Below are 288,358 nucleotides of genomic sequence, written 5' to 3'. Positions count from 1 at the left end.
AGCTAGAAGATATATATTTTCTGATTTCAAACCATATAAAGCTACAATAATTGAAACAGTGTAGTACTGTTCTAAAGGCAGATATATAAACCATTGGAGTTAAATACAAGCCTAGAGCTAAATTCTTCCCTATATTGTCAAGTTATTTCTGACAAGGTTTCCATGAACATTTGGTGGTGGAAATAATAATCTTTTAACTAAATATTGTTGAAAAATAATAATTACATGGAAAAGAATAAAATTGGACCCTTACCTAATCCCATATACAAATATTAACTCAAAATAGATAAAAGACCTAAATATAAATCTTAAGACTATAAACTTTTAGGAGAAAATCTGGGTCATAAAACCTCACAACATTGAAATTGGCAGTGATTTCTTGGATATGATTTCAATGGCACAGGCAACAGAAGAGTATACAAACTCCCTAAAAAATAGAAAAAAATATTGTATATCCAAAGACAATGTAAACAGAGTTAAAAGTTACTAATAGAATGGGATAAAATATTTCCAAATGCTTTATCTGAAGGTATATTAATATTCCAACTAGAAATCCTAAAAATTAACAATAAAGGCAAACAATACAATTTAGAGATAGGTAAAAGACTAACATAAGTAATGAATCTCCACAGATAACCAATCTTAGTTGTCTGTTGGATGGAAAATCTTATTTCTCTGGTTCTGGTGTGTGTTACCTATTTCTTCTTTGTAGTTAATCTCTTTGAGTATTTTCTCTAGTGCTGGTTTTGAACACATAAATTCCTTCAGTTTCTGTTTGTCATGGAAGTTTCTTATTTCTCCATCTAATTTGATAGAAAGTTTTGCTGGGTAGGAAATTTTTGGCTGGAAGTTGTTTTCTTTCAGAGTTTGGAATATGTTACTTCAAGCCCTTCTGGCTCTCATGACTTGGTTTGGGAAGTCTGGAGTGATTCTAATTGGTTTGCCTCTGAATGTCACTTGGCCCTTTGTTTTTGTTGCCTTTAAGATTCTCTGCTTGGCTTCCACAGTGGTCATTTTGACAATTATGTGGCGTGGGGATCATCTTCTCCGATCCTGTCTAAAGGGAGTTCTATAAGTTTCCTGGACCTGTGTATCAACCTCTTGCTCTATGTTTGGAAAATTTTCTGCTATTACTTCCTTGAAGAGATTGTTGATCCCTTTGGTTTCACTTTCTTTTCCCTCCTCTATTCCAATTATTCTTAGGTTAGCTCTCTTAAAATGGGCCCATATTTCTTCAATATCAGATTCCTGCTGTAGGATATTTTTTCCTAGATTAGAAACTATGCGTTCATTTTTGGAATTATCATCTTCTAAGAGCGAGATTCTGTTCTCCATGTGGTCTAATCAGTTGTTTGTGCTTTGAATTGAGGCCTTTACTTCATTAATTGCATCCTTTATCTCTTTTTGACTCTCTCTGAGTTCTTTTCGAAGCACCTCTATTATTTCTACAGTTATTTTCCTGATTTGATCTTCTAGAAATCTCTGATTTTCTGTTTTATCGGGTTCTGATGTTGTGGGGTTGTGGGCATTCATTGCTCCAGTATTATTCCTCTTTCCCATGATTTCGGAATTTTGTACCTTCTCTGGGTTCTTCCCTTGGGTCACTATGACTTCACTTAAGGTGTTCTGGATCTCGAGTCAGTAGTATCTCAGACCCCACTACTCCTTTACTTGGTTGTATCACAGAGTCTCCGACCCAGAGAGTCGATAGAGACTGCTTTAGACTGTGGGGGGTGCCAGGTTGCACGTTCTCCTATGGTGTGATATCTCTGCCACCACCCCTCCCCGACTGGGTCAAATCCCTGGGAGTACAGTACTGGGATTTCTCCTCTGTGGCCTGCAATTTGACTCACTGTTCTTGAGTACGCAGATGTAGCTGTACTGAACTTGGTGAATTTGCTGCTGCTGCCACCGGTGGCAATATGGCGACTCTGCCACGCCCTCGGCCGTGAGGCTGGCGTATTTCTTCTTGGTTTTGAGTTCCACTCTGAATCACTGCAGCGTGTGCTGAGCTCAGCCACTGGGAGCTTTAGATGTTCCTTCGCCGAGAAATCCCGCCTGGCTGTTCCGCAGCGGCTCACCTTGGCTTGCTGTAGCCGTCCAGTGAAATTGCCGCTGCTGCCGGCAGTATGGCGCTGCTGCTGCATCCTCGGGGGTGAGGCCGGTGTATCTCCTCTGTGGCTCTGAGCTCTGTTCTCAGTCCGCTTTCTCTCTGGAGCCTGGTGATTTTTTTGTTTCTCTGGTGATGGTGTTTTCTGGCTATGAAAGGCGGTGATTTTGTGGTAATGGAGATTGGTTGTTAGCGGGGCTCTTAAGCCCCGCTTTTCTCGGTTGCCATCTTCCTGGAAGTCTCTTAGTTATACTTTAAATGATGTTTCTTTTTTAAAATATAATTTTTTATTGGTGCATTGTAGTCATACATCTATCTCAATGGTATAAAAAATCTTGTGGAGATTTATATGCACACATCACCCAATCTGCTCCTACCCAATCTCTAACCCCTTCCCTCTCCCTCCGTCCTACCCAGGCTTGGCTTCCTAATTGATTTTGATATGTTTAAGTACATCATGTTCTTTAAAGAGTTTCCCTTATACTCCCTTTTTTCCACTCAGATATGTCACCTTCATTGCTTCTCTACAGGGTGCCTTCTTCATCTAGAGTTCCTCCTGTTACCCATTTCTCCCTAATATTTTGCACATTAAGAAAAGCATCTGATTTCTTATTTTTGTGACATTTCTCTGTAAATTCCATAATTTTGATTCCCCTTATGACTGAGTAAAATTCCATTTTGTACATATCCTATAGTTTTGAAATCCACTCATTTTATTGAATTTTTCATGACATTTTTCATTGCTCTTAAGATGAATACATGACATCTGTATCGCCTTTTATTTTTATGGTACTGGGCATGGAACTCAGGGGCATTATAATCCTAAACTATATCTCCAACCCAATGTTTTATTCTTTACTTTGAAACAGGGTCTTCTTGAGTTGCAAAGGGCCTCAGTAGCTGAGGCTGGCCGCAAACCCAGATCCTCCTGTCTTAGCCTCCCAATGCTGACATTACAAGCATGTACCACCATGCCCAGCTTCTGTATTGCCATTTTGATGAAATGAATTTACCAGATATTTTACAAATCTTCTATATTTCAAGTATTCTATACTTTCCATTTATACAAGCATGTATGTGTATTCTCCAGAAGCTATTGTGGCCCTTCAATGTGATAAGCACTTTTAAAAGTGTTGAGTTAGAACCTGATTGATTCACTCCTCTATTCTTACTGCTCTATTCCAAGAGCTGAATTCTTTCATTAATTACTTTAACAAAAATCTATAGAGTGCTTGTGTTAGCACCATTTTTAGGCTCTAAAGATGAAAAAATAAAAAAAATTGATCCTCTTATTCAATGGCAAATTAATATGTGGATCAATAAGTAGGGGCAAAGGTGCAAGTATGTATAATGTGATGTAAGAATACAGGGGGAAAAGTCCTCAACTGCAAGTGCACAGTAGGAAACCATCCCACAGAGATGTCTTGGCTGAGCAAGTTGTATGGCACCCAGAGGCATTGTAGCAGTGGAGAAGAATGTCCTAGAGGAAAGATGCTGGGTAGGTTTGAAATCTTAAAGAGGTTGCATACTATACAGGTTCGAAACAATAAACTTTCCCATTTAGAAAACTAAGAGATCATCTGGATTCAAGAAGGAAAGTATATAACAGGATTTGCATTTTCAAAAGTCATGTAAAATATAAGTTGAAACATGATGAGACTGATGTCTGATAGAAATTATAGCATGCTCTTAAACTTAAATTAACGCTTGAAATTCTCAAAATTTGGAAACATTTGTTTTGTGAAATATAATCAAATTTTAGCACGGTATTTACTCCATGGAAAGAGGCTTTGTATTCTTCAGAAAATATTATTTCAATGCTAAATGGATAAATTTCCTATAAGTGTATCTAAATCATGAGTGTTTTAATAACTTTCTCTGTTTGATATCCTATCATGAGTCTTCAAATAATATTATGTTTATTGAGTAAAGATATTGATAGCTAAGTGTGGTGGTATAGACCTGGAATCCCAGTATTTTATGAGGCTAAGATAAGAGGATTAAAGTTTTGAGGCCAGCCTTAGCAACTTGACCTTGTTTCAACATTAAAAAAAAATAAAATAGGGCTGGGGTTTATATTTCAGAGGCAGAATGCCCCTGGCTTCATATAATGTATGTGTATACATGTACATACATATACATAATATATGCATTTATGTATGCATATATAAGTACTTATTTACATCTAAAATTTTAGATGCAAATATATATTTTAGTTGTAAATATGTATTTATATCTAAAAATTTCAACATTGCATTTAAAATTTTTAAACTTATTTACTTTATAAATCCCAAAAGTCAGAAATTTATCATGGATATGAGAATAAGAAAAGGTCTGCTATAAGGACTATCATTAGAAAGTAGAGCTTTAGATGATATTATAGTTAGATATAGAATGGCCCTTTGAAGAGCTCATAAATTGATATTTGGCATTGATTTGAGTTATGAGGTTGTAATCCCAGTAATGGATAAATCCAATGTATTTATCTAGGCTAATAGGCCTAGGTGGCCTAGGCTAATAGGGTATGCTGGAGAAGGTGGGTTCATAGCACTGCAGCCTTGGGGATTGTTAATATATGGTTCCTCCTTCCCCTCACTTTCTTGCGTTAGGCCTCCACGATGTGAGGAGCACAGTCCATGTGCTCTCCCTCTCCCTGCTTCTCACTGCTGTGCCCCTGAGGTCCAGGGTCTAGGTTTCACATGGAAATTTTCACACCCTTGGAACTGTGAGCTAATATATCTTTTTCTTTCTAAGTGAAATGATCAAGTCTTGAGATTATAGCTGGGAAAATTCAGATGAATATAGACAGAATGTTAATATGGTAGGGATGAGACCAATAAAGTCACTGGTTGCATAAATGTTGAGTAGAAGAAGAAAGTGGAAGTGTGCTAAGGTATCATTTTTATACCTACAAGAGAAAGTCTTCTGTCCTGGCTATACGTAAAAGAGCCATGATATGTTCCTACTCAAGCTCTTTTGTTACTTGTGTCAAAATATCCACAAAACCAAGAAAGTATTTTTATTCAGCATCCATGCATCAAGACCTCTGAACAGATGCCTTTTGCCACCAAGATTGCTCTCTATGCGTTCAGTTTTCTTCTTTACATCTTTCTTCCTATGCAGTGTCCCCCAGGCCTACCATAAGTGGAAAGAATTCTCTGAAATGTATGAGTGGATCCTAGGAGTGTGTCCAGGACATGCATACACACATGTCTGCAAGAACCCTAATGGAAGGAAGAAATCTGGGGTGGGGAGAGAATCTGAAGCTGTGCCTAGACCACTGGGCATAGAGTCTCATACTTGGAGCTCATTTTAAAGTTATTTTAACAAAGTAGAGTTAGAGAATATATTTGGTTTAATATATTGATAACTTTAATATTAAAATACATAACACATGAGCTTCTTTTTCCCTCTTACCATGTATCCAAAAATGTAAGAGGTAGATTTATGAAATAAAGAACAAGACATATTTTCCACAGTTTTTTCTTATATATTTTAATTGTAGTCACTTCTGAGCCCAAGAAAGCAATTAAACTAGCAAAATCAGAAAAAGGAAATTCAGAAAACCAAATATGGAGAAAATGTTGACCCTAATCTTGAAGATAAGGTAACCAAGATAGAGTCTGGTCTCAAATTAGCCTGAAAGGCAGTGTCAGAGCCAAGATAAGAACCTAATATATATTGTCACTTTTATAATTCTCTTTGCCTTTCTACAGTCACTAATGTATTTTATGTTTTTAACAGGAAACTTTTTTTTGAAAACTTGTTTATCTTATCAAAAATTCAATGTATCAAAATCATGTCACTACATGCTATTAAAACTTGATGACTTTTTTTCAGTTACATTTTTCAGTTTGTAACTAACCACCATTATTTCTACTGAATCAATTTCTGGCTTTTTAAAAAGACTGTTAGATGGTATTAATTAGATATTCCATCAATGTTTATTTTAAAAAGTTCTAGAAAATGAAATTATAATTTTCTGATTAGGATATTTACATACATTTGAAAATTTTAAGATAACATGAAAATGTGAACAACTAAAGCCTTGAGCCTGCTTAGCAAATAATACACATATTTTAAGCATGGTAGAAACTAATATAGATCAATTAAGAAAATACAGCAAATGAATTAGATCTGTGCTTATGTGTTATACTGGTTTAAAAATGATTTAATAATGGTATTGCTCCAAAATGCAAAACTATTTTTAGGAAGTATAAAAAGATATTGCAGTTCTAATATCTAGATGAAGTTATTACTGTGGCTGCTTTTAGATTTTAAAACTCTGTTTTGGATATTATATTATATATATTCAAAATTAAGAACTAAAAATGACTCACTATAAACTTATTGCTTATTTTCTGTGCAAGTATCACCCAGCTATTTAGCCATATCCAATTACCCCATTAGGTTAATTAAAACTTAATGTCCACTCACATTCATCATTTATCAGACACTCATTTAAATTGCAATGAATAGGCATTGCAATTGGCATTCATTCTGGAGAACACACCTGCTCAATGACAGGCAAGAGGTCAGAGCTATAGAAAAGGTGCTTAAAAATGCATCAGAGTAAAATGAAGTATTTTTCAGAAATGACTACTCATATAAAGTTATTAGAGGGTAAATAGCAAATGTTAATATATGCATGACTCTATCTATTTGCCTGAAGCATACATTATCCAAGTTTTACAAAGGTGATCATCCTTTGAAACAATATATTTTCATATGTGATCTCTTTCAGTTATTTGAAGAAGGCAAACAGTCAAGAAAGAAAAAGAGGAAGGTAAACTAAGTGTCTCCAGATTCAAAAGAGTTAAATATTCTACTTACAGAATGAGAATCTACTTTCATATATTCACTGTTCTGTTGAGTTCATTTATACCTTATTAGTTTCTACAGATAATCAGTATAATTGTTAACTAAATTTAATCATTTGTTTTTAATCAATAGATGCTGAGATTTTCCCCTCTATATTGGCTTGCTGTTTGATTAGTTGTACCACATTTATTTTCACTGGAGATAGGGAGCAGTTGGACAAAATCTTTGAAAATGTGTTTCTTGTCTTGCCATAAACAAATGGCCCATCATAATATAAATATATATTTAAAAAGTAAATCAACTATCACTTCTAATTCTAATTGGTGATAGCAATCTTGGCTTGATAAAGCCTCTATTTTTCTTTAAAATATAGAATAAATTAATTAAAGTATCTATTTTATCTTTTTAGCTCTATTTTATCTTCAAGTGAGTATTACTAAATTGATAGGTTCCAGTAACAGGCATGGCAGTATGCTGTGACCTAGGTGGATCTAACCATACCAGAATGATGGACAGATTACATTGGCCTGGCAGTAGAGAGAGTAACTATTTAAAAGGCCACCAGCCAACATGCCATTACATCAGCATTGACTCTCAACAATCATGGAGCCGATATAGTTTATTGTAATTTTTTTTCTGCAGTACTGGGGATGGAACCCAGGGGCTTTCTATATCAAGCCCTATTTTTTAGTCTTTATTTTGAAACAGGGTCTCACTGAGTTGCTAAGGGCCTCACTAAGTAGCTGAGGCTGTCTGTGAACCACAATCCTTACGTCTCAGCCTTCCAAATGCTGGGATTACAAGCATGTGCCACCACACATGGCTTTATTGTATTGTTTTTAGGTAAATATTTTCTATAGATTAAGATAAAAGTTGAGAATACTATATGCCCTCCTGAAAAAATGACTTTACTTCATGGAATGAATCTATCAGAAGATAGAAAGATGCATATCTTCTCCAAGTATGTTTAGAATCACAGCACAAAAAGTTAATAAAAAATGAAAGAGAAGTCACCCTATAATGCAAAATATTCAGATGTCATCAGAATATAGAAGTGCTGGGTTAGATGAAATATAGTCACAAACTCCTTGGCATTTCTGTTATCAAAAGATGGGCCCTATTTCTTTTCCATTTGAATATGGTTATCCTATAACTATTTTAATCAATAGAGTATGGGGAAGTGTCTCTATGTCAGGTCCCTACCTAGCCCTTAAGTAGATGCAAAGGTTCCCTGTTCTTTCAGGGACCTTGGGTATGGTGCAAGGAGTGAAACCTTCCTTATGGAGAAATTAAATGGAGATGCTCTGAGATTTAATGAAGAGGAAGAGGACTTTGACCAAACCCAGGCCTTTAATCATTCCTGCCAAGGAACAAAGATCTGAATTAGGTCATTTCAAACACTCACAGCAAGTGGAGCTTCCAGCTGAATATGATTGAGTGACCATGGTCAATACCACACATAGCAGAAGAAATCATCTGTATGAAATCTGCCCAAATTTCTGATTCTTCAAATTGTGAGGTATTAAAATTGTATTTTACTTTTTTTTTGTCTTTGAGTAGTTTCTTTTTTTTCTTTTAACAATTTTTTTTATTGAACATAAATAGTATACATCTAAACTATATTTGGTGCCCTCTTCCCCCTGCCCCCGTTTTTCCTTCCCCCTCCCACCAATGGTTGTCCAGGTTAACCATGTATTATTTTAAAGCCGAGTGTGGTGGCATGCTTGTAATCCCAGCATTCGGGAGTCTGAGACCGGATGATTGAGGTTTGCCACCAGCCTCAGCTACCTAGTGAGGCCCTCTGCAATTTAGTGAGACCCTGTTTCAAAATAAAGAATAAAAGGCTGGACATGGTGGCGCAAGCTTGTAATCCCCATTCTTGGGAGGCGAAAACAGAAGGATCCCACGGGTTCGAAGAAACCCTGTTTCCAAATAAAATTATAAAAAATAGGTGTTGGGGGTGTAGCCCAGAGGTAGAAGGGTTTCCAGGAATCCCAGTACCAAAAAAAGAAAGAAAGAAAGAATAAAAAAAATAGAGCGGGGGTGTAACTCAGAGGTCCAATGCACCTGGGTTCCATCCCTAGGCCCGGAAAAAAAAAGCTTTTTACATAGTAATAGAAACCAGAATAAATGCTTATCTTGAGTTTGCTTTTATTCTTTTAATGTGATGAATTGACTTTATTGAAAATAATGTAAGGGTAAATCCTAAAACTAAACACTAAGGAAAAAAATCTTTGAAACAGATATGAATGATCAGGCAGGATTGATATTAATACCAAAGCATTTTATTTTTTTAATTTATTTTATTTTTTAATGTTTTATTGTTATCTAATATATATTGTTATATATTGTTATATACTATATATATTGTTATATATACTATACATATGCATGTGTAATTGTTGCAATGGTGTTGGTATACATACACACATAAACAAATATCCCACTGCTGTTACAGTATAATTATAATTTCTTTTTCTTTCTTTTTTTTTTTTTTAAGCCTACAGCACCCAGTATTCCTAGGCGGTCTCCCATCCAAGTACTAACCAGGCCCGACCCTGATTAGCTTCCGAGATCAGACGAGATCAGGCGCATTCAGGGTGGTATGGCTGTAGACAGGATAATTATAATTTTAATGGATTTTTTTGCTATTGTTTAATTTCCTTTTGGTATAGGCCACATAAGGCTTTTTAAAAGCCTATCTCAGTTTGAATACTTTAAAGAATAAAATATCAAAGTACTCCTGCTAAATTTTTCTCCATCTAGTTGCTAATTAATGAAATTAATGATTCATCATTAGATATCTATAGCAGGAAGATGATGAAATTTCCTTAGGGAGAGAAAATTATCAAAATAATCTTCAGTGTTCCTCAAAGGTACCATTGCACAGTCAATAAAATTCTTACAGATAATTGTTACATATAATTTTTAAAATTTTTTGAAAATTTTAAAGTCCAGAAAAATGTGAACATATTAAAAATCCTTTGAGAAACTAATAAAGACCAGAATATTGAATGGGCAGTACAAAACAATTTAATAAATTTAAGAGAAAATATAGGCATAAATTTTACTATCAGAATTCGAAGGTAAATTTATTTAGAATGATCACTCATCAAAACCCAATGTTGGTAGCCATTTCAGTTTAATGGCAGGAAAAGGAAACCTATTTTAGCAAGAACAAGGAGATCTGCTGAGCTTACCAAGGAGAATGGTCAGTCAGGGCAGCCACACACCATTACACAAACTGTGTTCTGTGTACAGTTGCAAGAGTTGAAAGTGGGGTTTAAAATCTGTTAGTGCTGTGCTTGTTAATCTTCACATAAAGACACAGATCTCATCAGCACTTACAAAGAGATGCCTTTTCTGCATAGATATACACAAAAGATGTATATATATATAGTCTCACAAAGGTACTCTTTTTAATTGCAATGGTGCTGTATTCAGCATTCAATTACTATATCCAAGAGACATCATAAAATGCATTTGTATTTTTAATCTGACATAAATTGGAATGGAGATGGGGGAGCTTATAAGGCAGGCAGGACACTTAAAACAAAGTGGTTTTAGAATTAGTTCCTTGGTGCTTAATGTAAGTCAAAGAAAAGTTACTTTATTCAGCATATTCCTGCATAGAGATAAGATTAAGCTCTTAGTGGGAAGTGATCAGCAGGAGCTAATTTGAGGCTCCCTAATCAAAATTGCTACGAGGTTTAGAGCAGGATAGCACACCAGAGCCAGCAGGAAAGATGGCATAATCTCATTCCTAGGTTAATTAATAATGCTTGTTTCCTAGTTACTAAGAAAATAGGTGGCTGCGTTGAGGCTGTAGGTTGTGTATCTTAAATGAGACATTAGAAAATGGATGCACATAAAGCTAAGCAAGATTTTTTGCATTGTTTTTTTAAATCTGTGTGTCCACATTCCTTTACCAAATATTAGTCACAAGGATAATTTACTAAAATACGAAAATATTAGCCACAATAGTGGCTATGTCCTAGGTACTATGCTATGTACTGTATATTTTTTGTTACTTAATCCATACAATATATGACTTGCTGTAGTGTGGATCTTAAGTGTCCCCCCAAATTTTATGGGTTAGAGACTTGGCCTTAGCTGGGTGCTACTGAGAGGTAGTGGTCTTAGGACACTGGGGCTATCTACACTTTCCGAGGAGATTGTGGGACCTCAGTTTCTTTTTCTTTGTTTCCTTAGCTTCTCAGTCACGAGGTAAATGGTTTTGCACTGCCATGGCCCTCATCCATGGTGGCTGCCTTGCCCCAGTCCTTAAGGACCAAGGCCGTTGGTCATGGACTTAAACCTTCAGAACTGTGAGACAAGCAGGCATTTTCTCTTCATAGGTTGATTTATCTCAAGTACTTGTTATATTAATAGAAAGCTTTTAACACATCTAAATATTAATATTTTCCTACTTTCTAGTTTAGGAAACCAATTAAAGCTTGGAGGCAGATACATAGAAGAAGCAGAGCTGAGATGAATCCAAAGTCAATGTTTTTTAAAATGTTAATAGTACTTAAAGCTACTGCCTTTCCATATTTAGAAGTAATTCAACGAAAAACTTAAAATAAGCACTGGGAATATTTTTCAATGATTCTATATTGTTTACAGTATAAAGATTGGACAAATGAATTGATTTTGTGTTGTTTTAGAAAAAGACTGGGATTCAGGTTTACATGGTTTATCTTTGCGGATATTTCCAGAAGCAACATAGAACCTACCTATTACCAAGGTATTCTTTCCTGTCTTTATTTTGGCTTACTTTACCAAACTATACTGTATAATATTTTAAACATTAGCTGCATTATCTTATTACTCTATTACCTTGTAATACTTGTTAATAAAATATATTCTGTTCTGTGCTTATAAATCTTACTTTTGAATATTTTCAGTAAATTATATTTCTAAATAATAAAATGTATTATATTATTATCTGTGAAAAATCATTTTACTGATTTTTCTATTATAAAAATACTTTCTAAGCCAAAATATTTTTCTCATACAAAAATATTTTCTCTACTACTCAGCATTCTTATGCAAAATTCATTCAGTGTAGAAAACAATATATTGAAGCCAAAACTACCCTAGTGTGTGTGTGTGTGTGTGTGTGTGTGTGTGTGTGTGTGTGCGCGCGCGCGCGCATGCCCGCTGCTGGGATTCAACCCAAGGGCATTCTCCCTCTGAACTACATCCCCAGCCCAATTTTTTATTATTTATTTTGAAACAGGGTCTTATTAAGTGGTGAAGTGCCGTACTAAGTAGCTGAGGCTGGCCACAAACCCGAATCCTCCTCTCAGTCTCCCAAGTAGTGGGTATTACAAGCCTGTGCCACCAAGCCTGGCTTTTTCTGATTTTATGTTCTTAATTATCACAAGCCTTCCTTTTTTTTTTATTTTTGGTGGTACTGGGATTCCTAGAAACCCTTCTACCTCAGGGCTACAGTCCCAGACCTATTTTTTATAGTTTTCTTAATTTGGAAACAGGGTCTCCTAAGCCAGCGAGGCTGGCTTTGAATCTGCTACTCCTCCTGTCTCTGCCTCCCAAGCACGGGGATTACAAGCCTGTGCCACCACTCCCGGCTCCTTTTATCTTTTAAGTACTATGAATGGACTATTTTTCTTTTAGTACTTTGAAGATAAGCGAAATCTTATGAAAAGTTTCACCTGCCAAAGAAGTTTAGTATAGTTGTTTTTTTTTTTTTTTTACTTATTTAAATCTTTAAAATTTTTCCTTATTTAGTCAGTGCCCGAGGGAAGTAGTTATTACTTTTGAATATACATTGAATCAACTGAAGAAATTTTTTTTTACTTGCAGTTGTTTGTTTCTCTTTTAACTCCTTTTTCTTTAATTTTCATGTAATTAGTGAGAAAAAAGATAATATTAAAATGAGAGGGGTTAGGCTGGCGTGGTGGTTGCAGGCTTGTAATCCCCGCACTTGGGAGGCAGAGACAGGAGGATCGCGCAGGTTCGAAGCCAGCCGCGCTGGTTTAAGAGACCCTGTTTCCAAATAAAAATATAAAAATAGGTCTGGGAGTGTAGGCCGGAGGTAGAAGGGCTTCCAGGTACCCCAGAACCACAAGAGAGAGAGAGAGAGAGAGAGAGAGAGAGAGAGAGAGAGAGAGAGAGAGAGAGAGAGAGAGAGAAGAGAAATGATCTACCAAGAATGCATAACAATATATTTACCTATATGCATATAACAATGTAGAGGTTTATAATATATAAAGAGCATATAGAGTTATAGAGAGAAAAAACAAAAATTGACAATTATATATAAACAAAATGTAAAGAATTACAAGTAAAAATTTTATATGTATCTGTGTAAAATGAATGGATAAAGCTATATGTACTTGTATTTAATTTTGATTCCACATTTCTATTGTTGGAGATAAGAAAGCAAAAGATCTAAAATGGGATCTAATACATTTAGTTTCCAAAAAATCTTGTATTTGAAAAAATACATTCCACAGCCTTGTTTGAGGATAACGTCTTTGTCCTTAAAAGTCAATATGTTATATTACAAAGGAGTGATTATAGTGAGAATTAATTGTTCCTAATTTTTAAATAAAATTTTTGCAGTTTTTTCCCTATTTAATATAATGTTGTCTTTGAAATTATCATACATTGCCTTTATGATTTTGAGATAAATTTCTTCTATTCTGATTTTCTTCAGTGTTTTTAACATAAATAGGTGTTGGTCTTTCGTCAAGTGTTTTTTCAGCATCTGTTGAAATGATCATATGATTTTTATTCTTAGTTCTTTTTATTTGGTGAATGGCATGTACTGATTTGCATATATTGAGCCAACCTTGCATCCCTAGAATAAAAAATTCCTCATGGTATATAATTTTCTTGATTAGGTTTTGAATTTGTATTTCTAGTATTTTGTTAAAAATTTTTTTGGATATATTGCGAGTATTTTATTGTTTTTGAGTTATTGTGAATGGAATTATTTTATGGGTTTATTTCTCAGTGCCTTCATGGTTAACATATAGAAAAACTACTGATTTTTTTTTAGATTTAGTTTGTATTCTGCTACTTTGCTGAATTTGTTAGTAAGCTCTAGATGTCTTTTTGGTTGACAATTTTGGGGTCTTCTTAGATTCATTCTAAATATTGAATGATGCCATTTGTAAATAGAGGTAATTTTGATTTTTCTTTTCCTATTTAAATTACTTTGGTAGTCTTTTTCTGGTTTATCACTTTGGCAAGAGTCTTTAGTATTAAAATGAAAAGGAGTGGTAATAGTAGACATTTCTATCTTATTATTGATTTTTAAAGAGAATGCCTACAGTTTGTCCCCATTCAATTTGGTGTTGACCTTGAGTTTATTGTATGTACCTTAATGATGTTGAGATAATTTCCTTCTAATTTTCTGCAATTTTTTTTTAACATGAATGAGTGTTTAATTTTGTCAAGTGCTTTTTCAGCATTTATGGATATTATTATGTGATTTTGGTTTTAGTTCTATTTATGTGTTGAATGACATGTATTGGTTTATATATGTTGAACCAGCCTTGCATCAATGGACTAAAACTAACTTTGTCATGATGTATGGTTTTCTTAATATAGTTTATAATATTTATTGCTAATATTTTGTTTAGAGGTTTTATATCTGTGTTCATCAAGGATATTGGCCTGTAATTTTTTTGAGATATTTTATTAGGTTTTGGTGTTAAAGTAATTCTGGCCTCATATAAGGAGTTTGAAAGTATTCTAGCACTTTTAATTTCATGGAATAGTTTGTGAAGTAGTGGGTTAAGTTCTTCTATAAAAAATTTGTAGAATTCATCTGGAAATCCATCTGGGCCTAAGATTTTCTTTTATGGAAGGCTTTTTATTGCTGTTTCCGTCTTTTTCCTTGCTACTGGTTGGTTTTGATTTTCTATACACTTGGTTCAATTAGGGTAGGTAGGATGTATCTAGAAATCCATCAATTTCTTTTATACTTTTTGGTTTACTAGAGTAAAAATTTTAATAAAGTGTTCTGATAATCCCCTGGATTTATCACATCTCTGTAGTGATGTTCTTTTAAAATTTCTGATTTTAAAAATTTATGTTAATTATCTTTCTTTTGGATAGGTTGGCTAAGGGTTTTATTAATCTTCTCAATCTTTTCAAAACACTAGCTTTTTGTTTTGCTGATCTTTTGTATTTTTTGTTACTGTTATTCATTGGTTTCTGATCTGGTTTTCATTATTTTTTGCCTTCTATTGCTTTTAGATTAGATTTTTTCCCCCTGTTTTCCCAGGTTCTTGAGGTATGTCATTGGTGAGTCTATTTGGTGAATTTTTATTTTATTTTTATTTTGGTGACACTCAGGTTATAAATTTTCCTCTTAAAACTTCCTTCAGCTGGGCGTGGTGGCGCACGCTTGTAATCCTTGCTCTTGGGAGGCGGAGGAAGGAGGATCTCACAGGTTCGAAGCCAGCCACACTGGCTTAAGAGACTTTGTTTCCAAATTAAAAGTATAAAATAGGTCTGGGAGTGTAGTCTGGAGGTAGAAGGGTTTCCAGGAACCCCAGTACCACCAAAACCAAAAAAAAAAACCACACACAAAAAACCACCAAAAACACTTCCTGCAAAGTGTCCCATAGATTTTGTTATATTTGTCTCTATTTTCATTTAGTTATAGAAAATTTTTATTTCTTCCCTTATTTATTTTCTGGTTCATTCTCATTCAAAAATATATCATTCAGTATCCATCTTTATGTAAATTCTTTTGGTTTTCCTCTTGTTGATTCTAAAAAGATTCAAGGAATTATAATTTTTGAATTTGATACTTGCTTTGTGGCACAGAATGTGGTCTGTTTTGGAGAATTTTCTCTGAGCAGTTGAGAAGAATGTGTATTTATCACTTGTTGGTTGGAATATTCTGTACATGTCTATTAAATCCATTTGATTTATAGTGTTCTTTGGCTCCAAAGAGTCCTTACTCATCTTTAGCCTGGAAGATCAAAATAGTGGTACAAGCTGTGTGCTGAAGTTTCCCAATATTTTGAAGTTTTTCAATATTATTATATTTGGGTCTATCTGCGACCTAATGTCTGAAAGGTTTGTTTTATGAAAGAGGATATGCCCACATTTGGAGTGTAAATGTTTGGACTCATTATATCATCTTGTTGGGTTATTTCTCTTATTAGTAAGAAATAATCCGCTTTGTCTCTTGTCATAATTTTTTTTGTTTGTTTGTTTTTTTGTGGTGTTGTGCGTGGAACCAGGTGCTTTTCTACCTCTGGGCTATACTCCCAGACCTATTTTATACTTTATTTGAAAACAGGGTCTTACTAAGTTTCTGAGAGCCTCATTAAGTAGTTGAGGCTGGCTTCAAACCTGTACAATCCTGACTCTTGTAGTAAGTTTTAGCTTAATGTCTGCTTTACCAGATAAGCATGCTGCTACCCCTGCTTGCTTTTGGAGTGCATTTGTTCATTCTTTCACCATTAACCTATGGATATCTTTGCCTTTAAGGTGATTTTCTTGCAAGCAGCATATAGCATGGATTATGCTCTTAATTCATATTGTCAGTCTATGCCTTTTATTTGGGATGCTTAGATTCTTGACATTCAGTGTTATTATATAGAGATGGTTTCTATTTTCTGACATTTTGAGTAATATTTATTGCTTACTATGGTGTTACTTCTCCTTCACTTAGTTTTCCATCTTGTGAAATTTGTCCCTTCTCTGGTTCTTGTGTATATTTACTTTTCCTCTTTGTGTTTTATGTTTTTAAGTATTTTCTCTACTGTCACCTTTGTAATCATAGATTATTTTAGTTTCTTCTTGTCTTGAATGATTCCTGTATGGAATAGAAGGAAGTGGGGAAGAACCTGGGGGAAATTTCACCATATATACCACAAACAATGTTATATGAAACTATAATGGACCAAAAAATGTGTTAGAAGAATTTTTGTGTATATGTTTATCAACATTATTGGTTTGTAATTTATTTTCTTGTGGTATCTTTATTTGGTTTTGGAATTAAGGTTATATTGGCCTCATAGAAGAAATTCAAAATTGTTCTATTGATTTCTATTTTATGAAATAATTTGTGAAATATTCTGTTTAGTTTTTCTATATGAAGGTTTTATAGAATTCATCTGAGAATCCATCTGGACCTGGACTTTCTTTGATGGAAAGTTTTATATTGTTGTTTTCATCTGTTTATTTGGTATATTAGGTCTAAGTTTTCTATATCATTTTGTTTCAATTCACGTTGGTTGTATATGTCTAAAATATGTTAATTCCCTCTGTTTTTCAGTTTATTGAAGTATAAATTTTTAAAATTATTTCCGATAAAACTGTCTGTATTGATGTCTCTTTTTCTTTTTTTATTTTAGTAATTTGGCCAATTCTCTTTCTTTTGGTTAGGTTGGCTATAAGGCAAAAGAAGAAAATCAGAGAAATAAAAAAAAAGAAAGAAAAGCCAGGCATGGTGGCTCATACTTGTAATCCCATTACTTGGGAGGCTGAGACAGGAGACTCATGAAGGTTCAAAGCCAGCTTAGTGAGATCTTGTTTACAAATAAAATATAAAATAGATATGGGAGTATAGCCCAGAGGTAGAAGGTCCCTAGGTTCCATCCCCAGTACCACAAAGAAAAGAAAGGAAAAGAACTTAAATTATCTAAATTTTCAGATGACATAATCCTATACTTAGGAGATCCAAAACACTTAAGCACAAGACTTCTAGAGCTGATTAACAAATTCATCAGATTTTCAGGATATAAAAAAACCTCACTAAAAAGAATAAATAGTATTTTTTATATCCCAACCATGAATTCACTGAAAAAGAAATACAGAAAATAATTCCATTTATAATAACCTCAAAAAACAACAAAATATCCAATAATAAATCTAACCAAGGAGGTAAAAGACCTCTACAATGAAAGCTATAAAACATGAAAGAAATTGAAGATTTTAGAACATGGAAAGATATTGCTTACTCTTAGATATGAAGAATAGATATTATCAAAGTGGCCATTCTACCAAAAGTGATCTACAGAATCAATGCAATCCCTATCAAAATATCAATGTCATTCTTCACAGACCTAGAAAATTTGGTCCTAAAAGACACAGAATAGCCAAAGCAATTCAGAGAAATTACATCAATGTAGGAGGCATCACGATTCCTGACTTCAAATTATACTACAGAATTATAGTAATAAAAACAGTATGGTATTGGCAAAAAAAAAAAAACAACAAACAGACACACAGACCAATGGAACAGAAGATATAGAAATGAATCCACACACTTATAGCCAATTTATTTTCAACAAAGGTGCCAGACATATATGCTGGGGAAATAAAACCTTTCAACAAATGGTGTTGAAAAAACTGGTTATCCATTTGTAGAAAAACTAAATTAAATCTCTCCCTCTCATTATGCAAAAAGTCAATGGAAGATAGATTAAAGACTTGGAATTATTCCAAAGACATTGAAATTATTGGAGCAGAGCATAAATACACCAGTACAACATATGTGCACAGATAGAAACTTTCTCACTAACACCCCCCATGATCAGGAGATTAAAACAAGAATTAATAAATGGGGTGGACTTAAACTAAATTTTTAATCAAAGGAAAGCATCAAGTGTTTAAATAGCCTAGAGAATGGGAGAAGATCTTTGCCATCTATTCTTCTGATAGAAAATTGTTATCTAGAATATACAAAGAACTTAAAAGATTTAGCACTAAAAATAAATAACCTGATCAAGAAATGGGCAATTAAATTAAATAAACACTTCACAAAAGAAGAAACACAAATGACTAATAAACACATTAAAATAGTTCAACATCATTATCAAACAGGAAGATGCAAATCAAAACTACACTGCGCCTCCATCTAACTCCAAATAGAATTACTATCATTAAGAAATAAAGCGACAATAAATGCTGGCAAGAATGTTGGGAAATAGGAACTCTTCTACATTGTTGGTGGGGTTGCAAATGAGTATAGCCACTATGGAGATCAATGGGGAGACTACTCAGAAAATTGCAAATGGATCCATTATATGATTCAGTTATACTGCTCCTGGGTATCTATCCAAAGAGACTGAGACCAAAATATTATAGTAATACATGCATGCATACCCATATTAATAGCAGCACAATTCATAATGGGAAAAATATAAAACCAACCTCCGATGAATGGATTAAAAAATTTTAAATATAAACACAGTAAAATTCTGCTTGGCAATACATAAAGAACACAGGTCATTTTCAGGGAAATGGATGGGCCTGGAGAATATTATGTTAAATGAGATTAGCCAGTCACAGAAACCGAAAGGTTGTATGTCTTCTCTCATATATGGAAGCTAGAGAGTAATCAGAATGCAAGAGGGAGTTTAGATAAGAGAGAATATATTCTGGGGGAGTGAGGGAGGTATATAGAAAAGACCAAGGGAGAAGAGGAAGAATTGATGAAGAAAACAGTTCCATTGACATTATGTACATATGTGAAAATACCAATGCCAATCTCAATATCAGGTATGGGGAAGAGAGATGAGTGAAGAGATAGTTGTGGGAAAGTTCACCAAGTGCTTTTTGCGTTTATGTCTCTGAACTACATTATTTTTTGAGATTATATTTGCACCAATAAAAGTATTTTGAAAAAGTCTATATGCTTAAACTGGGCACGGTGGCCCACAGCTATAATCCCAGTACCTGGGAGGCTGATACAAGAGGATCAGAGATTAGATACCAAACTCAGAAACCTAGTGAGACTCTGTATCAAAACCAAACCAAACCAAACCAAACCAAACCAAACCAAACCAAACCAAACAAAAAAAATAACGAGTGTGGGGTGTAGCTTGGAGGTATAATGCCCTTGGGTTCAATTCAATCCTCAATAATACACACATACACACACACACACACACACACACACACACACACACACACAAGCACGCACGCACGCACACTTAAAAGCTGCTTAGGATTTGGTCAAGAAATTTCAGGAATCCCTAGGAATCTGTTATGAAACATTGGAAATAAAATAGGGACATAAAAATAGCATCTATAGTCTCTTTCATTTGCTTAGGCTTAACGTATATATATGCAAATACAAAATGAGGCAGCTAAATTGAATTATACCTTCTCAAAAAATGCTTCCAAATTTAACAAACAATCAAGTTTTAATGTTCTGTTGTTCCAGACTCTTGAGTGTCAACGATGTTGGCTAACATGGAGGATGCATACCAAATGTACAAGTCAGCCATAAATTCTTATTAAGTTGCTGGAATCAACAAACCAGGGCCTATTCCCTGGCACAACACTTTCTACCAAGTTTGAAAAACTTCTCTTTTGTTAAAATCGAAATCATGTCACCTATTTTCAGGGCCTGAAAGAAAATGTTTGTAAAACCTTGGCTCAGAGTAAATGATAATAAAAAAGTAATTTCTCCTACAGAGATACATACTCTAGTTAGGAAGAAAAAGAATAGATATGAAATAGCTTCTTGCACTGCATTGTGGTCAGGGGTCAGTGAAGGGCTTCTCAGTGTGGGTTTAGCCATCTTGTCCTTCCCATTCCCAGGCACTCATATCTACCTTGCAGAGATAATCAAAAGAGGTTCACTTCAACAATAGATTTTCCTGCTGTTTCTGTGGCAACCAAATGAAAATAGTCATAACACTTCACTTCAGTCTTTAATGCAATTTAGTCAGCAACACTTTCTGAGCACCCACTGTGTGCAAAGAAATTCACTGGAAAGTTATGGCAACAAGAAATTTTATTGTTGTCCGTGGAAATTGCTAAGAGAAAGTAGCAGCTTTCTCTGTGACTATATCCTCTGAAGCCAAACGAAAGAGAAAACAACAACAAAAACTCTGTCTCATTATTTCCACATTAGGGTTCCTAGGCTTCCTTGAGCTGTAAGTGTTTCCTGGCAAACTCCTACATAAATAAAGTTACAAAGGAAAGTGGAGAATTGGTCCTCTACAAAAGAAATGACATTCTACCAATACAAAAATATTTCCTCCTATAATTTTCTCTTTTTTTATAAATACCTTTTTTTTTTACTATTATAAAAAATGTTTTTCAAAAATATCTTGCCTTTTTTTTTTTGGTGGCACTGGGGTTCCTAGAAACCTTTCTACCTCCAGGCTACACTCCCAGACACCTATTTTTTATATTTTCATTTGGAAACAGGGTCTCTTAAGCCAGCCAGGCTGGCTTCGAACCTGCGGGATTCTCCTGTCTCTGCCTCCCAAGCGCGGGGATTACAAGTGTGTGTCCAGCCTTATCTTGGCTTTTATTGGAGGGTCCTCTAAAGATACAGTTAAGTAGAAAATATATAATTAAATAGAAGCAAGCATTAAAACAGAGAGGACTCCGTCATGAAAGCAAGTTATATATTGAGTAGCCAGAAAATATTTCATAAAGAACCCAAGCCATCTTTCTTCCAACTTCCTACAGCTGTGCATCCTCAGAACATACTAGGAGACAACATATACTAGGTATCACCCACTGATATTCCTAATCTATCCAAAGTTTTTAATAATGTTTCTACATTGACATCAAACTTTTTCAACTCACCCTTTCCACTGAGAGTTATTTTACTCAGTTAATTTCACACATACAATATTATGGTTTCCCCCCAAGTCTTATATTGCTCAAGTAACCTAAACAAGAAGAATTACTGAATACTATAATATGATGTATCAACACATGGTTATTTAATCTACCTGAATGCTTGCATTTACTAAAATTTAAATGCTATTTCCCTGGCTACACAATTAGTAGAAAGTTTCTTATATTGAAAATAGAAAATATGGCAGGCTAAGAAGACTACTAAAAGAACACAGAATATAACCTTCTTGAAATTCAGTTATTAACAACCAGTTAGGTAAGCTCTTTGCTTTTATTTTATGGTTAAATAAATGAGATTACCCTTTTTACATAACATAAAGGCTTCCTTTATATTTATTGGTATGTCATGGTCATCTTTGTATATTGTTACAAACTGAATTTTGTTCTCCCACAATTCATATTTAGTTAAAGCCTTTGCTGACAATGTGCCTATATTTGGAGAAATAACTTAAGTGTGTAATTGAGGTTAAATAGGGTCATGAAACCTTTATACAAAGAGGAAGGGACTCCAGTCATCTTTCTCTTCATTAACTCATTCATGAGAGATATTCATTTATGAGAGACATTCATGAGGGAGTTACAATTATATGAAAAATATGCCTGCACATATCTAGTTATTTTTTGTTTTGCATGCAAAAAGAAAATGCTATGTGAGGAGACAGCAAGAAGATGTCTATAAGTCCAGGAGAGAGGTTCTATAAGATTCCATCTGTGAGAACACCTTGATCTTGAACTTTCAGCCTCTGGCACTGTGAAAAAATAAATTTTTGTTATTTAAGCCACTCAGTCTGTGGCATTTTATTATGGCAGAATTAAGGGATTTATAGACACATTAATAAACATTTTTCTTTAATGATACTTTAATCATCACACTGTATTTTGTATACAATTTAATTTTACTTTCAAGAATTTTTGAGATTTTAATTACTTAAATATATTTAAGTCTTTATATTTACTAATTTACATAAAACACCTATTTTCAGAACTATTACTAAGTGTAAAGTAATTTATATTTATAAATGTATTTGACCAGTACTGCTATCAGTCCAACTTAAACATCTATGAGTTGTATAAGAGTAACACCATTCACAATCTTACTTTGTTCGCAAAAAAATTATCAATTTAAAAAAATCTCCATGAATCTAGCCATCAAAAATTATGTCTAATATATTTTGTACTCATTTTGAATTCTTTGACTTACAGTGAATTTAATTTGTTCATCTTTTTATGTGTCTACTTTGTGAATTGTGTTTGCATGTTCTCACTAGCATTTTTTTAAGTTTTATGAGGCTGGGCGTGGTGGCACACGCTTGTAATCCCAGCACTTCAGAAGCTAAAACAGGAGGATAACGGTTGAGGGACAGCCTCAGCTACTTATTGAGGCCCTTTGCAACTCAGTGAGACCCTGTTTCAGAATAAAGAATAAATGCCCCTGGATTCCACCTCTAGTAACACACAAAAAAGTTATAAGAAAAATATACTTGTAAATATACATTTTTCTACTGCCATGGAAATTCTTGGCAATAGTATTGATTTCAGTAACAGGAGAAATAAAGATATTGTGATGAGTTTGATACTGATGGAGATGGATAAAGAAAGCTGGGTAATTTTTGGTCTGCACCACCATTCCCTTATGTATTTTCCTTCCAGGTGCTGCTTTTCATAAAATATTCACTCCCTCCACTATTCCCTTAAATGGCGTGTTTCCCAGGGTATATTTCTTTTTTTATACGTACTAGGTTTGTCGATATTCTATATTCATGTGCTCACTGATATTCCAAATCTAAAATTTCTTTTCTAGACCCAATTTTTCTATTTTGATTTCTCTCAAAAACCCACCTTACCATTTACTAAGGTTCTTATATCAACAACATGGGTACCATCTTATGCTCCTTTATGACTTTTCAGGTACTAATCCTTTAATTCACCAAACATTTATTGATATACTGCTCTATAGTAGGTATTATTCTAGACTTGTTCAATACAAGAAACAAAATAAAGTCCTTGTTTTCATACAGCATAGATTTAATGGATATGTATCTTATTGCGAATCCAGTCAGAAGACAGAAATTAGCATTGAACATTTAATTTAAAGAATTACTAAATAGTAACTGGTGACCAACTAGTAAGGGATAAAAAGAACCCTAGAAAATGGCAGAATAGGAGGTCTGGGGAGCAGCCTCTACATCTAGGGCTGAGAAAGCAAAACAGAGGAGGAAACAAAGGTGGAAAACATGCCCATGCAAAGGCTGAGATTCAGGAAAGGGCAGGGAGATACTTTATTTTTTAAATATACTTTATTGGTGCTTTATAGTCTCATATCCTAATGTAGTTCAGATTAATAGGGACATCATGTATATCAGAGTTTAGCTGTGGTGCTACTTGCAAGGCCTCCAAGTTGAAACTGCTTGGTAGGAAATGGTGTGTGTAAAAGTCCCCCATTGGGGCACCAGCCAAACTTGCCAGAATGCCTGTGCCTGCTGTTCCACAGTGGCCTGCAGAGACTCATTCCTAGTAGGAGAGGGTAAAAGCGGAATGACTTGTCTCATGGTTATACTTAATATTTACTAATATACCTTTTCAGAGGCATTAATGTACCTATCAAGTTCTCTTATGGGTTGGAGGTCTCACTCCCCAAAAAAGAAGTGCTTCCATTATGTGGCATAGCAGTGTTTCCACAGGACTATAAAGGAATCTGCCACTTCAGCATTTGGGGCTCTTAATGCCACTGAACCAACAGTTAGAAAAAGAGGTTACCCGATAGGCTGGCATGATTGGTCTCAATGAACAAAAAAGGGAAGGTGGTACACAATAGGGAATACAAGAATTATATTTGGAACCCACGGAATAAAGTTTGGGTAACCTAAACAGTCAAAATCTCTAGTCAGCCAAGCGTGGGGGCGCACGCTTGTAATCCCCGCACTTGGGAGGCGGAGACAGGAGGATGGCGCAGGTTCGAAGCCAGCCGCGCTGGTTTAAGCGACACTGTTTCCACATAAAAATAATATAAAATAGGTCTGGGAGTGTAGCCCGGAGGTAGAAGGGCTTCCAGGAACCCCAGTACCACACACACACACACACACACACACACACACACACACACACACACACAGAAATCTCTAGTCAGCCAAGTTTCTTGCTGAGCATGAAACACGGATGGTAGTGGAAGAAGGTCTCATGAACCAGTTACATCCTTGTTGAACAGTTAGCCTTGTTGAACAGTTAAGAGATTGAGGTGGCAACTTTGTCTATTTTTACTTTGTTTATGTATATGTTTATTAATATATAATAGTTATTTTTTCTTTTATTTCCTTATAATTGTTATTATTTATATCACTATCACACATTTAACATTGTCTTTTAGGTAACAAAATATTTCATAGTTCAAAGATAGAATTTTAGGAGTGATTTATTGAGACTCAGTCCTTTCTCATTTTGGAAATCAGTAGCAACTTTACTTGCACTAATTATAGTTTGATATTGTTAGGTAAAATACAGAATGGTTTGTTATTGAAACCAGGGGCTATACCTAAGATGGCATGAACATGGGGCATAACTTTCTTCAGTTTGTGTGGCGTGAGAGATTTAGGCACAAATGTATTCCACATACTTTCTCAGCTATAGTCTTTTATTTCCCTTCTTTTTGATTTCTGAACCATTCAGCCAAACTGATAGCGGTTGCTAAATAATTAGCATATATTATATACTTCTGGCCCTCTTTCTCAAAACAAAATGGACAATAAAATATAATTATGAAAGTCTGTACATTAGGAAGACTGATTTTCACTACTCTAAGGTCACTGCTGAAATGGGTGCTAGGAGTTGAGCTGTGTATTATCAGATGATAACAACATACTGTGCAGACATTTCTACAAACTAGACTCCATTTTTTCTTCTACAGTTCAGCACCCTCTTGGAGACAATAAAAGCAGTTTGTGGTAGAAAATGTGATGTAAAATAAGTTGGTTTCAAATAAGTCTGTCACCATGCAACCTACTCATACCTTTCAAAACTTCCCATAGGCCTCTTAATAACATTGACGGTAGATTGCTTTTGTAAGTGACACATTTTATGTCTACCTAGGTCACATAACATCAAGTGCATTATGCGAAGCTCTGCCTGAATGGTCCACAGATGCCCCATGGTTAAATATTAGCACTATTAAGGTCCAGTAGCAGTAATTCCAAAAATTGATTCTCAAGAGAAATTATCTGCAAAAAAAGTACAGATCTGTTCTAAAAATGTCAATATCTGCACTATGATCTCCTATTGTTGCTTGCCAGAAACTCCATGCTGCATGGAAGTCTGATACAGATGCATCTTGTTTTGTGAATTTGCTGAATTTGATGGATAACCTCCAGTGGTAGAGCACTTTATCTTATAACCTAGATTTACTACTGAGACTTCTCTTGCTCTGGTCCTACTCAAAACTACGAGCTTTATGAATGATTTTATAGTTATGTCTAAGTAGCACACTAAGATATGGCACAAATTTACTCTAAGTTTCAAAAAGGCTGCCTTTGTGACTCTTCATTTTTTTCTCATGGCAAAATAGTGTATCACTGAAGTGGTAGGTGCTAAACTTCTGTAAGGTTTATTTCCCTTTCTAGTAATATTAAGTCATGTAAACTATTATTGGCTCCAGTTTGCATCAGTTATCAAAATAGTGACCTGTTATGACATTTACAACATGTCAAGCGATGATGATATTTGAGCCCCAAAGTAGCAGAAACCAGAAGGGTTTCTGTTGTACCTATCAGAAAAAAATAAAATGGCTCTTGTAGTATTTGTAGATTGTTATAGAGAAACATGTATTATCCAGGTCAGTGAATTCAAGAGTGAGTGCCGATGGTGATGTGTTCCCGTCAAGATGCTGCATTTGGAATAAGAACTTCTGTTGGAGTCCCCATATTATTATGCTTACTGTGTTCCACAGACATTCCCAACACCCATTTTTCTTCTGGAAATGCTAAACACTTTGGTTAAAGAAGAATGTAATTTAGTTCTTGAGCCATTTTTCATACTCCTGTTTTATTTGGATTCATACTGATTTTATCCTGATCAATGGAACATTACTCCTCATCTGAATGAACAAGGTATATATGCTTTGTCTTTGGTGGTCGGGTATAGAACGTCTCCTGAAGAAATCATGTACTAAGCCTATGAGTTGATTTAATTAAATCATGAGGGTTATGATCTCATCAGTGGATAAATTTATTGGAATGGATTTACTGAGTGGTAATCTAGACAAATCTGTTATGGCTGGAGAAGGTGGTTTTGGAGGTGTGGCCTGGGGCATTGTGCTTTTTGTCTTTGAATCCCCTTGCTTGTGTACTCTCTCTATTTTCTGGGCTCCATGATGTGAGAGCAGACGCTTGTTCTCTTCCTCTTTCTGCTTCCTGCCACCATGCCCTGGGCTTCACATACCTTGGCCTCACATGGACTGAATCTTAAAATCCTAAAAAACTATGAACCAACAAATCTTCCTCTGGCCATATGTGGCCTATAAAAGAGAAAAAACACATCAGAATTATAAATACTCGATTCACAATGTATTTCTTTATGCCCTAGTATAGGAATAGCTTCTCTAGTTCCTTGAAGGACAGTTCACATATGATAAGTCTATTGCAAAATTACAATATTATTTTCCTTTCTTTCATTTTTTTATGGCACTAGTGATTGAACCTAGTTAAATTATTCTGAACGAAACTCTAGCCCTTAATATTTATATTTTTATTTTTTCATTTTGAATCAGTGTCTCAAACTAAATTACTTTGTACGGGTCTTGAACCAACCTGTGATCTTCCTGTGTCAGTTTTTCTTTCTTCTTTGTTATTTTTTGGTACTGGGGATGGAACCAAGGGGTATTCTACCTCTCAGCTACATCCTCAGCCCTATTTTTTTTGTCTCACTAAGTTGCAGAAGGCCTCACTAAGAAGCTGAGGCTGTCTATGAACTGTGATCCTCCTGTCTCTGCCTTCCAAGTACTGGGATTACCAGTGTGGGCCACCGTGCTGGGCCCTGTCTCATTCTTTCAAGTACTGAGATTATAGGTATGTACCAAACCACCAAGTTGTACCCGTATGTTTAAGATTTAAATTACTATAAATATTAATTCTTATATTATTTAGTTTCTATGTCCTTAAGACTTTAATTCTCTAACCATATAATCTCTGAGATCTGGGGAATATTAACTTCATTTACTATAGTCCACAATTGAGGCTAAGTTTTAATCAGCCAACCAAATAAATTGGTGGTGCCACTCAAATAAAAAAGTAATACCCTAAATGTGGAATCTCTGAGTTAAATAATATCTTAATAGGATTTCTGAGAAACGAGTGGAGTAACAGTGAGATGCCTGAAAAATTGCTAAGGTATCATTGAAACATCTGAGAATTAGGGAGTAGAAAAAACATCTCTCTGGTTTGTAGATTGTGGTTTTAGCTGAAAAATAAAGAGTATGAGCTTGACATTTTGTTTCTGCAGTTGTTTAAGTGAAGAAACACAGCATCTTTAGTCATTATCACCACTGCAATAATCAAGTACAGCAGAGCAGTTGCCTGGGTCCCAATATCCTGTTTCACTCAGTACGTTATTATAATCAATGTTGAGAATCTTTATCGATTATAAGACCATTGTATGCCTTTAATTATAAGAATTTTATTTTTCATCAGAAAGGATCTAAAGCTTGATATTAAAACTGAAACCATGACCAAATCAGTACTACAGACTTATCTTGGAGAGTCTATTTACTAAAACCACTCCCAGTAAGATTCTATCCAGTCAGGAGACTAAAATAACATTACTAATTTGAATAGAAAAAAAAACTAATATAAAGAATATAAAGAGTTTAACTTAGTATAAAGTTTAGCATAAATATATAACATTAACTCTGAAAAAGAAAATCTACCTTAGCAATAGAGAAAATTGTTTTAGCTTTCTCTTGTTGCTAAAAAAATTACAAAAAATTAATGACTTAACAATAAAAATGTAGCCTGGCGTGGTGGCACCTGCTTGTAATCCCCGTGCTTGGGAGGCGGAGACAGGAGTATCACGCAGGTTCGAAGCCAGCCACACTGGCTTAAGAGACCCTGTTTCCAAAAATATAAAAGTATAAAATAGGTCTGGGAATGTAGCCCAGAGGTAGAAGAGTTTCCAGGAACCCCAGTACCACCAAAAAAAAAAATAAAATAAAAATAAAAATTTACTATATCATAATTTTGTTGATCAGAAATAGGATGTGTTTTATTGAGTTAGAAAAAAAGTTCTGAGACTTTGTTCTTTAGTAGAGAAAATTTTTCTTATGTTTTCTATCTTCTAAAGGCCATCTGTGCTCTTTTGCATCCTGACTCATTCTTCAAAGCCAGCCTTAATTTAATCCTTTTCAAGTTGCACTTTTCTGGCCATTCCCCATTATTATATCTTTCTCACTACAGGTGGAAAAGTTCCAGCTTCAAGCACTCATGTAATTAAATTGGATTTACCCATATAATCTACTATAATCTTCAGCTAAAACTTGATAATCTAAATCACATCTGTAAATTTAAAAAAATAACAAGTTCACAGGGTCTAGAAATTGGATTTTTTTAGGAAATATTTTATTTTATTATGCGAACTCAAAATCATACAAGAGTTGCATATATAGGGTGTGCTCTTTGGTACTAGGTTTGAGGCAGAGTAACCGAGGAAGAAAGTGAAAAACTGTGGCCAACAAGCTGAGATTTAGATCTCATTAGAGGAGGTGAGTCTGAAGATAGAGCTGGACATATATATATATATATAGTCTCCAATTTTGACATTTTCTTTGTCTAGTGAAAAAGACGAAAACCAACAACAAAGAAAAGTGACTATTTAGTTAGCATTATATGCTCTGAATAAAGTACACAATGGCATGGTAAAATGCTATTTGAAGAAATGACTGACTTTTTAGTCAAGAAGAAATCTCTTAGGTTACAAAAGTAGTTATTTAAATTATTTTAAAGAAAACAGAAAAATATGAAATGTGAGAAATGCAAAGTTTCCCTCACCCTAAAGTGAGTACAAATATAGAATCTTTCAAGGACACTAAGAACAATTAGATTGTGGCAAATGAGAAAAGTAGAGGGTATTATGTTGGAGACGTGAACTGGGTCAGGCTTTGTAACCTAAGAAGTAATGATTAAGGTTTTTCATTTTCATCAAAGTCAATTTGCAAGTATTGGTGAGATAGTGACTTGACTTGTTTGTATTTTTAATATCTTTATTGTTCCTATGTAGAATGTAAATGGTAGTTTATTAATTTATTTCAAGACAAGGATTGTGTCTTTTTTCCCCAGTACTGGTGATGGAACCCAGGGGAATTCTATCTCTGAGCTTCACCCCCAGCCTTATTTTGTAGTCTGTTCTTTCTTTCTTTCTTTCTTTCTTTCTTTCTTTCTTTCTTTCTTTCTTTCTTTCTTTCTGTCTAGGGATGAAACCCATGGACATTCAACCTCTGAGCTATACCCCCTGCCCATTTTTTTATTCTCCATTTTGAAATAGGGTCTCACTGAGTTGCAAAGGGCCTCACTAATTAGCTGAAGCTGTTCACGAACCTCAATCCTCCGGTCTCGGCCTCCTAAATGCTGAGATAACAAGTATGCGCCACCATGCCCAGCTAAAATAATTCTCCTATTTTTTATAAAAAATAAGTGGTGGCAGTAGACTGGATTCTCCAATCATTTGTAAAAATCAATAACTTGTAAACTAGACACATTTATTTTATTTTGAAAAGGTTCACCCTGAATAGCTTAAAATGCCTTCATTCCAACACTCAGCAAACCTAATAGTGGTTATTAGTTGTAAGCATCAATTTATTATTTTTAAAGAAATTTAAGTCAACATTTACCATTCACATCTCATTGACAGGAAAATGATATTGTCTTTTTTCTTCAAAATCAGAACCTTTTTACAGTAGCTTCCAGAGTTAGGCATTAGTCTGAAAATCTCAAAGAATACATCAAATTTTTAAATGCCTATTTAAAAATACATTCAATTGTGAAGATTTTGAAAAACAATTTCACGCATGTTTTATTCTTACATAATTTCATGTCAGTAACCAGCACTCGAAATCCAAGCCTAATTAGGAATAATACAATAAATTGTCAAATGTTTGGTAATTTAAAAGCATTACCTATATTGAAAGAAATTTTCTTGGCCTCTAAGAATATAAAAATGAATAAAATTAGAGAATTCTGGAAATATTTTTGTACCTGAAATGTAGTACAGAGTCTCTAATAAAGACTTATAATAGAAATGCTTTAACACCAGCATGACCATGAGCATCGTGCACTTTTATGAAACTCAGTAATCCTCAAGAGTGGTTCAGAAGTGTTGAAAATGACAACTGAAAAGGCAGAAGAAATGAAGGCAATATTAATGAGAAGAGCTTTTGTGTACTCAGAATTTACAACCATCCATCTTCTAACTCTTGGACTCAAATATTTGACATTATATTCACATTACTCAAAAATCATACTGAATAATTTTAATAGATAAGAAGAAAATATAGTTGGAAAAACACATAAACTGAGGAGACATAATGATCCTCTACTTAGTAATTGAGTATAATGTATGTAATAAGATAAATACATAATTAGGTAAAAGTGGTGTGACTGACAAGCATCAATAGAAAAAAGATGTTTAGAGCCACACTGAAGGCCAATATAGTATGTGAGTATTCTATTACTATATTACAATTGATAGCAAGTACACTTGCCCCCTGACACTGTTTTCTTTACAGCTATTAAATATAAACTTGTTTTTTATCAGTTTTTTTATCCACCTAATACTTTGAAGTGTTTAACCATACAATCTGTTCACCAAAGAATCATGTATATCATAGAACCTAAATATGTGCTTCTTAATTTGAATTTAATTGTCTAACAAGTAGATTGGCCAAAATGTGCTTTCCTGTGAGTAGACAATTACAAGTACAGTCCGCACTCTATATCCATGAGTTCTATATCTGTGGATTCAACCAATGGCAAATAAAAATATTTGAAAAATAATCGTGACTGTACTGAACATGTAAAGGCCTATTTTTTGGTCATTCTCTAAAATACAGAAAACATATTTACAAGGTGCTTATATTGCGCTAGACATTTCAATAATCTAGAGATGATTTAAAGTATAAGAGAGGCTATGTTTAGCTTGTAGAAAAATACAATGTTATTTTATATTTTTTATTTTGAAACCAGGTCTCACTGAGTTGCAGAGGGCCTCACTAAGTAGCTGAGGCTGTCTGCAAACCGCGACCCTACAGGTCTCAGCCTCCCGAATGCTAGGATTACAAGCATGCACTATCACACCCGGCTATATTAAGAATTTTAGCATAAATGAATTTTGGTAACTGATTGATTTGGGAAACAAACCCATTCTGATACTGTAAAAGTATCAGAAGTGAAAAAAGAATGGGATAACAGTAAAAGCAAATAAAGGGCACAAAAATCATGCTAAAATAAAATTTTCCTCAAACTCAAATAGCTAGCTATGTATTACTGGAAAATACAGAGAGTCTAAAAGTGTAAAAGTAATCTCAGAAACTACAGTCTACCTACAGTCCAGTCTTTACTATTTTACCAAAACAGATATTAAAAGAATGCAATAGTTGCTAATAGGATATTGAAAATAGGACAGAAAGAACCTAGATTGGAGTGATAGATGCCAATTAGGAAGTACTAAAAGCAACCACAGGGTGAAGCATAGTTATTTCAGGTATCAATCTATGAAGCAGGAAAAAATGCATTCAATACTGAAGTAGGCCGCACCTGAATTTCTGCCCTGATTTTATTTTGCTTGATCATCTTATTAGCATGGCATATGGCAGAAAACTTTTCTATTTAAAAAATATTAAGAGATTCTGAACATAATTATATCCTGAGAATTTGTCCAGAAAATCTAAACATATTTCCCAAGAGAAGAATAAAGCATGACCATTTGGGAGGGTAAAAGGTATTTTAAAATATCTCAAACTTTAAATTGTATGGAGCAATAAAAAATTATCTGAGAAGAGCAAGCCAGCTAACTTTATATTTTCATATGAAGTATGACCAATGATTCATTCTGAAAATAATGTGAAGGTAAATTTACAATTTAGCTAGGGTCTGCATAGCATGGTGTAAATGAGTCAAAGAATATACAATAAATTTCATGCATAGTTAAGTTTTAGTTTCAGTGATGTAAATCACAGGTGGACTCCCAGTGCAAATTGATGTATTGTTAGTATGAGGGAAAAAAACAGTGAGGTAAAAAAGTCTTATCCTACTTTAAGTATCTGAGCTTCAGAAGAAAGAGAAACTCAGTGGGGGAGATAACGAGTGGTGATAGGAACAGAAAAGAACTAATCCCAGTGCCAGAAATAAAAGGAAGAATCAAAGCAAAGCCACCTGTGTGACCTATCTGAACAATCCCAGGGTGAAATGAATCAATTCAACTTCCAATTTGTGGCTGGAGCTGTAGAAATGGATCTAGAAAAATCAAAGAGGATTGGTCAGGGGAGGAGGGAGGGAGAGCCTGCTGGGTAGATGTTTGATCAAACTCAGCTTTGCTCCATCAGATGAAAAAAATCAAACAGTTTTACTGTGCATTGGTGGAACATTTATGGATTTTAATTCTACTGCAATGCACATGTTCATCATGGCTAGGAATCGAGTCAGATGGACTATGTCACCTAATGCATTTAATTCATATTTATCAAACATTCAACCCTATTTCTTTTATTGATCTGAAGAGGTAAAATCAGAATTCATAGATAACATTTAGAAAATAAATAAAAAATTGAAATCACATATACACTAGCTATGTTTGAAGACTGAGATGCATTTTCAAAGTCTAAATAAGCCTTCTGGACGTTATTTAATAGAAAAATAGAATAAAAATAATTTTGATGTTAGGTTTTATTACAATTTACAATTTCTTTTGTTCTATACTCTTCTTAATGAAAACTAATATTTCAGCAGATAATTTTCATGTCTATAAATTTTCCGAGTCTTGTAAAAATTTGGCTTTTAGTAAGACTGTAAAAAACATAATAAAATACAGTTCCAAAGCTGAGAAATAGATAGTGCAGGACAATTCCATGAACCATTAGCTGTGTCACAGGATATTACAGTGATATATTTTTACAACATTTATTTTCATTTTTTAGTAAGATTATATATTCTTAGAAGAGATTTGAAAATACTGGTTTTTTTTTTTTGTAAAGTAACTACTTAGATATATCAGGGATAATCTTCCTAAGCACTTAATATAGAAATAGCTTTAGTATCTTCGCCTAACTTTTCAAATTTACATTTAAGTATTCAAAAATTGATCATGATCAGGAAAAAATATCAAGACAATGAAGATGTACATATGCATATATTAGAGCTTACTTTTTTGTTCAGTTGGTTAAAAGAAAAGCTGTAAGCAAATAAATTCATCAAAGTCTACTTAAGCAAAGAGCAACTCATGAATCAGGCATCACTCAAAAGGGAAATTCCAAGAGCTTCACTTACCAATGTGAGCAATCACAGTGGATAGATAAGATAAGCAATACACAGCCATGGCTTGATGGGTAGAGACTGAGACTTGCCTTGTATGGACCTTTTCTGCTCAGTTGGCAGCTCTTGACTGGTTGAAGCTCAGCTTCTGTGTTTGGCTGAGGTTCAGCTATTTGTTTTAAGAACATATCCTTAAATTTTAGTTTGTTTTCATACTGTTAGGTTGTGGTTTGCTATATGGGAATTCACAGTATGGAAGTAGCTTCAACAAAATGTAATTTAAGTAAGCAAGTTAATTTGTGGTAAAATACCATTATTGGTGGTAGTATTTCCATTGGATAATAGTTATATTTAAATGTATATTATAAAACAAATGGATCTGGGATTATAGTTCAACTCTTTCACTGTCTAGTAGAATAATCTCAGCAAAGTTACACTTAGCAGTTGAGTAAATTCATTCATCTACAAAATGACAGTGAAATCTTCACAAAAGAAGAAATTCAAATGGCCAATAAATGCATGAAAAAATGCTCAACACTGTTAGCAATTAGAGATGCAAATCAAAACTACCCTGAGACTTTACCTAAGTCCAACTGGAATGGAAATCATTCAAAACACAAAAAACAACAAATGCTGGTGCGTATATGGAGAAGTGATAACTCTAATACATTGTTGGCGGGACTGCAAATTAGTGAAACCACTTTGAAAAACAGTATGGAGAATCCTCAGAGGAATGGGAAGGAACCTACCATATGATCCAGCAATACCACTTATGGGTATCCAAAAGAATGGAAACCAAACTACCAAACTAATGCGTGTGTATCTATGTTCACAGCTGCACAATTCACCATTGCCAAACAATGGAACCAGCTAAGATGTCCATCAACAGATGAATACATTACAAAACTATGAGATATGTACAGAATAGAATTTTTTTTGTGGTGCTAGAAGTTGAACCCAGGGGCATTCTACTTTTGAGCTACATCCCCAGCACTATTTTGTACTCTTTTTTTGAAAGACTGTCTCACTAAGTTGCAGATTACCTCAGTAAGTAGTTGAGGCTGGCTGCAAACTCAGTTCCTCCTGTCTCAACCTCTCAAGTACTGGGATTACAAGTGTGCCACCTTGCCCTGCCACAATGGAATTTTACTCAGCCATAAAGAAAAATAAAATTGCATCATTAACAGAGAAATGGATGACACAGGAGAACATTATGTTAAGTGAAATTAGTCAGTCACTTAAAGTAAGAAATTGGATGCTCTCCTTAATATGTGAAAGCTAGGGAGAAAATGGGTCATAGGAGGAACTCTAGAAGAAGAAAAAAAAACTATAGATGAGAAAATAAGGTAACCTAACTGAGAGGGCTGGGAGGAGGGAAGAGAAAAATCCCTAATATATATGATATACATTGGCAAACATACCAAGGTCAATCAATAAGCCAAACATGAGAAGGAGGGAAAAGGAGGTAATAGGGAGGAAACTGGGTAAGGGCTAATTGAGTGATGTGTGCATGTATACCTCTACCATCATGGACTCCATTAAGATGTATGATTAAAATGCACCAATAAAAATTGTTTTAAAAATCTATAATTATAAAACAAAACACAATGCCTTACATGTGCTAAGCACCATTAAGATTTTAATATTTTAAGTGTTTCTTATTCAATTATAGTTGACAAATCTTGCAAACATAATAGAGGCAATTATTCATTATACTCTGTGTATTTAGACAATGATTTCTTCTAATAATAATTGTTTTTCTTTTTTTGTGGAACTGAAAATTGAATCCAGGTGCATTCTACCTCTGAGCTACATCCCTAGACCTATTTTTTATTCTTTATTTTGAAACAGGGTCTCATTGAGTTGCAAAGGGCCTCACTAAGTACCTGAGGGTGTCCACAAACTGAGTTCCTCCTGCCTCAGCCTCCCAAGTGCTGGGATTACAAGCATCTTCCACCACACCCAGAAGAATAATTTTTTTAATTTTATGTTTGCAAGATTTGTCAATGTTCTATATGACAGTCAGTTGTTCATTTCCATTGCTATAATTTTTGTATAAATATATTTTAATATAATACTTAAGCTTCCATTATTATTTGATATTTTATATATCCAGTTCATACTTAAAATGATCTTTGAAATACAAGATTTCCAAAGAACAGAAGTTCTAAAATTTGTATGTATTTATACTTTGCATAAATTTTCTTAAAGGTTTTATAGTATAGGTGATGTCAGATTAAAAATGTCCACTTCTAGTTTTAATATTTAAATGATAAATCATGCTAGATTTATCAAAAAAATCAATTACTAAGAAAATGACATGATTTATGTTGGGATGCTTATCTAATACTGATTTTTTAAATTAACCTTGCCAAGCATGGTGGCGCACGCTTGTAATCCCTGCGCTTGGGAGTCCATGCAGGTTTGAAGCCAGCCACGCTGCCTTAAGAGACCCTGTTTCCAAATAAAAAAGTATAAAAACAGGTCTGGGAGTATAGCCCGGAGGTAGAAGGGTTTCCAGGAACCCCAGTACAACCAATAAATAAATAAATAAATAAATAGCTTTTATTTTAATACATTCTACCTTTATTAGTTTGCTTAATTTGCTATTAAAAGTTAGGACAAGCTGGGCGTGGTGGTGCAAGTTTGTAATCCCAGTATTTGGAAGGTTGAGAAAAGAGGATATCAGGTTCACAGCCAGGCTCATCTACTTAGTAAGACTCTCCTCAATTTAGAGAAGCCCTTTTTCAATAAAAAGAATAAAAAATAGAATTGAAGGTATAGCTCAGAAGTAGAATATCCCTGGGTTCAATCCCCAGCACCACTACTACTACTACTATTACTACTACTGAAACGGGGGTTTCTTGCGAGAAAACCCTGGCGAGTTCTTGTCTGCAGAGAGCGAAGAATGACACCTGCAGACCTCAGGAAGGGGATTAAAAGGTTTATTGGAAGCAGCAGGGAATAGGGCAAGGGTGGCTGAACACCCCCAAAGGGGCTGGAACTCTGGGTCCAGCAGCTGCCTACAGGACAATACTTGAGAGTAGCCCAAGCCGAATTGCCTTCAGGTGCAGGCTGCTTTCTTCCAGCATCCATGCGATCTGCCAGAAGGGAATAGAGAAAAGTGGCCGAACACCCCATAGGGGCGGTCGGAACTCCGGGGTCCAGTAGCTGCCTTCAGGGTCACTACCCGAGTGTCACCCGAGCCAAGTGCCCATCAGTTGCAAACTACTTTCTCCCAGAGTCCACGCGATCTGCCAGAAAAGAGGTACAGGTCACCCCTAGGGGCCTGGCCAGCCATGATGTCCAGCAGAGGCCTTCAGGTCATTACTCGAGAGTCACCCGAGCCACGTGCCCTCAGATGCACTCTGCCTTCTCTCAGGGCCAACACGACCTGCGAGAGAGAGAAAAGCTCCCCAAAAGGGGAGGGGGTCCCAGAGTGGGTAACCAATCTGCTAGGGGGGACTAAGGCTTTGTCAATTCCTGGGAATCCTTTCTTGGTTGTGGTGACTTTGGGATTCCAAGGAGAATTTGCATAAGGCATTTGCAAGTCCTTTGAAGGGTCTCCTTTCAGGAATGCCAGACTTGCTTGGTGGGTTTGTTGATTAGGAAATTCAGGATGGCTTTGTGAAGCTCTGATCCTTCTTATCTCTGAGCCTTTGGAATTTCAGGTACTTGTCGCCCCTCAGGAAACTCAGGAAATTAACTTTTTTCTACCAAGGCCTTTTCCCTATCTGCCTATTTCCTTTCTACCTCCTCACTACTACTACTATTACTAATAAATAGGACCATTTTTGCATCAATAAAATTGAGGAAACTGACTTGTAAATTTTATTTTTAGATATCATTATGATATTTGGGTATCAATTTTATACTAATGTTAAAAAATTAATTGGTCCATACAGGAGGATCACAGGTTTGAGACCAGCCTCAGAAACTTAATGAGACTCTTCAGCAACTTAGTCAAACCATGTTTTAAAATAAAAAATTGTATAGGGTTAGGAGTGTAGGTTGGAGGTGGAATGCCTCTTTGTTCATTCTCCAATACCAAAAACGCAAAACAATTAAGCAAAACAATTAAGATGTTTTTCCTAGTTTTCTTTTTTCAAAAACATTTTATATAGGTTTGTGTTATTTTAAATACTTATAAGAATGAACTTTTGTCATAGTAGCTATTTGTTTTCCTATATGATCAACATTCTTATTTGTTTTTAACTTGTTTTAGGAGATATAAGTCTACTCATTTTCTATTTATTATTGGTTTAGTTTTTCTTACAGTATATTTTTCTAGGAATATATCAATTATTTATGTATTTTATATTTATTGATTAATATGATTATATTTCATTTTTTTACTGAGTGTTAAGCTGCATTTTTAGAAATAAGTTGAAATAAGTTTTAAAATGGACAAGTGGATCTATATTCGTTGCCACAGTATTTTACAGAGTAGTTTAATGGTCTTAAAAATTTCCTGCATTCTACTTGCTCAGGCCTCATACTGCTGGCTACCACCCCTCTTCTTTTTGTCACCATAGTTTTTCCATATATTGTGTCATGTAGTTGCAGTCATGTCATGTACCTTTTCAGAGTGTTTTCTTTCACTTAGTGATGTACATTGAAGGTTAGTCTGTGTATTTCATGACTTAGTATTTCACTCAGTTTTAGTGTTGGAAATATCACATTGTCTGGCTAGAAACCACTGAAGGGTATATTGATTTTTCCAAGTTTTGACAATTGACAATTAAAAATAAAAATGCTATGAAATACTCATGCAGGATTCTCTGGAATTAAAATTGCACCTTTTTCAAGTGCTTATGGAGACTTTTCTTGAATTTGTTACAATTATATCAATATATACAATTGTATATTTTCATAGAAATAGTACATACTTTGCACTTCCAGATGCAATAAAACATTAATAATAATTATATAAAACAAAAATCCTACCAGGAGTGGTGGTGCATGCTTGTCATCCCTGCATTTGGGAGGTGGAGACAGGAGGATCTGCAGGTTTGAAGCCAGCCATGCTGGCTTAAGAGACCCTGTTTCCAAATAAAAAAGTATAAAAAATATGTCTGGGAGTGTATCTCGGAGGTAGAAGGGTTTCCAGGAATCCCAGTACCACAAAGAAGCAAACAAAATCCTGACCATCTGATTCATTTCACAATCTTGGATAAAAAAATAAAAATATATACCTTCAGACTACTTAAGGCATAATAAAAATCCATAAGTAGTCATAATGAAATGCAACTGAAGAAATATTCAGAAAATAGAACAACTTTATATATGAGGATATTTCAAAATCAGAAAAATAGCAGCATCTCAATATATATTAACACACAAATATTAATAACTAAAAACAAAAAGTTTTAGCTCAATAAATATTATATAAATATATAATACATTTTAAAACTTAAATGATTCTTCAGATGTATCCAGGACATATAAATTTATGTGTCTAAAAAAACATACAATGAGCAATTTCTAGTAACATAAGCATAATTTTCTAATGTAAAATATTTTATGACAATGTTAATCACCATTTTGAGATTATCTCTGTGTAGGTGAAAGGGAGATAAACACAAGGCAATGGTACCATTTCAACTCCATTTATAATACTTTTCATCTTAAGTGAGATGATGTCTATACATGTGATTTTTATTACTTTATTTTACCACCTTAAATATTTAATAATCTCTTAAGGGTATTAGAATAAATGTATCATGAGTGCATATAAACTTTTGAAAGAATCCAGCCTAATTTTCTACAATCAAATTTTATATTATGTCTGTGATGCAGAGCACATCTGGTCAATCAATCTTCAGTGGCTAAGCAAATTTTATTACATCTCACAACTGTGTATAAGAGAAGGGCTCTATTCAACCAATTTGGGGCATGTATAGTATATATTTGGCTTAATATATGTGGTACATCATTCGTTACCACATAAATAAGATAACTCCTGACAAATCTGAATACTTCAGGACAGATGGCTTTAGGATCAATAAATTTAACAGGAATAAACTATGTAAACCTTTTGCTCAGCAGTTCTTAGCAGTTTTATCACACACACACACACACACACACACACACACACACACACACTGTGGAACATAATTTTTGTGTCTCTGGATGTTTATATGGAACCAAGACGATACATGCACCAAGATTAGATCACCCTTAGTGAGTCTTTCTAAATAATAATGTCCCCTTGCCTATTAGATTTAAAATATTATATATTTTAATGATAGAAGCTGTTAAGAAAGTAAAATGCCGGGAGTAGTGGTGCACGCTTGTAATCCCAGCATTGGGGAGGCTGAGACCCAGAGGATCGCGATTTGCGCATAGCCTCAGCTACTGAGTGCGGCCCTCTGTAACTCAGTGAGACCCGGTTTCAAAATAAAGAATGAAAAATAGGGCAGGGGGTGTAGCTCAGAGGTCGAATGCCCCTGGGTTCCATCCCCAGTCCTGCAAAAACAACAACAAAAAAAGAAAGTAAAAATATGCCATTTAAGAAATAAAAATGTTTAACACTTTATTCTACTAATACAAGCATCCAAATTTTAGTAGAAATTTAGATAAACATTTTTTGTGGGTTATCATAGGTAATTTTCCAGGAGCCATATGAAAGAGATATATTTTTTAATTTACTCTTTATAGGTGAGGAGACTGATTTTCAAAGACCACTTTAATAAACTGAGTTCACATAGCTGGGAAATGCATGGTTAGTAACAGAGTTTTGTTATCTTCTGAGTTAGCAAGACTAATAGGAATAACAGTGTTGAACTGATGACTGTGGATTCCAATGCATTTTCCAAAATTTAACTGAAACATTACAACTGCCTCCCAAATGAAGAACAGAGACATTGAAGCTCCTTGAAAAGGGTATAGGTCCCACAGTGCAGCACATAGACACACGTAAAAAAAATTCTCAACAAGACCCCAAAAACACAACAAGTAACTAAATGGGATTGCATTAAACTTTGGATCTTCTGTACAGCAAAGAAAACTATTAAGAACCTCAACAGAGAGAAAACAGAATGGAAGAAAATTTTGCCAACTATTCCTCTAATACAGTACTGATATCTAAAATACACAAAGAACTCAAGAAACTCAGCACTAAGAAATAACTAACAAAAAATGGGGAAGTGAACTACATAGACACTTCACAAAAGGAGAAATTCAAATGGCCAATAAATGTATGAAAAAAATGCTCAATATCATTAGCAATCAGAGAGATACAAATCAAAACCACCCTGATACTTCACCTAACTTCAACTAGAGTAGCAATCATTCAAAACACAAACAACATTCAATATAATGTTACTTTGGGTTTATGTATATTGCCTTAATGATGTTGAGATACATTTCTTCTATTCCAATTTTCTGCAGTGTTTTGTTTTAACATAAATGAGTGTTGTATTTTGTCATATCCTTTTTCAGCATCTATCTCTATGATCATTTGGTTTTTTTATTCTTAGTTTTATGTATGTGGTGAATAGCATGTATTGATTTGCGTAGGTTGAACCAGCCTTGCTTTTCAGGGATGAAACCAACTTTTTCTTGGTGTACAATTCTCTGGATATGTTTTTGAGTGTGCATAGCTAATATTTTGTTTAGAATTTTTGGATTTTTGTTCATTAAAGATAATGGTATGTAGTTTTCTTTTTTTGAGGTATCTTTACTTGCTTTTGGTATTAATGTCATACTGGCCTCATAGAAGGAGTTGGGAAGAATTCCATTTCTTTCGATTTCCCTGAACAAGTTGTGAGTATTGGTATTATTTCTGCTCTGAAAGCTTTGTAGAATTCAGATGGAAACCCATCTGGGCCCAGGATTTTCTTTGATGGCATAATTTTTATTGTTTCTATTTATTTACTTGCTATTAGCTGGTTTAGGCTTGCAGTGTCCTCGTGGTTCAATTAAGATAGGATATATGTGCTTAGAAATCTATTGATTTCACAAACCCAAAGCCAACCTCACATTGAATGGAGAAAAACTGAAAGAATTTCCCCTAAAATCAGAAACAAAACAACTATCACCACGTCTTCTCAATATAGTCCTCAAGACTGTTGCCACACCAATAAGACAAGAGAAGGATATCAAGGAATTAAATTAGGAAAAGAATAACTAAAATTATCTTTATTTGCAGATAACATGGTCATCTATCTAGATGACCCCAAAAACTCAACCAAAAGACTACTGGAACTGATTAACCAATTCAGCAAAGTGGCAAAATATAAAATCAACCTAAAGAAATCAGTTGCTTTTCTATATGCCAACAATGAATCTACAAGGAAAGAAATAAAAAAAAACAATTTAATTCACAATAACTTCAAAACCAATAATATATCTAGGAATAAACCTAATCAAAGAAGTAAAAGACTTCTGTAATAAAACCTATAAAACATTAATGAAAAAAACTGAAGAATACCTGGTAAGATGGAAAGATCTCCCTTGCTCATTGATAGGCAGAATAAATATCATCAAAATGCATATTCTGCCAAAAATGACCTACAGATTCTATTATAATTCCTATTAAAAAGTAATTACATTCTTCATAGACCTAGAAAAATCAGTCATAAATTTAATATGGAAAAAGAAAAGACCCAGGATAGCCAAAGCAACTGTCAGAATTGAGAAACATGCAGGAGGCATCATGATCCCTGACTTCAAATTATACTATACAGCAACAGTAGTTAAAATGGCATGGTATTGGCACAATAACAGGCACACAACCAATGGAACAGAATAGAAGATATAGAAACAAACTCACATACTTACAGTCAATTGATCTTTAATAAAGGGGCCAAATACATATGCTAGAGAAAAGACAGCCTTTTCAACAAATGGTGCTGGGAAAATTGGATATCCATTTGTAAAAAGATGGAACTAAATCCTTACTGTGCAGAGAAATCAACTCCAGAGAATTAGCAAGTGAGATGGCATCAAACTAAAAATTTCCGCTCATCAAAGCAAACTATCAAAAATCTAAAAAGTAAGCCTACATAATGGGATAAGATCTTTACCAGCTACTACTCTGATAGAGGGCTAACATCAAAAATATACAAAGAAGCTGGGCATGGTGGTACAGGCTTGTAATCCCAGCATTCAGGAGGCTGAGACCAGAGGATCACGAGGTTTGCAGAAAGCCTCAGCTACTTAGTGAGGCTCTCTGAAGCTCAGTGAGACCCGGCTTCAAAATAAAGAAAAAAAATAATAAGGCAGGGGGTGTAACTCAGAGGTCTAATGCCCCTGGGTTCCATCCCGAGACCCACAAATATATATATATATATATATATATATATATATATATATATATATATATATAATTTTACATATAAAATATATATTTTACATATATATTTTATATATAAAATATACATATCTTATATATAAAATATATATACACACACCTACAAAGACACAAAGAGCTCAAAAGACTACACTTGCAAAACAAATAAACCAATTAAGAAATGGAAACTGAGTTGAACAGATACTTCACAAAAGAAGAGATAAAAATGGCCAATAAATACATAAAAAATGTCCAACTTCATAGGCAGTCAGGGAGATGTAAATCAAAACTACACTGAGATTCCATCTAACCCCAATCAGAGTGACAAGCACAAAGAAGTAAAATAACAACAAATGCTGGGGAGGATGTGGGGAAATAAGAACTCTTTTATACTGTTTGTGTGAGTGTAAAATAATTCAGTCACTATGGAGATAAATGTGGAGATTCCTTAGAAAACTGGGAATGGATACACCAGATGATTTGGATATACCACTCCTGGATATCTTTCCAAAGGGGTTGAAAGCAGAGAACTACAGTAATATATGCATACCCATGTTCATAGCAGCACAATTTGCAATAGGCAAAATTTAAACCAACCTAGGTCTCCATAAACAGATGAATGGATTACAAAATTATGGGAAATACACACAATGGAATTCTACTCAGAAATAGAAATGAACAAAATCATGTCACTCACAAGAAGATGGAAAGACCTGGAGAACATTATGTTAAGCAAGATCAGCTAAGCACAGAAAGAGAAAGAACGTATGTTTTCTCTAATATGCTCAAGCTTGGGAGTATTAGGGATACCAGAGCGACTCCAGATAATGGAGGCGAAACCTCAGAAAAGCTAGAAAGTACAATTAGGGAAGGAAGAATGCTGAGGTTAATCAATAAAAAAGCTACATTTGAATATGTGTATACATGTGAATATAACATTGTTAACCTGGACACTCAGTATCGGGAGGGAGGGAAAAGGAAAAGTGGGGAGGAAATAGAACCAAGTACTGTGTGAACATAAGCCATTGTCAACATGCTTCACATTATGATGTGAGACTATAGTGCACCAATAAAATAAAATTAAAACAAACTTCCCACTTGTAAAAAAAAAACACAAACAACAATAAATAATGGTGAGGATGTGGAGAAGTGAGAATTCTAATACATTGTTAGTGGCATTGCAAATTACTTCAACCACTTTTGAAAACAGTATGGAGGATACTCAGAAGAATGGGAATTAACCTAGCATATGATCACTTCTGGGTATTAACCCAAAAGAATGGAAACCAAACTAACAAACTAATGCATGCCTATCTGTGTTCATAGTTGCATAATTTACAATTGCCAAACTATGGAACCAGCCAAGATGTCAATCAACAGATGAATGGATCATAAAGCTATGGAATATGTATACAATGGAATTTTACTCTGCCACAAAAAATTATGTCATTTACAGGGAAAGGGATGGAACTAGAAAATATTATGGTAAGTAAGATTAGTCAAAAATAAGAAATTGGACGCATTTCCTAATTTGAGAATCTAGGGAGAAAACATGTCATTGGAGAAACTCTAGAAGAAGAAGGGGGATTATAGATGAACAAATAAGATAAACTAATTGAGAGGGATGGGAGTGGGGAAGAAAGAAATTTCCTAATGCACATGCTGTACATTAACAAACACATCAAAATCAATTACTAAGCCAAACTTGATAAAGAGGGAGGTGGAGGGAATTGGGTAAGGACTTATTGAGTGATGTGTGCATGCATGCCTCTACCATCTTGTACTACACTAAGATGTATGACTACAATGCACCAATAAAAAATTAAATTAAATTAAAAAATGTAATTTGCCAAAATTGTTTAAGTTCCTTGTCAAACCCTCAAAATGCCTACCTGCCATAACTATTCAATGTTTACTCTCATTTATTTTATTACTAGGGCTTAAGTTTTTCTATAATTGCTAATTATAGAAAAAGGAAACATGAAATTAACATTATTATGTACCTATTATGTTTTATTCAACACACTATGAGATTAATTTATGGTGTTTTATCTATCATGAGCTCATTAATTGTCATTATTCCACATTATTTTATGGATAGCATTAAATCTGTTTTTGATTTATGAACATATCTGTTGCATAAATTTTGGGCTCTATGAATAATACCACTAAATTTTATTTTACAGAAAGGTTGCTGCAGTTTTTTAAATTTTTGGTTGGTGCATGTATTTTGTCATACATGAGTTTGAGTTTCTTGCAGGTGTGTAACAAGAAAGGGTATTTCTGTGTAGTGAAATTTTGTAACCAGTTATGTAAATAACAAAAATATGATATTTCTAAATAATTCTATTTAGCATCCTTTTAGCTATTTTGAAAGTTACTCTATATCTTTTCAAAACTTAGTATTGGTAATTTTTACTGTTTTAGTCTTTCCAATCTATGGATAGAATTTTTGCAGTTTGAATTATCAATTTATTGACAACTAAAATGATTTAATACCTTTTCTAAAGTTTTATTTAGTATAAATTTGAGTATATATTTTTAAATGCCAGTTCAAATTTTTTTCTTAACCTCTTAATGAGATTTCCAGTCTCTCTATTCAATTTGTGGAAGCTATTTATGTATTTTTTAGTTACATCTTATATATATATATATGATCATATGCATATTTATATGCATATATGAAATAGGAATTTTGTATGTCACATGTTATATAACAAAAATGAATAAATACATGCATAGAAGTATAATGCATGTAGGTCCCACTACCTCCAGGTTTGGAAAATATTTCTGGATTTAAACTCAGATCTACTTTCTAGGAACATTGCCAGTTCATTGCTCTGCATGGTTCTTGGATTAGCCCTCTAAAATTCATGTCTCTTCCATAACATTCTTTACCCATTTTGAGAAAATTTTAAGAAGATTTCATTTTGCTTTTGTCAGGCAGTTTGAGTAAAACACAGATTTCTTTAATCTACTTAAGACTGAGGTAACTTGAAGCTGATTAAATTCTTTATGAGAGCTAGTTTATCTCTGTTCCATCATAGCTGCTTAACTTCATCTCTTCTATGATCTTATTTGGAAATGTGGAATTCTTTTTCAGTCCCTTCAATCATTCTAGCCATAAGCTATAATTTTTAATTCTTTGCTTCAGCAGACTACCAAAACCTTAACTTACCTTTCAGCCTCTTGACCTTTTACCTAAATATCTACAAATGCTTCCAGGGAAAACTGGCAAATGAATCTCTCTCCATCTCTCTCAAATACCATTTCTCTCAAAAATCCATCTCTCTCAAATACCATTTCTCTAGTAAATCATAACTTTCAAAACCTGGCTGCCATGATAGCCCTAACTCGAAACTTATATGTTATTTTTGGCTTTGTGAAACTGCTACACATTTTATTGAGATTTCTAGTGTCCTGGCCACCATGGCTCGCCTTGGAATTTTCTGATAATATCAGTGGGTGTGAAGAGCCCCACCCATTGCCTGCTAGCTCAAAGACCTAAAAATAGCGCCGAGCGGAAGCTCTGTGAGGCCCATTAAGCAGTAAACAACTTTCAGGAAGTCCGGTAACCGGAGCATGGGGCGCACGGGAACACAACATACCACTGTTTGTAACAAATGAGCTAATTTTGCATGGAGCAAGTGATCTGAGTGCTGATTGGCTGCTTGGGATATATAAGCGGGGAGCGGGGAGCGGAGAGAAGAGAGTATGTAAGAGCCTGGGATAATAAAGAGTCCGAAGAAGATCGTCTCCGGTGTCGTGCTTGAAAGCGGCAAGTGGTGGCCCGTACGGGGAATCTCTCTCAACGAGACGGTCAGAACTTTGGACTTTCCAGGGCAGCCGGCTGGTAAGTTCTCCTGTGAAGAGGGAGGCTCTACAAAGTAGAGGATCATAAGATTGTTCTTTCCCAACTCCGTTTGAGGACGAAGGGGAGCTCCTTTGAGGGGAGGATTTATAGGGTAGTATACTCTCAGGCTGGACCTGAGGCTGAATAGGTATGGGAAATAATCCATCTCATCCAATACAAAAGGCTTTAAAAGCCTTATTAAACGGAAAGGGGTTAAAACTTAGGGATAAGACTATTCAGGGTTTTTTGAGCCAAGTGGATGAGGTGGCCCCTTGGTTTGCAGTATCAGGAAACTTGACCCTGGCAAGTTGGGATAAGTTAGGGAAGGATATTAAAAGGGCAGAGAAAAACAATCAAGTCACGGGAGGAACTTATCCTTTGTGGCGCCTCGTCAGGGCATGTTTGGAGCAGAAATACTACAAACCGTTAGTGCGAGAGGGACAAGTGGCACTTGATCTGTTAAAAGAGGAACGGTCCACTTCCTCTCACCCAGCTAGTGAACTAGGCTCTGAAGGGGAGGGGGACTCGGACGAGGAACTTGCGGCAATAGAGGAGGAAGTCAGCAGATTAACCCTAGCTACGGGCCCCTCGCAGGGCTCTGTTCCTCTGCCCTATAATCCCTCAGCTCCAGGACAAAGCGGAGGCCGCTCCTTTAATGAAAAGGTATGGCGTGAGCCGGAAATGTTACTATCCAGACAGGCTTTCCCCGTGTTTCAACCACAAGGAGGAGGACCTCGGTATCATGAGCCTTTAGATTATAAGCTTATAAAACATATTGCTGAGTCCGTGCGGACTTATGGTACCAATGCTGCATACACCGTAGCCACCTTAGAAAGCATTTACAGGTATGCCATGACCCCTGGAGATTGGCAGAACTTGGCCCGAGCGGCTTTGACCCCAGGACAGTATTTAGATTGGAAGGCTTTCCTTATTGAGTTCGCAGCAGAGCAAGCAGCGGTGAATCAGGCCGCAGGACAACCTGCCTGGAATTTGGATATGCTTTTGGGACAGGGACAATTTGCTAACAACCAGACCTGTTACCCTCAACAAGTGTATGATCAGATAAACAATTTGGCCACCAGGGCATGGAAAAGTTTGCCTAATAAAGGGGAGGTGTCAGGCAATCTTACTAAGATAATTCAAGGTCCCACTGAGCCTTTTTCTGATTTTGTGGCTAGGATGGTAGAAGCTGCTGGACGAATATTCGGGGATGTCGATGCAGCCATGCCACTTGTTAAACAGCTTATTTTCGAACAATGTAATACTGAATGCAAACAAGCTATAAATCCATATAAAAGTAAAGGTTTAGAAGTATGGATGAAGTTATGTAGAGAACTCGGCGGACCTTTAACCAACTCGGGGCTCGCTGCGGCTATCATGCAAGCATCTGGCAGGCAAAAGGGCAATAACAACACCCGACTAGGAAATTGCTTTTCATGTGGGGTGGCAGGGCATTTAAAAAGAGACTGCCCAAAACGAGGCTCTCTCTCTCAAAAGAGCCCACCAGACCTATGTAAGAGATGTAGAAAAGGCAGACATCCCGCCTCAGAGTGCCGGTCCGTTAAGGATATTGACGGCAATATCCTACCGTCCCATGATCAGTCGGGACAGGGTCGCCCGCTGTCAAAAAACGGGAAACGGGGCCCCCATCCCCAGGGCCCTTACAAGTATGGGGGCCAACAAATGTACAATGCTATAGAGACACACCAAACACCCCAATGGCCCAATCTCCAACCGCCCAAGGAATCCGGAGAGCCACTCCCGGTTCAGCGGGATTGGACCTCTGTGCCACCACCCGGCTGGTATTAACCCCTCGAATGGGAATTCAAATTATGTCGACTGATATGTCAGGGCCATTACCCCCAGAAACGGTGGGCATAGTTTTGGGGCGATCATCATCCACCATGAAAGGCCTAATAACTCATCCTGGAGTTATTGACCAAGATTATGAGGGCGTTATAAAGGTTATGGTCTCCGCCCCCAGAGGAATTGTTGCCATCTCTCCTGGTGATCGGATAGCGCAGCTGTTATTATTACCTAGTCTACATTCTCTCTTCCCTTCAAAAAAGGAACAGCGAGGAGAAAAAGGGTTTGGGTCCTCTGGTACTAATATAATATCTCTCGCCTTTGATATGGGAAAACGACCTTTAATTACTTTGAAAGTGGAGGGAAAGCCGATTCTAGGATTGCTTGATACAGGGGCAGATACTAGTGTAATTGCTTCTAAGGATTGGCCCCCCTCCTGGCCCATAAAAAAGGCTGACACACAGCTTAGAGGATTAGGATACATTAAAACACCTGATATTAGTGCTAGACCCCTTCATTGGGAGGACCAAGAAAAACATTCTGGGACCTTTACACCCTATATGCTGGAAATTCCGGTCTCCTTGTGGGGTCGAGATCTACTTCTGGACATGGGATTCCGATTACATAATGAATATTCTCCCCAGGCGCTACATATGTTTAACAAGCAAGGTTTTCATCCATCATTTGGATTAGGGCAAAACCTACAGGGACGGAGGAGCCCTGTCCCCACTGAAGGACAAAACACTAAACAGGGATTGGGTTTTGTGGAGTAGCCACTGGGGAGGCAATTCCCATCACTTGGAAGACGGGGGATCCAGTATGGGTTTCCCAGTGGCCTCTCCCCCGTGAAAAATTGGAAGCAGCAAAAGAGTTAGTAAAAGAACAACTAAAATTAGGACATATCCAATCATCCACATCACCCTGGAATACCCCTATATTTGTAATAAAGAAAAAATCAGGAAAATGGAGACTATTACATGATCTCCGAGCCATAAATGAACAAATGCAAGTTATGGGACCAGTCCAACGTGGACTCCCCCTTCTCTCAACTATTCCAAAATTCTGGCCAATTATAGTGATTGATATAAAAGATTGCTTTTTCTCTATACCATTAAATCCTCTAGATACCCCACGTTTTGCTTTTACTGTGCCATCCCTAAACCAAGAGCAAATTGACCAGAGATATGAGTGGAGAGTGCTCCCCCAGGGTATGGCGAATAGCCCCACTCTTTGTCAACTATATGTGGATGCTGCCTTACAACCTGTTAGGGATAAATTCCCTCCATTGCGTTGTCTCCATTATATGGATGATATCCTATTAGCCTGTGAAAATGAAAAGGTACTGGATGAAGCGTATTGTGTGCTTGTTAAAGCCCTTGAGGAAAAGGGTTTAGTTATAGCATCTGAAAAGGTTCAAAAGGGCACTGTCACCCATTTTTTGGGAAATATTCTTTATCCCAATTTTGTCACGCCTCAAAAGGTCACCATTCGTACAGACCAGTTACACACTTTAAATGATTTTCAAAAGTTATTAGGAGATATTAATTGGATACGTCCTGCTTTAGGAATCCCAAATTTTATGCTAAAACCTTTATATGATATCCTCAAAGGAGATTCTTCCTTAACCTCTCCTAGAATGCTGACTGCTGAAGCCCGGGAAGCCTTAAGTTTGGTAGAACAAGCTTTAACTAAGGCTTCCCTTAAGCGCATTTCACCGAGGGATTCTATTTGGGCATGCATACTGGCTACTGAGCTCCAACCCACTGGGGTCTTATGGCAACAAGGACCTCTATTATGGATTCATCCTAAACTATCTCCTCAAAAGGTTATTGAGTATTATCCCTCTATGGTGGCAAAGGTTGCTGTTCTTGCCATACAGCAATGTATTCAACATTTTGGCCAAACCCCTAATAAGCTTATTGTTCCCTATAGTAAACACCAAATATTAATTTTACAAACCTCCCTGGATGATTGGGCTATATTACGATGTGTGTTTAATGGAGAGATAGATAATCACTTACCTAAAGATCCTATATTACATTTTGCAACTCAACATCCTATTATCTTTCCAACCATAACCAGAAGAACACCTATACCCTTCGCTATCAATATTTTTACTGATGGATCAAAATCTGGCCTTGGAGCTTTTATGATAGAAGGACAAAAACCCATAGTTGTTCAATATCAGCATATATCACCTCAGCTAGTTGAACTAAATATTATATTAGAAGTGTTTGAGAGATATGATTCTTCCTTTAATTTGTTATCGGACTCCTCCTATGCTGTAGAGATGATAAAGTCCCTTGAATGTGCGGGGCAAATATCAACACATACGCCCATCCACTACTTGGCATCTAAAATTCAACATTTAATTTTGATGAGGAAAAATCCCTTTTATGTACAACATATTAGGGCACATACAGGCTTACCAGGGCCTGTTGCCCAAGGTAATGATTATGTAGATAAGCTTACGAAGATGCCCATGATTTTCTCTCTCACCCCACTTCAACGGGCACAAGATTTTCATCGCCAGTTTCATGTAAATGCTAAAACTTTACAGATTAAATTTAAAATTCCTCGTTGTCAAGCCCGTGACATCATCAAGGCCTGTGGTACTTGTGCACCCTTTATCCCCTCTTCTAATGTTGGTGTTTGCCCACGTGGGTTGCTCCCCTTACATTTATGGCAAATGGATGTGACCCATATACCTGAATTTGGCTCTGTTAAGTATGTACATGTTTCTGTTGATACTGTTTCTGGAATTATATATGCTTCTACTCACACAGGGGAAAAAGCTCGTGACGTTATCGCTCATTGTCTTGAAGCTTGGGCAGCATGGAATATGCCAAAAGAAATAAAAACTGATAATGGTCCGGCTTATACCTCACAAAAATTTCAGTCTTTCTGTAAACAGATGGGCGTAACATTAAAACATGGCCTTCCATATAATCCTCAAGGACAGGGCATTGTTGAACGCGCCCATCGCACAATAAAAGAATGTCTAATAAAACAAAAAGGGGGAATAGGTGAGAATCTGAAACCAAGGCAGCGATTATCTTTGGCACTTTTTACTTTAAATTTTTTAAATTTAGATATTAATGGCAAATCGGCCGCAGATCGCCATTTTTGTCCTTCTAGTATTCCCCATGATATGGTAAAATGGAAAGATGTCCTCACCGGAAAATGGAAGGGACCTGATCCGGTACTCACATGGGCCAGAGGCTCTGTTTGTGTTTTCCCACAGGAAGGAACCGATCCGATTTGGATCCCAGAGAGACTGACTCGTCAAATAATATCGCAAGATGGCGCCTCAGGGATGGATACACCTGATCACCATGCTGATCTGGACAAAACCAGTATGGAGTGAGCAACAATGGGGTATTTTTACAGCTTTTCCATTTCCATTACCATTGAGTTGCTCCTCCCAGACCTTCCCTAGAAATTTTACTACAAATGCATCTCTAGAACTTCTCGGGAGCTTTCCCAACATCTTACAGGCAACTGGAGCTGGGAGTTTGATAAACTCACCGAACAATTACGTGCTGAAATCATCAAGGTCAACACCACCCGAATCGACCCCAAAGTGGCCCAAACGCTGGCGTCCCGGATCCAGAAGGCAGCATTCCATCTAAAAGAATGGGCCGGGTTGGGAGCATTGGGATTTTGTTTTGTTTTCCTGTGCATTCTATGTCTCTGTTGCCTGAGACGTTTATTTCTGCAGAGGGCCAAGGATCAGATGCTCCTAGCTCAGGCTTTCATGGCGGTTGAAGCAGGACAATCGCCTACTGTTTGGCTAGCCGCAATGGAAAAATCATAAAGCAGAATGTCAGCAAGGACTGCACTTGGGACCCCGGGAGGGTGCATCCCAAGGAGGATATGCTCAGCTGCATACGGGTTACCACTGTATTGCTCGCCCGTCCCTGCAAAAAAGGTGGTGGCAAATAATTGCATAAACTATAGCAGGGGTTGAGTCCTCTATCCTCTTCTGCTTAAAAACAAAAAGGGGGAACTGTGAAGAGCCCCACCCATTGCCTGCTAGCTCGAAGACCTAAAAATAGCGCCGAGCGGAAGCTCTGTGAGGCCCATTAAGCAGTAAACAACTTTCAGGAAGTCCGGTAACCGGAGCATGGGGCGCACGGGAACACAACATACCACTGTTTGTAACAAATGAGCTAATTTTGCATGGAGCAAGTGATCTGAGTGCTGATTGGCTGCTTGGGATATATAAGCGGGGAGCGGGAAGCGGAGAGAAGAGAGTATGTAAGAGCCTGGGATAATAAAGAGTCCGAAGAAGATCGTCTCAGGTGTCGTGCTTGAAAGCGGCAAGTGGGAGGTATTCTGATGCACGATAACCCATTCTAGCTGGAAGTATGAACTCACCATTTTTAGGTGTGATTGGGAATGCTATTCTGCCTATATAAAATATAATCTGAAATTCATAATTTATTAACAGTATACATTTTGTAAATTTACAAATTTGTATGTTTTTTCTTATATATGGAAGAAAATAATAAAGACATTAAATAATATATAGAGAGACCAGTAGGATAGTAGAAGGAGAGCTGGGGAGAGGTTAAAAGAGGAATGAGGAAAACAGTCCAAATGATACTATGGAAAATATATAAAGTATTATTAACAACTTTATTAACATGCATGGGATGAGAGAGATGGGGCATGAGAGCAGAGTGGGATGCACAAAAGAACACACAAAGAACTATGTGCATGTATGTTTGTATTACACTGAACCTCACTGATGTATAACAGCAAACCAGTAATAAAAGTACTTCAAAAAAGATAAAACTTTTCAGCATATGATTACATTTCAGCAACCTTCAATGAATCATGGCAATACATATATACTCTAGAAAAAGTTATGTCAAAAATGTGTTCAGTTATGTCTTTACAAACAAAATTTTCAAATATAAATTTTATAAATGCAAACAGTAAGCATATGTCATGATTTTGATTGTTTGCATGTCATCAAAAAGATGTCTTTAATAACATTGAAAATAATAAGAACTGATCTGTAATAAGCACACATACAGGCTGATCATATTCAACTGGTGCCTGTCAAAGACTCCATTCAGTTTTCTATTCCTACTTTGGGGGTGAAAAAATTTAAGGACAGTGAGAATAATTTATTTTGCATGCTATTATCTGAAGAAAAGCAGCCTACAATTCAACTATATTAATGAATTCCCAGATATGGTCCACTGTCAGACTTTTTAATTGATGTAATTTCAAGCCATTTCAACCATAAGTTTTGGAAAATTTATTTTCTAGGAGATATTTATAAGAATATATCACCAGCAATAGATGAATGGATTACAAAACTGTGGAATATGTACACAATGGAATTTTACTCAGCCATCAAAAAAAAACTTAATTACATCATTTTCAGAGAAATGGATGGAACTGGAGGACATTATGCTAAGTGAGATTAGTCAGTCACAAAAAATAAGAAATTAGATCTTTTCCCTAATGTGTGAGAGTTAGGGAGAATTGGGTCATAGGAGGAACTGTAGATGAAAAAGAAAATCCTATGGAAGAGCAAACAAGGCAACTTAAAGGAGGATAAAGGAGGGGGGAAGAGGAAAATTTCTAAAACACACAATGTACTTAAACATATCAAAGTCAACCACTAAGCTGAGCAAGGGAGGGAGGGAAGGAGAGGGAATGGGGTGGGAATTGGGTAGGGGTTAAATCAGTGATGTGTGCATGTCTCTACACACAAGTTTTTTACCCCAATATGATGTATGAATATAATGCACCAATAAAAAAAGAGAAAAATAAAATAAAATAAAAAAAGAATATATCAGGCAGTATTTGCATGAACTTGCCATATAGTCCTGTTGTATGCTACTCTAAGAGAATTCTTATAGAAATATTTTTGTATTAATCTGCCACTGACCATGAAGACATCATCTCCTTTGCCTGACACAGTACCTGGAATACAAAGCAGTTATTAAATATGAATCTAGTGAATATAATATTTATTATTATTGTTATATTGACTAAATGATCAGTTTTGTCCAAGAAGATATAAGATTAAGAGAAAAAGCGAGATTACTGGATGTTCTTTATTTATAAATTATGATATATGTTACAATACCTTAACATAAATATTAGCAACTATATTATTTTATTTTATTCTTTTTTGCATTGTTGAGAATTAAATTCAGAAACTTTTACATGCTAGATAAATGTTCTACCACTGAGCTATAAGCCAAAGCCTATAATTTTATTTTTACTTAAGCTTTTATATATGATAAAATTAGTATTTACACAGTCCAGTAACTGAATTTGCATAGATAATGGTTTAAACATTTAAAAATTAAATTATTATTCAAATGCATGCTCTATGTGTAAGAAATTATACATTGAGTGTATGTACCATAATTTTATAATTCATTTGTCTGTTAACTGACACTTAGGCTGGTTTCCTAGATTGGCTATCATGAATTGGAAATATATGTTTCCCAATAGTAATCTGAATTTATTCCCTGTGGGAAGACTTCTAAGACTGGTATAGTTGGGTCTGATGGTGACTCCATTCCCAGTTGTTTAAGAGACCTCCATACTGATCTCTATAGTGGCTATACTAATTTGCAATCCCACCAAGAGTGTATAAGAGCTCCTCTTTTTCCACATTCTAGCCAACATTTATTTTTGTGTGTATTCTTGATGATTGCCAGTCTAACTGGAGTTAGGTAGAATCTCAGTGTCATTTTGATTTGCATTTCCCTGGTTGCTAGTGATGTTTACTCAGCCATAAAACAGAACACAATCATGTCATTTGCAGAAAAATGGAGAGAATGCAAAAATATTATGCTAAGAGAGATTATCCAGTCACAGAGAGTGAAGGGTCATGTTTTGATTCATATGTGGAAGCTAGAGAGAAAGTAGGAAAGAGAGATTTCAGATAAATGAGGGGAGATGCTAGTGGAATGAAGGAAGGGGCTTGAAAAGTAAGGTGGGGAGAAGAAAGGGAAAATAATGATGGAAACTATTCAAAAAATCTTTTGTTCATATATAATACAGTTATCTCTATCAATGTATGTATTACCTATGGGAGCAGGAAAGGATCTGGAGGGAAACCCACAACCCATTCTGTTGTGCATGTACGTTTCTATCACTCTGAACCTCAATATGATGTATAATTATAATGCACCAATAAAAAAGAAGCAGATAAATTCACAAGAATAGAATCCATGAATAATAAAGATTGATTGTATTTGGAATAAGAATGTAGCTTAATGCTGATAGTTTGGTAAGATTTGTGATGTGAGAATTAATATTCCCTGATTTGTTTGAGCCAAAAGGTCAGGATTGGCAGCAAAGGAGGCAGCGTATTATACAGCATATCAAACAAAAGTAGATGTAATCCTGGTTCCACCAGTGTTATAAAAACAACTGATTCATTTGCCTATACAAATGGCCAATAAATGTATGAAAAATACTGAATATCATTAGCAATCAGAGAGATGCAAATCAAAACTACCCTGAAGTTTCACCTAACTCCAATTAGAATGGAACCCATTCAAAGCACAAACAGCAACAAATGCTGGATGTGGTAAGTGGGAACTCTAATACCTTGTTGGTGGGACTGCAAATTAGTGTAACCATTTTGGAAAACAGTATGGAGGATCCTCAGGATGGGAACAAACCTACCATATGATCCAGCAATACCACTTCTGAGTATCTAACCAAAAGAATGGAAAGCAAACTACCAAACTAATGCATGCATATCTATGTTCATAGCCTCACAATTCACAATTGCCAAACTGTGGAACCAGCCAAGATGTCCATCAACAGATGAATGGATTACAAAATTATGGGGTATGTACACAATGGAATTTTACTCAGCCCAAAAGTAGAACAAAATTATGTAATTTACAGGGAAATAGATGGAACTGGAAAACATTATGCTAAGTGAGATTAGCCAGTCATAAAAAGCAAAAAAAAAAAAAAAATCAGATGCTTTCCCTAATTTCAGAAAGCTAGGGAGAAAAAGGGTCATAAGAGGAACTCTGGACGAAGAAGGAGAAACTATAGATGACCAAATAAAGTAAACTAACTGAGGGTGATGGGAGTGGGGAAGAGAGAAATTTCCTAATGTACATGGTGTATATTCACAAACATATCAATCACTAAGCCAAACACAAGAAGAAGAAAGAGAAAATGGGGTGGGAATTTGGGAAGTGCTAAATGACTGTTGTGTGTGTATGCCTCTACCATCTTGTACCCATTAAGGTGTATTACTACAGTGCACCAATAAAAATTAAAAAAAAAAAACAACAAAACTACGGGTGTGGTGACACATGCTTGTACTCAGCATTTGCGAGACTGAGATCTGAAGATCGCGGTTTGCAGATAGCCTCAGCTGGATAGTGAGGGTCTCCGCAACTTTGTGAGACCTTGTTTCAAAATAAAGAATAAAAAATAGGGTAGAGGGTGTAGCTTGGAGGTCGAATGCCACTGGTTTCCATTCCCATATCGAAAAAAAAAAAAATTCAACCAACCAACAAACAAAAAATAAAAAACCAAGAAAACAATTTCCCAGAAAGAAAAAAAAAAAACAACTGGTATGCTACATCACTGCTGGACATTAATTAATCTACCTGTAAAATGGGTATAGAAACATTAATCACAACTAAATTGTGATGGGACTAACTGAGATATCATGTGTGTAGGAATTTAATCAAATCAATCAAATGTTTAATAGAGGACAACCATCTTTTTAATTAACTGAATTAATTCTTAAGAATAATTAAACCCTTTGAACCAATCAGAACTCCATCAATCTTATCTTTATTAAGTTATATTTTCTTCTAGAAATTTTAGATGGCAATTTCTCAGTGACCCAGAATCTAATATAGAGAAAGAAATATGGACGTAAAACTACTCCATCTGAGTCAAAACTGAAAAATGCTTTTGTAAGCTAAGTGAATGTTGACCTTTGTTTTAAATTATTGCATGACACCAATCTCATATGTATATATTATAATCTTATTAATAAAACATCATTTTAAAGCAGAAAAATAAATCATACATTAATTAACATATAAAAATATATAAGGCAGTGCAAAATTAAAATATGTAAGTAGCAATTTTTATGAGATTGGATAAAACCTTTCAAAGGAAAACACCAGAGACAGATTTATAGGAAAATATTAATAGAAATTGCTACATAAAATGTCTTAAGCCAAAAAATCATTAGCAATGTTATAAAACAAATGTAAACATAAAAGCTATTTTATTTTATGATATTAAACATTAATATCATTATTTATTTTGAAAATCTATAGAGCAAATTCAACTCCTATAACATATATTTCACAGTATTAAAATTATAAAAACTCCACCACTGTCCTGATACTTCTCTTAAAATGTGGATACTTTGCATCTTCATTTCTGAATTGTCTAAATTTTGAGAGGTTTTTGGTTGTGTGTGTGCACGTGTGTATGTGTGTGCTTGTATGTGTAGTACTGGGTATTGATCCCATGGACAATCTACCTTTGAGCTACACACCAGCCCTATTTTATTCTGTTCTTTATTTTGAAACAGGGTCCCACTAAATTGCAGAGGACCTCACTACTTACTGAAGCTGGCCACAATTGACAATTCTCCTGTCTCAGCCGCCCAAGTACTGGGATTACAAAATGCCAAGGTTAATTAGGTGTTTTTTTCCCCTCAATTTTATTTACTTCCAAATCTAATGTGTTAAATGATGTTTATAATCTAACTATATAATCCACCCATTTTTCTCCTAGTCTTTGTCATCCCAAAATAAAATATTTTCTTGTTAAAAACCATGAAATAATGTTACAGCTGATTTATTTGTACTAGATAAAAACTAGACACAACCCAAATGCTATCAACAAGTGAGAAATTGTAGTATCAAAGTAATAATACTCAGTAACAGAAAAACAATATAATAGATACATCTTAAAGTATTTATGCTGAGTCAAAAAAGGCAGATTAAAAAAAGAGTGCCTATGGATAACTGGCTTATATTGTCTGAAAATTAAAACTAGTTATGTGGGAATGACATGGAACTAGTCACTTTAAAGAGGAACGAGGAAGCTGGGTAGAATGGCACATATTTGTAATCTTGGTACTTTAGAGTCTGAAACAGAAGAATCACAGGTTCGAGGCCAATTTTAGCAATTTAGTGAAAATCTCAGTAAATTAGGGAGAGTTTCATTTTAAAAATAATCAACCCTCAGTATCAAAATAAAAATAACTGGGGGTGTAGCTTTGAGGTAGAATGCTCCTGGGTTCAATCCCAAGTACCAAAAAACAAAGTGACACAAGAAAATTGAGAATGATGTACATGTTCATACTCTTGATTGGGGTCTTTGTTTTGTGTGTGCACACATATATTCATACTTATCAGATAGTATTATCTAAGTGTATGCAATGTATGTACATTAGATAGCAATAAAAATCACAATTGTAAAATATAAATAAACTAATACAGTATTCTATTAACATGTATAAATCATGGAAACATAATAAAGTCCGTAGAAAATGTTCTAAACACATGCATGATTACTGCGAAGCTCAAACACAAGCAAAATGAAGAAGCATATGTTATTGATAGTCTTTTATCATTGATATGTTATTTGTTCATAAGTGTTCATTAATTTTTACTTTAAGCCTAGTATACTGCATATATTTTGCTTATATAAAATAATTTTCTATGAAAAAATATACAAGTAAAATCAGTAATACAGTGCAAGTTGTAATAATTATTATTCATCAATGGGTTGTTCTTAGGTGTTAATGGAGTAAAATGTGCTTCAAGTCATTAATGATGATGGTGATAGTCATGTAAAATATCCATAGAAAAAATTTCTAAGGGAGCCCTTTCATATGGAAGCCATTTCATCATATACTAATAATACATTATTAGTTAGTTCACACACACACAAACACACACACACACCTTTTTAAAATGGGCTTTTATTGGTGTATTGTAATCACACATCATACCGAAGTTCAGAGTGACAGGGACATACATGCACACAGCTACATGGTGAACTTCTCCCTGAATCCCACTGTAATCCCTTCTCTTCTATACACGATAATAAGATTGGTATTGATCATTTCATATATAGACCTTTAATATATGACACTATGGATTCTAAAATTTGTTTTTATTTACAATAATTGAATTTGCTTTCAGACAAATCTATAACATATAATCCATATATTTTTATTCCCCAACTCATCATATTATCTCATTTAAGCATCTCAAATATAAGATGTATCAAAGACATAATATGAATCTATTAGTAACAGTCAACTGTTAATAGCATCTCAAGACTTAATAGTACAAAATAGTGAATAAATATGTTCATATTAATTAAAATGTTATGATTATGACAAGAAAAATTTTAAATTATCCTGGAAAAGAATTATTCTGCCAAGTTTTAAAATTTTAGCTACAATTTTAGGTATTTCAATAAGGAACATTATTTGTATGGTACATAACATGGCAGAAACATCTGGTGTTTATGCATTTTCTACTAAATCACAGATGACTAATTATTTTGCATGTGTCAGAAAAAAAAATTGATTAATCACCCATCCTTGGTAGCCTAATGTTCTACAATTGAGTTATGCTCCTGTAAGTTTTAGCCTTCTCTATGTTGTGACCAGTCTTAACTCCAGATTTATTTATCTCCACATTTTTTTCAAATTTTTATATATTCTTGAACATCTTTGCTTGTACATGAATTTTAACATATTTGATGGATGCATTGAAATTTTTTTTTGGTTTTGATTACTTGAACACAGATACATTTGGCAAGAAATGCTATCTTTACATTGCTAAGACTCCCCATCCTGAAAATATCTGCTGATTTATTTAGGGTGATATATATGTATACAATTTTATAGCTTATTTTATAGATTTTACACATTTTTACTAATTTGTGTAAAATAATTCACATTATAAATAATTTAATAATCTGTATAATTTTTGCTAAGTTATATTTGTAATATATAGGCAGGTGATGATTATTATATATTGATTATTATGTAACCTTTAAGTGGGATTCATAATGCCTAATTTAGGCTAACAAAAAATAAAAGTTCGCACTTTAAATAAAGAAATAAATTTAGACTAACCGCTCTAAAAGAGACTAGCTTTTAAAGCTATTTTACTGTCAGTGTTTTATTGTGCTCTCCAAGGAATTTAAAAGCAGCAGAGTTTCCCTAATGGCTGTCCTTTGTTTGATTTGTTTTGTTTTTCACCTCCTTTATTTACAATAACTCACACTTGTTCTGAATTTAAATAACACTCTTAATATGACACTATTTTAAAATCTGTTTGACTTAAATCAGTTTAAAATTTAAAATTTAAATGTCTGATTTAAATCTGCTCAAAAATTTTAAATTAATTTAAAAATCTGTTTAAAATTAATGTTCAGACGACAATGTTTAGTGGTATTAAAAACAATGGGCAAAGACATTCTTTGCAAGAGAAGAATCAGATTATGACACATGTGTTCACAAAGGAATCTCCTTCACTGCCAGAGCCAGTTTTCATAATCCCTCCTCTCAGAAGGACTTAATCACCTCATGACACCACTGATTTGTGTGTTACACACTGTCTTTTTCAAAATACAAATTATCATTATAGTTATCTTATTTATCTTATTATTTATAAGTAATCAGGCCCCAGAAAGCTTTTCTTAGAGCTGAAAGATAAGACTCACAGGTCCTGAACTCTGTTATGAAAAGGTCATTGGATAGGACTTGGGCTGCTCTTCCTCAGAGAAGGGTCCATAGATGCATAGATGGTTAATTAATGAAGATTATGCCAGAGGTAGTTACTCCTTTAAAATCATCTTTCTTCCATTGTTAAAATAATCTACATGTTTTAAGTGGACCCTTTTTCTCTCAGCTAAATACAATAGTTTTGCATCTTCCTTGCAGAGAGATAAGGAATGGTGACTAAATTCTGGGTGATAGATATGAGAGAAAGAATATGTATATGTCTATATATGTATGTATATATATCATATTTATATCTTTGTCTATATTTATATCATTTTCTTGGCTATAAAACTAATTGCATCTATTTCATTTACTTATTACCTTTTGATTAGCTGAAACACAGAGAGGATGTAAGATATAATGTCATTGTTAGCTATTTTATAAGACAATTAAATCTTGAGGATAATTTGGAGACATGGGTATAAAGGAACTGTTTTCTCAACACCATTTGACCACTATTCTAGGCACTGGCCATTTATATTAGGTATCTGATATGGAAATAATTGTCTATCTTGCCTAAATAATTATTACTCTTAAAGTAGCTAAATCTGTGTACTAACTAGCTTGTTTTATTTAATTTTATTATCCCACATTCAAAACTAAAAGAGCTAAGGCAAGTTTTTTGTTTAATTATAAGATATATTTAATTATATTGCTTTCCTGAATGTATTAAATTGAATACTTTTATCTTCATTTTATTCTTTAGAATTTCAATTTTTATATATTTCAATATTTTATAACTTTATGTTGTTCATACAAAATAGAAAATACTATCTTATTTATATAGGAATTATCAACATATTAAAACTAACTTAATGACTTTTGTATTTGTGAGCCCATTCCAAAATATAAGTTTTAAGAACTTATTAGATAATTTTAGACCAGGGAAACAGGAGCGAAAACAACTGTAGTGTGTGGAAGAAAAGAAAAAGAGCCAATATTGAAGGGAGGGCATTAAGGAATGGAACAAGCTTATCTGCTGCTTGGACTCATAGGAAATTTTCAGAGAGGCAAAGGGAAACTCTGGCAGGGCGTGGTGGTGCGTGCTAATCCCCGCACCTGGGAGGTGGAGACAGGAGGATCACGCAGGTTCAAAGCCAGCTGCGCTGGTTTAAGAGACCCTGTTTTCAAATAAAATTTAAAAAGTATAAAAATAGGATTCTGGGAGTGCAGCCCGGAGGTAGAAGGGTTTCTAGGAACCCCAATACCACCAAAAAATAAAAATAAAAAAAGAAACTCTGGCATCTCCAAAAATTTACACAAGGAGAGTGAAAGTACACATTCCTTTACTAGTTTTCATATTCCTTTAAACAAAATGTTTCAATAGGGCAGCATCTGTGGTCTTCTTTCACATGCTACTCCTTGTTCTTTTCCAGAGAGGCCAGCTCCCCGGAAGACCTGGAGTGCACAGAGGAAGGGAAGGAGCTGGGACTCTCCGTGACGGTGTAACCACTGAGCAGTCCCTACTGGGGCATATGTCACAGCAACACAGATGCTGTTTTGCTTAGGCGAGAAGAGTTGAAATGTACAGCAAGATGTTGCCCTGTGGTTTCTATGAGTGACTAGAGGGACATAGTTAGCACATTAGATAATCAAGATGATTTACTCTTTACCACTAAGTTGTTGGCAACAAAGCTCTTTGGAGCCTTTCCCTAGGGGAAGTCTAACAGCTTGCAAAAAATGTATTTAGTGCCAGGCAATTCTCCTGGAGCATCCACAATAACGTTAAACAGAATGCATCTGAAGAAGCAAAGCATAGGACTGAAAAATGGTCCAGAGACCAGTTTAGTAGATGTGGATATTAAAAAGCCATATGTCTCTCATGAAAAACAAATACTAGAAGCTTTTTATAATGTGCAAGCTTTTAAAAATGTGCTTTAGCATTTTACTTGTAATTATTGTCCAGTGTTAAGGGTAATTTTACGCTTACACATGTGTAAAGGATCTGCAGCCACTAGAGGAGCCTGACTTTTGGAGGAGTCAAATGAGTCAGAAGCAAAGAAGCCCTGAGCATCCAGGGAAGCCTCGCTGTGTGGGGTACACCCAAGTCACTGGTGATGCTCTTCAAGGGGATAAATACTTTCAACCCTCACTACAGTATGTAATAAACCTAGCAAGAGGCCATCTCAATAGACTAGATCTATTCATTTACCTATATTCTGCCTCAACGCAGGTTTATAATTCTCAGGATGCCCTTTATGCCCCAATATAAAAAGTGATCCTATTGTGTGCTAATGCATTTTCTTCTGTAATGCTTTCTTTTCCCTAAGGAATCTGCAAATAATAGATGCTTTTACAGGTTATGTTTGGGGATTAATTATATGGGTGTTTGATCAGTTAAACAAAAGGTACATGTAAGAGAATCATTCATAAAAAAGGGTTAGTTTAATTAACAACCATCACATGTTGAAGAGAATTAAACTGGAAACTATTGGTATTCAAGAGTGATGAAGCCTTTCATAATTATCTGGTTATTTTAAAGCACAATATCTTTTAAAAAATTAAAGATGCTTTTAAAACAACCACTTGAAAATAACCCAGAGGAATTAATGTCAACAATATTTATTAGTGTTGAAAAATCCAGTACACGCTTTATACATTTGTAATTTCTTAGAATACAGAACTGTGATTAAATAACATTTCATACTCGCATAATTTTTCCTATTTATAAGAAAGCATATAGCACCATAAACTATCCATAGTTTTCATTTAGAAATGTGAGAATAAAATATCACCATACTTGGTCTCCTAAGATATTGTTTAATATAGCGATATATTTGTTGAATCATCCTATGAATACAAAATAATGGTCTGTGATGTTTAATACTTATGGTTAAAATCCCATTTTTATGGTTCAAGAAATGTGTGTTGACCCATGCACTCTATATACTGATTTATCTAGTCCACATCTACTGAACCTCAAATGGTTTTCAAAGAGTTCTGAAGATGCCAGTGAACATCTGAAAATATTTTATGATACCTATATTTAAAAAAAGAATTCCCATTACAAAAGAGTTTAAATTGCCCAAACTATAAAAGGATTATTTTTTCTAACAAGTGAACTTGTGTTCTGTTCCTTGTGCCCTTTCTGCATTCTATGGACTCTTTTCAGTAATGCAAGATCAATTCTGCTGGTGCCCAGGCAATTAACTCTTTGGCTGCAGTTCACCTGCTAACTTGAAATTCCATACTCTTGGTCGATGCTGAGACCTGAATCTTACTCACCCTGCACTGGTCTTTGGACTCAGTGTGGAGCTGTTATATGAGCTAAATTTTATCTCCTTTTAGATTTGCTCACTGACACACACAGATGGAGAAAGGCAAGGAGATCTTCAGCAGGGAGTGTGCTCATGGCAAATGACTTTTAAATGCCATTCCTTTTTTTTTTTTTTAAAGAAAAGCAATTTGTATTGCTTAGTCAAAGAAAGTGGTTCCTCTAAAATATGTTATTTGTCTTAATAAAACAGGGCAATTGCATACTTAGAAATTAAAGACTAATCTCTCCTAAGCATGTGGGGGAAGTAATTGTTTTAAGGCGTTTCTCTTTTCCTCAATGTTCTGAGATACCTATTTTTCTTCTATGATGCAAAGAGGAATGCAAAGTGTAAAAAAAAAAGTTTATTATCTGTTTCTTCAAACAGCGAGTACACTTGGTAAATTTCAAATAAAATGTCACTGCTGGTCATCAAGGCCATTCTGCTGCTCTTTTCCTCAGAGATGGCAAGTTTCCTCAGAGAGAAAAACCTACCTTCTGATAGTAGGGATAATGGAGTTCCAGCTATTGTTACTCCATTCTGAGTTATGAAGTACTGCCATTGTTTTCTATCATAGACAGCAAGCACAAAGAGGACTGTGCAATAGCTTAATATAGAAAATAAGTAATACTTGCTTGTCTCTTTTTTCATCATGGGGGGGGTCACTAGAGGCTGAACATAGGGACATTCTACCTCCAAGCCACATTCCTAGTCGTATTTTTTTTTTAAACAGGGTCTTCCGAAGTTACTGAGGGACCTTGCTAAGTTGCTGAGGTTGACCTCAAACCTGCTATTGTCTTGGCTTCCCAAGTACTGGAATTACAGGTGTACACCAACACACTCACTTTCAGCATTGAAAAGAATGTCTGTGTGTGTATTTGCATTTGAAATAGTGGTGAATCAAATGAAAACAAAGGTCAAATATGAAATATTTTACTTGATTTTTTTTCTGTACCGAAGATTTAACCCAGAGAAATTATACTTCTGAGTTTCATCCTACCCTTATTAAAATCTTTTAATTTTAAAACAGGGTCTTGCTAAGTTATCATGGACTGGCCTTAAACCTGCGATCCTCCTATTTCAGCCTCCCAATTACTAGGATTACAGGCATGTACCACAGGATCTGGAAATATTTTAGAGGTTTTTGAAAGTCTTTGTTTTAAATTTATTCTAAAAACACAGCCTTTGGGATGAATATTAAAATTCAGTTTCTCAATGTTCTTAGCAAGCATATGTTCTCTAGTAAATGTATTAACCTTAGTATTATAAATTAGCCTTGAAAGTGTTACCAAATCTATTAAAAGCAGCACATAATTAATTTTTAATTTTGATGTGTATATTGATTTAAATATGCTTTATTGATGTAGCTTAATAACTCACATATTTGCATTTTTTCGACTATCTTCAACAAAATTTCAACAATATTGCTAAGTATATGCTCAATATACAAGTATATTGAACAGAAAATAAGCTAAAGTCTATGAATTATGACTTTAATGTGCACTTATTTGAATAAAATATTAAGGAGTGATTAGCACTTTTTAAAATATATTAATTAATATTATCAACAAACATTTTGTAAATATTTAGTTATATTTTGTGTTTAGATTTCTTTTTTTTAATGGGAAACTTATGTTTAGATTTTTTTTTAAACGGGGAACTCAGTGTGGGTTCTTTCACTGAAGTACATTCCCAGTGATTTGAAATTTTTTTAATTTTGAAACATGTTCTTACTAAGTTACTGTGTGTACTGGCCATGAACCTATGTTCTTCTTGTCTCGGCCTCTCAGGTACTGGGACTACAGGTATGCACCACTATGCCTGACCTAATTTATATTTCTTCTATAGGTAATGAACTCTCATTTCAGAAATACTATGATTTTGCTATGTTTTATAATAATGTGGTAGGTGAATTTGGGATACTATCAGTGTTGTCTTCAATTCCATTATTCTTTCAAAATTACCCATAGCTCAATTATATTTTGGGCAAGTGATAGAGAATATTAATTGAATGTGGAAATATTCCTCCCAAACTAAACTTCATATCCTTATTCTATGGTAAGTTTTGTTCTATCAAAGCATGATAGTTCAACTTGATTGTTTATTGAGTATCTTCTTTGTGCTAAGCATGTTTTCAATACCAGACCAAGCAAGGATAATTGAATTAGGTGTTCCCATAAAGAACTTTCTACATTCGAAGAAAGTTATACATGTTTTTGAATAGTTGTGACTACAGGAATATCATAGATGCCAAAGGAAAAATAGGATACATTATGGAGGATATTAGAGAAAAATCTTTTAAACCAATGCTTATTTTTACCAAGAAAATTTAAGCACTTGTTACTTGGTATAGACATCTACAATTTGTGGTATTAAAATATGTGCATTAACCAGGATTTGGACAACATGACAAAGGAGATGTATTTTCTGAACTCCTCTATACATATATCTTTTTCATTTTTTAATTGGTGCATTGTAGCCATACATATTAATGGAGTACAAGATGGTAGAGGCATACATACCCACATCACTCATTCAGCCCTTATCCAATGCCCACCCCATTCCCTCCTTATGTTTGGCTTAGTGAGTGACTTTGATATGTTTGAACATATAGGCACAGGTAAAAATTTTCTCAACAAGACTCCCAAAGGCACAAGAAACTAAAAGGCAGATCAATACATAGGATTGCATTAAACTGAAAAACTTCTGTAAAGCAAGGAAACTATCAAGAACCTCAAAGGAGAGCTGACACAATGGGAGAAAGTTTTTGCCAAATATTCCTCTAATAGAAGACTAATATCTAGAATATACATAGAAATCAAGAATCTCAGGGCTAAGAAAACAAATAATCAAAAAAATGGGCAAGTGAACTAAATAGACATTTCACAAAAGAAGAAATGCAAATAACCAATAAACATAAGAAAACACGCTCAACATCATTAGCAAATAGAGATGTAAAATAAACCTTCCTTGAGATTTTTCAAGTTTTATTATAAACAATACTTTCATATGATCATAAGAAAGAAAATAATTATGTTGCTGCAATTTATTTTCAGACACTATTTAACCTTGCATTATGCCATTTTTTCTTTCTGAAACTTCTTTAATCTCAGTTAAATTGTCTTAAGTTCTTTCAAAATAAATGAGCATTACTTATGCAATTTTTAAAATTTCATCTTGTATTTGATTTTTGAAAGATTTTAGATGATGTTCTCAAGAGATTTATCAAACACTCATTTTATCTTTCCTTTAAACATCATTTGAAACCTGTCAAGTTTATCCTGAAATCAAAGTCATATTCTAATTAAACTGAGATTAAGTTATGTGACCTTAACAACCCTATTGCTGAAGGAAGACATGTATCTTTTTATTTCAAATTAGAATCAATATTTGACAAGTTTAAATCCATGTTTGTCTACTATTTCATTATTTTTTTCAAGGCATAACACTAAAAGAAAGAATAGGCGTTCTATAAGCAATTCGACTGGAACAACAAAATTATCTTGGCAATTAATATGCTTGAGGGTTGGAGTGGATCTTTAACAGTTGCAGATAGTATAAAGCCATGCCAGCTACAAAAATAAATGGTTGGACACATCTGATTCAAAGGGCTAGAGAATGTATAGTCATGGTGAGGGTTAGAATCCATGTTATCATTTCATGACCATACAATTTTACAGGATTCCTCTAAAAGAATGTTGGGCATTTATCTTTCTGAAGTATGCTAGAGCTATTTTTATGGATAATTAAAGTACAAAGTTTCAAAGGCTTCTATTTAGTATATTTATCAGTCAGTGTCACAGCTGGAAGTAGACAGGAGTTAAAATGAGAATAACTGTTGGAAGGCTTAATAAACAGAGTGAATATAAGGTAAGAAAGAAATAAAAAAACTGCAGGAGACATCCCAGTCTAATAAGTGTGATGTCATTATCAGCCCTAGAGCCTTTGTAAAGAGGCTGGGGAGGGAGCATTCTTGAAGCCTTGAATGCAAATTTCCTGTTGAGAAGCATGTTCATTTGGTTGAGGGAAATAGGCAATCCCAAAATAAAGTTGTAAGGGAATAAAAATCCTAATTTTTTTTCTAATGATCTTTTAAAGGATCGTCTGTTTACTGAAGTTAACCAGAGCCTGAGTTCATGGGTATCCTTTGATGCTTTGTATATACCCCAGTGCAATTTGAATCTTAAAAGGCAAACAATATATTAGACATAGTGGTTGTTAAGAAACACTCAAATTATTAAGTTAAATAAACAAAAAAAAAACCCAGATTGTTTATAGCCCATCAGTACAATCCAGGAAAAGTTTTATCACAAGGATTTACACCAGACTCATTTAGAGTTGCAGACAGTGAGATGGAAGTAACATCGATTATCCTCCTCTGTAACTCATAAGTTAAATACTAAAGTCCAAATATCATTTGTTCATTTTAATTTCTAAGAGTCCAGATGGAATCTAATTTGTTGTTTGTTTCTTTGTAGCAACAGTCGGCTGTAGTCTGGTCAGGCAAGTGTAAAAGTCCAGTTAAGTGTTAAAGACATATGTGACCAAGTTTAGTTGTACTTTATTGTCACAATGCCTTCTAGCTGGGCTTTTCTTCTCATAGTTTTGTCTCTTTTGTATTTTCTTCTTGCTCAGATTCCCATTAACTAAAATCAGAGTGATGTCAACAAAATGCTGTACCAAGCTCTTATTTCCCTTAGAACCAGATAAATAAAAGCTGAGTGTCTTAGCACTGTGTAGCAATCTTTCCCTGCCCACCATTTCACTTTGCATGGTTTCAGTTACTTAGAGTTAACCACAGTCTGAAAACATTTAAAAAATTTGAGAAATAAACAGTTCATAATTTTTCCCCACCATCTGAGATTCTGAACAGCATGATGAAATCTTGTGATACCTCACTCTGTCCTACTCAGGATGTGAATAATGCTTGTGTTCACTGTACCACACTCTAGACTCTAGCTGCACGCTAATCATCTAGTAGCCATTTCAGCTATAGAAGGGATGAGTATATGTCTGAGAAAAGTAAATATATAGGTAAATGCAAATATTAACATTATATATATTTTAACTCTGTATTTTATTATCTACATGATTTAAAGGTAAAAGTATAAAAATAATTATAAATCTGTTTTATCTGCCACAAAATTTATAAATATGTTTGTATCATCAAAAATATAAAAGGAAGAAATGGAACAGTATGAAACATAAATTTTGTATGATACTGAAGTTAAGTTGATTTGGTTTGAACAAGATGCTTTATAAATTTATAAAGTTAAATATCATGGCAACAACACAAAATGAGAAGTAAATCGAATTATTCATTATAAAAAATCAAAATGTAGAAGGAATTAAAAGAAGAAAAGAAGGAATAAGGAGTAAAAATGTCATGATATACAGAAATTAAGTCATAAAATGCTAGAATTAAGGTCTTCCTTATCACTAATTACTTTAAGTGTAAATGAATTAAGCTATTCTAACAAAAGGCAGCAATCTGCAGTACAGAAAATTAAGAGAAAAAGAATAAAAGAGGAAACTACGAGATCTAACACTATGCCATCTTAAAGACCTTTAATTCAGGTGAAAGACACACAAGTAGGTGGCCCTCAGTGTCCACAAGTTCTTCACACACAATTCAAATAACTTCAGGTTGAAAATATTTGGAAAACAATTCCAACTATATTGAACATGTGCAGACATTTTTTTCTTATTATTTCCTAAACACTATAGTATAACAATTGTTTATATAGCATGTGCATTATAGGTCTTATAAGTAATCTAGAGATGATTTAAAGTATATAGGACATGCTGGTGATATGCAACATTTTATATAATATCTTTAAATAATGTAGCATTTTATATAAAAGTCTTGAACATTCACCAACTTTGATATTGATGGAGGAGATCCTGGTGCTAATTCCTTCAGACACCAAGGAGCAACTTTAGATTTGAAGGGAAAGGATAAAGACATTCCATGAAAATATAATCAACAAAGAGGTGTGTGCTCCACTAGTATCAAATAAAATAAACTATATATACAAAGTGCCATAAAACACACAAGAAGTTTTATATTGAAAGTAGCACTAATAAAACAATATAGTAATTATAAATAAAATATATTTTTATATATGCAATATAAATATATGAATAAGAATATGTTATATAGATATGTGTATATATACAACAGAAGTATATATATAACATATATACAGTATAGATATACTTAGTATATATAGTTAGCATATATATGTTAATATATAGCATATATAACAGAAGTATATATATATATATATATTTAAATGCAAATGAATTAAACTGTTACAACAACAAAAGTTCTGTCCAACAAAGAAAACTGTTCCAATAAAAATTAAACTGTTCCAACAAAAGGTCTGTTATATCTTCAAACAGAAGGTCTAAATATATGAAGCAAACTTTCATGGAATTAAAGGCAGATATGGATAGTTCAGCAGTAAGACTTTAAGATTTAACCCTTTTTCACTTAGTAAAAAAAAGTGCAGCTTCAATGCCCCATGCATTTAATTTTACTTAAATGCACTCTTAATTTTACTTAAATGCACTCTTTAAGGCTGAAGTAAACCTAGTTGGTTTTCAGTGTAAAAGTAAAATATGAAAACTGTTATTGGAGTTATTTCAGAGAAAAACTACTCTTTAATCTTAATTAGAAAAGTATGTGTGTTTGTGCGTGTGTTTGTGTGTGGACATGTATGTATGTATGATCAGTTTATAATATATAAGGCTTTTCTTTTTTAAGGGGAACATAAGTTAGAAAATTGGGAAAATATAGCATAGCAAGTTCTTAACAAATTATAAACAGATTAATCTTTAAACGATCACAAATAAAGCTTCTTAATTCATCTACATAGGAGACGTCACCCACCTAATACTAAATTCCAATTGCACAAAAGACTACTGCTTAAATAGTCCATATTGTTGGTAGATCCATTTTGTTAAGTTAATGTGTAAATGTAAAATATCTCGAACTAACAAAATAAAGACTGAGTTTTAAAAAATAGATCACAAATCAGACCCTGGCATTCCTTTCTACAAAAAGCACAGTAGATTGATAGATGAACATGTATTATTCTTGAATATGGATGGACCTGCTAGGACAGAATTCTGTGTTTCATATTGGAACGGAATGTTTACTCTGCATCATTAATTAATTTATTCATTCAATTGTCGAATAACAATGCTAAATTAAAATGAACATAGGTCTGTTTTTTAGCACATAAAGGACTGAAGCTAATTGCAAATTTGAAAACTTGAAGGAGGCTTTCAGAAAACTAAGAACAAATATTATTAAGATGTTAAATATATTTTGCATACATACATGTATGTAGTCCAGTACTGAGCAGATAAGAGAAATGTGTGTTAAAAACATTTTTGATAAATCATTTAATATTCTTCATGAAATATATTTTTATTGATGGACTGTAATTATACATCATAATGAGATTTAGAGTGATAGAAACATACATGCACACAACAATTGATGTTTCTTTATTAAAAATATGTGGTACATACTATCTTTGTGTTTATCAATAAGAAAATATAATATCAGAAACACAGAGTTTTCTAAATTACTCAGACATGGAACTATAACTGGGCCAGAGAACATTCTGACGTAAAAACTTATCCTACAGAGTGCACACTGATTTTTCTCTTAAGATAATAAATTTTAAATTACTTGCAAGATTAGAAACTACAAGTGAGTCACATTTCAAAATTCTCTAATTGAAAACTGAGACATGCACAGGAAGAGAAGGGACATATGTTTTCTCTAATATGCCCAAACTAGGGAGTACTAGGGATCGAGAGGGACTCCAAATAATGGAGGGGAAACCTCAGCAAAGCTAGAAATGGAGGGTTGGAGAGGGAGAAGGCTGAGGTTGATTAATGGAGGAGCTACATTCAAATATATGTAAAAGTATGAATGTAGCATGGTCAACTTGGACACTCATTGTTGGGAGGAGGAACGGGAAGTGGGGGAGAGAGCACCAAGCATTTCTGAGTGTATCCCATGTTCAATATGATCCTCATAAAAATTTTAAAAAAAGTAGGAGGAGAAAAAATATAGAGGGAGAAGTGGTGGAGGGGCCTAATGGTAGAGAGACTCCATGAAGAAAATAGTTCAAATAATGCTATGAATAGATAAAGAATTATCAAAACCAACCTCAGTAACATGGACAGGGAATGAGGTGAAGTGGAGTGGGATCCAGAAGGAAACTCATAGTGTGTTTGCATATATGCCCCTTTGAAAGCTAGAATATAAGCTTGCATATAAACCTGTAAACATTCCTACAGTATAGATTATTATTTAATTTGATTTATTTGAGTTTGTTGAATAAGATTGAATGTCACTTTAAATGTAATATATAATATCTCATTTATTCCATGAAATATTGACCATATACTATACTTCATACCAACAAGAATGATTTAAGTGTGAACAAGACAGACGATGCTCCTGCATTGATGATACTGTTCACTAGAAGAAACGACACTCACTAGGAGATAATTCTATAAATGATTAGACTGAAGTGAGATATAACACCTAAAGAGGCTCTGAATATGTTGCTGAGGTATTTAAGTCTGAGAAGCAAGGAAAGCATTCTTTGAAAAGGTGCTAAGTTGAAAGCTACAAAGGAGCTCAAAGAAGAGAGGACTTGAAGGGAGGAAAACAGGTGGCAGACCAGAGAGTCGGGAAGAATATCTGGAGCATCTGCTCGTGTCAGCCCTTATGAACAACTGTGTGGACATGGGACTTTATCCTAACAACAATGAAAACTGTTAAGAGATTTTTAAGCACGTCATCATGCTCATTAAAATATTGCTTGCATTAAAAATATTGCTGTGTTTTTATCAAGGAAGATATATCATAATAAAAGATAAGTTAGTGTGCTATTTGGAGAACTACTCCCACTCATATCAACAACTTTTTGGGGAAGCTGACTATGACACTGATTCAGAGGAAAGAAACATCTATTTTTTTTTTTAACACTCGGCCTTACAATTACAATGGGTAAATTTTGTGTCTGGCAATATCATGGACACAGGTACATATTAGAGATAGAAGTGGAGACAGCTGTAAGACAGAAGGACTGACTACTGTATAAGAAGCCTTGCAAGAGAAAGAAAACCCATTAAACAAAAAAGGATTATAGGATAAATATACTTTGTCAAATATATATTAAATGGTACTTAAATTTAATAGTAGCCAAGAAAATGCAAATGCTTAAACTCAAGTATGTGATATAGAGTTGTGCTATATATTTTTTAAGATAGCAATGGTAAACTCTCATTACAAAATGAATTTTTTTGTGGTGTTGGGGATGAAATCTAGGGACCTTCTACCTCCAGGCTACATTCCCAGACTATATATATATATATATATATATATATATATATATATATATATATACACACACACTTGGGTTCCTGGAAGCCCTTCTACCTCCGGACTACACTCCCAGACCTATCTTTATATTTTTATTTGGAAACAGGGTCTCTTAAGCCAGCATGGCTGGCTTAGAACCAGCGCGATCCTCCTGTCTTCGCCTCCCAAGCGCGGAAATTACAAGCGTGCGCCACCGCGCCTGGCAGATATATTTTATTTTTTATTTGGAAGCCGGGTCTCACTAAGTTGCTGAGAGCCTCAATAAATAGCTGAGGCTGGCTTTGAACCTGTGTAATTCTCTTGTCAGCCTCACAAGTACTGAGATTACAAGCGTGTGCCACCATGCCCAGCTCAAAATAGAAATTAATTTAGTGAGAATGTAATTGTAATCATGATTGCTAATGCTTTGGAATTCTGTTATAAAAATATTGCAAACTTAAAGTTTAAAGGAAAGTGTCGGAATCTATCAATACTATTCTCTAGTATGAGCTGAAAGAGAAAAAAGTAATGGCAAATTAGAGAATAAAGGTAATTGCTTTCTAAAGTAAATATTCCAGAAAAGTGCTGAATATATCATATTATTGGCTCTTTGTGAGATATACAGTTTTGCCACAAACTATGTTGTTACCTATTAATTTACTTATTAATGTATACATTTGATGACCATATTAATTAACCAGGGTCTAGCTGCCAGCATATAGAGCACCTTACCCTAATGAGGACTCTTATAGTCATCCAGGTTAGTGAAATAACAATGCAGAAAGGAAGAACTGCATAAATAAACCCAATATAATACATTTATGTAGTTTGAGTTCTCATAAAAATCAGTCTTTTATCTAACTACATATACTATACATTACTATAATTATATCTCTCTATCGTTTATCATCATGGTAATCTATCTTGTAATGGAAATTGAACCTTAGGGGCACTCTACCTCTACCCCTGAGCTACACCCAAGCCACTTTCAATTAATTAATTAAGTAATTTGTATGTATTTATTTGGTTATTTGTACTGGGCATTGAACCCAGAAGAATTTTACTTCTGACCTAAGACCCCAGCAGTTTTTACTTTGAAACAGGGTCTCTCCAAGCTGCCGAGGGTCTTGCCACATTTCTGAGGTTGGTCTTAAAACTGTGATCCTACTGCCTCAGCCTCCCAAGTATTAGTATTACAGGCATGTGCCTTCATATCAATACTTTAATGAAATAATATAAAATAAGAGAATAGTTGTTTTCTATTGAATTTTAAAAGTGAGACTGTTTTGTTTTTAATCCTTTTTTTTTAAAGAATCATCAATATAAAGAGTGAATGTTAATCGGGACCTTCAGAAGCCAGATCTATATGTACATCTATCCATCTAAAACCTGATTAATTTTGTTTACCTGTCACATGAATACATATATCTTTACCAGTTTCTCAGTAGTATTACATTTCATGATCTTTATAGTGTTGTGTAGCCATGGAATAACAAATGAGTAAAAAATGTATTTATATTATTTGACATTATTTCAATCTAAAAAAAATTTGCGGGATTGAAGGCTTTGTAAATATACAGTGCCCATAAGTAATAGTACTATTATTTTTACCTTCATTTAAACCGTTTTGTAATGAAATGTGGCATAACTGAATTCCAATAAATTTTGATGTCAAGGCAGGTATTTAAGAGTTCTACATTCTTTTCATGTCACATATAAATTAAAAATCTTTCTTTTTATTCATAGCAATTGCAGTAAACAATAGTTCCCTTGACTGATGCTACTGATTTCAAATATTACTTCATCATACTGTTAGAATGGTGTTAATCATGCTCGCTAAAATAAAACTAAATTTAAACCAACTGTGATCCAAGTTAAGTATAACCCATTACTTAAATTTGTGCACATAAGACTAAAGGGTGTAGCTCAGTGATAAAGTACTTTCCTAGCATACACAAGAACCTGGGTTTAAAACCCCAGAACTGCAAAACAAACAAGTAAACAATGTATTTATTAAGTGTAAAAATTTAATCTATAGTATATTGAGTAATATTATTTTCTTATTTTACCTCATTCTATTTTAATAATAACTTCTGGATATATATAATCATTTCATAATTAGTTAAAAATAGCATAATATTTATGATAAATAATCTATAACATATCCAAAGTAAGTAAAAAAAGCAAGATTGTAGTAACTGTGGATATTGAGTTATTTGTTAATTGAGAATACTTCATGCCATAAATCAGTAACTTTGGTTTAATTTCAGTAAATTCAAAGACGATAAAAATTTCTTCTAGAGTTCAAGAGCCACAGCAAGGTGCTGATTAATGAGTGATTAACTATGAGATTCATCTCAGAACTGAGATAAAAAAAATCTGTACTAAATGTTTCTTCCTCATTCATCTTTCAGATTTTTAACTTGTTTGGTTTGTCTAAAATTTAAAAAAATAGAATTTTTACAATGTGCACTCTATGGATGATGTTGTTGCTGATTGACAATGTATATCTTTCCTTTTACTTAGTACTTGTACAATTAGTACTACACCTATATTTGTTTTAATTTTTTTATTTTACTTTCATTGGTGCCTTATAGTCTCACATCATGTATTTCACAGTGATCATGCACAGAGCACTTAGTGGTCCCTTCCCCCAACTCCTTCTCCACGCCCCCTTTGGTATTCTCATTATATGTGCATAATGTTAATGGAAGTGGTTCTTTCATTGACCCTCTGTCTCCCTCCTTTCTCTAGAGCACCTCCATCACACCACTGAACTTTTTGCTTCATTATCTGAAGTCTCTCTGGTATCTCTAATTACTCCCATGCATCCTCATATGAGAGAAAATATGTAACTTTTCACTTTCTGTGACTGGATAATCTCACATAACATAACGTTCTCCAAGTTCATCCATTTTCCTGAAAATGACACAGTTGTGTTCTTTCTCTATTGCTGAGTAGAATTCCACTCTGTGCATATTTCAAAAAGTTTAATCAAGTCATCTAATTATGGACAACAAGGTTGGCTTCATAGTTTGGCTATTGTGAATTGTACTGCTATAAACTTATATATGCATACATTACTATAATATTCTGACTGGTCATTTTGGAAAGATACCCAGAAGTGGTATAGCTAGATCATATGGTGGGTCATTCCTAATTTTTTCAGGAATCTCCACACTGATTCCATAATGGCTACACTAATTTGCAATCCCACAAAGAGTATAGAAGAGTTTTTATTTCCATATATCCTCACTTTTTATTGTTGTTTGCCATCTTGATGTTTGCCATTCTGATTGGGGTTAGATGGAATCTCAGTGTAGTTTTGATTTATATCTCCCTGATTGCAAATAATGTTGAGCATGTTTTTATTAATCTATTGGCCATTAACAAGTGGAATGGCATCAAACTAAAAGTTTCTGCTTATCAAAGAAAACCATTAAGAATCCGGAGAGAAAGCCTAGAGAATGGGAGAAAATGTTACCAGCTACCTCTCTCTACAAAGAGCTTTTGGAAATTTTTATATTGCCTTAATGATGCTGAAGTATATTTTATTTATTCTGATTTTCTTCTGTGTTTTTTTTAACATAAATGAGTGCTAGGTTTTGTCAAATACTTACTCAACTTTTATTGAAATGATCATGTGCTCTTTGCCCTCAGTTCTAGTTATGTGGCAAATGACATGCACTGGTTGCATATGTTAAATTAAATGTTCATCCCTAGAATGAAGCCAACTTGGTCATGATGTGTGGATTTCTTGGTATGGCTTTGAATGTGTATCATTAGTATTTTATTTATAATTTTTGCATTTATGTTAATCAAGAATATTCATCTGTCATTTTTCTTCATTTGAAGGGCCTTTTTTGGTTTTGACCTAAAGGTAATACTGGCCTCATAGAAGGAATTTGGAAGAATTTCAGCTCCTTTAATTTAGAAATAACTTGTGAAGCATTGGGTTTATTTCTTCTGAAATGTTTTTTAGAATTCATCTGGGAATCTGTTTGGACTTGGTCTTTTCTTTGATAAAAGGCGTTTTATTGCTGTTTTTATCTTATTGCTTGTTGGTTAGTTTAGATTTTTCTGTATCTTCCTGATTCAATTTAGGTAGGCAGCATGTGTCTAGAAGTCTGTCAATTTCTTCTATATTTTTCAGTTAATTGTAATATAGATTTTTTAAATAGCTTCTGATGGTGTTTGGGATTTCCTCTCTGTGGTTATGTATCTTTGTTCAATTTTAATTTTAATCATTTGGATTGATTCTTTCTTTTGGTAAGATTAGTCAGAGGTTTTTCAATATTGTTCATATTTTCAAAAAAACCAATTTTTATCTTTATTTATTTTTTATATTTCATTGTTTTGGATTCTGATTTTAATAACCTCCTACATTTTACTGGCTTTGGATTAGTCTGATTCTGTTTTCTCAGGTCCTTGAAGTATGCCATTAAATGTTTATTTGGTGACTTTCTCTTTTTCTTCTGTGGGAATTCAGTGTTATAAATGTCCTCATAACTGCCTTCAAAGTGTCTTAAAGGTTTTGATATGTTGGATCTTTGCTTTGGTGTAATTATATAATTTTTTAATTTCTCTATTTTTTTTCTATCATCCAGCTCTCATCCAAAAGTATACTATTCAATCTTTATTTATTTAATTTCTTTTGGTCTTTCTCTTTTCAACTTCTACATTCATTGTCTTGTGATCTTAAAAGACACACGTATTATACTTTTTGAATTTTCTGGTACTTGCTTTGCTTCCCCAAAGGTGGTTATTATAAAGAAGAGAATTGAGAAGACTGTATATAATGGTTGTTTTTTGGAATATCTTTTATATGTCGATTAGGTCCATTTGGTTAATAGTGTTTTTTGTTTCTCAAAAATTTTACTCATCTTGGGTATATTCATTTCAAGTCACCCCCTCATGCCATTTTGGCATGGGGCTGTATTTCTATTTTCTGCATTTCTATCTTTCTAATAAACTTCTTTAAATCTTCAAAAAAAGTTTTTACTCATCTTTTGTCTGGAAGATGAATCTAGTGGTGTGCTGAAATCTCCCAATACTAGTGTATTTGGGTCTACTTGAGATCTACTATCCTAAGGAATTTGCTTTATAAAAGTTGGAGTATATTCACATTTGGGGAATAAATTTTGACTGTCATTACATCTTCTTATTGGATTATTTCACTTATTAGTAAGAAGTGATCTGCTTTGTCTCTTCTGATAAATTTTATCTTAAAGTCTGTTTAGTGCATTGCTAGCCCCTTTTATTTTCAGTTACTTTTTGTATAGTATATCTTTTTCTATCCTTTATCCTTTAGCCATGGATATTTTTTTTCTGTAAGCTGAGTTTCATGTAAGCACCATATAGTTAAATTATGTTGCCATTGTATGCTTTTTAATTGAAGAGTTTAGATGTTTAACATTCAATGTTATTATAGAGAGATGACTTTTGTTTTTTGTCTCTTTGAGTTATATTTTGTTTGACATAGAATTATTTTTCCCTCATTTAGGTGTCCATCTGGTGGAATTTGCTCCTTCTGGTTCTGATATTTCTTTCTTTCTTCTTTGTGATTTTTAAGGTATTTTCTCTAGTGCTGGTGTAGTAGTTGTGAATTGTTTTATTTTTAATCATTTTATTTTTTCATATTTTATATTTATATGTGTAACGTATTGAAAATTGTGTACATTTAGGTTATGCTTTATGCCCTCTTCCCTCCTATTTCCCCTTCCCCCCGCCCAATAATGAGTGTCCAGGTTAACCATGCTATATTCATACTTTTACACATATTCGGATGTAGCTCCTCCATTGATCAACCTCAGGTTTCTTCCTCTCCTATCCTTCCATTCTAGCTTTGCTGAGATATCCCCTTCGTTAGCTGGAGTCCTTCTGGTATTACCACCACTCCCTAGCTTGGGCATATTAGAGAAAACATATATATGTCCCTTCTCATTCTGTGCTTGACTAATCTCACGTAATATAATGTTCTCCAGTTTCTTCCATCTTCTTGAGAATGCTATTATTTTATTCTTGTTTATAGCTGAATAGAATTCCATTGTATATATTTTCCATAATTTTGCAATCCATTCATCTGTTGATGGAGACCTAGGTTGGTTCCGTATTTTGGCTATTACAAACTGTGCTGCTATGAACATGGGTATAAATATGTTACTGTAGTTCTCTGATTTCAAGTCCTTTGGAAAGATACCCAGGAATGGTATAGCCAGATCAAATGGTGGATCTATTCCCTGTTTTCTTTCTTTCTTTCTTTCTTTCTTTCTTTCTTTCTTTCTTTCTTTCTTTCTTTCTTTCTTTCTTTTTTGTGGTACTGAGGTTCCTGAAAGCCCTTCTACATCCAGGCTACACTCCCAGACCTATTTTTATATTTTTATTTGAAAACAGGGTCTCTTAAGCCAGCAAGACAATCCTCCTGTCTCCACCTCCCAAGCGTGGGGATTACAAGCGTGCACCACCATGCCCAGCCCTATTCCCTGTTTTCTAAGGAAACTCCACACTGATCTTTATAGCTGCTGAACTAGTTTGCACTCCCACCAACAGTGTAAGAGAGTTCCTATTTCCCCACATCCTCGCCAGAATTTTTTTTTGTTTGATTTCTTTATGCTTTAGTGAATTAATCTTTGGCAAAGAGGCCAAAGTCATATGCTGGAGAAAAGATAGCCTTTTCAACAAATGGTGCTGGGAGAACTGGCTATCCATTTTAGAAAGATGGAACTGAATCCTTCTCATTGTGCACAGGAATCAACTTGAGATGGATCAAAGACTTAGAAATTATACCAGAGAGTGTGGTTATTAGATGAGGGCATAGGCTTAACACTACAACATAAAGGCACAGGCAGGAACTTTTTCACCAAAACCTCCAACGCTCAGGAAATTAAAACAAGAATTAACAAGTGGGATGGCATCAACCTAAAAAGTTTCTTCTCATCAAGAGAAATCATCAAGAATCTAAAAAGAAAGCCTATAGAACAGGCGAAGATCTTTACCAGCCACTACTCTGATAGAGGGCTAATATCCAGAATATACAAAGTGCTCAAAAGACTCCACACTAGCAAAACAAACAACCCAATCAAGAAATGGGCAACTGAACTGAATAGACACTTCACAAAAGAAGAGCTACAAATGGCCAATAGATACGTGAAAAGATGTTCAACATCACTAGCCATCAGGGAGATGCAAATCAAAACTATGCTGAGATTCCATCTAATCAAAATCAGGGTGGCAAGCATAAAGAATATTTTTGTTTCTGCTCATCTTGTAAGGTTTTGTAATTATCAATTTTAAATGCTATGTTTTTCTGGCCAAAAGAGTCTAGCCAGTTTTCTTTTAGGGTTTGCAGTACAACTTCTAGTCCTTCTTGACTTTCATGGCTTGGGCTGAGAAGTCTGGAATGATTCATATTGTTTGGTCACTGAATATTATCCTTTGGTTTTTTTAATTTTAATTTTAATTTTTTAATTTTTATTTTTATTTTTTATGCATTTATTTATTTTTATTGGTGCATTGTAATCATATATCACATTGGAATACAAGACTTGAGAGGATATACAAGCACACATCATCCAATTAGCCCTCATCCAATCCCCATCCCATTCCCTCCCCCTCCCTCGATCCCATGCTTGATTGGTGATTATCTTTGATACAATTGTTTACATACATCATAAGTTTTAAAGAGGTTCCATCCTCCCTCAATCCCATCCCCTCTTATTGGTCACCTTAATTGCTTCGCTATAGAGCCCTTTCTATAACTCGACCTCCTCCTGTTACCACTATCCTCCTAGTTTTTGCTCTTTAGGGGAAGCATCTGGTTTTTATTTTCTGTGATATTTCTCTGTGCATGCCACGTTGCAAGTTCCGATCCCAATCTTTATGGCCCCAGTAGTGGCCTGGCCACCTGGAGGACTCTGATCCCGACCTCGCTGGCTCAGGCACTGGCCTTGCCTTATGGGAGGCCCCGATTTTGGCCTCGCTAGCCCCCGCACCGGCCTAGCCCCTTGGCAGGCTCCGATCCTGGCCTTGGAGGTCCCAGAAAAGGTCTTGCCTCACTGCAGGCTCCGATGCTGGCTGCTGACCCTGGCAAAGGCCTAACCCCTTGGCAGGCTCCAATCCCGCCCTCAGAGGCCCCAGCACTGGCCTTGCCTCATGGCAGGCTCCAATGCCGGCCGCTGGCCCTGGCACCAGCCTAACCCCTTGGCAGGCTCTGATACCAGCCTCAGAGGCCCCAGCACCAGCCTTGCCTCAGGGCAGGCTCCGATCCTGGCCTCGCTGGCTTCGGCACCAGTCTAACCCCTTGGCAGGCTCCAATCCCAGCCTCGGAGGCCTCAGTAGTGGCCTTGTCTCACAGCAGGCCCCAATGCTGGCCGCTGGCTCCTGCACTGACCTAACCTCTCAGTAGGCTCCGATTCCGGCCTCAGAGGCCCTAGCACCAGCCTTGCCTCACAGCAAGCTCCGATCCTGGCCTTGCTGGCCCTGGCACCAGCCTAACCACTTGGCAAGGCTCCGATCCCGGTCTCAGAGGTCTCAGCCTTGGCCTTGCCTCTCGGTAGTCTACTATCCCGGCCTCGCTGGCCCCGGCTCAGGCCTTACCTCTCTCAGTAGGCTCCTATCTTGGACTCGGAGGCCCCAGAACCGGCCCTGTCTCATGGCAGGCTCCAATTCCAGCTTTGCTGTCACTTTCACCAGCCTCACTCCTTGGCAGGCTTCGATCTGAGCACCCTCTTCACCCAGCAGGTTGTTCTATGTTCCCGAGGGTGCATGGTGGTAGCATTCTGCCTCTGGGGTTATTTCTTCAAAAGTTACAGGTGTAATGCATCAAATCTCTGCCTCCCCTGAGTACTGGCCGCTGCCATTGCCACTGCCTCACCATTTCAAGATTTTCCCAAGCTCTTTTTCCACTCTGCATGTTGTCCACTGTTCCTAAGCATGCGCAGTGGTAGCATTAGATGTTTGGGGTAATTTCTACAGAAGATAAGGTTGGTAGGATCAGATTTCTGTCTCCCGAATACAAGTGTCCACTGCCATCACAGCGACTGCTTCCAACACTGCCTTCCTCCTAGGTCTCCGCTAAACTCTCTCCTTGCAGGTGATGTCCAGGATTCTTAAGGATGTCGAGAAGAAGCAGTCCTCCTTTGCAGGGAATTTTTCCTAAAGTTCCAGTTCAGTTGGATAAGTTTTGTCTGCATCTCCAGTATCCTGGCAGCCGCCGTGGCCATTTTGAACCCTCTTTGATATTTTTATTTTCTTTTTTCTTTTTCTTTTTCTTCCTTTCTTTTTTTTTAATAAGAGAAGACAGTATGTGTGGTTTGAGGAGGTTGTGGGATCAGGCACGCCATAGCACTGCGGCCCGGGCCCCGGTTTTTCCGGGGGTCTGGCGTGCCCCACATGGTCCCTGCCCAGGGCCCAGGGCCTTGCGACTCAGGACCCAGTTTTTCTGGAGGTCCAGCATGCCCTGCACAATCCCTGCCCAAGGCTCAGGGCCTAGCCAACAGGGACCCAGTTTTTCCGGGGGTCTGGCATGCCCCGAGGGATCTCCACCCGGGGCCCAGAGTCCTGCAGCCTGGGCCCTGGTTTTTCCAGGGGTCCAGCGGGCCTCATGCCACCCCTGCCCACTGCCCCTCCTTTATTTATTTGTTTGAATGCATCTAATATTCTTTTATTTTACTCTATATTAGTCATTTTGATTATTGTGTGGTGTGCAGAAGGTTTTCATTGATCTTGTCTTGTAAGAGCTCTGAATTCTTTTGTAAAGATATGTCCAACTCCTTTCTGTGCTAGGAAATTTATGCAATATTATTTCTCTGAAGAGCTTCTAATGTTCTGAATTTATGTTTTGATACTTTGATCAATGTCTATTATCTATATGTTAGGTCATTTTATGTTTATCCATATTTATTGGATATTCTAGTCATGTCTTATTTTCTGTATATTGTAGACTGTGTGATAACTTTCTAATGAATTGGCCTCTAAGTAAAAGACTATTTTCTATGCGGTCTTATCTGCCAGAAATGGTTTCTATTGAGGACTCTAATTCACTTTTTGTCTCCTTCATTTGTCTCAGACAATTTTTTCTTTTGGTTCTTACTTAAGGCCTCAATTTTTTTATTTCTATATTATTTTATTTTCTGTATACTTTCTCTGATTTGATCTGATAATTTTTTTGAAAATCAAAATTTTGAAATATCCTGGCATTTTCTGCAGGTCAGTATTGGTGAATTTTCTTGTTGAGTGTTGGGGGTATATTCTTTCCTCATTGATCTTTATTCTCATATTTTCAGATTTTTCTATTTTGTTCTTGTTGTTCTATTGTCTTGGTATTCTCCTTCTGTGATAATACTATGTCTATGTATTATCCCTTTATAATAAGGACTATGTATATTTACATCCATGATTCTGTCTCATTTAATAAGACTTTTGAATTTGTTCCCCAGAAGCTCTTTAACAAAATATAATTCTTAGTCCATGTAAAAACAGTGGTCTCTGATTGGTTGATAAAGAAGCCACTGTGCTTTGGTGATCAAACTCAGCCAGGCCAGATACTATGATGTTCTATTCAAAGCCTACAACTTGCTTATTGAGACTTAATGCTTCACAAGCACCATTGCTACTCTGAAACTATGGTTGAAACCCTCTAAAACTCTGAAAAACACTGACCCATGGTATCTGTGGTCACTGGGAATAAGCTCAGCATGGCCAGAAATTACTATGTTCCAAGCTTGTGGTTTGGCTGGCTGAGCCTTGATGGTCTAGTACACCAGTGCTAATCTGTTGTTGCAATCATGTAAAAACTGCAGCTGCAATAATGTGAGTCCATTCTGGCCTCAGTCCTGCCTACTTTCAAAGATCAAGCTCTAGAAGAGAGAAATTGCATAATTCTTAGCTGGGGGCCTGGGTAGCTATTCCCAAGAACAGTGCTGCTATTCTGGACAGCTGAAATTATGTGAGACCTATTTGGCCCTTGAAGTAGGTGTTTTTGGTACTACCATGTGTGAGTTTATAGATTTCTGAGGCCTCAGCATGTTGTCTGAGTTATCTCACAGACACCACTGCTGGGGATCTTGGTGTGACTGCTAGAGACCCTTTAGGGGTGCAGCTAATTGCCAACCCTAGGTTTCTCCTGCCCTAGTGTCTGTAGAGACGGTCTATTAATTCACATTTCTTCCATGTCTGACTGTAACCCTTGAGTCCAACTCCACAGGGATCATGCTTTAAATCGCAGACACTATGGGTTTGTTCATTGCCATGCAGGTCCCAGTACTTGCACAGACTCCTGATGGGAAGGTTTGTAAACTCATGAGTTTTCTTTTATGTCCCTGTAGGAAGGAATGAGTTTACCTGTAGCCACAAGAATTCACTGGTTATATTGACTGGTTGTTGTATAGATTCAAAGTGATCTTGACAAGGAAGGTTATAGCTATTGAGGGTTTGGTGGTACTGGGGGTGGAACCCAGAGACTTTCTACATCCGGGCTATACTCCAGACCTTTTTTTTTATTTATATTTTATCTGGAAAGAGGTTCTCACTAAGTTGCTGAAAGCCTCACTAAGTAGCTAAGGCTGGTTTCGAACCCGTGTGATACTCCTGTGTCAGCCTCCCAGGCGTGGGGATTACAAGCATGCACCACCACGCCCAGCTTAGCTATTGAGGGTTTGTAAAGGAAGAACTTGTTTCTTGGTCTGAGTTCATTTGCATCCTCAGGAGTTTGCTAGACAATTTTGCAATCTGGGCAGTCACATTTTTGAGGTATTCAAGCATTGAGAAAGAAATGTGGTTGCTTGCAATGATGGTTTTCTGCAACTGCTGGCTGAAAAAGAATTTGCTTCTTGTTTGTTGGAGTTGGTCTCTGGGAGTCACCAGACCTGGAAAACACCAGCTTCAGTGCAGGCTCACCAAGATGGTGCACATCTCTATTCTTCCTCCCTATATGAGACACACGAAGCTCTTTGCAGTCCTCTGCTCTCTGTGCTGTATCCAATTTTACCCTATTGTTATGTCTTTCTCCTATTGAGTTCTGTCTCTTTTTCTTTTCTTGCTAAGCAGTCTTCACTCTGGTTGAGTTCTGAGTCTTGGAGCAACCAAATTGTGCTGTCTTCCTTTTATACACCTTCTTTTTATTTTTTTATTTTGGTGGTGGTACTGGGGTTCCTGGAAGCCCTTCTATGTCCGCGCTACACTCCCAGATCTATTTTTATATTTTTATTTGGAAACAAGGTCTCTTAAGCCAGCACGGCTGGCTTCGAACCTGCGTGATCCTCCTGTCTCTGCCTCCCAAGTGCAGGGATTACAAGCGTGAGCCACCACACCCAGCTATACACCATCTTTAATCTCCTACACTGACATTTGAAGCTATATAAACTCTTCTGAAATTCAGTAGAACAGTTGTCTAAAAATCAGAAATTTCAGCGATTTGACAGTAAAAGCCAAAGCTTTAGATTATTTAAAAATATGTTTACGAACAAAACGGTTGCTACTTCCCTGTCTTGCAGCTTTTATGCAACCATGTTTATATAAAAGGAAAATGATTTGGGGAAGGATAATTCAGCTCAGTGAAATTGAAAAAATACATAAAAAAATCTCTGGTCTTTTAAAAGTTATATGGCCCTAAGCTTAGGAAATTTAACTTAAAATAGATATTAAGACATGGATTTTAATAACTGTAATATAAAATAGACTATCAATATACATGAGGCTTCAGTTTAATCTCAGCAGAATGAATGAATGAATGAATGAATGAATGAATGAATGATGAATGATAGACTGCTATGCCACATGTGACTAGAATCTAACATTTTTAGAATCACATAACCTTAAAGATGATCAACTGTTTTCTGAGCTCTAAAGAATAAAAGGTTTTTTCTATAGATTGATTTTATTGGTATGCCATCTCTTTCAAATGTCATCTTGTAGCCATTTCCTTAGCAATACCATATTTCTATCTTGAATGGTGACCATGAAACTAGAAGGGATAGATTAGAATCTAAAGAATCTGACATGTATTTTTTTTTTATAATTTTCAATGTATATTGATAACACCCTATTGCTGGGAATCACTGCAAGTTCATCACAAAGGACAAAGACCAGAGCATACAACTTCATAGTTAACCATTCACAGCAGAGAAATCCTGCGGATTGAAGTACAAAGCCAGTCAATGCCAATGTGCCTCAGCCTTGAAATCAAGACACATGAATATCAAGTGCCTTAACGACAATATTGTTCTTTTTCTTAAGCAGATTTGGTAACTGATTTGTTGAATACCTTGAACTCAGTAGGACGTAAACATGAAAGTCAATTAGCATATTCTAAGTGACTATTGTGTGCCAAACTCTATAGGCAGCACTGCAAATTACATGAAAATGAATTAAATACAACCTTATCCACAAAAAATTCTTTGTAGAGGAAATAATGTACAAGTGACAAAAATTTGCATAAAATAGATTATAATATGCTACAAAACTATCAAAACTTTGCATTTAGGCTCTCATATAGCTTAAAAATCATCAACTATTTTCTAAATTCTATTAGAAGTTAAATTTGTTTAAATTCAAATTTTAATTAGTGGACATTTTCATCAAATAAAAAGTAGTCTGCTTATGACTGACAACAATAAAATTAGAATCATAAAGACGGTGCTAACATGTGTAAGTAAATATTCACATCTTAACAAAGTAAATTTAGAAATCTACTTACTAATAGTATCTTTGGGTCAAATAATGTAGACAGATCTAATTTTTTAACAAAAAGTCAAGAATATTAAGTTTCATATCAAATAGTGAAGAATAATTATTATCCCTAATATGTTGCTTGCCATTGCTTGCAAATTTTCATTTTATTAAAATACAATATATTTAACACAGTGACAGGAAAATTTATTTCTGTGTGATTTGTGTATATCACATATTACATATCATTAAAATCTTAAATATTTTCCCAAGGTTATATACATATCTAAGATTAAATATTTTAAATTATATATAATTTATATATATATTTACATAATATATAAATAATTTATACATATTATATATACACACATATACACACTTTTAGTGGTGCATTGTAAATATGCCTCATATTGAAGTATAGAATGATAAGATTATTTGTGTGCACACCTCTTAGAGCATTTCCCTCTAGGTTCTACTTTTCATCCTCTCCTTCCTTGTACATGTCTTTGAGATTGGCATTGGTAATTTAATATAAGTCTGTAGAATTATTTAAACTGCTACTATCTTCACATCTCTATCCTTCCTTCCCCCTGGTGTACACACCTCTATCACTCCATTGGAGTCTTTGCTTCTTAATCTGAGGTTACCTTTGTTTCCCAATTTTTATCTAGGTTCCACATATATAAAAATATAGCTATTTAATCTCTCTTAGCATAATTATTTTCATATTCCACACATTTTCTTACAAATGGCGTTTTTTGTTCTTTTTTATGGCCGAGTAAAATTACATTATGTGTGTGTGTGTGTGTGTGTGTGTGTGTGTGTGTGTGTGTGTGTGTGTATGTATATATATGTATATATATGTATATCTAGCTATCTATATATCTATCTATATATCTATCTATATATCTATCTATCTATATATCTATCTATATGTATATAATATCTAGTCATTTGTTATAGACACCTAGACTGGTTCCATAATTTGCCTATTGTGAATTGTGCTGCTATAAACATAACTATGTATGTATTACTATAATATTCTGACTTCAATTTTTTTGTAAAATGCCCAGGAGAGGTATCACTTGGTCATATGCAGTGAGGAAGTTTTATAAAAGTTGCATCTTTTGAAAGTTACATTTTACTTTCAATTACTGATATTATTTTGTGATTACCTATGTGTTTTAAGGGACATGTGCGACTTGAGGGAATAAAACAATTCCTCTTTAGCAATTAAATTATGTAAATATGTGTTCAAACTATGACTTAAGTCATCCTTTTCTTTTTGTACTCTACTTCAATTTATTTGTCAAAAAAGAATTATATATTACTGCTTTGTAAAGATAATTTTGTAAGCTGCTGTGAAGAATGCAGAAGTTTATTTTTGAAGTAGAAGTGCATCTTTGGAAGCTTTAAGGAGTCATACTAAATTGTTAAAAGTAATAAGAATAATACCAATGACAATAATTTGGATCATCTTTTAGAAACCAAGCTTTCCTGTAATTACTTACTGCTTTTGTTTAAGATTTTAGTTATTTTCATCAAATAGCAAATAAGACAAAATATTTAGAAGTAATTTATATGAACCAGAGATAGACTCTGGCACTTCAAAAACTGGTTTAAAAATGTATTAACCAACAAATATTTAAAATAAGTTACTGTAAATTTTGGTAAAAACTAATACCAATTTTGGTGTCCAAAAGCCAAGTAGGAAACTTATAAATGAATGGAGTTAATATGGCACTTCTGATTTCAGGTGAAGTTACTTAGAAGTAGAAAAATAAAAGAGAAACAAAGTGTATTAGGAGACACCAAAGATGCTACCTCAGTCCAGGAAGTTATAATATAGGCCCATCGACTGGGTAGTTTACAAACAACAGAAATGTATTTCTTACAATTTGAGAAAAATTACTAGAGTGCCAGCGTGTCGGGATCTAGTAAGGCTCTGTTTCCTGCCTATAAACTTTTGACTCCTTACTAAATCTTCACATGGTACAAACAGAGCCTTTTCTTTCTTCTTTCTTTCTTTCTTCCTTTCTTCCCCCCCCTCCCTTTCTTTCTTTTTCTGGTGGTACTGGGGTTCCTGGAAGCCCCTCTACCTCCGGGCTACACTCCTAGACCTATTTTCTGTTTTATTTTTGGAAACAGGGTCTCTTAAGCCAGCGCGGCTGGCTTCAAACCTGCGCGATCCTCCTGTCTCCGCCTCCCAAGCGCGGGGATTACAAGCATGCGCCACCACACAGGCCCAGAGCCTTTTCTTGTAAGGACACTAATCCCATTTATGAAGAAACCATCTTTATGACCTACTTACTTCCTAAAACATACATGATAATGTACATCAAGGACTACATTTCTGCATATAAAATTTGGGGAGAAAAGAGAAACAAATACTCATTCCATGGTAGATGTAAAACTATAAATTAGAAAAGTTTGGTGAAAGAAGATTCACCTAGAGATTCTTCTAGGTCACCCAGACCCAAATAAAATTTTTTTCCCCAAGATTTTTATATCAGAAAACATCTAATGATGAACATGTCTCAAAAGTGAGAGACTATGAGAAGCTGGGTAGGGATTGAAAAATAAGGGGTCAGATGATTATGCCCTTTATAGTGAGAAGAAGAGAGAGGGCATTGGGAAATCACAAATGAAATAATACAAGATCAGTGTAATGTTACAAAAAATGGGGAAGGAAATAAAACTTAAATTGATGGTAGTTGATAAATATAAAATAGAAGATAAAAGTATTGTTAATAAGATTAAAAATTGTGTTCAATTATTTTTGGAAAATTTTTAAAATATTTAATGGAGTAATTGAAGTGAGAAAAACTCAGAGGAGAGAATGAAAGGTATAATAAAGAGATGAAAGATAAGCTTAAAAGAATCGAACAATATGAGTACATACATGAGCACTCCATCTCGTATCTGGTCTGAAGACAGGGCATCTAAAAACTTTTGAGTAGTGAGATTTAAACCCCTTTAGTGTCCTCATCTTTACTGTATACATGTTGAGCATAGAATTTTTAATATCTTTAATATATCATCAAAGACAAAGGAATATACACGTATCACTAAAACCTTTACAATTATAAAGACATTAATTATAGAGAGGAACATTTTCAACCTGCTTATAAGATATGTAATTGGAAGGCATAATGATATTTTGGGGACTGGTTATTTACAGAAATTTATATGTATTGTGTTTTTTACTTATCCAAATCTTTGTAGCAAAAACATGCTTAAATGCTTGGAACATAAAAATAACTTCTGTGAGCATTGCAGGCATATGAAGTGAATTCCTGTAAACTCAGTCACTTTCAGAAAATGATCTTCTAACAATAGTGAGTGTAACCAAGAAAAAGCTATCCCTACAGAGGTTAATGCTTCTCTGTCTCAACACATTTTAATATGTATTGAAGAATAAGAAAAAATATCTTTAACACTTATTCTATTAAAGAAAAGAATAAAATAACCCTTATCAAACAGAAATGATTTTGGAGAGACAGAAACTAAGAATATAATGGCATTAATTACCAGATAAAAAGCATCAGAAATATGTTATTGTTCTTCATTATATTAAAAAGTAAAAGAATTAAAGAGTCATGTAAGCTATTAAAGTCTAATCTCTCCTTCTTTCTTCTTCTCACATTTGCTATGGTTTTCCCTGTGGAAAGTCTGAAAAATAATGCAAAAGAGCAATTTGCTAGGTTGAAAGAATTAAATTGATAGGTTCTAAGAACTTAAGAGACAAATCAATGCAGAGCATCATTTCAAATCCTTTGACTAATTTGTTTTGAACTCAACTTTTCTTTGTTCCTTAGAACAATTTCCCCAGTATATCTCACAGGAGAATGCTATTTTATTAATAAAATTAAACTTGCATATAAACATACAGAATGAACATGTTTCCAATAAAAGTCCTCCCCAAAGTAGCAGTTGAAATAATTTGGGGATAGCAGCAGCTTAACTCAAGGGCATAAGAATACTTTTGAGTCCTTGCAGTACCCACTGACTGTCATGAGTTTTCTGCTCTTATCATTATGAATAGGGTTTGTCAAAGTGCTTTCTTTCTTTTGTTATTTTACTTAATAATTAAAGAGAAGAACATATACCAATAAAGAGTAAAATTTCTGCTATTCTGGAGTTTATAGAAGTTGGAGAAAATGGCTCATTAATAAAACAATGAAAAGAGTTGGATTAAAGAGGGCAAGGATCAGTGAACAATTTGACCATAAGCTGTATCCAGTCCACAGATTTATACCTTCCACAGATTTATACACTGACTTTTATACTTTGAAATAGTTGAAAAATAGAATTTTGTAACACATAAAAATATTTAAAAATTAAATTTCACTCAAAACTATATTTTATATATTGAACACAACTATATTTGTTATTGTATTTCCTGTCCTTTTTTAATGCTATCACAGCAAAGTAGAGTTGTTTGTTGTTATATAATTGGGTAATAGCAAATAGAGACTATTGACCAGTATACCTAAAATATTTATTATCTGGAATTTATAGAAAAAATTTGGTGAACATCTGAAATAGAGAAACAAAAGTGCATGAAGTAGATTTACAAAAACTCTGTAGGAATTGTCAAAAGAACTTAATGCAATAGTAATTCCAACAAAATGACAAAAGAACCTTTCTTTTCTCTTTGGAGATGTTGATGTAAAATTACATGAACAATACATGAACCATTTCTTTTTGAGAGAATCTGGAAATTAGTTTAAGAGGTTCCTGCACCCCAGATAAGAATGAACACAGCAATAAGGAAGCTGTGAGAAAACCCACGGAGTTCACTGGCCATTGTCCTTTGTCTTACAGCTGCATAGCAAAATCAGAAGTAAACTCCCAACTCTCAACTGTTATATAGGAACACAAAGAGATTATACCATATTAATATTCTGACTCTTCAAGTTGGGCATCTCCTCAGAGAATGGCTTTTGTTTTGACTGAAACTAAGTGCTTATAAGAAAAGTTACCATATTATAGGCTACCATAAATAAAGTTAATGGCTTGGACTTATATATACTCACTTGTCATAGTCTCTCTCTCTCTCTCTCTCTCTCTCTCTCTCTCTCTCTCGCTCTCTCTCGCTCTCTCTCGCTCTCTCTCGCTCTCTCTTTCTCTCTTCTCTCTCTCTCTCTCTCTCTCTCTCTCTCTCTCTCTCTCTCTTTCTCAATTTTCATCTCTCTGGCTGAGTGTGGCATGATTGGAATAAAGCTCACAGATACTGGATTTCCATTGGGGTGGGGGGAAGAAAACTGAAACATATATCCAATTTTCAGACTTTTTTGGGTGTTGTTTGAGGGACATGTTTATATTTTGCCTGAATCTGAATACTTACAGGAAAGGGGATCAGGTTAGAAATCACTGAGAGTAAGATTACAGTTTAAATTATTATACACTCACTGTAGTTCCTTCTCTTAGCCCAGTGTGGAATGATGAAAATAAAGTTAAAAGTCAAACTATCAGTTTTTCCCTAAAGAGACAAAATATTTAAGATATATGGTAAAAATTTTTGTTTTTTTAATGGGCACCCTCAAGGGATTGTTTTCTACTTCCTGCCCCAGCATGTTGTTGGGATATAGTACACTAGATGTCAGTACACCTCTGAGAACAACAGTAAGCTTGGTGACTTTCTGTACCAGAAGTCCAATTTTAAAATGGACAGCTTGTCAGACTCTCCCTTAGGGTGGGGAAAAGACATACAGGACATGCATCTAAAATTTAAACTTTTCAGGGGCCTTCCTGAGAAGTAGTTTTCTGTTTTACCAACAGAAAACACTGATATAACCTAGTATATTCTATGAAGCAGGGTAGCTGCTAAGAAGAAATGAGAGCTTGGCAGCTTGTAATAACTTCAGAAATCTGCAACACTACATAGAGATGAATGAAGAAGGAAGAAATTAAAATCTCCCCAAAATAAGTAACTGGAAATCTTTTAATTCTAGAATGTATAGAGAAGGCCAGAGAAGATGTATAAAAAATAAAAAAGTTTTGAGAGCTATTAGGAACCTCTCATTGAGAATATTGGTTAAAAAACATCATCTACATAAAATCAGTTTGTAAACACTGGACAGTATGGATATTTTTTCTTAAATGCTTACATTCTGACACAAAATTTCAGGACAATACAGCCCTAAGAAGGGTCAGGATAAATCTCTAAAAATTGGCTCTAAATAAGCACATATATAGCTGGACATTATGGTATATGTTTATAATCACAGTACTTGGCAGGGTGAGTCAGGAGGATTGCAGGTTTAAAATCAAACTCAGTAACTTAGTGATATCTTAAAAAAATAGGGATGGAAGTGTATTGTGGAGGTAGAATGCCTCTGGACCCAATACAAACATACACAATACACACATGCACATAGACACACACAGAGAGAGAAAGAGAGAGAGAGAGAGAGAGAGAGAGAGAGAGAGAGAGAGAGAGAGAGAGAGAGGAGAGAAGTATGTGTGTGTTTATATAAATATTTATATTATTTATTATTTGCCTTTATTGGTGCATTGTAGTCATACATCTTAGTGAGGTACAAGATGGTAGAGGTATATATGCACCTATCACTCATTTAGTCCTTCCCATTTTCCAACTGCATTCCCTCTCCCCTTCCTCTTTCCCATGTTTGGCTTAGTGATTAACTTTACTATGTTGTGAATATATATCATGAACTTTAGAAAATTTCCCTCTTCCCCCTTCCTAGCCCCCTCAGGTCACCTTATTTGCTCAGGTACGGTTTCTCTTTCTTCATCTATATATCTAAAATATTCAAAATAACTGTCATAAAGATACTCAATGATCTCAGGGAGGTAAAGATAGAATATACAATACAAGTAGAGCTAGAATATATAAAAGAAAACTAAACAGAAACTTGGAATCTCAAGAATAAAATAAATTCACTGAAATTTTTTCTAGAGAGTTGGAGAGAAGACTTGAGCAGAACAAAAGATAAGCAAAGTCATTTGAAATCACTTAAATCAGAAGTATACAAAGGGCAATAAGAACAATAGTACTTGTGGAACAGCTAGAGGTTTCCAACTAAAGAGAATAGATGATGACTTAATAAGATTATGACTTAAAATTTATTTTAAACTTTATAAGGATATCTTAGCTAATTAATAATATTTATCAATTGCTTTTCCTCCTACCTTTTTTAATTGCTATGGGATACAAAGAGTAAAAGATCTTGAGAGATGGTACTGAATTCTCAGGGATCCCAAGGAACTCTTAATAAAATCATGTTTGTACTATATGACAATAATTTATCATTAAAGCTGTTAAATTTTTATTATGATATAAATCCCAACTCACAAATGAGATAAATAATAGGCATAATAATGAATGTGCCAGTTAATCCTTCAAATTATTTTAAGCTAATCTTTTAATATATTCAAATCACACATATGCATATTTTTCTTATTTGCAGAACATCATATAGGGTTCATTAATCTTAGCAAAAGAACACTTAAGTCCAAGATATTGGTAGTAGAGGAAGAAGGGGTATATGAGAGCTTTCTGTACTCTCTACTTAATTTCACCATGAATATGAAATGTTCCATTTATACATAGAACAATGAGAGGTCTATGTGCAAGTCTATGTGCACCAGAATAACCTGGACTGATGGTAAATATACCTCTTACATTCAATTTGAATAATGCACAGTAATCTGGATTTCTAGAATGTTCTCAGGTATTGACAATATTTCTGGTCCTTGAACCATGCTCTTACCTCAAGAATAACATTTTTTTCAACATAGCAAATGTGTTCAAAAGGCATTTCTGTGCTCATAACTGGATAGCTAGTCTTGGAAGACTTATTATCAATGCCTGAGGGACTATGGAATATGAATCAGGTATAGGTCTTCCTTGGCTTTCTGAAAAATGATTGGTCTTATTCCTTTAAGTAAAATGGGTGGCAATTTCAAAGTTACATATATGACTACTTGCACAAATGTACTATTATTTTAAGAAAAATGTTAAAGTTGTTTAAAATGAAATATATAGCAAAAAATCAGAAATTGATAATGTAATCAGTATTTTGATAGTTTTTCTAAATAATGATTTACTATCTTGGTTAAATGCCAAAGTAGTTATAATTTTAGTAAAATATCATAAGATATATAGCTTTTATTTGATAAATTATGGTTGAGGATATATATATATATATATATATATATATATATATGTATATTTATGTTCAGAGATGTTTCAAGGCAATGAAATAAGATTAAGTATTCTACCAGCATCACTGAATTAAAAGAAGAACTTTTAACTTATATTGAGAAGGCTCAAAGTGGCCATTACATAAATATATTGTGTTACTACAACCAGGGGATTATTAAGAAATTTTATCATTTAATGCCTTTTATACTTTCCTTCAGAGTCCAAAGGGCATCATGACAAGTTTGCCTGACAGTGTTATTGATTATTGGCATCATTATTATTATTAACATCACTTAGCTGCCAGCATCAGCATTCACCATATTTCAAGATAGTGTGAACCTAGGAAATTCTACAATTTACTAGGAACAACTTTTTGTAACATTTTTGATTTTCTGCCTCACATGCTGATTCAAATTTATGTTATTATTTAATTTCATAGATTGATAAAGATATTAAGAACCTTAAAGTGATTAGGAATCATCTAACTAGGGAAATAAGATCTCCTCAACACTGTTAAGTGGGAGTGCAAACTATGGAGATCAGTGTGGAGATTCCTTGGAAAACTGGTAATAGATATGCCATATGCTCCAGCTATGTCACTACTGGGTATCTTTCAAAAGAGTTTGAAGCCAACGAACTATAGCAATATATGCATACCCATCTACATAGCAGCAGAATTCACAATAGCAAAACTATGGAACCAACCTAGGTGTCCATCAACAGATGAATGGGTTACAAAATTTTGGAAAATAAACACAATGGAATTCTACTCAGCAATAAAGAAAAAATTACACCATTTGCAAAAAGATGGAAGGACCTTGAAAACATTATGTTAACTGAGGTTAGCCAAGCCCAGAAGTTCAAGAAACATGTTTTCTCTAATATGCATGAGCTAGGAATTGTTTGGGATACCAGAGTTACTCCAGATAATGGAGAAGAACCTCAGTGGAGCCAGGGAAGAAGGATAGGGGAGGAGGAAGACAGGTTCATTAATCGACTATGTGTACACATCGACTATGTGTACAACATGTGAATATAACATTGTCAATCTGGAGTATTGGTAGGGGTGGGGATGGGGAGCCAGAGGAAGGGGGACCAAGTACTGTATGAATTTATGACATTATAAAATGATTTACATGATGATGTGATACTAATGCACCAATAAAAGCAAAAAAAAAAATTAACAGCCAAGTCCCTACACACAAAAGAAATTATCTATTTCAGATTATAAATGACCAAAGGTCCAGAGAGGTTCTGTGGCTTTTCCAATGTAGCATAATTGGTGGCAGGACCCAGCGCTAAGACCTGAATATTCTTCTAGAACAATTCTCTTGAGTTAGTATCTCTGCTTGTCTGCTTTGCAACCTGATGAAACAAAAGAATAGAATTGCTGCGTGTATCATAGCACACACTGGAAAGCAAACTAATGAGAAGCAGTTTGTGAACATTGTTCTACCTGAAATTCCCCTTAGGCAGTTGAGGTGAACAAAACAGTTTCTGCTGAGTGTCAGAAGATGGAGAATTACTTTCTAGGCCAAGTGCAAAGTGTTTCAGGAGAAGGCCATAGATCTGGAATTTTCCATTCATTTACGAGCTGATGGAGCATGAATCCATCAGTATTTTGGATGCTGCAAAAGGCACTTAATTGACTTGCGTTAAGTTTAGACTCGCCACCTATTCAGTCTTTCAAAATCACAGTTCACTTTCAAATATTGCTTCCCTGTGTTATTTAATCATGCTTTGGATTTCCAAAGACAAAATTCCAAGTAGTAAAAGGAAATATGAAAAATAGTTGGCAAAGGTTTTAAAGCAGTATGAAAGGTTTAGGAAATTTTAACATGTAACTTTGTGTGTGTGTGTGTGTGTGTGTGTGTGTTACTGGGGATTAAATTCAGAGGCACTCTATCTCTGAGCTATATCCACAGACTTATTTTATTTTTGGAATAGAGTCTGTCTAAATTATTGTGCACCATCCTCTGACCTATGATCTTCCTGTCCCAGCTTCTCAAGTACTGGAATTACAGGCTTGCATCAGTATACTTGTCTCCAAGATGTAAATATTTAATATGTTAGAAGAAGTGGTTTCTGTTATGGTCTTTGTGAAAGTTACCATGTATGAATTAGAAGTTCCATTTTCATGACCAGAAGAATAATCTTCTCAACTCCATAGGTACAGAGAACCTTTACACTAGGAAATAGAGAAAACGGAGCCTGGAGAACAAGAAAGAACATGATTCAAATTCTGACACTCCACTTGATGCAGGGCCCAGATGTGGCAACATATCTCATTTGCGTTCTGAATTCTAATGAGCTAGCCATGCAGTTTTGGTCATCTGCCACCTTTCTGACTTTCCTCTGCTGAGAGTCATGAATAAATATATCTATCTTAAAGAGTCATGAATAAGCCGGGCGTGGTGGCGCACGCCTGTAATCCCCGCGTTTGGGAGGCAAAGACAGGAGGATCGCGCAGGTTCGAAGCCAGCTGTGCGCTCTGGCTTAGGAGACCCTGTTTCCAAATAAAAAAATGTAAAAATAGGTCTGGGAGTGTAGCCCGGAGGTAGAAGGGCTTCCGGGAACCCCAGTACCACCAAAAAAAAAAAAAAAAAAGGCATGAATAGACTATCTAGCTAAGAGAGTAATTGAAAATGCTTAGCAGTAAGAGAATAACTGGCATAGTGATCGAGATATAGGATTTAAATATTTATTTTACAAATATATTTATTATTTATTAAATTATTGGGTTTTACCTTTACATTTTTCTTTATTTTCCTTTTATATTTAAGTGGTTTAAAAGTCAGTGAATTTTTATTACCTAATGGGCTTAAAATATTAATAAGGAAGATGAATGTGCATAAATGTTTTAAAATATAAGAGAACATACAAGATAAGAAAAAGATGTGAATTAGAGAAAGATTTAAGAGAGGGCATGTAAAACTTGATAGAACTTATAGTCTTCTCGTTTTTACTTTAATATAATTAAAATAATCAGCTTTTAAGATGCACATGCTTATTTATGCTTAATATCTGGGAAGTCAGGTTAGTGAAAAGAAATGTTTAATTATGTAACAATATGCCAAGGGCAGCCTAAGGGAAGAGTTGGAAATTTTAGAAGTCATATTCCTTTTAAATAATTGCTTTCCTTTTTATGATTATATATTTTAATCATGAACAGAAGAAACCTTAGGGAACAAATGTATTTGTTAATTTTTAAAGGTTCTGTTTGAGAAAATGTGTCATTTGTGTAGAGGCTTATCTCACATTAAAATGACAGAGCAAGAAACCTAAAGGGAAATGAATGGAATGAGTTAGTGAAAATCCATTGTCAACTTGAGATATGGTTGTGCTGAACATTTTTCAAAATAGAAATTATGAAAGCCTATTCAAAGTACATAAAAGACTAAGTAATGTCGTCATAAAATCTATGTAAATATGAAAATATTAAAATTTTCACAATTAAATTTAAATAACTAGAAGTATGTAAAATATTTCAAGCACCTTAATAATTGTTATTTTTAATGGATCAAGACACAGATAATATTAAATAATTTTTATAAACAAATAATCAAAAAGCAACTTTTTAAACAAAAATAAATAATTTTTCAAATTCATTTTATAAAGTTATTTATAGACTTCTTTTTCTTTGTAGTAATTCAAATATTCATAAAATAGCATGCAAACAGGCAGAATGAAAAGGGTATTTCTATTTTCTAATCTAAATGCAAGGTTGGGGGTAATACTGATTTAGCCCAGAAAACAAAGCTGAACTAAGCTAAACACTCAAAATCAAAGTCTGAATGTCTCAATTTTCATCCTGATTTGCCATTTTCTTATTCTGTGAACCCTGAAAAAGTAATGTAATTTGTCTGGTATCCTGTTTTCCTCATATGTCAAATAAAAAAACTAAATAACATAATGTTTCTAGAAGACTTTACCAGTCGTCTGAAGTCAAAAGTCTATTTGGCTGAGACTTAACAGTCTTTTGCATTCTAATGTTCAAGTAGACCGCTCATCATGTATTACTGCTTCACATATATTCTAGCTCCAAATTTGTGAAAGCATGGGAATAAAATGGAATTATAGAATTATAAGATCACTGATTTGGAGGAGATTTTGTTGAGATAATATGGAATTCAGAGGTAAAATGGAAAACCTATCACATGCTCAATTTCATGCCAGTTCCTTTGAACATAAATATCCCCTATCCTCAGACAATACAAATTACCCCTTCCCCTGGGATTCTTTACCACTTAGTCTTAGCGTATAACACTTTTCTCAGTCACATGCATGAGAGTTCCCTCCATTAGACTACACACTCCTCTAAAGGGGAACCATTAGTCTTCATTTTCTCAGTGTCTAGCAAATTGCCCGGCACACTGCTAGCTAGTAGTAATGTTTATCAACCCCATTGAAAGTTTAAATTTAAATGAAACTAATGTATACCAGAAACATTTTTTAAAGCAAAATCATCCCCTACTTACCTCCAAAACCATAAACAAAGAAAACAAAAGCAGAATAAACTAGTAAAATATAACAATCAAAGAATTGGATAAATGATGAACTACTTTTAAAATTAAGTGAAGCAAATATTTTATACACTTAATGTTACCATGGACATATTAATATATATTGGATTATATAGCTCACTTGGTTATATATATTTAAAATTTTCTAATATTTATGTAAATCAAGAAAAATTGACATTCTTTTAAAAAGATCATTGAAATAAATTAAATTTTATACAATAATTTTTAATTCTTTAGAACTGTAAATTTTATAGTTTTTCTAGTGATCTTCAAATTTCATTTACTTTATTCTTTAGTTTAATTACATATTGTATACCAAAAAACTTACTTTCTAAGAATATAATTTAATTACATTTGTTTCAGTTAAAGTTTGTGCTGACTCAAAGTGAAATAAACAATTAAGGTTCTTTTTAGGAAAACTATAAAACCCTTGCAAAAAATTTTATAAGTTTAAATCTACATGTTAATTATTTTTCTTTTTTTATTCTGGGAAGTTTCATTAGCAAATAAATATTCTTGAGGTATCACACTTCTTGGAATCTTCACATTTTAAATTTTAGACTATACAGCATTAATCATAAATATATAATTCTGTTTATATATAAAATATATGTTGTGAAAATATTTATTATTACTTTCATATATGTTCTCATAATATACAACTTATTTTGTAATACAATGTTTTGTTCTTTGTTAAATGCAAAATAAAAACATTTTTCTAGTGGTACTGTGGTTCCTGGAAACCCTTCTACTTCCAGGCTACACTCCCAGACCTATTTTATATTTTTATTTGGAAACAGGGTCTCTTAAGCCAGCGAGGCTGGCTTCAAACCAGCGCGGCTGGCTTCAAACCAGCGCGGTCCTCCTGTCTCCGCCTCCCAAGCGCGGGGATTACAAGCGTGAGCCACCACGTCCAGCTATGTTAATATTTTTTACTATATAAATATAGGTCAATAATTAGACATTCCTGTACATAAAATGAAAACTTACCCACAATTTTATTGGAATTGAAACAATTCAATTTTCAAAACTATTGTTATTCTTTGGGTAGTATTATGAAAGTCTTGCCAAAAAAAAAAATCACAAAGACAGTAAGGATTTTTGTTGGTTTGTCTTCCTTATTTTATGTATGTATGTATGTATGTATGTATGTATGTATGTATTTTTGTGTGAATCTGGGGATGGAACCCAGGGGCATTCGACCTCTGAGCTACACCCCCTGCCCCATTTTTTATTCTTTATTTTGAAAAAGGTTTTCACTGAGTTGCAGAGGGCCTCACTAAGTATCTGAGGCTGTCCCCGAACCAGGATTCTATGGTCTCAGCCTACCGAATGCTGGGATTACAAGCATGCGCCACCACGCCCGGCTCCTTATTTTTTATTTTAATAGATCAGACTATTTATCACTTTGGTTGTATAAGATATCCCTAATATAAAATTGACTTTAAAAATTGTCTTCTAGCCGGGAGTGGTGGCGCATGCTTGTAATCCCTGAGCTTGGGAGGCGGAGACAGGAGGATCAGGCTGGTTTGGAGCCAGCCTTGCTGGCTTAAGAGACCCTGTTTCCAAATTAAAAATATATAAAATAGGTATGGGAGTGTAGCCCGAGAAGGGTTTCCAGGAACCCCAGTACCACCAAAAAAAAAAAAAAAAAAATTGTCTTCTACATTTTATATTTTGTATTTTTTATCAGGTCATTTTCTTTTTCTTAATTTATAACAGGTATGGGAAAGAACCATAATTATTACATTTTGTAGGCATTTCTTAAGAACCATTTCCTTAATTAAGTTTAGATAAAAAGTTAGACTTTTGAAATCATTTTTGGAAACACTGTATGAAAAATTATCATTAAAATAAAATATCAAAATCTATATGGGTCATTACCTGAGAAACAACAAAGTCTACACTTTTGAAGAATTTTAAAAAGTAATTGCATGGTGGATGTATTATCTCTAATTTTCTGCAGAAGTGAGCTCTGAAGTCTTGATGCAAAACAGGCAAGGCCTTAATACTAAGGCATCTTTCTTTAAAGAGTGTCACCTAAAGCCTAGAGTCAGTGATCTCAGAAGATGAGAGAGAATGGCAAAACTGAGAGGGAAGATAGATAAGTGAGCCAAGTCTAGAAAGTCATTTAAAGGCCAAAAGTACAGATAAATTCAGTTACGTTATTTAAAAAGTAGTTTCTGCTCATGCATAAATGCCAACATTTGAAAGTCATTATCAGGAATATCAAAGGGGAAAAGTTTTCCATTCATCCCTTTCAAGGTACTGAACAAGAAGTTTTATTTGTAGAGAATGAATTAGAATGGTAAAACTAGAGAACCTGCAACCTGGTAATTTTAATGTCCCAATGTTGTTTCTAGGTAATCTTGATGAATTATCATATTTGTGGAAGATAATTTGCTCATTACTAATATTTGCATATATTTTGCTCTGTATTTGAATGAAAACATAATACTATAAATGACTCTTAGCATTTATTTGCCATGTGGCCAGATGTGGCAAGTTTATTATCTATTGGCTGCTAACTCTTACTTTCTCTAGGGCCACTTGGACAAGAGATGGGACTGTGGTTGGAAAAGGGAACTGAAAGTGACCTTTTCATGGGATAAAATAGGAGGCTTAGCTCAAGAGCAGTCAGTGATTATGAATCTAAACTACGTCCAACATAGCTAAGAGTCACCCTTGACTAGAATCAACACCATTCAGGTGCCACAATCTTAAAAATCTGGATAAATGATAGTCGTGAGCATAGGTTGGAGTGGGTAAAATTAGACAGAAGATTGAAGATACAATAAAGAAGAGGAACAGAAACCAACTCCTTTACAGGTCCCTGTTTAGATTTAGAGAAACCAACTTAGATATCACTGCTACCCCTAGTTTTTAAAAGAAAACTAATAAAAATGGATTGGTTTGTGTTAATTTAAATAGGAGTTTGAATTTTGTATATAATTACAAGCTTGCCTGGCTTATTAATTAGTATTTACTGGATGGTCTAATTATTATCAAAGTATTTTTTAGTGTAGTTCAAGTTCAAATTGGTAATGGAATATATTGAATGTATTTCCTCTTTTATTATAGAAATGTTACTTATGAGGGTAAGGGTATAGCTTGATGATAGAGAATTTACCTAGCATTTGCGAGGTCCTAGGTTCAGTCCTCAGTATGTACATACACATATCTGTGTGCATATACACAGTTACCTTGTTCCGATCACTCATTTTTATCCTCATTATTGAGGGGCTTATCACATAACTTTGTTAGCTTTTCTTTTATTCTTTTATTAAAATGTGTGTGTGTGTGTGTGTGTGTGTGTGTGTGTGTGCGCGTGCACGCACATGTGTTTGTAAAGATTATAGGCTCATAAGGCTATTCTGACTGGTTAAGAATATTGAAACAGTATTTCATTGACATTTGATGTTACAGCATTTCAACAGGTAAAAAAAAACCCATTACTACGTTGTTCTAATTGAAAAACTTTTTAATAATGAAGTTTCCCACCTAAGAAATAAACTTAGGAATGATGGTGTTTAAAGAAAGTTTTTTTCCAACTTCCTTTAAATTAGTGAAATTATTACATATGAATATGTATGTATATTTACAGACACAAATATATATGTATATACATGCACACACATATCCATATTCTTCTATTCATCATGCTTTTGTTTTTCTTTATGAAAATTTCAAAATGTTATTTTATGTTTCAAAGAAAATTTTTTATCATTAGTCATAATAGTAGGATTTTACCTTAATCAATTTAAAATTTAAAATTGTTATTGTTAAAGGGGCTTTTTGTGAAAATATGGATTTACTATAATTGCATTCCATATATGCAGGCATGTATAAACATATATACACCTGTATGCATACACACATGTTTATTAAATGTTTTATACACACCACATGTTTAGTACAATTTTATAAACTTACTTTGCATTTATACTCATAACAGCCTCTTATTTTCTTAAGAGTTGAATTTTCTCAGTTTAAAACTATAGAAATGGAAAAATAGGCATCTTTAAAATGATATAAGCTAGCTGGGCGGGGGTCGCGCGCAGGGCACACCAGCTGGGGCCCGGGTCGCAGGACCCTGGGCCCCGGGCAGAACTGCGCATAGCACGCCAGCCCCCTGGAGAAACCGGGCCCAGTAAGACGCTGGGTTCTGGGCGGGGGTCGCGCGCGGGGCACGCCAGATGGGGCCCGGGTCACGGGACTCTGGGCCCCAGGCCGAACTGCGAGTAGCACGCCATACCCCTGGAGAAACTGGGCCCAAAACAGAAAAAGATAAAGAAAAATATCGGAGAGGAGGTAAGAAAGCCGTTATGGATGCCAGGACACTGGAGATGCAGACAAAACTTATCTAAATGCACTGAAACTTATGGAAAAATTCGCCGTGAAAGAGGACTGCTATTTCTCTATATTGTTAAGAATCTCAGACATCACCTGTAAGGAGAGAGTTTAGCGGAGACCAAGGAGAAATGCGGTGTTGAAAGAGTCCTCCGCGATGGTGGTGGAGACTTGTATTCAGGAGAAGCAGAAAACGGATCTTACCAACTTTATTTTTTTGGAGAAATTACACCAAATGTCGAATGCTACCATCACGCATGCTTAGGAACACTGAACAACATTCAGAGTGGAAAAAGAGCCTGGGAAGGATTTGAAACGGTGGAGGCAGTGGCAATGCCAGTGGCCAATACTCAGGGGAGGCAGAGATCTGATACATTGCACCTGGAACCTTTGAAATAATAACCACAGAGACAGTGATCGGAACCTGCTGAGGGGTTAGGCGGGCGCCGGGGCCAGTGGCCAACATCGGAGCTTGCTGTGAGGCAAGGCCACTACTGAGGCCTCCGTGGCCGGGATTGGAACCTGCAGAGGGGTTAGACCGATGCTGGGGCCAGTGAGGCCGGCATTGGAGCCTGCCATGAGGCAAGGCTTGTGCTAGGGCCTCCGAGGCCAGGATAAGAGCCTGCCGAGGGGTTAGGCCGGTGCTGGGGCCTCCGAGGCCAGGATAAGAGCCTGCCCAGGGGTTAGGCTGGTGCTGGGGCCAGCGAGGCCGGCACCAGAGCCTGCCATGAGGCAAGGCCGGTACTGGGGCCTCCGAGCCCGGGATTGGAGCCTGCCGAGGGGTGAGGCCGATGCTGGGGCCAGCAAGGCCGGCATTGGAGCCTGCCGTGAGGCAAGGCCGGTGCTGAGGCCTCTGAGGCCAGGATTGGAGCCTGCCTTGAGGCAAGGCCGGTACTGGGGCCTCCGAGGTCAGGATAAGAGCCTGCCGAGGGTTTAGGCCGGTGCTGGAGCCAGTGAGGCCGGCATTGGAGCCTACCGTGAGGCAAGGCCGGTACTGGGACATCCGAGGCCGGGATAAGAGCCTGTCGAGGGGTTAGGCCGGTGCTGGGGCCAGCGAGGCCGGCATCGGAGCCTGCCGTGAGGCAAGGCCGGTACTGGGGCTTCCGAGGCCAGGATAACAACCTGCCAAAGGGCTAGACCGGTGCTAGGGCCAGCAAGGCCGGCATCGGAGCCTGCCGTGAGGCGAGGCCAGCATCGGAGCCTGCCATGAGACATGGCCAGTGCTGGGGCCTCCTAACCCGGGAACGGAACCTGCCGAGGGGTTAGGCCGGTGCTGGGGCCAATGAGGCTGGCATTGGAGCCTGCCGTGAGGCTAGGCCGGTGCTGGGGCCTCCGAGGCCGGGATTGGAATCCTGCCAAGAGGTTAGACCAGTGCAGGGGCCAATGGCCAGCATCGGAGCCTGGCGTGAGGCAAGTTCACTCCTGCGGCCTCCAAGGCCGGGACCAAAGCCAGCTTAGGGGTTAGACCGGTGCAGGGGCCAGCGAGACCAGAACTGGGGCCTCCCATGAGGCAAGGCCGCTGCTTGAGCCAGCGAGGTCTGGATCAGTCCACTGAGTAGCCAGGCCACTACTGGGACCATCAAGAGTGGGATCGGTACTTGCAACGCAGCATGCACAGAGAAATATTGCAGAAAATATAAATCAGATGCTTCTCTTAATCAGCAATAACTAGGAGGAAAAGGGCAACAGGAAGAGGTTGAGCTATAGAAAGGGCCCTATAGTGAAGCAACTAATGTGACCAATCAGAGGATATGTAATACTGGAGGACGGAGCCTCTTTAAAATGCAGGAGGTACATAAACAAATGTATCAAAGTAAATCACCAAAGAAGTGTGGGATGGAGGGAGGGGGAGGGAATGGGATGGGGGCTGGAGGAGGGCTAATTGGATGATGTGTGCTTGTATATCCTCTCAAGTCTTGTACTCCAATGTGATTGATATATGACTACAATGCACCAATTTAAAAAATAAATTATTAAAAAAAAGAAAAAAAAAGAAAAGGGAAGGTATTGAGTAAAAAAAAAAAAATGATATAAGCTAGAATTAACATTTTTTCAAATCAACCCAATTAAACCAAAATAATTGGTGTCCCAAAGGTAAGAATGAAGCCAGACATGGTAATGACACTACATACTTGTTATTTTAGTAGTTGAAACCGAGGCAGGAGGGTCTCAGATTTGAAGATAGCCTTTTATTGATACTCTTAGCAATCTAATGAGACCCTTTCTCTAAAAACAAAACAAAACAAAAAGTGTAACAAAGGTCTGGGCATGTAGCTCAGAGGTAGGACTCTGTTGAGTTCAATTCCAAATACCATATATGGTATTATAAATATGAATGTTTCTGGGTTCAACCCCTGGTACCATGCGCACACACACACAAATTTAATAAGATAGTAATTTATGAGACTAACTTTATTGAAAATGCATTTTGTTAGTCTTTTCTATTTGGCACTTTGTTATTGTTTCTTTTTTTTTTTTTTTTTAAGTAGGCTGGGGATGGAAATCAGGGGCATTTGACCGCAGAGCTACACCCCCTGCCCTGTTTTTTATTCTTTATTTTGAAACAGGGTCTCACTAAGTAGCTGAAGCTGTCCACAAACTGCATTCCTCAGGTCTCAGCCTCCCAAATGCTGGGATTACAAGCGTGCGCCACCATGCCCAGCTGGCATTTTGTTATTTTAAATTGTGTTAGTATAAGCCAGGCGTGGTGGCACACGCTTGTAATCCCCGAGCTTGGGAGGCAGAGACAGGAGGATCATGCAGGTTCGAAGCCAGCTGCACGCGCTGGCTTAGGAGACCCTGTTTCCAAATTTTAAAAAATGTAAAAATAGGTCTGGGAGTGTAGCCCGGAGGTAGAAGGGCCTCCAGGAACCCTAGTACCACCAAAATAAATAAATAAATAAATAAATAAATAAATAAATAATAAATAAATAATAAATAAATAAATAATAAAAATAAATTGTGTTAGTATTATGATATATATTAATCCAATGTGAAAAAAATATAATGACAAATCTATGTACAAATCCCTGGATTTCTGCTGTAGATCAATATTTTCTAATTTGTGTCTGATCCTCCATTCTACTAAATATTTCTTGAAAATTGAGGTCAATACTCTAATATGCTAAAGAAGTACTAAACAGCAAAATATCCTTTTGGAAAATAATGCAGTATATAGATCAGTTATAAATTCTATAATATTATATACATATTTAATTTTATGATTTGTCACTTATAAAGATAAGTTATAAAGATAAGTTATAAGTTTCAATATACCAAATGTAAGATGCATTTAAGTGAATAAAGTTATTAAAATTATTCTCAATGTATTTAATAAAAATTAATAGGTTTTTAAAAAATTCAAATACTCTTATTATGTATACTTAATGGAAAAGATCCAACTTGCCTTACGGTGAAGAAATTAATTTTTTTCTACTTGATACACATGTAGAATCTTTACATATCTCTGAAGATGAATCTAGTTATGGACGTTCTTAATCCAAAGCAATATCTTGTGAAAAGTAACCACTTTATTAAGAAGAATTTTGGTGAAGATGATCACCTATATATGCCTAATGATGTCAAGTTAGTTTTTAATAACATGTTTTTCTTATGTAAGAAGCACAAACTTAAATCAATACTATTATAAAATTATCAGAACACTAGTTAAATAATATGAAGTTGCAATAACCTTGACATGAGACCAATGGTATGATAGTGGTCCATGCATACTGCTGAACTGATATTACAGATAGTACATGCTTGCTAGGCAGTTTACTTGGAAAATTTTTTATTAACAAGCTAAATGAGATACATCAAGTATATATTTATCAAGTTAAAGAAACATTTCTATAACTCACATAAAGTTTTACATCATAAATGACCCATAAATTTGAGATCAAGAGTGGTAGAGGATGAGACTACAACTAGATGAAGTTGATATAGCTTAACCTGTTAAGTCCCAAGTTTTCAATTCTGTGAATATTTCAAAAAATTGACATAGTTTCATTAAAGTAGGTTACAAATCATAATAAAAAGCTTAAAATTTTATTAATTGCTATTATTATAAGTATAGTTTTATTTTATAATTATATTACATAGTATATAAGCATATTATATATCCTATACTATATTTAAAATATATTATATATATATATATATATATATATATATATATATATATATATCCCACATCTGGGAAAATGGTACAAAATAGGTTAAGAATTTTGAGTCAAGTCTTTAGTGACATTTTCATGAAAAAGTGTCAGTAGGCATTTAGAAGTTTCAAGACTGTTGAATGTGGTAAAAGACCACACAGATTTTGGTGATAAAAGAAAATTTGCAAAAATAAAAATAGTCCAGAGGTAGACTGAGTTGTAAAAGAAAGAAATCAATTAACTATAGAGCCCAAAACAAATTAAAAATGTCAATGAAAACATTGTGGGATTAGAATATAAAACTATAACACATTGTTTTCCAAAACAGATATTCAACAAAATGTCAAATACTTTAAATTTTAAAAACGGATAAAAATTTGAATATACCAAATTAGAATATGCTTAATGAACTAAAATGAAAATAAAGTGGTAAGAAAGCACAGAACTTGTGTGTGTGTGTGTGTGTGTGTGTGTGTGTGTGTGTGTGTGTGTGTGTTTGAGTGTGTATTACTAGGGGTGGAAGACAGGGGCCTTCTACTTCTGAGCTATACCCCTGGCCTGTTTTTTTATTTGACAACAGGATTTAACTAAGTTGCCAAGACCCTCATTTAGTTGCTGAGGCTGACTTTGTGACTTTCAACCTGTGATCCTCTTTCTTTCTTTCTTTTTCTTTCTTTCTTTCTTTCTTTCTTTCTTTCTTTCTTTCTTTCTTTCTTTCTTTCTTTCTCTCTTTCTTTCTTTCTTTTTGCTGGTTTGGGGATGGAATCCAGGAGTATTTGACCTTGGAGCTATAGCCCTTGTCCTATTTTTTATTCTTTATTTTGAAACAGGGTCTCACTAAGTTGCAGAGGGCCTCACTAAAAAGTTGAGGCTGTAAACCTGTGATCTTCTTATCTCAGCCTCCCAAGTACTGGGGTGACAAGCATGTGTCACCACATTCAGCTTGAAAACAGAACTTGAAGCAGCAAGATGTGGGCATATTTAATCCAGAATCAAGTATTTAAAGTTGGAAAAAGTATAAGTTGATTTTAGACCTTCTCTCCTTTTAGAAACTTGAAATCAGAGAGAGAGAGCTAAGGTCTTGAAAGCTGCTGATCACTTGATTTGGGGATAGTTGTTGATTGCTGGCTTTCTTCTTTTGGGGACTTGGAACTGTTTAAGCAAAGGGGAACAAACTGTTGGAAAGAATAATTAGTGCTACTCCCTCCAAAACAAACAAACAAACAAACAAAGAAACAAACAAATATAAAAGAGAAAAGGAATAAGACAAATGAAAAGCACAAGAAATGGCAAATAAGACTATCAAAGTGAGATTCACCCCTAGTAAAACTGAGAAAAAAATAAAAAATGTGTGAATATATTAGGAATTTAAAGAATTCATGAATTGTCTTTAATTTTCTCTATTGAAATAGGAATGTTTCAAATTTAGAATTATACTGAGGGTGTGAGAACAATAATTGATCATAGACATACCTTGGATATTTTATAGGTTTTGTTTAAGACAATCATAGTAAAATATTACAATAAAATGAACCATATGAGTTTTCTGGTTTCCCATTGCATATACAAGCTTTGTTTACATTATGCTATAATCTATAAAGTATGCAATAGCATTTTTTAAAAAGTACATACATTGATTGAAGAATCTGTTATGGCTAAAAATGATAACCATCTGAATCTTCAGTGAGTTTTAAGCTTTTTGCTGGTAGGGGGTTTTGCCTTGATGTGATTGATGAACCTTAAGTGTGGTGGTTGCTGAAAGATGGGGTTCCTGTGGCAATTTCTTAAAATAAGACAATAATAGAGTTTGCAACATGAATTGACTCGTCCTTTTGTGAAAAATTTCTCTGCACCATGTAATGCTATTTTATAAGATTTTACCCACAGTGAAACTTCAAACTTCCAAAATTGTTTCAATCCAATCAAATCTGCTGAAGTTTTGTCAACTAAATGTATGCAATCTTCTAAAGCTTTTGTTGTCATTTCAACTGTGTTCATGACATTTCCACCAGAAATAGGTTCCATCTTACAAAACTGCTTTCTTTGCTCATCCCTAAGAAGCCACTGCTCATTGATTAAAGTTTTATCATGCGATTACAGCAATTCAGTCCCATCTTTAGTCCTAATGCGAATGAGTTCTATTACTAGTTCCCTTGATATTTCTACCACATCTGCACTTACTTCTTCCATTGAATATCTAATTCCTCAATGTCCTTCATGATGTTCGGAATAAAATTCTTCCAAACTCCTACTGACATCGATATTTGTCTCTTGTCATGAGTCATGGATATCTTTAGTTACTTCTAGAAAGGTGAATCATTTCCTGAAGGTCTACAGTTTACATTTACCAGACCCCTCAGAGGAATCACAAGCTGAGACAGCTATGTTTTTATGAACTGTATTTATTAAATTGCAAGAATTGAAAGTGAAAATTACTCTTTTTTATGGGTTGAATTAATGAATGCTGTATTACCTGGCATGAACACAACACTAATCTCATTGTGCATCTCCTCAGTGCTCTTGGGTGACTCAGTGCATCATCAACTAACAGTAAACTAACAGTAATCTTTTGAAAACGATTTTTTTCTGAGTAATATGTATCAAAAACAGACTTCATATATTCATCAAACCATACTATAAGCACATATGCTTTGTTCTTCAGTTTATAGAGAATATACAGGGTATACTTAATATAATTATTGAAGTCCTTAAAAACTTAAATAACAAATGAGCATTGGCTTTGACTTCAGGTTATCAGATATATTGATTTCTCTTGCTAGGAAAGTTTGAATGGGCATCTTCTTCAAATATAAATTTGTTTAATCCACATTGAAAACCTGTTGTTTTTGTATTGTCACTTATCTTAGGTAGTTCTTCTATTAGCTTCCTGCAAATTCTACATCAACGCTTGCTGTTTCACCTTGTACTTTTAAGTTCTGGAGATGCCTTTTTCCCTTAAGCTATGTGAACCAACCTCTGCTACCTTCAAACTTGTCTTCAATAGCTTGCTTATCTCTCTTAGAATTATGAGTTGAAAAAAGGCAGTAGAGTTGTCAAAAAAAACACCACAATTTTTAACCATTGAGTTCTCCACCTTTTATGGCACTGTTACACCTCAAGGCAATTACAATAAGAATAGCACAGGCCACTGATCACAGATTACATAGCAGATATAATGGCAGTGAGAAGTTTGAAATGTGAGAATTTCCAAAATAAAAAAAAACAGATTCATGAAATAAGCACATATTGAAAAATAGTTTCAACAGACTTATTCTTGTCAGTTTTCTATTCTATCCTAAATGCAGGCCTCATTAACTTCTACTGCCTCACCTCATAGTAACTGAATTACAACTTCTTCTACCCTAATTTGTCCAGACACCATCTGAGCTGTACCTAATGGCTCCAACATACTGTGTTAGGTCAGACTCAAGTATTTTCTCACCAATCTTTTACTCCAGTCTGATCTTTTTTTTTTCTAATACTTCAAAATATTACTTTCTTCTTTTAGAATTTGATTGTTTTATTTCCTTCTACATACAAACAATATTAATGCTTATGCATATATTTAAAGATCCTGACTTCCGGAAAGATGGCGACCGAGAAAAGCGGGGCTTAAGAGTCCCACTAACAACCAATCTCCATTACCACAAAAAGAGCACCTTTCATAGCCAGAAAACACCATCACCAGAAAAACAAAAAAACCACCAGGCTCCAGAGAGAAAGCGGACTGAGAACAGAGCTCAGGGCCACAGAGGAGACACACGCGCCCGAGGATGCGGCAGCAGCGCCATACTGCTGGCGGCAGCAGCGAACTCAGCGGACGGCTACAGCAAGCCGAGGTGAGCCAATATGGAACAGCCAGGCGGGATCTTTCAGCACAGACAGCATTTAAAGCTCCCAGTGGCTGAGCTCAGCACACGCTGCAGGGATTCAGAGTGGAAATCAAAACCAGAGAAGAAAAAATACGCCAGCCTCATGGCTGAGGGCGTGGCAGAGGCGCCATATTGCCACCGGCGGCGGCAGCAGCAGTGAATTCACCGAGTCCAGTACAGCTACATCTACGTACTCAAGAACAGTGAGTCAAATTGCGGGCCACAGAGGAGAAATCCCAGTATTGTGCCTCCTGGGACTTGACCCAGTGAGGGAGTGGTGGTGGCAGAGATATCACACGATAGGAGAGCGTGCAACCTGGCACCCCCCATAGTTTAAAGCAGCCTCTATCGACTCCCTGGGTCGGAGACTCTGTGATACAACCCAGTAAAGAAGTAGTAGGGTCTGAGATAATACAGACTCGAGATCCAGAGCACCTTAAGTGAAGCCATAGTGACCCAAGGGAAGAACCCAGAGAAGGCACAAACCTCCGAAATCATGGGAAAGAGGAATAACACTGAAGTAATGAATGTGCACAACCCCACAACATCAGAACCTGATAAAACAGAAAATCAGAGATTTCTAGAAGATCAAATCAGGAAAATAACTGTAGAAATAATAGAGGTGCTTCGAAAAGAACTCAGAGAGAGCCAAAAAGAGATAAAGGATGCAATTAATGAAGTAAAGGCCTCAATTCAAAGCACAAACAAACGATTAGACCACATGGAGAACAGAATCTCGCTCTTAGAAGATGAGCAATCCAAAAACGAATGCATAGTTTCTAATCTAGAAAAAGATATCCAACAGCAGGAATCTGACATTGAAGAAATATGGGCCCATCTTAAGAGAGCTAACCTAAGAATAATTGGAATAGAGGAGGGAAAAGAAAGTATTACTTCAAGGAAGTAATAGCAGAAAATTTTCCAAATATAGAGCAAGAGGTTGATACACAGATCCAGGAAACTTATAGAACTCCCTTTAGACAGGATCTGAGAAGAGGATCCCCACGCCATATAATTGTCAAAATGACCAATGTGGAAGCCAAGCAGAGAATCTTAAAGGCAACAAAAACAAAGGGCCAACTGACATTCAGAGGCAAACCAATTAGAATCACTCCAGACTTCCCAAACCAAGTCATGAGAGCCAGAAGGGCTTGGAGTAACATATTCCAAACTCTGAAAGAAAACAACTTCCAGCCAAAAATTTCCTATCCAGCAAAAATTTCTATCAAATTAGATGGAGAAATAAGAAGCTTCCATGACAAACAGAAACTGAAGGAATTTATGTCTTCAAAACCAGTGCTAGAGAAAATACTCAAAGAGATTAACTACAAAGAAGAAATAGGTAACACTCAACAGAACCAGAGAAACAAGAGTTTCCATCCAACAGACAACTAAGATTGGTTATCTGTGGAGATTCATTATTTATGTTAGTCTTTTACCTATCTTTAAATTGTATTGTTTGCCTTTATTGTTGTTAATTTTTAGGATTTCTAGTTGGAATATTAATATACCTTCAGATATAGCATTTGGAAATATTTTATCCAATTCTATTAGTAACTTTTAACTCTGTTTACATTGTCTTTGGATATACAATATTTTCTTTTATTTTTTTAGGGAGTTTGTATATTCTTCTGTTGCCTGTGCCATTGAAATCATATCCAAGAAATCACTGCCAATTTCAATGTTGTGAGGTTTTATGACCCAGATTTTCTCCTAAAAGTTTATAGTCTTAAGATTTATATTTAGGTCTTTTATCTAGTTTGAGTTAATACTTGTATGTGGGATTAGGTAAGGGTCCAATTTTATTCTTTTCCATGTAATTATTATTTTTCAACAATATTTAGTTAAAAGATTATTATTTCCACCACCAAATCTTCGTGGAAACCTTGTCAAAAATAACTTGACAATATAGGGAAGAAGTTAGCTCTAGGCTTGTATTTAACTCCAATGGTCTATATATCTGCCTTTAGAACAGTACTACACTGTTTCAATTATTGTAGCTTTATATGGTTTGAAATCAGAAAATATACATCTTCTAGCTTTGTTTTTGCTTCGAGATTGTTTTGGGTATCTAGAGTCCATATTCCATATCAGGATAGATTTTTTTCTGAAAAATAAATATATGATAGTTTCACCTAAAAAAAAGAAAAAAATATTCTCTGGTAAGAAAGAAAGCAAAAAGAAATATTGAAATGTTATCTTTAAGTCATCAAAAGCTTGGTATCAGACAAATGAAACTGTTATGTGAGATTATCATTTTTAATTTTGGATAAATTGCTATAATACTAGATGTCAACCACTAAGCCAAGCATGGGAGGGAGGGATGGGGAGAGAATGGGGTGGGGATCGGGTGGGGGCTGACTGGGCGATGTGTGCATGTATGTCTACAAAAGTTTGTGTCCCACTATGATGTATGAATACAGTGCACCAATAAAATAAAATTTAAAAAAATAAAAAATAAAAAAATAAAGATCCTCTTTAAAATTACATAATAGTGGAAGAAGTAGTTGAGTTTCCTTACATACAGGGTCAGAGATATACACTCCATCTTCAAATTGCTTATTGACATAGTTATCAACTGTTTGAGAATTAGAAAAATACTTAAATAGTACCAGAATTAAAGCACAAGACAGTTAATATAAAGAAAAGACAAAGCACAGAGAGAAGAAAGCTGTTTAATTTTCTTAAATAATGTAAAAAACCTTGCTCAATGAAAAAAATACATTTTTTTTTCCCAAGATGACAACTAGGTAGGAACATACTGTTGATTGATTAAGGAAAGCCTTGAGAATGTGTGTAGAGATCAATTTATCCTGGACTTAGTCCAAAGGGAAGATTTTTAACATATGTTGCAGCAGTACTAAGGAAGATATCTGATTTTCCTGATGGGATAAAACAATCAGAAATACAATAACATGGTAAACAATTATGCATTAATAATTTAATGAAACAGCAACAGAATTTGGTCAAACATTTTGCTCTGCTTATCTCTATGGAAAACTATTTTCTAATAGAAGTAAATACCTTGGAATCTAACAACAGGTAATATAATTTAGTATGAAAGGATAATGAATTGAGAATACTTTGCCATATGCTTTCCTGCTTTCTTAAGAAAACATAAAATTTTATTTCTGTACCTAAACAAGGTTTTGCTTTGGAAACCTTTTCAGAATATATTTTATTATTGATCATCATCCCCCTGAAAAGAAAAAAATATGAATTTGTATTAGTCAGTTTTGTTTTCTCCAAAATAGTAGAATACACTTGTACGTATAAGTACATTTAAATCCTATTACATTCTTTTTTGAAATTTTTAGTAACTATATTAAAGAAATAAATCAAAATTGTCTTTCAATTATTATGTAACTACAGAAATAATTATGAAATGTAGTATTTGCTCATTTTGCATGGCAGTCTGCCTTTTATTTTTTTTTTTTTTGTTAAGTAAATTTTTATTGGTGCATTGTAGTCATACATCTTAATGGGATAAAAACTTATGGAGATATACATGCACACATCACCCAATCAGCCCCTACCCAATCCCTAACCCTTCCCTTCCCCCTCCCTCCTTCAAATGCTTGGTTTCCTGATTAACTTTGATATGTTTGTTTTTTTCTCTTCCATATATGGTTATTTTTGACGAGGTTTCGAAGAACATTTGGTCAAGGAAATAATAATCTTTTCACTAAATATTGTTGAAAAATAATAACTACATGAAAAAGAATAAAATTGGGCTCTTACCTAACACCATATAGAAATATTAACTAAAATAGATAAAAGACCTAAATGTAAATCTTAAGACTATAAACTTTTAGAAGAAAACTAGGGTCATAAGCGTCACAATATTGAAATTGGTAGTGATTTCTTGGATAGGATTTCAAAGGCACAGGCAAAAAAAGAATAAATAGACTTCATAAAAATATTGTACATACAAGGACAATGTAAACAGAATTAAAAGTTACTGATAGAATGGGATAAAATATTTCCAAATGCTATATCTGAAGGTATATTAATATTCCAAATAAAAATCCTAAAAATTAGCAACAGTAAAAGCAAACAATACAATTTAGAAATAGGTAAAAGACTAAAATAGATAATAAATCTCCAAAGATTTTTATATGACCAATAAACACATGAATATCACTCATCATTACCATAATATAACTAATCATTAGGGAAATACAAATAGAAACTATAATGAAATACTACTTCATATTTGTTAGGATGGCTATTTAACATGAATTACCTTGCTCCAGCCCTTTACCTTGAGTTTGTTACTATCTTTATTTGTACTATGTTTCTTGTAAGCAGCAGATGGATGGATTCTGGGTTTTAATCCATTTTGCCACTTTATGTCTTTTTATTGGGGGAATTGAGGCCATTTACATTCAGTGTGATTATTGAGAGATAACTTTTAATTCCTAACATGTTAAGATTTTATTTCTGTTTGAAATACTGTTTTTTATTCTTTGCTTAGTTGTCTGCTGGATGGAAAATCTTGTTTCTCTGGTTCTGGTGTGTATTACCTATTTCTTCTTTGTAGTTAATCTCTTTGAGTATTTTCTCTAGTGCTGGTTTTGAAGACATAAATTTCTTCAGTTTCTGTTTGTCATGGAAGCTTCTTATTTCCCCATCTAATTTGATAGATAGTTTTGCTGGGTAGGAAATTTTTGGCTGGAAGTTGTTTTCTTTCAGAATTTGGAATATGTTACTCCAATCCCTTCTGGCTTTCATGACTTGCTTTGGCAAGTCTGGAGTGATTTTAATTGGTTTGCCTCTGAATGTCACTTGGACTTTTGTTTTTGTTACCTTTAAGATTCTCTGCTTGGCTTCCACATTGGTCCTTTTGACAATTATGTGACATGGGGATCCTCTTCTTTGATCCTGTCTAAAGGGAGTTCTATAAGTTTCCTGGACCTGCGTATCGACCTCTTGCTCTATGTTTAGAAAATTTTCTGCAACTATTTCTTTGAAGAGATTATTGATCCCTTTGGTTTCACCTTCTTTTCCCTAATCTATTCTGATTATTCTTAGGTTAACTCTCTTAAAATGGGCTCATATTATTCAATGTCAGATTCCTGCTGTCTGATTTTCTTTGAAATGAAATGAGGTGCCTCCATTATATAGGAAAAAAGTATGTCTTTACATCAAGTAAATGAGAACTCTAATAAATAAGATGAATAACTCTGTAGGTGCCAACAAGTTGTAAAGTAGGTCTCCAAATTCTTAAGATACTTTAGGATATAATTTTGTAAAATGACCAACACAATTTGTGTTATTACAACTACTCAATTAATATTATTTCTCACTGGCAAACATTTGGATGAAAACATGTTTTTGGTTTTTCCCATTTTCCCTCTATATTTACAGGCCAAATGAAAGATTGAAATGTAATTAAAAACCAAATTGTGACATCCAGAACTTAGTTCACCTGTGTCCCCAAGTTAATAACTAGAAATGATAGAAACTTGAACCCCTGAGAGTCTTCTGATACACAAGTTTTCATTCCTTTCAAATTTGAAATAATTTTTATACTAAGAGGTTATTAATATTTTCCATGAAGCTTTTATGTCAAGTGAGTGCTAAGTCCCATAATTTTTATAAAATAAAAATTAAAGAAACTTTATTATTGTAAGACAGAATGCTTCCATGAACTGATGTGAATATTAAAATATCACATCTATCTCCTATTGTGAATATATCTATCTCCTATTGTGGTGCATACAGAGATATACTCTTCATATCTCAACAGAGAAACTTTAAATAACCTTATAGTTATATACATCATACAAGGATGTAACAAAATATATCTTAAATTTTAAGCATCCAGCAGTGTTCTGATAGAAATCCACAGCTGCTGAACCAATAATCTATGACAATTAGCTGATCAACTGATCTTATAATGGTAAACTATCAGAATTCAATTTGTATATTGTAAAGCCTATAATTTAAACAGAATATTGCTGAAATTCTCATAAATTGAAGTTAAAAAGTAAGTAGCATAGGAATTTTACTTTTTATTTATGCATTCAGTTTTGAATTATCCTAATTTCTAAAGTACAGCATTTTTACCAGATTCATTTTTCTGGCACTATAGCCAAAAAGAAATCTCTCCTAAATCTTGGTTATGATATCCCTTTGTTTAATACAAAAAATACATATAATGAAGTTTTTCTAAGATTATAGTTGATTGCTAAGCAAATCTTTACAGTTATTTTGATGGTACTTTATTTCCATTATCTTGATAAACCAACATATCAAATACTTTATAAAATCAGAGTTATACTCTTAGATACAGACTTTTACTTTTACATTTATTCTACCTAAATATAAAGAAAGAAAAACCTAAAAATGTATAGAAAATTAGAAATAAAAATAGAAAATTATTGTGGAAAGAAATAAAAATTTCTAATAAAGCTATGAAAAGTTTATAATGGCATAAAATAAATACATATAATAATGTTGTAGCATTATTTCCTATTCCCTGATCAAACATTTAAAAAGTATGTTTTTAAGTAACTATAATGTTAGTTAAGTATTTTTATTTACATGTCAAAAACAGTCTCATAAAAACCAAGTACTTAAAATTTGTTGTATTTAGATTGGTTTGGTGTTGATGGTGTAGCTCAGTTGAATATGGTTAGCATGTACAAGGCCCTGTATTTAACTCCCAGCATCAAATAAAAATTTAAAATTGCTTAATACATTAACTTCTAGCCCTAGTGAAATAATCAGAAATGTATATAAAATTTTTATTCAAAATTTATAATTATGATAATGATTGTGATGATGTCAAGTTAACTTGCTAGTTGTCACAATAATTCAATAATATATTTACTATTATTATCTCCATTTTATTTATGACAAAATCAAAATCAAGAGAGTTTAATTAATATAAAGTTTCATGATTATTCAGTAGTGCCCCCATGAAAACTTATTAAACTCTTGGGAAGATATTGGATTTTTCCAGTAGATAGCAAAACAATGTTTGAAAAATTCTTTCCTGAGTCTTATGTAGTGAACCCAGCTCACAAGTAAAATGTAGGTAAAAATAGAAGATTTGTAATAGAAAGTTATCAGTCTTTATCTGTTATGGGACTGTAAGTATTTTTATTCTACACTTTCTATAAAGTCACTCGGTCTATAACATATATAGACAGAGATAAAGATACATGTATTCCCTTTTAAAAAACCATATTATTTTTAATTAGGAACACATTGAGAAGAGGGAAATTAACAACCATCTACAAAAATAAAGAATTAAAAAGCCTCTATCATCTTGTTACCTCATTAAGATATATGGCTATAATACACCAATAAAAATAATAAAAATATATACAAATAATTTTTTTTCAGCACTGGGGGTAGAACCCAGGAACATTCTACCTCCGGGCTACAACCTATTTTTATTCTTTATTTTGAATCAGGGCCTCACTGAGTTGCAGAGAGTTTCACTAAGTAGCTGAGGCTGTCTCTGAACCATGATCCTCCTTTCTCAGCCTCCCAAATGCTGGGATTACAAGCGTTGCACCACCACACCGGCTCGTGAATTTTACTTAGAATCTTCGAATATATTCAAATAATAGAACAAGTATACTCAAAATAAAAATAAATAAAACAAAACCTTGGTCTCTACTTTCCCCATTTTTATTAATTTGAAAATGTAATATGTTAAAAGAGACAGAGTATTTTACTTGCAGCTTGGACACATGACTATTGAACACGATACAGATAACTTTGTAGAAGGAAAAGGAAAATATTTTTCTAAAAGCAAGAATTGGCCTGCCATGAAAGAATTTGTGAAAACTGGTGTAACCACCACCAAAAAATAATTTCCATATAAGTAAAGTTTACTCTGACATATTTTTTTCTGGTTAAAATTTATTTCTAGCCTCTTGTTTTTATATCTAATATTTTATAGTCATTATTTTTAAAGATGAAATGCACTCAATTTTTTTTACAAGTGCCTCAGAAATTTTACAAAAACATACAGGCTTGATTTAACTAATTCTGATATATTTTACAGTGTTAATCCATTGATTCTAAATTTCATATAATGAGAAGAGCTTTAAAAGTGTGGCAATTGGGATTTACTTAACTAACAACTGTGAAAATTTGCCTTTTTTATATTTTCTCTCTAGATTATTACTGTGTCCTCACATGGGAGAAGGGGTAAGGGAACTTAGGTCTCCTTAGTAAGGGCACCAATGCTGGTCTACAAATGTAACAAATATAATCCCAGTACTTGGGAGGCTGAAACAGGAGCATGTTTTGAGGATAACCATCAGTAACAGTGATATTTTTAATGAACAAGACCCTATTTCAAAATAAAAAATAAAGAGGGCTGAGCATGTAGCTTGGAGGCAGGCTATCTCTTGGCTCAATGCTCAGCACCAGAAAGTAAGGAGGGAGGGACACTAATCCATCATTTAACGTTCTCCCCTCATGACCTAATTAACTAATTAACTACCTAATGAAGCAGGTCAGAGGACCTGGAAACAGGAAAGGTTAAAAGAGGCCATCTGTTTAAAGAAAAGATGTAGGGAAAATATAAGGATAAAAGTGTGAGTTAATACAAAATGTCAGCCCAAAAATTGATCAAAGGTAAAAGAATACCTGAGTAGATGGGTTGTGCCAGGAGGTTAAAAGGGCCCAATGAGCATTGAAGTAGAGAGTCAATAAAGGATGAAACTTGGCAAAAGACATTGAGTGCCTACGACTCAATTCTGGACACTCATTAAAGAGCAGATTTGGAACCATTGTAATAGATAAACATTCGCTTCTCAAGAAATTAAATGGATGCTTTTTTTCAGGAACACCTCGGCCCCTTGTGTATGAGAGAGCTGTTTTTGTCTTCTATCTTCCCTTAAAATACACTTTCTATATACCCATTTTTTTTATAATCTATTGATTGCTTCTTTAATTTCTAAGACAAGAACTCAATAAGGGGAGAAATGTTGCATCATTTTTGCACCCCCAAATGGTTTGATGAGGAAAAGGACGAGTGAAGAAATAATTTGATTACACTAACACCATTCATGGTCATTAGGGTTCCAAATATATGAATTTTACAAGGCAGAAACATTAAGTCTATTGCATTCTCCATTTTCAGATTATCATTTCTTTAATTTGGGTTGTTGTGATGTTGTTGCTTATTCATTCATTCATTGAGTTAATATTTGTTGAACATTTCTTTCTCACAAAATGAAATATATAGGAATATACATTCAATATGAACTCTCAAATTAGGAGTTAAGTAAGACTAGTAAGTGCTATGTAAGATTTATAAGACCAAGTTTCTGTTCATATTTCACAGAAAACAATTAAATTATTTAAATCAAATTTTGGAGTATTTTAGTAATAGCATATCTTAAAATATTGGCTATGTGTTATAGGGAGAATTCACCTCAGAAAATCTTAGGGGCATTTTACAATAAAAGGTAGTCATACTTCTGATCACCTGAAAATACAGTACACAGAGAAGCTATGTAATTACTGATTTAGACATGTTTTTTCAATCTCCTTGGAGAAAGAAAGCATACAGCTATCTCAAAAATCAGCTAAAAGTAATCCACAAGGGGATTCACCAGGAATGGCAGTAGTAGATTTGCCCCTGAAGAACCTTTTATATAGGCAGCTCTGTGGCAGGTTCTGTGCACTGGAATCAATAGAAGTTTCCCTTCCTTCCTTCCTTCCTTCCTTCCTTCCTTCCTTCCTTCCTTCCTTCCTTCCTTCCTTCCCTCCTTCCTCCCTCCCTTTCTTTCTTTCTTTCTTTCTTTCTTTCTTTCTTTCTTTCTTTCTTTCTTTCTTTCTTTCGGGCACCGGTGCTGAAACTCAGGGGGATTATACCTCTGAGTGACAACCGTAGCCCTATTTTTCATTCTTTTAGAACAGGTTATCACTGAGTTGCAAAGGGCCTCACTAAGCAGTAGCTGGGGCTGTCCACCATCCGTGATCCTCCTGTCTCGGCCTCCTAAGTGCTGGGATTACAAGTGTGTGCCACCATGCCCGGCCTATACAAAGATTTCTTAGATTATGGCTGTGTGATATGTTACCTTAGCAGGCTGGGGCCACCAGACAGCCAGCAACAACCTTCAGACATTCCAGAAAGAACTGGGTTAAAAGAAGTAGGATCTGAATCACTAAAAAGGAATACAAATAAAACACACACACACACACACACACACACACACACACACACACGTACACAGGCTCTAAAATAGGTCAGAGAATTGAACAATAATATGTATTTAGACAAATTATTTGATCCTTTGATCTTTTGGGTTACTATATGATGATAGGAAATATTTCTGAAGTTTCTTGTTTATAAAATGTTTGCCTTCAACATACATTAATAATTCTCTTATCACCTGATTGCATAATAATTTTTAACTGGTTTTCACATATCGATTCCAACAGAAAAATTAGAATTTCTATTATGGAACAATGTAGAAATGACACGGTCTTTTATGGATAAACTGTCCATTCCACTGGCACATTTTTCTAATTTGTTCAGATCATGGTTTGTGCTATGAGACAAGACAGTTGATTTTTATTTATTAAGTTGAAGTTTTCTAACATTTGGATCATATACTTATTTACAGAGAAAGTGATAGTTTATTTGACCTTTCTTTGTTTTTTTTTTCTTTTTATGCTTTTATTAGTCCATTGCAATTATGCATAATAGTTTCACTATGACACAAACACATATGCACACAGTTTTGTATACAGCCCTCTGGATTCCACTGCTCTATTGTTTCCTCCTTTTTATATATTCTAGCAAAACCAGTAGTAATATCATTATATATTGCCAAACCATTGTTTGAACTGTTTTATTCTTCAATCCTTTTTTTTTCCTCCCCATCATCATCCTCAAGTCCTCTTTGACTGTTCTACTGGTCTTTTTCCACCTTTATCCAAAATCTCTTATGTTTCCTGTTTTCTTTCAAGCACATATGAAAGAAAACATACAGCTCTTGTCTTCTGAGACTGGCTGATCTCAGCCAAATATTCTGTAGTTCAATCCAATTTTCTGCAAATGCATACTTTCGTTCTTAATGACTGAGTAGAATTACTATACCACATCTCCTTTATCCATTCATCTGTTGATGAACACCTGGATTTGTTCCACAGTTCACATATTGTGAATTATGCTGCTATAAATATGTATATGCATCACTAGGGTATCCTGATTTATTTACAGGAGATAAAGATGGAGAAAATGGTGAGAACAGAACTACTGATCTAAAACTAGAAAAAATGTTACAATCTATGTTAAAATATATGTCACAGTCAGTATTTCCTCATTGGCATGTTTAGGATCTCTTAGATAGAAATATATATTAAGGCTGAAAAGAAATAATTATTCATCAAGACATTTCTTTTTTTTAAGTAAAGGCAGGTAACTACACAAAGATTATGAAAGTGTCCCAACTTTCCATTTATTAGCTCTTGTAAGACCTGACACATAAGCCCTGAAGTTATTGGCAACAGTAAAGCATGGCAGTGTTTGACTTTGTGGACTTTAAAAAGTGCTTTGGAGGGTCACTATTTATCAGCTTATTTGCTGACTTATCATGGCTTAGCTAGGAGGTATATTTAGCTGCTGAAGCACATAGCTAAGGCAATTGAAATTTATGATATTTTTGTAGGTCACCTTTAACATAATTAAACCAGAGTTAATTATACATATATTTTATTCTACAGGTAATAAAGACAAATAAAGTAGGTAGATCATTCACTGCACTTAAATGGGCTCAAAATAGGTTCTGAATGTTATATGTATAAACATCTTAAAGCTTCTACTGCATTAAGGTTTAGATTAGGCAACTGTCCAAAATCTACAATGAGTATGGAAGAAGCTACTTAATTTGCTTATTATTGGCCTTTTCACTTCTCAAACAAAGCTAATATTTCCAATTCATGTACATATATCTTAACCTCAAGAGAAAATGCATTTCAGAAAGGAAGAAATATTATCATGTCTCTTCAGATAAAATTAAATTACCACAATGACTCTATTCTCCATTGTATCTAGTTTTTCTAAAACGTAGTTAAATACTTAACTGAGTATTATTCTCAAAAACTGACTTGCATTTCTGGTTGCTTCCTGAAAAAAAAATCTAAAGTTTTTGCTTTTAATCTCCACTCATACCTGTCTTTACTTTCTAAAAGCACTTCAAAATTCTTCAAATTGAAACTCCTAGATAAGACCTAAGAGATAACTTAAGAAAAAGTTTTCTTTTTTACTTGATCTTGCACATTATTTTTGTAGTTACTATTTTTATTCAAAAATTCACAACATGATCCATGGTGAATTTGCTATAATTTATATAGAAGATTATCTTTTATTTTGGGGTCATTATATCATCTTTTAGGGTTCAGATAATCTTCCACAGGGTAACATTGGCATTTTGTCAAATTGAAGTAGTAAAAGAAAGGAAAGATTTTATGCAAGGAAAAAATTTTTATAGAAACAACAACCAAAAATAAAAAAATAGAAGTGTTAACATTCTAATGGATTACCAAATTATGAGATATACACAGAGTAGAATTCTCCTCAGCAATAAAAACACAATTGGATTTTTTGCAGAAAAATAGATGGATCTGGAGAATATTAATTTACATGAGTTCCACCAGTCTCAGAAAGTGGAGAGTCATGTCATCGGTTTTCTCTCATATGCAGAAGCTGCAGAGTAATTGGTATATAGAGGAACTTAGGATAATAGAGGAGAAACTCCAGTGGAAAGAGGAAGGTGGTCTTGGGGAGTAGAAGATGGAGAAATAATGAAGGAAACACTTCCACTGATATTATGTACATATGTGAGAAAAACAATGCCAATCCCAATATCTTGTATGGAGAAGTAAGGATGGGGCTGGGGAGGGAGCCAGAGGAAAACTCACCATGTGTTGTGTACATGTATGTCACCATCATTATATTATGGTGTGAGACTATAATGTACCAATGAAAGCATACGCCTTTTATTATTTAAAAATTTTTTTTATTGGTGCATTGTATTTAAACATCATAATGGGGTAAAAAAAAAAAACTTGTGTAGACATAAATGCACACATCACACAGCCAGTCTCCACCCTTATTCTTTATTTTGAAACAGGGTCTCACTGAGTTGAGAAGGGCCTCGCTAAGTAGCTGAGACTGTCCGCGAACCATGATCCTCCGGTCTCAGCCTCCCAAATCCTGGGATTACAAATATGCACCACCATGTCCGGCTGAAAGCATAAAATTTTTAAAAATTTCCAGTTTTACAAATAAAAATCATATATATTTATGGAAAAATAGAATCAGAGGAAAATTATTTAACTAATACATTTCAAAGATCTTTGAAGATAAGGTAAGTATTATGCTTCAGAATGATACTTTGCTTCCATGTCAACATAAGTTGAGGGTCAATGATGACAACATTCTAATAGATTTTTATTAGTATGAAAAAGTAAAAAGTCATTTTTTGTTCCACTTACCTAGAACATACACATCAGGTGATATTGAAAATAATATCAATGGAGTTTTGTATTTAGAAGAGATTTAATAAAATAAAGTATAATAAAATATTAGTATATGATCAAATAATTCCTAAAATAATAAGGTTGTACATTATAATTTGGACCTAATTATGTGATTTTAGTAAGAAAAATGGACCTGATTAGTTATAAAATTTAAATGCTTAATTTAACACCACTGATGAATTCTTGACCTTTAAGTCTATTGTTACTACTTAAATATTTGGTAATCATCAGTAATTCTTTTCACATAATTCAAACATATACTTCAAATTAAATAGATGTTGGGTTATTTTATCTTCAAAATAGACAGTGCTTGTTATGACTAAATGAGATTCTTTTCATGAGTTTGAATGCTGTTATAAAATCATGGCTAAAAAATTTCCAATTTTTAATTCCTAAATAACCTGCTGTCATATATTGACTGGTTTTAATTATTTAAATTCTTTAATTTATTTGTTTCTCATCTGGTATATAATAGAAAAAGTCATAATTTATGAAATAGCTCATAAAGAATAAATACAGAAGGGACTGAAAACTTAAAAAAATATTCTTATAGCAAATTCATTGCTGCCTATTGAGCAGTTTAAGGTTTTCAATGTCATGCTAAAAGACTAGGAAGCCTGTACTGAGCCTAAGAAGCCTGATGTCATTTTTTCCTAACTTTCATGAACCCTTACTATTAGACAAACAAATCATACCAAGAGCTTATATATGTTGCATTAACAAACTATTAAAAAAGAGCTTCCATCAGATTCCCTTTTCACTTGATACATATTTTTGCTCATCATATCTTCATATTTAAACTTTACATTCATACTTTAAATTTTTCTTAAAGTCATTAAGTTTTATTACTCTTAAATGTGCAGTATGTCTTCTTTCATTAAGTAATATGCATTTAAGTTTCTTCCATGGATTTTCATGGCTTTATTTTCCTCTCGAGCTACTGACAATAATCAATCCGTGTTCATGTTGTCTTCCAGGGACTAGAAACTTTAGATCACTTATTTCCTTATTTCCTTACTGTCTTTCATCAGAATATTATTTTGAGATTCTCCTGGCCTCCTGCACTGCTAGACCTGTGATCTCTTTGTCTTCAAAGCTAGTTCCTCATGCTTCAAATCTCTCTGACCTCTGCTTCTTGTCTTTTGCTCTCAACTCTAGAAAGTTAATCTACTCTTAAAGTTTCATGTAATTAGATAAAACTCTAATTTTCTATAACAATACCCTATAACATCTTTCTATCTAACAATCTTTCTATAACATCTTGAAGTGCTTAACTTTGATCATGTGTGGAAAATCCCCTTTCTATGTAACAACACAGTGATGGGCTCCAATTTTTAAGGTATAGATATTTTGCTGGGCCCTTTAGTTTTAGAAAAGAAGCTTTAGGTTCAGTACGAAAAAAAATTTCAATAAAATGATTTTGCCCCAATTTTTTTCCTTTGTGCCTTACCATGTACTCTTCTCATTAAAAGTGTTTACGAGCTGGGTGTGGTGGCACACGCTTGTAACCCCCGCGCTTGGGAGGTGGAGACAGGAGGATAGTCAGCCTCGCTGGCTTAAGAGACCCTTTTTTCCAAATAAATAAAAAATATAAAATTGGTCTGGGAGTATAGCCTGGAGGTAGAAGGGCTTCCAGGAACCCCAGTACCACCAAAAAAAAAAAAGTGTTTATGAATAAGATAAATGTCCATTTATCCGATTTTAAAAGATGAGTATAAGTATATACAAACACATTGAAAAAGTTTTATTCCATTTTGTAATGTATATGGTTGAATATAATAAATACCCTTTTAAATAAACATGATGTTGCAAAAGTATTATAATTTGAAAATATCACATTTAGAAAAGGTCATATTTTCAATAGTTTCCCTTGCATTCATTTTCATACTTTTGTTATTCTTATTTAGGAGATAAGAAAAATATTCTTCTAATCTTGGGCCAGGAATCAAACAGGGGTAGGAATCCAAAGAATTATCCCTACTTTATTTATTTTCACTCTGCATGTGCTCTTAAACTTAAAATAGCCTTCTACTATATTTAAAAAGAAGTGAAGATTTGCCAATTTGCTGTGAATGTAACTTTTTAACTTTGAGAAGTTAAAGCTCTATTTTATCTAAGCCTTATCTTGCAGTGCATGGCTCCAGAACAATAAGCACAGAAAAATAATTACATGTGCAAAAGAAAGATCAGAGTCATCATCATATCACCCCGTTTGTAACATTATGTATGATTTCTTAAAATGACACTGAAATCTATAGCAGATGAGCTCAACTTATTTCTATTGTCAATATGCAGGTTAAAAAAATATGTATTGACAGTGGCAATAATTATGCTCAGTAAGAAAGCGATAACCTTTAAAATGTCAAGCTGTTTAAACTTTTCACTTTCAAAAAACATACTATTTGTGAGGTCCTGTCAAGAATATTTAATAATAAGAGCTCTCCTAGAATGTACTGACAGTAGGCTGACAGGCTAAGCCAGAGCAGGATCAAGGCTGCTTAGAACCTTGTGGCAATTATCCATGTAAGTCACATAATGATCTTCTAAATGTCATGTTTGCAGCAAAAATGGGAGGAGTTGCTTTAATGAGACACAGGATGCCAATGTTAGAAGACTTGAAATTATTACTGCCATTAATAAGTGGTGGCAGATTAGTAGGATGTATCACCAAACCAGAATTAAGGAAATTTTAAGGTGCTTGGCAGTGGACTTTCAAAAAAGGCCTTTAACATCAAATACCAACACTCCTTACCTAACATGTAAATTTCTTTCTGCTGAATCACATCTAGATATCATGCTTTCTCCATTTTGGAAAAGAATTTGATATGTCGCACAAGTCAATGAGCAGCTGAACTGAGATGAACACAGCCTGTCACTTCAAGAATCCATCTCCATGGAAAATAATAAAGCTGGAATAAAAAAGGAAACAAAACATATTTCCTGTCAGTCAACTGTCACGATGTTTATTTGTTTCTTTAAGCAGAGTACTCAGATAATAGCGGGGAAAACAGATTTTCACTAGCAATGTTGTTTAATAAAAGACTTGGGTGAACTGAGGATATTTGTTGCTTACTTGTTAGGTAATTCCAAAATAAAATTGTTTTATGATTCTAAAGAAGACAGTAAACCTTTTATTTAAATTTTCCTATTTTTAGCAAAAGGTAAGTAGGCTAAAGTGTACTTGAAAAAGAAAACTAAATGAATAAAACTAAAAAAAAAAAAAAGAATGTGACTCATGCTTTTTCTACACTTGGAATTTGGGGCTTTTATGTCTTATGTAAATTACAAATGTTGTTTGACCCAAAATATATTTTATCTTTTTAACTAGCTTCAACCTTGCTAATGACATGAATGAGAAAAATGTGATTGAAAAGGCATTTTTGCCAGATGAATAAAAATTCAAGACCACAGTTTACCTAACCTTAGGAATATTTTCATAACAAAGTCACCACAATGAATTCTCAAATCATTCTACTTGTAACCTTCTACCCATTCATAAACTACTTTATAGTCTCAAGGTCTAAAGGTGTAAATTATGAAAAGGAGACAACACATTTAAAGCTGAATGGATGCTTTTCAAAACGAAGTCTTTGTGGTTAGTTTGCACCCTGGTTCTATTGCAGTTCTTCCTTTGTAGACATTTGGCTCTTGAATTGTATATCCAATATTCTACTTTTGATTTTTATTCCCTGTATTTTGATCTCCAAATTTTGCTACTTTTAATTCCATTTTTTTTTTTTTTAATTTTGGTAGTACTGGGGTTCCTGGAAACCCTTCTACCTCTGAGCTACAATCCCAGACACCTATTTTTATATTTTTATTTGGAAACAGAGTGTCTTAAGCCAGCGAGGCTGTCTTTGTTTTTTGTTTTTTGTTTTTAATTATTTTTATTGGTGCATTGTAATCACACATGACATTGGAATACAAGATTTGAGAGGATATACAAGCACGCATCATCCAATTGGCCCTCATCCAATCCCCATCCCATTCCCTCTCCCTTCCTCGATACCATGTTTGATTGATGGTTATCTTTGATATATTTATTTACATACCTCCTGAGTTTTAAAGAGCTTCCATCCTTCCCTATCCCATCCCCTCTGACTGGTCACCTTAATTGTTTCTCTATAGGGCCCTTTCTGCAACTCGACCTCCTCCTGTTACCCCTTTTGTCCTAGATTTTTTAGCTAGGGGAAGCATTTGGTTTTTACTTTCTGTGATATTTCTCTGTGCATGCCGCATTGCAAATTCCAATCCCACTCTTGACATCCCCAGTAGAGACCTGGCCACCCGGAGGACTCTGATCCCGACCTCGCTGGCTCCAGCACCGGCCTTGCCTCATGGGAGGCCCCAATTCTGGTCTCGCTGACCCCCGCACCAGCATAATCCCTCGGCAGGCTCCGATCCCAGCCTGGGAGGCCCCAGCACCGGCCTTGCCTCATGGCAGACTCCAATCTCGGCCCTGCTGATCCTGGCACCGGCCTAACCCCTCTGCAGGCTCCTATCCTGGCCTCGGAGGCCCCAGCACGTGAGGCTGACTTTGAATCTGTGCTATCCTCCTGTCTCTACCTCCCATGCCTGGGGATTACAAGCGTGCATGGCCACGCTCAGCTAATTCAATTTTTTTGTAGTTCTTGAATGCAAGTTTTGTTATTTCAATTGTGAAAAATCTCCTTTTATTTCTGCACAATACACTACCTTTCCTTTTCTCTTCCATTTCTGTGCCATTATTTGTCAACCTCCCTGCTAGTCTTCCAAAATTTTTTCTAATTTTAAATAATGAGGAAAACAAAGTTCAATACTCTATATTATCATGTTATATAACTAAATGAACATCAATACTGATGTCAACTTCTTCACTCCTTGAGACATCTCTTAGCCATGTCTCAGAAGCAGGTTTGTTTATGTCAATGAAACAAGATGTGTAATTTATAGTTTCAGTTTGAGTTAAATTAATATCATGCTCACCGTACATAAACACACAGTTCTCCAAGAATCTTATTGAAATAGTAACATAGGAATACTATCTGTAATATCCCATAAGTAAACCATAAGATCTTGTTACATTTATCATATCTGAATTTTCAAATTGTTCTTTTTAAATAAAAATGTTTATTCAAGAAAAATTCTTACTTTTCATCCAACTAAATAGAAGCAAAATTACTGAAGAAGCACATATCTTTTTTTTTTTTAATCAGAAGGGTGGTACCAAAGTCATCTCTTTAAAATATCACACAATAGCATTGAATACTCTGTCCTCCAAAATGAAAGACCTTTGAAATTAGGAATTATTCTAAAGGTATAAAGAAGATTGACATATATAACCAAAAACTTTACTATGGCTGATATTGAGATTTCTGATGGAAATGCATACATTTTGAAATTGATACAATATGTAATATATTATATACTCACTTATTGAGGGGCAAAATCTGGTCTGATATAAATCTAAAAATTATGGAAAGATATTGTCTAGTAGTACATGAATCACAACTGCTTTTTCAATGTTATCATAAAAGGCTGTATCAGTATCAAGCAAGCTTAATTATTTCAAGATGATTAATGATAAATATAATGAAGGAAGCATTAGAAATCCAAAGAAACTCAAGAAACCAAGACAAATGCAAATAAATTTAAATTGTAAAGCTTACATATTCAATTAATTTAAAAATTTTTTTCTGAATATCTAATTTTTAAGGGATAGCTTAACTACAGTCTGTTTCATAGAGATATTCAAATATAGTTACTATATAATATTATCAAAAATTCATGAAAGGATAATGAGATATACCATTGGGAGTAGCACTCAGAAAAGTACTTTTGCCAGGTTTATTACTAGAACTTTTCTAATTTAAAGAGGTAATTTAAAGCATATTAAAAGGTTCAGAAGTTAGGTGACCAATTTAGTATAAAAAAATTGAAAAAGTAAAACCAAGATTGACTAAACTAGGAAATTCTCACTCATAAAATGTAATTTAAAAGAAATATAACCTTGAATTTGTGAAGTTTAATAATAATTTCAAAGTATGTAGATAAAAATTTTGAATGTTTTTTGGCAAAGTCATTGCTGAGCCTCTTTCGTAAAAGATTTACATTTTCAATAACACAAATTATAGAGTACAGAAAAAGTAGGAAATGTCATTTATCAGAGAGACAGAGTGCAGGCATATGTTGCATAGCCAAAAAATTAGCTCAAGATACATTGAGATGAAATGTCCTAAAATGAAACATAAATGAGAGTCTCAAGATTCAGTGTGTTTATCTTACTAAAGTAATACTTTGTAATTTGCAGCCATTTTATACTTGCATTTCCAAATGCATTGGAGACAAAAATTATCATTATTTTATTCTATGGTTGTGAAATTGAACACAGCTAAAATGGTAAGATCATTTAAAGTTACCCTTACATAAGTACAATTTAGAATAAAACCAGTCTTCAGATTCAGCTCTGTACCTGTAAGATAATATACATTAAATTTAAGTCAGCTCATAACTTTCTTTTATCCTGATGAACAAACACAATAGATTTTTTTCTTTTTAATATTTTTATTGGTGCATTCTAATTATACATCATAGTGACAGTGACGTTCAAAGTGATACTTCACAGGCGCACACAGTACTTTGTGCATTTTCCTCTACATCCACTACACTCCCTCTGCCTCCCTCTCATACATGAGGAGAATAATTTTTCAGAAATTATAAGTAACCGATTCCTTATATATATTGCAATTATATTGATTTGTAAATATAAAGCTTATAAGAAAATGGTTTATGACAATCTGTAAAAGAAATATATTTTATTGTGTTTATCTAACATTATGTATATTATATCACTGAAACTATTTGAATAAAATCAATCTTCAATTGTCCTAAGAGAAAAAAAGTGATATTTTCTCTGTAGTATCCTACTTCACAAATTCCAGCCACCTCATTAGCACCAATCTCTGAATCTTTTGCTGAAGGCCAGCCTTTGTTTCAGAAAATTAAAACAATTATGGATCTATTCTTGCATGTTTTTGTCTTTATAGATCACAATAAATCTTGTACTGCCTATTTTCTAATACCTCAAAACACTTTATATTTTTAATTCTGTAATATATAATGTGTACATTATTTATATATGTGATATAAGTCTCATATATAAATGTTTCATCCTATATACTCTAACATGGTCAGAGGTTTCAGAGTTCTAGGAATTCCTAAAGATGGCACAGGGAAGTATATATGAGCTTTCAGGGAGTTTTCTTCATTTAAGTTGTGATGTTATTGACTCTGCCTAGATATATGTATTGTAGCATCCTTCACAGATGTTGAATTATTGAAGTTTTATGAATGGCAATGGAGAAAATATACTTCATTTTAAAATTGATTCAGTTTGCTGAAAAGAAATGTATTATTAAAAATAAAACGAAGCCTTGCTCTTCATTATGCCCATATTTTGACAATAGTCACTGTAATGCTTGGGAATGAATTTTGATTGATAGAAAAACCTTCAGGTTTGATAATAACATAGAAATCTGAAAGGATAGGCATGTATTCAATATCAAACTGTCCCACTTATAGCAAAAGTAAAATGAATATAAAAATTTCTAAAAAAAAGTTTTTCTTAGAAAACCAATTCATTACATTTTCTTTATCATTCAACATAAAAATTCAAAACTAATGTTTTAAATATTAGTTAAATTCGAATTCTATTTCAGAGACCAAACTAACTGCCTCACTATTTCAATAATTAAATTATAGCTTGATATGTATTTCTTTGATTTTCCAGAATATGCTTGCACTATGAGTGAAGAAAAACATGATATGTGGATGACCCCACTATATCACCAGTGTTTTCTTTCTTTTTAAGTTTAATTAATCCATCATAAATGTTCTTCCATCTTCCAAGCATACTGACAGAAAATCAGGTAGCTGTCAAATAGAGTTCATATTATTACACATGGTGAATTATTATTATTTTTCTATGTGAGAAAAAAGTAACATAAATGAAAAACAGCTGCCAGGCATAATTCAATTCATTATTATTTAATGCAATATACAGAGGTGGAATCTTATGAAATATTAACTCCACTAAAAATAGAAGCACAGTCATGAACATTTCCCTTAGTTCCTGACAGCGCACAGGGAGCCAACATGAAGCCAGGCGATTGCTGGGACTCTGTGTCAGCCAGTCTTCACCTTGTCAAGGGAAGGGGTTAAGAATGGTGTCTTCACTGTGAGCACTGATGTCAGAAGAGGCTTTTTAAATTCTAAATAAATAAATAAATAAATAAATAAATAAATAAATATCCCAGTGCAGCATAGGAAAAATCATATACTTTAAAACTTTAAGATATTATTATAGATCATTTGCAACATGAACTTAATGAATCTTTATGTATATTTACTTTGGGAAGTGGCCTTCATCTGATCTGGAAAAAAAAAAAACTGTTGTTCTTAATTCCATGAGTTATGTGCTTTTCCCAAATGAAAAAAATGGCTCTCCACATGTACTGGGGAAAAGGTGAGCAGTACTAATAAAGCTGTCAGATGAGTACACTCTTCTAGTCTTTTAATTCCTTTTTAATTATGAAGAATAATTACATAAATATTTAAAGCACAATTTTATCTTTTGTTCTCCTATCTAACTTCTTTCAGTTACTTTCCATTTGTTTTAATAATTAAAAGGAATTAGTATGATGGCACAAATTAGGAGTTCATATGATGTGACCCCATATTTATCCAAATTCTTCCATGACATATTCTTATAGGGTCATGAGTTTCTCTCAGTTTTTGTCTCCTCAAAAGAAAGAAATACACACAATAAAATTCTACTCATCAATAAAGAAGAACAAAATTACTTCATTTGCAAGAAGATGGAAGAACCTGGAGAACATTATATTAAGTGAAATTAGCCAAGCACAGAAAGTGAAAGGTAATATGTTTTGTCTAATATGCTCGAACTCAGGAGTATTTGGGATACCAGAGGGACTCCAGATAATGGAGGAGAAACGTAGTCAGTCCAGGGAGAAAAGGTAGGGGAGGAAGAAGGCTGAGGTTCACTAATAAAAATAATACTATCAACTATATGTACACATGTGAATATACCATTGTCAATCTGAGCACTTGGTATTTGGAGGAAGGAATATAGGAAGGTGTGGGGGCACCCAGTACTGCGTGCATGTAAATCATTGTCAACATGATCTACATTATAATGTGAGACTATAATGCACCAATAAAAGAAAAAAATAATTTACAAAACAGAAAGATTTTATCCAGAGAATGCAGATAGAATAGGCATGAAAAGGCCAGTTGTTTTGTTTTACTTTTATTTTTTGTTTGTTTTTGTGGTATTGAAGATGGAACTCAGGGACATTCTGCCTCTAAGCTACACCCCAACCCTTTTTATTTTTTTGTTTTGAAACAGGGTTTTCCTAGGTTGCTAGAAGTCTTGTTATGTTGCTGAGGCTGTCCTCAAACCTGCAGTCCTTCTTCTCTCTGCCTTCCAAATACTGGGATTACAAGCATGTGCCACCAAGCCCAGATGAAACCTTGTTTTAAAATTTTAAAGGGAGGAGGTTCTCAGGATATGGCTCAAAGATAGAATGTCCCTGGGTTCAATCCATGGTACCAAAAAGAAAAAAAAAAAAAAAGCCAGTCAACTAAATATGGGGAAAATTGAGGGTTAAAGTTAATGGATATGAATCAAGCACAGGTTTTTGTTTTTCTCCATCTCAATCATCCATAGCTTTGGAGGCAGCAGAGGCAAGTGGAATGAGCACATTTCTTCAGTCATACAGTCCCAGGCTTCAGTCTCACGCTACCTTCCTTGAAGGTCAGGTTCCAGACTCCCTCTTTTTTTTTTAACTTTTGTGTGTATGTGGGGGTGGGGGTGGGAGGTAGTGGTGATTGAACTGAGTGCCTTCCAACTCCAAGCTATACCCCTAGCCCTATGGGTCTCACTAAGTTGTGGAGGTCCTCACTAAGTAGCCCAGGCTGGCCACAAACCTGCGATCCTCCTGTTTCAGCCTTCCAAGTACTGAGATTACAAGCATGAACCATCACACCAGCCCAAACCTCAACTTTCTTGACTGTCAAATAGGAACAATGTTGCCGGGCGTGGTGACGCACGCTTGTAATCCCCGCGCTTGAGAGGCAGAGACAGGAGGATCCCGCAGGTTCAAAGTCAGCCGTGCTGGCTTAGAAGACCCTGTTTCCAAATAAAAAAAATATATATAAAAGGTAGGAAGGTAGGTCTGTGAGTGTAGCCCGGAGGTAAAAGGGTTTCCAGGAACCCCAGTACTACCAAAAAAAAAAAAACAAAACAAATAGGAACAATGTCACCTTTCCTGGTGGGTAGCTGTGTGGATTTAGACAGGACTGGAGAAGTGCTGGGCATGTGAATGGCATTTAGGAGTAGTTCAGTCATTCCAGTGATGATAGGAATGGTGACACTGAATTGGGCTCTCCATCCATGTCTAAAGAAGGATCTGAAGTGAAAAATCTAACTATCTCCATGTTATGTTTTACATCCATGGAAGTTAAAAGCTGCATAGCCAGGGACAAAGATAACTCAGTGCCCTGGATGTTAAAGCCCGTCCCTACCTCTGCGCTGCCTGCACTGGCCTTCCAGGCCTGGGCCCAGGTTGAGTAGAAGCTCCATGTCCAAAATAGTGTGTATGACTATTTGACACACCCACCAGCCTGAAACAGCACCAGCCTCGGAAACAGAAGGAATGCCTTTTTCCACCACACACATCCTCTGGGAAACGTCGAAGGTTGGTGATCAGCTGGTTGGAAAACAATGTAAGAAGTTGCACAAGTTGCTTGCTGCAGGACCTTCTGTCTCACAGGAAAAATAAGAACAAGGACTGGTTCAGAGAGGGGCACGGAGACTGCTTGGAAGAGACATTTGTCTTTTCATCTGGCAGCAGTCCATCTCTTAAATATTTTGTGCGTTTAGTCCCAAAATAAGATCACATGAGAAGGGAAGAGACAAGTGTGCATACACTTGTCCTTGGGCTTCCTGTGGGCACATTGCAGGGGCCCAAAGGGGCAGCCTCAGGACCATTGACTGCCTCCCTCCCCAGACTCCCAAACCTGAGGCTGACCTGTTACCAGAGAGGGTGGGAGTGTGGTTTCAGCCTCTCTTGGCGCTCCCTGGAGCTCTGTTCACATCAGAAATAAAGTGGGAGAGTAGAGAACAAGTGAACCCCACAGCCTCTGGGGATTAGGCATTATCTTCTCTTCCTGAAAGACACTCCCTTCTGCTGGGGAATGGAAACTCCCTTTGCTCCCAGCAGCAGTCTGGAAATACAGTGTGAAGCTGTGGCTGCTCCCACTGCCCAGGACCAAGGCAAATTGGTATATGCATCTGCTTTATTGGGTAGATTCCACAAGGGTCCCTAGAGCTGGTTAGTCCTGAAATGGAGTAAAGCAGAGGGAGAGTCAAGGAAGAGAAGGGCTTGCCTTGGCTTTTTTTTTTTTTTTTTTTTTTTTTTTTTTTACATCTAGAAATTCCACCCCTTTTATGTATAGTAATTTTGGTTTCAAGCCTTGGATTGGTGGGACTGTGCATGTTTGTGCCATGTGGGAAATCTTAATCTTCATGTAACAGGCTGGAAGTCTCTGACTATACCTGAGTGGAGCAATTTCTATACTTACTCTTGGGAAGGCTTTTTATCTTCTTTTCCTGCCCTGTTTGTTTCCTAACTACCTAACAATATCACTTCTCAACTTTATTCTGTGAATTTATCTACAGTGATCTTCTCATTTTATACTCTTCTGGCCTCAGAATCTTTGCATTAACTTCTCCCCTACACAAATACACACAAACATTTTGATTCTGTAATCATGTAAAAATTCAGAGATTTTGTTTTCAGTTATGAAAGCAGTCAATGGGAATAGAAATAATAAATGCTGGCAAGAATGTTGGGGAAAAGAAACAATTATACAGTGTTAGTGGGATTGTAGATTAGTACAGCCATTATGGAAATAAGTATGGCAGCTCCTCAAAATACTAGGAATGAAGTCATCATATGACTGAACCATACCATTACAAAATAGCATTCTCCAGATACATGCATAGCCATGTTTAGAGTGGCACAATTCATAATAGCCAAATTATTAAACCAGCTTAAATGTTTCTAAACAGATGAATTGATTAAAATGATACAGCTATGTCTATATCACCTATACCTATATCCAAATCTATGTCACCTATTTATGTAATAGAGTTATATTCAGCCATAAAGAAGACAAAAATATTTTATTTGCAGGAAAATGGATGAAATGGAGAGCATTATGCTAGGTGAAATAAGGCAATTTATTAAGTCAAAGGTCAACCAATGTAGGTCTCCATCAACAGATGAATGGATTACAAAATTATGGGAAATATACACAATAGAATTCTACTCAGCTAAAAAGAAGAACAAAATCATGTCATTCGCAAGAAGATAGAAAGACCTGGAGAACATTATGTTAAGTGAGATCAGCCAAGCACAGAAAGAGAAGGGACATATGATTTTTCTAATATGCCCAAATTAGGGAGTATTAGGAATACCAGAGGGACTCCAGATAATGGAGGGAAACCTCAGCAAAGCTAGAATGGAAGGGTAGGAGAGGAATAAGGTTGAGGTTGATTAATCGAGGAGTTACATTCGATATGTGTAAAAGTATCAATGTAGCATGGTCAACCCGGACACATATTTTTGGGAGGGGGGAAGGGAAAGTGTGTGTGTGGGGGGGAGAGGGCACCAAGCACAGTCTGAATGTATGCCATTTTCAATATGATCCACATAAAAATAAAAAAAAATTAAAAATTTTCTAGAAAAAAATAATTTAATAATGACTAAAAAACAAAGAAAGTCAAAGGGCCTATATTTTCTTTCACATGTAGAAGCTAGAGAGAAAAAAGCAATGTAAGGGAGGGAGATCCCATGAAAATTCAAAGAAAACCAATAGGGTAAAAGAAGGAACCAGAGAGAGAGAGAAAGGAGGGGAGATAAATCGGAGGCACTAGAGAGTGAAATTGGCTGAATTATGCTATCTACATACACAGGTTTTTTTTTTTTTTTTTTTTTTGGTGGTACTGGGGTACTGGGGTTCCTGGAAGCCCTTCTACTTCTGGGCTACACTCCCAGACCTATTTTTACATTTTTATTTGGAAACAGGGTCTCCTAAGCCAGCGCGCGTGGCTGGCTTCCAACCTGCGCGATCCTCCTGTCTTGGCCTTCCAAGTGCGGGGATTACAAGCCTGCGCCACCACGCCCGGCTTCCACTATTATTTATAATATGCACAAATTCAAAGTTTTTTTTATTATGAAATAAGCCTATTATTCATTCGCAAAGAGTTTTGTTTTGGTTTCATTCAGCTTGTCTTTCAGTTGCTTTCTTCATGCAAGGCTCTCCACTCAGTAAAAACCTGCTCCCTTATCTATGATGATAGCTGCCCCATCATATTCTTTTTTCTCAACTTTCATAGCTGTTTCTTCTGTGTTGAGCATTTTCTATACATGTGCTCTTCACATTTTAATATAAAAAACCAATGAATAGCTGAAAAAATATAACACACAAAAGAATCACCTATTTTCTCACAAACGAAAAAATAGTATCATGCATGAAAATTGTGGTTACAATGAGTTTTTTTTGGCACTGTGGTGACACAGATATATAAATAGCACATTGAGCCTCACCTTTGCCATAACTCCACTGAAGAAGTGAGGGAAGAGACAAATGGAAAGGGAATATCATTTTTAGGCTGCTGCTTAATAAACTCTGGTTAGATTTCTGGTTATTTGTAGGGGAGAAATAATTTGCGATAATCAGAAAGAGGCTTTGGAGGAATTATGAAGTCTGCTTTGAAAGAGTTTGTGCTGAGAAAATGACAGGTCTATGATGAGGAGGAAAATATTGAGTCTCTTTGACTAAGAAGATAATTTTAATATTGTACTGTACATTTTGTACTAGTATAGATGTATAAAAAGGGCACAGAAAACAAAATAACATTGTATTATGTGAAAAAAATCAGAATAGTTAATTTAAATTAATCCGTTCCTATTTCCTTTATTTTATAATCTATCAAATTAGTTTCCATATGGATTTAGAATTTGTCACAACTATAATTAAATAATCTGCATCTTATATAATAAAATTCTACTTAAAAGTTCATGATATTCAAAGTGGTATCCCTCTCAGAGTAATTTTCTCTCTGAAAGCAGAAAGATTGTTCTCAGAAACATTTTGCTTGGTAGAAAATGAGAAAATTAAAAGTGCAATTATCTTTCCTTACCTCCAAATTAAACCACCATAGGTATAAAACTGTCAGACAAATAACTATACTTCACAAATTACATTTTGGAGTCTATGAAATACCTAGTATCCTTAAATTGGATTCAATTCAAAAGAAAAGTAGACCTTTTTCTCTTGATAAATAAGTTTTTTTTTTTTTTTTTTTTTTTTTTTTTACTAAAGAATACTTAGAAAAATGTATATATTTTCTGAATCCCAAAGTGAAGCAAGACAGAGGACCTGGGAACAGGAAGAATCAAAAAAGACTTTCTGTATAGCCTTGAGATGAGGGGAAGGCAAGCAGGGAGGAGAGAGACAAGTGGAGATTAGAGCCCACCAGCCCACAGAAGAACAGTTGAAATTAAGAATTAAAATTAAGCAAAGACAGCAAGGCGTGGTGGTGCAGTTTGTAATCCCCGCACTTGGGAGGCAGAGACTGGAGGATCACACAGGTTTGAAGCCAGCTGTGCTGGCTTAAGAGACCCTGTTTCCAAATAAAAAAGTATAAAAATAGGTCTGGGAGTGTAGCCCGGAGGCAAAAGGGTTTCCAGGAACCCCAGTACAACCACCACCAACAACAACAAAAACAAAAATTAAGCAAAGACATTGATCCCTCAAGTCCCAATTTTGACCAATTATAGAAGTACAGATAGAGAATCTCAAAAAGGATTAAAAATCTACCTCCCAAGATCTTCAAAGGTTACTCTCTTTGGGGGACCTTTTCCCCCTTTGTGGGAGGAGCTGTTTTGATTTTCCATCCTTCCTTGACTTGAACTCTCATATTTCTATACCCTTCCTTAGTTCTTGGATTTCATTCATGAAAATTCACTAGCCAGACATGGTGGTGCATGCTTGTACTTGGAAGGCTGAGAAAAGAATATCACAGATTTGAAACCAGCCTGTGCAACTTGCCTAGGCCCTCCAAGACTTACTGAGACCCTTTGTTTCCAAATAAGAAATAAAATTGTGCTAGGAGTGTAGTTCACGGTAGAATGACCCTGGATTCTATTCCTAGTCCCCCCCCCCCGACACACACACATGCAGAAAAAGATCCACTAGACAAGGGCCCAATAAAAGTAGATATTCCAGTATCTTTTTGGCACTCATGATGGAACACTGAGGGAAGGAACAGTAAAGAAAGAATTTGGTTACAAAACTCTTACATAAGGTTTTGTGTGTGTGTGTGTGTGTGTGTGTGTGTGTGTGTGTGTGTGTGTGTGTGAATAATATATGGCACTAAAATAATAAACTATATAAAGCAAAAAGTTTATGATAGTATCCTTCCTAGATTACTCTTTTACCTTTAAAAATTTTCTGGGTATCAGGGCTTGAATTTCACTCACTCAGTTTTTTTTTTTTTTTTTTTTTTTGTATTGGTGCATGGCAGTCATACATCTTAATGAAATACAAGATGGTAGAGGCGTAAATGTACACATCCCTCATTTAGCCCTTCTTAAATTCTCACATCAATCTCCATCCTCCCTCCTTCTCATGTTTGGCTTAGTGATTGACTTTGATATGTTTGTGACTGAACATCATGTGTATTAAAGAATTTGTCTCTTTTCCTCTCACATCCCCCATCATTTATGTCACCTATTTTGCTCATCTATGATTTATTCTTCTTCTTCTAGAGTTTCTCCTATGACCTTTTCCGCCCTATCTTCCCTATATTTGGGAAAAAATCTGATTTTTACTTTTTGTGTCTGATTAGTCTCACTTAACACAATGTTCTCCAGTTCCATGTATTTCCCTGCAAATGGCATAATTTTGTTCCTCTTTATGGCTGTGTAAAATTTTATTGTGAATATATTACATAGTGTTGTAATTTATTAATCTGTTGATGGACATCTTGGCTCACCATAGTTTGGCAATCATAAATTGTGCAGCTATGAACATAAATACACATGTATTATTTTGGTAGTTTGGTTTCCATTCTTTTGGGTAGATACTGGATCACATGATATTACTGGATCATATGGTAGATTTGTTTCCATTCTTCTGAGGACCCTCCATACTGTTTTCCAAAATGGTTGCGCTAATTTGTAATCTCACCAACAATGTTTTAGAGTTCCCACTTTTCCACATACTTGCCAGCATTTGTTGTTAGGTTTTTAATGATTGTCCTTATAATTGGAGTTAGGTGAAATCTCAGAGTAGTTTTAATTTGCAGAGTTTCTTCTTTCTTCACATCAATACTACGCAATGAAAAGAATTTTCTTAGTCATTTATCTTCAACTATATTTCCACTTTTTTCTTCCTTTTTTATGCTATAGAAAATTATTTACATGAAGACTGCTAAAATATCTTAACAGACTATGTTGGTTAAATGTAAACTGGTGGGTCAAAAGTTCCCCTATAAAATTAAACTTCTTTATGAATAACTTACTCTTGAAAAAAATTCAAACTTTATTTCAGCATGCTATACCACAAGAGATCTCTGAGTTCATTCAGATGTGAAGGCACACTTTTCAGAGGTCTGAGAGAGAGAGAGAGAGAGAGAGAGAGAGAGAGAGAGAGAGAGAGAGAGAGAGAGAAAGTACAAATCTCTATATACCTTTGTGAATTAGAAATAGTGTATCTTTAATTTCACATTCAGATTGCACCTTTTAGCACATGCTCTCTATTTTTTTTTTTTTTGAGGGTCTGGGGAAGGAACCCAGAGTCATTTGACCTCTGCACTACACCCTCTGCCCTATTTTTTATTCTTTGTTTTGAAACAGGGTCTCACTGAGTTGCGGAGGGCCTAAGTAGCTGAGGCTATCCACGAACTGTGATCCTCCAGTCTCAGCCTCCCGAATGCTGGGATTACAAGCGTGCGCCACCACACCCGGCTACATGCTCTCTATTTCTTTGCAAAATATGTATAATCTTAAATTTTCCTTGCACTATATCTTTTTTTACAATAAGAAGATTACATTTGAGAAAATATACAACAGGCAAATATTATTTGTTTTCAGAAAATAACAAGCCCTTCTTCAGTCTTTAATGGAGGGGAATTCTTTTATTAATTTTTTCTGTTTTTCCCCCTCTAAGCATTAATTAAAGCAAACTTCTTCACAAAAATACATCTATTTGGACAAAAATAAAGTCAAAGTTAATGCTGAGAATAAGATGTCATTTGGCATAAGAATACTTATATAGCATTTATATAGCACACATAAATATGTGGTTGTTATAGGTTGTCAAATTTAGTCTTTGTTCTTTTATTTGATTTTTTTATTGCTTATAGAATGTTTCACACTCTGATTCTAAATATTCAATTAGAGAAAATATTTTTTTAATTAAGACTGGTGTTTTCACTTTCGACCAGATCATGAAAGAAATATATTAACTCACTAAATGTTTCACTAAACTTGATATCTCCTATAGCACAGCACCAGTAAACATTTAAGAATCAAATAATTGAATGACGAAGCTTTCATAAATGTGATACACAACCAGCATCCATCTACTATCAAAAATAAAAAAGTGGCCGGGCTTGGTCGCGCACGCTTGTAATCCCCGCGCTTGGGAGGCGGAGACAGGAGGATCGCGCAGGTTCGAAGTCAGCCGTGCTGGCTTAAGAGACTCTGTTTCAAAATAAAAATATAAAAAAGGTCTGAGAGTGTAGCCCAAAGGTAAAAGGGCTTCCAGGAACCCCAGTACCACCAAAAAATAAAAATAAATAAAAAATTAAAAGTGGTTAAATGATCACAATCTAGAAATTAGTGAGCTTTAAAATGTGTTTACATTAATTCATTAATTCAAAAGCCTTCATCAAATAGTATTCATTGCCTGTTACAGAATTGGTATATGGCAATTAAAAGGGAATAAGGCATGAATTCTGACTTAATGAATTTATAAGCTAATAAGATAAAGAAAATTTCAATAAATTACTATTAAAGTATATGCCACATAGCCAGGTGTTGGTGGCACACGCTTGTAAACCCCATGCTTGGGAGACTGAGACAGGAGGATTGCACAGATTAGAAGCCAGCCACAGCTACTTAGTGAAGCTCTCAGCAATTTAATGAGACCCTGTTTCCAAATAAAATATAAAAAATAGGTCTGGGAGTATAGCCCAGAGGTAGAAAGCCTCTAGGTTCCACCCCTAGTACCACCAATAAAAAATAAAAAATAAAAATAAAACAATAAAATATATGCCATATAAACTCTAAAATAATATAAATGTGAGCAGTTATTTTTCTTTACAGATAAGATTTACGGAATTCTGATACTTCAGAGGTTAGGTGCATTTTCTTTTGATGGTTATATTATTTTATTTTTAATATTTATGTTTTCTTCTAACTTTCAAAAATGAATACTTATTATAGTCAATTTGAGATTAACAAGAAACTGAAGCATTTGGTAAAGCATACTTATTTTTCATCATTCAGAAATATTTGAGCATAAGTCCGAAATGTTATTTCAACATGCCATCAATGTAAATTACGAATAACATCTTGTATTATTTTATTGTGTTACATCTTAGGTATATAAAACTCTATGATTTATAGTTGCAGCATACCTGAATTTGGCCTTGCTTCCTTTTATGGGCTCAATAAGCCTATACAGGTGATGGAAAATATCAATACAACTCTTTAAGTAAATAGGTCAATACAGATGCTCCTTGATTTAACAATAAGATTATGCCCTAATAAACCCATCATAAATTGAAAGCATTTTAAGTTAAAAAAAATTAATGCACCTAATCAACAACAGCAAAAAAAAAAAAAGAAAGAAAGAAATCATAGCTTGGCCACACACTATATTGTATAGTATGGGTTGTAGATTGTTACTCTCCTGATCAGCAGCTTATTGTAGCTGCCCAGTATCTGGAGAGTGTTGCACTACATATGGCAAACTTGGGAAAGACCAACACTTTAAGTGAGCTTTCTACCAAATACATATGGCCTTTGCACCATTAGAGTGGAAATTTCATATGTATCATGTGTTGTAAGTTAGAGATTGTTCTTATACAAATATTCGTTTATTTGTGTTTTCTAGAAGTCCTAAATTATTAGTCTTAAAATATGCTAATGAAAACCAGGTGTGGTGGCACATGACTGGAATCCCAGAAATAGGGAAGCTGTGATCAGAGGATGGTAGGTTTGTGGCCAGGCTCAGCAACATAGCAGGACCCTACTTCAAAATATAAAAATAAAAATAACAACCAACCAACCAAACAAACAAACAAATGTCACTGGATTTAATCCCCAGTACCAAAATATAAAAACTACAAATGCTACCATTATTTTTTTCTGCGAACTTCTTTTATATGACTAATGCTGTCTTGTGCATTTTTTTCTACTGGGCTGTTTAGCTATAAACCTTTATAATAACAGTGAATAGCCTAGATATTCTTTTAACTTTATTATACAAATATCCACCATTTCCCATCATGTGACTTATTATTTAAATTTCACTTCAATCTTTATAATTTTTAGTTTTTTCTCTGGTTTCTTTTTTGACTTATAAAATATTTAAGTGTTTTGTTTTTTTTTTTTTTTTTTGAAACAGGGTCTCTTAAACCAGTGAAGCTGGCTTCGAACCTGCGCGATCCTCCAGTCTCAGCCTCACAAGCGGGCGCCACCACGCCCAGCTTTAAGTGTGTTTTTTAAATTTTCAAACATTTGAGGAGATTTCTGTGATTTTTTGTTGTTGTTGATTTCTAATTTAAGTTTATTGTGGTCTTGAGACATAACTTGTATGATTTTAACCCCTCCAGTTATTGAGACTTATTAGGCTTCATATATATTCTGTCTTGAAAAGTGGCACATCTGCAAATAAGAAGGATGATGGTCTACAGTTTGGAGTGTTCTATAAGTGTTGGTTAAATTAAGATGATTGATATTTCTATTTAAGTTATATATATCTTCTTGAGTTCTCTGAAGTGAAATATCAAAGAATAAGCAGACATGTTGGTGTACACAAGTAATTCCAGTACTTGGGAAGCTGAGACAGGACAACAAGAAGATCACAGGTTTGTGGTGACAGGAAACTGAGATAGGAAGATCACAGGTTTGCGGAGAACCTCGGCAACTTAGTGAGGTCCTCCATTACATAGTGAAAATCCTTTTAAAAATAAAAAAGGGACATGGTACCTGTTTTTATTGAATTTGAGTTCTAATGAATAAGACAAAAGAAGGATGGAGAAAAGAAAATCAGTATAATTTCCCAGGAGAAATCTAGTGTAGTTTGTTGGGGAGGGTGGTGGGACAGGTTTTTTTTTTTTAATTTTTAAGAGTTATATTTTTGAGACTGCTGGGAAGATAGTGACCAAGGGAAGCAACACATACTGGTCCTGCTGACACCAGATCTCCACTGCCTTAAAAACAGCATTCTAAAAAATCATAAATACTATCAGTAGAGGAATAAAGGTATACGGCTGCAGGAAAAAGAAAAGAAAAGTTAGAAGACTTATCAGAGAGCCAAAAAGAAACCCATTTGCCTTATGACCATGGGCGCCATGTCTTCATCATCTTCCCTCACTGCATCCAACTCCAGAGAGAAACAGAAAATCAACCAAGGACCTGAAGTAAGCAGATCACAGAATAGAAGGCCATTAATTCCTCCCAAACTGCTACTACAACTTCCAGAAGAAGCAAATAAGCTCACCATACCCTCCAGAGATACAGAGTAGCATTCAACAAGACCATAGGTGAAGCCACAGTCCCTCAAGGAGAACACCCAGCATGGTGCCTGCAGGGACTTGAGCAGCCAGGAAAAACTCCCTGGTTCTGAGACTTTGCAGTTCAACCCAGCAAAAATGAGGATAGAGTCTACAGTTTGCAGCAGTGGTGGCCAAGCTTTTCATACCCGCCGGAGATTCAGAGTTGCATTCAACAATACCATAAGTGAAGCTGGGATCCCCACAGGAGTATGCTCAGCATGGCATCTTAAGGGACTCATGCAGCCAGAATAAATTTTCTGGTCTAACACTTTGTGGTTCAACTGGAGAAGGTGGGGATAGAGTCTTCTGTTGGACATAGCAGAGGCTTAGATGGACTCAGTCTCTGCATCAGTAAAAAGTGTAGGGGGAAAACTATATTTAACACTATACCATGCTATTAGGATCTATGGAATCACCACAGATAACTCAATCATGGTGAATGGGTAGAGGTGTACTATGGGAAGCTAGTATTGCTTTAGCCATCCCTGTGATAGCAGATGTTTAGGTTGCCTTCATTTTCTTTTATTTATTTTTATTTTATTTTATTTTTTATGGATCCCCCCTTTAGACAAGATCAGAGAAAACACTAGAATCCATCTATCTGCTCCCTGCAAGAAACAAACTTTACAAGTAAAGATAGTAACAAACTTAAGGTAAAGGGCTGGAGCAAAAGGTTATCCATTCCAATGGAAATTGAAGACAAGGAGTAGCAACTATGATATCAGACAAGTTACACTTCAAGTCCAAGATTATTAGAAGAGAAAAAAAGGTCATTTTTTATGGTAAAAGGAACAATCCAGGAAGAGGAAATAACAGTAATTAACATTTATGCTGCAAATATAGGTGCAGGTACTTTTATAAAACATACGCTTTGTGACATTAGGTCACACATAAATCTCAATAAAATAATACCTGGAGATTTCAACATTTTCTAACATCAGTAGATCAATCTTCTAGACAAAATTCAGTAAAGATGCCTCAGATCTAAAGAACACCTTAACCAAATGGACCTATTAGACACATATAGAATATTTCACCCAAGTACAACAGAGTTCACATTTTTCTCAGCTGTTCATGGAACCTTCCCCAAAACAGATCACATGCAGGGCTACAAGGAGAACACTAGCAAATTCAAAAAATGTGACCTACTTCCCTGTGTCTTTTCAGACCTTAATGGAATGAAACTAGAAATCAACTATGAGATGTCTCAAAGAAACCACATAACATGTGGAGACTGAACATCACACAAGAATGGGTCATAGAAGAAGAACAGAAATTGAGAAATTTCTGGAAAGAAACAAAAATAGAGATACAACATATCAAAACCTCTGGGACACTTTGAAGGCAGTATTAAGAAGAAAATTTATAGTACTGAGTGCTCACATAAGAAAAACAGAAAATCACCAGATAAATAACCTATTGATACACCTCAAAGCCCTTGAAAAACAGGAACAATCTAACCCCAAAGCAGTAGAAGACAGGAAATTATTAAAATCAGAGCAGAGCCAGGTGTGATGGCACACTCTTGTAATCCCCGTGCTTGGTAGGCAGAGACAGGATTGTGCAGGCTCGAAGCCAGCTGCGCTGACTTAAGAGACCCTCTTTCCAAATAAAAAAAGTATAAAAATACATCTGGGAGTGTAGCCCCAAGGTAGAAGGGTTTCCAGGAACCCCAGTACCACCAAAATAATAATAATAATAATAATCAGAGCAGAAATCAACAAAGTAGAGAATAAAAAATATAGAAAATGAACAAATCAAAAGTGAGTTTCTCAAAATAAATTAGCAAGATAGATGAACCACTAGCTAACCTAACCAAAAAACAGAATCAACCAAATTATGAATATAAGAGATGAAAAAAGGATATACTACTACTGAGAGTATAGAAATCCTAACAATTATAAAAAATACTTTGAAAAATTATACTTCAACAAAATGGAAAGCCTGGAAGAAATTGACAACTGTCTAGATAAATACAACCTTCCTATACTGAATGAAGAAGAAAATTATATATATATATATATATATAACAACCAATAAAAATCAAACAGATTGAAAGAGCAATAAAGAGCCTACCATCAAAGTCCAGGACCAAATGGTTTTCCAAGTGAACTTTATAAAACCATTATAGAAGAGCTAATCCCCATATTCCTAAATCAATTTTGTGAAATAGTAAAAAACAAAAAACAAAAAAATGGTATTCTCTCAAATATATTCTATGATGCCAACATCACATTAATATCAAAACCAAATAAAGACAGCTCAAGAAAGGAAAACTACAGGTCTATATCTTTGATGAACTTGGATACAGAACTGCTAATCAGAATACTAGCAACACACATTCAAAACCACATAAAATTAATCATACACCATGACTAGAAAGGGTTCATCCCAGGGATGCAAGGCTGGTTTAACATACAAAAAATCAATGCATGTAATTAATCATATAAACAGAACCAAAGACAAAAATCACATGATCATTTTAATAGACTCTGAAAAGGCTGGGATCAGAGCCTGCCATGAGGCAAGGCCAGTGCTGGGGCCTCTAAGGCCGGGATTGGAGCTTGCTGAGGGGTTAGGCCGGTGCCAGGGCCAGTGAGGCCGGGATCAGAGCCTGCCATGAAGCAGGGCCAGTTCTGGGGCCTCCGAGGCTGGGATCAGAGCCAGCTGAGGGGTTAAGCTGGCGTGGGGGCCAGCGAGGCCAGGATCGGGGCCTCCCATGAGGCAAGGCTGGTGCTGGAGCCAGCGAGGTCAGGATCAGAGTCCTCCGGGTGGCTAGGCCTCTACTGGGGATGTCAAGAGTGGGATTGGAACTTGCAATATGGCATGCACAGAGAAATATCACAGAAAGTAAAAACCAGATGCTTCCCCTAACTAGCAAAATATAGGAGGAAAGGAGTAACAGGAGGAGGTCGAGTTGCAGAAAGGGCCCTATAGAGAAACAACTAAGGTGACCAATCAGAGGGGATGGGATGGGGGAGGATGGAACCTCTTTTTTATTTTTTTTATTTTTTTATTTTGTTTGGTGGTACTGGGGGTGGTACCCAGAGGCTTTCTACCTCTGGGATATACTCCCAGACCTAGTTTATATTTTATTTGGAAACAGGGTCTCACTAAGTTGCTGAGAGCCTCACTAAGTAGCTGAGGCTGGCTTCGAACCTGTGTGATCTTCCTGTCTCAGCCTCCTAAGCGCAGGGATTATAAGCATGCGCCACCACACCTGGCAGGATGGAACCTCTTTAAAACTCATGAGGTACATAAACAAATGTATCAAAGAAAATCACCAATCAAGCATGGGATCAAGGGAGGGGGAGGGAATGGGATGGGGATTAGATGAGGGCCAATTGGATGATGTGTGCTTGTATATCCTCTCAAATCTTGTATTCCAATGTCATGTATGATTACAATGCACCAAAAATTAAAACAAACAAATAAATAAATAAATAATAGGCTGAAAAAGCATTGACAAAATTCAAAATCTATTTATGCAAAAAACACTGCAGAGAATTGGAGTAGAAAGAACATCATAAAGGCAATCTAAAATAGGCCAACATCATATTAAATGAGGAAAAACTTTGAGAATTTTCCCTAAAAACAGGAACAAGGATGCCCATTATCACCACTTCTCTTTAATATAGTACTTGAGACTCTAGCCAGAGCAATAAGGCAAGAAAAGGAAATCAGAGGAGTACTAATAGGAAAAGAAGAACTCAAATTTTTACAATTTGCAGATGACATGATACTAAACTTAGAAGACCCAACAAACTCAACAAAAAGGCTTATAGAAATAATCAACAAACTTGGCAAAGTGTCTCATTACAAAATCAAAAAAATCAGAAGCTTTTTTGTATACCAACCATAAATCCACTAAAAAAGAAATCCAGAGTACACTTCCATGCAGGATTTTCCACAAGAAAATAAAAAACTTAGAAATAAACTTAGCCAAGGAGGTAAAAGACCACTTCAAAGAAAATTATAAAACATTGAGAAAAGAAATCAAAGAAGACCTTGGAAGATGAAAGGATCTTCTATGTTCATGGATACGCAGAATAAATATCATCAAAATGGCCATATTTCAAAAATGATCTAAAGTTCAATGCAATATCCATTAAATTGCAAAGATCATTCCTCACAGACATAGAAAAATCAGTCCTTAAGTTTATTTGTAACAACAAAAACCCCCAAATAGCCAAAGTTCTCAGCAACAAGAACCATGCAGGAAGAATCACAACACCTGACTGTAAACTATACTACAAAGCCATAGTAATAAAAACAGCATGGTATTGGCACAAAAACAGATACACAGATCAGTGGAGAAGGATAGAAGACTCAGACAAATCTACACATTTACACCTAATTTTTTAAAAAGGGCCAAAAATATACAATGGAAAAAGATAGCTTGTTCAGCAAATGATGTTGGCAAAACTGGTTAACCATATGCAGAAAAATGAAAATAAATCTCACTTTCTCACCCCATACAAGTGTCAATTCAAGTGTCAATTCAAAAACTTGGAAATTAAACTAGAGACCTTGAGGCTCCTTGAAGAGGGCATTGGTCATACACAGCAACACATAGCCTCAGGTAAAAAAAAAAAAAAAAAAAATCTTTCTCAACAAGACCCCAAAGGCACAAGAAATAAAAGGTGAATCAATATATAGCATTACATGGATCTGAAGAGCTTTTATATGAAAAAAAAAATCAAGAGACTCACCTAATAGCCAACAGAATGGGAGAAAATTTTTGCCAACTACTCTTCCAATTGAGGACTAATATCTAGAATATACAGAGAACTCTAGAAACTCAGCACTAAGAAATCAAATAACCCAATCAAAACATGGGCAAGTGAACTAAATAGACACTTCATGACAGAAGAAATTCAAATGACCAATAAGTGCATGAAAAAATACTCAACATCATTAGCAATATATTGTTGGTGGGACTGCAAATTAGTGCCACCATTTTGGGAAACAGTATGGAGGATCCTCAGAAGAATGGGAATAAACTTACCTTATATTCCAACAATACCACTTCTGGGTATCTACCCAAAACAAAGGAAACCTAACTACCAAACTAATGCATGTGTAACTATGTTCATAGCTGCACAATTCACCATTGCCAAACTATGAAACCACCCAAGATGTCCATCAACGAATAAATGCATTACAAAACTATGGGATATGTACATAATGGAATTTTACTCAGCCATAAAGAATGACACAATTATGTTATTTACAGGGAAATGAATGGAACTAGAGGACATTATGCTAAGTGAGATTGATCAGTCACAAAAATTAAGAAATCAGATGCTCTACCTAATATGCAGAGGCTAGGGAGAAAATGGGTAATAGGAGGAATTCTAGACTAAGAAGGAAATTCTATAGATAATCAAATAAGGTGACCTAACTGAGGGTATGGGTGGGGGTGGGGGGAAGAGGGAAATTCTCTAATGCATATGATGTACTTTAAAAAACATATCAAAGTCAATCACTAAGCCAAACATGAGAAGGAGGGAGGGGGAGAGAATGGGTTTGGAACTGGGTAAGGGCTAATTGAGTGATGAGTATATGTATGTCTCTACCATCTTGCATTCCAATTAGATGTATGAAAATAATGCACCAAAAATTAAAAAGAGTTATATTTTTATGTTATTTTTTAATTGAAACTCTTCTACACTGTTGGTATAAGTACAAACTAGTTCAGCCTCCATGGAGATCAGTGTGGAATTCCTTAGAGAACTGGGTATGGATCCACCATACCATTTGGCTATACCACTACTGGGTATATTTCCACAGAGTTTGAAATCAGAGAACTACAGTAACATATATACCCATGTTCATAGCAACACAGTTTACAATAGTCAAGCTATGGAACCAACCTTGGTCTTCATCAAAAGGTAAATGTATTGTAAAATTATGGACAGTGAAATTCTACTCAGCAATAAAAAACAAAATTATGTCATTTACAAGAAGATGGAAAGGCCCGGAGAACATTATGTTAAGTAAGACTAGCCAAGCATGGAAAAAGAAGCAACATATGTTTTCTCTAATAAATTGAAGCTAAGAGTATTTGGGATACAAGAGGTACTCCAGATAATGGAAGAGATCCTCAATGGAGGCAGGAAGAAAGGATAGGGGAGGAAGAAGTTTGAGATTCATTAATGGAAATGCTACCTGTGACTATGTGCATACATGTGAGTATAACATTGTTAACCTGGAGACTTTAGGAGGGAGTAAAATAAAATGGTGGGAAAGGGAGTGAATATATGTCATTGTGAATATGATTTACATTATGATGTGAGACTATAATGCATCAATAAAATATAAAAATTAAATGAATGTAAAAAAATATTTTTATTTTTTATTGATGCATAATAGTCATACATCTTAATGAGGTAGAGACTTACATGAATACATTGCTCATTTAGCCCTTCCCCATTTTCTAAAATTTCCTCTCCCTCCCTCCTTGTCATATTAGACTTACTGACTGATTTTGATATGTTTTTCAATGTACATCATGTGCATTAGGAAATTTCTCTTTCCCCCCTTCCATTCTTTTTAGTTAGATTGCCTTATTTGCCCATTTATAGTTTCTCATTCTTTGCCTAGAGTTTCCCCTATGACCCATTTTCTCCATAGCTTCCACATATTAGCATGTCAGGGAGAGCTTCCAATTTTTTTACTTTTTGTGACTTACCCAAAAGAATGGAAACAAAACTGCCAAACTAATGATAAATAATGATTTAAGGTTTCCTACTTTTGATGAAAAAGTATCTACACATCCAAGATATATGAATTGACATATAGTAAACTGTTGAACACCAAAAATAAATAGCTGACTTCTCTAAATAAAAGAGTCAAAGGGATTGATAAACTCAAATTGCTGAAAAGTAAAAGGAAAAAAATTATGTTATCTGCAGGGATATGAAAAGAACAGGAGAACATTAGGTTAATTCAGATAGGATTCTGTTGCTCTGTGCTACTTAGTTTGCTTTCTATTTCAGAACTTGCCAAACTAACCTTCTAAAATCAGTCTTTCTTGTTTTACTATAAATATCACTGCTTAGATTTTTAAAATAAATATTATCTATCTTATACTTAAAAGTATCTCCAGAGGCTTCATACTTCTGTGTTTTAAAATTAATGGTCATAAAAATTAAAAAGAGGTTTGTGTTTAATCATCTTGAGGTAGTGAGGCTTCTGTCTAATGTATGGTTGTGGGTGGGACCACATTGAAATATTAGGCCATTTTTTAAATGTTTATTTTCCAATAGGCTATTTAGTTTCTCTCTCTCTCTCTCCCTCTCCCTCTCTCTCTCTCTCTCTCTCTCTCTCTCTCTCTCTCTCTCTCTTTCTCTCTCTCTCTTTTCTTTCTTTCTTTCTTTCTTTCTTTCTTTCTTTCTTTCTTTCTTTCTTTCTTTCTTTTTCTTTCTCTCTTTCTCTCTTTCTCCATTACAATGAGAATGTTAAATGTGTGTGCTTATGTCGCTATTTTGTCTGAAAATCTGCCTTAACTTGGCTTACATTCAAATAATTAATCACCAATAAAAATAGAAAAAAATTTCCTGTACCATTCTCATTATTTTTTAGTAGTCAATGAGACATTTAGTTGTTAATGGGTCATCTTTTTGTCTCTTTAATTAATAAGCATGTACTTAGTTTGAATTGTGACACAAGTTTTACTAAGGCTTTTTTTTTTTGAAGTTAGTCTTGAATAGAATGCAATGGTTTATGCTAGATAAAAATAGAGACTAATATATCCAGTTGTAATTTGAACACAATTTCAGGGAACTTATTAACTGCAGTATTCTCCGTTATTAAAATTAAATTGCAGTGGATTAGAATAGAAGATACAGAAACAAACCCACACATCTTTAGTCAATTAATCTTTGACAAAGGGGCCAAACACATACGCTGGAGAAAAGACAGCCTTTTCAACAAGTGGTGCTGGGAGAACTGGCTAACCATTTGTAAAAAGATGAATCTAAACCCCTATATCTCACCTAACACAGGAATCAACTCAAGATGGATCAAAGACTTAGAAATTAGACCTGAGACGGTGAAGTTAGTAGAGGAGAACATAGGTTCAACACTACAACATATTGGCACAGGCAGTAACTTTCTCAACAAAACCTCCAAAGTTCAGGAAATTAAAGCAAGAATAAACAAGTGGGATAACATTAAACTAAAAAGTTTCTTCTCATCAAAGGAAACTATCAATAACCTAAAGAGGAAGCCTACAGAATGGGAAAGGATCTTTACCAGCCACCATTCTGATAGGGGGCTAATATCCAGAGTATACAAAGAGCTCAAAAGGCTCTACGCTGGCAAAACAAACAACCCAATCAAGAAATGGGCAAATGAACTAAATAGACACTTCACAAAAGAAGAGACACAAAGGGCTAATAGATACATGAAAAGATGTTCTTCATCACTGGCCATCAGGGAGATGCAAATCAAAACTACACTGAGATTCCATCTAACCCCAGTGAGAGTAGCAAGCATAAAGAAATCAAACAACAACAAATGCTGGCGAGGATGTGGGGAAAGAGGAACTCTTTTACACTGTTGGTGGGAGTGCAAACTAGTTCAGCCACTATGGAGATCTGTGTGGAGATTCCTAAGAAAGGTGGGAATAGATCCACCATATGATCCAGCTATACCACTCCTGGGTATCTTTCCAAAAGGGTTGAATTCAGAGAAATACAGCAACATATGCATACCTATGTTCATAGCAGCACAATTTGTAATAGCCAAAATATGGATCCAACCCAGATCACCATCAACAGATGAATGGATAGCAAAACTGTGGGAAATACACACAATGGAATTCTATTCAGCCATAAAGAAGAAAAAAATTATATCATTTGCAAGAAGATGGAAAGCCCTGGAAAGCATCATGTTAAGTGAGATCAGCCAAGCACAGAAGGAGAAGATACACATGTTTCCTCTAATATGCCCAAACTAGAAAACACAAAGGATACCAGTAGGACCCCAGATATTAGAGGGGAAATACTAGCTAAGTTTTAATGGAAAGATAGGAGAGGAGAAAGGCCGATCTTGATTAAGGAGCATCTTCACCTGAACATGTGTAAAATTATGAATAAGACATGGTTAACCTGGCCAACCATTGGTGGGGGGGGGGGAGAAAACGGGGGCGGGGGGGAGAGGGCACCAAATATAGTGTAAATGTATACTATTTATGTTCAATAAAAAAATTGTTAAAAAAATAAAAAAATGATGTTAATAATATATAATGCACATTAATAAAATAAAAATGCATTTTATAAAAAGAAAAATATTAACAGGTAGAAATTTCCCATGGAAGAGTATAATATGATTATCGAGTTTTTACATTTTTCCAGTTATATGATATTATGCTATTTTATTCATTTTCTCTATTAATAATTGTTTATTATTGTTCACCAGGCACCTAGTACATGTGAGACACTTCTCTAATTCCCTAGGATTTGAAGTGAACAAGACAATCCCACTGGGCTCATGAAGTCCGCATTTTAATTGTGGCCTCCTGTCTGAATTGTCCCCAGAAGGCTTTGTTCCTTTCTAATTCATTTTCACATTATAACTCTGACTAAATCTCTGACTCATTCTTTTCTGACCTGATAGTGTTCTTTCCTCTGAGGTAATTCCCCTATGATAAGAAAGGTCACACATTTAGAGTTTATCACTAAACTCAGTAGCCTAAATTATCCATAGTTTCTTTGGAAAGGTTTGCGCCAAAGGATCTGTAAAATTTTTATATGCGATAAAGGATCTGTAAAATTTTTATATGCGATAAAAATTGGCTTCTTGTTGTTCAGTGGTATTGGATAATGTTAATCTGTAAAGTCACAAACTAAACAATTATAATAAATATATTTATAAATCCAAAGTCTGAATTTCTATATTACTAAGTAATGAAAAATATAAAGTTATGTTTGCATATAGATAAATTCAATTTTATAGGACATTTTTATCAGTCAGGATTACAGGAAGGAAAAATATATAAAATCAGGAGTGCTTTTGTAATAGATTATCTGGTAAACATATGTAAAATCTAACATCCAGAGAATTCAAAATTAAAATGAGATGCTAATTTAGGGGTCAGGCTTTAACTGGGGATGTGTTCATAATTTTGAGTATAAAAGAAAACCACAAAGGTTTAACTGTGCTAGATGAATCCTATTTAACATCTGACTCTAAAAGAATTACAAATTTGTATTAATTTTTTCAATGTGCAAGTAAATTTACTCAATATAACTGATCTATCCGAATTCAGATTTGTCAAAATAAGTTTTTTACTGGGGATGGCAGATTATGTATCTTTAGATATAATATATTGCCAGGTGTAGTGATGCATGACTGTAATCCTAGTAACTGGGAAGCTGAGACTGGAGGATCCCAGGTCCAAAGACAGCCTCAGCAATTTAATGAGACTCTGTTATTTTGTTTTGTTTTGTTTTGTTTTTTGTTAAAGGGGGATTTGGGGAGGGTAGCTTAGAGGTAGAATTCTCCTGAATTCAATCGTATTAAAACTAAAATTTTCTAAAAGAAAGAGGAATGGCAGAAGATATGGAATTAAAACAATTATAAGTTGCTCTGAAGCTGAAAGAAAATTAAATAGGAATAAACAATAGGACAGGAAAACCAAAATCTTTTCCTGGGTTTAGCACAACTTGATGTACAATCTCAATAAAGTCATATTTCAAGGATTCCTGGTTTTACCTATTAAATAAGAATTGTATTAGATAACCTGTATGGATTTATCTACCAATAAAAATCTAACTTTAACCTTTTTATAATTTTTCCCAAATTATCTCTCAGCAGATGCAATATATGTATCCTAGACTTAACTTTGAAAATAATTATAATACTAGGTACACAAAATTTAACATATTGTAGAAGATAGTATTTAATAGAGGAAATTTTAAGAGTCATGCATGTCAATTTTAAACTTGAATATTTGAATTTTAAATTCTATATACCTGAACAATTTCCTTAATCAGTGTGGACAGATATTTTGTCAACACAAAACAAACTACATTTATTGAGGTATTTATCAAATGATAATTGTAAGAAATTTATTAACTTCAAATATCAAAAAATATGTTGTGCTGTATTATGACACATACTTATCATTCCAGAATTAACATTTTAATTAATTGGTCAACTGGTTAATTAAATTGGAATTTAGCATCAGTTTTAGGTATTATAAATTTTTTGTGAGCCACATAGCTAGATGTGGTCACAACCTCAGTCTAAGATTATTTCTAATAGTAGTACTTTGGTCATTTATTTTAAACTTGTTAGTGCTAACCTGATAATTTAAATGCTTCCAAAATACACTGCAAAATTGACACTTTTTCCAGTTATTAAATGTCAATTTTGTTCAATAATTGTTCTAAACTAGAAAAAAAAAACACCCGGATTTATAATATACATTTTCTGTATTCATTCACTTAAAATTATTTTAAAGTGACTTCTAAGTAAGCTATTTTGACTGATGCTAATAAAATAGTGCAAACAATAACAAAAATGTTAGTGTTGCAATAGGCCACAGCAAAAGAGAATAAAACTAGAAATATTTCTATTTTTCAGGTCAATTATGATTAATTATAACTTTAGATTTAAGAACCACTTATTTTGTGAGGGCCTTTCTACTAATTGTGATCATTGTGATTTCTTTTAAGATATATTTTCAGTGAACCTAGTCTTCTGACTCCCAGTACATTTATATGCTAAAAGCCAATCAACATCTCCAGTCATCAAGACTACTTTCTCAAAGTTGTTGAGTAACTAATAGCATTTCTCTGAGGTGAAGTTGATTTTGTCAGAATGGAGCAGAGAGAATATTCATGTGAAAATCAGTGGAACAGGATTTTAAGTCTAATTCTGCCATTAATAAACCTATACCTACAGGTATGGTGTTCCACACCTGTAACCCCAGTACTTGGGAGGTGGAGACAGAAGGAGCACAGGTTGAAGGACAGCCTCAGCACTTAGTGAGACTCCCAGCAACCTATGAAACACTGTATCAAAAACAAAAAAAATAAAAAGCTCTATGGGTATAGCTCAAAGGTAGAATGTATTTGGGTTAAATCCTCAGTACAATAAGTTAATAAATAAATAAATCCCTAATCTTGCCTTGGAATCTTACATCCAAGTTTCTTGAGTCTTCTTTCCCTATCCTAGAAAGTAATATATTGGTCTATTTGAATGAAGTCTGGAGTAATATTTATTGTTTTGCCCCTGAATGTCACCCATTATTTCATTTTCCCTGCTTTTCAGATTTTTTCCTTATCCTCTCTGTTGTTCATTTTGATATTACATATAGTGGGGAGGTCTTTTTTTATCTTTTCTCAATCGTGTTCTGTATGTTTCCTGTATGTGGATGTCCAAATTTTTTTATGTTTGAATAATTCTCTGATATTATTTCTTTGAAGACATTACAGATACTCTTGGTCTGTGCCTCTAATCCATCCTTTATTTTTTTTATCCAAAAGTAGGACATTTCATATTATCCCATAGTTGTTGAATGGTTAATTTTTGTTGTTGTAATGTCTTTTGTACATTGTTGACTGTGCTTTCAGTTTCGAATGAACTGTCTCCTAACAGTCATATTGTGTTTTCATTTCATCTAATCTTCCAGAATTTCTTTCTATTGTTGTCTTCATTTATTGACTCCTTCATTTCATTCTAGGCCTCTTTCTGATTCTTTCTGAATATCTCAATTTCCTCTTTCATTTCTTGTACACTTTTTGTAAGGCCTTTTATCATGTTGAACGTCAGGATTCAGAATTATCCTTCTTGCATTTCTTATACGTCAGTATTCATGATTTCCCTTATTTTATCACTGTTCCTCATTCTCATATTTTCAGAATTCTCAGGTTTGTCATTTTGTTGTCTTGGCATCTTTCTTCTCTGTGAGTCATTGTTCATAGGTGCTATTTCAGGTAACTATTGGGAGAGATGGTTTCAGATGCCATACACCCTTTGATATTAACCCTAAAGACTGTGTTTATTATCACCTCACTGTTGTTCTACCTGTAGATCATCAATACGGAGTTGCTCTGGAGTTCCTTCTGCCTCCTGTATGGTGGCATTGATGGATTTCATGTGTTAAGTTTAGGTATTCTTTCTGTCACTATCTTTATAAAGAGTCAGCTCAGGAGTGCATGCAGAATAGTTTGTGACCTATGCAGTTTTTAAACATTGACATGCAGTCTGTTGAGTATTTTTTTCTATAGGCTGTGGTTAGTTTATCTTCATGATAAACTATCAAGAGTGATAGTTACAGAAATAGATTAAAGTAGAGGATATGATCAAGTTGAGTAAGAGTATAATAAGGTAGTATCTGTTTTAGATGAGAGAGAGTGAATATATAGTAGGATTCTTATATGCAGTGTAGAGTATTTAGGTGTAATAATATGAGCTAGCTTGACTTAAAACAAGGAGATACAGAAAGAAAAAAGTTTTGAGAAAAGAGAGTAGATAGGATAGAGGCAGGAAGCATGTAAAAGGACTGGGGGAGCGAGCAAATAAACATGCAGAAAATAACTTAACAACCAACCAACAATAACAACAATAGCAAATTAAAAACAAATTTAAACAAAAAAAACACTAACAAAAATTTTAAAAATAATATTGCAAATATATACATAAAGGACTGACTTGCTTCTTGGGTCTGCATGGATACTATCAGCCATTTAATATCTTCTCACTTTAGTAGGTTCTGGAGCATGTTCCAATATCTCTCATTCACTCAGTAACCTATTGTCATATTTTGGAACCACTTTTTGAGTGCTTGCACCCCTCTCTTACCACTCACCACTTTGTGCTTAGGTCTCAGGTCAGTGCATAGAACTATAAATGGGGTTAGTGTAAACACAGTGTTCTGAACTTTCCAGACCTAGGCTCTGGGCTTTCTGGCCCTGGGTCTGAGCTTTACCACTCACAGTGGCAAAGGGTATCCAGTTTAATTTAGAAGCAACTCCCTGTGACCCTGTGCAGTACTGTGCCCTGGGCACTAAGGGTCTCTTTTGTGCCTCTGTAGGTTATAACCAACCACTTCAGGGGTGGACCACAAAATCTTAGAGCACTGGAGTCCCTGTGAGTGCTTTAGGCAGTTATCTGCTGAGAATCTCAGTTACCTATATTCCTATGGGCCCAAGTCTCTGAAGGGCACACTACACTGCTGTAGGTGCAGAATTCTGGTGAGTGCACAGACTTCTAGATTTTTTTTTTCTCCATCTCTGAAGGGTGATTATTTGGTCACTTAAGGTGTTGGAGTTCTGCTGCTTACTTCACCTCAATTTCTTGGCTTTTTTGCAGAGGATTTCTTGGGGCCACACAGCTGGCAGACACAGCTCAGGAGGTCAGCCCAAGATGGGGTAGGCCTCCACAGAAGTGGCTTCACCAGGTCAGTCATGTGCTTAGCCTCTTTGCTATCTCATGTTCTGACTACTGTGTCTTATTCCACCATGGTTCCCTTTTATGTGTTTTTGTTCACTGCTTTGTTTTTTTTGTCAAGTAGCTGCCTTCCAGATAGTTGATTTTTATTTGGTTACACTACATAAGTGTGCTGAGTGCCACGGTTACTATTTTCTTCCTAATTCACACCAGTGATTTAAAAAGTGTGGTTCTGGCCACGTGTAGTGGTGTCTGCTTGTAATTCCAATACGTGGGAGGCTGACACTGGAGGATCAGGTTTTAAACCATCCTCAGCTACTTAGTGAGACCCTCTACCACTTAGTGAATACCTGTTTCAAAAATAAATAATAAAAAATAGGACTGGGTGTGTAGTTCAGAGGTAGAATGCCCCTAGTTTCAATCCCTAGTACTGGGGGAAAAAAGTGTGATTCTGGAGCTGGGTATAATGACACAGACATGTAATCTCAGTACTTGAGGGGGCTGAGACAAGGGGTTCACAGGTTTGAGACCAGCGTCAGCAATTTAGGGAGGCTCCTCAGCACCTTAGTGAGACCCAGTTTCAAAATAAAACTTAAAAATGGCTGGGGAGGTATCTCAGAAATAGCAGCTTCCAGTATTAATAACAAAACAAAACAAAACCCAGAAAAGTATGGTCCTGGGAAGAGAATATCTGTATTATCTGAGAACTTATTACATTTCTCAGGACTCATCCCAATTCTATTGAACCAAATATTCTAGAAGTGAGGTGGCCCCCCAAATTTTGATTTAATAACCCTCCCAAGTAATATTGATGGATATCAAAATGTGAGAACTGCTGATTAATTTTTAATGAAAATTAAGGTCCTACTGGATTTTTGCTACCATCTGTTAAGAGGAAGGTGTTACTAGTCTAAAGCAGATTATTTCAGGCTTTTTTTTTTTTTGGAGAAAAATATTGGCCTCCAGCAAAGTTCTTTGACAACCATCTACAGCTTAATATTTAAAATAATCAATCAATGCAAAATACTAATGTATTATTATTATTATTATTATTATTTTTTTTTTTTACTTCTTTGTCTTTTTTTTTTTTTGCGGGTCTGGTGATGGAACCCAGGGACATTTAACCTCGGAGCTACATTTCCTGCCCTATTTTTTATTCTTGATTTTGAAACCAGGTCTCACTGAGTTGCAGAGGGCCTCACTAAGTAGCTGAGGCTGTCAGTGAACCGTGATCCTCAGGTTTCAGCCTCCCAAATGCTGGATTACAAGTGTGCACCACCATGCCCGGCTAATAATAAGGTTTTAGATTAGACTTTTGGTCATCTAGCTGTGGTCCAGGATTTGAACCAAACATATCTGAAAATGTCCAAACAAGACAGTGGCGGAACAGGCCTGGAGGACAAGTATCTTTCATCAGATAGGATTATTGTTTATTGACTTGTGCTTCTGCCAGAGAAGCTGCTATTCTCACATTATGAAACTGAAAGGCCCCCAGATTTGAGTATCAGTTCCAGACCCATGTTAGAAGATGAGAAATAAACAAAGAGCCTCAGTAACTGGAAAGTACAGCAAGTAGAAACATGGGCAATCTCATCATACTAAGAAGACAAAAAGGCAGAATTTGAGGCTAAAAGGGCAAGTAGAGCATAAAGGTTTATAAAGGAAGAGAAAATCAGATAGGTGAAGTCAAAACTCTACTTTTCTTCTAAGGGCATCTATGCAAGTTATGGGCTGCTGAAAAGAAAATATAAAAGTTATTAATTTGTTTAAATACTTGTGATTGAATCTAGAAGCATCTTACTTTCGAGTCTTGTCCCTAGCCCTTTTATTTTTATTTTGAAAAAGGGTCTCATTAAGTTACTGAAGGTCTCCCTAAATTTCTGAGGTTGGCCTCAAATATGGAATATTCTATCTCAGCCTCCTAAGTACTTGGGTTACAAGTGAGTACCAAAATACCCAACAAGGAAACTTTTGAAAAAGTACTGAAAGACAGAAGGAAGAGTTTGGCAGACATGCAAAGTAAAAGTGAAAACAAATTGAAATTCACAAAACAACAAGGATGGGTTTCAGTAATTACATCAACTTCTAGTTGAAAAAACAGAAAGCTACTAAAATTTGGGGAAAGAATAAATAGATCAAGACGTAACTCCAATTCAATCATGATTCAACTCATTTTCAGATTAGAGCATGGTCTTCTATGCACGCTGTTCTTCAAGGAGATGTTGAGTCAGGACAGGAAAACTGTACTGCTACTTAGAACCTATATAATTTTTGGATATGTCTTTCAGTGAATTAAAATTACTAAGCAAACCAAAAAAACAAAACTAGAAGACCAAATAAATAATATAAACAGACACACAGATGGTTCAGACAGTTGTCAAAAATACAATCAATAACAAATGTTGATGAGAATGTTGGAGAATAGGAACTCTTTTTGTATTCTTTATTTTGAAATAGGGTCTCACTAAGTTGCAATCGGTCTCACTAAGTAGCTGAGGCTTTCACCAAACCGCGATTCTCTGGTCTCAGCCTCTCGAATGCTGGGATTACAAGCATGCGCCACCACGCCAAGCTAGGAACTCTAATAGACTGATGGTAGAATTGTAAATTAGTACAACCACTAATGAGATCAGTTTGAAGGTTCCTCAAAATAATAAAACTGAAACCACCATATGATCAGCTATTAACACTCTTTGTTATCATTCCAAAATGATTAAAGTTAGAAACTATAATAATATATGTATATCTATGAGTACAACTCGTAATAGCCAAATTATGGAATCAAACCTCATGTTCATCAAAAGATGAATCCTATATCTAAACAATAGAGTTTTAGTCAGCTATAAATAATATAATTATGTCATTTTCAGAGAAATGAATGGAACTAGTAATATTATTTTAATTATTATGCTAATCTGATTAGGCAGTCTTAAAAAGTAAAGGATTGTATTTTTTTTAATATGTGGAAGCTAGACATAAAATAGAAAATATAAAGGACTTTAAAAAATGCAGAAAGAGACCTGGGACATTGTGGAAATGGATTGGGAGAGAGAGTTAAGGAGGGGGAAAGAGAGGATTGAAGAAGGAAATAATTAAATAATACTATGGCAATAAGTGAAGGTATTAGTATCAATTTCATTAACATGTAAGAAGGGAGGAGGGGAAATAGGGTGGAATGTGGGAAGAAACATAACAAGAACAATGTGCTTATATGCTTCTATCACATAGATCCACACTATGATGATAATTATTATGCACTAATAAATAATTAAAACTAAGAGACTAAAAAATGAAACATTTTGCTGGGTGTGGTGGTGCATGCTTGTAATCCCAGCATTTGGGAGGCTGAGACAGGAGGATCTGGGATCACGGCCAGCTTCAGCTACTACTTAGTGAGGTCCTTTATAACTCAGTGAGATCCTGTTTTAAAATAAAGAATAAAAAAATAGGTCTGGGGATGTAGCTCGAAGTTAGAATTCCCCTGGGTTTCATCCCTGTATAAATAAATAAATAAATAAATAAATAAATAAATAAACCATTTAAACAGTAAAACTAAAATGTATAAAAAGTCAAAATTTCAGAACTCAAATAAAATGTAGTCACTAAATAAATGGTTTTAACAGAAGATTGAACAGAGTGAAATAAAGAATTATCTAAATAAAAAATCAAAAGGAGATATCCAATATATAACAAGTAGAGAGAAAAAAATATACAGAAAACAAAGGAGACATATGGTACAATATCAGAAGTTAGTATATGTATTACAGGAGTCCCCAAATAATGGAATGAGAAAACATGGAAAAAATAATATACAATGTGAGAATGGCCATAATTTTCTCAAATGGATGAAATATATCAAGCCACAGTGTCAAGATATTCTATGAAATCCAGTCAGATAAATCAAAAAGAAATTATGATGTAGTAAGACTGCTGAAACCAAAGTTAAAGAATAAATCTTGAAAATAGGAGGAGATATTGAGGTACATTTCCTTCAAAAGAGCAATAAGACTGACAGCTGGAACATTTTCATTAAAGTGATGGAAGTAAAAAAAAACAACTGAAGTAAATCATTAAAGTGTAAAACAAAACACCTTTTACCTCAAACATTTATATCAAGAAAAAAATATATCCTGACATGATGGCATTTTCAGACAAGTAAACCTGAGAATCTTATTGTCAGTCAGCACAATGACATTCTAATAATGTAGTTTGAGTTTTTAATATATTAAAAGAGCAATTCAATAAGGCAACAATGAACTGCAAGGAAGAATGAAGATCAAAAAGAAAGGTAAATGTAGAGTAAATAAAAGTATATATAATATATATATATGTATATGTATATTTATATATTCATATGCATAGTAAAAGTAAAAATATGTAGATAGAAAAAAAATAGATAAACATATATATATATATGTTCTCTCTATTAATCTATCTATATATTAATAATAATGAATATATTAATTATCTATATATTAAATCGAGAGAGAGAGAGAGAGAAAGAGAGAAGTGAGAAGACTTGAGATTGCGAGACTACAGATGTCACGAGAGAATCGGCATGCTATAAAACATCAGTGCCTCTGCTCCACCACATGACTCAGCCAGCTGATCAGGACTATGAACAACTCTTCAGACACATGGCCCTTGGGTACCTTCCCCAAAGGCCAGCTGACTCCCCGAAGGGTGCTGGGTCTGAATAAAGCAGTGGTCTGATAACCCAGTTGGTGTTTTTACCTTCCTCCTAAACTCCCTAACTCTATTTTTATTCTTTCAATATCTTTATAGCAAACATTAACAGACTTATGTGTTAACTGAACTTATGTGTTATCATCTGAACTGGAAAAAAATACAACTTGCCAAAACAGAAAAAAGAAGAAATAGAAAATAAGAATAATCCTATATCAACTAAAAAAAAAAAATAACACTGCAATTAAAAACCTTTGGATAAAGAAAACTCCAGGTCCATTATCCACATGGTTTAAATGACAGAATGACAGATTTGCAGATTTGTTCATATATATATATATATATATTTTTTTTTTTTTTAGGTATTGGGGATGGAACCCAGGGGGCATTCTACCTCTGGGCTACATCTCCAGCCCTAGTTTTTAATCTTTTTATTTGTTATTTTTATTTATTTATCTGTTTATTTATTTTTGTGGGTTTGAGGATGGAACCCAGGGGCAATTGACCTCCCAGCTACACCCCTTGCCCTATGCTATATCCTCTGCCATATTTTTTTTCTTTATTTTGAAACAGGGTCTCACTGAGTTACAAAGGGCCTCTCAGTAGATAAGGCTGTCTGGAACCACAGTCCTCAGGTCTCTGCCTCCCAAATGCTGGGATTAAAAGTGTACGCCACTACATCTGGCCACTGACCACATATTTAAAGAAAATATTCTGTGGAGTTTCATGGAGTTAGAGACTAGATAAGGACAAAGCCCTTCCATAACAATGCTACTCCTCCACTATACCCACAAGCCTTGACTCCTCTCCCTACTTAGGACCCTCGTATTGATTCCCAGCTCTTGAGCATGCTCTCTATCCTTTGCTCACCTAAGTCATCATCAGCAATTTATCTCATGTAAAGAAAATTGCTTTGCTCAAAGTTATACCTTGTTCTTTTTATAACCCAAGCATAATTATTATTTAATGTGAAAGTAAAATGCCCTGTCGCTCTTGCATCAATTCAAAATATATGTAGCCCTCATTTTCTCCACAATGTCCTTAATTGTATCAGAAAAAAAAATGCTTCTTTTAAGAATATAGGAACAAATCCCATAGATTGAGGGAGTATATTGAATGATCTGATGAATACTTTTTTTAACTTCAATTGAATAAGCTAACCACAAATCTCCAATACCTATCTACACACCATTTCCAGACACTTGCACTATATCTGTTCTGAAAATTGGTGTTTACATTATCCCAAACTACTATTTATTCTCTTCTCTTCCCTCAAATCTCTCAAAAGTGCTTCTTCTTCACCTAAAATTGCACCCAATTTTTCCCAGAGAAACACAATGAAATAAAAATAATATTGCTTCTTTAGTCAACACTAATTTCATAACTTCTTGAATCCAAGTAAAATTTCCTTTTTTAAAGAAATGAAATGTATTAAAATCCATCTTAAACCATTCTTTAGTGATTGAAATCTTCTTGGATTCCAAGTTTTTTATGGAACTCATTCTTAAAATAATCTCCATCTTTGTTTTCTTTTTATACAGCATAATAAATCCTCTACTTTTTATTGGGTTGATCCAAATTGATAAGAAGATTTCAACCACTTTAAGAAAAAATGAATGAGAAAACATTTGATGCAATATTTTCCTTAAAGTATTGTCAAAATTCTGTTTCCCCTCATCTCAAAATCCCCCCACAGGTTTTATATATTTAGTCTTCATTTCTTCTCTTTCATCCTTTCTTCATCCTATTCTAGTGAAACTTTTGATCTAGTCATAACCACTGACAACACTCATTTCTTTATTGTTTATACATTAAATATGCTCATATTTAATTTGACTACAGATTAAAAACAATGCCATCTTAATTTTATTTTATTTTATTTTTATTATTTATTTATTTATTTATTTATCTTGGTCTGGGGATGGAACCCAGGGGAATTATACACCCCCAGCACTATTTTATTATTTCTTTTGAAACAGGGCCTCACTATACATTACTGACCATAGATTAAACCCAATGTCATCTTATTTTGTTTTATTTTATTTTAATTTTTATTCTTTGTCGTACTGGGGATGGAAGTCAGGGGCATTTTACACTTCCAGCCTTATTTTATTCTTTATTTTGAAATGGGGTCTCATTAAGTTTCGAAGGGCCTCACAAGTTGCAGAGGCTGGCCATAAACCTAAGATCCTCCTGCCTGCCTCCCAAGTAATGGGATTACAAGGGTGTGCTACCGCACCTGGTTTTATCTTATTTTTCTACAGCATTTACAACAGGACAGATTTCACTCCTGTTTTGCTCTGAGCAGATTTTAATCATGAAAACAATCAAAACACAGTTTTAGTCCTTTCAAAAATGTTCATTACAACCATGACCAAGACAGGCTTTTTAACATAATAGCATAGTATTTTACAGCAACTTGTGATGTTTTAAGGCAGAGAGAGAGATGTATAGGTAGATAATAGATAGATAGATACATGATAAATAGAACGAACAACCTGGAAAGCAGGTTGAGCAGTCCATTTACCACAAAGCTTAGCTGGCTGTGTCAGAATCTCAGAACCAGGTCAGTTTGAGTCTGGCCCATCTCTTCAAGTCTGACCTTAACCAGAGATCAAAGAGAATAGAAGGTGAAGACTAGTCCAACAAGTATCGGGATATTTGGACGGGGTTAGTGTTTGCCATATTGGTGGTCCAATATGGCAAAATGGCAAGATTCCCTGGAGGGAAGAAGCTATTGGTTTTCAGCCTCAAGCATAGTCATTACAATTCTCAAGTTTCTAAGAACTCCAGTTGATTGTCAAGGCATTACAGCTGGATGGCCGGCATTGCACCTGCTCATATTTAGGCTTTGCACCTGGCGCTTGGTGCCTGTATGCAGTTGCCCCTGATATCCTGGATGTATTTTGCCATGCCTATGTGTGTTGCAAGAGTTATGCTTGTGAACTGCAAATCATGTGTGAGCCTCATCCAGGTGTGCTTTGGGAGTTAAGTCCCTCTTCAGCTCTAATGTAGCCCTTTAAAAAAATATATATATAGCTGGGCGTGGTGGCGCACGCTTGTAAGCTTCCCGCTTGGGAGGCAGAGACAGGAGAATCACGCAGGTTTGGAGCCAGCTGCGCTGGCTTAAGAGACCCTGTTTCCAAATTTATAAAAAGTATAAAAATAGGTCTGGGAGTATAACCCAGAGGTAGAAGGGTTTCCAGGAACCCCAGTACCACCAAATATATGTATATTGTATATATGTATATGTGTATATGTGTATGTATACACACACTCTCTCTCTCTCTCTCTTTCTCTCTCTCTCTCCCTCTCTCTCCCTCTCTCTCTCTTTCTCTCTCTCTCTCTCTCTCTCTCTCTCTCTCTCTCTCTCTATATATATATATATATATATATATATATATATATATATAATTATCCTTGGCTGGTTTTCATTCTATCTTTCAGGCCACTGTTTTCAGTCATTCTATAGACTTATCTTTCTCTTTTGAAGGCCTATGTACCCAAGATTATATGCATGTATATTCATATATATGTGAATATGAATATATATATATATATATATCCTCAGAACACTCTCCTCTCTAGCTTCCTTCTCTTGGTTAATGTTAAGTACCATATACCATAGGTGGAATTATTACTTATTCTCTAATAATCTAACCTTTGAATTTCACAAATATCCCAAACTCATATATTCAATTGCAATGTTTAATATGTACAAATCATATTGAAATTTATTATGACAAATATAAGCACTGTTTTTTACCCATAAAGTGCTAAGCCTCAATCCTACTCATCTCAGCAATGAGCACCTGTGACTGATCCAGTCTCTGAATTATACAATTTAGGACTTATCTTCAATATATCTCTTTCTCTGACACTTTATTTTCAGCACATTATTAATTATGATTTGCTCTGCCTCAGTTATGTGCCTGAACTCCAAACCCTTTTTTAAATACCCTCATTGTTAAAAATCTTAGTCCAAAATGTAACACCTCTTTTCTAAGCTGCTGGCTTACCTTTTACTTTATTCTAACTGGACTACCTTTTACTTTATTTTTGATTTGGCCAACATGTCAACATCAATCCCAACTACTCTCACACTTTTCTTTCTATCCTTGAACAATCCAGACCTACTCTTACATCAAGATTTTTAAATATGCTCTTTCTTCTGTTTGAATATTCTTTCCCCAGAAATCATTCTCTGTCACATTATTGTGTTTTACTTCTTATCAGATTTAGAAATTAGCATTAAAATAGTAAAAAGAAAAGCTGTGTTAGCACTCTATCCATTCACATTGAAATGCAAATGCCGCAGGGGCCCAGAAGTTAGGAGTGCATAGCTCATTGATTAAATATGCTCTTCCTTGCTTTCCACTCTATCTTCATTTTCTAGAAAAATTCCAGGCACATGAGTCACCCTTAATAAATGCTTGTTAGTTAGCTGAATAATTAATTTGTATGAGAGATCAAGAAACACTTCTAAGATGTTATATTAAGCTAAGTCTTCAAAAGTTAGTAGGTGTAACCCAAAGACCAGAAGAGACTTGAAACAGAGAAACAGAATTTGCAAGGACATAGAGGAAATTATCATTATCATCAGAATTTAAAAAGTGTATATTATGTAGTTTTTATTTCCAAATTTCTTCATACAAGTTATGAAAAATTAAATTTTGAATTAGAGTAAAGCTACCAGATTGCAAATTATTGTGAAATGCAATTTTAAATGACCAGCTCATTGTACAACAATTTTATAAAATTATTGTGTCTAAGATAAGTTGATATTTGCCGAGCACATTTTCTAAAATATGTACAAATTCTTTGTAGAAATATACTTTTAGTAACACCCTTAAACTGATAGTAGACACCATTCCTGATTATACTATAGATGCTGGACTTATTGGCTTAAATTCAAAGTTGTATATTAAATCAATAATCTATTCATCAACCTAACCTCATTTTGACAACAAAAACATCATCTACTCTGCTGCCAAGAAACTGACTTAATCTCATTTGTATCAGGGTATCCTTTTAATTAGCCTTCTATCTAGATGAATGCTTGTGACCAAGGTAGATAAATACTGCAAGCTTTCTCCTTAAGGCCATAACACTTTGAGAATGCATTTTTAAGTCAATGTGTCCTAGTAAAACAAGGCTGATTGCTTGAGCAGATGGACTCATTTTGGTTTATTCATTTGTCCTTATCCATAGAATCCTATTTCATGTCTTTTTGAATCAAACCTACCAATGACTTCCCAGCATACTTGGAACACCCTCCATATTCTTTCCCTGGCCTTTAATGCCCAATGTCATCTTCCCATTAATTATTGGAAACCTTCACCTGGGTCCTTCTTGCTTTCTTAATGTTCTTAAAGTACCTCATAGCCCAGCGCCTTTTTACTCCCTCTGTATATGCACTTTCCCCATATATTCATAGAGCCTACTTATTTATTTTTATCTTTTATTTTAATTAAATTTTATACTTTTATTGGTGCATTGTAAGTATATATAATAGTGAAGTCCAAAGTGATACAAACATACATGTACACAGACAGCACTTGGTGTGTTTCCTTTATTTTATTCAAACCTCAACCGCAGTATCATCTTTTCAGAGACACCTTTGCCAACCACTCTATTTTAAATGGATTTTTTTTGTTTCTTCCCAGAATTATTTATATTGATTTATTTTTTTCTTAGAGTTTATCATAAGTTGATACTGTATATGTTTGATTTTTATTTTTCATCTATTTTATACTGAAATATAAATTACACGATGAAGACCCTCTACTTTGTAAACACTTCAGACCAGTGTTTGAAATATTGTCTTTGAGCCAGGTATGGTGGCATATATCTGAAATCCCAGTATGTGGGGGCTAAGACAGGAGGATCACAAGGATCACAGGTTTGAGACTAGCCTCAGCAGCTTAGCAAGATTCTGTTTCAAAATAAAAAATTAAAAAGGTTGGGAGATAACTCAGATACAGAAGACTTCTGTATTCAATTCCCAGTAAAACACACACACACACACACACACACACACACACACACACACACTGCTTTGCACATAGTAGGGATTCAGTACGTAAGTGATGAAAGAATGAGTGAAGTCAACAATTGACAGAAAAATACTCTTGAGTGATGTAGCGCATTAATGAAGATGGTTTTACTAAATGAAGCACAGGAACATTAAAAATGGCTGGGAAAGAACAATATGCTGCCGTACATGGAAAGGGTTCTTTGACCTTTCTCAGAACAGAAACTGTCAAAGTTTAGGAGCAACTTCACTCAGTCTGGCTAAAAATGTTTACTTTTTCTATCATTTGAGGAAGGACATCTACAGTGTTCAGTTTATTCCTTTACCGAGTGATATTATATATTTACTTCATTTTTGGTATTTATCCTATTTCTAAATTTTATTTGAATTCTTTATTTGTGGGGGCAGTACTTGTTATTGTACTGAAAGATGCTCTACCGCTGAAATAAATTCCCATATATTTTAATTTTTTAAACCATACTTGGAACGACCATATTCTTTTTCTGGCTTATAATTTTCCAACTTTATTTTTTGATACAGGGTTTTCCTAAATTATCAAGCTGAACTGAAAATCAATCCTCATACCTCAGCCTTCAGAGTAGCTAGGATTACAAGTGTGGACCATTGAGCCTGGCTGGGGGTCTAAATTTGGTTCATAAAACAATATCTGTCTTTATATTTATATTTAATTATATGCCATAATTAATGCTATATTCTTTTATTTTAAAACTCCTAGAAGACAAAATATATCTGAAAAAGATTTTAAGGCAAAAAATATATCTATATACACACATTTTAGATATTTTATTTTTATTTTAATGGCATGGTACAATAATTTTCAAGATATTTATGGTATTTTAAAATAATTTTTAAGACATTTGGTTCATTAATGTCTATACAACTCTTTAAATTTATTAAAGATTAGTAAATTAGACATAAGTCAATTTTATGCTATACGATTCATTGACAAATTTTTATAAATAAATATTCATGCTTTTTATTATGTTAACATGCTGAAAATTTTTTCCTGAATCTTGTGGAAAATTAGATTGCTTATACACATACATAAAAATACACAGATACATGCACACATTCACACACACATATGTATATATATATATATATATATACATATACATACACAGAGAAACATATATATATATACATAAATATATATATATTTATACACACACACACACACACACATATATATATATATATATATATATATATATATATATATATATATTCCCCAAAAGTCTGTCAAAACACGTTTTTTACTACTGTGTGAAGTGTGCTAGAAATTGGAAAGTTGTATTTGTGAAGTTCAAGTTTCATCTATATGGTTTTAACTCTATTCAGTGAGCTGTGTTCTAGCTAAGATAATCTGGATTTCAAAGAAAACTTTTAAACTACCCCAACATAGGTTCTACTTCTTTCTGCTGATATTCTCTTCAGACTACCTTCTTCTCTTTATATACCAGTAAGCTGTGTGCCCTAATCTGGCATTCCTAGCCCTCAACTAATTTGCAGTTGTCACTAATTTAAAATTCTCAGTATAAAGGATTTTACTGATCCCTGACTACAGGAGGAGGAAACAGAGGCACCTTAAGTAACTCCTCCAAACCCAATCAGTTTGTGTCTGTGTCCCGTGGCTTCTGTGTCTGCCTAGGTAACACTTTCAGCAGAGGGAAGTTTGGGGGGTTGACAGATAACTCCAAATGTGTCTAAGAATAAATAAAATATATCAGAGTTTAAAATATCTTTAGGTATAGTATAGAAATTTCCCCTCAATCAACATGGACTAAGTTTACATAAGGAAGAGAGTATTAGTAATGATCTGGTTTATTAAACCAATGGAAAATTCAATGAGAGAAGGAAAAAAAAACTTTCATCACTGTAGCTGAAAAGGATTTTAAAACCCTCAATTTTTTTCTGGCAATTATTTCACATTTTTATAGCCTAATATTAATATTTATATAATCTGAGCCACTTTTGCACATTTGCTTGTTGCAAACTGGCTCATTTAAAAATGATTTCTAGTATATTACCATGATGCAAGTTAATGTCAAAAAAAAACACGAGGAAAGAAATCACTGCCTCAGAAAAAGGAGTGCTTTAGATAATAATCAGTATAACAAAGAAAAAAAAAAAAACCTCAAGAATAAAATATACACTTAGAGCTGAAGACATAAAAAACAGGACAGAAACTGGGCGTGGTGGCTCATGCTTGTAATCCCAGCATTCAGGAGGCTGGGACAGGAAAATCACCGTTTGTGGGCAGCCTCGGCTACTTATTGAGGCCCTTTGCAACTCAGCAAGAACTTGCTTTAAAATAAAGAATAAATAATTGAGCTGGGAGTATAGCTTAAAGGTAGAATGTCCCTGGGTTTCATCCCCAATACCAAAATAAATAAATAAATAAATAAATAAATAAATAAATAAATAAATAAATAATATAGGAAAGAGGAAAGAAAAGTGATGATCTTAGGAAGGAGATAGATTATAGTGAAGGACATTAGAATGAGACCTATGAAAAATGACCTTGAGAATTCTTTACGTCCAATATGAATACTTTAAATGAGAACTCTGAGCTTGTGCATTGTCTAGATATTTTCCAGAAATGTAATAGGTTCCTTCCTTCTTCTTCTTTAGCATCCTAATCTCCTTTTTATATATTTGTGACTGATTTTGTTTTAGTATTGAAAAATTGAAAAATGCATGTTTGAAAAGTTAAATAATCTAAGTAAAATTTAAAATTAATTCTGAAATTGATCTACTAGAAACATTTTGCAATATTCATCTTTCTTTCTGAACAGGTGCTCACAGATTGAAGTGTTAGGGAAGTCATTTTAAAATGCTGTTTTATTTTGGCTTGAGCAAAATGGTAGGTGATAACTGAGCATCATCAGAATTTAGACAGACATATAACCAGAAGTTCTGCTCCCTAAGATTGTGGCTTTGCCCCATTTAGTCTTTCAAGCCCACATTTCCCCAGTTGTAAAAACAGTCAGTAACACAAAACCCAAACATGAATTGAGAATTAAATAGATAATGTATATGTGAAAGAGTTCTTAATTGATATGAAGGGCTAAAGATTAATTATTTATCACATGTAATTGTCAGGTCATTTGTTTTATTATAATCTGAGATGAGAAAATACTAAACTTTTATCAAGGAGAAATAAAGCTATTAATTTATATATGTAAAATAATTTCAATTAAATACATACAGCATTTAAAATTAAAAAAAATAAAAATAAAAGAGACTTTTCAATAATAATGGAGTTTGGGGGGTATAAGCAATTGATTAGCTCACTAACACAATAAATGGCAAAAAGATTTCTAATAAAGTAAAGCTTTAATTTTAAGCAACCTCAATTTTTGAGTCAACGTTTTAGTAAAGATTAAGATCTACTTTTTAATGATTTGAAAAATGACTAAACCACAAATTTTAAATTTTGACAATATCAGATTACAGGCATGTTTACTATGGCTCAGACATTGTTCTGAGTTCTTTGATGTTTAATCAATTAGCTTCTGCTGCATAAAAAATAACTCTCAAGTTTTATGCCTTAAGTAATCAAACAATGTATGTAGTCCATGATTCTGTAAGTTAAAAACTTGAGGTGGGTTCAGCTGGAAGGTTCTTGTTTTAGCTTCCCTGAGAGGTTCACTCCAATGTCTCTCTCTCTCTCTCTCTCTCTCTCTCTCTCTCTCTTTATTAAAAACTATTTCACACTAGTTAGTCTTTAGCTATTTTATAGATAACCAAATATTCCAGGAGGCAAACTATTGTATTAAAAAAAATTCTGAAGTAAAAGCTGACTTTTAAAAAGTTCATCTCAAATAATCATCAAGTAGAAAACGTCAGTTTCAAAGCCTCCTCAGAGATTTGAAAGTAAAATTATTCCTAAAATTTTAAAATCTGGCATTTACTAAAGTAAAAATGAAAAGAAAATCTCAAGTCTCACAGCTTGCCATATGTCATTTAGTTAGGGATTATTGCCATCAGCCATCTTGGATTATTGATTGTAAAATTAAAACACCATTTGACAATCTTCTTAGCAAAGAGTTTTATCTTACTGTCTTGTGTGAGTCATTTTAACATTTACTATTTATTCTAAATTTTTATTGACATATCCTTGAGGATATCTCTCAAAGTGAGAATTTATATATAAAATGAGAGTACATGGAAATATGAATAGGGCTGAGAAAAAATGTCAAAAAATATTAGAACTTATTGTTACAAAAGACCTTTCACTTATTATTTTCTATTCACTGACTTTTCTGTTTATAAAAATAATATAAAAACATAAAGGCATTGTCTTGAATGACTACAAAAGTAGAACGACTTTTACCAATTATAATTTAATTAACACAGATTCATAATTATAGAAAACCAAGATTTATCGAGTGCTTGTTTCTAGCTATGTAGGTAAGCCTTTCTCTACATAATAACAAGAATGAAAATATTTACATGTTTTTATTTATAAATTTAAGTTCATTTACTTTTATGTAATTTGTAATTGATATTGTTTTATGCACTATTTTCTTATAATATGTGGCTGGATGTCTATAATTTATTACTGACCACTTATCTAAGTTACTATTGATAGGGCAGAGTTATCTAAAACATATTTTATCCCATAGAATGGTACATTACTAATAATTTTTAAACATGATCACCTTCAAAATTAATTATGAAGCTATAAAAGGAGCAGGGAAATAATTTTTATTCTTGTGTTTACCCTTCTTATAAAATGCTTGTTTATTTAATAACAGCACCAAAAAAGCATGAAAACTTCACACGGTGTGCAGATAGATCTTCATACCAATATAATCCTTTGGTCAGTTACTATGAGTTTAAGGGACTCCAGTAGAAGGAGAAAGGGAAAGAATTGACAATGAATTGTTTCATGATACCCTGTGGGCTCCTCGGGGATTCTGTCACTAATCTTTGCAGCAGTGTAATTCTACTGAGTTTCTTCTGAAGTAGAGGGAAACATTCAGTACCTCAGAAGACGTAAAGGGATTAAAGTGAAGTGGAATATGACAACTTACAGTGAAAGGAAAGTAAAATCACCGTGACAGTTCTTTCATTATTCAACAGATTCTTTGACTGCTTTAAGTCAGGAGGTCTTTTGGTACATAATGCAAATCAGTAGCAGTGGGGGAATCTGAAGTTTCCAAAATCAAACCTGCAATTATTGTTATTTCAAACGGAGTGATTTTCTAATGTACAAAGAGGCATCTTAAGAATGCAGTATAATCACCAGGAGTCATTTAATGAGACACATGTAACCTGACTATTGATTTATGACCAGTAATCAGGGCTCCATAGTATTGAAATATTTAAAAAGCAGAATAGTCAGACCATTACTATGGAATAATGGAAAATTAAGAGTACATTTACAGGTGTAAAATGTAATATTCTATAGTATAGTGACAAAATTTAATTTTTTATGTTAAAAGGAGATACAGAATAATAATAAATAATGCATTCAGGGAAAAGGGGGAAGGGTGAGATAATGGATTTAAAGAAAACATAATAAATTAAAAATAAGAAACAAAAAGAGAGAAACAATTTGTCGATTCTTAATGTGGAAAACGATCCATGACATACACACACACAAAAAAAAAAAAAATTAGAAGACAATTGTTCCCACACTAATCTTAGTTTACTTCTTGCCATTCCCATTCTATTTACCAGTTAAGACCTAGAAAGAAAAAAACATTCTTCAGAACTACAAAAGACTTTTGTCATATATTTTAAAGGATTTATATATTTATTTATTTTTTAAATTTTATTTTTATGTAGAACATATTGAGAATGGCATACATTCAGACTGTGCTTGGTGCCCTCTAACCCTTCTCCTTCCCCTTCTCACCCTCCAACAATGAGTGTCCAGGTTAACCATGCTATATTCATACTTTTACACATATTTAGATGTAGCTCCTTCATTAATCAACCTCAGCCTTCTTCCTCCCCTACTCTTCCATTCTAGCTTTGCTGAGGCTTCCCCTCCATTATCTGGAGTCCCTCTGGTATTCCTAATACTCCCTAATTTTGGCATATTAGAGAAAACATATATCCCTTCTCTTTCTGTGCCTGGCTGATCTCACTTAACATAATATTCTCCAGGTCTTTCCATCTTGTTGCAAATTAACATGCAAATTAAAAAAATTAAATTTTGTTTTTTATAGCTGAGTAGAATTCCATTGTGTGTATTTCCCATAATTTTGCAATCCATTCATTTCTTGATGAAGACCTAGATTGGTTCCATATTTTGACTATCACAAGTTGTGCTGCTATAAAAATAGGTATGCATATGTTACTATAGTTCTCTGATTTCAACCCCTTTGGACACATACCCAAGAGTGGTATAGCCAGATCATATGGAGGATCTATTTCCAGTTTTTTAAGGAATCTCTACACTGATCTTCATAGTGGCCAAACTAGTTTGTACTTTCATCAACAGTGGGTAAGATCAGAAATAAGGGGAAAAATAAATAAATTTCTGGAATTAAATGAAAATGAGACAAACTTACCAAAATGTATGGGACACTTTGAAGGCAGTATTAAGAGGAAAGTTTAGAGCACTGAGTGCCCACATAGGAACAGTTACCAGGTAACCTAATGACACATCTCATGGACCTACAAAGACTGCAACAGTCTAATTCCAAAGCCAGCAGAAGGCAGGGAATTATTAAAATCAGAGCAGAAATAAATGAAATAGAGAAGAAGAAGAACAACAACAACAACAAAAACAAAAATAATTCAAAAGATCAACAAAACAAAAAGCTGGTTCTTTGAAAAGATTAATAAGATTGACAAATCCTTGGCCAAACTAACCAAAAGAAAGAATCAACTCAAATTATTTAAATCAGAAATGAAAAAGGAGACATCACCACAGACAATGAGAAAATTCAAAGGATTATCAGAAGATATTTTGAAAATTTATACTTCAATAGACTAGAAAACATGGAAGAAATCGATAAATTTCTAAGCACATATAGCCTACCTAATCAGAACCAAGAGGACATAGCAAGCCCAAACCAACCAATAGCAAGCAAAGCAATAGAAACAGCAATAAAAATTCTGCCATCAAAGAAAAGCCCAGATGGGTTTCCAGCTGAGTTCTATAAAACCTTCAGTGAAGAACTAATTCCAGTACTTCACAACTTGTTCTGGAAAATTAAAGTACTTATATATTTAACCAAAATGTTATTTGTGTTTCAGTCAATGTTAATTTACAGTTACCTTAATATTTACTTTCCATTTTTTTTTTCCATTCTTTTTTTTCTCTTGAATTTAATGTTTCCTCCTGGGACCATTTGCCTTTTGTTTGTGGAAGAAAAAAAAATCTGATAGCTCACTTTTGTTTTTCATAAGTTTTTATTTTTACTTAGTGCTTAAAAACTATTGAATATTTTTATTAGAATCACAATGCCATTGCATTATTGGTTAAACATATAATAATTACAGTGTAGTTTCACCAAATACTTACTGATGTGTTTGTCTCAAAAATATCACACATACTTATTTGAACATCTGTTTGATTTAGAGTAAAAATGCACTGTATTAGTTAGCTGACTAACTTTTGTTTTAAACTATGGCTGTTCTCCATCTTGATTTTCCTTACAATTTCTTTTATGAGGAATACATTTTATTTGTCCAAAAGAGGTTTCTTTGTCATAATGGAGGTGGAACCCAGGGTCTTTTCTACCTCTAGGCTATACTCCCAGATCTATTTTATATTTTATTTGGAAACAGGATCTCACTCAGTTGCTGAGAGCCTCACTAAGTAGCTGAGGCTGGCTTCAAACCTGTGTGATCCTCCTGTCTCAGCCTCCCAAGCGCTGGGATTACAAGCATACACCACCACACCCGGCTTCAATAGGGTTTTGTATTGTTAATTTTGTTTATTGCATACTAAGAAAATGTACAAAAATATCCCCCATCCATTTTGCAACTTAAAAATTTTTACATGCATTTTGATTAGTCATATGCATATTTAGCATTACATTTATTTTTGTAAGACTATTTTATCAGTAGTATAAAATTATTCACTTGGAAGACACATAACTTCTCACAATGTTAGCATCGACTGATGAGTCATACCTATTAATGAATTTGAAGGTAAACATAAAGATTTTGTAATTCCCTTCCACTCATTTATCAATTTAAATCCTGTGGTAAAAACTTGCTATTTACTATTTTTTTAACAGAACAGAACAGATTATTAGAGAAATTGATACCCTTGTTTTGTTATTGGCAGACTTTAGCTCTTTAAAATTATGAAACCAAAATTTCTATTTTCTGGCTATTTGCTTGTCTTTTCTAGCTTTGACCAACAGCCAAAATTCAAGGTGTCCTTCTTCCATTTTCAAAGTTAGCAATATTAGGTTGAGTCCTTCTCAGGCCACAGTTTTTTTATCTTCTGGGCAATGGTTTTCTGCTTTTTAAAACTTATGTGATTAGATAGGGTTCACTCAGATAATCCAAGGTAATTTTTCCATCTCTAGTGCCAGTCCCATTTTTCCTGTATATATTATGGCATGGACATCTTTTGGAGAATGTTACACTATCTACTCCAAATTGAAAATATAGGTGCAAAAATTCTTAATAAAATGTTAACAGATGTAATAATTTATTATTTAAGAAATGTATTATATTATGTATAAGTGTAGTTTATGTCAAAAATTAAAAATCAGCTTAATCTTTAAAACAATTCTTGTATTTAGAAATATAAAGAGAAAAAATTATAATCTCAATAGATAAAGGAAAACAATTATACATTTAACATTCAGTCATTGTAGGAATACTAAGCAGAGAAGGACTAGAAGAAAATGTGTTCCTTTTCTTTTGCTGCCAGGAATAGAACTTAGGACCTTGGCTATTACGGAATTCTACCTTCAGTTTCTAGAAACTTATTTTGATTACTATAGGTTATTTATTTTTTAAAAAATGTTTAATATCTTAGTTAAAGACAAATAATAAATTTGACTCCTTAAAGTTGAAAGCATATGAAGATTATCTAATTTTCACCATTAAAATCAATGCAGTAGCACCAAAACAATAAAATTCATAGGGCTAAACCTAATATAATATAAACATAAGTATAATGAAAACTATACATACTTCTGGATGAAATAACAGATTCTCAGTTGAGGTTCTTGATAGTTTCCTTTGCTGTACAGAAGCTCTTCAGTTTAATGTAATCCCACATTGAATAAAATAAAAGAAAATCTGAACAAAAAAGTGCACCATGTTCACAAATCAGAAAATTTATTGACAGATGTAATGTCATGACAGAAGTAGAAATAGACGCACTAATTATAAAATATATTTGATCTTCTTATACTTTTATACTTCTATTTGTACATTGTAATTTTACATCATAGTGAGTTTCAAAGTTAACCAAAAAAAAAAAAAAACATAGACACAGGTCTTGGTATGTTTCCCTTCAGATGCAACAGGTCTTGGGTGTGTTTCCCTTTAGATGCAACCTCATTACCCACTGCTCCATAAACAGAATACTGAGGTTGCTAGTGATACCTTCATACAGGGTATAAATACACAGTGGAATTTTGCTCATCTATAAAGAATAAAATTATGTTGCTGGGCGTGGTGGTGCACGTTTGTAATACCCGCACTTGGGAGGCGAAGACAGGAGGATTTTGCTGGTTTAAAGCCAGCATCCCTGGCTTAAGAGACCCTGTTTCCAAATTTAAAATATATATATTTATAAAATAAGTCTGGGATTGTAGCCCGGAGATAGAAGTGTTTCCAGGAACCCCAGTACCACCAAAAAAAAAAAAAAAAAAAAAAAGAATAAAATTATGTCATTTGCAGGAAAATGAATGGAAAGAGAATATTATACTAGGCGAGATCAGCCAGTTTTAGAAATCAAGGGTCAAATGTATTTGACTTTTAGAAGATTTGTTGAGAAAATTAAGAGACAAATGACTAATATGTACATATATGCATATATGTATCCAGAATAGATAAAACCAAACTCAATAAGAAGAAAACATTCTTTTGTTAATCAAAGGAGATATTTATTTCTCATTCATGTAAAGTGCAATAAAAGGCTAAATGATTTTAGGGTAGAGATGGGTAAAGCTCTGCTCTCTCAAAAAATTCTATCTGAAATTTTGCAGACTTCTCCCAACTATATCTCCCAATGTCATGCTGGGGGTCAAGTCAGTGAATGAAAGCATTAGGATAAAAACCTCTCCAAATAAGAAATATAAGTACCAAATAAGTTCATGAAAGCTTATTGACATCATTAGTCATTAGAAAAATATAATCACAATACAATATCAATATATATCAATTAGAATGACTAAACCTAATGACTGCCTATATAAAGTATTTTCATGTAGGTGGAGCAACAAAAGCTCTCATATATTGTTCTTGATAATTCTAACTGATAAAGTCTTTGTGAGAAAGAAGTCTTTCTTATAATCTGAAAATGTTTAATCTATTACTCATGAATCCTACTTTTAGAGATTTACCCAGAGGAAATTAAAACATGTTTACACAAAAACTTGCTCTCAAATGTTCAAAGCAGTTTTATTTATAATAGTACAAAATTGGAACTAACTCAAATATCTATCAACTACTTATTGATTAAACAAATTGTATGTAATCATAGAGAGTATACTTTGCAACACTAAATGAGAAATCATAGTGATGAAAAGTACATGCCAAGGGAAGGAAAAGTGGAGTGAGTAAAAAAGACTATATGACAACTTTTGGGAAAGTTAAAGAAATATTTAGGGTCTTAAAGAGGTTGTGTTTTGCAAGACAACATACTCTGAACTTTCTGCTAGTGTAAGAAAAAAACAAACATATATGAAAATACCTGAGGTTAGCTTAGAATTTGTAAAACATTGAAAAGAAATTAGTAGCTAAAAAGATGGAATTCACCAAGCCTGATGGCACAGGACTGTAATCCCAGTACTTTGGAGGCTGCAACAGGAAGATTGCAGGTTCATGGTCAGCCTCAACAAACTAGTGAGACCAAAAAATAAAATAGAGTTTGGGCTGTACCTCAGAGGTAAAAAAATGCCCTTGGGTTCAATTCCCAGTTCCACATTAAACTAAGATAAAATAAAACATAAAAATAAAAAGGTAGGATTATATTATTAAAAGGTCTTACTAAATTTTACCAAGTGTTGTGTCCATGTATGTTTCTATCTCTGTATAATATATAACTATAATGCATCAATAAAAGTATAAAAAAGAAAAGAAACATCGTCATGTGGTACTTCATAAATATGTATAATTTTTATTGGTATATTGTAACCATAATATGTTATGTTTGTATGTATAACTTTAAATAAATTTTAAAAATAAAATATAAAAAGGGGAAAAATTATAGAAATTATGAAGAATATGTACTCTGAATAAAATCCCAACAATGAATTGATTTAAAAATAATATCTGAAAATTTTTAGTGTATTTTTATTGATTTATTGTAATTATACATCATAATAATGTCAGTGACATAAATATTCTGACACACAGCTGTTGCTATGTTTCCCCCTGGACCTCACCCCCTCCCCTTCCCATCCATGTTATTGAGATTGGTTTTCATAATTTTGTATATTTACAGAGCACTGAATCCAACCCCTAACTCCCTCCCTTAATCCCCTTCCACTATTTTGCTGGAATCTCTTTTAATTTAGCTAAAAATTCTTGTTTTCCCTATTTCTCTCCAGCTTCCATATATGAGAAAGTACATACAACCTTTCATGTTCTGAAATTGGCTAATATCATTTGGCATAATATTCTCTAGTTACAGTAATTTTTCTCTAAATGACATATTTTTATTTTGTCGCTAAGATTATATTGTGTACATATACTGTATTTTTATAATTCATTTATCTGTTGAGAGAAACCTATGTTGGTTCCGTAGTTGGGTATTGTGAATTATATTGCTATAAACATGGATATGCATGTATTATGATAGTATTTTGACTTCAATTCCTTTGGAAACATACTCAAGAGTGTCCTCTCTCAAAATTACTATGCTCCTGTATCAACCTCCAAGTACTGGGATTATAGGCCTTACCACTACACCTGGCCTTTTCTTATTTTTTAAATTCCTTTAAATGTATTTCACAATTTTATGCACTGACTTAGATCTCCATTAAACTGTGAAAGCACACATTCTCAATGATACGGAAAAGTACTAAATACTTCACAACTTTATGATGTTAGCTAAAGATGTGTGTGTGTGTGTGTGTGTGTGTGTGTGTGTGTGTGTGTGTAGTACTGTTGATGGAACCCAGGGACCTTCTACCTCTGGGCTACACTTCTGACCTATTTTATATTTTTATTTGAAAACGGTCTCACTAAGTTTCTGAGAGCCTCACTAAGTAGCTGAGGCTCACTTCGAACCTGTGAGATCCTCCCGTCGCAGCCTCCCAAGCACTGGGATTACAAGCCTGTGCCACCCATGCCTGGAAGCTATAGGTTTTTAAACACACTTAGCATTTTTTTCTAGGAAAATTTTATGCACATGAGCTGGGGGACCTTGACTAAGCCACTGGGAGATTTGCCATTGCATATACCATATCTGTATTCTCTTCTCACATCTTCACTTCCTCTCATTTTCTCTGAGCTCAAATAGTCAATTTAGCTTCTTATTTCTAGCCATAATTCCAGCCAACATGTCCATCAAATATTGCTTCACTAGTCTACTAAACCAGTCCTGACCACGCAGGAGTCCACTTTCTCTCAAGTAAATATAGAACTAATATTCATTGTGTGTTCTGTTCTGGTAGAAATATGTCCTATAGTATTGAGTTAATAGGTTTAAACGAGCATGTTGGGTTATTTGCACCATGGAAACTGGCAAATATTACAAATTATAGCATAAACATTTTAATAATTCATTTATTTTTGGACAGGCTCTCTTAAGCATTCACTAAAATATCAATGATTAAGCTTATTCTAAAATCCAATCAGATAACCCTTGGGTATATTCCTCTAACTCTTTTTAAATATTGCAGTTCCAATAAGAAAGAAATGCACACCCTAACCAAAGAAGTAAAAATAAAAGCAAGATCAAGGATATTACATAGAATTTTAATAAATGATCATCCCTCTAATAGAAAAGTTGTATTTGTTTTTTGCATTTAATTCATCTACAATAACTTCCTCCTTCCAATGGTTAGCTCTGGCAGGCAGTCAAATCAGAATGGTGACTTCTGGCAGGCAGCCAAATCAACCTGCACTTGATGTTTGAGGTGCTTGACAGATGACTCATCAATAGAATGTTACTGTGTTTTAAAGAGATTCCATCCATGTTTATGCAGATATCCCTAGAGTTAAGAATGTACATGACAACTACAGAATAAAAAGACACAACAGTGTATATGTAGAAATGGCTTTACCAATCATCAAATGTACTATTGTTTCTTGACTGCAAATGCCCTTGGTCCAATCCTTGTTATCCAAAGAGCCATATATCTCATGGAACACTTGTTATCCCTCACTGCCATAGAAATTTTTGTAAAAATTTTGTGAGCTTTAGTAATATCACAACATTTACAGAGAACATTATCTTTTCTTCCAAATTAGAAATGAAATATATTTAAATGCACTGAAGTGTTCTTAGGACTTTATTTTGAGAGTTTCTTATGCTATATCTGAATATATAATTTGTGAACAATGATTTCTCTAAGCTGCACTAGTGGCTGTAAGTCTTAGGATGTAGTGAGCTTCCTGGTAAATCAATTTGAGTTAGCTGTGCAGCACTGATTTGCAGCAGCATAATTCAGACTGACTTCTCCAAATAATACTCACTTTGACAACACTTTCAAAGTGGCAAGATAACTTGGAAAAGTATAAAATTGTCTTGAGATATCACATCCCCCAGCAGAATTCACAATACAGTTGCAAAACTGACAAAATATAACCTAAATTGTAATGTGATCTAGTAAAGCAGTTGATAGATTTTTCTCTGCACCAAAAATTGCTAACTCAAGGCCCAATAGAGAAACTAAGAAACTATAGCAACATAAGTGAAATCCCCCAACTCTGCAGGGGGAAAATGCCAAATGAAAGCAAGAGCAGTAATATTTTACAGTTTAGTCAAATACATAATGACACTTTAAAAAAATTACATGGGTGTCATAGAATTTTGGAGAAAGAGTATATGTGATTAGTTGAAACTTTGGAAATGTTTTACAAGTTGAATATTATTATTTGTATAAAGTTATTACAGTATTAATTTAACTGGGGGGGGAGTTGTTTAAGCATATGGATATTTAACCGTTATGTTGATTGAAGGATCCATAAAATTTACACTGCAATTCAAAATCATATGCATTGTTTTGTAAATAATATCTATTTAATCATAAAGAATGCTCATGTGATAAGGTATTACTATGTTACAGTCCTTTAGAAGACACTTGAAGTGTTTTCATTTATGTGATGGAAGAATAGTAGCATTTTGGGGATAATTTTGGAAAAAATAAATGTTCTCATGAGATGGAACATTATATATAAATGCCTTTGGCCCTCAGCTAACTTTGTATTTATTACAGTCTGATACTGCTTTGCATAGAAAGGCTTAATTTAAATTTCACTCACTATTGCCATTTATTTAGTTATTATTGACAGATATTTTATTGCTGTGCAACTGAAAATGCTTTGGTTGCTGATATAGACATACTTGAAGATGGATGTGCCTATATTTGCTAAAAATAATGCTACACACATAGTAGATCTTTAATAATGTTGATGGAGCCATTGATTAGATTCTTAAATCAGGACATGGATAATAATTAAAGTGAATTGTGAAACTCTAGAGATTTATCTAGTTTTGTAGAAAAGGCTAGTGATCATTGGAGCTACCATTCTCATCTGTATTTGTTGAAGCTTCAAAGGCAGATATTGATAACTGTCCTTAAATTTCATCTTACATAGGAATAATCAGCAACTTGGGATCTCTTGTGCTACAAGAGTGAAGGATGATTACACTTTCACTTCAGTCTTCTCCAATATTCCAAACTAGATCACCTTAAAAATCATGCTATCAATACATACTTAAATTACTTTTTATATTATTTTATTTAAATTATAAGATCTCATAATAAGGAAAATGAATTATGAACATTTGTTTTCTATCAAGAAAAATAAGAAAAGCATGTTTCTACTTTAAAGAGAATAATATATTTCTTATTTCTATATTTTCAGCTTTTGCAGTAGAGAATATACTATATTTTTCCATAGTGCATCTTTATCTGACTTGTATTACAAAGAAAAGACAAAGTATAAGAAAGTAGAAATAAGATGAATATAGTCATCTAGGCAATTACAGACTTACAGATAGAAAGGCAAACAGTTAAAAAAATATATAGGTTGTCAACATAAATTATCTTTTGGGATGCAATGTTTAATGCTTATTAATGAAGCATGCTTTTGTTTTATTAACATTCCTTCATCTGCCTTGGTTCCTATAACAAAATATGGTAACGTGGGGGGGGGACTACTGAACAAAATAAATTTATTTCTCACTATTCTGAAGGCTTGGGAATGCAAAATCAAGGTGCTGGCAGTCTAGAGGTCCATTTCGTGGATGGTGCCTTTTAGCTGGTGCTCACACATAGTTGAGGCAAAGGAGCTGTGTTGGGCCTTTAATCCCATTGGTGCAAGATCCACTCTAGTACTTAGTCAGCTCTCTAAGTTCTCACCTGCTAGCACCATTGCATTAGTAACAAGTTTCTACACACAAATTGGGGAGACACAAATATTCAGACAATAGCAAGGTATAAATAAATTTAGAGTTACCAGTAACTGCCCATGGAACTTGTTATGTTTTGCAAACTGGGAATTACTTTCTCTCACCTTAGAATTCAATCCATAGTAACAATGGCTGGCTGGTCTAGTTATATAGTATTATTTTAATACATTATGATTATAAACTATAAATAGCAAAATTAAATTATACTAGATTAAACAGTCCATCCTTGAATCTCTTCCTGGAAAGTCTAGCTATGCATACTTCTATGTTTCTTATCTTGGCAGCAGATTTATTTTCTTTATTTTTTTCCTGTTTTTGGTCTTTAAGTCCATCAATTCCACCAAAAGTTATTTGTATAGATGCAGCACCTTAAAAGCATGTATGAAATAAATTTAGAAAAATAAGTTCTATCTGTAGCCAGACATGGTGGTGCACACCTCTAATCTTAGTACTTGAGAGGTGAGATAGGATGATCACAGGATCGAGGCCAGTACATGGAAATTTATGAAGATGATATTTTCAAATAAAATAAAATTGGCCTCAGATATAGTATAGAAGCAAATGCCCCTGGGTTTAATCACACACAAAAGCACTATATTTGTACTATATTTTTTGTTGGATAAAACAAACAAGTTTCTTCCTAAAGTAACTGACTCTCTAAGGTATAACACTGCAAATCAGAAGGCACAATTATTTGACTTTCTTAAATGCATTCTTTATTATAAAATGGTTTTACTTGATGAAATATTGCTGTGTGGCTACACATTAATTATAGTTATTAAATGATGTTGAGGAGCATAGATTAATTTAATCTAGTCAGGGTTGACCACATGCTCATGTGCCTGAAGTATGAAGGCAGCCCATGGCAAAGCATACGAAACACATCAACTAGAGAGAAATAGGGTTCTGTAATCAGGAATTCAGAAGTGTATCAGAGGCAGGATGTATTGTTTGATAATAACTAGATTTTTACTTGTTTTGGTAGAGCTAGAAGTATTTCCACCGTTGAGGCTCATCAGGCAGCTCTGTGACAGTTTGCTATCAAGACATCCCTACCATGAGAGGCTGAGTTTGCTGATCACAATGTGCTCTGAGACCAAGAGACAAAGTATTTTGATGGATTAGTGGTAGGAAGAGAAAGAAGTCTTCATCTGCTAGCTCTAGACCATCTTCAGTGCATTTCGTTTTCCTGTTCTTGTTATTTGATTTCATTTACCTTTAATAAAGCTCTTTTGTAAGTAAAACTCTTTGAGGCCTCTGAGTCCTTCCAGAAATCAAACATTTAAGGTAAGTACTACATAATTAATATACAGGTAAATAAGAAAAACTAATAAAAAGTAAAATAAAAAGTAAAAGCAGAGTAGAAAAGTAAACTAATGATATAATTTTTAAAACCTGGCTAACTACTGTGGATTGGCTTGGGGAAAGAAAATTAAAAGCATGTTGGTAGTAACTTGTATAGAAAAATTTTAGTTGTATTTCTTGGAAATGTGGAAGAAATGCAATTAGATGAATAGCTTCTGATTTGGAATTAAATTAAGATACACAGGTTAACAGTAGGATTTCTTTTTTGTTGTTGTTGTTGTTGTTGTTCATTTTGGGGGCTTTTTTTGGTGGTACTGGGGTTTCTGGAAAACACTACTACCTCTGGGCTACACTCCCAGACCTACTTTATAGTTTTTTATTTGGAAACAGGGTTTCTTAAGCCAGCGCGTCTGGCTTCAAACCTGCGCGATCTCGTCTCTGCCTCCCAAGCGCGGGGATTACAAGCGTGCGCCACCACGCCCGGCAACAGTAGGATTTCTTAAAGAGTATATCTAAAACAGTTTGACTGTGAAAGAGAGGGTGACATGACTGGCCCTTTAGAATTCCTTTCAGCTAGTCTTTGTAGAGCTTTTATTTTATAGTATGTTAATTACACCTTTATCTTTCATCGCCTAGTCTCAAATACATGATACCAGGAACTAAAAATATAAAATAGAGACAAAAGTGCCATTTAGTGAGTCATATTGCCATATACAATTTAATTAGCATAGAAAATTCTTTTTTGTACAAAATTATTAGAGCAGGCATTCCCTTATTTCATTGTTCAACTCTCATTCAGGAATCAGTAACCAGAACGTCAGGCTTCTTGGCTTTTTACATCTATCTTTAAGATTGTTTGGAATTGTGACCTTTGCCCCCCAATAATCTATAATAAATCTGTAACCCATAATTTGATAATATTTATAGATGGGCTTTTGGGAGAGAGAATTGGATGAGATTATGGGATTTCTGACTTTAAAAGAGGAGAAAGAGAGAGATGGGATGGGGGGATCTTTCATCCCTCTCTGCCATGTGGGAACACAGAGAGGCCATATACAAGCTATGAAGAGGGCCCTTTCTAAAACCTGGTCATGTTGATAGCCTAATCATAAACCTACAGCCTCTAGAACTGGGGAAAAAATACATTTCTATTGTTTAAGATACGAGTTTGTAGCATTTTGTTTCAATATTTTAAGCTAAGTCAGGTTTTTTAAATGTGCCTCTTGTTAATGTGGTTTCTCATATGCACAGAATTCCTATATAGATACCAGTGGCTCTAGGAAACTTCAACCTTGGCTAAGACTTCTAGCATGCTTTAAGTGTGACTTACATGGGACTACTCAGAATTTATTCATCTACACAATTCATGTTAAGAGACAAAGAGATTCAATTAAAGCAAGTTTGAGCTAACAATGATTTTGATATTTTTCTCAAAATTGACTTTGTTACTAAATAAAATGTTTTATATAAATCATAGCATATGATTTATATGTACTAAAAAATTCAAGAGGTACTTTTACTTGGATTTATTTTTATGAATTTAACTAATTTATATGGAACTAAAAATTTGGTTATCTTTAGTAATTATATCCAAGAACATAGTCCATCCTGTCTATTTTATGCAATGTGTTTGCCCAAGTATAAATAATTACTTAGTAACTTGTGGGGACTAAATATAAGTGGATATTTTTCACATATTTTTATTTTGTAGATTTATTCAGACCATTTACTTCTACTAATATTTTTTCAAAAAGATATTAGTTAAGTTATTTCTTCTTCTTGACTAAAGAAAAGTACTGTTAATAAAGTACTGTTAATAATTGCTGATTTCACTTTTTCTTGAATAATCTTTAAAAAATATATCTACAATTAAGTATAATGCCTTCTATAGGTTTTCTTTGTTCTTTTCTCTTTCTTCACTTTTGACTTTATTAAATTTAAAACAATTCAGTATAGGTAAACATTTTATTTTAGCCATATAAAAAATTGTATTTGTCAAGAATTTATTTTGACCCTACTAAGATGACATGCTATTCTTGGTTCATTAATATAAGCTATACTGATAGGGTTTCCATAGAACATCTATTATTTCATTTCTCTATTAAATTCCAACTGACTTAACTAAATCACAATTATATAAATGGATTATAATTGAATTAAATATTGAAAGTTACTGCTAATGCATATTTTAAATAAATTTTCATACCATGTTGCTTTATTTTCATGTGTTTACTATATTTTAATTCATTTTATTTAGTATATTTTCCATATATGCCCCTGAAGCAAAGGCTTTAATAAATGTTAAAAATAGTGATTTTCCTCTATTTCTAACTTTCTGTTTTAGAATTTTATCTTCTTAACTTTTCCACAAATCGACCACTAACTTTGAATAGTTTGAGGATCATTATGAAATTTAATTTAATCATATTGCACATTTAAAAATATATCTATTGGCCTTTTGTATTTATTCTGTTGTGCCTATTTAGTTGAGTATTTCATGATTATTTTTTTCTTAGTGTTAAGTCTTTTAAGTTCTTTGTATATTCTAGGTATTAGTCATCTATCAGAAAAATAGCTGGGAAAGATCTCCCATTTTATAGAGCCTCTCTTTAGACTCTTAATGAGTTCTTTACTAAACGAGAACTATTTTAGTTAATGGCATATCACTTATTAATTTGTGTTTTAATTTTTTGAGCTTTAGGTATCTTGTTGAAGAAGTTTCTACCTGTGTATATATCCTGAAATATTGGTCCTTTACCCACCTCTAATAAATTCAGTCTTTGGTGTAGTTTTCAATTCTTTGATCCATCTTGAGTTGACTCTTTTGCAGGATTGGAAGTAGGTATTTAATTCAATTTTTCTGAAAATGAATAACCAGTTTTTCAAACATCATTTGTTTAAAGGCTTGACAACTTTACTGAAAATGATCTAATATAAGTGTATGGATTTGTTTCTGTATCTTCTATTCTGTTACATTGTTCTATGTATTGGTTTTGTGCTAATACAATGCTTTTTATTAATATAACTGTAGTATAATTTGAAGTCAAGTATCTTGATGCCTTAGGCATGGTTCTTTTTGCTTAGAATTGCTTTGGCTATTCTGAGTCTTTTGTTTTTCCATATGAAATTTAGGAATGATTTTTCTAGCTCTGTGAAGAATGATATTGGTATTTTAATAGAGATTGCACTGAATTCGTAGATCACTTTTGGTAAAATGATAATTTTAATAATATTTATTCTGCCTAACCAAAAGTATGGAAGATATTTCTTCTAAGATTTTTTTAAAGTCCTTTCTTCAGTGTTTTATAATTTTTATTGTAGAGGTATTTTACCTTTTGGTTAGATTAATTCCTAGGGTTTTTTTTTTAAGGTTATTGAGAATGCAATTGGTTTCTGGAATATTTTCAGTAGATTCATGGTTGGTGTATAGAAAATTTAATTGTTTTGAGTATTAATTTTGTATTTTGATAGCTTGTTAAATTTATTAATCAACTCTAGAATCCTTTTGTTGAATATTTTTGGTCTTCTAAGTGTTAAAATAAAATGGTTTTGTTTAAAACCACTATGTTTTGGGATGGCTAATTATGCGCCAATAGTTATACTGATCATAGTTTGGTACTAAGCATGAGGAATTATTTTTCTATTACTTTTTAAGTTTTTATTGGTGCATTGTAGTCATACATCTTAATGAAATAAAAGATGGTGGAGACATATAGGCACACTTCACCCAATTAGCCCTTACCCAATTCCTACCCCATCTATGTTCATAACTGCACAATTCACAATTGCTAAATATGGAACCAGCAAAGATGTCCATCAACAGATGAATGGATTACAAAACTGTGGGATATGTACACAATGAAATTTTACTCAGCCATAAAGAAAAACACAATTACATCATTTATAGGGAAATGGATAGAACTGGAGGATATTAGGATAATTGATATTAGTCAGTCACCAAAAATAAGAAATCGGATGCATTTCCTAATATGCAAAAGCTAGGGAGAAATGGGTAACAGAAAGATCTCTAGAAGAAGGAAATCCTATGGAAGGGCAAATAAGGTGACCTAACTGAGGAAATGGGAGGGGGGAAGAGGGAAACTCTCTAAAGCACATGATGTACTTAAGCAATCAAAGTCAATTACTAAGCCAAGCATGGGAAGAAGGGAGGGGGAGGGAATGGGGTGAGGATTGGATAAGGGCTAATTGGGTGATGTGTACATGTATGTTTCCATTCATTCTTTTATCACCTTAAGATTTATGATTACAGTGCACAAATAAAAAATATAAAAAAGAAGGAAACCATTCAAATAATGTAACATCTGTATATAAATGTATCACTACCAATCCTACTAACATGCACAGGGTGAGCAGCAGAAGTGGGGGTGAGTGGGGATGCAGAGGGAAATATATATAGTATAGTATACATACATGTTTGCATTGCTTTGCATCTCACTATGATGTATAATTGCAATGTTATAAAATATAAAAAAGATGTGTCTTTTATAAAAGTATGTCATTAGAAGGATGTTCTTAGAATGAAAAAAAAAAAAACAAATAGAAAAAAACCTCAAACTTCCACTATTTGCAGATGACACACTACACTTAGAAGACTCAACAAACTCAACCTAAAGGCTTAGAAACTGATAAACAAATTCAGCAAAGTGTCTGGATACAAAATCAGTCTTAAAAAATAAAAACCTTTTCTGTACACTGACCATAAATCCACTGAAAGAAAATCCAGAAAATACTTCCATGCAGAATTTTTCACCAGAAATAAAATACTTAGGAATAAACTTAACCATTTGTAATAAACTTAACCTTTGTAAAGGTAAAAGACCTTTACAAAGAAAATTATAAAACATTGAAAAAAGCATGAGGAATTCTAATAGCAAAATTTTAAAATACATGATGTAGTCATTGGATCTGAGCAACTGAGAAACTAGAAGGACATGGAGGAGGACTTTGGATGAGTCTAATCTCAGTGTTTCTGTTGGTAAAAATATAAACAAAAGTGACAAGAAAGTATGATAAAAATAAACAAACAAGCAAAAACCTCACACATTATATAGTGACACAAAGCTAACTATATTTTCACTTGTAAAAATATGAAAATAAAAAATGTGTTTAATGAATAGATGGGTCTGACCAAAGATATTTTCAGGATGTAGAAAGCAAATATCAATTTCTTAATTGAATTTCATATGATATAGATTGAAATGTGCTAAAGAAAAAATTATTTTGTTGTTCACCAGAATAATACAAAGGAACAAGATTAGTTTGGTTAGAAAATAAAATAATGCATCATCTTTAGTGTCTTCCAACAGAATTTTCTCTAACTTGGAAAAGGCTTTGGATTAAAGAAGAAACCACACCTTTTCCCAGTAAAATAATTTAGGTAAGGAATATGCAAAGTGTTTGTGTATAAAACACATTTGACTCTGATAAAATTTCCATTAGGCAAAACGCCTTTGGGGGGATTTTCTTTAAATTCCCTGTGAGTAAAAATCTAGAGTTTCTAAGATCCTCTAGTGTTTTGTTCTTCAACGTCCACACAGGGAGCCCCAGGTAGAAAATGACTTGCAATAAAAATGTGCTTGTATGGCTTCTGATGGAGCCGATTGTAAAATGATTTATGAAAGTCACACAAAGTTTTATAAAAACTTATAGAGTATTAAATTGGAAAGATCAGAGATGGTAGATAATAAAGATATGTAGATTATTGCATTTGAGGGGAAAGAGGTGGGTAGAAGAAAAAAATCAGGCTTATAAAACACTCATTTGTATAGAAAGGGTACTTGTTATTAAAGAGCAAAGAAAATTTACTGAATGGAACCAAGAGCCAAGAATCACTGAAGTTATTCCTAGATAGAAGTCATTAGCCCCAATAACACATATGCCACTTGGATTTCAGTCATCCTATGGAACAGTGGCAATTGTTCTTTATTGTTAAACAAGAACATCCACTGTATTTATCCTATGTCTGTGCCTCCGTTGTAGATTTTGGATGGGCAGCAGATAGTTTTACTCTTTTGTTCACAGATCATAGTGGAAGAGCAAATGTATCTGACAAGATGTGGTACCTCTAGGGTCTACATTTCAATGCTGATGTATTGAGAGTGGTAATCCTCATTTTGCTCCTGGTCATATGAAGAAAGAATTCAGCCTTTCAATATTTAATATGATATTAGCTCTAGTGACAAGATGTATCCCCCTTATCAGGTCGAGGAAGTTTTATTCCTCATTATAACATTACTGAGTATTGAATTCTGTCAAGTACTTTTATTTCTACATCCATAATTAATTCAGAAGTAGAAAAGAGAAATGTGTTCTTATGTGTCTGTTTATTTACTTTTTTGTATTTTCGGTTGAGATTTTTTTCTGATATTATTTGTGACTTTCATATATATATATATATGTATGCATATACATATATATTACTGATACTTGAAGATATATATATATATCATATATATGTATATCAGATATATTAGATATATATATATATATCTGATGCTTGAAGATCTTGGAAAATATCTTTGTGTTATTTTTTCCTACTTTGATTTTATTTTTTTAGGGAATATGCTCTGCATGACTTTAATTATTTTGTTTATTTATGGTCATATCAAAAGTGCATCAGAACTGACCTTAGAGTCCCCAGTATGTTTCAGTATAAATCACCAAATCAAATAAACATCTGTAAGTCCATAATGATACAAAGAACTGAAAAAGTAAGTTAGGAGATGTAAAAGTTTTCCTCAAGAAAGAGTTCTAATTAATAAATATTGAAGTGATGGAATATTGCTGCTGGCAATAACTTGCGATACATTCTAAAATGAGTAGACAAAAGTCTGAACTGAAGAATACTTGTGTAGTCTCAAAATAATTCCTTCAAAATTTGTAGTAATTATAATGATAAGGATAGTGAGATCAAGTGGGTATTTCTAACAGACACCATTAAGAGCCCAAAGATCAAGGTTAATATCTCTATTAATATGAATAGACATCTGGCAACCTTTGAAATAATGTATAAAGAAGGGCATATCATTCTTTTAGCATTTTTTGAGCAATATATTACTTCAATCTAAATTGGGGGAAAATGTTAAACAAGCCCAAATCAAAGAGAATCATAACAATATCAAAATCTATATGAGCATGTAAAGGTTTCAAGACTACTGAAGTGTGCTGATTAAAAAGAGCTAAACCCCATTACAGGATTACTTGGGATCCTAGACTGAATCACAGGAAATAAAAGATATTATGATGTTAAAATCTGAATTTGTCTGTGATTTTTAGTAAGTCTTCTTATGCCAATATTGATTTTATAAATTTTGTAACTATTTTATTTTATATAAAATATCAGTCTAAGTAGAAGCTATGAAAATGGGATATGAACTCTCTGCTTTATTTTTTCACCTTTTTTTAACAAGCTCCAGATCATCTCAAACATAAATAGAAACTGTTAAAATGCAGCAATATAAGAAATCATGTTTTAGAACAATTGGACATCAATGTCAATTACTTTAAACAAAGCTTAACAATAAACTATCTGCAAATTTGTCTTTTACTATCTACAAATTTGTCTTTTATTTCACAAATTTTATTTATTTCACAAATTTGTCTATTACTATCTACAAATTTGTCTTTTATTTGTTTTTATTTATTTTTGTACAAATAATAAACATTTTAAAAGGAAATAATCTGACTATAATTAACAGATTTATAAACATTGTTTGATAGCCTAATTAAAAATTATTGACCACTATAATAACATGTTGCAATATAATTAACTAGAACATATTGTTATCATTGATGTAGAAGGTGTTAAAGAGATAAAAAAAATCTATAGGTATAAACTTGATACAAGAGCATCATTGTGTCAGCTGAAATTACTTTAGCATGGGCACACAGAACAGATTCTAGCAATTTTTTCAGAAGGATATTGGGTGTATGGACTATAGTGTACGTGTGGTAGTGTAGGAAAGATTCTTTTAATAGACCAATAGTTCCAACAGCCGACAAGTTCTGGAAACATAATGGTCCATCATATCAATGATCAGTGACCTTAAAGGCTATAAATATACTGTAACTGTCTTTTATGTCAAGAATCTGCAAGCTAAAGGGTGCCCAAGAACCATAACTTACAGTGGTACAGTCCCTACATACGACTCTATGTGATGGACTGTGACTGCTAAGAATAAGCCGTCACTGTCCACTGGATCAGGAATCAGTATTGTTAATATTCAGAGTTGTGCTGCAAAATCATCTATACTTGCTAGTAAAGGGAGAATGCAACCTTTGTCCTTCCTTTGTCTTGGTTAATTTTTAAAAATGTCAACTACAATGTCTTTAAATACTATTATGAAAGTTTATTGGTAATGTCTATATTAAAGAAGAAAAAATGGACTTGGAATCTCTCTAAAGATATAAAGAATTTATGTTGAAAATCTTTCTTGTATATTTATATTATCTTCACAATATTTCATGATCTTATGTTTAGGAATTACCAGAATAATTTTTTTCATTTTCTCTCTAAATTATTATTATTTTTTTTATTGGTGCACTGTATTCATACATCATAGTGGGATACAAACTTTTGTAGACATACATGCACACATCGCCCAGTCAGCCCCCATCCGATCCCCACCCCAATCCCTCCCCATCCCTCCTTCCCATGTTTGGCTTAGTGGTTGACATCTAGTATTATAGCAATTTATCCAAAATTAAAAATGATAATTTCACATAACAGTTTCATTTGTCTGATACCAAGCTTTTGATGACTTAAAGATAACATTTCAATATTTCTTTTTGCTTTCTTTCTTACCAGAGAATATTTTTTTCTATTTTTTAGGTGAAATTATCATATATTTATATATTTATTTTTCAGAAAAAAAATCTATCCTAATATGGAATATGGACTCTAGATACCCAAAATGATCTTAAAAAAGAACAAAGCTAGAAGATATATATTTTCTGATTTCAAACCATATAAAGCTACAATAATTGAAACAGTGTAGTACTGTTCTAAAGGCAGATATATAAAACATTGGAGTTAAATAAAAGCCTAGAGCTAAATTCTTCCCTATATTGTCAAGTTATTTTTGACAAGGTTTCCACAAACATTTGGTGGTGGAAATAATAATCTTTTAACTAAATATTGTTGAAAAATAATACTTACATGGAAAAGAATAAAATTGGACTCTTACCTAAGCCCATATAAAAATATTAACTCAAAAGAGATAAAAGACCTAAATATAAATCTTAAGACTATAAACTTTTAGAAGAAAATCTGGGTCATAAAACCTCACAACATTGAAATTCGCAGTGATTTCTTGGATATGATTTCAATGGCATAGGCAACAGAAGAGTATACAAACTCCCTAAAAAATAAAAAACATATTGTATATCCAAAGACAATGTAAACAGAGTTAAAAATTACTAATAGAATGGGATAAAATATTTCCAAATGCTATATCTGAAGGTATATTAATATTCCAACTAGACATCCTAGAAATTAACAACAATAAAGGCAAACAATACAATTTAGAGATATGTAAAAGACTAACATAAATAATGAATCTCCACAGATAACCAATCTTAGTTGTCTGTTGGATGGAAAATCTTGTTTCTCTGGTTCTGGTGTGTCTTACCTATTTCTTCTTTGTAGTTAATCTCTTTGAGTATTTTCTCTAGTGCTGGTTTTGAAGACATAAATTCCTTCAATTTCTGTTTGTCATGGAAGCTTCTTATTTTTCCATCTAATTTGATAGAAAGTTTTGCTGGGTAGGAAATTTTTGGCTGGAAGTTGTTTTCTTTCAGAGTTTGGAATATGTTACTCCAAGCCCTTCTGGCTCTCATGACTTGGTTTGGGAAGTCTGGAGTGATTCTAATTGGTTTGCCTCTGAATGTCACTTGGCCCTTTGTTTTTGTTGCCTTTAAGATTCTCTGCTTGGCTTCCACATTGGTCATTTTGACAATTATGTGGCGTGGGGATCCTCTTCTCCGATCCTGTCTAAAGGGAGTTCTATAAGTTTCCTGGACCTGTGTATCAACCTCTTGCTCTATGTTTGGAAAATTTTTTGCTATTACTTCCTTGAAGAGATTGTTGACACCTTTGGTTTCACTTTCTTTTCCCTCCTCTATTCCAATTATTCTTAGGTTAGCTCTCTTAAAATGGGCCCATATTTCTTCAATGTCAGATTCCTGCTGTTGGATATTTTTTTCTATATTAGAAACTATGCGTTCATTTTTGGAATGATCATCTTCTAAGAGCGAGATTCTGTTCTCCATGTGGTCTAATCGGTTGTTCATGCTTTGAATTGAGGCCTTTACTTCATTAATTGCATCCTTTATTTCTTTTTGGCTCTCTTGAATTCTTTTCGAAGCACCTCTATTATTTCTACAGTTATTTTCCTGATTTGATCTTCTAGAAATCTCTGATTTTCTGTTTTATTGCGTTCTGATGTTGTGGGGTTGTGGGCATTCATTGCTCCATTGTTATTCCTCTTTCCCATGATTTCAGAAGTTTGTGCCTTCTCTGGGTTCTTCTCTTGGGTCACTATGACTTCGCTTAAGGTGCTCTGGATCTCAAGTCTGTAGTATCTCTGACCCCACTACTCCTTTACTGGGTTGTATCACAGAGTCTCTGACCCAGGGAGTCGATAGAGGCTGCTTTAGACTGTGGGGGGGTGCAAGGTTGCACGTTCTCCTATGGTGTGATATCTCTGCCACCGCCACTCTCCCACTGGGTCAAGTCCCAGGGAGTACAGTACTGGGATTTCTTCTCTGTGGCCCGCAATTGGACTCACTGTTCTTGAGTACGCAGATGTAGCTGTACTGGATTCAGTGAATTCACTGCTGCTGCCGCTGGTGGCAATATGGCGCCGCTGCCACGCCCTCGGCCGTGAGGCTGGCATATTTTTTCTTCTCTGGTTTTGAGAGTCCCTGCAGCGTGTGCTGAGCTCAGCCACTGGGAGCTTTAGATGCTCCCTGCGCCAAAAGATCCCGCCTGGCTGTTCCACAGTGACTCACCTCTGCTTGCTGTAGCCGTCCGGTGAATTTGCCAGTGCCGCTGGCATTATGGCACTGCTGCCGCGTCCTCAGGCGTGAGGCTGGTGTATCTCCTCTGTGGCTCTGAGCTCTGTTCTCAGTCCGCTTTCTCTCTGGAGCCTGGTGATTTTTTTGTTTCTCTGGTGATGGTGTTTTCTGGCTATGAAAGGCGCTGATTTTGTGGTAATGGAGATTGGTTGTTAGCGTGGCTCTTAAGCCTCCGCTTTTCTCGGTCGCCATCTTCCCGGAAGTCCTAAATGATTTTTATTTGCTTCTTTGAACATAAAAATGGAAAAATAATGGTAACTAAATGAGCAAATATAAACCGTTTTCTCAATTATTGCTTATGATTTTTCTTTTAGACTTAGAAAATTGTCTCAATTTTCAGTTATTTACATATAAGAATAGGTTTGCTCATGGGCAACTTAACATTTCAGAGTCCCTTCCCATCTGTTAGGACTCATTGCTTAATTCTAGAGTTAAGAAGAAGGAGCCATCAAGATGTGAGGTAGCAACTATAAAAGTAGAGCACTTTTAACCAAACATGGTGCACACAAAATAGTGGTCGTGCCCTAAAAAGTAGGGCTGTTGTAGCTAGGAGGTAAAATGGCCCTGGGTTCCATCCCAGAACTCACACAGACACACAAACACACACACACACACACACACACACACACACACACACACAGTGGAGTACTCCCCACCACCACCATCACTGGAACTATTCTCACAAATATTTCATTTTAAGGATTTGTTACATACATTTTTTTCAGTTTGTTACATACATTTTTTTTTCAGTTTGTCTCTTATTAAAAGATCAAAGTTATACCTAAAAGTGAGGTACAGTTAAGCATTTTAGGAATGTACAGATTAGAGTAAGATGAATTATACAAAAAAGCCATAATTGTTGCTATCTATATAATTTATTGACTTTCAAAAGCAACTGTACATGTTACTCATAGTTAAATATTTATACTAATCTGTTTTGAGAAAAATCTTATAAAAGAGGTAGGGGAGAAATAAAAAATCGAGAACAGATGCAAAACAAAACAAAACAAATCAACAACAAAATAATACAACCCTACAAATATATGAATACTGAGCCGACTTGGCCCCTACAGTCCTTCTGAGTCTGTGTGGATTCTTTCAGTTATGTAAGGTCCATAATTTATAATAGGTTCTCAACCATATTCCCAGCACTCTCATTTGCTCTGCAACCTATAGTAATGATGTCAGTTTACATCCCTACTATTTGGTCTCCTTCCATGATTTTGATCCTGGCCTGGTGTCTCTCTCTGTGCAGGTGTTGATTGCCACTGGCACCTTTCCTGCTGCAAACCTGGGTGTCTGAGCTCTCCAAAGGGATCTGTCTCTGAAATTCTCTCATTCTATGCAGGCAGCCAGTATCACTGGGGCTGGATCTACTGTTAAGAGCAGGTTTCCATACTTTTCACCAACAACGAGTCCTTGTCTCTCCCCTCCTGGTAGACAGCGGGTGCTGCTGGGACCAGACCCAGTGTATATGTAGATGTGTTTCAAGGTCTCCAGTTTCTATATAAGCTTCTTGTTCTGAATCTCCAGCACTGTAACCCATTGACATTTTCGTTCTTGATGTCAAGGCTCTTTATCAGTTTCCCTAGAAAGAGCAGAAGTAAAGGGCAAAAAGAACACTTTTGTTTTGTTTTTATTTGTTTGTTTGTTTAATGATATCAACAAACAGTTTTAAATAACATGGTAAATGTAATCACAGTCATGTTGCAAATCGCAGGGCAATATTTCCAATTCATTTTCACATACTAGGCCTGACTATTCTTAGCTAAGGGTTGTGAGCATCCCTTCCACAAGTCCATGTGGCAATTAGGATGCAGGTCACTTGCTTTGATTAGAATTCATGGGAACAAGGTCCAAGTCAAAGACAGTTACTCTGCTTTATGGCAATAAAGATCTTTGAGGGCTTTAACTACATCAGCCAGGGTTTTTTTTTTTTTTTTATTCCAAACACAGTAACATGATTTTCAAGACATTTTACATATTCTTTCTTTTATCTGCAACACTCCTGGGCAGCTTCTTCATTCTTCATTAGCCTAAGCTTCCTTTATGCATCACTATTTTTTCGAGTTGCTGAGTGGTAGTCAAAACTTGGATCTGGTCAGTGGGCACGACACCTGTGGCAACTGTGTCATTTCCAGTCACAGTCATGACAGACTTCTGCATGCGAACCTGTCCTGTGGGTCACCTGCCACCACACACCATAAAGTGAGCACTTATATTTTTAACTTCAATTTTTACAGACACACACACACACACACACACACACACACACACACACACGGAAACAAAGGACAGATGTTCTCAGAAATACTGAGACTAGTTGCTGAAGTGATCCTAAGAATTAGTTATTATAAAGTACTTGAATCTGGACTGAATTTAAAAGAAAAATTTTCCCTTTAATACAGCTTAAAAGTAGTTAAGTTGTGTGAAAATAAATTGGAAACTCAAAATGAAGGAAACAATGATTTATTTTTAATGCAGTGTTGCACTAAATAATTAAATTTTATGAAAAGAAAATCACTTTCATCAGCTTACCCTTCTATATGATTAAATGTAACATCATCCTGTCACAAGCTTGCTTTTAGTAATATGGTAAAAGCCATTTGACTACTATACACTGATAAATAATTTAATGATACTTACCTAAAAATATGTGTTGTGCATGCTAAATTATACGTTAACACTTAAAGCCATTTGTGGAGTCAATAGAATATAAACTGCTTCTTCTACTCAGGAAAATATTTGGGAATATACCAAACCTGTGTCAATTTGACAAATACAAATGTTCTTTTAGTCATTGGAAAATGCAGAGAAATTTTAAAATTAAAAATTGAACCATACAATACGGTTTCCTTAGTGATTACAATTGCTTAACTTGATGCAACAAAAGAAACATTATGCTCAGAACCAAGAGATTTGTGTTTGCATGTCAACTCTAAATATTATTAACTATATGATATAGGAAATGTCATTTTGTTTAATCCGTGTGCTCTTTTCTGGGCCAGAAAATAATGTTTGTGTTATATATCTCACACACAGGACTTTAGTAATATAAAGTATTATTATTTTAATGTCATATTTATTATTTATTTTTGTGGTATTGGATTTTGTGGTACTTTTTTTGTGAAAGGTATTTTTAACCCTGAGGATGTTCTACTATCCCAAGCCCTATTTTCTTTTTTAAACAGGTCCTCACTACATTGCTAAGACTGGCCTTGAACCTGTAATACTCCTGTCAGCTTCCCAAGTACTTGTACTGAGATTACAGATATGCACCACTGCTCTTGGCATTTTTATTATTTTTATGCTTACAAAAAGTATTATTTACACTTTGTTGGGAACAGTTTATGGGTTTTAGCAAATGCATTGATTCACATATCCACTACTTCCATCACTCTAGAAAGGCTCCATTAGTTCAAACTAAGCTTTGGCTGCTTGCTTGTTTGTAGTCAGCCCAGAGCACTATTCTGTTTCTAGATCATTGTTTGCATTGTCAGGTGTTATATAGAAATATAATAACATACAGCATTTTAGTCTGGCTTCTTTCACTTGAAAAACTGCATTTGATATCCATACATAGTTTTACACATTACAGCACCTTGCTCTTTTGTTTGTTTGTTTTTCAGTACTATTCCAAGTCTTTGTCTTCCATAATATTTCTATGCCATAGGGTTATTCACTGTTTGATGGATAGCTGGGTTGTTTACAATTTTCATTGGCTATAAGTAAAGATGCATAAACATTATGCATTTTGTATGAACCTAAGTTTTCATTTCTTTGGGTAAATTAATAGCAGAATAATATTCTTGTCAAGTATATGTTTAATTTATAAGAAACTGCTAAACTGCTCTCCCATATGACTTTACCAGTTTGCAATTCCAACAGGCATTTTAGAATTCTAGTTGTTGCCTGTTGTTTCTAGGCCTTAGTGTTATTATGATTTATTTTTTGGAATTGGGAATAGAACCCTCGGTCATTCTACCTCTGAGCTACAGCCTCAGCCCTATTTTTTATTCTTTATTTTGAAACAGGTTCTCATTAAGAACCAGGGGTCCTCACTAAGTAGCTGAGGATGGCCACAAACTTGTGATCCTATCTCAGATTCCCAAGTACTAGGATTACACCTGGCCTCAGTATTATTGACTAATTTTATTATTTTCTTGGGGGAATATCATTTTAATAAATATGCAGCAGCATCTAATTGAAATTTTTATTTTCCTAAATGTTAATATTGACCATATTTTCTTAAGTATATTTCTTATCTAGATAGCTCCAATATATTCCTTGTTGTACTTTCTACTTAAATCTTGTCCTTGTATATATTGGATTATATGTTGCCATATAGTTGATTTGAGAGTGATTGATATGTTTCAGAGACACGTTTTTTGGTGCTGGGGATTGAACCCAATGGCACTCTAGTTCTGAGCTACACCCCCAGCCCTACTTTATTTTTTATTTAGATACAAGGTCTCACTACATTGTAAATTGCTGAGAGTCTGAGTTGTTGAGACTGTCTTTGAGCCTGCCATTCTCCTTTCTCAGCTTCCTAAGTATTAGGATTACAGGCATGCATCACCATATTTGGCTGACATGTCCTTTTAAACAATATGATTTACAAATGTTTTCTTTCTTTCCACAGTGTTTCTTACATAGCAATGTTTTCCTTTTGAAGTCTAATTCATTTTTCTTTATTTGTACTACATATATTATTATTTCTAGAATTACCAATACAGATTTGTAGTTTTTTTCTATTCTGTTCACATTCAGAATTTCAAATCCTATACATATACATATATATGCATAATCTACTTGGAAGTAACTGTGTAAGCTGTGAGGTCAGATGAAAGTTCTATGTAATTGCTTTATCTAATTGTTATAACACCCTTTGTTGAAAAGATGATCACTGTATTGCTTTTGTAACTTATAAATTCATTGAATCCATTCGTGTAGGTCTACTGGTGGAAATATTCTGTTCTATTGACATGTTTATCATTTCACCAATATTAAATCGTCCACCTACATTTGCAGTAACTCTCCATTTGGAGTAGAGTAAATCCTTTTTTGTGCTGAAGTAATTTTGGCTATTCAAATTTCTTGGCCAATTCTAATTTTCAGTATTTCATATAAAATTTTTAAAAGTTTATTGATAAAGAGTTTATTGTTAAAAGCATGCCAAAATTTTGACTAAAATTTTACTGAATCTTCAGATCAAATTTGAGATTTTAAAATTTTTATCTTATTTATTTATTATTCTTATCAGTATACTGAGAATGGATAGCAGTGGCATTCTACCTCCAAGCTATACCTTCAGACTTACTCTTTTTTTCTTTATTTTGAAACAAGTTCTCACTAAGTTGAAGAGGCCTCACTTAATTGCAGTCTGTCCCAGGAATCATGATCTTCCTGCCTCAACCTCCCAAATACTGGAATTACAAGAGTGAGCTACCATTCCTGGCTTATTCTTTCTTTCTTTTTTTTATTGGTGCATTGTAATCACACATCTTTTTTTGTGTGTGGTATTGGGGGTGGAAACCAGGGACTTTTCTACCTCTGGGCTATACTCTCAGACCTATTTTTATTTAATACTTTATTTGAAGACAGGGTCTCACTATGTTGCTGAGAGCCTCACTCAGTAGCTGAGGCTGGCTTCGAACCTGTGCACCTGTGCAATCCTCCTGCCTCAGCTTCCCAAGAGCTGGGATTACAAGGGTGCTCCACCATGCCTGGCTGTAATCATACATCTTGTTAAAGTTCAGGGTGATAGAGGTATGCATCCACACAGAACTCATTGAGCCCTCCCCCAGCTCCAATCCTACTCCCTCTACCTACCCTCTTTTCCATGTTCAGCACAGTGATTAAATTTGATAATTTTGTGTACATCCATCATGCCATTTGAGGTGTTTTCTTCTTTTTTCTCCTATCTCCATCAGGTAGGTTGTCCTCTTCACTCACATAAAGTTTCTCCTTCTTTATCTGGAGTCTTTCCTATGTCCCATTTTTTTCTCCAGCTTTCCCATATTAGAGAAAACATCATCTGACTTTTTACTTTTTGTGACTGACTAATCTCACTTAGTGTAATGTTCTCCAGTCTCGTCCATTTCCCTTAAAAATGACATAATTTCATTCTTCTTTATGGCTGAATATAATTCCATTGTGTATATGTTCCATAGTTTTGTAATCTATTCATCTTTCGATGGACATCTTGGCTGGTGCCATAGTTTGGCAATTGTGAATTGTGCAGCTATGATCATAGATATGTATGCATTACTCTGGTAGTTTGGTTTCTATTCTTTTAGGTAGATACCTAGGAGTGGTATAACAGGGTAGGTTCATTCCAATTCTTCTGAGGTTCATCCACACTGTTTTCCAAAGTGGTTGCTCTAATTTGCAATCCCACCAACAGTGTATTAGAGTTGCTAATTCTCTGTATCCTTCCCAGCATCTGTTGTTGTTTGTGTTTTGAATGATTGCCATTCTAATTGGGGTTAGGTGAAATCTCAGGGTAGTTTTAATTTGCATCTCTCTGATTGCTAATGATGTTGAACATATTTTTATATTGACCATTTATTGACCATTTGTGTTTCTTCCTTTGTGAAGTATCTATTTCATTTATTTGCTCATTTTTTTACTGAATTATTTGGTTTATTGGCAGTGAGTCTCTTGAGTTCTTTCTATTTTCTACATATTAGTCCTCTATGAAAGGAGTATTTGGCAAAAATCTTCCATTCTGTTAGCTCTCTTTTGAGGTTCTTGGTAGTTTTCTTTGCTGCATGGAAGCTCTTTGGTTTAATGCAATTCCATGTATTGATTCTCCTTTTAATTTCTTGTGCCTTGGGGTCTTATTGAAGAAGACTTTACCTGTCTCTATATGTTGGAGTGTTGGTACTATGCCCTTTTCAAGTAGCTGCAACAACTGTGGTCTAATTTCTAGGTCTGTATCCATTTTGAATTGAGTCGTGTGCAGGGTAAGGAAGGGGTTTATTCCCATTTTTCTGCATATAAGATAACTAGTTTTGGCAACATCATTTGTTGAAGATATTATATTTTTTACAAAGTATGTTTTTGACCCCTCTGTCAAAAATTAATTGGCTATTTTATCTTAACAATATTGAACATTTTCCAATTCATAGTCATGACATGTATCCCTATATATTTGGATTTTCTTTGATTGCTTTTATCAGTGTTTTATAGTTTATATCATATATACTATACATATATATTTTAGATTAATACATACTTTGTTGGTACTATTTTAAATGGTGCAACTCTTCTTAATTTCAGATTTCAAATACTTAATGCTGGTACATAAAATATATTTGATCCTTATATATTGCCACTTATCATGTGACCTTGCTAAGCTGTTATTAACTATATAACACTATTAATGCTTTAGTATATTTACAGATAGACAATCATGCTACCAACAAATATAGAAAATTCAATTTTTCTTTCCTTTCTTTTTGAATTTTCATGTGAATTAATGAATAAGTCTTTTTTTCAAATAAATTTCTTCATATATTAAGAAACTAATTACATCTTCTCCTTTAGCTTATATAAATTATACAGGTTAACTTTTGACTATTGAACAAGCTCTGCATTATTATAATTAACTCTTATGTCATGGAACATTTTTCTTTATACATTTTAATTGAATTTGATTTTCTGGTGCCTTATCAAGGCTATCTTGTATATGTGATACTGAGAAATGTCCTATAGTTATTCTTGTAATGACATTCTCTATACTTGATATTAGTATAATACTCAGTATATTAATTTTCTAGAAAATTGATTTTTTCTTTAATGTTTAAGAAACTTCACCAGTAAAGCTTCTGAGCCTAGTGTATTCTTTGTTGATTGATTTTTAAGCCATTATTTAAATTAATTTAATATTATCAAGAGTATTTGTTTTTCTGAGTTAGCATTGAGAGTATGATGAAATATTTCACTGTAACAATTTTAAACTACAATGATATTGTTTGTATCATTCCTTTTTATGACTCAATATCCTTGGTGCCTATTATGATGTATTTTCATTATGATGGTGATGTGTCTTTCCTCATATTTTTGCTTGTCTGTTTGGCCTGATGTTTCTCAGTTTTATTGATCTTTCTCAAGAACCAGATTTTGATTTGTTAATGTATACCATTATTCTGTTCTCAGTTACATTAATTACATTAATCTCTGCTCTTATCTTTAACTTTCCTTTTTTTCTGGCTTGCTTTTTTCATCTGCTTTCATTTTTCTAGCTTTAGAGATACATTCTTTGATTACAATTTGAAGCTCTTTTTTCCCAAAATTTCACTTTATGCTGCAAATTTTCCTCTAAGTATTGCTCATTTTTATTCTTCACATATTGATGTTTATTTTCATGAATTTAAATAATTTTTAATTTTCTAACTACCTTAATTATATAGATATGTACTATTCGCATTGAAAATATTAGGAATTTCCAGGATATCTTTTTAACATGGATTTCTAGTTTAGTTTTGTAGTAGATTAATCAAGAACATATTATTAAATTTGTTAGTTTAGGCTCTATGACTCAGAGTATATTATATCTTGGTGACTGTATCATGTTTAGTTGTAGAACAAACATGGACTCTTGAGAACGGCATGATGATGCACACCTGTAACTCCATTTCTTGGGAGGCTGAGTCTAAAGGATCAAAGGTTCCAGAAAAGTATATGGTAATTTATCAAGACCCTGTTTCAAAATAAAAATGATGCATGGTCCTCTGTGCATGCTTGTTTGAATGACTTTAAACCTCACTGTGTTAAAACATGATGTATAATGCACTAATAAAAGTATGTTTTAAAGAGAGGAGCGGCTGGGGTTGTAGCTTAGTGGTAAATATTCCTTGTGCTCAATCTCCAATATTATAAAAGAAAAAGAAAGACTTCCTTGACTTTGTTGATATATGAAAATTAGGTTGGTAGTGTTTTTTTATTTTATATCCTTACTAATTTTCTATCTACTTGTTTTATTCACTACTGAAAGGAGAGTGTTGAAATGTCTACGTATAAGTAGAATTACCTATTTCTCTTTAATTATTCCATTAATTTTTCCTTTTAGTACTTTGAAACCCTTTTTAGGTGCAAAAATCTTTATAATTATTTTACCTTCTTTGAAAATTAACTCATTTGTTACTATATAATATCTCTATTTTTAATAATACCTATTTAATTAATTCTACTGTGTTTTATAGTAATATAAATACTTCAGTTTATTTTTTACTAGTGTTGGTTTATATATATGCATGTATTATTTTACTGTTAATTTTTATGTATCTTTGTTCTAATTAACTCATAAAAATGGTGTAACCAATTGTATATTGCTTTTTTAAGACACAAATAAAATAAATCTTTGTGAAGTCATTAGTCAAATATAGCAGCTGCATATAATTTACTTGAAAATATAAACATTACATTTGTATCAACCTTCAAAATATGGAAGCATAACTTATTTGTCAGTGGATGTAAGTTCCCTTGAATGTTTATTCTGAAGAAGCCCAGAGAGAGCTTTTGCCTGAAAGTAGTCTGTATATCTAATCTCCTAAATTTTTTTTTATTTGCCTGTCCTTTATTTCTAGCTGGTATTATTCCAAATCTCAGATTCGATCTTCTAGCTTCCAGCTTAATTTTCCATTATCTGTGCCATAACTTTATCCTGATAGGAGACTTATATACAAATGGCTTCCAAATTGTAGAGTGTGATATTCTTATTAAATATTTGCCTTATTTAAATCTTTCTGTGGAACTTATCTTTGAAGATTTTCACAAACCAAGGTGCTCCTCTATACCATATTTATTTTAGAGAAATTTGTTATTTCTTTCTCTTGTTCTTTTTCACTACTTTATTCTCAGTTTTTTTTAATGAATGCCAACATTTCCATCTGTTTTGCCAAGTTATTTCTCTAATAACTGCCCACAAATCTAATAATCACTCCAAATTTTATGTATAATTATTATTGTCACTCATATGAAAAAATAAAAAATAGGAACTATTCCACTAGTAGCACAAACTATTATCATCCACACTAAATTTTTAGGAAGAAGCTATGACTTCTCTTTATTTCATTTTAATATCACTTGCCTATGTAAGTTTATTATTAATAATTTTTTCAATTCTTTAGTTGGAGAACTTTCTTTCTCTACTTGCCTTTAAACTATTAACAGATCTTGTGGAGATTGAAAAGAAAGTGGGAATAATGAATTACTCCTGTGAATTGAATTAAGTAAGTTAATTTTAGTCTTTCTCATTAATCTATCAGATAATATTTTTTACAAATTAACCAGTTTTCTCCTTGGCTCCATACCAGTGAGTGTTGGTGGAAGCTGGGCAGTTGAATGATCTTACAGGTGTCTGTGTCCACAAGGGACTGACCACGCTGGTAACTTTATTCCAATTGCTCATCTCTGAAATGGAAAATTAAATATTCCTTTAATTCTGATATATGAAATGAATATTAATAACAAATACCATTACTGATATAATGTACATGATTTTCCACAGAAGATTCCACTAGGAAATAATTGAGATGTCCCCATAGCCTATCATTTCACCTAAACTTTTGGGTTTAATCTTTCTCCTTATCTCTGTGACCATAACAGACAAATAAGAGTAAATATACCAGACTACATAGTTTTGTGTTTATTAGAGTTTGTTTCTCCAGTAAACTGCAGGTGTAGAAGTAAGTAATTGAATTTCCAGGGGAAGTATGAGGAAGGTTATGCCAAAAGATGCAATTTCCAAGTAATTGCCATGTTACTCCCAGTGTGAAAACAGTTACAGTTACTATGCATTTATTCCGTTCCAAAGTAACATTATATTTGTATTTCTTATTAGCTTTTCTTATTTGGTTCTTTGAATCAAAGACTCCAATTGCCTTATCATGTGAATGGAACATAATATAGCAATTCATTTTCATTAAATTCAACTTAGAGATTGGCTTATGAATCCTAGCAACAAGGAACAAAGAAAGAATTAACCAGAAGCTCCCCTTTCCCTGAAGCCTATGAACCAAGTGTTCGTTTCATTCCACTCAGGGAAAAAAAAATATTACATTTAATTTATTTGAATCAGAACCATCTGATACTTAAAAGAATCATTTGGTGATGAAAATAAACTTTAAAGGCATCCAATAGGAGAAATAAAACTGCCTGAGATCATATATGTTGTAGAGGTAATATTTTAAATAAGAAACAATTCAATGTGCTGCCATAACTTCCAAAATGTCTAAAAGAAATGTTTTAAATATACAATGTATATTGAAAAGCAAGTGAAATTAGCAGGACAAAAATTACATGTTCAATTAATTGCCTTCACTAACATGTATGAACTCACACAAATTATATATATATGTTATATATATGTACAAAATTTTAAGAGCTATTCATATAGTGCGTTTGCCTAGGCACAGCCTCTTCACAAGAGATTTTTTAAGCCTCCATGACCTCTTTAACAGAAAGTGACACTTCAAGTTTCTGTTGCCATTCATCACTTATATGTTATTAAATTGACATAAAGTTACAAATGAAGATAATAATACATATTAAATTTCATATACTTTAATGGGAAATATTATCTTATTAAAGTTATTTGAAGTAGTAGGAATTATTATTTCTATTATAAAGGTGATTCAAATAGTATTTGGTTAATTTGTGAACTTACCCCAAGGTAGGTAAAAAAGGCTAGATGTCTAAATCAGTCACACTTTATTTCAAAATCTATTCTGAAAGGGTATTTTTATATGGATGATTCATTTCACAGGTTAAATAAATAAAGGTGAAGTTCTATTATTCTTAGAGTCAGGGTTCAGAGCTGTTACAGCTTTATCAATTGAAAAGGTTTATAGATTATATTTTTATGACCTGGGCAGTTAAATTTTGGCAGAAAAAATCCTATCAATTCACTTCCTTATTGCTAACCAACAAAATATCCAGTACATAGAGGAAATGATTTGAAAATTTTAAGAGTTTTTAGTACAACAAAAGTCAAAACATCAAATGCTTTGAATTTAATATAGAGATATGTGACAGTCATCTCCTGGTAGGGAAGGAATAGGAGGAGGATTCAAGTGTAATGGACCACTTAAATTTCAACTAATTAAAAAATAAGAGGCAAGTGCTTATAAATATGAGGTAAACGCTGTACAACTGAGTTGTACACTCAGTTTCTCTTTCTTATCTTTTGATATGTATCCATATAATTCAAATATAGCTGTGATATTATGTGTGTTTGTCTAAAAAGATGTTTTAGTTGTATACTTTAATCGTGATATATTGGAAAGAAAAACACTAAAATCATTATGTCCTAAACTGTGAAATATTAATGTACTGGTTAGTATGTGAATAAAATATCCTACCCCAAAAAGATAAAACATGAGAGTAAATTAGGAAGTATCTCACATAGCAAAAATTTGATACATGTTTGTTCAAAAACTAATAAACGAGTTATAGTATATTAATTAGCAAATAAATGTATGCATGCACACATCTATTAATGAATGGATGGGTGAACTAATAAGGTAAACACTAAATTGAAAACACAGATGTTGGAGTCAAATTAATGTATTTTTTTTCCATTTGAGTGACTTGACATTGGAAAAATATATTCATATACATATGAAACTGACTATATTGGTAGAATTAAAATCATTTTACATCTGTGTATTAGGAATCAATAATTATAAAATGCCTCGTATTAAAAGAAGAAAGGGCATTTGTTTATTAATTTTGCCAAAATGCTTTGGTGACCTAATCAAAGCCTTTAACTTAATTTAGAGAAAGCAAACACAATATACAGATAAAAATGTAAAATTTAATATAATGGAGACCAATAAGAATTAAGTTGTTATTTTGACATAAAAATTCTGAGATATAATAATAATAATGTTCACATGTCAGTTACTTGTGTAAAAAAAAGAGATCTTTCTCAAAATCATTAACAAGCTATTAGGTAAAATGGAGTTTTATTTTATATTAAAAAGACATAGATCATATGTTTAGAAATCTTTTCTTTGGGAAATAAGACTTATATGAAATAATTTGGTAAAGAAATATAAAAGGGAAATGTTGGGGTCTGCTAAAACTGCCTGACAGAACTTCCAATGAATTAACTACATGTAGCGCCAAGCGCGTTGACGTCTGCACAACCGCCTGACAGAACTTCTTATGAATCAGCTACATGTATTGTCTAGCACAGGTCTGCACAACCACCTGAACTTCCGATGAATGAATCTGCAACATGTAGTGCCAAGCGGATATGGAGGGCGTAAGTACTCTCCTTGCCCCCACTAGCCCAATTTGGTAATGTTGAGCCTTATTGGCTCAAATAATGTTTCCATGCTCATGAACACCTCGTGCATTGGATAATGATTGGCTGCAAGTTATGTGCTTTGCACATGCAAGGGTGACCTTTGGCTTGATAGGTTAGAATAGTTTCCTGTTGGAAATTCCCCTTGTGGTTTTTTGCTTTAAATTGGGTTGCCTGAGAGAAATAAATGAGATCCTGCTTGACTCGACTACCGGCTAGTGTGTTTCTGTTCCGGCCATCGGCACTCATTTTCCTTCTCAGTCCCACCGCTGATGGGCTGGACCCATCAGGAAAAGAATATATATATATATTATTACAAACTTTCTGAGCCAGAGGAGGAGATTTAGAATGTAATCCATGTATGAATAAAAAAATTAGTACAGAAAAAGGAAATACTAAACTCTATCAAATACAAATATTAAATACTCTGGAATTCTTAATCTATAATAAAGAACATTATATCTAATACATTTCTTGCTTCAAAGATAATTGAAATGATTTCTGTCAACTAAAGGCAATAAGGAATGATCAGAATTTTGAAAAACAATTTTTAGTTATTTAAGAAACAAAGAAGGGAGAGATTTAAAATGGTGACTGAGGAACACAGCACTTCTCAGTAGCTGAAATAAATAAAGTTCAACTACCTAGAAATTTCTGGAATTAAATGAAAATAGAGAAACAACTTACCAAAATCTATGGGACAATTTGAAGGCAGTGTTGAGAGGAAAGTTCATAGCACCAAGTGCCCACATAAGAAGAACAGAAAGTCACCAAGCCAACAACCTAATGAGACAACTCAGGGACCTAGAAAGACTGCAACAGTCCAATCCCAAAGCCAGCAGAAGGCAGGAAATTATTAAAATCAGAGCAAAAATAAATGAAATAGAGAAGAAAAAACAATTCAAAGAATCAACAAAACAAAAAGCTGTTTCTTTGGAAAAGATTAATAGGATTGACAAACCCCTGGCCAACCTGATCAAAATAAAAAGAGAATCAACTCAAGTTATTAAAATCAGAAATGAAAAAGGGGGCATCACCACAGACAGAGGGGAAATCTGAAGGATTATCAGAAACTATTTTGAGAATTTATACTCCAACAGACTGGAAAACATGGAAGAAATCAATAAATTTCTAAGCACATATAACCTACCTAAACCGAACCAAGGGGACAGAGCAAGCCTACGCAACCAATACTAAACAAAGAAATAGAAACAGCAATCAAAAGTCTGCCATGAAATAAAACCCCAGGCCCTGGCTGATTTCTACAAATCTTTCAGTGAGGAACTAATACCAGTACTTCAAAACTTGTTCCAGGAAATTGAAAGAGATGGAATTCTCCCTAATTCCTTCTAAGAGGCCAGTACCACATTAATCTCCAAACCAAATAAAGATACTTCAAGAAAGGAAAAATTACAGAAAATTAATGAACATAGATGCAAAAATTCTAAACAAAATATTAGCTATACGCATTCAAAACCATGTCAAGAGAATTTTACACAATGACCAAATCGGTTTTATCCTAGAAAAGCAAGGCTGGTTCAACATACACAAATCAATACATGTTATTCACCACATAAATATAAGCAAGAACAAAAAATACATCATCACAGCAATGGATGATGAAAAAGCATTCGGCAAAATCCAACACCCATTTATGTTAAAAACACTGCAGAAAATTGGAATAGAAGGAACATATTTCAACATCATTAAGGCTATATACAATAAACCCAAAGCCAACATTATATTAAATGGAAAAAACTGCAAGAATTCCCTTTAAAATCAGGCAAAAGACAAGGATGCCCATTATCACATCTCCTTTTCAATATAGTCCTTGAGACTCTTGCCACAGCAATAAGATAAGAGAAGGAAATCAAAGAAATGCAAATAGAAAGAGAGGATCTTACACTATCCTTATTTGCAGATGATATGATTATTTATCTAGAAGATCCAATGACCTCAACCAAAAGACTTCTGGAGCTGATTAACCAATTCAGCAAAGTTGCAGGATACAAAATCAACCTAAAGAAATTAGTTGCTTTTCTTAATGCCAACAATGAATTCACAATGAAAGAAATAAAGAAAACTATTCCATTTACTATAACCTCTAAACCAATAAAATACCTAGGAATAAACCTAACCAAAGATGTAAAAGACCTCTACAGAGAAAACTACAAAACATTAAAGAAAGAAATTGAAGAAGACCTTGGAAGATGGAAAGATCTCCCTTGCTCATGGGTAGGCAGAATAAATATCAAAATGGCCATTCTGTCAAAAGTGATCCATAGATACAATGCATTTCCCATTAAAATACCAACAACACTTCTTATAGACCTGGAAAAATCAGTTTTGAATTTTTTATGGAGAAAGAAAAATCCCAGAATAGCCAAAGCAATTCTCAGCAACAAGAAACAGGCAGGAGGCATCACAATCCCAGACTTCAAATTATACTATAGAGCAATAGTAGTAGAAACAGCATGGTACTGGCACAACAATAGGCAGACTGACCAGTGGAACAGAATAGAAGACACAGAAACAAACCCACACATCTATAGTCAATTGATCTTTGACAAAGGGGCCAAACTCATACGCTGGAGAAAAGACAGCCTTTTCAACAAATGGTGCTGGGAGAACTGGCTATCCATTTGTAGAAAGTTCTATCTGAATCCTTACTTCTCACCATGCACAGGAATCAACTCAAGATGGATCAAAGTCTTAGAAATTAGACCAGAGACTCTGAAGTTTGAGTAAGACATAGGACCAAGACTCTAATATATAGGCACAGGCAATAACTTTCCCAATAAGACTTCTAAAGCCCAGAAAATTAAAGCAAGAATTAATAAGTGGGATCTCATTAAACTAAAAAGTTTCTTCTCATTAAAGGAAACCATCAATAACCTAAATCGGAAGCCTAGAGAATGGGAGAAGATCTTTACCAGCCACCACTCTGATAGGGGTCTAATATCCAGAATATACAAAGAGCTCAAAAGACTCTATATTAGCAAAACAAACAACCTAATCAAGAGATGGACAACTGAACTGAATAGACACTTCACAAAAGAAGAGATACAAATGGCCAATAGATACGTGAAAAGATGTTCAACATCAGTAGCCATCTGGGAGATGCAAACAAAAACTACACTGAGATTCCATCTAACTCCAATCAGAGTGGCAAGCATAAAGAAATCAAACAACAATTGCTGTCAAGGATGTGGGGAAAGAAAAACTCTTTTACACTGTTGGTGGGAGTGCAAAGTAGTTCAGTGATGGAGTGTGTCCATACAGCGCCTAACGAGATGCAGCCTCCCTTGGCCTGAGCGGCCTGCAGCCTAAGGCAAAGCTTTAGGTAAAGTTTAAAAACTTACACAGTAAAATGATTCAGAAGAAAAGGGGCTAAGATGGCGCCTGGAGGAAGCTACGAAGGCGTGGTTTCCCCATTCATTATGGGTGAGGAGACTGAGCAGTTTTTTCCTTTTTACCTTTAAAGGAGCTTCTGCATGGCTCAGGTACTGGCCTGGGATTGGCTGTGAACTATGTGCTAGTGATCTTTATTCCAATAGGCTAGGCTATTTCCCATGGGAATTCCCCTCATGGTTTTGTGCTATATATATGATTGCTTGGAGAGGAATAAACGAGACCTTGCTTGACATATCTCCCGGCTCTGTGTGGTGATTGGGCCATCGGTACTCATCATCTTGTCAAGCCCCGCCACTGTCAGGCTGGATCCTGACAGTCCAGCTGCTATGGAGATCAGTGTGGAGATTCCTAAGAAAACTGGGAATAGATCCACCATTTGATCTGGCTACACCACTCCTGGGTATGTTTCCAAAGGGCTTGAAATCAGAGAACTACATTAACATATGCATACCCATGTTCATAGCAGCACAGTTTGTAATAGCCAAAATATGGAATCAACTTAGATCTTCATCAACAGATGAATGGATTGCAAAATTATGGGAAATGCACACAATGGAATTCTATTCAGCTATAAAGAAGAATAAAATAATAGCATTTGCAAGAAGATGGAAGGAACTGGAGAACATTATGTTGAGTGAGATTAGTCAAGCAGAGAAAGAGAAGGGACATATGTTTTCTCTAATATGCCCAAACTACGGAGTAGTGGTAATACCAGAGGGACTCCAGATGATGGAAGGGAAATCTCAGCAAAGCTTGAATGGAAGGATAGGAGAGGAAAAAAAACTGAGGTTGTTCAATGGAGGAGCCAGATACGAATATGTGTAATAGTATAAATATAACACGGTTTACCTGGACATTCTTTATTGGGAGGGAGAAGGGCATGAATCACAATCTAAATGTACACCATTTTTAATATATTCCACTTATAAATGAAATAAAATAGGGAAAAAATAATTAAACCAAGATTTCATAATACTGATTATTTAACAGACTTAGGAAAATAGAAGACAAAGTTTTTACCAAAAGGGCTATGGAACATTGGTTTCTTTCTTCAATATATGGTAAACTCTCAGGAGATTTTACAATTTATTGAGTTCCATTTTGCCACAGACCATATTGTAAGGCATGACTTATCAGTTCTTTATGTGACCAGACCACAATAATATATCAGTAAAATGTTTGTATTAATATCTTTCTTTAAATAATTAATAGTTTAAAATCTTTGATTTTCTTTTTTCTTTTCTTTTCTTTTTTTTTTTTTTTTTTTTTTAGCTATACTGGGGAAAGAACCCAGAGGAATTCTACCTTTAGGCTCCACCCCCAGACCTATTTTATAATTTATTTGGAAACAGCGTCTCACTAAGTTGCTGAGAACCTCACTCAGTAGCCGAGGCTGGCTTTGAACCTGTGCGATCCTCCTGTCTCAGCCTCCCAAGCGTGGGTATTACAAGGGTACGCCACCACGCCCGGCTAAAATCTTTGATTTTCACAGAAACTTTGATCTAAAATATTTTTCAGAGATTATGTGTGTGTTTGTGTGTGAGTATGAATGTCTGTGCATGCATGTATGGTACTAGGGATTGAATTTAGTGGCATTCTACTGCCAAAATACACTCCCAGCCCTTTTTGTTTTTAGTTTTTGTATTTGAAACAAAGTCTAACTAGGTTGCTAAGAGTCTTGCTACTGGCTAAAGCTGTCCTTGAACATGCAATCCTCCTGGCTCAGCCTCCCAAGTATAGGAATTCAGGCATGAACCACCACACCTTTCTTCTGAGAATATAGATTAAAGAAAACATTCAGAAGTATAGATGTAAAGAAATAAATGAGAATCATTTGATTTTATTTACCATTAATAATGTTTTCTTTTATCAGAGCTAAAGATCAAATCCAGAGGTTCATGTATATTAGGCAAGCAGTCTACCAGTAAAATATATCACCAGCCGATGAGTTTTGAATAAAGAGACTTGATTGCTTATAAGTGAGAAGTCACAGAAGATGCTGAAACAAACTATGAGTTAGTGGGTAGTAAGCATAATCAACTAACTTGGAAAGCTACAAGAAGATAATAAAGTCCTGAATACAGACTAATCAAGCTCTGTATGGACCAGCTGCTGCTGCATTTTTGTCTGAGAAAAGTGGTTAAGTGGAGAACAGGCCCTCTTTCCTATCACCTCCTTTTCTACCATCCTCATCTACTTTCTTCTGCCACCCAAACTCGCACTGGTATATGCTATTGTTCAAACACAGCCACAAGCCACCAGGGCCTATGAGATGTAGCTGCAGGAGTTGGGTACACACTTGAGTGGTGCAGGGTAAGGGTGTATATGTAACTGGCCGCTAATAGGACCTAAATCACACACTAATGTTGTGAACTTGAGCATATTTTACAGCCACTGCAAACCTCAGAGTCTAAATTTCTTATTTTTGAAAGTAAAAATAACAATTTCATAGGGTTTATATAAAGATTAATAGAAATAACATACATAAAACATCATATAAGCTTGACACATGTAGATTACTCAAACAACAGTATTTCAAATATAAATATTATGTCTATGTAATAACTTAGGAAACATATTAAATAAAAATTAGGGCAGTGAAAAAGTTAGTTTGGTAATTATGAGCTAATTTTCTTTGGAAAGACAATAATAATAAAGCATAAAAGTTTACTAAGTATGTGATCAAACTATGTGAGATAAATAGGAATACTAAAAATTTATCATAAGGGAAAATAGTAAAATTTTAGCCACCTTTTTCTGCATGGTAATTATATAGGTTTATTTAAGGAGGTTTAATTTATGTTTTTTTTTTACAAATTTACTTTTATAATAAATAAAATAAGTCAATTTGCAAAAGGTAGTGGCAGGCTTCTATGAAAAGGGAAGCATATATAGCCCAAATTTAAAGATGAGTCTGCCTTTGGTTAAGTGTAAGATCTTTGCCAAATAAACTGACATCTTTCAGTTATTTAAACATCTGAGTCACAGTTTTTCTTGCTTATAGTATAGATAATAATATCTAAATTGCAGCATTTTATTAGGATTAGTAATGAAAAATCAATATTTATAACATGACTATTTTAGTGCCTACCATAAGACTGAAACTGTTTGCCAAAAATTCACTTCCTTTGCTTCTTGAATTATGCAGCTGGATTGTATTACTCAACGTGAAAAAAAATTAGGTTCAAGCATGTGAATCTTCTAATTTTTACTACATAACAATCCCAAAACCCAGTGGTTTCAAATAACAACCATCTATTAAGTTCAGCTTTGGAGGGGCCTTCATCTGGGTTGAGCTTAGTTGTACCATCCTGGCTTCAGCTTAACCAAAAGGCGACTGTGTACATGATGCACATTCATAAACATATCAAAGCCAATCACTAAGCCAAACATGAGAAAGAGAGAAGGGGGAGAGGATGAAGTGGAAATTGGAGAAGGGCTAAATAGGTGATGTGTGCATGTATGCCTCTACCATCTTGTGCCCCATTAAGATGTATAACTACAATGCACCAATAAAAAAAAGATGATTACCTAGGGAGAATACTAGTTTCTAACTTATACAAAACATCACTTACAGTCACATTATAAAGAATGCTCTAGTAGAACTTGCTGAGAGGATAGAAAAGTCCTATAAATCATTTCACGATAGTAGTTACTAGGCATATGTAGACTTTGAACACTTTAAAATACAGTCCATATGATTAAAATACTAAAATATTCATTTTATTTACTTTTATTAAATTTATATTTAAATAGTGACACATGAATTAGACCACTATATTAACAGTGCAGATCTACATACTAAAGATAGAGTGTGCTAGAAAAAATAAAAGGTTCATGATATCTCCCTATAGCTTTTTTTTTCAATCTTTTGAACTATATTTGCTCTTTTTTATTAAACAAAATTTTTATTGAACATAAATGGTATACATTTAAACTATATTTGGTGCCCTCTTCCCCCACCCCCATTCTCCCTTCTCCCCTCCCACCAATGGTTGTCCAGGTTAACTATGTCATAGAAAGCTCCCTATAGCTCTTGAAATCTGAATTTTCAGTGATTAGCAGAAAGAATTGGAATCTTTTTTTTTCTCTCCTTCTATATTTGGGCTTAGATTATGATCATTTTTTGGCCAAAAGAATATGGCAGAAGTATTTGCCAATACCATAACTTGCCTCCTTCTCTTGGAATTTGCCCATCTATTGATTTAAAAAAAAAAAAAAAGCTTGCTAGTTTGTGCTATAATGATAGGAAATCAGGGTCAAATCAGCATTGTTGCTCACACAGTCCCAGATATGTCAGAGAACTCCACGAAGGTATCATAACCATCAGAAGGTTAAAGAAGATTAGATCATTTTCAAAAAATACTTTTTACCCTTACCCTTTCACTATTTTGTGGGTCTCTCTATATATCATTTAAAATCTCTTATATCTCTATTTTTTCCTAGCTTTCACATATAACAAAAAACATGCCACCTTTGACTTTCTGAAACTGGGTGATTTTACTTAAATATTTTCTAGTGAAGAAGATGGGATTTTTAAGTCTTATCGTACATAAAAAAGTGCAGCTGTAATCTGATTGGTGTTTTATAAGCCATTTCCTATATCATTAATATACTCAGTAAATGTCACTATTTATATGCTTAACTCTGCTATTACTATTGCAATGAATCGCCATACTACCAGTAGGACCAAACTATTACCACTATGCCAGTATAAATGCAAATGATAATTGTACATAAGATTAAATAATATATCAAAGAACATATAAGTTGTAGTAAAATAAAACACAGTATTTGTCTGCTGATTGCCTAAGTTTGATCTTTAAATTATTAGAATTTAGACAATAAATATTGATATTAGTATTTTTGTTGAAGAAAAGGTAGTATAAGGGATGGTAGTTAACACAGATTTGCCAGGATTACATCTGTGATCCGAGTACTTGGAAGGTTGAGACAGTTTCATTGCCAGCTTCAGCAATTTAGCAAGACCATATTTCAAAAACAAAAGCACACAGAAAGGGTAGTATGTGTGGAGGTGAAGCTTGAAGGCAAAATGTCTTTTTCTTTGCATTAGTTTCCTTATATCGAAGAAAGTAGTAATTATGCTTCACAACATTATCATGACAATATATATTTCATAACAGCATTCTTTGGAAAGTAAGTTCAGATAATTTATCAAATTAATATCATTATAAGTTTTAGTATATCTGCATGAGGTCATCATCACTTTGTGCTCTATTTTTATGGTGCCTTTGTTAAATTTGATACCTTTTGGATACAAAATTTCTTAAATGACCAATTATAATTTTGAAATGCCATTATAAAGTAAACATGTTATTGTCTACAATCTTACGTCTATTTTAACTTTACTATAAAAATCTAACATTAGTGTATGCTGCTAATATAAGAAAATCAAAACTGCTAATAAAACATATTAACTTTGCAATTATGTAAATTTTTAACAAAATTACTTTATAAAAATTGGCATGTTAGAAAATGTAATATATTTCTTGTGAAATATTTATAATTTCTAAAATTATGCAATTTCTTGTGAGGAAGTATTGCTTTTCTCCTCCCAGTATCATTTATTATGGAGTTATAATTATGATGTAATTATCATTATGATGTAATTATCACCTGTGATGAAACACAGACCTTTTTCTTTCAGGAAAAACACAGCATAATAAGTGAGTTATCTCTGCTGGGATTATTGTGAGCTGGGCAACTTTGGCATGGGAGGCAGATGGAGCTCACATCATCTCCATAAAAATTTTTCTGATGTCAAAGTCCTTGGTAAACTGTCTTCAAGTTTCTGCTTCTTAAATCTCTGGAGTTTTCCATTTTGCTGTTCTTCTGAAGATCTATTTATTTCCCATGAGTGGTGGGCCATTCAGGACCACTCCCCAAAATTCTGTTTTAATTCTGTTTTTTTTGCTTTAGTTAGCCAAAGTCAGTTTTAAATACCTCTAAATGATTTATTGGAAGAAAGCTTACCCAACTTGTGTCAATTTCTATAAATTAATACAAAATTAATTAGGCCAAAAAAACTATTTTGATAAAATAATCTAAAGTAGATAACATTATATATGGTAAAACAATTTTTCTTTTAGAATGAAATAGTGTATCTTAGAAATTCCAGCTATATTACTGGAATATCTTTTTTATATTCTCGGGTTGTTAGTCCTGCTCTATTTTTCCAATTTTCTTTTAATTATTTATGAAGGTGAGAAGTCTATAAGTCAACAAAGAAGTAGAGAGGATAAGAGAGGGAATAATGTGTGGGCAGAAGTAGAAAATGAGAGATGTTTCACATATTTCCTCAAGTACTATATTATCTGGCGTATGTCATATTTATTTAATTATGAAATTTGTTTTTCAAAATTTAAATTCTCCTCAAACTCTACCAATTTTAAAATTGTAGATACTATTTACAATGGGTAACTCTTTCTTATTTCCTATTTACTGATCTGATCTGACACCTTACTTCAAGTGTTTGTCTTTATGTATAGAGAATGTGTTAGTTGGAGGACAAAACTGGGTACTACCAGTCAGTTAAGCATATAAATAATTATCAGTTAAGTAATTATGTTTTAATTTATGATAGTTTGTTAATTTCTAGAAAATGATAAAATAATGCTGAAAACATTTATGCCATTAAAGTTGCAGTGGATTGTACTCCCTAAGACTTTGTATTTCTGGACTTCAACTGTTCTCTTCTCCCAACCTAAATAAATGATAAGACATGTGCCTAGGTAATGACAATGTTATATGATCAGGGTTTTGGCAGTAATTAGATAGCACACTTGTATTACTAATTTGAGAAATTCTTAAAAGATACAACCAGGGTTCAGAAAAATTAACAAATGTGACTCAAAATCTGAAGAGGCAAAAATGGAGAGCAATCACTGAAGCCCCAGAGAGCAAAACATTGATACACCAGATTGCTGATGGCTTTGGCTTTCAGGAGAGGGATGCAGTCATCCAACGTGGACTTACAGGGAGGAAACTCAGGAATATAATTATGGTATCATAATGCCATCTTTTTCTTGCCGGCTTGCTCTGTTTGGTCAAACCAGTTGTGAGAAAGACAATGAGCTTTATGTTTTATTGAAAGTCAGGTTCACAGGGTTTAGAGCAGGATGAAGAAGAAAAGGGGCTGACTAAAGAGGTGAATAGAAAATCGCTGTAGCAAGTAGCTCACTGCTAACAGGAATGCAAAGGACACGCCTGACCATACACTGTGATGGAAATCCTTACAAGAGAGTTTCATGTTCCCAATGACATTTTTTTGTTTGTTTGGGATTTTTTTGGTACTGGGGGTGGAACCCAGGGGCTTTTCTACCTCTGGGCTATACTCCCATACCTATTTTATACTTTATTTGGAAACAGGGTCTCACCAAGTTGCTGAGAGCCTCACTAAGTATCTGAGGCTGGCTTTGAACCTGTGTGATCCTCCTGTCTCAGCCTCCCTCCCTGCATCACCATGCCCAGCCCCATGACATTTTTAAAATTTTGAGCTAGAAAACATTTTCCTCTTTCTAAATCCATGTAAATAGGTGCTTCCCCCATATTTTCTAAAATATATAATTTATTTCAAATGAATTTCTTAACTAACACTCTATTGTTCCTTTGATTAAGCCTTATGCTTGGAATAAATTTAAATTACTGAAACCATTTGTCAACTCTTTTTGTTAGTTTGATACACTGTTATTTACAACCAACATTTTTGCTCCTTAAAATTTGTTAGAATTAGGGTTTTAAATGGTTACAAAGTTATACTGGGTTTAGTGGCACACACTTGTAATCCCAGTACTTGGGAGGCTGAGATAGGAGGATCACAGATTCATAACCAGTCTTAGCTACTTAGTGAGGTCCTTCACAACTTAGTGAAACCCTGTTCTAAAATAAAGAATAAAAAATAGAACTGAGGGTATAGCCGGAAATAGAATGCCCTTAGGTTCCATTCCCAGTACCGACCACAAAAAAAGTTATAAAATTAAAAAATGAAAACAAGTATATTAGTTTAATAAAGTAACGATAATAAAATATTTTAAAGCATGCTATTTTAAGTTACTTTGTATTTCTTCAACTTAATGATAGCTGGTTTGGTAACTGTCTGTTTGATTTGATATTCTAATGTACCAATGACAGGATCCATTATCTCTTCAGAAAAGAAGACATGCAAATTGCTTCAAAGTGAATTCTATCACATGTTTTGAGGAGAAATTATAATCTACAAATGTCACTGATTTTCTTCATTTGTTCAGTCTGTACTTACGATTTGATTATAGAAGAAAAACATTTGATTCAGAAGAAAAACATTGCATATGTTTGTATTTTTATTTACTTATACATTTTTATATTGCAATACAAAAGCATTTGAAGTGATTTTGCCACAAAGAACTATAGAAGAAAAAAATTCTTGAGTGATATGTGTAAATAGCTAAAGGAGAAATTACTTCAACTGTAAAGGAAAGAAAAATATAGCAGTTTTCAAATTATTATGAAAGCAGACTCTATCCATTGAAAATATTTAATGCTATTGACTATAGATTTTGGGTTCTTAGTGGCAACTGTTAGAAGGGAATTAAGGCTAATAGAAGGAGCAGGGATTTAGTGTTCTGATTGAAGATCCAAGGTCAAATTTAGGACAGCTGTAGTTTCAGCTTAAATGACATCTCAGGATTGATCTCTTGAGTTACTGCTGATTCCTCTGTTGAACTCCAGGCACTGTGGTAGCTGCCAAACCTGCAAGATGGGCCACTGGAGACTCTCTGGCAGCACTGCTCTGGTTGGAAATCCAGATGCGGCGTAACTGCTACTGTTCCTCTCAGAGTGGGCACTTCTATTTCTTCTTCACATTATCCACTAATGAAGATGATAGATTTTGTAATCTGGGACCAGGTTATGTCCCTAGCCTCTGGGTGCACTGGAAAATGAGGACAGTTGTCTCTCCGTGTCCTTCAGTATCACATTAATAGTTTTGACCAACCATATAAAATATTTTTTAAAAATGTGACTATAAGCTGGGTGTGGTGGCAGGCATCGGTAATCCCAGTGCTTGGGAGACTGAGGCAGAAGGAGCAATGCCAGCCTCCGCAACTTAGCAGAGCCCTCAGCAACTTAGTGAGAATCTGTTTCAAAATGAAACTAGTAAAATAGGCTTGGGGATGTTGTCTGGAAGTAGAATGCCTCTGGCTTCAATGCTCAGCATCACATACACACACACACACACACACACACACACACACACACACATACAAAAATTGTGTGTACTGAGCATGTACAAAATTTTTTTCTTGTAATTAGTCCCTAAACAATATACCATAACAATTTACATAACACCTGCATTGAATTAGGTATTATAACTGGTCTAAAGATTACTTATCTAAAAATTTACGTAAAAGGGTGGGCAGGCACTGGCAGGGCACCCTTCGGCGACCCCCTCCCCACCTGGAAGGACCCTGTGGTCCAGGCCTCTGGCCCCGACACTGGGCGGGTGGGCAGGTGCTGGCGGGGCACCCCTAGGCTACCCCCTCTCCACCGGAAGGACTCTGTGGTCCAGGCCTCTAGCCCCGACCCTGGGCGGGTGAGCAGATGCTGGAGGGACACCGCTAGGTGACCGCCTCTCCACCAGGAAGAACCCTGTGGTCTGGGCCTCTGGCCCCGACCCTGGGCAGGTGGGCAGGTGCTAGGGCAAACAAGGCCGGGATTGGAGCCTGCTGTGAGGCAAGGTTGGTACTGGGGCCTCCGAGGCCGGGATCAGAGCCTGCTGAGGGGTTAGGCCAGTGCTGGGGTCAGCAAGGCTGGGATCGGAGCCTGCCGTGAGGCAAGGCCAGTGCTGGAGCCTCCAAGGCCGGGATTGGAGCCTACCGAGGGGTCTGGCCAGTGCCAGGGCCAGCGTGGCTGGGATCAGAGCCTGCCATGAGGTGCTGGGGCCTCCGAGGCCGGTATCAGAGCCTGATGAGGGGTTAGGCCGGTGCCGGAGCCAGCGGCCGGCATCGGAGCCTTCCGTGAGGCAAGGCCACTATTGAGGCCTCCGAGGCCGGGATCGGAGCCTGCTGAGAGGCAAGGCTGGTGCTGGGGACTTCGAGGCCGGGACCAGAGACTGCTGAGGGGTTAGGCCAGTGCCGGGGCCAGTGGCCGTCCTCGGTGCCTTCCATGAGACAAGGCTGCTATTGAGGCCTCTGAGGCCGGGATCGGAGCCTGCCGTGAGGCAAGGCTGGTGCTGGGGCCTTCGAGGCCAGGATCAGAGCCTGCCGAGAGGTCAGGCCGGTGCTGGGGCCAGCGAGGCCGGGATCGGAGCCTGCTGTGAGGCAAGGCCGGAGTCGGGGTCTTGGAGGCCGGGATCAGAGCCTGCTGAGGGGTTAGGCCAGTTCTGGGGCCAGCGGCCGGCATCGGAGCCTTCCATGAAGCAAGGCCACTACTGAGGCCTCTGAGGCCTGGATCAGAGCCTGCCGAGGGGTTAGGTCAATGCCAGGGCCATTGGCTAGCATCGGAGCCTGCCATGGGGAAGGCCGGTGCTGGGACCTCCGAGGCCGGGATTGGAGCCAGCTGAGGGGTTAGGCCAGTGTCGGGGCCTTCTATGATGCAAGGCCACTGCTTTAGCCAGCGAGGTCTGGATCAGTCCACCGGGTAGCCAGGCCACAACTGGGGCCGTCACGAGTGGGATCGGTATTTGCAATGCGGCATGCACAGAGAAATATCACAGAAAATTAAAACCAAATGCTTCCCCTAATCAGCTATAACTAGGAGGAAAGGGGCAACAGGAAGTGGTCGAGCTATAGAAAGGGCTCTATAGTGAAGGAATTAAGGTGACCAATCAGAGGGTATTGAATAGGGAGGATGGAGCCTCTTTAAAATGCAGGAGGTACATAAACATATGTATCAAAGTTAATCACCAAACAAGCATGGGATCTAGGGAGGGGGAGGATTGGGATGGGGACTGGATGAGGGCTCATTGGATGATGTGTGCTTGTATATCCTCTCAAGTCTTGTATTCCAATGTAATGTATGATTACAATGCACCAATGAAAATTTTAAAAAATGAAAATTTACATAAACATGTATGTAGGTAGGTTATATGCAAATATTATACCATAGTATTCAAGGATCTTGAGTTTTACGGATTTTGGTTTTGAAGGGGTCCTGTAGATACTACCTGTAGGGACTACTCTCTGGAAATTCTAACATCTTCAATTGGCAGGCTGGCTGACTTTTAACCATGAATAGGAAGTGTTCTCCGTATAGGAGGAGTTACGCACTATAAAACCAAAACAACCAGAAAACAAGTTATTTAGGAAGAGAGGTACCTGAGATTTTTTTTAATAACCACACAGATTCAAACTTTTAAAAAATATCTTATTGGTGCATTGTAGTCATACATCTTACTGGAGTACAAAATGGTGAAGGCATACATACATACATCAATCATTTAGTCCTTACCCAATTTCTACCCCATTCCCTCCCCTTCCCTCTTTCTCATGTTTGATATGTTTTTGAATGTACATCATGTATATTAAGGAATTTCCCTCTTCTGCCCCCATCCCCTCATTTAGGTCACCTTATTTGCTCATCTTTAGTTTCTCCTTCTTTGTCCAGAGTTCCTCCTGTGGCCCATTTTCTCACTAGCTTATGAATATTAGGAAGAACATTTGATTTCTTACTTTTTGTGACTGATGAATCTCACTTAGCATAATGTTCTCCAGTTCCACTCATTCCCTGTAAATTACGTAATTGTGTTCTTCTTTGTGGCTGAGTAAAATTCCATTGTGTATATACCCCATAGTTTTGTGATCCATTCATCTGTTCATGGATATCTTGGTACAGATACAGGAGTTACATAAAGAACATTTAGAGAAAGCCTGAAAGAAATAAAGTTTCAAATTTTTCTTTTACATTATAGTTAGATGATCAATAATAACTATTTAAATGTTTTATGATCTTATACACTTTATACAAAATGTTAAAATATTTTGTATATAAAGTTATATATGTTTATATTTAAATATATACATGTACCTTAATAAAAATACTATTTTAGCTTTCTAATTTATTTATTTATTTATTTTTCCTGTACTACGGATGAAACCTAGGGGCATTCTACCTCCGAGCTACACCCCCAGCCCAATTTTTAATTATTTTGTAACTGAGTTGCAAAGAATCTCACTAAGTAGCTGAGGCTGTCCATGAACTGCGATCCGCCTGTCTCAGCCTCCCCAATGCTGGGATTACAAGCTTGCGCCACCACCCCCAGCTGGCTTTCTAATTTAAATAGCACAGGATAGTCTTATTTACTAATTAGGTATCTACTAACTGCCACAAAAATGTGTTAGATTTTGACTCATTTTTGTAATAGTCAAGAATAGAGATTTTTAATAAAGAATAGAACTTGATATTCTTAACTAATACAAACTAAAATGAAAAAAAAATTAAATCTATGCTTTCTGTTTATATTGAGCCTGTAAGGTTAAGAAGAGGAGTGAAGAGAACCTACAAGGTGGGAGTTCATGCCATTTATACGAGCATGCTTTGGTCAAACTTTTAAGACTATAATTATACAATACAACCTGTTAAAAGTGTACCTGGTATATAGCAGAGTGGATAGAAGCTACCTTAGTAAGAAAATGCTATTTTGCCTGAATGAATACCATGTTGAGGAGCAAATATGTGTACTTAAATAGACACTGGCTTTTTAATAAACACATACAGAGGCAGATTACCTGTGGAAATTGGGGAATTTGTCAGATCTTTTTATTTTTACTTAAAGTATAACACAATTTTCCATACATAGGGAGAATAATAGTGTGAGAAGCTTAATTTTAAAAAGAGAAAACCTTTGACTAAAGAAATGGGATGGTAGAAAGGTCAGTTAAGCAGAAAATAACTCATTTTAAACAACAACTCAAGAATTCAAAATAAACAACAGGAATAATGACTTCATTGACAAAACTACAGGCTTATCCAAGCATAGAGCTGGTGCAGGAAACATCTAACATTACTAATGAGTAGGTATGAGTCTTAAACATTCGTTTGATATCTTATCATTTCTGTTCAAGAAATACTGTTGTTTCAGACACAAAAACAGCTGTGTAGGTTTTTCCCAAAACATTTAGAATGCTCTAGCAATTTAAAATCATTGCATTTACAATGATTAAAGAAAAAAGACATGAAAAAGTTCATCTTAATATAATCTACAGAGACATGCAATATGGCAATTGCACTGGATTGGCTGTTGGTCTGAATAAAAATCATCCATTAATTCATTACTTAAGCATTAATTTACTCAACAAAAATTATTAGAAGCTTATGATGTAGCAGGAATTATGAATGCAAACAATGGACAAGATACAGTGTCTATCTTAAGAGATACACAGTTCATTTGTAAATAATTCCATTCCAGGAATTAGTCATTGGCTATATAGTAAAAAATCAAACACAGTAACTACAACAGGAGTAATTCCTTCTATCAATCATTAGTGAATTCTTATAATTTATGTTGTATTTGAACATATCTATATTCTTATTTATATGACTTAAAAAACATTGACTTCAAATCAAATTAAAATATGCCTTGCCTGGAAGGATAATAACCATAAAGTCAAATTAGATATGTGTAATCTTTTTCTCTAACACAAGTAAATATTAATGCACGGCTTAATCCTTCTGTCTCAGCCTCTCAAATGCTGGGATTAAAAGTGTGAGCCACCATGCCTAGCTGATATAACAAGATTTTAAATTAGTCCTGACCACAAGTGAAATACAAGAAATTTTTGTACTTTTTTGAATTGAAATACACACAATAAACATTTTGTGTCTCATACTACCAATCACAAATTTGTGTGAACCCTGAAGAAAATATATCATATATATAGTATATATGTATGTATAAAGTATTAGTAGTGCTCCTTCCTCTAAAGATCAGCTGTTTTCCTTAATCACCTGTTATTAGTGTCAACAAATGTTATAGATACATATTACTTTGAGAATTAACATAGACTTTTAAGTAAGATTTCACTTCAAGTCTCTGTTGGAGATAAGTTCTATAGTGATAAAATTGCCATTATTTGAGGTTTATGGTTCTGCACACTCCTCAGTTTTTTTAATTGAAACTGTAAAGTCTGATTTGTGTATTTAGATTTCCCATACAGAGAATAAAACTATCATAAAAACTATCATTATAAAAACCCCTAATATATCCCTTTTAAATCTTTCCTTATAACAATAATTTAATTTTCAAATGAATTACAAGTTTAACAGTAAAAATTATTTATTTCTTGCATATGGTTAATTATATCTTAATTAGGTTTACATTACAAACTTGCCTTCCAGTTTTACTAGTTACATTTTATAATTCAAATAAAGTTAAATGAGTAAACATCAATACAGTTAGATCCAGGGAAGCTTTTATTTTTTTAACTGTACCATGCCTTGATTATATATACACTCACACACATAAGCTGAGAATTTACTCTCAAAACCTTAGACCAAAGAGGATACATGTCAAAAAACATTTATTTCCAATGATGCTAATATTGTTTTCATGAAACAAGTCCATTTACGCATTCTCTACATTATGCTCACGTACTTATGGTTTGACATAGATAAGTTCTACCTCCTAAGACCCGGAACTGTTAGGTTTATAGAATTAAGTAAGATGGAGTATAGATCAAACAGAATTCTCAGGAAAATTAGAAAGTTTTATATCCATGCAGAAAAATAATGAATTAAGAAATTAGCTGTATAATTTTTTAAAAATGAATTATTTTAAAAACATTCTCCTATATTTTGAAACAGAGTACTTTAGATAAAACTTTTACTAAGATAATAATTTTTCATAATACTATTCTTATTTATGATGAGTCCTGAAAAATAGTTCAAATATTATATTTCTTTTTACCTTCTATTTTAAAGGCCTTGCTATTTGCTTCTATTTATTTTTCTGGTAAATATTTTATGTTTTTAACCCCTTCAAAATTGCATGTTGATTGAAAAACAGTTTAGATCAAAATTTAAATTTATATTGAGATGAGGAAAATAGTTTTTCTATTTAAAAATAAGTTTCCCAGAGGAGGAAAAATGGTGGCTGTGGGACGCAGCACATCTTAGTAGCTATAACAAATAAAATTCAACTAACAAGAAGGCAGCATCTTGACAAAAATTTTAAAAAAGGAGCGGAAGATATTTACAAACAAAAACATATAAAAGGGAACCATGGTGGAAGAAAACCCAATACTCTGAAGGTGAGATTCATTACAAAGAGCCCAAGTGTGCAACTGACCTAGTGTAGCAGCTGGAGCCATCTTGGCCATTGGCCCAAATTGTGACTGCCAGATCCAGCACCCCAAGAAATCCCTACAAGTAATCCAAGAACTTGAAATGCAGAAACCAATGGCAAGAGCTCTAACATCTTAAGCGACCAACACCACATCTCAGGGATGCAGAAAAAAAATCCCAAAGCCCAAGCACTCACCAGAGACCAGAAACCACAGTGGCACATTGTGCCCTCTAGAGACCTGGCCCACAGGACAGCAAGGTAACCGTGTTGTGTTACTCAGCAGAAAACCACCCAAAGCAGCTGCAAGGAACCCAGTGGACTAAGATCTGGTGGCTCATCTCTGAAGTAGTCCAGTTAGAACCTTCAGAGACATTGGAAAAGCTCATAATGCTCAGGGCATGGTATCTGCATGTTTGTACAGGAGGTCGCTACAAGACACACTGGATGCCCAAGCCGGTGTAGGTAGAGAGGTACAGGCTCAGACCCAAAGCATGGAAAGCCTAGGGTTGGAAGGCTTAGAACACAGGCCCAAGAAGCACATGGCCCACTTCTGGAAAGCACAGAGCTGAGGGCATGAAAGCTCAAAGCACAAAACCTGAGATTACAGAGCCCAGGACAAAGAGTGCAGAGCCAGGGCTGAAGGGCGCAGAGTCCAGGGTGGGAGGGCATGGAATCCAGGGCCCAAAGATGTGGAGCACAAGGACAGAAAGAACAGAGCTTAGGGCCAGAGAGTACAAAGCCCAGGGCTGGAAAGCTCAAAGCCCAGGAAGGGATAACACAGAACACTGGGATTACACAAAACTCATATACAGTGACACCCAACACCCTCACACCTGAGCACAAGGCTCACAGAGGCAAGAAAGGGGCACAAATACTCACAAAGTGGGTTCAAAAGCTGGAAATAGCTTACAGAAAAAATGAGAGTTATTGGAATATACTCCAGAATCAACCACAGTGAACAGGCATACAGATATATGAGCCTGAACCCTATATATATGTAAATTAGCAGAACTGCTGTTTTTTTTGTTTTGTTTTATTTTGTTCTTTTTTTTTTAACACTGTTGTTAGTTCTTTGAATTCTTTTTTCCTTACTTTTCTTCTTTTGGTTATTTGTTTTGTCTTAGATTTACAATTGTTAGTCTTTTTAATTGTTTTGTTACTTTCCCACAGACAGTGAGAAAATTCAAAGAATTTTCAGAAACTATTTTGAAAATTTATAGTTCAATAGAATAGAAAAATAGAAAAAAATTAATATATTTCTAAGCAGATATAACCTACCTAAAATGAAGCAAGAGGACATAGCAAGCTTAAACCAACCAATAGCAAACAAAGAAAGAGAAACAGCAATAAAAATTCTTTCATCAAAGAAAAGCAACAGGCTCATATGGGTTTCCATCTGAACTCTACAAATACTTCAGAGAAGAATTTATACCAATATTTCTCAAGTTGTTCCAGGAAATTGAAAGAGATGGAATTCTCCCAAACTCCTCTATGAGGCCAGTATCACATTAATACCAAAACCAAATAAAGATACCCCAAGAAAAGAAAATTACAGACCAGTATCTTTGATGAACATAGATGCAAAAATTCTAAACAGAATACCAACTATACACTTTCAAAGTTATATCAAGAGAATTGTACCCCATGACCAACTTGGTTCATCCCAGAAAACAAAGGCTGGTTCAACAAACACAAATTAATACATATTAATCACCACATAAATAGACCTGAGAACAAAACCACATGATAATATCAATAGATGCTGAAAAAGCATTTGACAAAAATGCAACATCTATTCATGTTAAAAACACTACAGAAAATAGAATGAATGTATATCAACATCCTTAAGGCAATATACAAAGCCAGTATCATATTGAATGGGGAAAAAACTGCAAAAATTTTCTCTAAAATCAGGAACAAGACAAGGATGCCCACTATCTCCACTCCTTTTCAATATAGTCATTGAGACTCTTGCGACAAAAATAAGAAAAGGATATCAAAGGTATTGAAATGGGAAAAGAGGAATTAAAATTATCCTTGTTTTCAGATGACATGACCCTTGATCTAGAACACCCAAAAAACTCAAAAGACTACTGGAGCTGATTAACCATTACAGCAAAGTTGCAGGATACAAAATCAACCTAAATAAGTCTGTTACTTTTCTATTTGCCAACCATGAATCCACAATAAAAGAAATAAAGAAAACAATTCCATTCACAATAATCTCAAAACCAATAAAATGCCTAGGAATAAACCTAAACAAAGACATAAAAGACCTCTACAGTGAAAACTATAAAGCATTAAAGGAAGTAATTGAAGAAGATCTTGGAAATGGAAAGATCTCCCTTTCTCATAGTTAGGCAGAATAAATATTATCGAAATGGCCATTCTGCCAAAAGTGATCTACAGGTTCAATGTAATTCTTATCAAAATTCCAATGGCATTCTTTATAGACCTAGAAAAGAATAATAGTCAAACCAGCATGGTATTGTCACAACAACAGGCACGCAGACCAAAGAAATAGAATAGAAGAGACACCAATAAATCCACACACTTATAATCAGTTGATCTTTGACAAAGGGGCCAAACACATACACGAGAAAAGACAGCCTTTTCAACAAATGGTGCTGGGAGAACTGGCTATCCATTTGTAAAGATGGAACTAAATCCTTATCTCTCACCATGCATAAAAATCAACTTGATTTGGATCAAAGAACTGGAAATTAGACCAGCGACCATGAAGTTACTAGAGGAGGGCATAGGATCAACCCTCAAACATATAGGAACAGATATTAACTTTCTCAACAAGACCTTCAGAGTACAGGTAACTAAAACAAGAATTAACAAATGGGATGGATTAAACTAAAAAGTTTCTTCTCATCAAACAAAGCCATCAAAAACCCAAAGAGAAAGCCCACAGAATGGGAAAAGATCTTTACCAGCCACCACTCTGAGCCAGGACTAATATCCAAAGTATACAAAGAGCTCAAAAGACTACAATAGCAAAACAAATAACCCAATCAAGAAATGGGCAATTGAATTGATTCGATACTTAACAAAAGAAGAGATACAAATGGCCAATAGATACATAAAAATGTTCAATGTCATTAGACACCAGGTAGATGCAAATCAAAACTATACTGAGATTCCATCTAAAACCAATCAGAGTGGCAAGCATAAATAAATCAAATAACAACAAATGCTGGTGAGCATGTTGGGAATTAAGAACTCTTTTACACTGTTGGTGGGGGGGCAAACTATTTCAGCCACTATGGAAATTCTTTAGAAAACTAGTTCAGTGTGGAGATTCCTTAGAAAACTGAAAATTGATCCACCATATTATCTGGCTATACCACTCCTTGGTATCTTTCCAAAGGGGTTGAAAACAGACAAATACAGTAACATGTATAACCATGTTCATAGCAGTATAATTTACAATAGCCAAAATTATGGAACCTACCTGGGGCTCCATCAACCCATGAATGGATTGCAAAATTATGGGAAATACACAGAATGGAATTCTACTCAGCAATAAAGAAGAACAAAATCATGTTATTTGTAAGAAGATGAAGAACAATATGTTAAGTGAGATCAGCCAAAGACTGAAAGAGAAGGGACATACATTTTCTCTAATATGCCCAAAGTAGGGAGTATTAGGGATACTGGATGGACTCCAGATAATGGAGGGGACACCTAAGCAAAGATAAAAAAAAAAAGGGTAGGGTAGGAAGAAGGCTGAGGTTGATTAATGGAGGAGCTACATTCTAATACATGTATAAGAGCCGAGCGTGGTGGCACACGCTTGTAATCCCTGTGCTTGGGGGGCAGAGACAGGAGGATAGCGTAGGTTCGAAGCCAGCCACGCTGGCTTAAGAGACCCTGTTTCCAAAGATAAAATAGGCCTGGGAGTGTAGCCAGGAGGTAGAAGGGCTTCCAGGAACCCCAGTACCACCAAAAAAACAAAACAAAAACAATATGTGTATAAGAATGTAGCGTGGTTAATCTAGACACTCACTGTTGGGAGAGGAGAGAAGTGGAAGCCAAGGGGGGGAGGGTACCAAGTACTGTGTGATTGTTTGCCATTGTCAATATGATCCATATTATGATGTGAAACTATAGTGTACCAATAAAATAAAAATGAATATAAGTTTGTTTCCCTGGTGATACTATGAAACTACTATATTAGCTGCTAAATGTCTGTTTTTGGGCTAGTTTTCACATGTGAAAAAAAAATAAACTTCTACCTTTACCAATAAAAAATAAATAAATAAAATAAAAATAAGTAACCCATTGTTTCTGAATTTATACAGGTGGTTTTTATGTATTTGTATTTGTGACGGACTATCTGAAACTTTTTATAAATATTACATAATTTCAGATTCATTCATTTAGCTCTTTGAAAATAGATATTCAAATGTCATTTGTTATTGGAAGCATATAAAAAACTTTATTTATTAGTAGCCAGAAAAAAATATTTGTAGAATATTAGTTAATTTCAAGCTGAACCTTAAATCAATGCACTTAAAATACCAAGTATAATATGAAATCCTAGTAATAATATTTGCTTTACAATAGTTTGTGAATTAAATATTGACATGAATAATATGATTATAGGATTGATGAGATTTATATTGCAGTAGGTATTCACTTACAAAAAATAAAAACAATAAAATTTATAACAATATATTTTCCCATATGAAATGTACGATCTGTTTTAAGTCACTATCCTGCAATAAATTTTGCTTTCTTCCATGCCATCTTGTTTAACTTGATAGCAATAATAGTTTTAATGTCGATTCTTCAATTATATATCTTGTAGCCATGAGTTTTAGCAGTTCTCCAATACGTGTATTGATCTTGAAGCATTGCCAGTTTTTTTGGCTTTTGTTACTATGCAAAGAAGTACATGCTAACCTTTCAGATTATTGATTTTTGGGGAAAAAAGAGAGAAAAATGTTTTGATTTAATGTTAATGTAAAGTTTATCATAACACTTTTCTGACATTTTTTCATTTTTTTTAAAGATTATACCCAAGCTTTAGGCAAAATTATAAAAAAGTAGACATGTCAGATCTTTCTAAATAAATTTTCTATCTATATCGCCAATGCATTCATCATTTTCACTAAGTTCTATAGTGAGAGTACATTCTGAGTTTTTTTTTTTTCTTTTTTTTTTTCTGAGGTACTGGGGGTGGAACCCAGGGGCTTTTCTACCTCTGGGCTATACTCCCAAACCTATTTTATACTTTATTTGGAAACAGGGTTTCACTAAGTTGCTGAGAGCCTCACTAAGCTGAGGCTGGATTCGAACCTGTGCGATCCTCCTGTCTCAGCCTCCCAAGAGCTGGGATTACAAGCATGGGCCACTATGCCCAACAATTCTGGGTTTTTAATATGCATATTTTAAATGCCATTCAATTCAAACTAATATTTATTGATCACAAAATATGTAACAGAAATTTTGTTTAGAGATGACAATGTAATTCTATTTAAACCTACACAGTCTTTGGCTTACAGACCTTACCCACACACACATGCAGATAGTTACATACATATACACAGTATAATGTATGTATATACATGCAAAAACATATGTATGTGTTTCATTTATTCTTATAATAGAAGGAAAACTTAAAAAATCACTGTCTCAAGGAAATAAATGCAATTGAATTAAACATATATATGATAGAAAAAGAGGTTAACATTGGAAAAATGTCAGAGAACATGTCAATTAAAATTCTTGTTGCAAATTATAGAAAGTAACTTCAAATCTGTTTCTCAGAAAAATGAGGTGATATTTAAGAAAAATTGGATTAACACATGAGAAAACCAATCAGTAATGGTTGATTCTTACTGGAACCATAAATTACAACCATCAACAATCATGTCAGATATCATTTCCATCACATGGTCTCTTGTAGCTAATTTTTTTTCTGCATGTCTGCTTCCTTTTCCATCTCTGCTATTTGCCCTTCCCCTTCCTTCGAGCTGGCTGTCTTAGAGCAATAGAGTTGCAGAACTGCCTCAACCACCCTCTCTCCATTCACCCTCAGGCTTCAAGCCATTCCTTGGGTCTGCCATCATCTATTATGATTGTGAGCATATGCTATTATGGGAAAGGAAGTGATGGAGAGGCAGAGAATATTCAGAAGCGGGCCAGTCAGCCTGCATTAGCTACATCTTATCTAAGGTTTCTACATCTGCCTTGATATATTTGGTAAATATTTATTAACCTATCTTTTGTTGAATAAAAATTGTTTACATAGATAAAATAACTGTTAGGAATCATACCACTAAGAAGTGGTAAATTCAAGTTAATCTGAGTCCACTATTAAACATATTTCCCCAGTTGCTAGAGAAGAGATGGAGGGCATAAATACTGCTGGAAATTGATTTGGTAGATGTATTTCTGGACATTGAGGACAAGTAAGAAGGGAAGCAAGCTCAGAGAGTATGGAGAAAAAGCAAGGCATTATGTGGATGGATGCTCTGGCCACTTCACAATAAGTCATGGAGGAGACTTAGCGCAAGGCTCTGCAGGCACAATAGAACAAGTCTTTGGATAAATATTAGAGCCCATCTCTGCCATAGAACAGTCCAAGAAGGAAAAATAGCTTATCATGTTAGCTCTTTTTTATCTCCACTCTCCCATTAAAAATGTTTGCTTCATTCGGAACTTTTGGCAGATGCTGAAGAGGTTAGATATAAGGCCTTGGGCATGGTTTCTCAGTGGAATCAGAAAGTGAATCATAGAGGCTACAGTATTTTGTTTTAACCTCAGGTAAAGGAGATGTTTGGGCTTGCCTGGAGAAGGTCTGTTGAGGTAGTTACTCAGGCAAAAGGAGGGGCCTAGAGTTCAGATCAGGTGAAACTAAAAATCTAAGGAGTGATAAAGGTATACTGAATATAACCACTGGAAAATATAAAAGTATGAAAAAGATCACCTAAGGTTTAATCTCTCACAGTGTTCTTGGAAAGAAGTATATATTTACTAGGAATATATATATATATATATATATATATATATATATATATATACTAGGAATATATATATACATGTATACATATACATATATACATATACATATACATATTCCTAGTAAAATTAACAAGTGTCCAAAAGGAGACAGATGCAGGGAGAAGGATGCTGGGGGAGTCAATATAGCACTGTGGGTGGTAGTACAGACTTTGAGTCAATCTATGAGGCCAAAACTTGAAAAAGGGATTATTTTAACACGATTTATGCACCAGACATTAGATATAATAAGATTTAATTGAAAGAACCTAAAATATAGTGTTAAGAGGAAAATAAACACAATTGTCAGCTACAATGTAGGAAGTAGCAAGAGACTGTCATTCTCATTTGATCAAGGAGAGCAAGCCATGTCAGCTACAGAGTTCTAACATTAAAAAAAATACATAAGCCAGTAGTGGTGCACCACACTTGTAAATCCAGCACTCGGGAGGCTGAGACAGGAGGATCTCAGGTTTGTAGCCAGCCTCAGGTATTTAGGGAGGCCCTTGGCAAATTAGTGAGATCTCGTTTCAAATTAAGGAGAAAAAATAGGACTGGGGGTGTAACTTGGCAGTATAATGCCCATTTCCTGTACTACCAATAAATAAATAAATAAATGCACATACAAATCTATGAAAACCAAAGTATTAATAAGTATTGTGTAGTAGAGACCTACAGCTGAATTTCATCTTACACACTGCAGATGGAAGATTGTAAAGACAAGTCCAACTATGATGGATAGGTTTAAGGACAACCTATGTAAGTAATTAATAGGCAAGCATATGTGGACTTGAATAATGGGTTAGAAACCTAAAGAATTTGAAGCTGGGCATGGTGGCGCAGGCTTGTAATCCCAGCGCTTAGGAGGCTGAGACAGGAGGATCGCACAGGTTTGAAGCCAGCCTCAGCTACTTAGTGAGGCTCTCAGCAACTTAGTGAGACCCTCTTTCCAAATCAAGAATAAAATAGGTCTGGAAGTGTAGCCCAGAGGTAGAAAAGTCCCTCAGTTCCACTCCCAGTACCACGAGAGAGAGAGGGAGAGAGGGGGGGGAGGGGAGGGGAGGGGAGGAGAGGAGAGGAGAGGAGAGGAGAGGAGAGGAGAGCAGAGGAGAGGAGAGGAGAGGAGAGTTTTTTTTTTACTAATTTTCACTGGGTACTCAATGTTAGCACTTATGACTGGGGACAGTTTGAGCTCTGAGTAAGCTGACTCATGAAATATTTGAAGGTTTTCCATTCTACCAGACAGCGGGATCACTGAAGGCCAGGAACAGAGCAGAAGAAAATGAACTTTCTAAGGCACACTGTGACATGAAATATAAAAATATAAATGTAAAAAATAAAGGAAAATAAAAGAAGTAAGAGAAATCACTTACCTCTTTTGCTAACCAAGGTACTCTGGAACTCTGGTACTTTATTGAACATTGTGTACCTGCCCCATAAAGAGTGGGTGCAGAACTGTAAAATGATTAGCTCTCCTCAGTGAGAAAGGGGTGGGACAAGAAAGGAAGGGTGACTCTACCTTGATAGAAGCAGCTGGCGTATGGCATATAAAATAGTTTATTCTCACAGCCCAGAAAGCTCTTGTTTATAGAGAGTATAATATTAGTCTACAATAGATACGACTTTTTAAAAAATCATGTAGCAAATTTAAAAAAAAATCTACAAATATACAAAGATATAAAACTAAAAAGACATTTGCAGAAAATCTTGAAATATTGTAAAAATAGATAACTCAAAATAAGTGAGGGAAAAAGAAAAGTAGGAAAAAAGAAGATACTGATGAGATAGAAAACAAACACAAGTAACAGACATGAACACAAGCAATCAGATTAAATAAAATTAGACTATGATTTCAATGAAAAGGTAGAATTTGGCAGATAGAATTTAGAAAATAGAAAAAATATTATGTTTACAAAAAATCTTAAGATAAATTGACAATGACAACATAAAATTTTAACAGAATGCAGATCAGTAAGACTTTGTTTCAAAATAAATAATAAAAAATAGGGCTGGGGGTATAGCTCAGAGGTAGAATGCCCCCTTCCATTCCCATTACCTCAAGAAAAAAATTAACAGGAGACAAATTCAGGAAACACTATGAAAATTAAAACTGATCTAGATCAGTGTTAAGGATGATACTTTGAAAAGACCAGTAAAATTGCTAAATTCTTACAAAAATACTGAGAAAAACACAGAAAATATTATCACTTACAATATCTGAAATAAAGAAGATGCCATTACTGATTACATACTTTAAAATAATTACAAAAATATACACTTCAGAAATTGCATAAAACACACATGGCAAGGTGTTTGTTAGATGTGCAAAACAGTATAGTCTATTTGGACTGAATTAATGGCAATTGCTTTATTATTATTATTATTTTTTTTTTTTGGTGGTACTGGGGTGGAACGCAGAGGCTTTCTACATCCGGGCTATACTCCCAGACCTATTTTATACTTTATTTGGAAACAGGGTCTCACTAAGTTGCTGAGAACCTCACTAAGTAGCTGAGGCTGGCTTCGAACCCGTGTGATCCTCCTGTCTCAGCCTCCCAAGCACGGGGATTACAAGCGTGTGCCACCACGCCCAGCTCAATTGCCTTATTTTGATATTTTATGATAGTTATGCAAAGTACCGCAATTTAAAACTAGATAAGACAACATAGGACTTAATTATAAATTTTTTCTTACAACTGACTGAATTATATAGAAATAAAAATTTTAAAAACACATCAAGACATTGTATACAGTTCCTTCTCAGTAAATAGTAAATATAGTAATCATAATAAATAGAAAAAAGTCATAAAATCCTTAAGTAAAAAATTTCAGAGCTGGCCATGGTGGCTCATGCTTGTAATTCCAGTACTTGGGAGGCTGAGAAAGGAGGATTCCAGGTTCAAAGCCAGCCTTAGTGACATTGTGAGGCCCTCAGCAACCTAACAAGATCTTGTTTCAAATAAAAAATAAAATTAGGCTGGGTGTGTAGCTTAAGGGTAGAATGCCTTTGGGTTTAATCTTCAGTACTACAAAAAATTAGTAATTTAAATTAAAATGACAAATTCTTATAATCAAACACTACAAAACCTTTCATAAGAAGTACATTATAAAATATAAGCACACAGCTATTTGAAAAATTTAATTTCTTATAAACAACCTTTCAATAAACAAAAGTGCAGATTGCCATTAGTCATCATCAAGTTAAATTCTAGTGAATTTCTATTTAGTACTCACCAGAATTAATAGAATTAATCAAAACAACGATACAAATGGTGGCTAGGTTTTGAACAAATTAAAGCTTTCATATTACTGATAAATTGCTGATATCAATTTAAAATGGTAAAACAACTCTGAAGAATGTTTTGTTTGTATCCTACACAATTAGAGATAAATCTATATTATGACCTATAAGTTCCACTTTTAGTTATTTACATAAACAAAGTACATTTAAGAAAATATCTTTTTAGTGAATATTTATAATTAGATGAATTTATAATAGACTAAAACTGGAAATGATCCAGATCACCATCAACATGAGAATAGGGTAGCAAATTATAAAATATTTGTGTAATAAAATCCTACTATTCAGTACAAAGGAAAACTAGGTATTTAATGTGGATGAGTTAAACAACAAAGATAAGAGTCAAATACAGAATAATTTATAGTATATAGTTTTATTTATATGACATCCAGTTTCAGGTAAAGCTAAACTACTTTGAGAAATGCTTTAATAGGAAGAAGAAGGATTCTTTGAAGGTAATGAAGCTTTTTTATTTGTACTTATATGGGTCACATAATTGTAAAAATGTATCAAACTGAATATTTGAAATGTATGCATTATGTTAAGTGTATATTCTATCACAAAGAAACAGTTTAAACAAATTCCTAAAACACAACTACATCTGTAAGCTATGCATGTGCACATAAAATGTCATTTTGAGCTTCTTTTTTAAGACATCGGAAGAGGGCATCACCTGGGCAAAGGAGTTTTAAGAGGATGAGAATGCAAAGAGAAATTACAAATTTTATTAATAATGAAGAAAATTGAATTTTATTTGCGCCTAAAATCCTCATCCTTTGTGTGGCTATAAGAGAGAGAGTGATACTTTACTATTTGATGCATTCTTTTTCATATTGTTTTGTTTCAGGTGAGATATTTAGAGGTCTTGCTTGAGAACTGATGCATGGTTTTTGAAGTTCATTTTGAAAACTATGGTGTTCATTCCTGACTTTGGGGCATTTCACTTTCATTTAAGAGTTATAAAACTTGCCTCCTAAAAGTTTTCAACAGTAAAGAATTTGAAATAACTTATTTTAAAATGATTTATAATAAACCTTTGCAAGATAACGAGTGAAAATACTAAAAAAGTGAGATATTAGAAAATGTAAACCTATTAGTGCATGCCACTTTGGGGTGTCTTCTCTCAAGCACACCCTGTATTTTAAATTAACTTGAAAAACATGCTTTATACATTCTAAAAACCAGAAAAAAACTCAGCTCTACTTTTTATACTTTTAGGCATACTGATTTATTTTGATTAGATATTTTATTTTGGTTTACTTCCTGGTTCCTATGAGATATATTAAGAAAAAAATACATTTTCTCATAAATGCTCAGTAAAATTTTTCCACACTAATAGATGCCAGATGTTAAAAATATTTACTTTTAAAAATATTCAAGGTTTCCCAGAGGATTTTTTTTTTTTTATGGTGGTACTGGGGTTCCTGGAAACCCTTCTACCTCTGGGCTATACTTTCAGACATAGTTTTTATATTTTTTTAATTTGGTAACAAATAAATGACAAGATAGGATTCATTCTATGGATGCAAGTAATGCTATGTGCATATAAGAAATGGTTAATGCTAATCTCAATATCATGTATAGGGAAGGGGAGAGAATGGTGTAGGATCTGGGAAAAGCTCATCAGGTGCTGTGTGCATGCATGGCCCTATCATAACTAATTATGATGTATGATTACAATACACAAAATTATATTAAAAAGATAAAGAAGTATGGGCAACAACAGAAGTCTTGAAGAGTATAGATCATTTGAAAAGTACATATATTTCAAGATAGGTAAAAATGAAAAACCAAAGTGAAGAGTGGATTAAAATGACAAATGTTCAAGACAGGATCGTGATATGAAAGGGACTGTGTGTGAAGCACTGTTGTGTGAAGTCAAATTCATTCTTCATTACCTTTTCTTCAGAAAAAAATATTGTTCACTTCATTCTGTCAGAAATTGATACAGAAATTTTGAGCTCCCTAAAGAAGAGCGGCGATTTAAGCCCCCAAATAAAAACAACATGTAGCTAGAGTTCTAGGGCTATACCCAGCTTTACAATAATGGGTAAAGGAATATATCTAGCTAGAATTATCACTTTCTTTGTAAATACTTTTTGCCATCAGATAGAAAGTTATTAATGGAAAATCAGAAAAATTAATTTAGTAGGACAACAGAGGTGGACATCTAGATATTCTTTGAAGAAAAACAAATTTTTAGTAGAGTTTCTCTAGATAATAAAATGTTCATTTATTTGTAAAACAGAATTAATTAAATAATTAATTAAGGTGAAGGAGTACAGACTAGGAAAAAAGTATCTATGCCTCTTGTCTACAGGGCAACTGTAGACAAAAAAATAAAAATACTTGAAAACTTAAGTAAAAGCCAATTAATGACAACTTTAACAATTCAAATACCATGCAAAGAGCCGGGCGTGGTGGTGCATGCTTGTAATCCCTGCGCTTGGGAGGCTGAGACAGGAGGATCGCACAGGTTCAAAGCCAGCCTCAGCTACTGAGTGAGGCTCTCAGCAACTTAGTGAGACCCTGTTTCCAAATAAAGTATAAAATAGATCTGGGAGTATAGCCCGGAGGTAGAAAGCCTCTGGGTTCCACCCCCAGTACCACCAAAAAAAAAAAAAAAAAATACCATGCAAAGTTGAATGGCTGAGAGGATACTGATGCGCTTAAAAGAAATTGGGGACGTTAAAAAAATCCCACATTTTGTTTGTTTGTTTGTTTGTTTGTTTATTGGTGGTACTGGTGATGGGACCCTTCTACCTCCGGGCTACACTACCAGACACCTAATTTTTATACTTTTATTTGGGAACGTTCTCTTAAGCCAGCAAGGCTGGCTTCGAACCTACGAGATCCTCCTGTCCCCACCTCCCAAAAATTGGGATTACAAGTGTGTGCCACCACACCCAGTGATTTTTTGTTTTTTAAATGGAAGGAGGATATGTGTGATCCTGAGAAGACTGAGTGATGGTATACTAATAAAATCTTAGCTAAAGCCCTAAAATATTTTTACTAATCTATATCTGATCACCTTAGATGGCTTACTGTTAGAAAAGTTAAGGATGAGCCAGGCATAGTGGCATAATTTGCAATCTCAGCATTCAGGAGCCTGAGACAGGAGAATCGTGGTTTGCAGACAGCCTCAGCTACTTAGTGAGGCTCTTTGCAACTCAGTGAGACCCTGCTTCTAAATAAAGTATAAAAAATAGGGCTGGGGGTGTAGCTTGAAGGTAGAATGCCCCTGGGTTCCATCAAAAATAGAAAGAAAGAAAGAAAGAAAGAAAGAAAGAAAGAAAGAAAGAAAGAAAGAAAGAAAGAAAGAAGGAAAGAAAGAGAAAGAGAAAGTAAAGAAAGAAAAGTTAAGGATGTATTGAATTGGTTGACTAGATCAAGGAAGCTTATTGTAGAGGCAGTTCTTACATAATTACAATGGAGAGCATCAAAACTGGGTCATTATTCTTTGAGAAAAAATATTTCTAAACATTTTTTTCAGAGCTTCTGTTATTCTGAAACCAATTTGGAAGCTGCCACTGTGGAATCATGCAGAAGAAGCATCTTCATCTGGATAATTGTAACACTATGCCATTTGGCACCAGGTGTGTTATATGATTTGTATGAGTCTGCCTTGGTAAATCTTATAGTTTGGGTTGAAATGTCTCAGAAGAGCTCATGGATTGAAAGCATGTCCCCAGGGCAGTAAGGTTCTTAAGTGGAGTGTGGTTGGAGGAGACGAGTCTTGGGGGTGTGGTCTTGGGAATTATAGGTGCCCACCTATTCCTCCTGCTTTCCATCACCATTCTGTGAGAACCAGCCTCGGACCTCAGCCATACATGCTGCCCTTGCAGCCCAATGCACTGAAACCTCTGACACCCTAGGTCCTAATAAACCTTTCCTCTTCTAAATTGTTTTTGTCAAGTATTTTGATTATGATAGCAAAGTTAATTAAAACAGTAACCTCCCACTTTTGGTAAAATGATGACATATTAAGATTATTGGAATTAACAAGTCAGATGGCATCAAACTAAAAAGTTTCTGCTCATCAAAGGAAACCATCAAGAAACTAAAGAGGAAGCCTACAAAATGGGAAAAGATCTTTATCAGCCACCATTGTAATAGAGGGCTAATATAAAGAATATACAAAGAGCTCAAAAGACTCTACACTAACAAAACAAACAACCCAAACAAGAAATGGGCAACTCAAATTGAACAGATACTTCACAAAAGAAGAGATAGAAATGGCCAATAGATACGTGAAAAAATGTTCAACATCATTAGCCATCAGGGAGATGCAAATCAAAACTACACTGAGATTCTATCTAACCCTAGTCAGAGTGGCAAGCATAAAGAAGTCAGGTAACAACAAATGCTGGTGAACAAAGAGGAACTTTTTTGCACTGTTGGTGGGAGTGCAAACTAGTTAAGCTGCTTTGGAGATCAGCATGGAGATTCCTTAAAAAACTGGGAATAAATCCACCATATGATTCAGCTATACAACTCCTGGGTATCTTTCCAAAGGTGTTGAAATCAGAGAACTACAGTAACATATGCAAACCCATGTTCATAACAGCACAATTTATAATAGCCAAAATATGGAACCAACCTAGATCTCCATCAATAGATGAATGGATTGCAAAATTATGGGAAATACACACAATGGAATTCTACTCAACAATAAGGAAAAACTAAATCATGTCATTCGCAAGAAGATGGAAAGACCTGGAGAACATTATGTTAAGTGAGGTCAGCCAGCACTGAAAGAAGGAACATATGTTTTCTCTAATATTCCCAAACTAGGGAGTATTAGGGATACCAGAGGGACTCCAGATGATGGAGGAGAAACCTCAGCAAAGCTAGGATGGAAAGGTAGGGGAGGAAGAAGGCTGAGGTTGATTAATGGAGAAGCTACATTCGAATATGTATGTGTAAATGTAGCATGGTCAACCTGGACACTCATTGATAGAGAGGGGGTTGGAAAGAGGGGGAGGGCACCAAGTACTGTGTGATTGTTTGCCATTGTCATTATGATCTGCATTATGATGTGAAACTATAGTGTACCAATATTAAAAAAAATTAATACAGTTCAGTAAGGGGGAGAGCAATAGAACATTAAAGTATTTCTGAGGTGAAATAAGACCCAAGAATGCAAAGAAAAAGTCATTTCATGACTGTAGTTAGTTTCTTTGAGATAGTTGAGAATAGTTTATAAGACTTTAAAGGTCTGTTAATAAGGATACAGATTAATCCTGGAAATCACAGAAAATATAGCATTCAAGAACTAATTGATGGCCAGGCGTGGTGGTACATACCCATAATCCTAGTACCCATAAGACCGAGACAGTAGAATTGCAGATTTGACAGTCTCAGCAATTTAGTGAGACTTTCAGCAACCCAGAAGGATTCTATTTCAGAGCAAAAATTTTAAAAAAGAGCTGGGAGTATAGCTTAGAGGTAGAAAGTTACTGAGTTCAATCCTAGCACCAAAAGAAACAAATGAAAACAAAAAACTAACTGATAAAGTGAAGGTTAAAACTGGTAGACATTTTCTATAGTAATAATATTAGTTACTACATATTACTTACCAGCCAGTATACTGTATTGGATTTATATTATTACGTTTCTTTAACCAACTTTAAGTCATAACTACTGATTTTAATCATTTTCAAACACGAAGAATTGGGTTAGGGTGAGGGTTAGGTAACTGGATGAGAAGGTCATGCACATAGTATATTTTAGAGCTAGTTTCAAAACCCAGGCAGTCTGCTGACAGTGTCCTCAGTTAAATGTTGCTGAAATACAAGACAGCACCACTGAAGTGGCAGTTTGAGAATTAGAACAAATGAAATTAGAGGATAGAATACACACTACAGAAATGAGAAAGAGAACCCAAACACCATATAAAATAAAACTTAGGAAGTGAGAAAAATGAAAACATTGGCGGTTTTGATCAGAAAGAACATTTTACATCTCAGGTCTTTGGAAATGTTGAGCAGCATCTAAGCTCTGGTTGGTGACTGAGGAGAGACCAGTGCAAATCCACCAACTCACTTTAAACTTGTCAAATCTGCGGATACTAGGGGCATTTTCTTTGCTAAATGACACTCCCTGTAATGTCAAGTGGGTGGTCAAGGAAGTTTAAATACAGTTGTTTTACAATTGTATCTGAAAATGCATATAAAGCGGGCTTGGTGGTGGCTGTGGCATCCTTGTAATCCCAGCATTTCGGGGGCTGAGACAGGAGAATCACAGTTCACAGACAGCCTCAGCTACTTACTGAAGCCCTTTGCAACTTAGTGAGACCCTGTTTCAAAAAAATAATTAAAAAAATAGGGCTGGGGGAATAACTCAAAGGTAGAATAACCCTGGGTTCTATCCCCAGAACAACAACAAGAAGAAAAAAAAGAAAAAAAGAAAAAAGAAAAGAAAAGAAAAAAAGAAAGAAAGAAAAGAAAAGAATCTTAAAATGGGTTTATCAACTGGCTTCTAGAAATTATAGGATTTTGGAAATGTTCTCAGCAAAAATAAACTAAGTCAGTTACAAAAGAAAGATTCAGATTCATTAAAATGGAGGTTAAGAGTAAATCAGAGCCAGGCATGGTTCCTATACCTGTAATCCCAGTGCTTGGGAATCTGAGAGAGAAAGATCTCAGGTTTGCAGCCAGACTCAGCAACTTGGTGAGACCCCCCATTTCAAAATAAAAATAAAAAAGGTCTAGGGGTGTAGCTTGGAGGTAAAATGGCCCCGAGTTCAATTCCTAGTCCTAAAATAAATTAATTAATTAACACAAAAAATTAGAAAAGCATAGACGAGGCAGCCCCAGGCAAGGAGTAGTGGTACTCTGTGATACCTGCTTATAATTCCAGTGACTCAAGAGGCTGAGGCAGGAGGAGGATCATAAATTTGAGAGCAGCCTGAGAAACTTTGTGAAACCCTATCTCAAAATAAAAAGAGCTGAGTTTGTTGTTCAGTGTTAGTCTTCGCTTAACATGTGCAATGCCTGGGGTCCAATCCCCAATACTGCAGAGAAGAGGGAGCGGGACCACTGGAGGCTTTTGTCTCTGCTTTTCCTCTGAGTTGCTGTGACCTCTGTCAGGGCTCTTACCATCCTGTAGTATTTCCACTTCCTTATGTGTTAAATTGTGATACAAGCAAAACCTATTGCCAAGGTCATTGTATTAGAATAAAGAGATATGAGCAACTTTTTAGCACAATGCCTGATATACTGTCTTCAGTACCTAGTGGGATCAATATTATTATTGAAGATATTTTTAGCAAATATATTATGTCTAGCTCCTTGGTAAGTTAAGAGTATTGATGGGTCTTGTGAAGATCATTATTTTAAAAAGACATTTTATTCTGTCGTCCTGAATTCCCAACAGAAAGCAACATTTACTTCATATGTTTTTATTCTATTATGTTAGATTCTGCTATACTATCTACCTCTTTACCCTTTGCTTTTCTTAAGGACCGATTACCTTGTCAGGAACCATTGAGATGTCAATATGCCTGCATTAACCTTGTTTTGACTCCTTCAAATAAGGTAGATACTAGTACTAACTGCTCGGCAATTGAAATGACTTATTTTTTTTTAATGCAGTTGTTTGTTTAAAAAATGTACGACAAGTAAAGGAAATCAATTTGAAAAGCTGAGAGCAGAATGTTAAAATATTACCTTCACATTGAGGCAAATTTAACAAGAGAGTGCATTTATTTATTGTGCCTGGAATTCTCTCTATAATTGCATTGTATTTCCAGGCTGCTATTTGTGTATGAATAAGTCTCACCCTCACTCTGCAGTTCCACCTCTCTCCTATTAGACCTTGGATTTGAGTTATAATGGTAGATTAAGTTTTAACTGCAGACATAAAGCTGCCTCCCTATCTGAAAGTGTAGCTTTATGCACCCACAGTTTCACTATGCAGCTTTCAGTTTCCCTTTATGCTGCAATTTCCTTTTTTTCTAGAATTCTCCAGGTGCTTGAATGCAATTGTTTGTATGAGGTATATTTGGTCAGTGAGGCATGTAATACATTTATAAATTACATAGTCAAAGTTTTTCATAGAAGAATGCTAGGCTTTATTTATAGTATTTTAAAAATCATACTCTTTGTCATAAACTAGATTAGCATTTCACTCTAAAAGAAAAGAAATTGTCCTAAAACCAGATGAAAACTATGGATGTTTGTATTTTATTCTCTTTATAATTTCCCTTTGATGATAGAAGCTAACCTTAAGTGTGACTTGCTGAATTCTTTGTAGGTTGAGAAGAATGCATAAAATCACTTAGGGAAATTTCGTGGTGGGCAGGTGGAAAGTGTAATAATAATCCTTACAGTTTAAGTATTTAATCTAATTCTTACAACAGTCTAATAAGGTACTAGTTGTATACTCCATTTTATAGATGAGAAAAGGGGTGTTCAACAACTTCAAAGAACTTGATAAAAGATACTATGCCGACAAGTGGAGATCTAAACTGGTGCTCAGGTCCTAGATCTCTCACATTATAACCAGTAAGGACAACATTATATACCAGAATTTGTGATGATGATATTCAAAATATTTCAGAATACTACCATGATTAGTCATTTTTAATCTACTATATTAGAGTGGGTTTCTTATCTACATTAAGATCCCCAGAGAGGTCAATTAACCATATCCTTACAAGTAGGCAGAATTCTTATTTAATTTTCACATTTTTTAATCAGTTGAGAATCATCAAATATATGTACTTGACAGGTCAAGAAAACCTTTTTGGGAAATGTGGTATTAAGAAGGAAAGAAGGCAGATGAGAATTCACAAGACAGTGTTTTCTGTTATGCTCCACTATTTTAGTTACATTGTCTTTTTTAATCTGGAAATATTTTTTGCATATTTTACTTTAGCGTGAAGAAATGCCTTTCCTTGTCTGCTAAGCATGGCTGGGTCAGGGAGAAGTCCTTGAGACTACATTGATTTTATGTTAAGCCATCTCTGAGAAATTGACAGTAGGTTTGACAAAAGATTTTCTTTGTTTCAGAGTTCTAGAAAGTGTGTTACTTTATTCAGGGAAGTAAATGTTGTAGCTATGGTAAAACTTGTAATAAAGCACAGAATTATATTTTTGAAGTAAGCAATCCCAGCAATGGGAGTAGAAGGTCTACATTACAGGTCCTGCTGTTCCTCAGTGCACCTGTGAATGTGGAGGAGCGCCTCACCTCTATGAACCTCAGTGGACTCATGCATAAGATGAGGTAGTGAAATGGTTTGCACAGTAACTGTGGAATCTCATATTATGTAAAATAATGGGACCATATGGAACAAGGCATATTATTTTTAGAATTAAATATAGAATTTGAAATTATATTCAAATCAATGTAAAAGGATAGAGTTGTTAAATATTGTCAGCATGCCTTTACAATTGATTCTCCTACTTTCTGAGCACCAAAGCTATAAGCCATTTGATATGTAAGCATAAGTAAATATTATCAAAAGAAAAAGAAAGTCAAGTCTAAGGAACATTTAAATAGGAAATAAATGTTGTGTCACCAGTCAGAAGAATTTGGTGTGAAAATCACATTGAAATAGATCACACATGCATCGAAAGATTCTGTCCTATGTGACCTTTGTAAGAAATACCTTCAACATTTACTCCCTAACAAACAGAACTTCTGTAATTTTATATTTTATCTTCACGAGCATAGACAGTTCTTTGATAATGCAGGTTTTGAAAGAATCCATTTCATTCAATGGGCATATTAGTCAATAATTTGAATATAATGGAAATTTTATGTTTGCTTATTCATGATTTGTTCATCAAAAACACTAGGTGAACACAGATAACTGCATCCAGCTGAAATGAGCTGTGTAGAAATACACAAAAGACACCAATGCACAGCCCTCAAACATCTGCTACCTACCTCATATTTGTTTACAGTGTGTTATTCAGCTACATTGTGTTTTGTTGTTTAGCATTTGTGAGAGGTGATATATGCATACATTTATTTTACATCATTACAAATACATATATCTTTCAATATTCCAAATATATGTGATCTTTTTTGTTCCAAAACACCAATCGATGAGTGAAAAATAATTTTTTAGATAATGAGGGGATTGAAATAATAATTTTAGATGAAACCACAGAATATTTGATATCTCCAGCTACAGACATAAAGAAATCAATACTGTAGACCATCAGAAGCATAACACACACACACACAAACACACACATTCACACACTCATACACACACTAAACTGCTATAAAGTAATAAGAACACATAAAATAATAGAAACTTGGTCTAAGAATAAAGAAAAGAAGGAAAGACTACCATACACAAAAAGGTTGAAGAATAAATAGAAAAATTTCAGGAGCAATTATTTATATAATCAAAATAAAAACACTGTATATGACCAACCTATGTTTTACATGTGATTCATTTTGAAGCTAAAATTGACTGATTTAGTGGTTTTAAGCATTGCTATAAATTCTAAAGTCCTCAGCTATTGGACCAAGACACTAGTGCACATAAGTAATTTGAGGGTGAAATAATATATTAGCTATTAAAAATTATTCGAAGTAAAAGATAATTAAAACTAACTGTTGTTTAGCTAATTTTTTTATTTTGGTGGTACTGGGGTTCCTGGAAACCCTTCTACTTCTGGGCTACACTCTCAGACCTATATTATATTTTTATTTGGAAACAGGGTCTCTTAGGCCAGCGAGGCTGGCTTCAAACCAGTGCGATCCTCCTGTTTCCTCCTCCCAAGAGCAGAGATTACAGGCATGTGCAACCATGCCTGGCTGCTAAATGGTTTTGGATCTACAGGTAGAAATGAAGCTACTCTCATAAGATGAAAAGTACAAGATGATTTAAAAGAGAAAATACAAAATATCCCACTTCAATGTATAAAATCGTTAATATTAAAGCGACATACACTAGGGAATTTTTGTACCCAGGAATGAAACAATTGCAATTAAAAATAGAGAAAAATGCAATATTAAGAAAGATAAAATCTGGGCGTGGTAGCACATGCTTGTAATCCCAGCATTCGGGAGGCAGAGATTGGAGGATGGTGGTTTGCAGATAGTCTCAGCTACTTAGGGAGGCCCTTGGCAACTTAGTGAGACCCTGTTTCAAAACTAAAAAGACTAAAAAATAGGGCTGGAGGGGTATAGCGTGGAGGTACAATGTCCCTGGTTTCCATCCCTGGTACCACAAAGAAAGAAAGAAAAGAAAAGAAAAGAAAAGAAAGAAAAGAAAAGGAAGAAAGAAGGAAGGAAGGAAGGAAGGAAGGAAGGAAGGAAGGAAGGAAGGAAGGAAGGTCTATCTGTAGCACCAGACTAGGAGAAACTGCAAGCCCCAGAGTAGAGCTAGGAAGTGCTACAAGCAGGCTCTGTGGTCCTGGTTGGAATGATGAGTCCCAGGTGATGGATCCCAGGTAGTGAGTCTACTCTATAGGTGAGACATCAAAAAAACTTTTTGGTCTTTCTCCCTTTTATGATGAGGGCTGAATTTGTGTGAAGTCACTAAGCCTTTTGACAGTTGTCCCAAGGGTTTAACCTTGCACCAGAGGTCAAACCAATTTTTTTTTTTTTTTGGTGTCTTGGCCTCAGAGATTTTGATAAAAAGGTTGGTTTATTAAGAACACACAGGATGGTCGGGCGTGGTGACATAGGCTTTTAATCCCCAAACTTGGGAGGCAGATACTGGAAGATCATGCAGGTTCGAAGCCAGCCTTGCTGGCTTAAGAGACATTGTTTCCAAATTTTAAAAAAGTATAAAATAGGTCTGGGAGTAAAGCCCGTAGGTAGAAGGGTTTCCAGGAACCCCAGTTCCACCAAAAAAAAAAAAAAAAGAACACACAGGATAAAGAAACAAAGCAATATATCATATGGTAGCATAAGCAAAGCAATCAGCATATCAGGTTAGCAAAGAAAGCAATGATATTCCCATTCCAGGGAAGCAATCTAAGGAAGTTAAGGTGAGAGGATTAAGGGGAGACAGAGGAAGGTGGAAGGGGAGACTTACATCCTTATACGCTATAATTGTTCAATTTTGATGAAACAAATATCACTCAGAGATACATGCCTCAAAGAGTCTACATACCAAGGGAAGAAGATGGCTTAGGATGAAGAATGAGGACTACTTGTAATTATGATGTGTGGTGTGTGATACAATGTGGAGAAGACAATGAGCTACAACCATCCACATCGGATGTTACACCCTCATATCCATTTCCACATATTATTCCCACCAGCACTTCACAGAAACCCTCAAGCAGCCTGATATCCACACTAACTTTCTGGAGCAAGCATCCAAAATTTTTTTTAGATAACCTGATATATTAATCATATTATATCTTCCTTAACCATTTACCATATTGTAAAACTGTGCTGCCATTTAATTAGTTTGCAGTCTTTTTTAAAAAATGGGAACTTGAACTGGGCATGGTGGTACACACCTGTAATCCCAGTACTTGGGAGGCTGAGACAAAAGGATTGCAGTTACTGCCAGCCTCAACTTAGCGAGATCCTATTTCCAAAACAGAAAGAAAAAGAGCTGGGGGTGTAGCTTGAAGGTAGAATGCTTCTGGGTTCAATTCCTAGCCCATAGAACCACACACACACACACACACACACACACACACACACACACACACACACACAATTTGACCCTGAGAATATTTTTCACCATGATTCCAATTCCTTTGATTTTTATTATGCAGTTTTACAAAGCAAGACTAATTTAAGGTGTATTTGTCATATTGTAGCAGGACTGACATGTTCCACCAGAATGGTTTAGCTGCTTTTTTTTCATTTTTACTTCTCTACCTTCTTAATCTTCTTCCTTAATTATAATAGTAAAATGCTTATTCAGAAATATTTTAATAATCAAGAAGTAGGTAGAGTTTAAAAAAATTTTTAAATCTCTACCACCAAAACCATTCTACTTCTTAACTTTTTTCAAATCTTTGAATTGTTTTAAAAGAATAATTTTAAACATTGTTTAAAAATAAAAGTGTATTGATTGTTAAATGCCTATATCTCTTTCCTCAACTGTTTTGAGGGTTGTATGTAGCAATTTGTACCAACAGAATATGTACAACAAAGCTTGACATACAGTAAGTATTCAATTTCATTCCAATCATATTCTCTTGTGAGCATCTAAAAGGTTAAATAAATATATGTTTGTTTTCTGTATTCAATCATAATTAACAGTATTTGAGTCATACAGGCTCTTGAGTAATAAAAGAGCATAGAAGGATTGATAATGTTAAAGGAATGTAAGAAAGGCTTACACTTCTTGGGTTCACCAGGAAGGAAACCATGGTGGACTGATCAACACCTATGGAAGGGAAACTGGATCTGGCAAAGGCAGCAGATGTGTTCTATGCTGGCCTAGGGGCATCTTGCCCTCAGCTAAATTCATGATGTTGCTCTGGAGCTAAACAGCTGATAGAATCATCCTTCATTGAGCTAAAATGACGAGGCAGTGGTATAACCTCCCCCAGCAGTCATTTGTTGTGAAATACCTTCCAGTAGGGAAGGAGGACAGGTGAGGAAGCTCTCGGCATCTGAAACCATCACAAAAATTTCTGCCAGCAGAAACTTGTCTGTCAGCGGTGTCCATCACAGCTGAAACATCACCACACTCATCACAACTTTCCATTCTGATATACTAATGCTGCACTAAGTAGGAAAAGGCTCCATATAAGGTTGGGTCCCTGGTTATAAAAATTAAGTAAATTTTATCATAATTTACATGGGGGGAAAGAAGTAAAGTGAACAGTAATGATAAAATATTGATTGTGCCAGACCAAGCAGACAACAGGTCATTTCTGCAAGGGAAGCAGGAGTTAAGATCACCTGAGAATGTATGATGTCAATTTTCACGCTGCTGTTCTCAGGCATGAGCTAAATATGGTAAAAGTTATGTCTATATTGAGTCAGCATTTGAGTATCTGAGAAACAATGCTATGACTGTGTGGAACTCTACCTTCCTCCAAGAATACAAGCTAAATAATAACTTTTTATAGCACGTCTTATAGGTAAATAATATGAGGTATTTTGCATATGTGACATTTTAATTACATAAGAAGTGGCTTATCTGGATTTTTTCAACTGGGTAGTTGAAAATATGAAATACAAAATGTAGAATTTCTTTACAATATAGAGTACTTTGATAAAAATTTTAAATGTTCATGAATTAGTAAATTTAGGTTTATAGAATAAGATTTAATCTTAGAAAAGTAATATTTCCACATTTAGGGCACTGAGCTGTCATCTGCCTTACAGTCTATGGTCTTTACCAACATCTTGACCCAGAGCTCAATGATCAAAGGGTTACCTACTGAGTTTCTGTTTCCAATTCCCAAATAACAATTCTCTGTCCATTACATCTGAACCAAGTACAATCTAGACCTGAATTTGTGAATAATCTCACTGTATGTGAAACTTGCTGCTTTTGATTAGATGTTACTGTGAAAAGGTTATCTTATCAAACTAATAAATGAACTGCTGAACAAGCTGACAGACTAGGGCTGGAAATGGCTTTTGCCCCATGGCTCAATTACAATCCAACCAATAGGATGGCAGGGAGGAAAGCTAAGGGTGATTAATTGATTGCCATGTCACAGCCAGCAAGTTAACTCTCACTGCCCTAAATGCAAGTTGACACTATAAATGAGAATAGGGAAGAAACAAAACTGTTAGATGAGAGCTATCAGACTACAACAGAGAACAATTGGGAAACAAGTAGGGGCTCAATTAAAGAGCATGGGGACATGCTTCTAAAGGAATACTTCTTCACCACCATTTGATCCCGTAGCAATCCTCATCTCACCTCCTCCTTTGCTCTGTGCTCCTAACACATGAAGAAACAAATTGTCCAAAGGATACTACCTGAAAAGCATGCTACCTGAAAAGCACACACAGAAAAGTTTGAGTTTTATCATTCATTTCTATGGGGCTTAAAATAATCTGGTGAACAAAATAGTAAGTTCTCAGATCTAAAGAGATGAACATTTGCCCATTTTCCCTAAAGTGAAGAAAGTATGGAAGAAGCAGGGAAGCCTTTTTTTTTTCTTTTCTACAAAATAAATCCTCTTCAGACAATCCTTTTTCTCTACTTAAAATGAAATTTGCCTTCCAAACAATAGCTGTATCAATGTGACCTGCCTGCCGAGTAATCTAGTGTCAATATAAGGAGACACTGGGAAAAGAAATCAAAAGAATAAAAGGAGGAGAAATGAGAAGGGACAGAAAAGGCATCACAGCAAGGTTGGAATGCTGTGAAAAGCAGAAGAGAGAAGGGATGTGTTAAAAGCCACTTATAATAGCAAGATTTTTTTTTTTTTTTACAACCTGAACAGAATGGTGAGAAAGCTGCCAAAGAAACTGCAAAAGAGGGTGACGATGACAAAAAGGGAAATGGAAAGATTTAAAGCCTCTTCAAAACACAAAGAAAAGTAGGAAATCCAGAGAACAAAAATCCTAGCTCACTGTATACGAATTACATGGAAAGGAGGTCGGTGCATTCTTCCTATGTCCTACATCAGCTCGAGTTTTGACAAGGGATGCAGAATAATAAAAGGGAAATAAACTATCCACATTGTGATTAATATATACAGATCTAAATTCCTCGGAGCACGAGGCTCTCTCTGAACATTTATCAGGTGCCAGATTTGTTGGAAATGAAAGAGAATCAAACCACTTCTTTAATCCATAGCCAGTGAAAAATTCAAGAGAACCCTGGGGTGGGGGGAAATAAAACCAAGAAGAAAGAAATCTAGTTTGACTATATCTCACTTTGTGTATAGGTTTGCAGTGGGAAATAAACCTTGACCATCATTAATACTGCAATTACTTTAAATGGTATTTTGATCTAAACTTGGTTACATGCTTTTAAACAATATAATTTAAGCCAGGCATGGGATTTTTATTAGCTTTAGTAATAAAAAGTAACTGGAAAACTAAGGAGCTGACTGCGATTTGTTTGTTATATAAGAGCTATGGATTATCATCTGTGTCTAGTAAGAGCATTTTCTCCTGTCTGCCATTCAGTTAAGACATGAACATGCTTCAGACAAAAGACATTTTCAAATAAATCTGTCATTTTGTAGAAGTGTGGTTATTATCTCAACAACATGTGACTGTTAAAATAATACACAGTGACTAAAATTGTCCATAATATTATATAATGGGAATAAATGCACCTAAATACTAATATTTCAGACATTTGATATAAGTTTATAAATAAGTATTGCCTATTATTTAAGTATAATTTGCCCAGGTTATATAGGTTATTATAGAAGTAGATGATAAATTTTGTGTTAGACAAAAATATTAAATATTCTATTACACAAATAGGAACAATGGCCTCAGTAGAATTTACTTATAATATTGCTTCTTAATATCCTATATTTTTTGCAGTACTGGGGATGGAATCCAAGGGCATTTTACCTCTGAGCTATACCCCCCGCCCTATTTTTTATTCTTTATTTTGAAACAGGATCTCACTGAGTTGCAGAGGGCCTTACTCAGAGGCTGAGGCTGTCCTCAAACCATGATCCTGTCTCAGCCTCCCAAATACTGGGATTACAGACATGGGCCACCACACCTAGCTAATATCCTATTTTATTTTTTATTTTGAAACAGTGCATAAATTGCTGAGGGCCTTGCTAAATTGCTGAGACTAGCTTCAAACCTGTAATCCTCCTGCTGTCTGCAGACAATATTGAGACATTCTGCCATTGAAGAAAAGTTTTATATCAAACAAAGAAAAGCTATTGGGAGAGTTTTCTTCTATTATTTTATAGATACTTATTTTTCACCTTATCCTAATGAATTGTTACTTTAACAATGGGAAGTGATCAACACTTCCCATTAATAGTACAAGGTATAAGGTAGTATTACATCAGCTGTGTATCTATTCTCTAGGCTTTATCTCATGTGAATTGTTGGGTTTTCTATTGGCTGTTTCAATTACAAGAATTTTGTACTGAAATCATCCATTTAGCTGGGCATGGTGGTGCATGCTTGTAATCCCTGCACTTGGGAGGCTGAGACAAGAGGATCGTGCAAGTTCGAAGCCAGCCACAGCTGGGTTAAGAGACCCTGATTCCAAATAAAATATAAATTAGGTGTGGGAGTGTACCCCGGAGGTTCCATCCCCAGTAAAACCAAAAAAAGAAATCATCCATTTAATTTCTGAATTGCCTTTGTTTCTTAAAGCAGAGTCATGACAAGAATTTATTTTTCCTGGTTTTAGTACTTAATAATGTCTCAATAGTCTGCTTGTAGAATGTAATAAAAATATGTTTCTGTATTAAGTATTATATAATATATAATGTTATGTAATACAGACAATATTAAATATTATGTGTATTATGGGTATGTTACACAAACATGCTACTCTGAATGTAAAATTATTAAGCAATATTTATTGGTAGTGTAGAAGTAGATATGCTCGCGAGAGGCTTATATCTATCATTATCGACGCCACTTGTCCATCCAATCAAATTACATTTCCTAAAGAAACTTCTATTTAATAACTTTTTAGCTGAAGCATTGGTTCTTCATTACAACTTGTAATTCTATAAATGATTATACTAGGTAAAGGTATTATAGTAAGTATATTAGCTTATCACTGTGCCACTGCCTTGATAAACATTATTCAGAGTATTGAGGATAGTACAAGTGTAATTCCAAATTGTATTATGCAACATGATGCAAGATTTTAAATTCTTTGTGATTGTGCAAGTGTGTGTGTATGACTTATGTAATATATATGAATGTTAGAAACAGTAGCTTTGTATCATTGTATTTATGTATTTATTACTTATTTCATATCAGTGTTGATGAGCATCATACTTTCTATTTCTTTTCATTGTCAATTTGCCAACATTCAGACTCATTTGGAGGTTATAACATATTTTAATTTGCTTTCCCAATCACCTCTCTCTCTCTCTCCCTCTCCCTCTCTCTCTCTCTCTCTCTCTCTCTCTCTCTCTCTCTCTCTCTCTCTCTCTCTCTCTCTCCCTCCCTCCCCTCCTTCCCCCCTTCTCTTTCTCTCATTCTTCAAATAATTAGATTTATGTTTGGACAAACAATGCTGATTTATCACGCTACAGTCTATAACTGAATCAAGGCTAAGGAACATTGCTAGAGATACAAAAAAAGTTTGATTCAAGCTAATTAGCTACAGTAATGTGAAAATTTATTACCCTTTTGTAGTTATCACACTTGCACTAAACAAATGCAGATGTGTTTCTGAGAAAAAAATCACTGTATGACGTGAAATCCAGGTTATATTATGCCTTTTTTAGTTTTTATTTTTGGTGATGCTGGAGCTTGAACCCAGGGGAATTCTAACTCTGAGATGCCTCCTTTTCCCCCCAGCTCTATTTTAATTATTATTTAAAAATAAGATCTAGCTAAATTTCCAAGCTCTTCTTGAACCTGTGATACTTCTGACTCATCATCCCAAGTACTGGGATTATAGATGTGTGCCACCAAGCCCCACTGTGTTATACCTTCTTGATTGTTGTATTCTTTGGCTATTTTTTTTAAAGTTTTGATCAACCAAAGTTTTCAAAACAGAGACAATAAATTATCAAGAATCAACCAGTTGTTGAAGTCATTATTATATAGGAAGCAAATTTATGCAGTTTCAACTACACTCCTAGGTACAAATAGCTTTGCTTGCCTTTCACTTCTATTTATATTTGAATCTGATATTATGTGCATAATGATAGTTATATTCTATAAAAAATAATATTGCAACTATAGAAATCTGGGAAAATATGCTCCCTACAACCCTTTGTCTCTTAATTGAATTACTGCTTATTAGTAGTCTACTATTCTAATGGATTATTGGTAAAGCAAAGATAAATCATAGGCTACTGTAACAATTAAAAATAAGCAGAATTTTATGACTTTTCTGTAATAAATGTAACTACTAAATCTAATATCTGAGTGCTTAAGAGTAGAGGCTTTATATTATATATTACTAAAAGAAAACAGAAATAGATCTTGTCTTCAACAGAAAGTAAATTTATTGGCATCTAATAAAATGTTCCAAGATACGGTGAGCTCCAGTTATCATGCTAGTCAATACGCTAACTTTATATTCTATCCCAATCCTGCCATATAAAGTGTTAGCTTCTCTGCAGAGCATGGTGGCACACACCTGTAATCTCAGTACTGGGGGAAGTTGAACAGGAGAATAGCAGGTTTGAAACCCACTTCAGCAACTAGAGTGAGAATCTCAGCAACTTAGTGAGATCCTGTTAAAAAACTGAAATCAACGCAGGGCGTGGTGGCGCATGCTTGTAATCCCCGTCCGTGGGAGGCAGACAGGAGGATCGCGCAGGTTTGAAGCCAGCCTCGCTGGTTTAAGAGACCCTGTTTCCAAATAAAAATATGAAAATAGGTCTGGGAGTGTAGCCCAGAGGTAGAAGGGCTTCCAGGAACCCCAGTACCACCAAAAAAAAAAAAAAAAAAAAAAAAAAAAAAAAAAAAAACTAAAATCAAAAGGGAGCCGGGCGTGGTGGCGCAGGCTTGTAATCCCTGCGCTTGGGAGGCGGAGACAGGATGATCGTGCAGTTTCGAAGCCAGCCGCGCGCTGGTTTAGGAGACCCTGTTTCCAAATAAAAATATAAAATAGGCCTGGGAGTGTAGCCCGAAGGTAGATGGGCTTCCAGGAACCCCAGTACCCCCCCCCAAAAAAAAAAAATCAAAAGGGATGGATTGTAGCTTAGAAGTATAATGCCCCTACTATCAATTCTCAGTATCACAAGAACAAAAACCACCAACAACAAATAAACATCTGTTACCTTCCTTTAGCCTTTCTCCTTTTCAGAATAGTGATTACATCCCAGGGGCACTTATGTTCTTTTTCATTCAGAGGAGAGTAGCTTTCTAAAAGCTCTTTCATAAGAGAAAATCTTCAAGTAGGATCTAAAAAAGTATTCCCTATAATTCATTTACCTTATATTAATACATTTTCTTTCTTACTCACAGAAAACAGAGCATTTGAGGTAATTCATAGAACAGGGTGGTAAAGGACAAGGACATATGTGGATATGATGAGGGGAAAGGTCTTGTTAAAGTAGCCAGGAAGCCAGCCACACAGAGAGAGAAAAACAGGGAGAGTATGTGTTTTTCTGTTTTTTCCTTTCTCTGGAATTTGGAAAGCTAATGATACCTCTGGGTAAATTTTCTGATTAGGAGTGTTGGCCCCCCCAACCTCCTGTGGTATTGAGAATTGAATCAGGGGCATTCTACCTGAGTTACCACCCGCCCCCAGGCCTATTTCATTTTTATTTTGAAACAGGGTCTCACTAAATTGCTAAGGGCCTTATTAAGTTGTGAAGGTTAGCCTTGAACCTGTAGTCTTATTGTCCCAGCCTCCCAAGTACTGGGATTACAGGCGTAGGCCACCACATCCCGCTTAGGAGCTCTTTTATAGTAACTCTTTTATCCCACTGCTGTTTAGATCATCTACCTATGAAAACAATAGTACCTGAAGTATATCAAATGCAACAGTAGCCTTAAGTAAATTAAGCATATGGGCCATATCTTATGTCTTGTTTATTGCGAGGCCTTGATAATTTTACAGAGTTACCAGCATTAAATTTATAGAGAATCTCAGAAGGAGGCAGTTAAGATGAATAGACTTCCAGAACATACCCGATGCAGTCTCCCACGGTTCACTCCTCTGCTCATGGATTAAAGCTGCGTAGAGGAACATCACCTCATCTGGAGGCCTCCCCATATGCCAACAACTTCCTCTTGTCAATAAAGTTAAAACACGTTGGTGGACTCTTGCTTTCTCTTTTCCTCTAATCTCTTAGGATCTAATTTTTAGTTCTAACAAAGATATAAGGAATTATGAAGAACATACATTTGAGAAACCTTAAAAATTAAGTTTTAGTCTGTAGCTCCTTAGTTTTAGATAAAAGTGTTCTACAATTACAGAAAATTTAAGTATCCCAGTTAGAATTTCAAAATTCAAACTAAGAACAATAACTCAAGATTTTAGACAAAGTGACAGGCCTTAGCAGGATGTGTTAAACAGCTGTATCTGGCTTCATGTACTATAGTGAAGAGCACTGTGGGAAAAAAAGGATTGGCTATTATGCAACACAAAGTTTTCAGTCTCTTCAAAACGTCGTAACTGGAAAATGTGGACACCAGCTTTATTGTTTCTATAGTGGTAACTCAAACAACTTTATACAGAAGTTATTTCAGGGACTCTTACTGGCAATTGAGTAATGTTTAGAAGTTCATAGCAAGCCCACTGCTTTCATATAGAATGTAAGCTTATTTGATAATGATTGATTCAATATAAATATTTCACCAAATCTCCATGATCTCTTCCTATTCAATAATGATTGTAAATAACCAAACAATTCTAGGAGCAGACAGGAAATCTTAATCAGTGACCAATGAATAAAGAAGAGCAGTGCATAGTGTAAGGGTACCTTCTCCCTGAGCTGGTGTGGAGTTTGAGTTTTTACTGGAACTGGATTTTGGGAAGAGTTGTGGTATGCATTCTCTCATGGAAGATTTTCACAGGGGGTGGAAGAGATTTCCAATAATTAGAGTACCTCCTCTTTTCTTCCCTCTCTTGGGTATGGTGAGATCAGTCATGGCTCCAGTGGGTGTGTTTTTTATTATAATGAGAAGATAATGAGGTATTCTATAATCTCAGTGTGGCAACCAGACCAGAGAGAGCCAATCTGGAAACCGCCTGAGAAGTTGGAATTATGTGACCATCAGCATCTAGGCTTTAACTGACAGGACAATACACGATCTGTAATTTCAAGGTTCAGACTGGTGACAAGATTTGGTCTAAACCCCACCTAATGCGTGCCTATAGAACCCCTGTCATTACACATTGGTTAAAAATTGACATGGGTTGTAGTTTGTAGGGATTACCTATCATTCAGCTGAAGGGATTTAGAGATAGTAAGTACAGGTGGAAAAATAAAAGTTATAAAAATAAAAGGAATTTAGCCAAAATAAAAGAAACCTAAAGGTAGCAGAAATATATCTACAAACTTAGAAAATGTATATCCTGATCTTTAAATTTATATAAAATGAAAAATAAAGTTTCTACATTTATGTGTTCTGTGCTTTTTTTTCAAAAACAGAAGTGGCTGTTGTTCTTGGGCCAATGGTTATTTAATAAATCTATAACCTGGACATAACGGCTAGTGAACTGGAAGTTTGGTAATTCTGACAGTCCTGGGACTGGTATTATGGATCTATGCAAATCACAATGACAGATCAACCTGGTTGTGAATGAAGAATAGGAAGTATTCTACTGTATGTTCATTGTGTAAATACTGACATTAAGATAATAGATAATTTACTAAAAATATTGAGTAATTATTAGTTACCTCTTCAACTTTTTGTTTTATTTTTGTTATAGATTATATTTTTAAAAGAGTTTTGAATGAGTTTTCAAGGATGATCAACATGGTATTTTAGTATATGCTTAAAGAATGTACTAAAGTGGTATGTTTTTAAAGGGATATACTAAGTGAGGTATATTCTTAAAGAATATGCATAAATTATATGCAATTGTCTGTCAGTTTTCTATTATTATAACAAAATACCTGAGATGATTAACTTATAAAGACAGAAGGTTTATTTTAGTTCATAGTCTCAGATGTGCCAGTTTATGATCTAGTGGGCCTGTTAAAAGGCAGTACATCATAGAGGAAGCACATATTGCAGCAAACTGTTTATCTCAAGGCTAGGAATCTAAAGAGAAAAGAAGGAAGCTGGAGAAGACACATAATACCATCTAAAAGCATGCCCTAAGGACTACCCACTAGGCCCCATTTTCTTTTTATTTTTTTATGGTACTAGGGATTGAACCCAGGAGTATTCTACTTCTGAACTATACCTCAAGCCTTATGTTATTTTTTTTTTTAAACAGGGTCTCACTAAGTTGAAAGCCTTGTTAAGTTGCTGAGGTGGTCACAAACCTGTGGTTCTCCTGTCTCAGCTTCCCAACTACTGGGATTACAATCATGTGCCTCCATGCCCAGCCTCTAGGCCGAATTTCTGAAAATTTCTACTACAACAAACAAATAGAACCACCCTGGTAGCCAAGCTTTTACCCTACGGGCTTTGGGGAATAACCAAGATCCAAACCAATAATAAATAAACAATAAAATGCACATGAAAGTATATCTAGATCATCTTGTTTATTCTTATTTTGTTATATAGAATGTAAAGTATAGAAGAACTTTATTTTTTAATTAATTAATTAATTATTATTATTATTATTATTATTATTTTTTTTTTTGGTGGGTCTGGAGATGGAACCCAGGGGCATTCAACCTCCGGTCTACACCCCTGGCCCTAGGTGTTTTTTTTTTTTTTTAAACAGGGTCTCACTAAGTTTGCAGAGGGCCTCACTAAGTAGCTGAGACTGTCCGCGAACCACGATCCTCCAGTTTCAGCCTACTGAATGCTGGGATTACAAACATGTGCCACTATGCCCGGCTTATAGAACTTTAAATGTGTGAACTTATGAAAAATTAGTTAGGCTACAAGTTTCATCTGGTCCTTTTATATTATATTAAATTCTGAATGAATAGTATAAAATGTGAGCAAAATTTTATATCTGTTCAGAAAACAAAATTGGCAAAACCTAGAGAGAAAATTAAAAAGTGTGAAGTTTAATTTGGTAAACTCCATAAATACATGTACAAAAGATTTTTATTGGAAAAATTAATTAGTTGTTAAGGAAATATGTTTAGTTCATAGGTTAAACTACAAAGTCAGAAATCCTATTACTATAGTATACTAAAAATCTAACATTTAATCTATTCATTTTCTTTGTAATTCATTATGATTGTGTTTGAGGGTAAAATGCCCTGTAGATTAGTTATCAGTTTCACTTAGGAATCTTAGGATATAGTTGTCAAATTACACAGTAATATCCACAGTTGAAAGAGCTTAGGACTGGCAACCAAGGAATGGTATTTTACTAATTTTAAATTGTTATTTGTTTATTTATTTATTTATTTATTTATTTATTTTTGAATGGGGATTGAACTCAGGGGCTTTCTACTGAAAAGCTACACCTCCAATCCTACTTTTTTATTCTTTATTTGAAACAAGTTCTCACTAAGTTGCAGAGGACCTCAATAAGCAGCTGAGGTTTGCTGTGAACTTGCCATCTTCCTGTCTCAGTCTCTCAAGTACAGTGATTACAAGTGTGTGCCACCATGCCCAGCCTGATTTATGTTTTAAAAAAGAAAGAGATACTAATATGTTAAAATGTCACTAAAATTCACAACTTCACAGTTACTGAACTTCTAAATAAGCAATAACAACATCTGGGTTCAGAACATGCAACAAAGAAAATAAAAGAAGGAACAAATTAACAAGCAAAATGATTGTTTTTGATTAATTATTGAACCAAATGGGATTTCATTAAAATTAGAAAGAAAAAGAAAGAGAAAAAAAACAACAAGCCATGCCGAGAAACTTTTCCTACAAGTAGTTATCTTTTAAAATGAATGGAATTAATTACAAATCTCTTCTGGTTTCTTATTAACCAAGCATTTTCCTAGCTTCCTGTACAGACTGATTAAGATCATCCTATGTATGTTAATATGCAAAGTGCACAGTCAAACAATTTTTAGATTTATTCATGCTGAATGTGGGAAAGAAATTGCATTGGCCAAAGAAAATGGCAGGTGGATGTGAAAAACCAGTTTTATATGTAAAGGCTTGCTACAGATTATTAAAGAACAAAACATGTTTATGTTTGAGTAGCAGTTTAGAATAAAAGAAAATTCCATCACCTGATATTCTCTATTTGGAAACTGAATTTGATGAGAACCACATGAAAATAAATAAAAACAGCTTTCATTTTCTTTATAAATGAGCCATTTTTAAAACACTTAATCTTTCAAATTATGGTAATGGTTTGGAACATTAGTTGAAACTGGAAGAAGAGAAAGTGACTTAGTATCAAACTAAGAATAGAGACCATGACTTTGAAGTGATATTATTAAAAAAAATACCACTATTTTCTGTTTGGAGAAACAAGGAAAGAAAATTATACTGGCTTTGCAAGTATGTGACAGGAAGTTGCTTTTATGTTGCAGACTTAAGAAGTTTTGATAGAAATAATCCTTTGAGTTTGAACGGAAAGTAATTAATGTAAAAATAAGTTATAAAAACAAAGGACTAGGAATCTCAAGTATTTTTGTTTTGTTTTTTTTTTTTTGGTGGTGGTACTGGGTTTCCTGGAGACCCTTCTACTTCCGGGCTACACTCCCAAATCTATTTTTTTATACTTTTTTTTTTTATTTGGAAACAAGGACTCTTAAGCCAGCATAGCTGGCTTCCAACCTGCGCGATCCTCCTGTCTCCGCCTCCTAAGAGCGTGGATTACAAGCGTGTGCCAACACGCCCAGCCAATTATGGTATTTTTTTTTCTTTGCCAGTTATAGTGTAAAATTTCTGTGTGTGTGTGTGTGTGTGTGTGTGTGTGTGTGTGTTCCTGGGGATGGATCCCAGGGTCATTCTACCTCTGGGTTGCACCCCAGACCTATTTTTTATTCTTTACTTGGAAACAGGGTCTCACTATGTTGCTGAGAGCCTCACTAAGTAACTGAGACTGGCATCAAACATTCTCAATTTTCCTGTCCCAGCCTCTCAAGTACTGGGATGACAAGCGTGTGCCACCATGCCAGGCTATAGTTTAAAATTTCAAAGCAAAAGTTATTCTAAATGATGATAAGATAGAGCATATTTTTATAAAAATAAATACCTGATAAGATGTAAAGAAATACTGAAATGGAGATACACTTAAGACTTAAGTGTAGTGATGGATATTACCCAAATAGATGTTTGAAGACACTCAGAGTAGTAATAGAGCTCAGGGTATTAAGCAAAGAAACAAAAGCCAACATATTTTTAGAGTGTAGATAATAGAAAAAAATCAAAGAATAATATACTTAAATGTTATTATATTGCAAAAAAGTGGGAATGTTTTTCTTAACAAGGCAGAAGTATAACTGTATAAACTAGCCATGGAAATGTCGAAAAATGCTGATCAACTCCTGGCCAAAAGGAAGATTTAAAATTGGAAAATAGTGCATATGAATTGACTCAAGAAAGACTGATATCTAGACAAAAGAAAATTAAGTCACATGTTAGTAATTCTTATGAAAGTTACCAGAAAATTATTTCAGAAAGTCAAGGGAGGAGGTAGAGAGATTGTGGGTATCACACACCTGAAAAAATGTTTCCAGTAAATAAGGAAAAAAAAATCTGTTAGGACATCAGTAGCAGTAGTATGGGTCAGGAAAGATTACTAGATTACATGAGTAGAATTAAATAGAAGCTTTCCTCACAAAAATCAAATTAGCACTTTTAAGTTCATTTCTAAAATAAACGAGAGTGTTAAGACAGTTTTAAAACTTTACAAACTGACTCATATATCTATATATAATATGGAAGGTAGTAAGAAAAAAATTTAAAATGGGTATTTAAAATAACCTAGTGTATTGTCTTATAAGTGCTGTTGGCTTTGATTGTATGGGAAGGATTTAAGGAGAAAAATAATCACAAGACTACTTTTGCCCATTTCATTTGGATGCCACCTATGATGAACTATCCTTCATCATTAACATATTTAATCTCCTTGAATTAATATCCAAATGGATAGGCCCTGATGCAATTATTTTCAGTGTGAGGGTAGGATATGACTAAAATACCTGATATATCTTCAAAATGATACTAATTTGTACATATAAAATTCAAATTTACCCCAAATGACAATTACCCCAACAATATAAAATTGATGCAGACAACAAAGTAAAATAAAAAAAAACCCTATAGTCTGCTTTATATATACAACGTAAGAAAGATTTGTAAATTTCCTGCAATTTAATATAAGAATTAGGTCCTTGTAGTTTTTCCTGACAGATATCTTTATTTTATAATCTGGAAACAGTGAATAGAAGTATATAGAATTACCATTGACTAAGTCTTATCCAAAATGTTAGACAGATTAAAAACAGAATATCAAGCTAAATAAGTCAGTGTACAGTATCAATACACAGAAAGCACATGATCTAACATTTATGTTTTGAATCTGAAGCTGTATATTCTATTTAGGTGAATAAAATATGAAAAGTCTATTTCTGAAGCTTAGGGACCCAGGTAAAAATAGTATAATTGGCCTTAGCTTATTGTTTTTTTTCCAACAGGAAAACATGTAAACATGAATTTCTTTTAGAAGTATTATTTTTATAATTAAATAGAAAAAATATTTATAATTTACGAGAGTCATTCAAACGGAAATAAAAACTAACTGAGCAATCTCTACCAACCTTCATATTTTTAAATGCAGAGGCAAACAAAACAATAAGCCATGATTCTGACTAAACTTCTGGTTCCATTTAGATATACATCATGGCTGACAGTTCAAGAAAATTGATTTAAGCTTCTCACTGACTATGTGCCAAGTATGTGGATTCCTTGAATATTTTATCCACTTACCATAACATTTTTTAGGCTCCCAATTATTAAAACTGCACAGATAAGAGGGAAAGTGAGAAATAACAAGACACCACACCAGCTGTGCTGAGCTATTTAGGCTTACACAGCTTGAATATTAAATTATACAGAAGGTGAAACAGTGTAATAAACATGAAAAGTATCTTCTCTCAGAGACTCAAACAGTTCTCAGAACTAATAATGGCTTGCTCGCCCCTCTGGTCTCCATGGTGAGTGGCCAGATGGGGCAGTAGTGTACTCAGTGCATATGGAGATCCATCCTTCATTGGATGGATAACACAGCAAACGCTAGCTAAAGCACCAGATTCTCACAAAGCCTTAATCAGACTGTGGTTTAGATTAAATTTGGGAAGTAAGTTTGAATTTCAATGATTGTCAGAATATCACAGTATTTAATATATGAAGTAATAAATTGCACTGTGGTCTGATAAAAGGATTACTTTTTGAACATAGCATGACTGCCGGTGTGTGCTGTATAGGAATCTTGAGAACAGAGTGAGTGAAAACACGTTCCAAAAATCTCTAATTTGGAGTAATTCAGGAATTATATGGATAATGACAGTTCTAAGAGGGCAGCAATGGAATTTAATTATGCGACATCTTAATGGGTTGACTGGTAGAATTGATAGTTGATTAGAAAAGAGATATTTTGGCTGGGCGTGGTGACACAAGCTTGTAATCCTAGTATTTGACAGGCGAAAACCAGAGAATCATGATTCGAGGACAGCCTCAGCTACTTGGCAAGGCCCTTCGCAACTCAGTGAGACACTGTTTCAAAAATAAAGAGACTAAAAAATAGGGCTGTGGTGTAGCTTGGAGGTACAGTGTCCTTGGGTTCCATCCCCAGTACCAAAAAAAAAAAAAAAAAGAAAAAAGAAAAAAAAAAGATATGAGATGTTTTGCCAGACGTGGTAGCGCATGCTTGTAATCCCAGCATTTCGGAGTCAGACAGGAGGATAGCAGTTCAAGGACAGCCTCAGCTACTTAGTGAGGCCCTTTTCAACTCAGTGAGACCCTGTTTCTAAATAAAAAATAAGAAATAGGGGGCTGGGGGTATAGCTCAGAGGTAGAATGCCCCTGGGTTCCATCCCAGAACTGCAAAAAAAAAAAAAAAAGAAAGAAAGAAAGAAAGAAAGAAAAAAGAAAGAAAGAAAGAAAGAAAGAAAGGAGATCCTTTTTTAATGATCATGCTTATTTGCTTTTTTTTTTTTTTTGGTTTTAAGTATCCATATTACCCTCTTATTTATATTTTTGTCCCTGTATCCTCTAAATAATTTATATTTCAGACTCAAGAGGAGGACGGTTTAGTTGGTGACCAGAGGAAGGCACCTTGCTAAAATCTAATCCACTGAAGATGTTGATGAAATAATAATGGTAACAGTCCCTCATTGGCCCTAAGAGTCAAGAACATTAGGGACAAAGAATAAATGGGAAAAAAGAGGCAGGAAGGTGAAGGTACAGCTAGAAAAGGAGGGCAGGAAAATAAAAAAGGAGAAGGGAAAACATTTCTTATTAGAGCCCTGAGCAAATGAGTCAATTTTAGGTCCTGCAAGAGGAAAGTACAAAGAAAAAACGTGAGTAGGTAGAATGTTTACAACTGTATTCTGACCTTAGTCTGCAACAATCTTGCAATCGTTTTCCTCTCACACAGCTGCTTCAGAGGATTAGCTTAATTAACTCTATTTTTCTCTTATTCCACTAGATTTACTTCCCTAAAGAAAGAGATTCCCTGATTTTTAATACTATATCTTCAGAAATTTCAAAAAGTAGGAAAAATAGTTCACTTATATGTCTCAGTTGTGACAATTATAAGTATTTTGCTTGACTAAACTATATTACTCACAATTAATGAATTAAATATGACATCATTATTAATTATACTCCACACATTTGTCAATTTCTTTGTATTTTACCTTGGGCCATTTATCTATTTTATGGTTAGATCAAGAATATGACATTACATTTACTTAATATGTTTCCTTAAGCTGTCACAGTCTATGAGTTTCTCAGACATTCTTGTTCTTGAATATGTTGTTTGGATAAGTAATTTAGTGGCAACTTTATAGAAGTTTTCTGGTATGTGGATTTTCTGATATTTTTCTCACTATTAGTTTGAGGTTATAGGTTTTTGGAAGACCAAAGAGATAAAACACCAGGTAATCTTTTTTCATCATATTAAGAATACATGTCTGAGCATGATTTATAATTATTGGTATTAACATAACAACTTGGCTGGAGAAGGTTTGTTATGTTTTCTCTGCTGTCAGGTAGCCCCCTACCCTTCCCATACCGTACTATTTGAAAGGAATTAACCATGCACAGCCCACACTTAGGGAGTTTGTGTTTTATATTTTTTGGAGTTTGTTTCTGTTTTATATTTATGTAGCTAATTATGTTAGTATGAACAAAACCTATTTGGAAAATATACATAACATTGTTTCTATATTTTGAAATATATTTTTGCCAAATACTTATTTTGGACCCGGTATCATTGAGCTTTAGACTAGAGATGTTATATGACACAGATTTTCAATCTGATTTTTAATCTCCTAGGCTTTTACCAAACTATAATAAATGTATCCAGAACTTTTTTCAGCCATTGAATGTCTGACGGGATGAATTCTGCTCATGATTTCACTGTTTGTCATCCCAAAATAACAAGAAATATATTACCTTTTTATACTGAGTATGTATTTTCTTGTCTGTATACATCATTTCATTTTTATTCCAAATGGACACTCTGAGGGAAATAATATTATTGTCTGCACTTTTCAGATGACAAAGTGAGATTTATATTTTGAACATGTTAAAGTATACCCAACTAATAAGCGAGGAAGTATAATCATATTTAATAAAAGGTGTGCTCGAAGCCAGGCATGGTGGCTCATGCTTGTAATCTCAGCATTTGGAAGGCTGAGACAGGAGGCTTGTGGTTCCTGGACAATCTCTGCTACTTAGGCCCTCTGCAACTCAGTGAGAACCTTTTTCAAGATAAAGAATAAAAAATAGGGCTGGGGGGTGTTGCTTGGAGGTAGAATGCTCCTGGGTTCCATCACCCGTGCCACACACACACACACACACACACACACACACACACACACACACAAGCAAAACTTAATTTAGTGCTGTGTATAGGAACTGGATCTTCTTTTTAATGTAAAATCACCATAGTTTTTAATTTACATTAAATTTTGAGCCTGCTGATATTTTTTTTGCATGTATTTTAATACCAGGCAAGATGGAATTCAATCCAAAGAAATTATACATGATTAAGTTAATATTAAATTGCTAAATATTTAAGAGAACTCTGATTCCTAGCAACTAAAGTTGCCATCCTTCCAGTTCTTGAAGTCACTCTTAAGAAGTAATACCTAAGCTGGGCGTGGTGGCGCAGGGTTGTAATCCCAGCATTCCGGAGGCTGAGACCGGAGGATCACGGTTAGTGGACAGCCTCAGCTACTTAGTGAGGCCCTCTGCAACTCAGTGAAACCCGGTCTCAAAATAAATAATAAAAAATAGGGTAGGGGTGTAGCTCAGAGGTCAAATGCCCCTGGGTTCCATCCCCAGACCCACAAAAGAAAAGAAAAAAAAAAAAAGTAATAGCTACAAAAGTTAGGCCCCCAAAAAGAGATAAATAAATTATAGACCATAGAAGGTAAACTAGAAACAATGTATTAGGAGGCAATTACTTAGTTCCTTAATTTAACAAAAAGCAAGTAACCAAAAATAAGAAAAATTTTGTAATTAACCTTTGAACAATAAAATATTGTGTATATGCTTTCTTGTGTACATTTTGAATATTTTTGTGTACATTTTGAAATTTCCTATAGGCTAAAATTATTGAAAGCCTTAATATATTCTGAAATATGAGGTGCACATATAATTCAGATGTTAACGTATTAAAAACTGGAAATTTAAAGCAATACAATTCAATTGTTTTTCCCTCTTGGAAGGATTGTATTATGCCAACTCAGCTGAGGCTTACAGCAACAGTTTTTTATAATTCCCTCTCCTGTATGCATCTGGGTTAAAGCTATCCAGGAATAGAACTTATGTAAAATTCAGAAGGAAGAGGCGAAGGAGGAGCCAGTAGTATCAGGTCATAATAAAGGAAGAAAAGGAGAGACTTCACTCTGCAGCCAGTCCACCTGGGCTCACAGACTACCACCCTTGCTGATCCTTGTCATGAAGAAGCTCCACCCAGCCCCCACCTGCTGTTAGGCTGTGAACTCACCCAGGCAGGAGCTTCACAAAAGAAAGGCTCCCCAGTGTTGCCAGCTCCAGAAAGTTCTCACCATAAAGAAATAATAAATGTACAAGAGTATAAATATGTTTAATCCAATTTAAATGTTGCACAATGTATAACTGTATTAAGATATCATGTTGCCCCATTGATATGTTGGATCCTATCTTTTTTTAAAATTTTTATTGGTGCATTATATTCATACATCATATTGGAGTAAAAAAACTTGTGTAGACATAAATGCACACATCACCCATCTAGCCCCTACCCAATTCTCACCCCGTTCCCTCCCCATCCCTCCTTCCCATGCTTGGCTTAAATCTTTTTGATTTGGTACTGTGTATTGAACAGAGGGACTTTCTACCTCTAAGATACACCCTAGGCTCTATTTTTATTTTGAAACAGCATCTCCCTAAATTGCTGAGACTGACCTTGAAACTGTGACCCTCTGCTCTTAGATTTACGAGTACTGGAATTACAGGTATGTGCCACTATGTGAGGCTCACAATTTCTATGTTTTTATGTGTCAGCTAAAAATAAATTTAAATAAATAAATTATCTACAAACCTCTTTTGTGGTCCCCACTTTGGAAAAGTGGTTGTGCTTTTCTTCTCATATTTTCCTTTTAGCTCCAACTTTTCTTTCTGCACTACTGATGAAGGAATGCTGGTTACTGGTTTTAATATTTCAATGACTGTTTAAAACCTTTACTGCCAATATCTAAGGTTTAAATTCTAAAATATTTATCTTATTTCCATTATTTTTATGATAGATGTGTTCACCTGACAGAATTTTGAATCATATACAAATGGAAATTGCATAGTATCTTTCAAAAATAAATAGCAATAACAAAACATTTTGATGATATATGGGATATAGCTAAAGCAATATTGAGAGAAAACACCATATCATTAATTATTTCAATAGAAAAAAATAAAAATAAATAAAGCACAAAATTCAAATATGGAAAAATCAAATACTTTTGAAAAAACAAAGGGCGATAAGAATAAGAATTAATTTTAAAATTAAAATCAGAATCATAGTAGAAACAATCCATCAAACACTTGAATGGTGTTTCTGGAGTAAAAAAGTGGTTCAATATCAGTAAATCTTTTGGTTAATCATACTAATAGATTTCAGGAGACTAATATATGATCTCTATAGAAGGCTTAATTGTGTCAGGGCCCAGTTGAACATAAGCTCGAGAAAAACATGGATAATTTAGAAAAAGATGCAGAATCATTCTGAAGAGACACATGGTTTATTTAAAGTAAAGCATCCAAACTCCAAAAGATCTACTCACATATGATGGCATGATAATATTGCACATTATGTTTATTCTACTGGTAAGAAATTAAACTTGAAAACTTTGTAGTCACTTAAAGATTACAAAGAGAATAAGTATTTACAAGATCATGGCAAACTCATAACTAAGATATTTTCATATTCATGAATCCCGAGTAACATTTCTTGAATTGTATGCACCAATTCAGGTATACTTAGAAAACTGGTGAGAATTTAGCTTGTAGCAGATTCTATTAAATGATTCAATTTTATCTACTATTGTGTTAACTAAATGTAGTTCTTGAGCAAAATATCTCAAACAACATATCCAAATCAAAATTTCTAAAAATATATGTTATATCTCATTTCAGAAATATAACTGTCTTATATATAATGAAGAAATATATTTGCTTTTATGATTTACTACTTAAATGTTCTTAAATGCTTAACATAGATTATATATAATCTTTTTCAACTAGTAATAAATAGTAAATAAAACTATACTGCATTATTTCATTAATAAACAGGAAAATATTTTTATTTATCTTTCTGGCTTTATAGGTTATTCTTGATCTTATTTTTCAAAGCAAAATTAAATTGTACTTCAGACTATAATTTCTCATGCAGTATACTGAAAATATATTGAATTGTACATGACTGTGTAAAAATACATAAAACTGTATATTTGTAAAAATAAGGCCCAATTATGATAAATAGCATACGCTTTCTTTAATACATTTAAATATTCAAATATGTTATAAAGAATAAAATTATAAATACCAATGTATTTGCCATCTACTTTATGATAAAACATATTATCTGTCAGGATTCTTAATAATTGAAATGTTAAATTTCTGACACATACTAAAAATAAATATTAGTATCTAAAACTCAATTGATTATTCTGACTTTGTTAACAAAAACATGAAAATGAACGTTTTTCCCTCACGACTTGTAAAACCCTCTTTACACAAGAGACATATGTTTTTGTATGCCAAGTGTCAAATTGACTTTTCTTGTCAATTTAGGAAATGACTATCTGAAAATTTACTATTGGCCATCTGTTCTGTTGACAGAGTGGCAGGTGTTTCTATTTTGCTTTACCAAATCTTAATAATTTATTGGATAGTTTAATGGCACTCGTGGAGATACAAAGATTGCTGATTGTTTTGGTTCACTAGTTAGAGAATATAGCTATTTTCATAGGGAAAATTGACACAATTTAATTCTGATTGTCTTCAAATAGCTGTGCACATCTAATGTGTCCAGATATCTGAGTAGAACACAAACTGGAAAAATAAGACTTGATTTTGTATGAATACTTTTATAACTTTTCTGTATCCATATATATTTAGATATTTTTACATATGTTATTATGTTCTGAGAGTCTTATAACAACCTTTGCAGTATTGACAAATGTACACTACCACGGAGATAGTTCTCAGAATAACCACTTAACAATGAATTTCATTTAAAGTGGAGTAGAATGAAATGTTGCTCAATTCCTATGTTATTTTCAGTCAGTCAGTAAAGTGAAAATTTGGACAATCCTATTAAAATCCATATGGAAATTCATTTAAACTCCATGCCTTTTGAAATTTTATATTTAACAGAAGGTCTCATGAGCCATTAATTGGGATTAGAGTAGCATTTCTAACCCTACGAACAATTTTTACTTTTAGTGTTTTTGGAACATAGGAGCAATACAAAAGTCTGACAAAAGCATATACCACAAGGGTACACTTGATAGAAATATTACAGATCTACCTCTGATATAAAATATATCCCTTCTTAGTAGGGGAATATATTAGCTCCCAAAGAGAAACTGTCTTTGGAATCCAATTAGAATGTCTTTTACTTGATTCACAACAGCATTCTTTGGCTTAAAAAGAAAAAAAGAAAGGTCACCCCTAAGGACAAGCTAGATTTTGCCCTTTACCTGAACCTTGTGAGTTGGATGTTATGATGATAATAAGGATAACATTAACTACATTACCTAAGAGAGGAGGATACAAATATGCATAAATTAAGGCTTTATCTATCTCAGCAATCTCTGTAATGTGGAATAAAGGCAGAGATAACATTACACAGCTTCACCTATATTCATTTTCTCTTATGTAAGCCTTTTAACACAGAGGATGTTACCATCTTGCCCACGTTAAAAACTTTCAAGACCATATGGTTGCAGAATATTTTAAGATTAAAAAAAAAAAAAACACTTTGCCAGGACAATATTTAAAGAACTAGTCAACATAACACAGTTAGCCTTGTTTCTATATTAGCTGTTTGCTTTTAATATCCATAAAAAATTAACTAAAAGTCAGAGGCCAATTTTCTTATTTCATTTACTACCATCTGCATTTTTTGTATACCTTAGGTAAAGTACACTGAGTGATGGAATTATACAAGCTACAATATGAATGAATTTTCAAAAAACAATGATGCCCAAACTATGCATAATGTGACCGCCAGTTTTGAAACATAATACATGTTTATTGTATTTTAAAACTATGTATTTAAATTTGTATTTTTCAATAATACTATCTTATATGAAGATATTATCACCATGAATTCCCACATAGGTATCGCTTATGTTAGATACTTTTCATAGTTTTATTATACTTGCTTTATTTATTTATGTTCTTGACAGTTTGCTTGTATGTTTTGAATAAACTCCCCAACTCCATGTCATTCTGATTCTAGAAAATTTAATATTCCTCTTCATGCTTTATGAGGCTTTCTTGAATACTAAATTACCAATAAAATTAACAACAATAAATGTTTCGTAGTCCTCTAACAATCCATATCAGGTTCAATGCAATACCACTGTTGCATTAAGTATTCTATTTAAAATTCAGTTTAACTTGCAATCATCCTTTCCCTCATTTTTTTTTCTTTCTTTTTTTTTTTTTTGTAGTACTGGGGAAGGAACCCAGGGGCATTGTAACTCTGAGCTACACCCCCAGCCCAGCCCTATTTTTTGTCTTTCTGTCTTTTTGTCTTTTGAAACTGGGTCTCACTGAGTTGCTAAGGGCCTTGCTAAGTAGCTGAGGCTATCTGCCAACAGCGATCCTCAGGTCTCAGCCTCCTGGTAGCTGGGATTACAAACGTGCGCCACTGTGCCTGGTTTCCCCTCATTTTTCACACTTTATCTTATTAAATAAGTTCATGGTAAAATAGCCTAAGATCTGGTTTAGATTGTTGACTTTCTTAAGATGTCATTTTATTTGAATTGTTTTTCTATCTCCATATTTCTACATAAAGTTATCTGTAGGGGCATAAATAGATTCATAAGCAACTTTTTTTTTAGTTTTAACAAGAATTCTACATGCTGGCTCTTCATATTGCAGCCCATCAGGAGCTGTTAACATCTGATTATCCCACTCACAGGGATACAAAGACTGTTCAGTGAGCAGGCAGTGGCTGCTTAATTTGTCCTTTGTAAAACCCCACACTGAATTTTTTTCTAAAGATTATTCTTGCTAATGATCCTTACCAGAAAAAAAGAATTTCATTTAAACTGAAATGTTGATTTCTTACAAATCAATATTCCAACAGCTTGCAAAAGTTTAGCAATTATTATTATTTATTTTTTTCTTTGGAAAAAATATTACCCAAATGCTAAATGCAGCTCTTTCATGAATACATGAAAACCTAAAATAACATACATATTGAGTAATGTGATGTTTATATTTACATATACAAGTATATATATAGACATATATATTTATACTTTTCCCAATATTTTAATGAGACTGAGTTATCTATCTTCTCAAGTATCTCTCATTTAATTCTTTCTTTACCTTTCTGAAACACAGAATACTATTTTTATCTACAGCCATCCCAATGTAAAATAGCACACTAAAACTTCTGACTCCTTTCCAACTGTATCTTAGTACTCAATATTCAATCCTTCCCCCAGCCTATCTTCTCCCATTTCTTCTCTTCCCTATGGTAACCATTTTTCTGCCATCAATTTCTATGGACTGAACTTTTTTAGATTCCACATGAATGCGATAATGTAAGACTTGGTTTTCTATCTGGCTTATTATACTTAAAATATTGATCTGTAGTTCCATCCGGGTGTCCCAATAGGATACTATGGTGTAGAAACACCACAATTTCTTTATCCATTTATCAGTTGATGGACACTTCATTTGTCTTCATTTCTTGGCTTTTGTGAATGAGACTTCAGTAAACATGGGAGTGCAGATGTCTTTCCAAAATACTGATTTTATTTTCATTGAATATACACCAGTAGCAGGATTGGTGAATCATAGGGTAGTTTGATTTTTAAAAATTGTAAGAGAATTGCATTCTTTTTCCCATAAATGCTACACTTACCTTCTCATCAACAGTTTACAACTGTTGCCTTTTCTCCACATTTTTGTCAGCACTTTCTATCTTAAGTCTTTTTTTGTTTGTTTGTTTGTTTGTTTGTTTTTTAAACTTTTTATTGGTGCATTGTAGTCATTCATCTTAATGGATACAAAATGGTGGAGGCACACATGCACACATCACCCAATTAGCCCTTACCCAATTCCTGCCCCATTTCCTACTCCTCCCTCCTTCTCATATTTGGCTTAGTGATTGACTTTGATATGTCTGTTAATGTACACCATGAACATTAAGGAATTTCCCTCTCCCCCATCCCCTCAGGCCACTTTATCTATAATATTGTCTATAGAATCTCCTTCTTCATCTAGAGCTCCTCCTATGACCCATTTTCTCCATAGCTTTCGCATATTAGGGAGAACATCTGATTTCTTATTTTTTATGACTGACTAATATCACTTATCATAAAGTTCTCCACTTCCATCCATTTTCCTATAAATGATGTAATTGTGTTTTTCTTTATGGCTGGGTAAAATTCCATTGTGTACATATCCCATAGTTTTGTAATCCATTCATCTCTTGATGGACATCTTTGCTGGTTCCATACTTTGGCAAATGTGAATTGTACAGCTCTAAACATAGATACACATGCATTAGTTTGGTAGTTTGGTTTCCATGCTTTTGGATAAATACCTAGAAGTGGTATTGCTGGATCATTGATGATGTGGAGAACTGGGAAATTAGTGCAACCACTTTGTAAAACTGTATGAAGGATCCTCAGAAGAATGAGATTAAATTTATCTTCAGCCTTTTTTTTTTTTTTTTGGTGGTACTAGGGTTCCTGGAAGCCCTTCTACCTCCAGGCTACAGACCCAGACCTATTTTTTTTTTTTTTAAACAGGGTCTCTTAAACCAGCTTGGCTGGCTTAGAACCAGCCCAATCCTCCAATCAAGGGATTAACAAGTGGTGTGCCACCACGCCCTGCATCTTCAGCCTTTTTTAATGATAGACATTCTTCCTAGGAGAGGCAGTCTCATGTGGTTTTGATTTACATTTCCCTGATGAGTAGTTATGCTGAATAGGTTTTCATGTTACCTGTTAGCCATTTTATGTCTATTTATTAATTTGAGTTGTTTTTATAACTGGTAGAAAAAAGGGTGAATTTAATTCTTCAGTGTGGATATCCAGCTTTTCCAGCACCATTTATTGAAAAAATAGTCCTTTATCCAGTGCATGTTCTTATCAACTTTGTCTACATTCAGCTGCCTGTAGATAGATGGGTTTTCTTCAAGGCTCTCTATTCTCTTCTGTTGGTATACATGTCTAAATTGTGCTAATATCAGGCTGGGTTGTTGTTTTGTTGTTTTAAGATACTGAAGTTTAAACTCAGGGGCATTCTACCTCTGATTACACCCCAAACTCTACTTTTTTTTTTCTTAAATAATAGGATCTTATTAAGTTTCTGAGGAAGTTCTTGAACCTGAAGTCCTCCTTCCTCAGCCTCCCAAGTACTGGGATTACAGGCTTGTGCTATCATATCTGGATTACTATGTTGTTTTTATTACTAGAGCTTTCTAATATATTTTGATGTCAGATAGTGAAATGCTGCTTTTTTTTTTTTTGGTTCCAGATGGGTTTGGATGTTTGAAACTTTTGTGATTTCACATAAGTTTTAGTTTTATTTTTTCTACTTTAAAGAAACTGTTCTCGGTTTTTGGATAGGGATTACACTGACTCCATAAATTGCTGTGACTGGTATGACTATTTTAATAATTTTAATTTTTTCAATCTATGAACCTGGGGTATTTTTCTAGGTATGTGTCTTCTTCAAATTATTAATGCTTAATAATTTTCATTTTAAAGTCTTTTCCTATGGTTAATTTATTCTTAGATATTTCACATTTTTTGTAGTTATCGTAAATAGGTTTGCATTTTTCTATTTTAGTTAATTTTCTATTGGATTATATGGTGTTATTGATTTTTGTATGTTGAGCTTGTATCCTGCAACTTTGCTGAATTTCTGTATTAATTTGAAGAATCTTTTAATGTAATCTTTGGACTTTTCTATATATATAAGATTATGTCATCTGCAAACAATAAAAATTGACTTCTTTTCCAATTTGGATGCCCTTTATTTCTTTCTCTTGACTGTGTGTTCTGTCCAGGGCATCTAGTGTTGTGTTGGCTAAAAAGAAAAATAAAAAAACAAGGCATCCTTGTCATATTCCACATTTTAAAGAGAATGCTTTCTGCTTTTCCTTACTTAGAATAATGTTATCTTATTTTATATGGCCATTGAAAAAATAAGGCCTCTATGAATATCACCTTTCATTATGTATTTACTTTTAGCAAATAACTGGAAATTAATAGATGATATAACAGATGATGTAAAATATGCTAATGTACTTACTTTTACAAATACAGACTTATTATCATTTTATATCACCTATCCAGAAAGTTGATATTCCATTTCATTACTGATGAATTATAATCCTATAAATTGGACCCTAGTCAAGTCTATTCTGACACTCACTGCTTTGACAGATTTTTAATGCTTTGTGGTAAATATTTATAGAAAACACTGAAATTTCTCTTGATTTTGATGCCTATGCAGAAATAATTTAACAACTAAACTGCTGGAGAAAAACAGACATTCATCTACTTGCAGCTTTTAAATAGCCCGTGCTTCAATAGGCAATAAAAATCAGAGGCATCTATTCATTCATTCGTTCAATTTTTTTTAAATTTATGGGGTACTGCGGTTAAACCCAGAATTATTCTTCCTCTGAGATACACTTCTAGCCTTATTTTATTTTTTTATTTGGAAGTAATAATTTTGAAGTTATTCTCTAAATTGTTGAGGATTGCCTCAAACTTTAAATTCTTCTGAATTGGCCACTCAAATCCTGAATTACAGGTGTGTACCAACATGTCTGGTGGCATTATTTTATAATTTAGTTAATATCTCGATACTGCTGCATGCCAGAATGACAATGATGAATGAAATACATTCACTTTCCTTAAGCTCTTCCCAATGTAATGTGATTGCATGACAAGTTAAAGAGACAATTTTAATATCAGCATGATATGTTCTATAGTAGGAGCAAGAGAAGTGTCTATCATAAAACCTAAAAGAAATACTTTACATAACTTTAGGAGATAGTGAATAGTTTCCTAAAAAGATAGTATCTAAGCCGGGCATGGTGGCGCATGCTTGTAATCCCCGGGCTTTGGAGGCGGAGACAGGAGGATCACGCAGGTTCGAACGAAGCCAGCCTCGCTGGCTTTGGAGACCCTGTTTCCAAATAAAAATATAAAAAATAGGTCTGGGAGTGTAGCACGGGGGTAGAAGGGTTTCCAGGAACCCCAGTACCACCAAAAAAAAAAAAGTATATAATCTAAATTTGAATTAATTATCTGTTGAAAGAGTTAGTAGTCTTCTTGTAGATCATGCATATAAATTATCTGGTGAAAAATCATGCACTGTTTCTTATAGAAGAACAAATAATTAATTTAGTCTAGTTACATTCAGAATAAAAAAATGGGTATGATAAAATATAAAGCTAGATATTTGGAGTTAGTTGATTTATTTTATATAGTATTGAAAGGCTCCATTTAGAAAAAAAATCATAAGCTCCTAGCAGCTAGCTAATAGTTAAAACAGCCAGCTAATAGTTAAAAAGAAAAAGTATATTTTACTGCAGCTTACAGCTTAGGAATGTAAGATATGCGATAAGCCCACCCCATCTTATCTATACTGTCTGGGCCAGAGCGCCTTGACCCGGGAGCTTACTGACTACACCTGGTATTTTATCTAACACTTGACTACAGAATGTACTTTTCAAATGATTCTGTAATTTTCTGTAAACGCATGCAATTTAGCCCAAAACCCCCTAACTAATGGTCTTTTCCCTATAAATACCCTCAGTTTCAGTGGCTCGGGGCCGAACTCCTATACGAGTCGGCCCCAGTGCACTGGCTCCTTAATAAACCTTTTTTGCTCAAGGACGTAGTCTCTCGTGATACTTGATGTCACTTATCCCGAGGCTGATTGAGGGTCTCCCCTAGGCAGGGGTCTTACATTTGGTGCATAGGCCGGGAAACGCGACCATCCAAGTTCCACGAGACACCCCTTGGAGGTAGGATTTTTACCTGTCTGTCTCTGTTTGTCTTGTATGTCTCCTGTTGCCGGCTGTGTTAATTTCTGTAATTTTTGGTTTGGTTTCTGGTATAGTGGTGAGCAGCTGCCTTCTGGTATTTCTGGTATTTGCAGTCGTCTGTATCAGTGGTGCCCGCTGGCACAGAACTCCTTGTCCGATTGATTGTGGGTTCGAGTCCCATATGCAAGGAGGGTTACGACAGACGTGTCCGTGATAACCGACTGCTACCCTGGGAGACGTCCTGGGAAGTCTGGGGGACCTCCGAGGATGCTTGGAAACGTCCCATCTGGGTCTGAGGATCGTGGGTTAGAGTCCCACTCTCAGCCATCTGGGTCTGAGGATTGTGGGTTAGAGTCCCACTCTCAGCCATCTGGGTGCCAAGCGATTGTGGGTTCGAGTCCCGCATGAAGGGTGCCATCTGGGGCCACTTGCCAGAGGTGGTCAATTGTGTTTGGTCTTAGGAGTTTCTCGGAAAGAGGAGGGGCTCCATTTTGTGTGCTAATTGTGTTTCTTTGACTGGTTTTGGGAGTTTTTTGGTAAGAGGTGAGGCTTTATTCTGAGTTTGGTTAAGGGCCAATTGTGTCTCTTTGTCTGGTTTGTTTAAGTGGTATTTTTTGTGTGTTTAATCTTGACTGTTATGGCCATTGTGTTTTTTTTTTATTAAAATGTGTGTACCAGCTGGGTTGTAAATAATTCTTTTCAGCCTAGTAATAATATTATTAATAAGAATAATTAATAGTTTGTTAAATATCTGTTGTATAAACAGCTTTAATTTAGTAGATTACAAAGCTTTAATGTTAAAAAGTTGGTGTGCGTGTGGATTTGTTTGGTTTGTTTTCTTGTTTTCTCTTTTTTGTGTTTAATTTTGGCAATGAGGCAAGGAACCCCGGCTGTCCTTGGGGTAAGGTAAATATGATGTTCTGTGTTCTGTTTGAGATGGCATGTTTTTTGGTATGGTAAAAGTTTTATGATACTGTTTTGTCTTCTATGGTGCTTATAGTGTTTTGCTTAAAGTGATAGTGTTGAAATAGTTGCCCCATGATAATAGAATGTGATGTTTGTTATTAATTGTATGGTGGTTATAATATGCTGTTGAAAAAAAAAAATGATGATGTGGGTCGGAGAAAGCTTCCGGCCTCTGTTCTGCATTAGATTGCATAGAAAAAGATTTTTTAGTACTGTGCATTTATTTTGTGTGTTTAATTTGCCTTTTAATCAAACCTTGGACAGTGAGCTGGAGGGAGGCTGAGCAAACTGCCCTGGGGGCGGCCGCTGGAAGATTTCTTCCAGCCCCAGAGAGAAGTTGTCAGCATCCCATTCCTCACTCGTCCAACGAAAAAGGGGGGAAGAACGGGTCAAAGTGAGTCCATCAACCTTTCTCGCTAGAATTAAAAGAAATTAAAAAGAACTTGGGAAGTTATACTACTGACCCTGACCATTACATCAAGGCATTCAAGTTACTCAATTCGTTATATGATCTTACTTAGAGAGATGTTAGATTACTTCTTGAACAAACTAACTTCTATAGAAAGGGAGAGGATATATAAAGAGGCTAGAGCACTGGGAAATGAATATTTTGTGGCCTCCACAAATGGGGAATTGGATGATAAACGGAATATTCCTATAGGGGAGATAGGCAGTGCCACTCGTAGACCCCAGCTCCTTGCTAGAAAAAAAAAAAAAAAAAAAACAACTTGCAAAATGCAAAAGTTCTTGAGCCTAGCCATGATAAAGTCAGGCATTCCAGGTGCAGCTTCATCAGCCTGGGATCCGCAGGGTCTTAGTGCTGCCAGATTAGTTTCCAATTGGTTTTGCCTGCAAGCCTAGAGAAAAAAAAAAATGCACATGTAATTCGTTAATAAGGATTAAATATAAGGCTATAACACCACCTCAAAAGAATAGATGCTGACATCATTAGTTAATTCTTTACCCAGTAGAGGGGAAGGCCATCCTCAGACAAATACTTCAGGTGCCAATTTGGTCTAACAGAAACTTAAAAAGGGGAAAATAGATGAACAAAAGCCATTTAAGGATTCTGGCTGCTCGCAAAAGCCTAGGCTCAAGTCTATTTAAGGTAAAAAAGCAAGCGCAACTCTGGAGGAAATGCTCTCAACCAGGAGGCCATAAAGGCCCTCTGAGGCCTGGCTCACAGTGCAAAAGGGAACCATTAAATGGCTGAGCACCCCCAGTTCCAGAGGGAATTAGGTTCCTCAGACCTATGTTCCCAGTGAGTCCTCCCAATTACTACCACCTGAGTTAAAAGAGCCTTAGGCGATCACGCAGTGAAATCTTGGAGGCCAGATCGGAGGCAGTGTCCTTCTTTCCTGGCCCAAGGTCCAAAAGCTTAGCCAGGGTGGGGAGTCTTTCCAGGCCAGCCCTGAGCCATCTGTTTATTCAGCCTGCAGAAATGTTTAAAATGACCTTCCTTTCTACGTTCTTAGCCACACCAGAAAATTCAGCTCTTCTGATAACAAATTTTTTTTCTTTTGCTGGTTGCACTAAAGTTATTACTCAAAGATATTTTTATCTCAATTAGTCTTAGCTAAAATGGTTACTTCAAAAAATTTGTCCAATTAAACTCCTGTGAGAGGGGATTAAATAGAGTTATTTTCTTTGAAAAAAAAATCAATGTTTTAAAACACTAGGGATGTTTTTTATGATGTCATAAATTTCTGTGGTAATTTACAACAGTTTTTAAGGTATGTGGTCAAATAAAATATACAGTGTTTTTAATATTGCTCCTTTTGCAAAATTGAGGTTTTAAGGTGCTATTGATATTTATCTAATGTCTTAATTTTCCATGTAATCTATAGTTCAATTGAGTTAAAAAAAATGCTAAATGCAATGCTTTAAGATGCTCTTAACTTCATGAGGTTTAAAATAACACTTAAGTCTTTTAAATGGTTTTTTGATTGCTGGTATGTGAACAACATTAAATGGTATGCTCCTTTTTGGGTTTGTTGATAGATAACAACAAAAGGATAAACGTAGAAAGTCTATGGATATATTTCTTTATATGTTGGTAAATACAGAGAAAAAAGGTTTTGTAAAACTAAGAAAGCATATTGTGAGGTTTGTCCTAAGGTTGTCCCTAAGGGAAACAAAGGACCAGATAAAAGATTAGAGGGTTAAAGCAAAATATAAAGCATGGATAAAATTTGTTTGGTTGTAAGTTTTATCCCAAGATTGTCCCAAATGGAAAAAGTAAAAAACAGGATAAAACAAAAAGGTTAAAGCACGTTGCAAAAGGTGTGTAATAAGTTGCAAAACAATGTTTGTAATATATTTGCATATGTGATAAAAATAGATTATTAAAAAAGAAGTAGGTTTTTAATAAGCCTACCACTTGTGTATTCCCAAAGAGAACATTGGGGAAAGAAAATTCTTTAAAACTGGCTTCAAAATTATTTATCAGAGAGCAGTTATGGAAATCATTTTGCTTTTCTTTCCTTGTCATGTTGCTTTGTGGCCCTGTCTGCTAACTATTTTGTGAGTGTTATCTCCTGCATCAGATGGTGTTACAGACAGAACCTGACAGACATCTATCAAAGCCCTTTGGACTG

This window comes from Muscardinus avellanarius (genome assembly GCF_963383645.1).
Source record: "Muscardinus avellanarius genome assembly, chromosome: 4".
In the NCBI taxonomy this organism is placed as follows: Eukaryota; Metazoa; Chordata; class Mammalia; order Rodentia; family Gliridae; genus Muscardinus; species Muscardinus avellanarius.
The sequence above is the reverse complement of the archived record's forward strand: the minus strand, read 5'-3'. Positions refer to the sequence as shown.